The sequence below is a fragment of the Erinaceus europaeus genome, chromosome 23 (genome assembly GCF_950295315.1).
Source record: "Erinaceus europaeus chromosome 23, mEriEur2.1, whole genome shotgun sequence".
In the NCBI taxonomy this organism is placed as follows: domain Eukaryota; kingdom Metazoa; phylum Chordata; class Mammalia; order Eulipotyphla; family Erinaceidae; genus Erinaceus; species Erinaceus europaeus.
In genome coordinates this window covers 4502515-4776109 of record NC_080184.1, presented here as the reverse complement: position 1 = coordinate 4776109, position 273595 = coordinate 4502515, and the positions used below count along the sequence as shown (strand labels likewise).

The 273595-nt window shown below is 40.3% G+C and overlaps 6 protein-coding genes and 2 pseudogenes across 6 annotated transcripts; 2 read left to right on the top strand and 6 right to left on the bottom strand.

Annotated features, from left to right (window-relative positions):
- Window positions 1-1438: 1438 nt before the first annotated feature.
- LOC132535613 (vomeronasal type-2 receptor 116-like) lies at window positions 1439-40282 on the bottom strand. Its single transcript, XM_060182209.1, is given in 9 exon segments — window positions 1439-2361; window positions 12801-12921; window positions 14094-14321; window positions 16048-16848; window positions 21788-21905; window positions 21907-22068; window positions 25019-25090; window positions 27486-27670; window positions 40163-40282. Coding segments are annotated over 9 exon segments (2730 nt in total).
- A 7779-nt stretch (window positions 40283-48061) lies between these two features.
- Window positions 48062-78499, bottom strand: LOC132535612 (vomeronasal type-2 receptor 116-like). Its single transcript, XM_060182207.1, has 11 exons — window positions 78482-78499; window positions 72674-72858; window positions 71197-71247; window positions 70192-70276; window positions 69135-69358; window positions 67190-67481; window positions 61586-62386; window positions 59668-59895; window positions 58403-58523; window positions 51065-51952; window positions 48062-48115 (listed from the first exon to the last, which is right to left on the bottom strand). The coding sequence occupies exons 1-11, from the start codon at window positions 78497-78499 to the stop codon at window positions 48078-48080; spliced, it is 2931 nt and encodes a 976-aa protein (XP_060038190.1). The 3' UTR covers window positions 48062-48077.
- A 12875-nt stretch (window positions 78500-91374) lies between these two features.
- On the bottom strand, window positions 91375-125201 carry LOC132535642 (vomeronasal type-2 receptor 116-like). Its single transcript, XM_060182256.1, has 8 exons — window positions 125122-125201; window positions 114764-115055; window positions 111987-111998; window positions 106766-107150; window positions 106350-106504; window positions 104441-104668; window positions 103173-103293; window positions 91375-92297 (listed from the first exon to the last, which is right to left on the bottom strand). Exons 1-8 carry the CDS (start codon window positions 125199-125201, stop codon window positions 91375-91377), a joined length of 2196 nt encoding a protein of 731 aa, XP_060038239.1.
- Window positions 125202-140825: 15624 nt separating this feature from the next.
- LOC103128240 (vomeronasal type-2 receptor 116-like) lies at window positions 140826-154940 on the bottom strand. Its single transcript, XM_060182255.1, is given in 3 exon segments — window positions 140826-141383; window positions 141385-141598; window positions 154936-154940. Coding segments are annotated over 3 exon segments (777 nt in total).
- Window positions 154941-157417: 2477 nt separating this feature from the next.
- Window positions 157418-158334, top strand: LOC132535641 (olfactory receptor 7A10-like; annotated as a pseudogene).
- A 9466-nt stretch (window positions 158335-167800) lies between these two features.
- LOC132535640 (olfactory receptor-like protein OLF4) lies at window positions 167801-168749 on the top strand (annotated as a pseudogene).
- A 7536-nt stretch (window positions 168750-176285) lies between these two features.
- On the bottom strand, window positions 176286-213456 carry LOC132535639 (vomeronasal type-2 receptor 116-like). Its single transcript, XM_060182253.1, has 7 exons — window positions 213305-213456; window positions 200298-200589; window positions 190197-190359; window positions 189542-190122; window positions 185853-186086; window positions 178725-178845; window positions 176286-177207 (listed from the first exon to the last, which is right to left on the bottom strand). The coding sequence occupies exons 1-7, from the start codon at window positions 213454-213456 to the stop codon at window positions 176303-176305; spliced, it is 2448 nt and encodes an 815-aa protein (XP_060038236.1). The 3' UTR covers window positions 176286-176302.
- Window positions 213457-226976: 13520 nt separating this feature from the next.
- On the bottom strand, window positions 226977-265947 carry LOC103122227 (vomeronasal type-2 receptor 116-like). The gene is made up of 10 exons (XM_060182252.1): window positions 265828-265947; window positions 253108-253292; window positions 251609-251659; window positions 250638-250709; window positions 247389-247680; window positions 242189-242573; window positions 241773-241927; window positions 239844-240071; window positions 238572-238692; window positions 226977-227899 (listed from the first exon to the last, which is right to left on the bottom strand). The coding sequence occupies exons 1-10, from the start codon at window positions 265945-265947 to the stop codon at window positions 226977-226979; spliced, it is 2532 nt and encodes an 843-aa protein (XP_060038235.1).
- Between the last annotated feature and the right edge of the window lie 7648 nt (window positions 265948-273595).

The window sequence follows — 273595 nt, the reverse complement described above, 5'->3', positions numbered from 1 at the left end:
ATGGACCTAGTGTACTCTTAACCCTTGATGATGATTGTTATATTGCCTTTTACCTGTTTCACCCTAATAAACCCTGTATTGATTAAACCAGTTCCTAGCTCCCCACTGTGAATGCTCTCACATGCCATAGAAGCCCCCAAACCAAACCTATTTTAAGTTAAATTACAATAGCCCACCAGGACACTGCAGACAGTTGAGTGTCAAGGACAACAGGTAACAGTTGGGATGTGGAAGTCTTCCAGAAATGAGAGAGCATTGTGATCAAATAGCATGTATTTCAAAATGTGACTATGTATTGTCTTATTCTGTGTTTGGGTTAATGGTTACTTCAACCTTCTCCCCAAGTTAGGGGTATATATGCCTGTTTTTTCCTTCAATAAACGAGTCACCCACCTTTCTGAGGCCTCTCCTGGAGCTGAATGTGTCTGTGATTCTCATTTCTCCGAACACATAGCCCCTGACATGCAGTTACCCAACGACTCCCAGAGGGCAGTTTTGACCCTCAATACCTGTGGCCGGGGGCACGGTGGGGGACCCAGAGCATCAGCCCGCAGACCTAGTCAAGGATGAGAAGCATCCAGCACCACAAGTGACCACAGGTGATGGTGCAGTTGGGGTCATGAGTGAAGATTGTTCATGCCACTGGCTGCAGACTGAGCAGCAGTATGGATGGGACAACAGTGGGGCCCATAGGCATTTGAAAGGTGGTAGTAGTGGGTCAAAATGGGGCTAGAACGGCAGGAAGTGAATCATAATAAACAGGAAGGAAGCAGATGTGCAGAAGCTGGGAAGCCAACGGGTTGTGGACAGTGTCATGTATTCATCATGTAGGCCACAAAGCTTGCATTTCTGTTTTTCTTTCTTTTATTTACTCTTTATTGGAGGATTAATGTTTTAGTATTGTGGTTTTTTGTTTTTCTTTTCCTTTTTTTCCTCCAGGGTTATTGATGTGACTCAGTGCCTGCACCATGAATACACTGTTCCTGGAGGCCATTTTCCCCCTATTGTTGCCCTTGTTGCTGTAGCCTTGTTGTGGTTATTATTGTTGTTGTTTATGTCATTTGTTGTTGGATAAGACAGAGAAAAATGGAGAGAAGAGGGGAAGACAGAGAGGGGAAAAGAAAGATAGACACCTGCAGACCTGTTTCACCACCTGTGAAGGAACTTCCCTGCAGGTGGGGAGCCAGGGGATCGAAACGGAATCCTTAGGCCAGTCCTTGCACTTTGGGCCATGTGCACTTAACCTGTTGTACTACTGCCTGACCTTCATTATTGTGGTTTTTCATTGAACCACATATTTGGATTATTCTAATGGTTGTTCATCAATATATAGTTCTCACTAAGGTTGTTTCAGTCACATGAGACTACTGATATGGAAAATCCGATTGATTGATTTGTTAGGAATGCGGTGACTGTGACAGGCATGTGGGATAAAAACCTAAGTATGTGCATTTCTCCTGGGGTCCATTTTACTCTTTAAGTATTTCAAAGAGTTCTTGTCAGGTCTAATCAGAATATTGTAACACTTGGGAGCAAAGATGCACACTAGGAGACCAGCACTGGAGGCCAAGATGGAGAAGATTTCCAAGGCCACCATGAGCTTGCCCTGGGCACCGTGGTAGACAGGCAGAAAGGTCACCCAGATGCTGCAGAACACCAGCATGCTGAAGGTCAAGAACTTGGCTTCATTGAAGGCATCAGGCAGTTTGCGGACAAGGTAGGACAAGGAGAAGCTGACCAGGGCCAAGGAGCCCAGGTAGCCCAGCACACAGTAGAAGGCAGTGACTGAGCCCTTGTCACACATGATGAGCAGGTGCCTGGGCTCAGAGTGTGTGTCTAAATCAATGAAGGGGGGAGACAGTCCCGGCCAGATGCCACAGATAATCACCTGGACAAGAGTGCAGATGGGAATGACATAGTTAGAAGCCCCTGATGCCAACAGCCACCTCATGGTTCTTCCCAGCTTCATGGATTTGAATGCCAACAGCACAATAATGGTTTTTGCCAACACAGTGGAAAGAGCCACAGTGAACACAAGTCCAAATGTGATTTGCTGGAGGATGCAGGTGACTGGGTGTGGCCGACCAATGAAGAGAAAGGAGCAGAGGAAGCAGAGGAGGAGGGAGATGAGCAGGATGTAGCTAAGAGTCCTGTTATTGGCCTTGACTATGGGGGTGTCTTGGTGCTTCACAAAGATCCACAAAACCACCACTGTGATGACAGAGAAGCACAAAGCTGTGCAGGCCATAGCCATCCCCAAGGAATCTTCAATGGACAAGTAGGTCACCAACTTGGGGAGACAGTGTGTTCTCTCTTGGTTTGAATATTCTTGCTCAGAGCACTGGACACATTCTTGTGCATCTAGAGAGATAAGCAAGAATTGTATTTATTCACAACATTTATTTTTAATAATTTTAAAGTTTATATCCTTCAATCCATTATCTATAATGACTCCTTCAGATGCACACAGCAGATATACCAAGATAAGATTTCCCATTCTTGATCCTAGAGAAATGTTTAAAAATAAGACTGGCTACATTTCAAAAGAAATTTCAGTCTAAGGCCAGTCTAGATTGGGTAATCCTCTAGTTATGTGATTTACCTTTGACACTGATTCTGTATAATAGTTCTGTACAGTCAACACTGGTTTATAATAGACAAATTTGAAATTCTCTGAGTTAAAATGCTTTTATGGTTTAGAGTTCTTGTTTTTATTATTCACACAAAAGCTGAAAGAGAGAAAGTAGCATCTTTAATATCCTAAATCTCTGAGAAAATGTTTTTCTGCAATTCTTCTTGAATATTCTGATGAGAAATAAAATCTTCCCTTTATACAAATCAGTAATGTTTAAAGATATGGGGTTCACATAGCCCAGTTGCCTCAATATGAGAATGAAGTTAGTAGCAGGCATTTTTTTTTCTTTATTTTTCCAATAGGACAGAGAGAAACTGAGAAGGCCGGAGGGGATGGAAAGATAGAGACAAAGATAGATACCTGCAGACCTGCTTCACTGCTTGTGAGGTGTCCCTACTGCTGGTGTGGATGGAGGGTTCAAAACCTGATCCTTAGGCATAGGAAGACATTTGTTGTACTTTGATAATCTAATTGAAAATGCAGCCCATTAGGGAATTTTGTTGGCACGGTAGGACAGCTCTCTGAGGAGGGAAGCCTTTCTACTCACAGCAACTACATATAGTGGGCAAACTTCTGACTAGGCCGTGCAACATCAGAATACTCAGAGATGTTAAAACAACACATGGAAGTTTAGAACTTACAGCACACGTGGTAGAGAATGATGTAGTTTCACATCAGTGAAAAATCAGATTTTAACAGGGTCGGGCGGTAGTGCAGTGGGTTAAAGTGCAGGTGGTGCAAAGCACAGGACTAGTGTCAGGATTCTGGTTCAAGTCTCTGGCTCCCCACATGCTGGGGAGTCACTTCACAGACAGTGAAGCAGGTTTGCAGATGTCTGTCTTTCTCTCCCCTCTCTGTCTTCCCATCCTCTCTCCATTTCTCTCTGTCTCATCCAACAATGACAACATCAATAACAACAATAACAACTACAACAACAATAAAAAAGGCAATTAAAAAAGGGAAAATTTAAAAAACAAAAAAAAGAAAAATCAGATATTGGAATAAGTCAGTGAGAAAAATCTTTTTTACTAGTAGGACAGTAAAATTAAAGTAAGAATTAAATAGTTAAGGGCTTAATGGAGGGGGCTGGACAGTGGTGAACCAAATTAAGCATACATTGTCACAAGTCCAAGAATCCATGCAAGAATCCCAATTGGAGCCCCTGGCTAACCACCTGTAGGTTGAACGCTTCTCAAAGTATATAATCTTCCTCTCTCTGTCTCTATCTTCCCTTCCTCTTTCAATTTCTCTCTGTCTTAGCCAATAAAATGGGGAAAACATGGCTTCCAGAAGCAGTTGATAACACTGAGCCCCCACAATGTTGCTGGAGGGGAAAAATACTGATTCAATGGAAACATTGGGCCTGGAGAGATAGCATAATGTTTTGCAGAAAGATTTCATGTCTCATGCTCTGAGGTCAAAGGTTCAACCATCAACATCACCACAATCCAGAACTGAGCAGGGCTTAGGTTGGTATCTTTCTTTTCTCTCATTTTTTTCTTTATTGGAGGATTAATATTTTCCATTCAACAGTGAATACAATAGCTTATATATACATAACATTTCTCAGCTTTCCACATAACAATACAACCCCCACTAGGTCCTCCATCATCTTTTCCAGGACCTGTACTATCCCCTGCACCAACCCACCCCAGAATCATTTACTTTGGTGCAATACACCAAGTTCTACTTAGTGCTTTCTCTTCTCATCTTGTTTTTTGACTTCTGCCTGTGAGTGAGATCATCCTATATTCATCTTTCTGTTTCTGACTTATTTCACTTAACATGATTTCTTCAAACTCTATCCAAGATGGGCTGAAAATGGAGAAATCACCATTTTTAATAGCTGGTAGTATTCTATTGTGCAATAGACCACAACTTGCTCAGCCACTCATCTGTTGTTGGACACCTGGGTTGCTTCCAGCTTTTAGCTATTACAAATTGCTATGAACATAGGTATATGTAGATCTTTCTGGGTGGGTATGTTTGGTTCCTTAGGGTATATCCCAGGAGATGAATTGCAGGGTCAAAGGGTAGGTCCATCTCTAACCTTGTGAGAATTCTCTACATTGCTCTCTCCACAGAAGTTGGACCAGTTTACATTCCCACCAGCAGTGCAGGAGGGTTCCTTTGTCCTCACAATGCCTCCAGCATCTGTTGCTGCTGCTTTTTTCAGATACATGACAGTCTCACAGGAGTGTAGTAATCTCATTGTTGTTTTTATGGTTGGTCTCTTTCTATCTCTGTCTTTCTCTTGGCAACTCTCTCATTAAGTAAATAAAATATAGATGTCAGTGGTGGTGCACCTGGTTAAGCACACACATTACAGTGTATAAAGACCTGGGTTCAAGATCCCAGTCAACACCTGCAGGGAGATAGCTTTGCAAGTCGTAAGCGGGGCTGTAGTTGTCTCTCTGATCTGTCTCTTTCACTCTCTATCACCTCCTTCACTCTTGACAACTTCTTCTTCTTTCTTTTTTTTTTTTTTTTTTTTTTTTGGCTTCCAGGGTTATTGCCTGTACTATGAATCCACTGATCCTGGAGGCCATTTTTCCCATTTTGTTGCCCTTGTTGTTTATGTTAATGTTGCCACTGCTGTTGGATTGGACACAGAGAAATCAAGAGTGATGGAGAAGACAGAGAAGGTGAGAGAAAGATAAACACCTGCAGACATACTTCATCACTTGTGAAGTGACCCCCCCTACAGGTAGGGAGTCTGGGACTCAAACCGGGATCCTTACACTGGTCCTGCACTTGCACCATGTGCACTTAACCTATTGCACTACTGCCAGTCCCCCCTCTCAATTTCTGAACCTCTCTAACCAATTAGTAAATAAAGATAATAAAATAAATGAATAGAAAATAAAACATTCAAGTATACAGGCCCTTTTCACTAAGTGGACAGAAAAAATCAGATGAAAGTAAAATTTGCACTTAAGGGGGCGGGGCCAAAATGATAATGGAGAAGCTGCTATTGGCTTGAGCTCTGACAACATCTGCTGGAAACGGTAGGATTTTTTGCCTTTAGCAGGACAGTGAATAAGGGTTCGTTACTTTGACACCAAGGAGGTGACTATAGCTCAATTTTGGATAGAAAATAGAGAAAAAAGAAAGGAAAATTTGTTATTGCTATTATTATTCTTGAAGTGCACCCCTGCCTCCCCCCCATAATCAGACCCTGGGGGCCAGAGAGATGCTCCTAGAAGGCTCCCCCATTGAGCTTCTTTCTTTAATAATATTCCTGGCTCACCAGGGGTTCATTTAAATTCCAATCCTGTTCCTTTCTGAAACCCTTGGCCCTTTTTCTTTCTAACTGGCCAATTGGAGCTACAAATATTTGACTAGGCAGAGCCTTACTCAGAAAGAGAAAGACTGCCAGGGGTGATTTTTGTTTTTTTTGTTTGTTTTATATTCTTAACAATCAGCTGCCTCTATTCAGGGGACATGAGGCAATCTGGAGCCATCCAAGCTAAAGGCAGGACAGGTTTTTTACTCTGTTCATTTTATTATTAATACTATATATAGGTATATCTCTTCCCCCCTCCATCAGTTGGACCAGAATTAACTCTTAGTGTATTTTCCATAGCTAGGGGACCAGGTGTCTTATCCATTGCTAGAGGAACCTGTTTCACTCTTTCTACCTCCCCTACCAACTCTCCCCCTTCTCCCTCCTCCTAGCTAATTAAATCATAATAATAATCATAATAATAAACTCTTTCCTTTCACTGCTGTTTTGTTACTGTTCTTTTTCTTATCTTTCTTTTTTTCTTTCTTTTTCTCATTATTGTCATCATTTCTTCTTTCCTCCTTCTTTGGCTTTCTGAATTCACTGAAACACATTTGTGAATTATTTTGGGGAAGAAATCTGACTCAGAGTGGACTCTCTCTGTGTGTATCTCTGCTCTACTTCCCTTTCTCCTCTTGCTACCCCTAGAATATACAGTAGATAGTAGATTTGCATGATTTTCTATTCTTGGTATCCCTTTTTCTTTTCTATTTTTCCTCACTTGTATTGGTTGCTATTTTTTCTCACACTAGAGACATTGTTTGGCTAACTAATATTGGTTAAACGGCTCCAATCCTTGCTTCAGTTGCTATTGTAATTTCTGAGGTTGGTGATTGCATTTGTCATAAATATATCTAGTATAGTGTGGCTTGTACTCAAAACACAACAACTGAAGAACAACAGAACATAAAAATAAAAAACACATTAATAAAGAATGGTTAGATCAAGAGCAAATAATACTGCTGCTACAATGAATGAAGACAAAAACCCAGAAGAAACTATAAATTAGCCACATGTAACCATAAATAAGAAAGTAAGCAAGCAATAATAAAGTTTTTAACAGTAGAAATGAAAACAAATTTGGAGGAAAGGGCTAGCAATATTAGGGAAATAACAGATAAAACCCTCAAGAAAAATACTAATTACCTTGAGGCAATTAGAGAACTGAAAGTTGAAATAGCTGAAATGAAGAAAGCAGCAGAGGGAAGGAAAAGCAGACTACCAGAAGCAGAAAACAGAATTAGCCAGACAGAGGATGAGGTATAGAAACCTAAGAGGTGATAGAGCTCAAACACAGATTGAGAGACACTGAAAACAACAGCAGAGACATATGGGATGATCTCAAAAGGAGTAACATTCATATAAGTGGCCTGCCAGAGGAAGAAAGAGAGGAAGGGGAAGCAAACATTCTAGAGGAAATTATAGAAGAAAACTCCCCAGACCTAAACAACAGAAAGGACATTAAGATTCCAGAGTCCCAGAGAGTCCCAAACAGAATCAACCCAGAGCTAAAGACACCAAGACACATCATAGTCCCAATGAAAAGAAGTAAGGATAAGAAAGGATCCTAAAGGCTGCAAGAGAAAAACAAAAAGTCACGATTCAATGGCTTAAACTCACCCATCAAAAGGCACAGAGGGAGGATAGATCTGAAAACATAACCCAACCATATGGTGCTTGCATGATTACCACCTGACACAACAAGATAAACACAGACTTAAAGTGAGAGGATGGAAAAATATCACACAGGCTAATGGCCCACAAAAAAGGCAGGAACAGCCATTCTCATCTCTGACACAATAGATTTTAAATTAAAGTAATAAAAGATATGCAAGGACATTACATAATGATTACAGCTTCAATCAGCCTAGAAGAGTTAACAATCAACATCTATGCACCAAATGAGGGACCATCTAATACAACAAGCACCTACTGAAAGAACTTCAAAAATATATAATAGTAATACAATAATAATGGGAGACTTTAACACTCCACTCTCACACTTAGACAGATCAACAAAGCAGAGAATCAAAAAGAAACAAGAGAATTAAATGAAGAGATGGTCAGACTAGACCTCCTGGACCTTTTCAGAGCCCTTCACCCCAGAAAACTGGAATACACATTCTTTTCAAATCCTCTCAACACATACTCAATGATAGACCACATGGTAGGCCTCAAAGACAGCATCAATAAATTCAAGAGCACTGAAATCATCCCAAGTACATTGTCAGACCACAGTGGAGTAAAACTAACATTTAACAACAAACAGAAAATTATTAAAAGTCACAGAATTTGGAAAATAAAGAACATACTGCTTAAGAACCACTGGTTCAGAGAGTCACTCAAGCAAGAAATCCAAATGTTCCAGGAAACAAATGAAAATGAAGACACAACCTATCAAAATATTTGGGAATATACTAAAGCAGTATTGAAGGGGAAACTAATAGCCATACAATCACATATTAAACAACAAGAAAAAGATCAAATAAACGACCTTACTGCACACCTTAAGAACAAAGAAACACTTAAGCATCCAGAAGGAAGAGGAACAAAGAAACACTTAAGCAACCAGAAGGACAGAAATCACTAAAATTAGAGCAGAAATAAACAACATTGAAAATAAGAAAACAATACAAAAGATCAACGAAGCCAATGTTGGTTCTTTGAAAGATTAAACAAAATTGACAAACCCCTAGCCACACTCACCAAACAAAAAAGAGAGAAGACACAAATTAGTAGAATTGTAAACGATGGAGGAGATATCACAACGGACACCAAAGAAAACCATTCAAAACTTCTATGAAGAACTATACGCCACCAAGCTAGAGAATCTGGAAGAAATGGAAGAATTCCTAGAATCATATGCCCTTCCAAAACTGAACCAAGAATAACTACAAAATCCAAATGCATCGATCACAGACAAAGTAATTGAAACCATTATTAAGAATCTCCCCAACAAGAAAAGTCCTGGACCAGATGGCTTCATAAACGAATTCTAGAAAACATTCAGAAAACAGTTAGTACCCATACTTCTAAAGATTTTCCATAAAATCGAAGATAGGAACACTACCTTGCACCTTGTATGAAGCCAACACCACCCTGATACAAAAGCAGACAAGGACATAACAACAACAACAACAACAATAACCAAAACTACAGACCAATTATCCCTGATGAACATAGATGCCAAAATATTAAACAAGATCTTGCCTGGTGGATACAGCAGCATATCAAAAAAACTGTTCATCATGACCCAGTGGGATTCATCCCAGGAGTGCAAAGGTGGTTCAACATCCGCAAGTCAATTAATGTCATTTACCACATCAATAAAAGCAAAGCCAAAAACCACATGATTATCTCAATAAATGCAGAGAAAGCTTTGACAAAATCTGACACACATTCATGCTGAAAACTAAAAAAAATGGGAATAGACAGGAAATACCTCAAGATATTGGAATCCATATATAGCAAACCTACAGCCAACATCATACTCAAGGGTCAGAAGCTGAAAGCATTCCCGCTCAGATGGCATTTCTTTAGGCAAACACTAAATCTGAAGAATAAGACATCCAAAATCACTCCCATTCACTGTTGTGCAAAATCAATAAAATACCTAAGAATAAAGCTGACCAAAGAAGTGAAAGACTTCTATACTGAAAACTATGAGTCGCTTTTCAAGGAAATAGAAACTGATAACAAGAAATAAACAGACATCCCATGGTCATGAATTGGAAGAATAAATATCATTAAAATGAATATTCTCCCCAGAGCCATATACAAATTTAATACAATACCCATCAAAGTGCCACCAAGCTTCTCTAAGAGAATAGAACAAAAACTACAATCTTTTATCTGAAACCAGAAAACACCTAGACTTGCCAAAACCTTCTTGAGGAAAAGAAACAGAAATGGAGACATCACACTCCCAGAAATCAAACTATATTATAAAGCCATCATCATCAAAACAATATGGTACTCGAACAAAAATAGGCATACAGACCAGTGGAACAGAATTGAAAGCCCAGAAATAAATCCCCACACCTATGCACATCTATATTTGATAAGGGGGTCCAAAGTATTACATGGAAGAAGGAGGCTCTCTTCAACAAATGGTGCTGGGAAACTGGGTTGTAACATGCAGAAGAATGATATTGAACCACTTTATCTCGCTAGAAACAAAAATCAATTCCAAATGGATAAAAGACCTGGATGTTAGTCTAGAAACAATTAAATACTTAGAGGAAAACATTGGTAAAACACTTTCCCACCTAACCTCAAGGATATCTCTCATGAAAAAAACCAACTGCAAGGAAGACTAAAGCATAAACAAACCAATGGGACTACATCAAATTGAAAAGCTTCTGCATAGCCCAAGAAACCGTCACACAAACAGAGACCCCTCACAGAATGGGAGAAGATCTTCACATGACATACATCAGACAAGAGACTAATAACCAAAATATATAATGAGCTCAGCAAACTTAGCAACAAAATAGCAAATGACCCCATCCAAAAATGGGCAGAGGATATGAACATAACATTCACTACAGTGAGTTCCAAAAGGCTAACAAACATATGAAAAATTGCTCCAGGTCATTGATTGTCAGAGAAATTCAAATAAAGACAACATTGAGATACCATCTCACCCCTGTGAGAATGCCATACATCAAAAATTCAGCAGCAACAAATGCTGGAGAGGCTTTAGGGACAGAGGAACTCTTTTGCACAGCTGGTGGGAATGTAAATTGGTTCAGCCCCTGTGGAGAGCAGTCTGTAGAACTCTCACAAGGCTAGACATGGAACTTCCATATGATCCAGTAATTCCTCTCCTGGGGATATACACCCAACCAAAAAGATGTGTGTACTCCTATGTTCATAGCAGCACAATTCATAATAGCTAAAACCTGGAAGCAACCCAGGTGCCCAAAAACAGATGAGTGGCTGAGAAAGCTGTGGTATATATACACAATGGAATACTATGTAGCTATTAAGAACAATGAATCCACCTTCTCTGGCCCATCTTCGACAGAGCTAGAAGGAATTATGTTAAGTGAGCTAAGTCAGAAAGATAAAGATGAGTATGGGATGATCCCACTCATCAACAGAAGTTGAGAAAGAAGATCAAGAAGGGAAACTAAAAGCAGGATCTGACTAAATTGAAAGTAGGGCACCAAAGTAAAAGCCCTGTGGTGAGTGGGAGGGCAGACATACAGCTTCCTGGGCAGGCGGGGCTGGTGATTGGGGTGGATGTGTGGGATTAGACACAGTTTTTTGGTGGTGGGTATGGTGTTTATGTACATTCCTATTAAAGTGTAGTCATATAAATCACTATTTAATATGAGGGGGAAATTGATTGTATGTCTCAAAGTTTTTAAAATACAGACTGAGTCTTTTTAGTATATAGGCTGTGTCTTTGATATGAAGACTCTCTCAAAAGCCTAGACCAAGTAGATAAGAAGCAACTGGTGGCACAGCTATATACAAGATACTGGATATTATACAGCAAACCCTAACAAAGGGATTTTTCAAATTTAACCCAATTACCAAATAATGTGATGATAACAATAACTATCCATTGTCTTTTTGAACCCTAAGACGACAGCAGGAACCTCACATTTTCACTATAGAGCCTATATTTCCTCCCAGTCCTGGAACCTTAGTGTAGGGAACACTTTGCCACATGCCTCTCCCAATTCATATAACATAATATTGCATCTGCCGATCGCAACCTAATCAATGCAACAATTGCCAAATCAACATGCTTCAGCTCAGTCTGTGTCCTGGCACTTCAGGTGTGGAATCAAAACCCTTCAGCTTCATTACTCGGGTGAGACATTTCCTTTCATAGTATTCTCTAATTCCATCCCAGGTGGTTCAATTTTAACAAAGTCCCAAATCCTAGTTATAGACCAGGTTCCTTGAGAAAGAGCATATGTACACAAGTATTCATAAACTAGGGTAATATATATACCTGAAACCGACGTACACTTGAGTTTGCAGTGAGTATCACTTCCCCCCAACACTTCCTCTCCACTACTGCAACCATTTGGTCCATGATTGCTCAACAATTTGTTTGGCTTTGTATGTTAACTCTCTTTTCGGCCACCAGGTTCCAGATGCCATCAAGATGCCGGCCAGGTTTCTCTGGACTGAAGACCCCACCAATGTGTCCTGGAGCTCAGCTTCCCCAGAGACCCACCCTACTAGGGAAAGAGAGAGGTAGACTGGGAGTATGGATCGACCAGTCAACGCCCATGTTCAGTGGGGAAGCAATTACAGAAGGCAGACCTTCCACCTTCTGCAACCCACAAGAACCCCGAGTCCATGCTCCCAGAGGGATTAAGAATGGGAAAGCTATTGGGGAGGGGATGGGATATGGAGACTGGGTGGTGGGAATTGTGTGGAGTTGTACCCCTCCTATCCTACAGTTTTGTTAAAATCTCCTTTCTTAAATAAAAAAAAAGGTCTGTAGGATCCTGCTTTGAGACCCTGGCTCCCCACTGGTGGGGAGTTGGAGTCGCTTCACAGGTAGTGAAATAGGTCTGTAGGTGTCTATCTTTCTCTCCCACTCTCTGTCATCCCCTCCTCTCTCCATTTCTCTGTCTTGTCCAAAAATGACAACATCAATAACAACAAGAAGAATTGCTACTACAATAAAAAAATGAGGGCAACAAAAGGGAATAAATAAATACATTTTTTAATAAGTTAAAATAGGGAAATAAAACTTAAAGCAATTTGTGGGATGCAGAGGGCCATGAGGTGGTGTACCTGGCTACATGCACATGCTATCATTGGTGGAGTCCACTGCTATAATAGAAGCCAATATCCAGCTTTTGCTTTTCATTGAAGTAACAAGTGAGCATTGATAAGTTTTCCTACCTTGTGTATTTGAAATCTCCCCTGTCAGACAAAAGACACATTCAAAGCAGCAGATTGCCTTAGCCTGTATAACTTTCTTGAATCCTGGACCACACTTCTGTGTACACATAGATATGGGAGGCTAAGGTAGAAAGAGAAAGTCTGTCAGAACATTCGTTTTGTATTGTTGTATAAACTGATATCACAAATATATCATCTACAAGACTTTAAGAGTGGCATGCAGTCCAGTATTGTGAAATATATATATATATATATATATATATATATATATATATAATGACTATAGAACTGATGTTCAAACTCTGTCTTGTAGAGCTAGCTGGAATTCTTAGTATTCATTTCGTAATTGCCAGGAACTTTCAGAAAATCAAAGGTTTTGATTTTCATTACTCTGATAATTAGTGATATTGAGCACTTTGTTGTTGTTGTTGATCATCTACACCTTTTTTTGGGAAATATGTATGTATGGCATAGGCTAGATGGGTCAGAATGATCTGGTCCTGTCAGTATCTAAATAGTAAATAGCATTAAAGGACTTAAGTCATGGTGAGGTCAAGTATAATATTGTCGATTTTAACCACAGGATTTTCAAAGTAAACCAAGCTCCCAAATAAGTTGGTTATCATAATTATCTACTACCTTCTCAAACTCTAAGACTGCATAGAACTTTCCCCATTCTCCTTAAAATATTTATTTCTCCCAGTTCTGGTATATCTGGGACTTTGCTTGTATTTCTTGATGCCTCTCCTGTTAACCTCTTACCCTATTATACCGCCTCTGTTGAACTTAAGAAGAAAAAGTAGTAATATTTCATTGGTTCATTGTCATTACCCAGACTTCACCACTCAAAGCTGTTTTTTTTTTCAAGTAGAGAGACATAGAGAGATAGTAGAGCATGGTAACTCCCTCCAATGCAGTAAGAGTCAGGTCTCAGTCTACATTTTGCTGGCATTACAAGAAAACCTAACACATGCCCCTTACATAATGTAAGTAAGCATTTAAAATATAAGAAAGGCCAGTGACATTTCTGACTTGGATAGCATGTTGTTTTGTCATCCTTTATCACTGCCCTTTTGCCTTCTCTATCTTTTATATAAAAATAAAAATAAATGTTGTAAACTTTATCTAAAATTTAAAAATTGTGAAGGACTATTAAAATAGTATGTAGTCAGTGCATTACACTGTAAAAATGATGTTAGTTATAAATCAGAAGTGTGAACTCTCTATCTCATGTTAGGACTCTATTTAGATGTTTCCATTATGTCCATAAGTAGAAATGAAATGTTACTGTACCTTTTCCAGTTCAATAGGCCATTCTATGGCCTCTTTATTGAGGACCAAGGTTTGGTTATTTTGACCATTGACGACAAACTCTCCCACCTTAACTAGAAAGTCATGAGCTGCAGGAAATGACACAGTGTTCAGGATATCGTATCGTTTTACTGACTTTCTTTGGTCTTCCAAGGATATGTGTTCCCCAATGCTGTTAGTAAATTGGATGTTTCTGAGAAATAAGTGAAGCTAGAGGAAAAGTAAATTTATAAATGAAAAGTGTGTTCAAATTAGAGACTGAGGTCCCATGCCTATCAACACATCCTTCCCCCAAACTTAAATGTTCTTTGTCATAATAGTTGTTTGTTTATTATTTATTTACTTAATTAATTATTTGTTTTATTGTCACTAGGGTTATTGCAGCAGACCCATGCCTACACAGTGATTCCACCATTTTACTGGACAAACCACTGACCAGTACTAGATTTCAGTTCTGTCTGGATGGCCGTCAGTGGCACAATGAGAAAATCAATTCTCTAGCCATAAAATAAATTTAGAAATCAATTAATTAAATTATAATGTTTCCTATAGTTTTGTTGATACATGGACATTTGTACAAGACAGACAAATGACATCTGGTCAGGCTAATCCTTTCTCACTAAAGGGGGCAATATAGACATTTTATAAATTCTACATGCACTATAAATAGTATTATATATACTGAAATGAACCATAACCCAGTCTGCCACAATTTTGCATGCTTTAAATAAAATTATGCAAAGGGCTCATACTGTAGTCTTCAAAGAAGTCTTAGTTTATGATACCAGAAAACTGATTTGATCTATGTTTTGTTGGTCTATATTTTGTCATGAGTTATTTGCTATGGAACTTGTGTTTATATTTGAAATAATCTCTATTACTTTAAAATACATGAATTTAATGCTGAAAAATATCTTCCTTGCATTGTGTGTCTGCTCTGTCTGAATGTGTCCCATATTTGATCCTGATCCTGACTTCATTGGAGGAAGCTTCTTTATTTATCTATCATCTATCTATCTATCTATCTATCTATCTATCTATCTATCTATCTATGTATCATCTATCTATCTATCTATCTATCTACCTATCACACATCTACCTATATATCTATCATCTATCTCCTATCTTCTATTGATCTATTACCTGTCATCTATTATCTATCATCCATCTAGCACCTGTCTATCTATCATCTACCATATAATCTATCTGTGTATCATCTACTTATCTATCAGATTTGCCTCTATATCTTCATCAAAAAATATCATTCCAGAGTCATAAAGATCCACTAATGACAAAGAGTAAGTATACATTATATGTATTAATCACTTAGCATTATTGGAATACTCTTAAAAGCAATGAGTTTAAGTAGAGTATATAAATAAAAGCAGGTCTTGGGAGTTGGGCTGGATAACAGTGGGTTAAGCACCAGTTCAAGCCCCCTGGATCCCCACCTGCAGAGGAGTTGCTGTGAAGCAAGTCTGCATGTGTCTTTCTTTCCTCTCTGTCTTCCCCTCTTCTCTCCATTTCTCTCTGTCCTCCCTAACAAAGATGACATCAATAATAACAATAACTACAACAACATTAAAAAAGGCATAAAAGGGAAAATAAGTAAATTTTAAAAAGCAGGTCCTTAAGTAAGGTTATTCTAATCAATGTCATTCAGGATTTATTTTCTCCTTATCAAGAGAAAAATGATATTAAATGAAATTTCATTGTGTAATGATATCAATACCCTGACTTTTTTTGAAGACAGGATTTTCCAGATAGATATTCTAGAATTAGTCATAAGCTACATATGGTATAAATAAATTCTCCATTTCTTTTTAGGAGGCGATGTTGGTTATGAAATACATTCATTAGTATTTGCTCCATTTCAGTATGAATGTCTAGAATGTGCTGTCTGTCAGTGCAGATCCTGTATTTGGTGGGGACTAACCTGCCAAGAGAGAAGCATTGGGATGTTTGCATCTCTTGTCAATCCTGTTTCTGTTTCCTCCTGAAACATCTCGTGGAGGGCTCTGATTACTATATGTACAGCATTGTAGACAATATAGGTGGATTCAGACATGATTGTATTTCCTGGTATAAACTCTAGGGAAATATTTGGCAGACAGTCTATGAAATTTCTACATAGTGACCCAGAAAATGAACATTCAAATGCGTCAAGCCAAAATTCCTCTAAATAAAAATCTTCTGGATATTTTGAAGGGTTGAATGTTTTAATAAAGTCTTCAAAACCAGGCACTTCTCTCTTCTGGGGTAAAAATGTGAGACTTCCGTGGAAAAAGTCCATTATACGCTTCACCCTATGCAAGTCAATATATGACTCTGTGGCTATAACCCACATCTTACCTATAAGTTCAAAGGTTCTTCGATAGAAGTATACACCCATAATAATTTGAGAATCACCATGCACTACAGAGACATTTACTTTTTCATGATCAGCTAGGAGATGTATTTTTTCAACATCTAAATTGTCATTCCATATCAATGAGATAGGTAATGTCAGCATAAAGACAGCACATATATAATTTTTCAACATCTCTGCCTCCAACATTGAGACAAATTTATAACTTTTTACATCATCAGAAACAATTATTCCCACCCAAGTCCAGTCAAAATGCAAGAGTAGCAAAACCAGTCCATGTGTCAGGAAGTTGTCTTTAGCAGCCATTTGATAGAGTGATGGGAACTGATCTTTGTCACTCAGTAAAAAATCATATGGTCCATAAGTGACCTAAATAAGAAACACAAACATTCTGATTTTCATTATGACTAATAAAAATTAAATTTTCTGCCTGGTAGTGGAAAAAAATAAACATAAAATTTAAGCAGGAGGCGATATAAACAGAACAGCTGCTGGTCTGGGATGTGGTGTCCTGGAATCCCACCTCCCCAGAACCCTACTCCACTAGAGAAAAATAGAAATAGGATGGAAATATGAATAGACATGTCAATGCCCATGTCTAGTGAAGAAGCAATTACAGAAGCCAGATCTTCCTTCCACCTTCTGCACCCCATAAAGAACTTGGGTCCATACTTCCAGAGGGATAAAGAATAAGGAAACTTCCAATGGGATATGGAACACTGGTGGTGAGAATTATATGGAATTGTAGCCCTCTTATCTCACATTATATTATCTTGTTTATCATTATTAAATAACTAATAAAAATAAAATATTTTTAGGTAAAGTAAAAGAAGATGAGAATGAAAGAGACTATAGTATCAAAGTTTCATTTGATGTGGTGGGATTCTGACTCAAGACTGTCATGTAGATGACAGCACAGAACACTATCCAAATGAGTCGTTTTCCATGCCTGACATTTTAATATGTGCATTTTCAAGAATAAATAATGATGGCATTGTCCAGGTATTATATTAAGTAGTTGGGTGGCATATTTACCCTTACTCCATGTGGTTTATGAAGACAATGTGACCCCACTATATCCAGTAATCACTGTTAAATTAAAACATTGAGATGACCATAAGTATTTACAATAAACTCTTAATCAAACCTATAAAAATAGATCTGGTAAAATGTCCGAGACAGAGTTTACAAAACTTATTATGAAAGCAATAAAAAAATCTAAACTTAAGATGCAGAACATACTCAAGAATACAGAGATCATTTCTCCAAAAATTATAGACACAGTAGAAGAACTACAAACTGAAAGTGGTATAAAGTTGGAGTAAATGAAAGAACAAATGAAAATGGAGCAATACAGTGTAAGGTACACTTTGAATGCAGTTCTGAGTCAGATAGCATGCTAGGAAGTAGACTAAATTAGGTTGAGAAGAGGAAATCATGATAAAAACTTAAAAAGTCTCATAAATTTAAATCTTCTAGAGAAGAAAGACTCAGGAAAAAGAAATGATTCTCTGTAAAATTGCAGATTCCATAAGAAGGACAAAAGTGAGAGTCATTCAGATCCTTGAAGAAGAAGAAGAAAGGGGTAAAGAAGCAGAGAACACATTTAAAGAGATCATAGCAGAAACTTTTTCACAGCTGAGTAATGTTTAAATCACAGACATCCAGGAAATGGAACAAACACCCATATTTGTGAATCTAAATACATGTGAATGAAAGCATATCAGAGTAAAACTATCCCAAAACAAGGACAAGATGAAAATATTGCATTTTCGCAGGAAAAGAAAGACATAGACAGACAGATGCAGAATCATCAAGCTCTCATATTTCTCATCACAAGCAGTGAAGCAAGTCTGTATTTCTCTCCCCCTCTATGTCTTTCCCTCCTAAGTTTCTCTCTGTTCTGTCCAACAACAACAGCAACAACAATAATAACAATAACAACAATAACAACAAAGGCAACAAAATTAATAAATGGTCTCCGGGAGCAGTGGATTCATAGTGCACCACCACCCACCCTCTTAGCATTTTTTGTATTAAATGATATAATATGTCATCTGAATTTGAAAGAAAAAATATTTACAGAATTAACAACCCTGAGCAAGCATTCTCTTGAATTTTATCATCAATAATCTCCTAGTTAGAACATATCTCGAATTGAGTAAACTAGAAGTGCAACCTCAGATGTCAAGCTGCATGTGTTCATTTAGAACTCTCGGAAAATTTATCTGTAGATGCTGTCAGAGAGGGAATGTCAACAGTGGTTTAAATGTAGTTAAAGATCACTGAATTCGTAGAGATAGTTATGACTGTGCAGATTGAAGCAAGATGACTATCTATTTGGATATCAACATAGGCCAGTTACTGACTTCTAGACACAATCTGGAAAGCTTACAGTCTATAATGGTCAGTTCTCTTTGCCGTGGATATGTTTTTATAAAAAGGTAAGCAATCAGGAATGGAAAGTACTATTAATAGAGAGATAAATGAGTACTTCTTGTTTCTTCTGGGTTTAACTTAAAACTAAATCTATCTTTAAATCTAAATCTATCTCATTTATTATTTTTTAATTTTAATTAATAAAATGGAAATATTGACAAGACTACAAGATAAGAATGGTACACTTCCACACAATTCCCACCACCAGAACTCTGTATTATGTGGTCATGGTGAGGAACATTGTAGCCAGCACTTCTTTTAGTGGTAGAGTATGTTGGCCCATTTATTTTAGTGGTAGAGTATGTTGGCCCATTCATTTTTACCCTTCTTCTCAGTGAATAATGCCATAATCCAATGGCAAAGGAGCTGGCATATTTTCAGTATACAGGGCTTGAGTTAATACATCCCAAGGTCTCCAGCAGTCCCATGGGGTGTGAAGCTTGCTCCATGCAGGTGTGGACCTACCTGGGGCTTGAACCAGGACCATGGCACATCGTAATGTTTGTGTTCAACCAGATGCACCACCATTTTGCCCCTTAAATATAGATTTTTTTCCTGTGTCTAATGTATTAGCAATTGAATGTTAGCTTATCTAGTATCTTCTTTAATCAATAACACAAAATGTCAACACTTCATTTTTGCCATCAGGATTATTGCTGGGGATTGACAGTCTGCACAACCAATTCAATTTTTTAAATCTTTTTTCCATTTCTTTCTCCCTTACTGTCATTTTCTTATTCTCCTTCTTCTTCTCCTTCCCCTTCTCCTTCTCCTCCTCCTCCTCCTTCTTCTTTTCTTCCTCCTCTTCTTCCTTCCTTCTTCTTCTTCTTCATCCTCTTCTTCTTTACTTCTTCTTTTTCTTCTTTTTTCTTCTTCCTCTTCTTCTTTTCTCCTTCTCCTTCTCCTCCTCCTCCTCCTTCTCCTTCTCCTTCTTCTTCTTCTTCTTCTTCTTCTTCTTCTTCTTCTTCTTCTTCTTCTTCTTCTTCTTCTCTTCTTCTTCTCCTGCTGCTCCTCCATCTTCATCTTCTTTTTATTCTTTTTTAGAGACAGAGAAAAGTAGGGAAAAATAAAAGGAGAGAGAAACAGACAACTTGCAGCAATGCTCTACTACTTGGGAAGCTTCACCCCTTGTGGAGGGTAATGTTGTGCTTGAACTTGTATCCCTGTGTATGGTAATGTGTGTACTCAGGCAGGTACACCACTGCCCAGACCCTGAATACTGAAGTCTTAAACTTGAATTCTCTTAACATTTAATTTTTGCTGAATATATGAACCTAATTCCTGTTAGAATGGCCACCACCAAAAAAGCCAATAACAAGTATTGGTGAAGATTTGGGGAAAAGGAATTCCTGTGCATTGCTTATGGGAATGTAACTTGATATAAATTCTATTCAAACAGTATGAAAGCTATTTAAAGAAATTAAAAACAATAACATGTTCCAGTAATACTACTTCTGGGATATACATCTGTATATTCAAACTAAAGGAAAGCAAACTATCAAAGAGATAATCACACTACCATGCTGATAGCAGCATTAGTCACAGCACCCAAGAAATAAGCTTCTTGCAGAAAGAATAATGAAGCTATGAATTCTGTTCCACATGCAATAAGTACTATGTGTGGGAGAGAAGGAAGCTCTGGCACTTATGACAGCATGGATGGAACTTGAGGGCATTTCCTTATTGAAATAAGTTGGGGTGGAATGAAATTCTGCAAAATATCGTTATTTGTGAAGTCAAAAGAAGAAGAAGAAGAAGAGAAGAAGGAGAAGAAGAAGAAGAAGAAGAAGAAGAAGAAGAAGAAGAAGAAGAAGAAGAAGAAGAAGGAGAAGGAGAAGGAGAAGGAGAAGGAGAAGGAGAAGGAGGAGAAGAAAAAGGAGATCTCATAGAAACAGAGATAGAAAAATAGTTGCCAGCAGTTGGGAAGCAGGAAAATAGGGAAAGTTTGGCAAAAATGTACAAGCTTTACGTAATAAGATGAAAAAGGCTTGAGAGACTAAAATATGTGATGACTGTAGTTGATAACTCTGTACTGTATAATTACAAAAAAATACTGAGTAGGGGCCGGGTGATGGTGCACCAGGTTGAGTGTACATGTTACAATGTGCGTGGACCCGGGTTGAAGCCCCCCAGTCCCCACCTGCAGAGGAAAAGCTTCACAAGTGGTGAAGCAGTGTTGCAGGTGTCTCTCTGTCTCTCTCCCTATCTCTTCATCTCCCCCTTCCTCTCTATTTCAGGCTATCTCAGTCCAATAAATAAATAAAGATAATAAAAGAAGAACTTGACATTCAAAAAGATTACTGAATAGAATGCCAATGCACTCTTACACACACAGAAAAAGATGAATTCTGCATATTCTGGAGTTAGGCAGTGATTTTGCTTTCTCTCTTCTTATAAAGATGAATAAATAGGGAGTCAGGCCGTGACGCAGCAGGTTAAGTGCATTTGGCACAGCGGGTTAAGTGCATGTGGCACAAAGCACAAGGACTGGGGAAAGGATCCTGGCTGGAGTCCTGGCTGCCCACCTGTAGAGGAGTCGCTTCACAGGAGGTCAAACAGGTTTGCAGGTGTCTGTCTTTCTCCTCTGCCTCTCTGTCTTCCCCTCCTCTCTCCATTTCTCTCTGTCCTATCTAGTAACAACAATACCAATAACCACAACAATGTTAAACAACAAGGCCAACAAAAGGGAAAAATAAAACATATATATAAAAAGATGAATAAGTAAACATTAAAAAGAATTCCATAGTAGAATTATCAGAGATATTTTCTCTCGATTCTGAACATACACATTTTTTTTTCTTTTCATAAGGGATAAGAAAGGCCATTTGGGAGTTTTCAGTTATATACATCGAATGTAAAACTCTCTTACCTGTGGAATTTTGTAGAGTTCCAAAAGCGGTGAAATATTTGATGAGAATTCTGGTGTGGTTCCTGCAATAATGGCGGCAGATTTGCTTTGTTTCTGACAGCTGTAATTAGGGACAGTCTGAGAACCAAAAGAAGATGTTCTCCAAAGGCTTGTCATTTTTATTAAAGGCGTTGTAGAGATTGAAACCGAGTGTCAAATTAGGGAGCAGACGGGGGTCCTTGTTGATCTCTTCAATGGCAAAGAGAAAGGCCAGAACGTAATGATAATTGTTCAACTGCCACCTGAATGGAAAACACAGCATGAGAGACAACAGTCAAGTTATTGAACTCGGGGTTGGGTGGTGGCGCATCTGGTTGAGCATGCGTGTTACAGTACGCCATTTCCCAAGTTCAAGCCCACATTCCCCACCTGCAGGGGGAAAGCTTCATAAGTGGTGATGCAGAGCTTCAGGTGTCTCTGTCTCCCTGTCTCCCCCTTCCTCTCAATTTCTGGCTGTCTCTATCTAAAAAAATGAATAAAGATTTAAAAAAATTTTTAAAGTTATTAACTCAGAGATATCTCTTAAGCTATCATAGACTGATAATTAATTAAACATTCATGAGCATTTACAATCTCCAGAGAATATTATCTTTATTTATTTATTTGATATAAATAGTCATAAATTGAGAGGGAAGGAGAGAGAGATAGAGAGAGTGAGAGACAGAGAGCACCTGCAACCCTGCTTCACCACTTCTGAAGCCCCCCCCCCGAGAGGTGGGCACCAGGGTCTCAAACCTGGGTCCTTGTGAACTGTAACATGTGTTCTCAAGCAGATGAGCCCCTCCACAAAATAGTAAATGCAAACTATTTTCAATTTCTGGCATACAAAAATATTCACTCACTTTTGGTAATCTGTGTTGTAGATATTTTATTATTATGTCTCCTATATTTAAAATATTTTGGTCAAAATGTTACCGAACAGCGCTGCTGCTGCCTCTGATTACATTATAATGTAGTGAATTTTAATTCATATATCATACTGTGTCTATTAAAACACACATACAAATGGGAAGTCAGACCCACACATAATTGCACTTTGTACCTGTATCCACAGTTGCCAAAATTAAAATAAAATGAACACTATTAAAGGGACATATGCACCCTTATATATAGTGATACCTGCACTATTTACAATTGCCAAAAAGTGGAAGCAGCCTAAATGACCATTAGCATATAATTGGCTAAATAAGGTATGGGTTATTTTGTTCATGGGACACTACTCTGTAATCACTAAAGATATCGAATCCTTTTTGAGAAAAAAAAATAATAAAGGATGGAACTGCAGGTGACTTAACTTAGTGAAATAAGTAAACACATGAAAAAAAAAACTACGGAGATTTCACTCATGTGTGGAATCAAGAAAAGTAATTAACTTGATTACCCCATTCTCTGATGGGGGGACAAAATACTCTACCCAATGAGAAAGATGGGTCCTGCAAATAAGTAAAGCCTGGAATATTCCTAGCTATGACCACATAATGTGATGGGGTTCCAGGACACATTGGTGATGTCATCTACCCGGGGAAGTCAAATTGGCAACATGGTAGCTATCAGTCTCAGGCAAAAATTAGTAATGCCATGAGCGCCTTGGAATATACCTCAAATAGACTCCCCAGATTTTTCCAAAACGGAGACCCACCCCCAAATCTCATCTGCTCTAGGCATACCTTTAGACTCCTGGTTATTAAACAATTTGTTCTGCTTTCTATCTTACTGCTTTTTCAGCCACCAAGTTGCAGATCCTACCATAATGCCAATCTGACTTCCCTGGGTAGACGATATCACCAATACGTCCTGGAACCCCACCGCTCCAGATCCCTACCCCACTAGGGAAAGATAGAAACAGGCTGAAAGTATGGATGGACCTGCCAAAACAAGTGTCCAGCAGAAAAGAAATTACAGAAGCCAGACCTTCCACCTTCTGCATCCCATAATGATCCTGGGCCCATGCTCCCAGAGGGATAAAGAATAACAAAGTTTCCAGTGGAGGGGATAAAATCCGGAGTTCTGGTGATGGAAACTCTATGGAATTGTATCCCTCTTATCCTATGGTCTTGCCAATCATTATTAATTCAATAAAATTAAAAGAAAATGTAAAAAAAGGAGAATCATCAACATCCTTCACAACATTTAAGCCACGAAGAAAACTAAAGATGAAGCCAACAATGTCCTGGATGTATGCCAGGGGGGGTATCACAAAGGTTATGTTAAAAACGACCTTGCCGCAGGCTATGTGTTCCTCAGTGCAATACACAACACCACCAACAGCCAGAGATGATTCATGAATATAGCAGAAAACAGTAGTTGAACTCTCTTAAGATGTCTGCTTCAGAAGAATTTTCACAGACCTAAATAAAAGAATATACTAATAGGAGTACATCTAACTGACAAAATTTTGCATGACAAGATAAGCCATTACCAACGCAAGAAGATATCAGGTTCCAGACACTACCATGATGTAATAGACTTCCTTGGACAGATGACACCACCAGTGTGTCCTTGAGCCCCACATCCCCAGAGCTCTTTTCACTAGGAAAACAGAGACCAGTTGGGAGTATGGATCAATGTATCAATGCCCATTTTCAGTGGGGCAGCAAGTACAGAAGCCAGACCTTTCACCTTCTGCATCCCAAAATGATTCTGGGTCCCTACTCCCAGAAGGTTAAAGAATAGGAAAGCTATCAAGGGAGGGGATGGGGTATGGAGTTCTGGTGGTGGGAAATGTGTGGGAAATGTACCCTTCTTATCAATGGTCTTGCTTTTGTTTCCACTTTATATATAAAAAAATTTAATGATATGAATGGGACCATTTTGTATCCAACATATTCAACAAAGAGCTAATAGGCAACATACTTAAGAACCCACACCACTCAAATATATATAACAGCATTTAAGAAGAACAGATCTAGACAACCCTTTCACCAAAGAAAAGATTCAGATGTCCAAAAACGCATAAAAAATTGTCAAAATAAGTGATTATCTGGTAAGTACAAATTAAGATAACAGTGAAATAACATTTCACAACTGTAGGAATGCCATATATTAAAAAGGATAAAACAGTTAGTGGCAAAGACGTGGGGACAAAGGTGGGGACATGGTTGTTGGGATCATATATTAGTCCAGTCCATTTGGAATATGGCTTGGAGATTCCACAAAGTATTAAGTATTCCAGAAAACACCCAATAATCTGACCACTTATCTGAAGGTGATGACCAATGCCAATGTTCACCATCATGCTGCATGGAGTAGCTCTGTTTTGGAAGCCTAAATATTCAACAGCAAGTAAGTTATGAGTGAAATTGTGTTACATATTCAGAATATATATTACTCAGCTTAAGAAAAGATGAACATGTTACAAGAAAAAGCCTGAAGGGGACTAATAAGTTTCATTCAGAGATAAGACTTAAATAAGACTAGGAAAATTTGTGCATTTTTTAATGAAACCATTAGATTTATTGAAATTAAAAAATATAACACAGAGAAAATAGTTAGGGATTTTTCTTTTCTACCTCTATCCCTTTAGTGTTAATTCACCCTATTACCAAACATTTATTGAGTTTAGTTCTACACTATTATTTATTCTACACTTCTTTTCTAATCTCAATTGAATTGCCAGCATTCTAAATTCATTACTGTTTTATATATATTTCAAATTTTTGTTTCTAAAAATGAAACACTCGCAAGAACCATAGGATAAGAGGGGTACAACTCCACACAGTTTTTGTCACCATATCCCATCCCCTGCCCTGATAGCTTCCCTGTTCTTTAACCCTCTGGGAGTAGGGACCCAGGGTCACTATGGGATGCAGAAGGTAAACTTTTATTAGTTCATTTTAGATACAAAACTTCTGTAAAGGATGAAGGAGAGATGATGGGAATCCAATAGACATTGACGCAGAATTATGATAAGTTGGTGGATGTGTGGTGTGCCCTCACCTGTCTGGGGAGATAGAAAGCAGAGTATCTGTGAAACCAACATCTCCTATGTCTTCAGGAAAGTTATTTCACCAAAGCAAAATCTTCTTAGGAGACAGGGGAAGAAATAGAGGAAGGGGAGTTGATGTCCTAGTGTGTGTATGGTGGGAACGAAGACCTTCGGGTGGCGGAGAGTGTCTTGCAGGTAGCAAACCGCCTCTCATGGGGAGATGAGAGATTGTATTTACGTGACAACTGTACTGTAAACCACTAACTTCTCCAATAAGACATTTTGAAAACTGTTTCAAAGCAAAAGAGAAAATTATATGTGTTAACCCACCTTTAAATTGAGAAGAAATCATTTTCTGTAAGTGATTAGAATCTTTTTTGTAAGGATACACAGTATGAACACTATTGAAGGGCCCTTGATTTCTTTATGGACCCTTGCAATTCAATGCCTATTACTTTTATGCTGAACTTTTTTTAAAAATTAATAACCATCAGGTATTATGCCAGACATGTGAGAAATTCTTTGCTGTCACTCTAGCTTCTTCTCCAGCCTCTATGGTGTTTGTCTAATCTCAAGGTAGACCCAGATAACAGGTCAAAAGACCTTCAAGCTAACAGAGGCCTTATCTGGTATCCCTAACTATGCCTGTATCCTTTGGAGAAGGTAAGGATTTACAGAGTAAACACAGAACCTGATATAATCACTAGAGCTGGAAATTACAGGTCTGATATAGAGTGGTCAGCATTCTAGGAGAGAAATCATTCAATTTTGCATGCCTTGAGGATATTTATGTGAACACAAAGATGTCTATATTTCTGTATGCCCTTCAGATGTTTATATTTGTCACAACTGTATGCACATATACCCAATAAATAGAGGAAAAGGCAGAATGTGGAAGAGGTGTAGGAGACATTTAGCAGGACTTCATTGAAAGGTATACACCATGTGTCTGCAAGTACACATCCCCTTTGGGAGGACATTAATAATGGTCTGATGCATTTTGTCTCTCAATCCTGATGTGCAAATCAAACTCTGCTCTCCAGCTCTGTTTTATAAATATAAATATATATATTTATGTATATATATATCTATATAATAAAAGGTCATTTTCATAAATTCAGGCAAATGTATTTATATAACAAATCAAGAAGCCCAGAAATATACCCACATAGTTTAAGCAAAGTGAAAAGATAAAACAAAATAAAAGAAAACACTTTATTAACAATGTTCCCAGATACTTGTTTTTGTAAGTACAGAAGAAAAAAAACCTTTGCTTTGATAGACAGTATTGAGAAATTTTAACTCAGCATTTGTAGTAGACAAATAAAAGCTATGAAGAGTAACTCTGGATTATACAAGCACTTCTTTGATACCAAAACTCAAAGGAATTCATCAAAATGCAAACCTGAGCTATTAGTAACGACTAGTTGAAAACACTAAGAGAATGGAAAAGAGGAAAAACTGAGAACAAACATTTGTCAATTATATTTCTCACACTCACATAGACAGTGGATTATGGGATGGGGAAGGGGGCGCACCTGATTAAGCACACACATTACAGTGCACAGGACCTGGGTTCAAGCCCCTGGTCCCCACCAGCAGGGGAAAAGCTTCACAAGTGGTGAAGCAGGGTTGCAGGTGTCTCTCTTTCTCTCTCCCTCTTCCCTTTCATGTGTCCAGCTGTCTCTAGGCAATAAAGAAAGGTAATAATTTTAAAAATAGTGAATCATTTACCATTCAGGTGAAGTTTGGATTGGCTTGGACAGCCAATAGAGTTGTTGTAGGTCTAGTTGTGATTTCCAAGAGTAGAGGGGGAAGAAGCCATCCAGCAGCAGGTCCCCGTCCCTGTAAACACTAGGCTTCAGGAATAGAGGGCAGGGAGAAATGTCCACGTCCACGTTGCAAAACAGAGGTAAACACTGAAGGAAGAGAAAAAGACAGATCAGAAAGGATGGCATGGCACTGTTTGTTAGTGGAGGTACCTATCTGTGCATCTGTGTGTTGAGTCATAAAGATTAAGGCGATCCAGGGGCCTGCAGCTAAGTATTCAGGTTGGCACAGGTATCCCTAACTGTGCCACTGCAGAAATGCACTGCTGTTCTTTTCTGAAGCCCATGAAGTCAATGGGGGCTTGAGCTGGATTAAGCCCAGGACAAAGGCAAGGCCTAGAGGTGACCATGCAGGAGTTACAGTGCAGAGACTTCAGCCCCTGTGATTCTGTGTCAAACAGCTTTCAATATCCCTTCTTTTTACCAGCTTCACTGCAGTGCTTTGAAGGAGCTCTGGGAATCCTCTGCCCTGGGGCTCTGCACCTGCCCAACTCTGGTCACTCTGGTGAAAACCACTTTGGGAAAATGTGTTTGGATTCTCCTTCGCCCTTGGCATTTGTGATTTCATCAAGTTTAGTGGCCCAAAATAAGTCAATTAATTCTCTAGGGATCATTTCACTCAGGGGCAAGTGAGTCTCCAAACAGGTGCATGATTCTGCATGGAGTTTGGGGCTGTTATTGCAGGACAGGTCTCAGGGTCCCTCAGGGTGTGTCAGGTCTGAGTTTGAGTCCAACTTTCTCCAGAACTTTTGTTTTCTCTGATGATTTATGGAAGTCTTTCAGGATGGATTACAATAGCATAAAATTGCAATGCCACAGAATCATGGGCTTGATAATCATTCAATAATCATCTGGGTAGGGGGATGGATGTCATGATTAAAAGCATCAGACTGCATAAGGTCAAGAGATGGGCACACTTTAATGATGACTCTTTAGTCACTATCAGGCCACCCCATCATCTGGGGCCCTAGTCAGGGAGTCTTGAGAGTCTCACAAAGACATGATGGGCCTAGGACTCAAATAGATCCCTCTATCCATTGTCACTGGTCATCTTCATCAGGAACAATACAATAGAACCCTTGGTGGGCCCCCCATAGGACCTTGCCCTCAATGTGGTTCAACAATGTTAAACAATGTTCCACCCTTCAAAGTTATTCTGGATAACATACTCTACCAATGGTCGAAGATGGGTCCTGAAATTGGAGCATCTTGGAAGGCTCCTATCATGACTACAGAATGTGAGCTCAGATCTACAGGGATACAGAGGTCACATAAACTCCTAAGTTGAATATGGGCCCCAGATCAAATCAATGCGGTTTACAGTCTACAATATTTATACAACTTTCCCATATTTGGGAGCTACTCACTTCCCTGATCCAGCTTTCTGGTCATTTTTCCAGCGATAGCATCATCTCCCCAGACAGTAACTGGATCCACCTGCATATCAGAAGTCAGGCTGAGGGAAAAACTAGTATAGTCATGGACCCGTTGGAATATGACTCTCTTCAAAACAGAGATCCCAAATCATTATCTGCAATATTCCAGCCTTTATGTTCATGATTAGTCAACAATTTGGCTGTATATGTCACCTTTTGTTTTCAGCCACCAGGTTCAAGATGCTGCCTTGATACCAACCAGACCTCCCTGGGCAGATGACCCCACAAAGAGTCCTGGAGCCCTGCTTCTCCAAAGACCTGACCCACTAAAGAAAGAAAGAGACAGGCTGGGAGTATGGATCAACCTGCCAACACCCATGTTCAGTGGAGAAGCAATTACAGAAGCCAGACCTTCCACCTTCTGCATCCCATAATGACCCTGGGTCCATACTTCCAGAGGGTTAAAGAATAGGAAAGATATCAGGGGAGGAGATGGAAAATGGAGTTCTGGTGGTGGGAACAGTGTGGAGTTGTAGCCCTCTAATCCTATGCTTTTGTCAGTGTTTCCTTTTTATAAATACATTTTTAAAAAGTAGCAGACTGAATTATAGGCAAGGAATAGAAGCCTATCGCCCCACTTGTTATAAATGTGCACACTGACCCTCTCTTGTCTAGGGTGATCTATGCTGACCCAGACTCTGAGGAGATCAGCACTAAATCCTTATATATAAATGAGCCCCTGGGTTTTCAATATAATCATTTTAAGGGATACAGATATAGAGAATAGGGGTCAGGTGGTGGCACATCTGGTTGAACACACATTACAATGTGCAAGGACCTGGGTTCAAGTCCCATGGTCCCCACCTGCAAGGGGAAAGCTTCATGAGTGGTGAGGCTTGCTGCAGATGTCTCACTGTCTCTCTCCCTCTCTGTCTCATTTTCTGCCTACCTCAGGTCCAATAAATAAAGAAAATTGAAATAATTAAAAGAAAGAAGATATAGGGAACATAAAATACTAGAGGTTTCATGTAAGATCTGGGAGTGAGTGGCATGCCATTGTGGTGTGAAATAAAAATAACTGTTCTGTTCTCAGCATTTATGTCCTGATGTAACACATTCCTTCTTGTCAGTGTTTCTAGGTCATGGAGTGTCTTTATGGAACTCATGTCCATGAGCCTGACACAGAGGGAGGGTACTGGAGTGTTTTTTAACTTAAGATCTGTTTTTATTTGTTACATAGCAGGAGACTTATTCACTTGAAGCAGAGAGAAGTAGGAAGAGAGAAGTCAGAACACCTCCCCATCACAGGTGGTACCAGGGATCAAATAAGAAACATTTAGCATGAAAGTCTGGTGCTCTAGTTGTGAAACTGTTTCCCAAGCCAGTGAATTATATTTCTTTTTTTAAAAAAATATTTATTTGTTCTCTTTTGTTGTCCTTGTTTTATTGTTTTATTCGTTGATGTCATTCTTGTTGAAGAGGACAGAGAGAAATGGAGAGAGGAGGGGAAGACAGAGAGGGGGAGTTAAAGACACCTGCAGACCTGCTTCACTGCCAGTGAAGCGACTCCCCTGCAGGTGGGGAACCACCAAAGGATAGGCAGTGACACACTTAGTTCAGTGCACACAGAACAGGCCACAAGGACCCGGGTTCAAGAACCTGGTTCCCACCTGCAGGAGGAAAGCTTCACGTGTGGTGGAGCAGGGTTGCAGGTGTCTCCCCGTCTCTCTCTATCTTCCCCTTTCCTCTCAATCTTTGACTGTCTCTATCCAATAAATAAAGATAATAGGAGAACAAAATTAAAGAGAATAAAGAAGGAATATCAACTACTTAAAATATCAAGCAGGAGCAAACATGAAAGGAAAAAAGTCAACAGGAACAAAAAAAGGAACCTCAAAGGAAAAGCAGAATAGCTAGAAGCAAAGTGCACTTATCTATCACCACCCTACATGTAAATGTCTTACATTCACCTCTCAAAATAGAACAACTGGATGGATTAAGAAGCGAGATACAGGGCGAGGAGTTAGCACAGCTGTTAAGCGCACATGGTGCAAGGCACAAGGAGAGCCGTAAGGATCCCAGTTCGACTCCCCGGCTCCCCACCATCAGGGGGTTGCTTCAAAAGCAGCGAAGCAGGTCTGCAGGTGTCTGTCTTTCTCTCCCCCTTTCTGCCTTCCTCTCCTCTCTCGATTTCTCTCTGCCTTCTCCAATAACAATGTCAACAATAACAATAACAAAAACAAAATGAGAAAAAATGGTCTCCAGGAGCAGTGGATTCATAGTGCAGGCACGGGGTCCCAGTGATAACCCTGGAGGCAAAAAACAAAAAGCAGTATGCAAAACTAACTTAGAATTGTATAGTACCCCACTATGAAATAAAACTATACAATACTATCTCAATTAAAATAGATAAAATGTAAAAGATTTAAAATTAGAATATGTGGGAGTCGGGTGGTAGCACAGCAGGTTAAGCGCACATGGGATGCATTGGATCGACCTTCTCGTGGTGCACCCCGTGAGTACCCATTCATTGGGGAAACTGACGATCCTTCCTAGCTGACTGAATCCAAATGGATCCCAGTCACTTTCAAAGCCAGCAACAAGCAGCTCCTGACAGCTTTCAACCTGACGCTGTTGACTGGCTACAGAAGAAGGGCAAATGCTAGAAGAAGAAAGCGCACATGGGTTGAAGTACAAGGACTGGCGTAATGATCCCGGTTCAAGCCCCTGCTCCCCACCTGCAGGGGAGTCGCTCCACAGACAGTGAAGCAGGTCTGCAAGTGTCTATCTTTGTCTCATCCCCTCTGTCTTCCCCTCCTGTCTCCACTTTTCTCTGACCTATCCAACAATGACAACATCAATAACAACAACAATAATAACTACAATAAAACAACAAGGGCAACAAAAGGAAAAATAAATATAAAAAAATTTAATAAAAATAAATTTAAATTAAAAAACTAGAAGACGTACTGGGTTTATAAATAAATGGAGAGGCATACGGGAAAGTGGGCCCTATACAATAGTTCTAGGACTGGGGGAAGTAGAGGCTCTATAGTGGAGATGTGAGGTTCTTGCTGTCTTAGGGTTCAAAAAGACAATCGATAGTTAATGTTATCATCACATTATTTGGTAATTGGGTTAACTTTGAAAAGTCCTTTTGTTAGGGTTTGCTGTATCTTGTATATAGCTGTGCTATTGGTTGCTTCTGATCTACTTGGTCTAGGCTTTTGAGAGAGTCTGCATATCAATTACACAGCCTATATATTAAAAAGATTCAGTTTGTGTTTTGAAAAACTTTGAGACATACAATTAATTTTCCCCCTCTCATATTAATTAACTAGTGATTTATATGACTACATTTTACTAGGAGTGTACATAAACACCATTCCCACCACCAAAAGACTGTGACCCATCCCTCCCACCCACTCCCACCCCACATCCATATCAAATAATATTGCATCTGCTGATCACAACCTAAACAACACACCGATTGCCACCTCAACATGCTTCACTTCAGACTGTGTCCAGAGACTTCACGTGTGGAATGACAACCCTTCAGCTTCATTACTTGGCTGAGACCTTTCGTTTCACAGTATACTCTAATTCCATCTCAGGTGGTTCACTTTCTAACAAAGTCCCAAAACCTAGATATACACCAGTTTCTGTGAGAGAGAGCTTATGTTCACACGTATCCATAAACTACTGCAAAATATATACCTGAAAGCAGAAGTACACTGGAGTTTGCAGTGAGTATCCCCCTAACACTTCCTCTCTACTATTTCAAGCTTTGGGTCCATGATTGCTCAACAATTTGTTTGGCTTCGTATGTTAACTCTCTTTTCAGTCACCAGGTTCCAGATGTCATCAGGATGCCGGCCAGGCTTCCCTGGACTGAAGACCCCACCAATGTGTCCTGGAGCTCCGTTTCCCCAGAGACCCATCCTACTAGGGAAAGAGAGAGGCAGACTGGGAGTATCGACCTACCAGTCAGCGCCCATGTTCAACTGGGAAGCAATTACAGAAGCCAGACCTTCTACCTTCTGCAACCCACAATGACCCTGGGTCCATGCTCCCAGAGGGATAGAGAATGGGAAAGCTATCAGGGGAGGGGGTGGGATATGGAGATTGGGTGGTGGGAATTGTGTGGAATTGTACCCCTCTTACCCTATGTTTTTGTTAATTCTTTCTTAAATAAAAAAGAAAAAAAAGAAAGAAATGGATAAAATATATGAATTTTTTTGCAAATAAAAATACAAAATATGGCTTAGAATCAAGAAGAAAGAATGGAGGCATATATTTTGTTGAAGTTTTGGTCATTGAATAGTTTTAATTAGTGATTTTTTTCAAATGCCACTCTTGCCTTTCATGCATAGATAGATGTTGTAATTGTAGACAGTTACTTAGGGTCCAAACTGATAGCCCCATTCTAACAGATATGGAAATGCAAGGAACTCAGAATGTTTCTGAACACTACTGAAACATAACAAATGTGGGATTGAGAATTAGTGAATTATAGTATTGCATTAAGGTTATACAATCAAAATATAGTGGTATTTTCATCAACATAGACCTGAATTTATGTAGTAATACAAATAGTCTTCAGATAAACCCATAGAATGTCATTTGATGAAAGTGCAGTCAAAGAAATATTGAAAGAATTATATTTTTTGTTAATAATTTTTATTTTTAGAATGGAAAGTCCGACAAGACCATAGGATAAGAGTGGTCCAATTCCACACAGTTCCCACCACCAGAACTCCGTATCCCATCCCCTCCTCTGGTAGCTTTCCTATTCTTTTTTTTAAAATATTTTTTATTATTTATTTATTCCCTTTTTTTGCCCTTGCTGTTTTATTGTTGTAGTCATCATTGATGTCGTTGTTATTGGATAGGACAGAGAGAAGTGGAAAGAGGAGGGGAAGACAGAGGGGGAGAGAAAGATAGACACCTGCAGACCTGCTTCACCACTTGTGAAACGACTCCCCTGCAGGTGGGGAGCTGGGGGCTTGAACCAGGATTCTTACACCGGTCCAGTTCTTGCGCTTTGCGCCACCTGTGCTTAACCCACTGTGCTACAGCCCGACTCCCCAGCTTTCCTAGTCTTTCTCCCTCTGGGAGTACTGACCCAGAGTCATTATGGGTTGCAGAAGGTGGAAGGTGTGGTTTCTATAATTGCTTCTCCTCTGAACATGGGCGTTGGCAGTTTGATCTATACTCCCAGCCTGTCTCTCTCTTTCCCTAGTGGGGCAGGGATCTTGGGAAGTGAGGCTCCAAGACATATTGGTGAGGTTGTCTACGAGGGAAAGTCAGGTTGGCATCATGGTATCATCTGGACCCTAGGGCTGAAAAAGAGTTAACATGTAAAGCAGAAGAAACTGTTGACTAATGAACAGGCCCATCACAGCTAATGAAATTGAAACAGTTATCAAAAATCTTCCCAAAAATAAAAGTCCTGGATCAGATGGTTTTACAAAAGAATTCTACAAAACTTTCAAAGAAGAACTAATACCTCTACTTTTAAGTCTTCCAGAAGATTGAAGACACTGGAATACTCCCTGCCAGCTTCTATGAAGCCAACATCACCCTGATACCAAAAGCAGACAGGGACACAACCAAAAAAGAAAACTACAGACCAATATCTCTGATGAACATAGATGCGAAAATATTGAACAAAATTCTAGCCAATCGGATACAGCAGTATATCAAAAAGATTGTTCATCATGACTAAGTGGGGTTTATCCCAGGCATGCAAGGTTGGTTTAATATATGTAAATCAATCAATGTGATCCACCACATCAACAAAAGCAAGACCAAAAACCACATGGTCATATCAATAGATGCAGAGAAAGCCTTTGACAAAATACAACATCCCGTTATGATCAAAACACTACAAAAAATGGGAATAGATGGAAAATTCCTGAAGATAGTGGAGTCTATATATAGCAAACCTACAGCCAACATCATACTCAATAGTGAAAAACTGGAAGCATTTCCCCTCAGATCAGGTACTAGACAGGGGTGCCCACTATTACCATTACTATTCAACATAGTGTTGGAAGTTCTTGCCATAGCAATCAGGCAGGAGCAAGGAATTAAAGGCATACAGGTTGGAAGAGAAGAAGTCAAACTCTCCTTATTTGCAGATGACATGATAGTATACATGGAAAAACCTAAGGAATCCAGCAAGAAGCTTTTGGAAATCATCAGGCAATACAGTAAGGTGTCAGGCTATAAAATTAACATTCAAAAGTCAGTGGCATTCCTCTATGCAAACACTAAGTTAGAAGAAATTGAAATCCAGAAATCAGTTCCTTTTTCTATAGCTACAAAAACAATAAAATATCTAGGAGTAAACCTAACCAAAGAAGTGAAAGACTTGTATACTGAAAATTATGAGTCACTACTCAAAGAAATTGAAAAAGACACAAAGAAGTGGAAAGATATTCCATGTTCATGGGTTGGTAGAATTAACATCATCAAAATGAATATATTACCCAGAGCCATCTACAGATTTAATGCTATCCCCATCAAGATCCCAAGCACATTTTTTAGGAGAATAGAAAAAATGCTACAAATGTTTATCTGGAACCAGAAAAGACCTAGAATTGCCAAAACAATCTTGAGAAAAAAGAACAGAACCGGAGGCATCACACTCCCAGATCTCAAACTGTATTATAGGGCCATTGTCATCAAAACTGCTTGGTACTGGAACATGAACAGACACACTGACCAGTGGAATAGAATTGAGAGCCCAGAAATGAGGCCACACACGTATGGACATCTAATCTTTGACAAAGGGGCCCAGACGATTACATGGGGAAAGCAGAGTCTCTTCAACAAATGGTGTTGGAAACAACGGGTTGAAACATGCAGAAGAATGAAACTGAATCACTGTATTTCACCAAATACAAAAGTAAATTCCAAGTGGATCAAGGACTTGGATATTAGACCAGAAACTATCAGATACTTAGAGGAAAATATTGGCAGAACTTTTTTCCGCATAAATTTTAAAGACATTTTCAATGAAACGAATCCAATTACAAGGAAGACTAAGGCAAGTATAAACCTATGGGACTACATCAAATTAAAAAGCTTCTTCACAGCAAAAGAAACCACTACCCAAACCAAGAGACCCCTCACAGAATGGGAGAAGATCTTTACATGCCATACATCAGATAAGAGTTTAATAACCAACATATATAAAGAGCTCGCCAGACTCAACAACAAGACAACAAATAACCCCATCCAAAAATGGGGGGAGGACTTGGACAGAATATTCACCACAGAGGAGTTCCAAAAGTCTGAGAAACACATGAAAAAATGCTCCAAGTCTCTGATTGTCAGAGAAATGCAAATCAAGACAACAATGAGATATCACTTCACTCCTGTGAGAATGTCATACATCAGAAAAGGTAACAGCAACAAATGCTGGAGAGGGTGTGGTGTCAAAGGAACCCTCCTGCACTGCTGGTGGGAATGTCAATTGGTCCAACCACTGTGGAGAATAGTCTGGAGAGCTCTCAGAAGGCTAGAAATGGACCTACCCTATGACCCTGCAATTCCCCTCCTGGGGATATATCCTAAGGAACCCAACACATCCATCCAAAAAGATCTGTGTACACATATGTTCTTGGCAGCACAATTTGTAATAGCCAAAACCTGGAAGCAACCCAGGTGTCCAACAACAGATGAGTGGCTGAGCAAGTTGTGGTATATATACACAATGGAATACTACTCAGCTGTAAAACATGATGACTTCACCGTTTTCAGCCGATCTTGGATGGACCTTGAAAAAATCATGTTGAGTGAAATAAGTCAGAAACAGAAGGATGAATATGGGATGATCTCACTCTCAGGCCAAAGTTGAAAAAAAAGATTAGAAAAGAAAACACGATTAGAACCTGAACTGGAGTTGGCGTATTGCACCAAAGTAAAAGACTCTGGGGCGGGTGGGTGGGTGGGGAGAATACAGGTCCATGAAAGATGATGAATGACATAGTGGGGGTTGTATTGTTAAATGGGAATCTGGGGAATGTTATGCATGTACAAACTATTGTATTTACTGTTGAATGTAAAGCATTAATTCCCCAATAAAGAAATAAATTATTAAAAAAAAGAAACTGTTGACTAATCATGAACCTAAAGGCAAGAACATTGCAGATGATGATTTCGGGTCTCCATTTTGGATAAAGCTAGTAGGTCAATTTTATGTATATTCCAAGGGGCCCATGACTTTAGTAGTTTTTGTCTGAGCGTGATATCTAATATGCAGTTTGACCTAGGTTATTATCTGGGGAGATGGTGTCATAGTTGGAAAAAGGACTAGAGAACTTGATAAGGAGAAAATAGCTCCCAAAATGGGAAAAGTATGTAAATAATGTTGACTGTAAGCACCATCCTTTTGATCTGGGGCCCAAATTCAGCACAGGAGCCTGAGCAACCTCAACATCCCTGGAGGTCTGAGTTTGCATTCTGTGGTCACAAGGAGGAACATTCCAGGTTGCACCAATTTTAGGACCCATCTTCCTCAGGTGGTAGATAGAGTATGTTATCCACCGCACCTTCGGAGGATGGGACATTCTATACCACTGTTGAGCCACATTGAGGGCAAGGTCCTATGGGGACTCACAGCAGGGTCCATTGTGTTGTTCCTAAAGGATATGACCAGTGACAGTGGAGAAAGGGATCTATTGGAGGTCTAGGCCCATCATGTCTGACCCACACAACTGTTAACCACAGTAGCTGTGTGTTCACTCTACTCACAAGTGAAAGTCTATTGAGTCTTGCATGTTATGCTATATTACACTCACCCACACCATTAATACAAGTTGACTTTCTAATATGTCCAGCATTAAGGACCATGTGCTAAATCAAATAGGACATTGGACAGAGGTATGATCTCTTCATACTGACAATATTAACAATTATATACAATCATGAGACCAGTAAAAATTCAGCATACTGAAAAAGATGTCACCTAGGAAAATGAGATGGATGGGGGTGGACAACTTAAAAGACATCTTTACAGAAAAGTAAATAGAGAGCAAGACAATTATCAGTAAATGTCAGAACCAGAACCATCTACCTGATAACTCAGAATTAGTCAACAAATTACCAGATTTTGGTCAAGCTTTGACTGAATTGGCATAACTTTCTGATAAGTGGCTTCAGTGGCACCTCAGTTACATACTCACTTGCCACACAGAACTCAAGTCAGCTGAGCTATGAGCATAAGGAAGGAATACACACAGACACACACACACACAGACACACACACACACACACAGACACACACACAGATACACACACAGACACACACACAGACATACACACACACAGACACACACACACACACATATATATATATATACAGGGACAGCTGGTGGCACACCTGGTAGACTGCACGTCACAGTGCACAAGGACCCATTTCCAAGCTCCCAATCCCCACCTGCAGGGGGAAAACTTCACGAGTGCTGAATCAGGGTTGCAGGTGTGTCTCTGTCTCTCTCCCTCTCTATCACCCCCTTCTCTCTCAGTTTCTGACTGTCTTTATCCAAGAAACTAAAGTAAATAAAAAAAAAAACTATACCCTATGCAAAAAATCTTGACTGTAGAATTCAACTCTCAGATAATTGCCTAACAGAATGTGCAAAATAATATATTTGCTTCTTCTGAAACTGAGCAATATTGTAAATAGCATGCTAAGGTCTTGTATGGTATGCTAAATTCTATCCATGGGATTTTGAAGTACATTAAGTTCCCAAATAAATAGGTTATAATAATTATTATCTATTGCCTTCTTAAATCTATTGCCTTCTTAAGACAGCTAAGAACCTTCCTCATTCTCTATAGAAACCTAATGTCTCCCATTGCTGGAAAATGGGCGTGGCACATTTTCTTTCATGATTCCCTTGAAACATATCATTTGATACTGAACCTGCCAATCTCAATCCAATCAGTGCAACCAGTGCCACCTCAACAGGTGTCCAGAGATGCCAGACATTGGATGTCTACCCTTCAGGTCCAATACTCAGCCACCAAGTTGCAGGTGCTACCATGATGCCAACCAGACTTCTGTGGACAGATGACTCCATCAATGTGTCCTAGAGGACCCACCTCCCCAGAGCCCTACCCCACTAGGGAAAAATAAAAACAGGCTGTTGGTATGGATCGACCTGCCAATGACCATGCTCAGCAGATAAGCAATTAGAGAAGACAGACCTTCCACTTTCTGCACCCCATAATGATCCAGGGTCGATATTCCCAGAGGGATAAAGAATAGGGAAACGTTAAATAGAAAGGATGGGATATGAAGCTCTGGTGGTGGGAACTGTATGGACTTGTACCCCTTTTATACCACAATCTTGTTATTAAATCTCTAAAAAAAAATCAGTTTATAGCTGTGATACCTTTCAGAAATCAGGTAACTATCATTGTGGACAATGAAGAAGAGTTGGAAGACGCAATTGGAAGATAAAGTATTTGGAAGGAGGAGTTTTGGCCAAGAGTACGTAGAGAAATGTGTGCTTTCTAAAATCTGATACATGTAAAGAATACCCAGAAGGCCTTTCTAATCCCAGGTCTTGGGCTCATGCTCAGAAGAGAACTGAGCGTCTGGGTGGGGATGTACTCAGTCGTGGGCACAGAAAGCAGCTGTTCCCCACCTGCAGGGGGCAGGTGTCTCTCTCTCTCTCTCTGACTCTGTATCCCTTCTCTCTCAAATGCTCTGTCTCTATCAGAAAGAATGAAAAAGATATTTGTGAGTACGTTAAGATTTCTTCATGGGTAGCATTCCTTTTACACAGAAGCAATGACGATTTTGAGAGCAAATTTAAAACAGGCTCAACAAGTAGGAATGTCCTCACACAGGCCAGTGCTATGAAGACTAGAAGGTTATGTATTTTACTTTTTGTCAACTTTACTATTCCACTGTTTAGAGAGAACTCATTTACAATATTGTCTTGGTAATGTATTTCTATTTTTTTGTAATTATCTTTATTTTTGAATAGAAACAACCAGAATTTGAGAAGAAAGGGGGTGATATATATATAGAGAGAGATAGAGAGAAACCAGCAGCCCTGTTTTGTACTAAATCCCCAAGCAAAAGCAGAAGGAGGGCAACTGCGAATAAGTGGGTAGACACCACTGAGGTCTTTCAACACAAGGAGGACCCCCTTCCTTTTACTGAGAGTGACACAGTCCTCACTTTCTGCTTGTCCTCAAGACCAGGACAAAGCCAGGTCCTGAAGTCTCCAAAGTGATCATCTATATGAGAAGTGGTGCTCAGGGGGTCTGCTCTCAGACTGAGGGCCGTGTCTGAGAGCATCCACAGAGCCTGTCCAGCCAGACAAAGGTGGATTGCAGAGACCTTGGCCTTTCAGCTTGAGGGCCAGTCCTCAGACTCCAAAATGGATGAAGGTCAATTTGTCCTGCTTTGCTAGTGTGATGTGCTGGCCCTTGCGTGTCATCTCTTCAATGGCATCTCAGCTTGAGGATGGTCTCCTCATGTCCGTGAAGACCCAACTACTACTACTACTACTCATTCTTCTTCTTCTTCCCCTTCCCTTTTCCCTTCCTCTTCTTTTCTTCTTCTTCCCCTTCTTCTTTGTCTTTTTCCCCTTCTTCAATTGAAATAACACTGGTTTATAGGCCTGTTTTTTCCCCCATCTCTCCCAGGGTTATTGTTGGGGCTCGGTGCTTGCACTACAAATCCACTGCTCCTGGAAGCTATTTTTTCCCTTTTGCTGCCCTTGTTTTAGTGATTATTATTGTTGATATTGCTATCATTGTTGGATAGGACAGAGAGAAATTGAGAAGGAGAAGAAGATAGAGAGGGGGAGAGAAATACAGATACCTGCAGACCTACTTCACTGCCTGTGAAGTGACCCCCCTTGCAGGTGGGGAGCCTGGGGCTCGAACCTGCATCCTTATGCCGGTTATTGTACTTCGTGCCATGTGCGCTTATCCCACTGCACTACTGCCTGGCCCCTGTCTCCTCAACCTCTTCTTCAGGTCACAGTCTCTTCCCCTGATGATGGCGTTAATGAACAAGAGGGATGGAAACATTCAGTGATGGTCAGGTCAGCTCAAGTGACCTGGAGTGGAGGGCATTACACTCAGGCGCAGGTGGGATGCCTATTGATGTAGGAGGGCCTGGTCTTGTCCTGGTCATGGACCAAGCCACACTGCCACTTGGCTGTCACTAGGGGTGACCTCAAACCCAGTGACTGTTCCTTCACTGTGACCTCACTCACTTCTAACACTCAGAATTCTAGGCCTGGCAGGTAAGAGCCCTTTGTACCTGATTACACCTCTTGTTCTAGAAAAGGGCTAGAGAGGGTTTCCTGAGGGGGCAAGGCGGTGGTATACCTGGTTAAGCTCGCACATCACAGTACACAAGGTCCCAGGTTCAAGCCCCTGCCAATCCCCCTGCAGGGGGAAAGCTTCAGTGGTAAAACAGGGCTTCTGGTGTCTTATTTCTCTATCTACTCCTCCCCTCTATGTTTCTGTCTCCATCAAATAAACACAATATTTAAAAAGAGGGAGAGATAGCATAATGGTTATGCAAAGAGTCTCTCATGCTTGAGGCTCTGAAGTCCCAGGTTCAATACCCCAGCCCCCAATCCCACCCCAGAGCCACAGCATAACCCCCCAAAATGTTTGTTTAAGGGAGTGGGGCGGTGGCACAGCAGGTTAAGCGCACGTGACACAAAGCGCAAGGTATGGAGGAAGGATCCCGCTTCAACCCCACCAATGTGTCCTGGAGCTCTGCTTACCCAGAGCCCCACCCCACTAGGGAAAGAGAGAGACAGGCTGGGAGTATGGATCCACCCGTCAACACCCATGTTCAGCGGAGAACCAATTACAGAAGCCAGACCTTCCACCTTCTGCATCCCACAATGACCTTGGGTCCATCCTCCCAGAGGGATAAAGAATAAGAAAGCTATCAGGGGAGGAGTTGTCTGTCCAGGGAAGTCTGGTTGGCAACCTGCTGGCATCTGGACCCTGGTGGCTGAAAAGAGAGTTGACATACAAAGCCAAACAAATTGTTGACCAATCGTGGAGCTAAAGGCTGGAATAGTGCAGATGAAGAGTTGGTTTGGGGTGTTCCACTTTGTAGATAGACAGTAGGTACATTGTAATCATATTTGAACTCCCATCTTTTATACCAATGGAGAACTGTCTCCTCCACCCCTGGATGGGGTTCAGAGCTCACAGTCTCCCCATTGCCTAAATAAGAAAAGGAGGAAGAGAGTCTGAGGGTCTCTGCTGGAGGAGTAGCAAGCACTGCAAGGAGCTGACCTAAAGAACAGGACACTGCTGGCCACAGGGGGCCACAGATAACAATTGATTAAAAGAATTTTTGTACTAAACAGTCGTAGTCATGTTCTTTTGAAGAGAAGACTTAAACATCTCTCACAATCACCATCATCATAATAATACAGACAGATTCCCCACCTGGTGTGTCAACCTGCTAAATTCTTGTTGGGTCTGCCCACCTTCTTCTGTACAAAAAATAAAGAAGAAGATGCTTTCTGAAAGTCATCGCTCCAATGCTCCTATGCTGGTGCCCCTTTATTTTGGGCAAATGGCCCGTCTCCCACAAGGCCCAAGACCTTGTGAGTTCACCTTTAGACATTACAGATGGTATGAATTTCAAAAGACTTTGCATAATTTCAGAGTCTTGAAGTGGGAAGTATTTATTGATTCCCTTCAAGACAGCCCATTGCAAATTAAGGTGAGAATCAGATGGATTTAGCGGGGAAAAAAACAAGTCAAGGAAATTAAACACACAGAAAGACAGACAAATTCTGTAATTTCCATTTTAAACATCTTAGGCATGGATTTGGATTAAATTTATTATTTACTAATAGGGTGACTGAAGGAGTAGGCACATTAGTTCATCCTAATTTTTGGTCATTAGGCACAGGCTGAATCTTCTGCCTTCAATTTGAGATGGGTGGTGAGAAATTAGGCATAGAGCCGTGTGGTAGATATAAACTAAAAAGAATGTGCATAGAGCGATTCTAGAGTCTCTTTGACTCCCCTCTCCTCTTCTCTCTCCTCCCTCTCCTATTCTTTAATATTCTTGTCAGTCTTTTGTTGGGAGGAGAGAGCACACCCAAGATGGGCTTTTTATTTATGTCCCACTAAGGGGTGTTTTATGCTTTACATTGGGTTGTTCTAGTTCTCCCCCGCCAAGAAAATTGGATCAGTCCAGTTAGTTTTGCAGGCCCACTTGGCCCCGCCCCTGGGAACCCTGAGAGATGGTTCCTGAGTTCCAGAGTAAGAGAGAGTGCTTGCGCCGCCGCAACGAGACAGGAGAGTTCTGTTTGGTGATTAGTTTGGTTTAGTTTATGAATCGTTGTTCCTCAATAAAGAAATACAGCTTCCCTGCCTAGCCGTATGTCTCTGGTCGTCTCTGTTACCCGCCCATGAAGCTAGCCCGGCCAGAGCCTCCAAATTTTAACAACAAAGGGGAATGCCTCAGTGCTTACTACATTAGTACTTTGCAGAAAACAAGCGTGTATTCCAGATGAATTTTATGTTTCATTATTGTTTTTTCACAGAGCTCTGCTCAGTTCTGGCTTATTGTGGTGCAGGAGATTGAACCTGGCAACTCTAGCATGAGAGTTTGTTTGCATAACCACTATGCTGTCTCTCTCACTCTCCAGGGGAATTTTCACAGCATATTATGGTTAATATTAGTTTTTCTTCTGTGTTATTCTGAATTATCTTTATTTATTTACTTATTGGATAGAGGCCATCAGAAATTGAGTGGGCAGAGGGAGATAGAGACAGAAAAACACCTGTATCGGGAGTCAGGCAATAGCGCAGCAGGTGAAGTGCAGGTGGATCAAAGCGCAAGGACTGGTGTAAGGATCTGGGTTTGAGCTCCTGGCTCCCTGCCTGCAGGGAGTCACTTCACAGGTGGTGAAACAGGTCTGCATGTGTCTTATCTTTCTCTGCACCTCTCTGTCTTCCCCTCTTCTCTCCATTTCTCTCTGTCCTACCCAACAACAATGACATCAATAACAACAACAGTAATAACTACAAGAATAAAACAACAAGGGCAACAAAATGGAGTAAGTAAATAAATAAATAAATATCAAAAAGAAAGAAAGAAAGGCACCTGTATCACACTGTTTCACCATTCCCACAACTTATCCCCTGTAATTGGAGATTAGGGGCTCAAACTTAGATCCTTGCGCATTATAACATGTGCACTCACTCAGGTGTGTCACCACCTGGCCCTGATAATAGCCTTTCGATTTAGTTGTCAGTTGTTGCATTTCGTATTTGTAATTCTGAGTCCCTTCATAGAAATAATCACATAAGTCAAGAATGAATACTAATTAATTCCTCTTCGCTCTGAGTTTTTCTCTTTTGTGCTCAGAGGTCTTCACCGCTGCAGAGTGATTTGTTTCAGACAGAGCAGGAGAGGGAAAGACACCAAGACACCAGCTACCCTAGTGCAGTGGGGGCTGCACGCTGGTCACATGACTGGCTTCACACACCCTGCCTGGTGACCTACCTTGTTACTGCAGTAATTCTAATAACGTTTTGAATTTCAAATAATAAAACTCTATTTTTCTTTACTAGAGCACTGCTCAGCTCAGGCTTCTGGTGGTGTGGGGATTGAACCTGGGACTACAAAGCCTCAGGCATGAGAGTCTGTTTGTATAACTATTATGCTGTCTCCCCTGCCTATAACATAACTGTTGAACAGGATTTGTAAATAATTTGCATTCCCTTTACTTACTGGATAGAGACAGCCAGAAATTGAGAGTGTGGGAGAGACAGAGAGGGAGAGAGACAGAGAGACATCTGCAGCACTGCTTCACCACTCGTGAAGCATTCCCTCTGCAGGTGGGGACTGGGGGCTTGTACCTGGGTCCTTGCACACTGTAACATGTGCGCTCAACCAGGTGTGACACCACTCAACCCGTTAACACAATTTCTTTCAGTGTTATACTAAAATAAAAATGTTCCATAATAATAATAATAATAATAATAATAGAAACAAGAGGGAAGGAATAAAGCTAATAATGGAAGAAATGACCACTAGGAGCAGTGTATGCATCATAGAATCACGAAGTCCAGCAATAACCTAGACGGCAGTAAAAATAAAACTGCACTTTTCCCCTAAAAACAGTTCTGGGCTGGGTGGTGGTGCACCTGGTTGAGCACACATGTTACAATGCACAAGAATCCAGGTTCCAGTCCCCGGTCCCCACAAGCAGGAAGAAAGCTTCACAAGTGGTGAAGTAGTGTTGCAGGTTTCTCTCTATCTCTCTTCCTCTCTATCCTCCCTTCCCTCTTGATTTTTGAATGTCTCTATTCAATAAATAAATAAAGATAATAAAACAAAATATAAAAAAGTTCTATGCATCAAAAAGTTTGAGACATTCAATCCATTCGTCCTCTCTCATATAAATTGAATAGGGATTTGTGAGACTATAAAAAACAAGGACAATGACAGGGAAAATAAAAAAATTAAAAAAAACATTTGAATAAGATAAGAGACAAGCACACCAGCAGCACTACAGAGTGGCCTCCCCTCTCAGTCCGCAGCACTCACCACTATTGCTCACCATGTGGGATGTTCTGATTTGAATTCCTTTCTTTTAAAAAAATATTAATTTATTCCCTTGTTGTTTTATTGTTGTTGTTTTTGTTGTTGGAGAGAACAGAGAGAAGTGGAGAGAGGAGGGGAAGGCAGAGAGGGGGAGAGAAAAAGAGGCAAAGAGAGATATTTTGTGAGAGATGTTACACATGTACAAACTACTGTATTTTTCTGTTGACAGAAAAATATTAACCTGCCCCCTCTATAAAGCAGAAAAACTACTTTACTCAAAAATATTATAGCATTTATCAGGGGGCTGATCAGTGGTGCACCAAGCTGAGCACATACCATTACCATGTGCAAGGAACCTGATTGGAGCCCTCATTCCCCCAACTGTAGAGGGGCACTTTAGAATCAGTGAAGCAGGTCTGCAGATAATATTCTCTCCAGATCTATTTCCCCTTTCCTCTCAATTTCACTCTGCCCTCTCCAATAAAATAGACAGGAGAGAGAGAGAGAGAGAGAGAGAGAGAGAGGAAGGATAAATATGGGATGAGTTCACTCATAACAAAAGCAGGACCAAAAACCACATGGTCATATCAATTGATGTGGAGAAAGCCTTTGCCAAAATACAACATTCCTTTATGATCAAAACACTACAAAAAATGGGAATAGATGGAAAATTCCTCAAGATAGTGGAGTCTATATATGGCAAACCTACAGCCAACATCATACTCAATGGTGAAAAACTGGAAGCATTTCCACTCCGATCAGGTACTAGAAAGGGCTGCCCACTATCACCATTGCTATTCAACATAGTGTTGGAAGTTGTTGCCATAGCAATCAGCCAGGAGCAAGGAGTTAAAGGGATACAGATTGGAAGAGAAGAAGTCAAACTCTCCCTATTTGCAGATGACATGATAGTATACACAGAAAAACCTAAGGAATCCAGCAAGAAGCTTTTGGAAATCATTAGCAAATACAGTAAGATGTCAGGCTAGAAAACTAACATTCCAAAGTTTGCATTCCTTTATGCAAACACTAATTTAGAAGAAATTGAAATCCAGAAATCAATTCCTTTTACTGTGGCAACAAAACCAATGAAATATCTAGGAATAAACCTAACCAAAGAAGTGAAAGACTTGTATACTGAAAATTATGAGTCACTACTCAAGGAAATTGAAAAAGACACAGAGAAGTGGAAAGATATTCCATGTTCATGGGTTCGAAGAATTAACATCATCAAAATGAATATACTACCCAGAGCCATCTACAAATTTAATGCTGTCCCAATCAAGATCCCAAGCACAATTTTAGGAGAATAGAACAAATGCTACAAATGTTTATCTTGAACCAGAAAAGACCTAGAATTGCCAAAACAATCTTGAGAAGAAAGAACAGAACAGGAGGCATCACACTCCCAGATCTCAAATTGTATTATAGGGCCATTGTCATCAGAACTGCTTGGTTCTGGAACATGAATAGACATACTGACCAGTGGAATAGAATTGAGAGCCCAGAAGTGAGCCCCCACACCTATGGACACCTAATCTTTGACAAAGGGGCTCAGACTATCAAATGGGGAAAGCAGAGTCTCTTCAACAAATGGTGTTGGAAACAAGAATGAAACTGAATCACTGTATTTCACCAAATACAAAAGTAAATTCCAAGTAGATCAAGGACTTGGATGTTAGACCAGAAACTATCACATACTTAGAGGAAAATATTGGCAGAACTCTTTTCTGCATACATTTTAAAGACATCTTCAATGAAACAAATCCACTTACAAAGAAGACTAAGGCAAGTATGAACCTGTGGGACTACATCAAATTAAAAAGCTTCTTCACAGCAAAAGAGACCACTACCCAAACCAAGAGACACCTCACAGAATGGAAGATCTTTATATGCCATACATCAGACAAGAGTTTAATAACCAACATATATAAAGAGCTTGCCATACTCAACAGCAAGACAACAAATAACCCCATCCAAAAATGTGGGGAGGACATGGACAGAATATTCACCACAGAAGAGATCCAGAAGTCTGAGAAGCACATGAAAAAAATGCTCTAAGGCTTTGAATGTCAGAGAAATGCAAATAAAGACAACAATGAGATACCACTTCACTCCTGTGAGAATGTCATACATCAGAAAAAGCAACAGCAGCAAATGCTGGAGAGGGTGTAGCGTCAAAGGAACCCTCCTGCACTGCTGGTGGGAATGTCAATTAGTCCAGCCTCTGTGGAGAACAGTCTGGAGAAATATCAGAAGGATAGAAATGGACCTGCCCTATAATCCTGCAATTCCTTTCCCGGGGATATATCCTAAGGAACCCAACACATCCATCCAAAAAGATCTGTGTACACATATGTTCTTGGCAGCACAATTTCTAATAGCCAAAACTTGGAAACAACACAGGTGTCCAAAAACAGATGAGTGGCTGAGCAAGTTGTGGTATATATACACAATGGAATACTACTCAGCTGTAAAAATATTGACTTCGCCGTTTTCAGCCGATCTTGGATGGACCTTGAAAAATTCATGTTAAGTGAAATCAGTCAGAAACAGAAGGATGAATATGGGATGATCTCACTCTCAGGCAGAAGTTGAAAAACAAGATCAAAAGAAAAAAAAAAACACAAGTAGAACCTGAAATGGAACTGGCATATTGCACCAAAGTAAAAGACTCTGGGTGGGGGTAGGTGGGTGGGGAGAATACAGGTCCAAGAAAGATGACAGAGGACCTAGTGGGAGTTGTATTGTTATAGGGAAAACTGGGGAATGTTATGCATGTACAAACTATTGTATTTACTGTTGAATGTAAAACATTAATTCCCCAATAAAGAAAAAAAGAAATTAAAAAGTAAATAAATAAAATAAATAAAAATAAATAAAACAATTGGGCCAAAAAATAAAAAGAAGTTGAAAAACAAGATCAGAAGAGAAGACACTAAGCAGAACTTGAACTAGAGTTGGTGTGTTGCAATAAAGTAAAAAAACTCTGCGGTGGGTATGGATTCATGTCCTAGCACACGATGACAGAGGAGGACCAGTGGGGATTGTATTTTTATGTGGCCATATTCTGCAAGTACAAACTATTGTATTTCTTTTTTTTTTTTTAGTTTTAGGTTTTTACAGCATTTTGTTTATCATTTATTAGAAAAACACAGAGAAGTCAAGAGGAAAGGCGTCAATAGAGAGAGACACCTGAAACTCTGCCTCTCCACTCTTCAAGGTTTCCCTTTTCAAGTGGGGGCAGGGGCTAGAACCCACATCCCTGCACTTTGTAACATGTACATGCAACCTGGTGGGCCACTGCCCACTCCCTAGAAGGTTTTTGATTCTAAGAATTCATCTTTTTTTCCCCCTAGATTGCCCAATGTGTTGGAATATAGATGTTCTTTATATTTTGTGAGTGGTGACTCACGTAACAATAGTGTCTAGTTGACTATGAGATTATACATGGTTCTTTTTCTTTTTTTCTTAATTTCTTTATTGGGGAATTAATGTTTTACATTAAACTACTACATTTCAGTGTCTACTATAAACCATTAATACCGAAATTTAAAATTTTTTTTAAATAATGGTTTATTACACATTTTTGTGGCGAGACAATCATATTTCAGAATATTTGCCTTATATAGGTAATAATCAAATTCAGGAGGAAATATATATCTAAATCTATATTGTTAGATATAGAAGTTGAGCTCCACCACCATCCATGCAGGCCAAGCGAGTCTTCCCCAGTATTCACATGCAGTACCAGGATTTAATGCGTGGGCCTTAAGACATGGGGAGAGATGTATATTTTACAAAATAAATGTCTTTCTAGTTATATCCAGACAAATGTATTTTAAAAGAAACATAATAAATATTCTAAATGAATAAAAAAGGATATATTAATGGACAATATCATCAACTTGCATGGTCAAATGTGAATATATATAATTTTGTATGATAACTAGAACAAAGGAATTAATTTTAAGTAAAAAGGCAGGATAAAGCAACTGAGACAGTATTTGTGTTTCTAAATATCTCTGTCTCAATGAGGGGAATTTCACACAACAAATCCATGTTAAAAGGAGGGGGTCTTATTGGTAATCAAAAGGTAGTGTCTCATGAGATAGGGCATATATTCACATGTATCTGTAAATTAGGGCGAAGTATATGCCTGAAAGCAAAAGTGCACAATAGTCTGCAGTGAGGTAATATATGCAGTAAGCAAGGAGAAAGACCTGAAAATATACCATAAAGTTCCTAATGAAATAGTTTCTACTTAGACTTAGTTACCCTCCTCACCTACTTCCTGTTACACTTCTCTCACTTACTCCAAAGATAACCTTATCAAAGCAAGGACTGCAAAAGCTGAATAAGGTCAAGAGACTGGCAGACTTCAATGATGACACTTTAGTCACATTCAGGCCACCCTATCATCTGGGGCCCTAGTCGGGGAGTCCTGAGATTCCCACACAGACATGATGGGCCTAGATGTACTCCATTGTTACCAGTCATTTCTACCAGGAACAACACAATGGACCCCTTTGTGGGCCTCCATAGGACCTTGCCTTCAACATGGATCAGCAATGGTAGAGAACGTTCCATCTGGCAAAGGGAGGATGGACAACATACTCTATGCTACACCTGAGATCAACGGGGATGCAGAGGTCACATAGGCTCCTAAATTGAATGTGGGCCCCATATCAGATCAGATCAAATAGATGGGGTTTATAGTCAACAATATTTATACACCGTTCTCATATTTGGGAACTATTTTCTTCCCTGATCCAGCTTTCTGGTCCATTTTCCAGCCATGGGATCATCTCCACAACAATAAATTGTATCCACCTGCATATCATATGTAAGGCTCATGAAAGAAAAAAAAAACTAGTATAGTCATTGGTTCTTTGGAATATAACTAAAATAGTTCTACTGTCCTAATATTTACAAAATAAAGACCCCCTAATCTTCATCTGTAATATTCTAGCCTTTAGGTTCATGATTAGTCAACAAGTTATTGGGCTTTATATGTTAACTCTTTTTTCAGCCACCAGGTAGCAGATGCTAACATGATAAATCTGTACTTTTCTGGGCAGATGAGCCCACCAATGTGTCCTGGAGCTCTGCTCCCTCAGAGCCCTGCCCCACTAGGAATAGAGAGAGAGACAGGTTGGGATTATGGATTGACCTTTCAACCCCCATGTTCAGTGGGGAAGCAATTACAGAAGCCAGACCTTCCACCTTCTACATCTCATAATGACTCTGGGTCCATACTTCCAGAGGGATAAAGAATAGGAAAGCTATCAATGGAGGGGATGGGATGCTCAGTTCTGACGGTGGGAATTGTGTGGAGTTGTACCCCTCTTATCCTATAGTTTTTGTCAGTGTTTCCTTTTTATAAAGAAAATTTAAAAAGTTAGAGTCAGTTGCATTATAATATTGAAATGCAAAATCAAATTATTTCAGTTGTTTAAATCCCTTAAAATATGACAGACATGTGGGATAAAACCTAAGTATGTCCGTTTCTCCTGGGGTCCATTTTACTCTTTAAGTATTTCAAAGAGTTCTTGTCAGGTCTAATCAGAATAATGTAACACTTGGGAGCAAAGATGCATACTAGGAGACCAGCACTGGAGGCCAAGATGGAGAAGATCTCCAAGGCCACCATGCGCTTGCCCTGGGAACCGTGGTAGACAGGCAGAAAGGTCACCCAGATGCTGCAGAACACCAGCATGCTGAAGGTCAAGAACTTGGCTTCATTGAAGGCATCAGGCAGGTTGCGGACAAGGTAGGACAAGGAGAAGCTGACCAGGGCCAAGGAGCCCAGGTAGCCCAGCACACAGTAGAAGGCAGCGACTGAGCCCTTGTCACACAAGAGGAGCAGGTGCCTGGGCTCAGAGTGTGTGTCTACATCAATGAAGGGGGGAGACAGTCCCAGCCAGATGCCACAGATAACCACTTGGACAAGAGTGCAGATGGGAATGACATAGTTAGAAGCCCCTGATGCCAACAGCCACCTCATGGTTCTTCCCAGCTTCATGGATTTGAATGCCAACAGCACAATAATGGTTTTTGCCAACACAGTGGAAAGAGCCACAGTGAACACAAGTCCAAATGTGATTTGCTGGAGGACGCAGGTGACAGGGTGTGGCCGACCAATGAAGAGAAAGGAGCAGAGGAAGCAGAGGAGGAGGGAGATGAGCAGAATGTAGCTAAGAGTCCTGTTATTGGCCTTGACTATGGGGGTGTCTTGGTGCTTCACAAAGATCCACAAAACCACCACTGTGATGACAGAGACGCACAAAGCTGTGAAGGCCAGAGCCATCCCCAAGGAATCTTCAATGGACAAGTAGGTCACCAACTTGGGGAGACAGTGTGTTCTCTCTTGGTTTGAATATTCTTGGTCTGAGCACTGGATACAGTCTTGTGCATCTAGAGAGATAAGCAAGAATTGTATTTATTCACAACATTTATTTTTAATAATTTTAAAGTTTATAACCTTCAATCCATTATCTCTAATGACTCCTTCAGATGCACACAGAAGATACACCAAGATAAGTTTTCCTATTCTTGATCCTAGACAATTGTCTAAAAATAAGACTGGCTACATTTCAAAAGAAATTTCAGTCTAAGGCCAGTCTAGATTGGGTAATCCTCTGGTTATGTGATTTACCTTTGACACTGATAATGTATAATAGTTCTTTACAGTCAACACTGGTTTATAATAGACAAATTTGAAATTCTCTGAGTTAAAATGCTTTTATGGTTTAATTAGAGTTCTCATTTTTATTAATCACACAAAAGCTGAAAGAGAGAAAGTAGCATCTTTAATATCCTAAATCTCTGAGAAAATATTTTTCTGCAGAAAAAAATGTATCACAGTTCTTCTGGAATATTCTGATGAGAAATAAAATCTTCCCTTTATACAAATCAGTGATGTTTAAAAATATGGGGTTCACGTAGCCCAGTTGCCTCAATATGAGAATGAAGTTCGTAGCAGGCATTTTTTTCTTTATTTTTCCAATAGGACAGAGAGAAACTGAGAGGGCCTGTGGGGATGGAAAGATAGAGACAATGATAGATACCTGCAGACCTGCTGCACTGCTTGTGAGTTGTCCCCATTGCAGGTGTGGATGGAGGGTTCAAAACCTGATCCTTAGGCATAGCAAAACATTTGTTGTACTTTGATAATCTAATTGAAAATGCAGCCCATTAGGGAGTTTTGTTGGCATGGTAGGACAGCTCTCTGAGGAGTGAAGCCTTTCTACTCACAGCAACTACATATAGTGAGCAAACTTCTGACTAGGCCATGCAATGTCAGAATACTCAGAGATGTTAAAACAACACATGGAAGTTTAGAACTTACAGAACACGTGGTAGAGAATGATGTAGTTTCACATCAGTGAAAAATCAGATTTAACAGGGTCAGGCGGTAGTGCAGTGGGTTAAAGTGCAGGTGGTGCAAAGCACAGGACTGGAGTCAGGATCCCGATTCAAGCCTCCAGCTCCCCACATGCTGGGTAGTCACTTCACAGACAGTGAAGCAGGTCTGCAGGTGTCTGTCTTTCTGTCCCCCTCTCTGTCTTCCCATCCTCTCTCCGTTTCTCTCTGTCCTATCCAACAATGATGACATCAATAACAACAATAACAACTACAACAACAATAAAAAAGGCAATTAAAAAAGGGAAAATTTAAAATTCAAAAAAAAGAGAAAAAATCAGATTTTGGATATTTGGATAGTCAGTGAGAAAAGTCTTTTTTACTAGTAGGACAGTAAAATTAAAGTAAGAATTAAAGAGTTAATGGTTTAATGGAGGGGGCTGGGCAGTGGTGAACCAAATTAAGAATACATTGTCCCAAGTCCAAGAATCCATGCAAGAATCCCCATTGGAGCCCCTGGCTAACCACCTGTAGGTTTAATGTTTCTCAAAGTGTATAGCTTCCTCTCTCTGTCTCTATCTTCCCTTCCTCTCTCAATTTCTCTCTGTCTTAGCCAATAAAATGGGGAAAACATGGCTTCCAGAAGCAGTTGATAACACTGAGCCCCAACAATGTTGCTGGAGGGGAAAAAACTGATTCAATGGGAACTTTGGGCCTGTTTATATAGCATAATGCTTTGCAAAAAGATTTCATGTCTCATGCTCTGAGGTCAAAGGTTCAATCTTCAACATCACCACAATCCAGAACTGAGCAGGGCTCTGGTTGGTATCTTTTTTTCTTTCATTTTTTTCTTTATTGGAGGATTAATATTTTCCATTCAACAGTGAATACAATAGCTTATACATACATAACATTTCTCAGCTTTCCACATAACACCACTAGGTCCTCCATCATCTTTTCCAGGACCTGTACAATCCCCTGCACCCACCCACACCAGAATCGTTTACTTTGGTGCAATACACCAACTCCAAGTTCTGCTTAGTGTTTTCTCTTCTCATCTTGTTTTTTGACTTCTGCCTGTGAGTGAGATCATCCTATATTCATCTTTCTGTTTCTGACTTATTTCACTTAAGATGATTTCTTCAAGCTCTAGCCAAGATGGGCTGAAAATGGAGAAATCACCATTTTTAATAGCTGAGTAGTATTCCATTGTGCAATAGACCACAACTTGCTCAGCCACTCATCTGTTGTTGGACACCTGGGTTGCTTCCAGCTTTTAGCTATTACAAATTGTTATGAACATAGGTATACATAGATCTTTTTGGGTGGGTACGTTTGGTTCCTTAGGGTATATCCCCAGGAGATGAATTGCAGGGCATAGGGTAGGTCCATCTCTAACCTTGTGAGAGTTCTCTACACTGCTCTCTCCACATAACTTGAACCAGTTTACATTCCCACCAGCAGTGCAGTGTTGGTATGCTTTAAAAACCCCTTCTGTTTCATTTGGTTTAATCCCCCCTGCATTCTATTTACAGAACACTGTATTCTATTTACATAACCTCTGTTAACAAGCACCACTTTCCCACCAGGGCATTGGTGGTTTAATGGTAGAATTCTCACCTGCTCCACATCCTCTCCTTGTCATACCCTGATTTTCACCAGTCACTTTGTCACTTTTCTCTCCACCCTCTCTGCATCACATCCTGTTCCCACCCTACTGGGCTAGTATATTTATAAGGACAAGGTAGTTTGTAGTTTTTAGTTTAGTTTAGCTTAGCTTGGTATAGATTGCACTGCGTCCTGCATGAATAAAGAGATACTGCGTACAACCCAGCCATGAGTCCCTGGTCATCTGTTACCTGCCCGTGAAGCCAGCCCGGTGAAAACAACAGTGCAGGAGGGTTCCTTTGTCCTCACAATGCCTCCAGCATCTTTTGCTGCTGCTTTTTTCTGATATATGACAGTCTCACAGGAGTGTAGTAATCTCATTGTTGTTTTTATGGTTGGTCTCTTTCTATCTCTGTCTTTCTTTTGTCATCTCTCTCATTAAAGTAAATAAAATATAGAGGTCAGTGGTGGTGCAGCTGGTTAAGCACACACATTACAGTGTACAAAGACCTGAGTTTAAGCTCCCAGTCAACACCTGCAGGGAGATAGCTTTGCAAGTCATAAGCAGGGCTGTAGTCATCTCTCTGTTCTGTCTCTTTCACTCTCTATCACCTCCTTACCTCTCAACTTTTTTTTTTTTTTTTGCTTCCAGGGTTATTGCCTGTACTATAAATCCACTGATCCTGGAGGCCTTTTTTCCCATTTTGTTGCCCTTGTTGTTAATGTTATTGTTGCCACTGATGTTGGATTGGACACAGAGAAATCAAGAGTGATGGAGAAGACAGAGAAGGTGAGAGAAAGATAAACACCTGCAGACATACTTCATCACTTGTGAAGTGACCACCCCCTACAGGTGGGGAGTCAGGAACTCAAACCAGGTGACTATAGCTCAGTTTGGGTTCGAAAATAGAGAAAAAAGAAAGAAAAATTTATTATTGCTATTATTATTCCTAAAGTGCACCCCTGCGACCCCCCAATAATCATACCCTGGGGGCCAGAGAGCTGCTCCTAGAAGGCTCCCCCGCTGAGCTTCTTTCTTTAACAATATTCCTGGCTCACCAGGGGTTCATTTCAATTCTAGTCCTGTTCCTTTCTGAAACCCTTGACCCTTTTTCTTTCTAACTGGCCAATTGGAGCTACAAATATTTGACTAGGCAGAGCCTTACTCAGAAAGAGAAAGACTGCCAGAGGTGATTTTTGTTTTTTTGTTTGTTTTATATTCTTAACAATCAGCTGCCTCTACTCAGGGGACATGCGGCAATCTGGATCCATCCAAGCTGAAGGCAGGACAGGTTTTTTACTCTGTTCAATTTATTATTAATACTATATATAGGTATATCTCTTCCCCCCTCCATCAGTTGGACCAGAATTAACTCTTAGTGTATTTTCCATAGCTAGGGGACAAGGTGTCTTATCCATTGCTAGAGGAACTTGTTTCACTCTTTATACCTCCCCTACCAACTCTCCCCCTTCTCCCTCCTCCTAGCTAATTAAATCATAATAATAATTATAATAATAAACACTTTCCTTTCACTGCTCTTTTGTTACTGTTCTTTTTCTTATCTTTCTCTTTTTTCTTTCTTTTTTTCATTATTGTCATCCTTTCTTCTTTCCTCCTTTGGCTTTCTGAATTCACTGATACACATTTTTGAATTATATTGGGGAAGAAATCTGACTCAGAGTGGACTCTCTCTGTGTGTATCTCTGCTCTACTTCCCTTTCTCCTCTTGCTTCCCCTAGAATATACAGTAGATAGTAGATTTGCATGATCGTCTGTTCTTGGTATCCCTTTTTTCCTTTCTATTTTTCCTCACTTGGATTGGTTGCTATTTTTTCTCACACTAGAGACATTGTTTGGCTAATATTGGTTAAATGGCTCCAATCCTTGCTTCAGTTGCTATTGTAATTTCTGAGGTTGGTGATTGCATTTGTCATAAATATATCTAGTATAGTGTGGCTTGTACTCAAAACACAACAACTGAGGAACAACAGAACATAAAAATAAAAAACACATTAATAAAGAATGGTTAGATCCAGAGCAAATAAAACTGCTGCTACAATCAATGAAGACAAAAGCCCAGAAGAAAATATAAATTAGCCAGAAGTAACCATGAATAAGATAATAAGCAAGCAATAATAAAGTTTTTAACCACAGAAATGAAAACAAATTTGGAGGAAAGGGCTAGCAATATTAGGGAAACAAAAGATAAAACGCTCAAGGAAAATACTAATTACCTTGAAGCAATTAGAGAACTGAAAGCTGAAATAGCTGAACTGAAGAAAGCAGCAGAGGGAAGTGATAGCAGACTACAAGAAGCAGAAAACAGAATTAGCCAGACAGAGGATGAGGTATAGAAAACTAAGAGGTGAAAGAGCTCAAAAACAGATTGAGAGACACTGAAAACAACAGCAGAGACATATGAGATGATCTCAAAAGGAGTAACATTCGTATAATTGGCCTGCCAGAGGAAGAAAGAGAGGAAGGGGAAGCAAACATTCTAGAGGAAATTATAGAAGAAAACTCCCCAGACCTAAAGAACAGAAAGGACATTAAGATTCCAGAGGCCCAGAGAGTCCCAAACAGAATCAACCCAGAGCTAAAGACACCAAGACACATCAAGTCCCAATGAAAAGAAGTAAGGATAAGAAAGGATCCTAAAGGCTGCAAGAGAAAAACAAAAAGTCACGATTCAATGGCTTAAACTCACCCATCAAAAGGCACAGAGGGAGGATAGATCAGAAAACATAACCCAACCATATGCTGCTTGCATGATTCCCATGTGACACAAACACAGACTTAAAGTGAGAGGATGGAAAACTATCACACAGGCTAATGGACCACAAAAAAGGCAGGAACAGCCATTCTCATCTCTGACACAATAGATTTTAAATTAAAGTAATAAAAGATAGGCAAGGACATTACATAATGATTAGAACTTCAATCAGCCTAGAGAGTTAACAATCAACATCTATGCACCAAATGAGGGACCATCTAAGTACACTTGAGTTTGCAGTGAGTACAACTCCCCCCCAACACTTCCTCTCCACTATTGCAACCATTCAGTCCATGATAGCTCAACAATTCGTTTGGCTTTGCATGTTAACTCTCTTTTCAGCCACCAGGTTCCAGATGCCATCAAGATGCCAGCCAGGTTTCTCTGGACTGAAGACCCCACCAATGTGTCCTGGAGCTCAGCTTCCCCAGAGACCCACCCTACTAGGGAAAGAGAGAGGCAGACTGGGAGTATGGATCGACCAGTCAATGCCCATGTTCAGTGGGGAAGCAATTACAGAAGGCAGACCTTCCACCTTCTGCAACATACAAGAACCCTGAGTCCATGCTCCCAGAGGGATAAAGAATGGGAAAGCTATTGGAGAGGGGATGGGCTATGGAGATTGGTTAGCGGGAATTTTGTGGAGTTGTACCCCTCCTATCCTACAGTTTTGTTAAAATCTCCTTTCTTAAATAAAATAAAGGTCTCTAGGATCCTGCTTTGAGACCCTGGCTTCTCACTGGTGGGGAGGGGGAGTCACTTCACAGGTGATGAAATAGGTCTGTAGGTGTCTATCTTTCTCTCCTCCTCCCTGTCATCCCCTCCTCTCTCCATTTCTCTATGTCTTGTCCAACAACGACAACATCAATAACAACAAGAAGAATTACTACTACAATAAAAAAGTGAGGGCAACAAAAGAAAAAAAATAAATACATTTTTTAATAAGTTAAAATAGGGAAATAAAGCTTTAAGCAATTTGTGGGATGCAGAGGGCCATGAGGTGATGCACCTGGCTACATGCACATGCTATCATTGGTGGAGTCCACTGCTATAATAAAAGCCAATATCCGGCTTTTGCTTTTCATTGAAGTAACAAGTGAGCATTGATAAGTTTTCCTACCTTGTGTATTTGAAATCTCCCCTGTCAGACAAAAGACACATTCAAAGCAGCAGATTGCCTTAGCCTGTATAACTTTCTTGAATCCTGGACCACACTTCTGTGTGCACACAGATATGGGAGGCTAAGGTAGAAAAGAGAAAGTCTTTCAGAACATTCCTTTTGTATTGTGGTATAAACAGATATCACAAATATATCATCTACAAGACTTTAAGAGTGGCATGCAGTCCAGTATTGTGAAATATATATATATATATTATAGAACTGATGTCCAAAACTCTATCTTGTAGAGCTAGCTGGAATTCTTAGTATTCATTTCGTAATTGCCACGAAAGTTCGGAAAATCAAGGCTTTTGATTTTCATTACTCTTATAATTAGTGATATTGAGCACTTTGTTGTTGTTGTTGATGATCATGTACACCTTTGTGGGGGGGAATATGTATATATGGCATAGGCTAGATGGGTCAGAATGATCTGGTCCTGTCAGTATCTAAATAGTAAATAGCATTAAATGACTTAAGTCATGGTGAGGTCAAGTATAATATTGTCGATTCTAACCACGGGATTTTCAAAGTAAACCAAGCTCCCAATAAGTTGGTTATCATAATTATCTACTACCTTCTTAAACTCTAAGACTGCAAAGAACTTTCCCCCATTCTCCATAAAACATTTATTTCTCCCATTTCTGGAATATCTGGGACTTTGCTTGTATTTCTTGATGCCTCTCCTGTTAACCTCTTACCCTATTATACCACCTCTGCTGACCTTAAGAAGAAAAAGTAGTAATACTTCATTGGTTCATTGCCATTACCCAGACTTCACCACTCAAAGCTGTTTTTTTTTTTCAAGTAGAGAGACAGAGAGAGATAGTAGAGCATGGTAACTCCCTCCAATGTAGTAAGAGTCAGGTCTCAGTCTATGTTTTGCTGGAATTACAGAAATACCTAACACATGCCCCTTACATAATATAAGTAAGCATTTAAAATATAAGAAAGGCCAGTGACATTTCTGACTTGGATAGCATGTTGTTTTGTCATCCTTATCACTGCCCTTTTGCCTTCTCTATCTTTTATATAAAAATAAATGGTGTAAACTTAATCTAAAATTTAAAAATTGTGAAGGATTATTAAAATAGTATGCACTCAGTACATTACACTATAAAAATGATGTTAGTTATAAATCAGAAGTGTGAACACTCTATCTCATGTTAGGACTCTATTTAGATGTTTCCATTATGTCTGTAAGTAGAAATGAAATGTTACTGTACCTTTTCCAGTTCAATAGGCCATTCTATGGCCTCTTTATTGAGGACCAAGGTTTGGTTATTTTGACCATTGATGACAAACTCTCCCACCTTAACTAGGAAGTCATGAGCTGCAGGAAATGACACAGTGTTCAGGATATCGTATCGTTTTACTAACTTTCTTTGGTCTTCCAAGGATATGTGTTCCCCAATGCTGTTAGTAAATTGGATGTTTCTGAGAAGTAAGTGAAGCTGGAGGAAAAGTAAATTTATAAATGAAAAGTGTATTCAATTTAGAGATTGAAGTCCCATGCCTATCAACACATCCTTCCCCCAAATAAATGTTCTTTGTCATAATAGTTGTTTATTATTTATTTACTTAATTAATTATTTGTTTTATTGTCACTAGGGTTATTGCTGCGGACCCATGCCTACACAGTGACTCCACCATTTTACTGGACAAACCACTGACCAGTACCAGCTTTCAGTTCTGTCTGAATGGCCGTCAGTGGCACAATGAGAAAATCAATTCTCTAGCCATAAAATAAATTTAGAAATCCATTAATTAAATTATAATGTTTCCTATAGTTTAGTTGATACATGGACATTTGTACAAGACATACCAATGACATCTGGTCAGGTTAATCCTTTCTCACTAAAGGGGGCAATATAGACACTTTATAAATTCTACATGTACTATAAATAGTATTATATATACTGAAATGAACCATAACCCAATCTGCCACAATTTTGCATGCTTTAAATAAAATTATGCTAAGGGCTCATACTGTAGTCTTCAAAAAAGTCTTAGTTTATGATACCAGAAAACTGATTTGATCTATGTTTTGTTGGTCTATATTTTGTCATGAGGTATTTGCTATGGAAGTTTTGTTTATATTTGAAATAATCTCTATTACTTTAAAATACATGAATTTAATGCTGACAAAATATCTTCCTGGCATTGTGTGTCTGCTCTGTCTGAATGTGTCCCATATTCATATGTGATCCTGATCCTGACTTCATTGGAGAAAGCTTATCTATCTATCTATCTATCTATCTATCTATCTATCTATCTATCTACGTATCACACATCTATCTATATAAATATATCATCTAACTATCCCCTATCTTCTATTGATCTATTACCTGTCATCTATCTATTATCTATCATCCATCTAGCACCTGTCTATGTATCATCTACCATATAATCTATCTGTGTATCATCTACTTATCTATCAGATTTGCCTCTATCTCCTCATCTATAAATATCATTCCAGAATCATAAAGACCCACTAATGACAGAGTAAGTATACATTATATGTATTAATCACTTAGCATTATTAGAATACTCTTAAAAGCAATGAGTTTAAGTAGAGTTTATAAATAAAAGCAGGTCCTGGGAGTAGGGCTGGAGAACAGTGGGTTAAGCCAGTTCGAGCCCCCTGCAACCCCACCTGCAGAGGAGTTGCTGTGAAGCAAGTCTGCCTGTGTCTTTCTTTCCTCCTCTCTGTCTTCCCCTCTTCTCTCCATTTCTCTCTGTCCTCCCTAACAAAGATGACATCAGTAATAACAACAACTACAACAACATTAAAAAAGGCATAAAAGGGAAAATAAGTAAATTTTAAAAAGCAGGTCCTTAAGTAAGGTTATTCTAATCAATGTCATTCAGGATTTATTTTCTCCTCATCAAGGGAAAAATGGTATTAAATGAACTTTCATTGTGTAATGATATCAATACCCTGAAATTTTTTGAAGACAGGATTTTCCAGATAGATATTCTAGAATTAGTCATAAGCTACATATGATATAAATGAATTCTCCCTTTCTTTTTAGGAGATGATGTTGGTTATGAAATACATTCATTAGTATTTGCTACATTTCAATATGAATGCCTAGAATGTGCTGTCTGTCAGTGCAGATCCTGTATTTGGTGGGGACTAACCTGCCAAGAGAGAAGCATTGGGATGTTTGCATCTCTTTTCAATCCTGTTTCTGTTTCCTCCTGAAACATCTCGTGGAGTGCTCTGGTTACTATATGCACAGCATTGTAGACAATATAGGTGGATTCAGACATGATTGTATTTCCTGGTATAAACTCTAGGGAAATATTTGGCAGACAGTCTTTGAATTTTCTACATAGTGACCCAGAAAATGAACATTCAAATGTGTCAAGCCACAATTTCTCTAAATAAAAATCTTCTGGATATTTTGAAGGGTTGAATGTTTTAATAAAGTCTTCAAAACCAGGCACTTCTCTCTTCTGGGGTAAAAATGAGAGACTTCCATGGAAAAAGTCCATTATATGCTTCACCCTATGCAAGTCAATATATAACTCTGTGGCTATAACCCACATCTTACCTACAAGTTCAAAGGTTCTTCCATAGAAGTATACACCCATAATAATTTGAGAATCACCATGCAATACAGAGACATTTACTTTTTCATGATCAGCTAGGCGAGGTATATTTTCAACATCTAAATTGTCATTCCATATCCATGAGATAGGTAATGTCAGCATAAAGACTGTACAGATATATTTTTTCAACATCTCTGCCTCCAACATTGAGGCAAATTTATAACTTTTTACATCATCAGAAACAATTATTCCCACCCAAGTCCAGTCAAAATGCAAGAATAGCAAAACCAGTCCATGTGTCAGGAAGTTGTCTTTAGCAGCCATTTGATAGAGTGATGGGAACTGATCTTTGTCACTCAGTAAAGAATCATATGGTCCATAAGTGACCTAAATAAGAAACACAAACATTCTGATTTTCATTATGACTAATAAAAATTAAATTTTCTGCCTGGTAGCGGAAAAAATATATAAACATAAGATTTAATCAAGAGGAGATATAAACAGAACAGCTGGTGGTCTGGGATGTGGTGTCCTGGAATCCCACCTCCCCAGAACCCTACTCCACTAGAGAAAAATAGAAATAGGATGGAAATATGAATAGACATGTCAATGTCCATGTCCAATGAAGAAGCAATTACAGAAGCCATCCCTTCCTACCACCTTCTGCACCCCTTTAAGATTTGGGTCCATACTTCCAGAGGGATAAAGAATAAGAAAACTTCCAATGGGAAATGGAACGCTGGTGGTGAGAATTATATGGAATTGTAGCCCTCTTATCCCACATTATACTATCTTGTTTATCATTATTAAATCACTAATAAAAATAAAATATTTTTAGGTAAAGTAAAAGAAGCAAGATGAAAATGAAAGAGACTGTAGCATCAAAGTTTCATTTGATGTGGTGTGATTCTGACTCAAGACTGTCATGTACATGACAGTACAGAACACTATACAAATGAGTCATTTTCCATGCCTGACATTTTAATATGTGCATTTTCAAGAAGAAATGATGATGGCATTGTCCAGGTATTATATTAAGTAGTTGGATGACATATTTACCCTTACTCCATGTGGTTTATGAAGACAATGTGACCCCACTATATCCAGTAATCACTGTTAAATTAAAACATTGAGATGACCATAAGTATTTACAATAAACTCTTAATCAAACCTATAAAAATAGATCTGGTAAAATGTCAGGGATAGAATTTACAAAACTTATTATGAAAACAATAAAATAATCTAAACTTAAGATGCAGAACATACTCAAGAATACAGAGATCATTTCTCCAAAAATTATAGACACAGTAGAAGAACTACAAACTGAAAGTGGTATAAAGTTGGAATAAATGATAGAACAAGTGAAAATGGAGCAATACAGTGTAAGGTACACTTTGAATGCAGTTCTGACTCATATAGAAGGCCAGGAAGTAGATTAAATTAGGTTGAGAAGAGGAAATCATGATAAAAACTTAAAAAGTCTCATAAATTTAAATCTTCTAGAGAAGAAAGACTCAGGAAAAAGAAATGATTCTCTGTAAAATTGCAGATTCCATAAGAAGGACAAAAGTGAGAGTCATTCAGATCCTTGAAGAAGAAGAAGGAGAAAGGGGTAAAAAAGCAGAGAACACATTTAAAGAGATCATAGCAGAAACTTTTTCACAGCTGAGTAATGTTGAAATTACAGACATCCAGGTAATGGAACAAACACCCATATTTGTGAATCTTAATACATGTGAATGAAAGCATATCAGAGTAAAACTATCCCAAAACAAGGACAAGATGAAAATATTGCAAGTTAGCCAGAAAAGAAAGACCTGGACCGACAGAAGCAGAATCATCAAGCTCTCAGCAGATTTCTCATCACAAGCAGTGAAGCAGGTCTGTATTTCTCTCCCCCTCTATGTCTTTCCCTCCTCAGTTTCTGTCCTGTCCAACAACAACAGCAACAACAAATATAACAATAACAACAAAGGCAACAAAATTAATAAATGGTCTCCGGGAGCAGTGGATTCATAGTGCACCACCACCCATCCTCTTAGCATTTATTGTATTAAATAATATAATCTGTCATCTGAATTTGAAAGAAAAAATATTTCCAGAATTAACAACCATGAGCAAGCATTCTCTTGAATTTTATCGTCAATAATCTCCTAGTTAGAACATATCCCGAACTGAGTAAGCTAGAAGTGCAATCTCAGATGTCAAGCTGCATGTGTTCATTTAGAACTCTCGGAAAATTTATCTGTAGATGCTGTCAGAGAGGGAATGTCAACAGTGGTTTAAACGTAGTTAAAGATCACTGAATTTGTAGAGATAGTTCTGACTGTGCAGACTGAAGCAAGATGACTATCTATTTGGATATCAACATAGGCCAGTTACTGACTTCTAGACACACTCTGGAAAGCTTACAGTCTATAATGGTCAGTTCTCTTTGCTGTGGATATGTTTTTATAGAAAGGTAAGCATTCAGGAATGGACAATACTATTAATATATTAATAGAGAGATAAATGAGTGCCTCTTGTTTCTTCTGGGTTTAACTTTAAATCTAAATCTATCTCATTTATTATTTTTTATTTTTATTAATAAAATGGAAATATTGACAAGACTACTAGATAAGAGTGGTACACTTCCACAGGATTCCAACCACCAGAACTCCTTATTGTGTGGTCATGGTGAGGAACATTCTAGGCTGCACTAATTTCAGGACTCATCTTCTTTTAGATGTAGAGTATGTTGGCCCATTTATTTTTATCCTTCTTCTCAGTGAATAATGCCATAATCCAATGGCAAAGGAGTTGGCTTATTTTCAATATACAGGGCTTGACTTAATACATTCCACGGTCTCCAGCAGTCCTGTGGGGTGTGAAGCTTGCTCCATGCAGGTGTGGCCCTACCTGGGGCTTGAACCAGGACCACTGCACATCGTAATGTTTGTGTTCAACCAGATGCAACACTATTTTGCCCCTTAAATATAGTTTTTTTTCCTGTTTCTAATCTATTAGCCATTGAATGTTAGCTTATCTAGTATCTTCTTTAATCAATAACACAAATTGTCAACACTTCATTCATTTTTGCCATCAGGATTATTGCTGGGGCTTGACAGTCTGCACAACCAATTCAATTTTTTAAAATATTTCTTCTATTTCTTTCTCCCTTCCTCTCTTTTTCTTCTTCTACTTCTTCTGTCTTCTTCTTCTTCATCCTCTTCTTTTCTTCTTTTTCTTCTTCTTTTCTTCTTCCTCCACTTTTTCTTTTCTACTTCTTCATCCTCTTCTTCTTTAATTCTTCTTTTTCTTCTTTTTCATATTCTTTTCTTCTTCCTCCTCTTCTTTTATTCTTCTCCTTCTGCTCCTCCATCTTTTTCTTTTATTCTTTTTTAGAGACAGAGGAAAGTAGGGAAAAATAAAAGTAGAGAGAAACAAGCAACCTGCAGCAATGCTCTACTACTTGGGAAGCTGCACCCCTTGTGGAGGGTAATGGTGTGCTTGAACTTGTACTCCTGTGCATGGTAATGTGTGTACTCAGCCAGGTGCACCACTGCCCAGACCCTGAATACTGAAGTCTTAAACTTGAATTCTCTTAACATTTAATTTTTGCTGATTATATGTACCTAATTCCTGTTAGAATGGCCCCCACCAAAAAAGCCAATAACAAGTATTGGTGAGGATTTGGGGGAAAGGAATTACTGTGCATTGCTTATGGGAATGTAACTTGATATAAATTCTATTCTAATTGTATGAAAGCTATTCAAAAAAATTAAAAACAATACCATGTTCCAGTACTACTACTTCTGGGATATACATCTGTATATTCAAACTAAAGGAAAGCAAATTATCAAAGAGATTATCACATTACCATGCTGATAGCAGCATTAGTCACAGCACCCAAGAAATAAGCTTCTTGTAGAAAGAATAATGAAGCTATGAATTCTGTTCCACATGCAATAAGTACTATGTGTGGAAGAGAAGGAAGCCCTGGCAGTTACGACAGCGTGGATGGAACTTGAGAGCATTGTCCTTATTGAAATAATTTGGGGAGGATTGAAGTTCTGCAAAATATCATTATTTGTGAAATCAAAAGAAGAAGAAGGAGAAGAAGAAGAAGAAGAAGAAGAAGAAGAAGAAGAAATAGAAGAAGAAGAAGAAGAAGAAGAAGAAGAAGAAGAAGAAGAAGAAGAAGGAGATCTCACAGAAACAGAGATAGATAAATAGTTGCCAGCAGTTGGGAAGCGAGAAAATAGGGAAAGTTTGGCAAAAAGGTACAAGCTTTACGTAATAAGATGAAAAAGGCTTGAGAGACTAAAATAAATGATGACTGTAGTTGATAACACTGTACTGTATAATTACAAAAAAATAGTACTGAGTAGGGGCCAGGTGATGATGCACCAGGTTGAGTGTACATGTTACAATGCACGTGGACCCGGGTTCAAGCTCCCCAGTTCCCACAGGCAGAGGAAAAGCTTCACAAGTGGTGAAGCAGTGTTGCAGGTGTCTCTGTCTCTCTCCCTATCTCTCCATCTCCCCCCTTCCTCTCTATTTCTGGCTATCTCTGTCCAATAAATAAATAAAGATAATAAAAGAAGAACTTGACATTCAAAAAGATTACTGAATAGAATGCCAATGCACTCTTACACACACACACACACACACACACACACACACACACACACAAAATATGAATTCTGCACATTCCGGAGTTAGGCAGTGATTTTGCTTTCTCTCTTCTTATAAAGATGAATAAGTAGGGAGTCAGGCGGTGGCGCAGCGGGTTAAGCACATGTGGCACAAAGCACAAGGACTGACGAAAGGAACCTGGCTGGAGTTCTGGCTCCCCACCTATAGGGGAGTTGCTTCACAGGAGGTCAAACAGGTTTGCAGGTGTCTGTCTTTCTCCTCTGCCTCTCTGTCTTCCCCTTCTCTCTCCATTTCTCTCTGTCCTATCCAATAACAACAATACCAATAACCACAACAATGTTAAACAACAAGGGCAACAAAAGGGAAAAAATAAAGTATATATTAAAAAAGATGAATAAGTAAATATAAAAAAGAATTCCATAGTAGAATTACCAGAGATATTTTCTCTCGATTCTGAACAAGACACTCATTTTTTCTTTTTCTTTACATAAGAGATAAGAAAGGCCAATCTGGAGTTTTCAACTATATACATCGAATGTAAAACTCTCTTACCTGTGGAATTTTGTAGAGTTCCAAAAGCGGTGAAATATTTGATGAGAATTCTGGTGTGGTTCCTGCAATAATGGCGGCAGATTTGCTTTGTTTCTGACAGCTATAATTAGGGACAGTCTGATTCCCTCCTGAGAACCAAAAGAAGATGTTCTCCAAAGGCTTGCCATTTTTATTAAAGGCGTTGTAGAGATTGAAACCGAGTGTGAAATTAGGCAGCAGACGGGGGTCCTTGTTGATCTCTTCAATGGCAAAGAGAAAGGCCAGAATGTAATGATAATTGTGCAACTCCCACCTGAATGGAAAACACAGCATGAGAGACAACGATCAAGTTATTGAACTCGGGCTTGGGTGGTGGCGCATTTGGTTGAGCATGCGTGTTACAGTACACCATTTCCCAAGTTCAAGTCCCCACTCCCCACCTGCAGGGGGAAAGCTTCACAAGTGGTGAAGCAGGGCTTCAGGTGTCTCTCTGTCTCCCTGTCTCCCCCTTCCTCTCAATTTCTGGCTGTCTCTATCCAAAAAAATAAATATTTAAAATTTTTTTAAAGTTCTTAACTCAGAGATATCTCTTAAGCTATCAGAGACTGATAGTTAATTAAACATTCATGAGCACTTAAAATCTCCACAGAATATTATCTTTATTTATTTATTTGAGAGAGATAGTCATAAATTGAGAGGGAAGGGGAGAGATAGAGAAAATGAGAGACAGAGACACCTGCAACCATGCTTCACCCCTCTGAAGCTTCCCCCCCGTAGGTGGGCACCAGAGACTCAAACCTCGGTCCTTGTGCACTGTAACATGTGTGCTCAAGCAGATGAGCCCCTCCACAAAATAGTAAATGCAAACTCTTTTCAATTTCTGGCATACAAAAATATTCACTCACTTTTGGTAATCTGTGTTGTAAATATTATAATATTATACCTACTATAGTTAAAATATTTTGGTCAAAGTGTTTACTTTCAGCATTGCTGCTGCCTCTGATTACATTATAATGTAGTGAATTTTAATTCATACATCACACTGTGTCTATTAAAACACACATACAAACGGGAAGTCAGACCCACACATAATTGCACTTTGTACCTGTATCCACAGTTGCCAAAAATAAAATAAAATGAACAGTATTAAAGGGACATATGCACCCTTATATATAGTGATACCTGCACTATTTACAATTGCCAAAAAGTGGAAGCAGCCTAAATGCCCATTAGCATATAATTGGCTAATTAAGGTATGGGTTATTTTGTTCATGGGACACTATTCTGTAATCACTAAAGAAATCGCATCCTAGCTATGACCACAGAATGTGATGGGGTTCCAGGACACATTGGTGATGTCGTCTACCCAGGGAAGTCAGATTGGCAACATGGTAGCTATCAGTCTCAGGCAAAAATTAGTAATGCCATGAGCTCCTTGGAATATACCTCAAATAGACTCCCCAGCTTTATCCAAAACAGAGACCCCCAAATCTCATCTGCTCTAGGCATACCTTTAGACTCCTGGTTATTAAACAATTTGTTCTGCTTTCTATCTTACTGCTTTTTCAGCCACCAAGCTGAAGATCCTACCATGATGCCAATCTGACTTCCCTGGGTAGACGATATCACCAATGTGTCCTGGAACCCCACCGCTCCAGATCCCTACCCCACTAGGGAAAGATAGAAACAGGCTGGAAGTATGGATGGACCTGCCAACACACATGTCCAGCAGAAAGCAATTACAGAAGCCAGACCTTCCACCTTCTGCATCCCATAATGATCCTGGGCCCATGCTCCCAGAGGGATAAAGAATAACAAAGTTTCCAGTGGAGGGGATAAAATATGGAGTTCTGGTGATGGAAACTCTATGGAATTGTATCCCTCTTTTCCTATGGTCTTGCCAATCATTATTAATTCAATAAAATTAAAAGAAAATGTAACAAAAGGAGAATCATCAACATCCTACACAACATTTGAGCCATGAAGAAAACTAAAGATGAAGCCAACAATGTCCTGGATGTATGCCAGGGTGGGTATCACAAAGGTTATGTTAAAAACGACCTTGCCGCAGGCTATGTATTCCTCAGTGCAATACACAACACCACCAACAGCCAGAGAGGATTCATGAATATAGCAGAAAACAGTAGTTGAACTCTCTAAGATGTCTGCTTCAGAAGTATTTTCACAGACCTAAATAAAAGAATATACTAATACGAGTACATCAAACTGACAAAATTTTGCATAACAAGATAAGCCATTACCAACGCAAGAAGATAATCAGGTTCCAGACACTACCATGATGCAATCAGACTTCCTTTGACAAATGACACCAGCAGTGTGTCCCAGAGCCCCACATCCCCAGAGCTCTTTTCACTAGGAAAACAGAGACGGGCTGGGAGTATGGATCAATGTGTCAATGCCCGTGTTCAGCGGGGCAGCAATTACAGAAGCCAGATGTTCCACGTTCTGCATCCCGCAATGATCCTGGGTCCCTACTCCCAGAGGGTTAAAGAATAGGAAAGCTATCAGGGGAGGGGATGGGGTATGGAGTTCTGGTGGCGGAAAATGTGTGGGAAATGTACCCCTCTTATCCATGGACTTGCTTGTGTTTCCACTTTGTATATAAAAAAATTTAAATGATATGAATAGGACCATTTTGTATCCAACATATTCAACTAAGAGCTAATAGGCAACATACTTAAGAACACACACCGCTCAAATATATATAACAGCTTTTAAGAAGAACAGATCTAGACAACCCTTTCACCAAAGATGAGATTCAGATGTCCAAAAACAGGAAAAAATTGTCAAAATAAATGATTATCAGGTAAGTACAAATTAAGATAACAGTGAAATAACATTTCACAACTGTAGGAATGCCATATATTAAAAAGGATAAAACAGTTAGTGGCAAAGATATGGGGACAAAGGTGGGAACATGGTTGTTGGGATCATATATTAGTCCAGTCCATTTGGAAAATGGCTTGGAGATTCCACAAAATATTAAGTATTCCAGAAAATACCCAATTATCTGACCACTTATCTGAAGGTGACGAACAATGCCAATGTTCACCATCATGCTGCATGGAGTTGCTCAGTTTTGGAAGCCTAAATATTCAATAGCAAGTAAGTTATGAGTGAAATTGTGTTATATATTCAGAATATATATTACTCAGCTTAAGAAATGATGACCATGTTATAAGAATAAGCCTGAAGTGGACTAATAAATTTCATTCAGAGATAAGACTTAAGCAAAGATGAGAAAAATTTGTGTGAATTTTTTTATGAAACCATTAGATTTATTGAAATTTAAAAAATAACATGGATAAAATAGAATTATGGATTTTTCTCTTCTACCTCTATCCCTTTAGTGTTAATTCACCCTATAACAAACATTTATTGAGTTTAGTTCTACACTATTATTTATTCTATACTTCTTTTCTGATCTCAATTGAATTGCCGGCATTCTAAATTCATTACTGTTTTATATATATATACATATATATATATATAATTTTTATTTCTACAAAGAAAACACTCACAAGAACCATAGGATAAGAGGGGTACAACTCCACACAGTTTTTGTCACCATATCCCATCCCCTGCCCTGATAGCTTCCCTGTTCTTTAACCCTCTGGGAGTAGGGACCCAGGGTCACTATGGGATGCAGAAGGTAAAATTTTATTATTATTTCATTTTAGATACAAAACTTCTGTAAAAGATGAAGGAGAGATGATGGGAATCCAAAAGATATGGATGCAGAATTATGATAAGTTGGTGGAGGTGTGGTGTGCCCTCACCTGTCTGGGGGAGATAGAAAGCAGAGTATCTGTGAAACCAACATCTCCCATGTCTTCAGGAAAGTTATTTCACCAAAGCAAAATCTTCTTAGGAGACAGGGGAAGAAATGGAGGAAGGGGAGTTGATGTCCTAGTGTGTGTATGGTGGGAACGAAGACCTTCGGGTGGCGGAGAGTGTCCTGCAGGTACCAAACCGCCTCTCATGGGGAGATGAGAGATTGTATTTACGTGACAACTGTAGTGTAAACCACTAACTTCTCCAATAAGACATTTTGAAAACTGTTTCAAAGCAAAAGAGAAAATTATATGTGTTAACCCACCTTTAAATTGAGAAGAAATCATTTTCTGTAAGTGATTAGAATCTTTTTTGTAAGGATACACAGTATGAACACTATTGAAGGGCCCTTGATTTCTTTATGGACCCTTGCAATTCAATGCCTATTACTTTTATGTTGAAGTTTTTTTGTTTTAATTACTAACCATCAGGTATTATGCCAGACATGTGAGAAATTCTTTGCTGTCACTCTAGCTTCTTCTCCAGCCTCTATGGTGTTTGTCTAATCTCAAGGTAGACCCAGATAACAGGTCAAAAGACCTTCAAGCTAACAGAGGCCTTATCTGGTATCCCTAACTATGCCTGTATCCTTTGGATAAGGTCAGGATTTACAGAGTAAACATAGAACCTGATATAATCACTAGAGCTGGAGATTACAGGTCTGATATAGAGTAGTCAGCATTCTAGGAAAGAAATCATTCAATTTTGCGTGCCTTGAGGATATTTATGTGAACACAAAGATGTCTATATTTCTGTACGTCCTTCAGATGTTTGTAATTGTCACAACCGTATGCACATATACCTAATAAGTAGAAGGAAAAGCAGACTGTGCTAGAGGTGTAGGAGACATTTAGCAGGACTTCACTGAAAGGTATACACCATGTGTCTGCAAGTACACATCCCCTTTGTGAGCACATTAATAATGGTCTGATGGATTTTGTCTCTCAGTCCTGATGTGCAAATCACACTCTGCTCTCCAGCTCTGTTTTATAAATATATGTGTGTGTATATATATATTTATATATTACAAGGTCATTTTCATAATTCAGGCAAATATATTTATATAACAAATTAAGAAGCCCAGAAATATACCCACATAGTTTAAGCAAAGTGTAAAGATAAAACAAAATAAAAAACTTAATTAATTAACAATGTTCCCAGCATACTTTCTTTGTAAGTACAGAAGAAAAAAAATTTTGCTTTGATTGACAGTATTGAGAAATTTTAAGTCAGCATTTGTAGTAGACAAATAAAAGCTATGAAGATTATACAAGCACTTCTTTGATACCAAAGCTCAAAAGAATTCATTAAAATGCAAAGCTGAGCTATTAGTAACGACTAGTTGAAAACACTAAGAGAATGGAAAAGAGGAAAAACTGAGAGCAAACATTTGTCAGTTATATTTCTCACACTCACATAGACAGTGGATTATGGGATGGGGAAGGGGGCACACCTGATTAAGCACACACATTACAGTGCAAAAGGGCCTGGGTTCAAGCCCCTGGTCCCCACCTGCAGGGGGAAAGCTTCACAAGTGGTGAAGCAGGGATGCAGGTGTCTCTCTTTCTCTCTCCCTCTTCCCTTTCAAGTGTCCGGCTGTCTCTAGGCAATAAAGAAAGGTAATAATTTTAAAAATAGTGAATCATTTACCATTCAGGTGAAGTTTGGATTGGCTTGGACAGCCAATAGAGTTGTTGTAGGTCTAGTTGTGATTTCCAAGAGTAGAGGGGGAAGAAGCCATCCAGCAGCAGGTCCCCGTCCCTGTAAACACTAGGCTTCAGGAATAGAGGGCAGGGAGAAATGTCCACGTCCACGTTGCAAAATAGAGGTAAAGACTGAAGGAAAAGAAAAAGGCAGATCAGAAAGGATGGCATGGCACTGTTTGTTAGTGGAGGTACCTATCAGTGCATCTGTGTGTTGAGTCATAAAGATTAAGGCGATCCAGGGGCCTGCAGCTAAGTATTCAGGTTGGGACAGGTATCCCTAACTGTGCCGCAGCAGAAATGCACTGCTGTTCTTTTCTGAAGCCCATGAAGTCTATGGGGGCTTGAGCTGGATTAAGCCCAGGACAAAGGCAAGGCCTAGAGGTGACCATGCAGGAGTCACAGTGCAGAGACTTCAGCCCCTGTGATACTGTGTCAAACAGCTTTCAATGTCCCTTCTTTTTACCAGCTTCACTGCAGTGCTTTGAAGGAGCTCTGGGAACCCTCTGCCCTGGGGCTCTGCACCTGCCCAACTCTGGTCACTCTGGTGAAAACCACTTTGGGAAAATGTGTTTGGATTCTCCTTCGCCCTTGGCATTTGTGATTTCATCAAGTTTAGTGGCCCAAAATAAATCACTTAATTCTCTAGGGGTCAGTTCACTCGGGGGCAAGTGAGTCTCCAAACAGGTGCATGATTCTGCAAGGAGTTTGGGGCTGTTGTGGCAGGACAGGTCTCAGGGGCCCTTCAGGATGTGACAGGTCTGAGTTTGAGTCAAACTTTCTCCAGGACTTTTTTTTTCTCTGATGATTTATGGAAGTCTTTCAGGATGGATTACAATAGCATAAAATTGCAATGCCACAGAATCATGGGCTTGATAATCATTCAGTAATCATCTGGGCAGGGGGATGGATGTCATGATTAAAAGCATCAGACTGCATAAGATCTAGAGATGGGCACACTTTAATGATGACTCTTTAGTCGCTATCAGGCCACCCCATCATCTGGGGTCCTAGTCAGGGAGTCTTGAGATTCTCATAAAGACATGATGGGCCTAGGACTCAAATAGATCCCTCTCTCCATTGACTCTGGTCATCTTCATCAGGAACAACACAATAGAACCCTTGGTGGGGCACCCATAGGACCTTGCCCTCAATGTGGATCAACAATGTTAAACAATGTTCCACCCTTTAAATTTATTCTGGATAACATACTCTACCAATGGTGGAAGATGGGTCCTGAAATTGGAGCATCTTGGAAGGCTCCTATCATGACTACAGAATGTGAGCTCAGATCTACAGGGATACAGAGATCACATAGACTCCTAATTTGAATATGGGCCCCAAATCAAATCAATGTGGTTTACAGTCAACAATATTTATACACCTTTCCCATATTTGGGAGCTACTCACTTCCCTGATCCAGCTTTCTGGTCCTTTTTCCAGCCATAGCATCATCTCCCCAGACAGTAACTTGGATCCACCTGCATATCAGAAGTCAGGATCAGGGAAAAACTTGTATAGTCATGGGCCCTTTGGAATATGACAAAAATAGGCCTACTAGATATCTTCAAAACAGAGATCCCAAATCATTATCTGCAATATTCCAACCTTTACGTTAATTATTAGTCAACAATTTGGCTGTATATGTCACCTTTTGTTTTCAGCCACCAGGTTCAGGATGCTACCTTGATACCAACCAGACCTCCCTGGGCAGATGACCCCACAAAGGATCCTGGAGCCCTGCTTCTCCAAAGACCTGACCCACTAGAGAAAGAAAGAGAAAGGCTGGGAGTATGGATCAACCTGCCAACACCCATGTTCAGTGGAGAAGCAATTACAGAAGCCAGACCTTCCACCTTCTGCATCCCATAATGACCCTGAGTCCATACTTCCAGAGGGTTAAAGAATAGGAAAGATATCAGGGGAGGAGATGGAAAATGGAGTTCTGGTGGTGGGAACAGTGTGGAGTTGTAGCCCTCTAATCCTAGGCTTTTGTCAGTGTTTCCTTTTTATAAATACATTTTTAAAAAGTAGCAGACTGAATTCTCTTATCACCCCACATGTTACAAATGTGCACACTGACCCTCTCTCTCTTGTCTAGGGTGATCTATGTTGACCCAGACTCTGAGGAGATCAGCACTAAATCCTTATATTTAAATGAGCCCCTGGATTTTCAACATAATCATTTTAAGGGATACAGATATAGAGAATAGGGGTCAGGTGGTGGCACATCTGGTTGAACACACGTTACAATGTGCAAGGACCTGGGTTCAAGTCCCTTGGTCCCCACCTGCAAGGGGAAAGCTTCATGAGTGGTGAGGCTTGCTGCAGATGTCTCACTGTCTCTCTCCCTCTCTGTCTCATTTTCTGCCTACCTCTGTCCAATAAATAAAGAAAATTGAAATAATTAAAGGAAAGCTGATATAGGGAACATAAAATACTAGAGGTTTCATGTAAGATCTGGGAGTGAGTAGCATGCCACTGTGGTATGAAATGAAAATAACTGTTCTGTTCTCAGCATTTATGTCCTGATGTAACACTTTCCTTTTTTTCAGTGTTTCTAGGTCATGGAATGTCTTTATGGAACTCATTTCCATGAGCCTGACACAGAGGGAGGGTACTGGAGTGTTTTTTTTAACTTAAGATCTGTTTTTATTTGTTACATAGCAGGAGACTTAATCACTTGAAGCAGAGAAAAGTAGGAAGAGAGAAGTAAGAACACCTCCCCATCACAGGTGGTACCAGGGATCAAATAAGAAACATTTAGCATGAAAGTCTGGTGCTCTAGTTGTGAAACTGTTTCCCAAGCCAGTAAATTATATTTCTTTTTTAAAAAAATATTTATTTGTTCTCTTTCGTTGTCCTTGTTTTATTGTTGTATTTGTTGATTTCATTCTTGTTGAAGAGGACAGGGAGAAATGGAGTGTTGTTTTCGACGGGTTATTGTTAGCGAGCATAAATCGAACCACCATCCACTGCAAGGAAGCAAAGATGTTTATTGACGAATTGCAATCTGGGCCGAGATGGTGACTGGTGTTAGTCTACCAAGCTCGACCCTGAACAAGGCTCAAACCACACAATTTATAGGAATTCAGACTACACTCAGGGAGCGGGAACACATCACCTTGTCAACCTACATCCAATAACAGGCCTTAGCAAACACAAAATCCAATCATTTCAAACTTAGCAAAAAGCGGGGTCCATACAAAGCAAAGTGCGGGCTAATTTCAAACCTTGCAAAACCAGACAACCAATAAGACTTGACCAGGTATTAGGTCCTCACATCCCCCTACCGTCATACCAGGCCATCTGGCGACCAGTATACTGCTGGGGCTGTGCAGAGGTCCTGATAAGGCTAGCCCTCACACAACCAATAGAATTCAACCAGGCAGGGTCGCCACATCCTCCTGCCATTGGCTATGACCACCCATCCAGTAGACAGCACACCACAAAGTCTGTGCAAAGGTCCTGATAAGGCTTGTCCCCAGGCAGGGTCCTTCGAACAATGGGTGGCCTTCACTGATTAGGTCCTGTTTATTCAAGGGGGAAGGGGCAATGAATTTTCCACCTCATACTACAAGCAACTCATACTAAAAGCACTTAACAAACAACTGCATAAAAAGGGAATTTCAAGGCTACTGCCTTTTACAGTTATGTTGTTTTCGCTGGGTTGGCTTCAAGGGCGAGTAACAGACAACCAGGGACTCATGGTTGAGCTGTAGGCAGTATCTCTTTATTCATGCAGGACGCAGCACAATCTAAGACTAGCTAAGCTAAACTCAAGTACTGTAAAACTCACAATGCTGTCTTTATATATACTTGCCAACTAGGGTGGAAACAGGATGTGACATAGAGAGGGTGGAGAGAAAAGTGACTGGTGAAAATCAGAGTGTGACAAGGAGGGGGCAGAGCAGGCGTGAATCCTATCACTGAACCACCAATGCCTTGGAGTGCTTTATGTAAATGTAAAGTGATTTATGTAAATAGACCAAAGCTTTGAATGGGATCAAATCTATCTCTATACAGGCATATGGTTAAGCAGAAGCCAGGGGGAGCTGGCATACTATCCAACAATGGAGAGAGGAGGGGAAGACAGAGAGGGGGAGAGAAAGACACCTGCAGACCTGCTTCATTGCCAGTGAAGCGACTCCCCTGCAGGTGGGGAACCACCAAAGGATAGGCAGTGGCACACCTAGTTCAGTGTACACAGAACAGGCCACAAGGACCCGGGATCAAGCCCCTGGTTCCCACCTGCAGGAGGAAAGCTTCACGTGTGGTGGAGCAGGGCTGCAGGTGTCTCCCCGTCTCTATCTTCCCCTTTCCTCTCAATCTTTGACTGTCTCTATCCAATAAATAAAGATATAGGAGAACAAAATTAAAGACAATAACGAAGGAATATCAACTACTTAAAATATCAAGCAGGAGCAAACAGGAAAGGAAAAAAGTCAACAGGAACAATAAAAGGAACCTCAAAGGAAAAGCAGAATAGCTAGAAGCCAAGTGCACTTACCTATCACCACCCTACATGTAAATGTCTTACATTCACCTCTCAAAATAGTCAGAACACCTGGATGGATTAAGAAGCAAGATACAGGGCCAGGAGTTAGCACAGCTGTTAAGCGCACATGGTGCAAGGCACAAGGAGAGCCGTAAGGATCCCAGTTCGAGTCCCCGGCTCCCCACCTGCAGGGGGGTTGCTTCAAAAGCAGTGAAGCAGGTCTGCAGGTGTCTGTCTTTCTCTCTCCCTTTCTGCCTTCCCCTTCACTCTTGACTTCTCTCTGCCTTGTCCAATAACAATGTCAACAATAACAATAATAACAACAAAATGAGAAAAAAATGGCCTCCAGGAGCAGTGGATTCATAATGCAGACACGGGTTCCCAGTGATAACCCTGGTGGCAAAAAAAAAAGCAGTATGCAAAACTAACTTAGAATGATATAGTACCCCACTATGAAATAAAACGCTATAATACTTCCTCAATTAAAATAGATAAAATGTAAAAGATTTAAAATTAGAATATGTGGGAGTCCGGTGGTAGCACAGCAGCTTAAGCGCACATGGGTCGAAGCACAAGGACGGGCATAAGGATCCTGGTTGAAGCCCCGGCTCCCCACCTGCAGGGGAGTCGCTCCACAGACAGTGAAGCAGGTCTGCAAGTGTCTATCTTTGTCTCATCCCCTCTGTCTTCCTCTCCTGTCTCCACTTTTCTCTGACCTATCCAACAATGACAACATCAATAACAACAACAACAATAACTACAATAAAACAACAAGGGCAACAAAAAGGAAAATAAATATAAAAATTTAATAAAAAAGAAATTTAAATAAAAAACTAGAATACGTACTGGGTTTAGAAATAAATGGATAAAATATTTGAATTTTTGCAAATAAAAAATACAAAGTATGGCTTAGAATCAAGAAGAAAGACTGGAGGCATATATTTTGTTGAAGTCTTGGTAACTAAATAGTTTTAATAAGTAACTTTTTTCAAATTCCACTCTTGCATTTCATGCATATATCGATATCGTCATTGTAGACAGTTCCTTAGAGTCCAAACTGATAGCCCCCTTCTAACAGATATGGAAATGCAAGGAACTCAGAATGTTTCAGAACACTACGCAAACATAACAAATGTGGGATTGAGAATTAGTGAATTAAAGTATTGCACTAAGGTTATACAATCAAACGCTCCAGGTTGAACCAATTTTAGGACCCATCTTCCTCAGGTGGTAGATAGAGTATGTTATCCACCGCACCTTCGGAGGTTGCGACATTCTCTACCACTGTTGAGCCACATTGAGGGCAAGGTCCTATGGGGACTCACAGTGGGATCCATTGTGTTGTTACTGATGGATATGACCAGTGACAGTGGAGAAAGGGATCTATTGGAGGTCTAGGCCTATCATGTCTGACCCACACAACTGTTTAACCACAGTAACTGTGTGGTCACTTTACTCACAAGTGAAAGTCTATTGAGTCTTACCTGTTATGCTATATTACACTCACCCACACCATTAATACAAATTGACTTTCTAATATGTCCAGCATTAAGGACTATGTGCTAAATCAAATAGGACATTGGACAGAGGTATGATCTCTTCATACTGACAATATTAACAATTATATACAGTCATGAGACCAGTAAAAATTCAAAATACTGAAAAAGATGTCACCTAGGAAAATGAGATGGATGGGGGTGGGCAACTCAAAAGGCATCTTTACAGAAAAGTAAATAGAGAGCAAGACAACTATCAGTAAATGTCAGAACCAGAACCATCTACCTGATAACTCAGAAATAATCAACAAGTTACCAGATTTAGGTCAAGCTTTGACTGAACTGGCATAGTTTTGTGATAAGTGGCTTCAGTGGCACCTCAGTGACATACTCATTTGCCACTCAGAACTCAAGTCAGCTGAGCTATGAGCATAAGGAAGGAATACACACACACACACACACACACACACACACACACACACACACACGCACATATATGTGGACCAGCTGGTGGCACGTCACAGTGCACAAGGACCCAGGTTCAAGCTCCCAATCGCCAACTGAAGGGGGAAAACTTCACGAGTGCTGAAGCAGTGTTGCGGTGTGTCTCTGTCTCTCTCCTTCTCTATCACCCCCTTCTCTCTCAATTTCTGACTGTCATAGTCCAAGAAACTAACGTTAATAATAAAAAAAAACTATACAATAGGCAAAAAATCTTGACTGTAGAATTTAACTCTCAGATAATTCCCTAACAGAATGTGAAAAATAATATATTTGCTTCTTCTAAAACTGAGCAATGTTGTAAATAGCATGCTAAGGTCTTGTACGGTACGCTAAATCCTATCCATGGGATTTTCAAGTAAACCAAGTTCCCAATAAATAGGTTATAATAATAGTTATCTATTGCCTTCTTAAATCTATTGCCTTCTTAAGACAGCTAAGAACCTTCCTCATTCTCTATAGAAACCAAATGTCTCCATTCCTGGAAAATGGGGCGTGACACATTTTCTTTCATGCTTCCCTTGAAGCATATCATTTGATACTGCACCTGCCTATCTCAATCCAATCCGTGCAACCAGTGCCACCTCAACATGTTTTAACCTGGGACAGTGTCCAGAGATGCCAGACATTGGATGTCTACCCTTCAGGTCCAATACTCAGCCACCAAGTTGCAGGTGCTACCATGATGCCAACCAGACTTGCCTGGACATTCAACCCCATCAATGTGTCCTAAAGGCCCCACCTCCCCAGAGCCCTACCCCACAAGGGAAAAATAAAAATAGGCTGTTGGTATGGATCGACCTGCCAGCAGATAAGCAATTACAGAATACAGATCTTCCACTTTCTGCACCCCATAATAATCCTGGGTCAATATTCCCAGAGGGATAAAGAATAGGGGAACTTTCAATAGAAAGGATGGGATATGAAGCTCTGGTGGTAGGAAGTGTATGGACTTGTACCCCTTTTATGCCACAATCTTGTTATTAAATTACTAAAAAAAAATCAGTTTGTAGCTGTGATACCTTTCAGAAATCAGGTAACTATCATTGTGGACAATGAAGAAGAGGTAGAAGAAGCAATTGGAAGATAAATATTTGGAAGGAGGAGTTTTGGCCAAGAGATCGTAGAGAAATGTGTGCTTTCTAAAATCTGATACATGTAAAGAATACCCAGAAGGCCTTTCTAATCCCAGGTCTTGGGCTCATGCTCAGAAGAGAACTGAGTGTCTGGGTGGGGATGTACTCAGTCGTGGGCACAGAAAGGAGCTGTTCCCCACCAGCAGGGGGCAGGTGTCTCTCTTTCTCTCTCTGACTCTGTATCCCTTCTCTCTCAAATGCTCTGTCTCTATCAGAAAGAATGAAAAAGATATTTGAGAGTACGTTAAGATTTCTTCACGGTTGGCATTCCTTTTACACAGAAGCAATGACGATTGCTGAGAGCAAATTTAAAACAGGCTCAACAAGTAGGAATATCCTCACACAGGCCAGTGCTGTGAAGACTAGAAGGTTATGTATTTTCCTTTTTGTCAACTTTACTATTCTACTGTTTAAAGAGAACTCGTTTACAATATTGTTATCTTGGTAATATATTTCTATTTTTTTGTAATTATCTTTATTTTTGAATAGAAACAACCAGAATTTGAGAAGAAAGGGGGTGATATATATAGAGAGAGATAGAGAGAAACCAGCAGCCCTGTTTTGTACTAAATCCCCAAGCAAAAGCAGGAGGGCAACTGCAAATAAGTGGGTAGACACCACTGAGGTCTTTAACACAAGGAGGACCCCCTCCCTTTTACTGAGAGTGACACAGTCCTCACTTTCTGCTTGTCCTCAAAACCAGGACAAAACCATGTCCTGAGGTCTCCAAAGTGATCGTCAATATGAGAAGTGGTGCTCAGGGGGTCTGCTCTCAGACTGAGGGCCGTGTCTGAGAGCATCCACAGAGCCTGTCCAGCCAGACAAAGGTGGATTGCAGAGACCTTGGCCTTTCAGCTTGAGGGCCAGTCCTCAGACTCCAAAATGGATGAAGGTCAATTTGTCCTGCTTTGCTAGTGCGATGTGCTGGCCCTTGTGTGTCATCTCTCCAATAGCGTCTCAGCTTGAGGATGGTCTCCTCATGTCCGTGGAGACCCGACTAACTACTACTACTACTCATTCTTCATCTTCTTCTTCCCCTTCTCTTTCCCCTTCCTCTTCTTTTCTTCTTCTTCCCCTTCTTCTTTATCTTCTTCCCCTTCTTTTTCAATTGAAATAACACTGGTTTATAGGCCTGTTTTTCCCCCCTCTCTCCCAGGGTTATTGTTGGGGCTCGGTGCTTGCACTACAAATCCACTGCTCCTGGAAGCTATTTTTTCCCTTTTGCTGCCCTTGTTTTAGTGATTCTTATTGTTGTTATTGCTATCATTGTTGGATAGGACAGAGAGAAATTGAGAGAGGAGAAGAAGATAGAGAGGGGGAAAGATAGACACATGCAGACCTACTTCACCGCCTGTGAAGTGACCCCCCTTGCAGGTGGGGATCCTGGGGCTCCAACCTGCATCCTTATGCCGGTTATTGTACTGCGTGCCATGTGCGCTTATCCCACTGCGCTACTGCCTGGCCCCTGTCTCCTCAACCTCTTCTTCAGGTCACGGTCTCTTCCCCTGATGATGGTGTTAATGAACAAGAGGGATGGAAACATTCAGTGATGGTCAGGTCAGCTCAAGTGACGTGGAGTGGAGGGCATTACACTCAGGCGCAGGTGGATGCCTATTGAGGTGGGAGGGCCTGGTCTTGTCCTGGTCATGGACCAAGCCACACTGCAACTTGGCTGTCACTAGGGGTGACCTCCAACCCAGTGACTGTTCCTTCACTGTGACCTCACTCACTTCTAACACTCAGAATTCTAGGCCTGGCAGGTAAGAGCCCTTTGTACCTGATTACACCACTTGTTCTAGAAAAGGGCTAGAGAGGGTTTCGTGAGGGGTCAAGGCAGTGGTATACCTGGTTAAGCTCACATATCACAGTACACAAGGTCCCAGGTTCAAGCCCCTGCCACTCCCCCTGCAGGGGGAAAGCTTCAGTGGTAAAACCGGGCTCTGGTGTCTTATGTCTCTATCTCCTCCTCCCCTCTATGTTTCTGTCTCCATCAAATAAACACAATATTTAAAGAGGGCGAGATAGCATAATGGTTATGCAAAGAGTCTCTCATGCTTGAGGCTCTGAAGTCCCAGGTTCATTGCCCCTAGCCCCCACTCCCACCCCAGAGCCACCGCATAACCCCCCAAAAAGTTTGTTTAAGGGAGTGGGGCAGTGGCACAGCAGGTTAAGTGCACGTGACACAAAGCGCAAGGTATGGAGGAAGGATCCCGCTTCAACCCCACCAATGTGTCCTGGAGCTCTGCTTACCCGGAGCCCCACCCCACTAGGGAAAGAGAGAGACAGGCTGGGAGTATGGATCCACCCGTCAACACCCATATTCAGCGGAGAACCAATTACAGAAGCCAGACCTTCCACCTTCTGCATCCCACAATGACCTTGGGTCCATCCTCCCAGAGGGATAAAGAATAAGAAAGCTATCAGGGGAGGACTTGTCTGTCCAGGGAAGTCTGGTTGGCATCCTGCTGGCATCTGGAACCTGGCGGCTGAAAAGAGAGTTGACATACAAAGCCAAACAAATTGTTGACCAATCATGGACCTAAAGGCTGGAATAGTGCAGATGAAGAGTTGGGGGGGGTCCCCCACTTTGTAGATAGACAGTAGGCACATTGTAATCATATTTGAACTCCCATCTTTTATACCAATGGAGAACTGTCTCCTCCACCCCTGGATGGGGTTCAGAGCTCACAGTCTCCCCATTGCCTAAATAAGAAAAGGAGGAAGAGAGTCTGAGGGTCTCTGCTGGAGGAGTAGCAAGCACTGCAAGGAGCTGACCTAAAGAACACAACACTGCTGGCCACAGGTGGTCACAGATAACAATTGATTAAAGAATTTTTGTACTAAACAGTCGTAGTCATGTTCTTTTGAAGAGAAGACTTAACCATCTCTCACAATTACCATCATCATAATAATACAGACAGATTCCCCACCTGGTGTGTCAACCTGCTAAATTCTTGTTGGGACTGGCCACCTTCTTTTGTACAAAAAAATAAAGATAGGATACTTTCTGAAAGTCATTCCTCCAATGCTCCTATGCTGGTGCACCTTTAATTTGGGCAAATTGCCCATCTCTCACAAGGCCCAAGACCTTGTGAGATCACCTTTACACATCACTGATGGTATGAATTTCAAAAGACTTTGGATAATTTCACAGTGTTGAAGTAGGAAGTATTTCATTGATTCCCTTCAAGACAGCCCATTGCAAATTAAGTTGAGAATCAGATGGAGTTAAGGGGGAAAAAAACAAGTCAAGGAAATTAAACACACAGAAAGACAGACAAATTCTGTAATTTCCATTTTAAACATCTTAGGCATGGATTTGGATTAAATTTATTATTTACTAATAGAGTGACTGAAGGAGTAGGCACATTAGTTCATACTAATTTTTGGTCATTAGGCACAGGCAGAATTTCTGCCTTCAATTTGAGATGGGTCGTGAGAAATTATGCATAGACCCTTGTGGCAAATATAAACTAATAAGAATGTGCGTAGAATGATTCTAGAGTCTCTTTGACTCCCCTCTCCTCTTCTCTCTCCTCCCTCTCCTATTTAATATTCTTGTCAGTCTTTTGTTGGGAGGAGAGAGCACACCCAAGATGGGCTTTTTATTTATGTCCCACTAAGGGGAATGCCTCAGTGCTCACTACATTAGTACTTTGCAGAAAACAAGCGTGTATTCCAGATGAATTTTATGTTTCATTATTGTTTTTTCACAGAGCTCTGCTCAGTTCTGGCTTATTGTGGTGCAGGGATTGAACCTGGCACCTCAAGCATGAGAGTTTGTTTACATAACCACTATGCTGTCTCTCTCACTCTCCAGGGGAATTTTCACAGGATATTATGGTGAATATTAGTTTTTCTTCTGTGTTATTCTGAATTATCTTTATTTATTTACTTATTGGATAGAGGCCATCAGAAATCGAGAAGACAGAGTGAGATAGAGAAAGAAAGACACGTGTATCAGGAGTCAGGCAATAGCGCAGCAGGTGAAGTGCAGGAGGAGCAAAGCACAAGGATTGGTGTAAGGATCTGGCTTCGAGCTCCTGGCTCCCTGCCTGCAGGGAGTCACTTCACAGTTGGTGAAACAGGTCTGCATGTGTCCATCTTTCTCTGCCCCTCTCTGTCTTCCCCTCTTCTCTCCATTTCTCTCTGTCCTATCCAACAACAATGACATCAATAACAAAAACAGTAATAACTACAAGAATAAAACAACAAGGGCAACAAAATGGAATAAGTAAATAAATAAATATAAAAAAAAAAGAAAGAAAGAAAGACACCTGTATCACACTGCTTCACCACTCCCATAATTTACCTCCTGCAGGTGGAGATTAGGGGCTCGAACTTAGATCCTTGCGCATTATAACATGTGCACTCACTCAGGTGTGTCACCACCTGGCCCTGATATTAGCCTTTCGATTTATTTGTTAGTTGTTGCATCTCGTATTTGTAATTCTGAGTACCTTCATAGAAACAAGCACATAAGTCAAGAATGAATACTAATTAATTCCTCTTCGCTCTGAATTTTTCTCTTTTGTGCCCAGAGGTCTTCACCGCCGCAGAGTGATTTGTTTCAGACAGAGCAGGAGAGGGAAAGACACCAAGACACCAGCTACCCTAGTGCAGTGGGGGGAGGGGTTCCACGCTGGTCACATGACTGGCTGCACACACCCTGCCTGGTGAACTACCTCGTTACTGCAGTAATTTTAATATGTTTTGAATTTCAAATAATAAAACTCTATTTTTCTTTACTAGAGCACTGCTCAGCTCAGGCTTCTGGTGGTGTGGGGATTGAACCTGGGACTACAAAGCCTCAGGCATGAGAGTCTGTTTGTATAACTATTATGCTGTCTCCCTTGCCTATAACATAACTGTCGAACACGATTTGTAAATAATTTGTATTCCCTTTACTTATTGGATAGAGACAGCCAGAAATTGAGAGTGTGGGGGAGACAGAGAGGGAGAGAGACAGAGAGACATCTGCAGCACTGCTTCACCACTCGTGAAGCTTTCCCCCTGCAGGTGGGGACTGGGGGCTTGTACCTGGGTCCTTGCACACTGTAACATGTGCGCTCAACCAGGTGTGACACCACTCAACCCGTTAACACAATTTCTTTCAGTGTTATACTAAAATAAAAACTTTCCATAATAATAATAATAAGAAGAAGAAACAAAAGGGAAGGAATAAAGCTAGTAATGGAAGAAATGACCACTAGGAGCACTGTATGCATCATAGAATCATGAAGTCCAGCAATAACCTAGATGGCAGTAAAAATAAAACTGCACTTTTCCCTTAAAAAAAGTTCTGGGCCGGGTGGTGGTGCACCTGGTTGAGCACACATGTTACAATGCACAAGAACCCAGGTTCCAGTCCCCGGTCTCTACAAGCAGGAAGAAAGCTTCACAAGAGGTGATGCAGTGCTGCAGGTGTCTCTCTATCTCTCTTCCTCTCTATTATCCCTTCCCTCTTGATTTTTGGCTGTCTCTATCCAATAAATTAATAAAGATAATAAAACAAAATATAAAAAAGTTCTATGCATCAAAAAGTTTGAGACATTCAATCCATTCGTCCTCTCTCATATAAATTGAATAGGGGTTTGTGAGACTATAGAAAACAAGGACAACAACAGGGAAAATAAATAAATTAAAAAAAACATTTGAATAAGATAAGAGACAAGCACACCAGCAGCATTACAGAGTGGCCTCCCCTCTCAGTCCGCAGCACTCACCACTGTTGCTCACCTTGTGGGATGTTCTGATTTGAATTTCTTTCTTTTAAAAAAATATTTATTTATTCCCTTGTTGTTTTATTGTTGTTGTCTTTGTTGTTGGAGAGAACAGAGAGAAGTGGAGAGAGGAGGGGAAGGCAGAGAGGGGGAGAGAAAGAGAGGCAAAGAGAGATATTTTGTGAGAGATGTTACACATGTACAAACTACTGTATTTTCCTGTTGACAGAAAAACATTAACCTGCCCCCTCTATAAAGAAGAAAAACTACTTTACACAAAAATATTATAGCATTTATCAGGGGGCTGATCAGTGGTGCACCAAGCTGAGCACATACCATTACCATGTGCAAGGAACCTGATTGGAGCCCTCATTCCCCCAAATATAGAGGGGCACTTTAGAAGCAGTTAAGCAGATCTGCAGATAATATTCTCTCCAGATCTATTTCCCCTTTCCTCTCAATTTCACTCTGCCCTCTCCGATAAAATAGAAAGGAGAAAGAGAGAGAGAGAGAGGGAAGGGATAAATATGGGATGAGTTCACTCATAACAAAAGCAAGACCAAATACACATGTCATATCAATTGATGTGGAGAAAGCCTTTGACAAAATACAACATTCCTTTATGATCAAAACACTACAAAAAAGGGGAATAGATGGAAAATTCCTCAAGATTGTGGAGTCTATATATGGCAAACCTACTGCCAACATCATACTCAATGGTGAAAAACTGGAAGCATTTCCACTCCGATCAGGTACTAGAAAGGGCTGCCCACTATCACCATTGCTATTCAACATAGTGTTGGAAGTTCTTGCCATATCAATCAGCCAGGAGCAAGGAGTTAAAAGGATACAGATTGGAAGAGAAGAAGTCAAACTCTCCCTATTTGCAGATGACATGATAGTATACACAGAAAAACCTAAGGAATCCAGCAAGAAGCTTTTGGAAATCATTAGCAAATACAGTAAGATGTCAGGCTAGAAAACTAACATTCAAAAGTCAGTGGCATTCCTCTATGCAAACACTAATTTAGAAGAAATTGAAATCCAGAAATCAATTCCTTTTAATGTAGCAACAAAAACTATAAAATATCTAGGAATAAACCTATCCAAAGAAGTGAAAGACTTGTATACTGAAAATTATGAGTCACTACTCAAGGAAATTGAAGAAGATACAAAGAAGTGTGAAGATATTCCATGTTCATGGGTTGGAAGAATTAACATCATCAAAATGAATATACTACCCAGAGCCATCTACAAATTTAATGCTATCCCAATCTAGATCCCAAGCACATTTTTAGGAGAATGAACAAATGCTACAAATGTTTATCTTGAACCAGAAAAGTCCTAGAATTGCCAAAACAATCTTGAGAAGAAAGAACAGAACAGGAGGCATCACACTCCCAGATCTCAAATTGTATTATAGGGCCATTGTCATCAGAACTGCTTGGTACTGGAACATGAATAGACATACTGACCAGTGGAATATAATTGAGAGCCCAGAAGTGAGCCCCCACACCTATGGACACCTAATCTTTGACAAAGGGGCTCAGACTATCAAATGGGGAAAGCAGAGTCTCTTCAACAAATGGTGTTGGAAACAAGAATGAAACTGAATCACTGTATTTCACCAAATACAAAAGTAAATTCCAAGTAGATCAAGGACTTGGATGTTAGACCAGAAACTATCACATACTTAGAGGAAAATATTGGCAGAACTCTTTTCTGCATACATTTTAAAGACATCTTCAATGAAACAAATCCACTTACAAAGAAGACTAAGGCAAGTATGAACCTGTGGGACTACATCAAATTAAAAAGCTTCTTCACAGCAAAAGAGACCACTACCCAAACCAAGAGACACCTCACAGAATGGAAGATCTTTATATGCCATACATCAGACAAGAGTTTAATAACCAACATATATAAAGAGCTTGCCATACTCAACAGCAAGACAACAAATAACCCCATCCAAAAATGTGGGGAGGACATGGACAGAATATTCACCACAGAAGAGATCCAGAAGTCTGAGAAGCACATGAAAAAAATGCTCTAAGTCTTTGATTGTCAGAGAAATGCAAATAAAGACAACAATGAGATACCACTTCACTCCTGTGAGAATATCATATATCAGAAAAAGCAACAGCAGCAAATGCTGGAGAGGCTGTGGGGTCAAAGGAACCCTCCTACACTGCTGATGGGAATGTCAATTGGTCCAATCTCTGTGGAGAATAGTCTGGAGAACTCTCAGAAGGCTAGAAATGGACCTACCCTATGATCCTGCAATTCCTTTCCCGGGGATATATCCTAAGGAACCCAACACATCCATCCAAACAGATCTGTGTACACATATGTTCTTGGCAGCACAATTTGTAATAGCCAAAACCTGGAAGCAACCCAGGTGTCTAACAACAGATGAGTGGCTGAGCAAGTTGTGGTATATATACACAATGGAATACTACTCAGCTGTAAAAAATATTGACTTCACCGTTTTCAGCTGATCTTGGATGGACCTTGAAAAATTCATGTTAAGTGAATTCAGTCAGAAACAGAAGGATCAATATGGGATGATCTAGGAACTTTATTTTAGGTATATTCCAATAGGCCCATGACTTTACTAATTTTTGACTGAAACAAATAGCAGTTGGGCTAGGAGTATTGTCTTGGAAGATGAAGTCAGAGTTGAGAATAGGCCAAGAAAGCTGGATCAGGCCAGAGAGTAGCTCCCAAATTTGAGGAAAGTATATATACAATTAACTATATACCCCATCAATCTGACCTCATGTCTATTCCTATTTAGCACAGGATCCTATGTAACCTCTGCATCCCTGTATATTTGAGCTCACATCCCATGGTCATGGCTAGGAACATTCTAGGCTACACTCATTTCAGGACCAGTGTTCCTCAAGTGACAGAGAATGTTGATCCCTTCAGAGAGTGGGGTAGTTTTTACCATTGTTGTTCTACATTGAGGGCAAGGTCCTATAGAGTCCCACCAGAGGGTTTATGATGCTGTTCCTGGTGAAGATGACCAGTGGGAAAAGTTCTATGTGCTCACTTCTTCTGTTGGAAACAACAGCAATTCTCTCAAGGATACAGATATGGGTTGACTATTACTCTCATAATGATCTGTCTATATATAAATTCTTCTTAAGTGCTGCTTCACCAACAGTTTTCAGCTTCTTTCACATCATCTCTAGCAGATTTGAAGGAGTTGGAAAGCAGACTGTGTAGACATAGAGAGAGTGTAGCTCTGGGAACCACCGGGCAGAGGCTCTGGACCCTGGACATCCCATCCCCTATGAGGTGTCCCCCTCAGTCCTTTCCCACTTGCATATGAGGTCTCTCCACATACAACTAGGGCTGGTAGGCAACAGTACCTTAGGGTCCTTCACCTGGTTTATTATCACAGGGACCAAGTCTCTTTGGATTTCTAGGCCCTGCTGAGGCTCCCAGATAGGGGCCTCCCTGTGGTGACGCGGTATACTGGTGGCCATGGATGGAAGTCTCAGCACAGTGCTGATGTTGTCAGCCTTGGCAATAGTATGCAGTGATCTGTGCAGGCACATGGTGGACTGTGGGAGGATCCAGTGTGTGGTGGTGCACAAAGCATTTTGGGAAGGCTGAATAGACTTAAATGTACAGCCAGCCAGAAGTCACTCTCTCTCTTTGGCTGCTGCTGCTTCTCCTGGTCAGATGCATCTCGGCGGAGTATCTACCATGGCTACTTCTCCTGGGAACTGAACAAGTGATTATGCTAGCTGGTAAAATTTTAGACCCCTAGACAGCCATGAGCAACCTTTACCAGAGCTGATAATTGCTTATCTTATGGGACTAAACTTTTGATAACTCTACTCAGACTTTATGGACCTAGTGTACTCTTAACCCTTGATGATGATTGTTATTTTGCCTTTTACCTGTTTCACCCTAATAAACCTTGTATTGATTAAACCAGTTCCTGTCTCCCCACTGTGAATGTTCTCACATACCACAGAAGCCCCCAAACCAACCCTGTTTTAAGTTAAATTACCACAGCCCCCCAGGACACTGCAGACAGTCAAGTGTCAAGGAAAACAGGTAACAGTTGGGATGTGGATGTCTTCCAGAAATGAGAGAACATTGTGATCAAATAGCATGTATGTCAAAATGTGACTATGTATTATCTTATTCTGTGTTTGGGTTAATGGTTACTTCAACCTTCTCCCCAAGTTAGGGGTATATATGCCTGATTTTTCCTTCAATAAACGAGTCACCCACCTTTCTGAGGCCTCTCCTGGAGCTGAATGTGTCTGTGATTCTCATTTCTCTGAACACATAGCCCCTGACATGCAGTTACCCAAGGACTCCCAGAGGGCAGTTTTGACCCTCAATACCTGTGGCCAGGGGCGAGATGGGGGACCCAGAGCATCAGCCCATAGACCTAGTCAAATATGAGGAGCATCCAGCACCACAAGTGACCACAGGTGATGGTGCAGTTGGGGTCATGAGTGAAGATTATTCATGCCACTGGCTGCAGACTGAGCAGCAGTATGAATGGGACAACAGTGGGGCCCATAGGCATTTGAAAGGTGGGTAGTAGTGGGACAAAATGGGGCTAGAATGGCAGGAAGTGAGTCATAATAAACAGGAAGGAAGCAGATGTGCGGAAGCTGGGAAGCCAACAGGTTGTGGACAGTGTCATGTATTCATCATGTAGGCCACAAAGCTTGTATTTCTGTTTTTCTTTCTTTTATTTACTCTTTATTGGAAGATTACTGTTTTAGTATTGCGGTTTTTTGTTTTTCTTTTCTTTTTTTTCCTCCAGGGTTATTGTTGTGACTCAGTGCCTGCACCATGAATACACTGCTACTGGAGGCCATTTCCCCCCTTTTGTTGCCCTTGTTGCTGTAGCCTTGTTGTGGTTATATTTATTGTTGTTGATTTCGTTCGTTTTTGGATAAGACAGAGAAAAATGGAGAGAAGAGGGGAAGCCAGAGAGGGGAAGAGAAAGACCTGCAGACCTGCTTCACCGCCTGTGAAGGAACTTCCCTGCAAGTGGGGAACCAGGGGCTCGAACCGGGTACCTTAGGCTGGTCCTTGCATTTTGTGCCACATGCACTTAACCTGCTGTACTACTGCCTCACCTCCATTATTGTGGGTTTTAATTGAACCACATATTAGGATTATTCTAATGGTTGCTCATCAATATATAGTTCTCACTCAAGTCGTTTCAGTCACATGAGACTACTGACATGGAAAATCAGATTGATTATTTTGTTAGGAATGCGGTGACTGTGACAGACATGTAGGATAAGAACCTAAATATGTGCATTTCTCCTGGGATCCATTTTACTCTTTAAGTATTTCAAAGAGTTCTTGTCAGGTCTAATCAGAATAATGTAACACTTGGGAGCAAAGATGCACACTAGGAGACCAGCACTGGAGGCCAAGATGGAGAAGATCTCCAAGGCCACCATGAGCTTGCCCTGGGCACCATGGTAGACAGGCAGAAAGGTCACCCAGATGCTGCAGAACACCAGCATGCTGAAGGTCAAGAACTTGGCTTCATTGAAGGCATCAGGCAGGTTGCGGACAAGGTAGGACAAGGAGAAGCTGACCAGGGCCAAGGAGCCCAGGTAGCCCAGAACACAGTAGAATGCAGCGACTGAGCCCTTGTCACACACGATGAGCAGATGCCTGGGCTCAGAGTGTGTGTCTACATCAATGAAGGGGGGAGACAGTCCCAACCAGATGGCACAGATAACCACTTGGACAAGAGTGCAGATGGGAATGACATAGTTAGAAGCCCCTGATGCCAACAGCCACCTCATGGTTCTTCCCAGCTTCATGGATTTGAATGCCAACAGCACAATAATGGTTTTTGCCAACACAGTGGAAAGAGCCACAGTGAACACAAGTCCAAATGTGATTTGCTGGAGGATGCAGGTGACTGGGTGTGGATGCCCAATGAAGAGAAAGGAGCAGAAAAAGCAGAGGAGGAGGGAGATGAGCAGGATGTAACTGAGAGTCCTGTTATTGGCCTTGACTATGGGGGTGTCTTGGTGCTTCACAAAGATCCACAGAACCCCAGCTGTGAAGACAGAGAAGCACAAAGCTGTGCAGGCCAGAGCCATCCCCAAGGAATCTTCAATGGACAAGTAGGTCACCAACTTGGGGAGACAGTGTGTTCTCTCTTGGTTTGAATATTCTTGGTCTGAGCACTGGATACACTCTTGTGCATCTAGAGAGATAAGCAAAGAATTGTATTTATTCACAACATTTATTTTTAATAATTTTAAAGTTTATAACCTTCAATCCATTATCTCTAATGACTCCTTCAGATGCACACAGAAGATACACCAAGATAAGTTTTCCTATTCTTGATCCTAGAGAAATGTTTAAAAATAAGACTGGCTACATTTCAAAAGAAATTTCAGTCTAAGGCCAGTCTAGATTGGCTAATCCTCTGGTTATGTGATTTACCTTTGACACCGATTCTGTATAATAGTTCTTTACAGTCAACATTGGATTATATTAGACAAATTTGAAATTCTCTGAGTTAAAATGTTTTTATGGTTTAATTAGAGTTCTCGTTTTTATTATTCACACAAAAGCTGAAAGAGAGAAAGTAGCATCTTTGATATCCTAAATCTCTGAGAAAATATTTTTCTGCAGAAAAAAAATGTATCACAGTTCCTCTTGAATATTCTGATGAGAAATAAAATCTTCCCTTTATACAAATCAGTAATATTTAAAGATATGGGATTCACGTAGCCCAGTTGCCTCAATGTGAGAATGAAGTTAGTAGCAGGTATTTTTTCCCTTTATTTTTCCAATAGGACAGAGAGAAACTGAGAGGGCCGGTGGGGATGGAAAGAAAGAGAAAAAGATAGATACCTGTAGACCTGCTTCACTGCTTGTGAGGTGTCCCCACTGCAGGTGTGGATGGAGAGTTCAAAAACGGATCCTTGGGCATAGGAAGACATTTGTTGTACTGATAATCTAATTGAAAATGCAGCCCATTAGGGAGTTTTGTTGGCATGGTAGGACAGCTCTCTGAGGAGGGAAGCCTTTCTACTCACAGCAACTACATATAGTGGGCAAACTTCTGACTAGGCCGTGCAACATCAGAATACTCAGAGATGTTAAAACAACACATGGAAGTTTAGAACTTACAGTACACGTGGTAGAGAATGATGTAGTTTCACATCAGTGAAAAATCAGATTTTAACGGGGCCGGGCGGTAGTGCAGTGGGTTAAAGTGCAGGTGGTGCAAAGCACAAGGACTAGAGTCAGGATCCCGGTTCAAGCCTCCAGCTCCCCACCTGCTGGGGAGTCACTTCACAGGCAGTGAATCAGGTCTGCAGGTGTATGTCTTTCTCTCCTCCTCTCTGTCTTCCCAACCTCTCTCCATTTCTATCTGTCCTATCCAACAATGATGACATCAATAACAACAATAACAACTACAACAACAATAAAAAAGGCAATTAAAAAAGGGAAAATTTAAAAAATCAAAAAAAGAAAAATCAGATTTTGGAATAAGTCAGTGAGAAAAATCTTTTTTACTAGTAGGACAGTAAAATTAAAGTAAGAATTAAATAGTTAAGGGCTTAATGGAGGGGGCTGGACAGTGGTGAACCAAATTAAGCATACATTGTCCCAAGTCCAAGAATCCATGCAAGAATCTCAATTGGAGCCCCTGGCTAACCACCTGTAGGTTGAACGATTCTCAAAGTATATAATCTTCCTCTCTCTGTCTCTATCTTCCCTTCCTCTCTCAATTTCTCTCTGTCTTAGCCAATAAAATGGGGAAAACATGGCTTCCAGAAGCAGTTGATAACACTGAGCCCCCACAATGTTGCTGGAGGGGAAAAATACTGATTCAATGGAAACATTGGGCCTGGAGAGATAGCATAATGTTTTGCAAAAAGATTTCATGTCTCATGCTCTGAGGTTAAAGGTTCAATCCTCAACATCACCACAATCCAGAACTGAGCAGGGCTCTGGTTGGTATCATTCTTTTTTTCTCTCATTTTTTTCTTTATTGGAGGATTAATATTTTCCATTCAACAGTGAATACAATAGCTTATATATACATAACATTTCTCAGCTTTCCTCATAACAATACAACCCCCACTAGGTCCTCCACCATCTTTTCCAGGACCTGTACTATCCCCTGCACCCACCCACCCCAGAATCGTTTACTTTGGTGCAATACACCAACTCCAATCCAAGTTCTGCTTAGTGCTTTCTCTTCTCATCTTGTTTTTCGACTTCTGCTTGTGATTGAGATCATCCTATATTCATCTTTCTGTTTCTGACTTATTTTACTTAAGATGATTTCTTCAAGCTCTATCCAAGATGGGCTGAAAATGGCGAAATCATCATTTTTAATAGCTAAGTAGTATTCCATTGTGCAATAGACCACAACTTGCTCAGCCACTCATCTGTTGTTGGACACCTAGGTTGCTTCCAGCTTTTAGCTATTACAAATTGCTATGAACATAGGTATACGTAGATCTTTTGGGGTGGGTACGTTTGGTTCCTTAGGGTATATCCCCAGGAGATGAATAGCAGGGACATAGGATAGGTCCATCTCTAACCTTGTGAGACTTCTCCACACTGCTCTCTCCACATAAGTTGAACCAGTTTACATTCCCACCAGCAGTGCAGGAGGGTTCCTTTTTCCTCACAATGCCTCCTGCATCTGTTGCTGCTGCTTTTTCTGATATATGACAGTCTCACAGGAGTGTAGTAATCTCATTGTTGTTTTTATGGTTGGTCTCTTTCTATCTCTGTCTTTCTCTTGGCATCTCTCTCATTAAAGTAAATAAAATATAGAGGTCAGTGGTGGTGCAGCTGGTTAAGCACACACATTACAGTGTACAAAGACCTGCGTGCAAGCTCCCAGTCAACACCTGTAGGGAGAAAGCTTTGCAAGTTGTAAGCAGGGCTGTAGTTGTCTCTCTGCTCTGTCTCTTTCACTCTCTATCACCTCCTTCCCTCTCGACTTCTTCTTCTTCTTCTTTTTTTTTTGCCTCCAGGGTTATTGCCTGTACTATTAATCCACTGATCCTGGAGGCCATTTTCCCCATTTTGTTGCTCTTGTTGTTAATGTTATTGTTGCCAGTGCTGTTGGATTGAACATAGAGAAATCAAGAGTGATGGAGAAGACAGAGAAGGTGAGAGAAAGATAAACACCTGCAGACATACTTCATCACTTGTGAAGTGACCCCCCCTAAAGGTGGGGAGCCAGGGACTCAAACCCTGATCCTTACACTGGTCCCTGCACTTTGCACCATGTGTGCTTAACCTACTGCACTACTGCCAGTCTCCCCTCTCGATTTCTGACTGTCTCTACCCAATAAGTAAATAAAGATCATAAAATAAATGAATAGAAAATAAAACATTCAAGTATACAGGCCCTTTTCACTCAGTGGACAGCAAAAATCAGATGAAAGTAAAATTTGGGCTTAAGGGGGCAGGGCCAAAAAGACGATGGAGAAGCTGCTATTGGCTTGAGCTCTGACAACATCTGCTGGAAACGGTAGGAATTTTTGCCTTTAGCAGGACAGTGACATAGCTTTGACACCAAGGAGGTGACTATAATTTGGGTTAGAAAATAGAGAAAAAAGAAAGGAAAATTGATTGTTACAATTATTATTCCTGAAGTGCACCCCTGCCCCCCCATAATCAGACCCTGGGGGCCAGAGAGCTGCTCCTAACAGGCTGCCCCACTGAGCTTCTTTCTTTACCAATATTCCTGTCTCACCAGGGGTTCATTTCAATTCCAATCCTGTTCCTTTCTGAAACTCTTGGCCCTTCTTCTTTCCAGCTGGCCAATTGGAGCTACAAATATTTGACCAAGCAGAACCTTACTCAGAAAGAGAAAGACTGCCAGAGGTGTTTTTTTGTTTGTTTTATTTTCTTAACAATCAGCTGCCTCTACTCAGGGGACATGAGGCAATCTGGAGCCATCCAAGCTGAAGGCAGGACAGGTTTTTTACTCTGTTCATTTTATTATTAATACTATATATAGGTATATCCCTTTTCCCCCCTCCTTCAGTTGGACCAGAATTAACTCTTAGTGTATTTTCCATAGCTAGGGGAGTGGGTGTCTTATCCATTGCTAGAGGAACTTGTCTCACTCTTTCTACATCCCCTAACAACTCTCCCCCTTCTCCCTCCTCCTAGCTAATTAAATAATAATAATAATAATAATAATAATAAACTCTTTCCTTTCACTGCTCTTTTATTACTGTTCTTTTTCTTATCTTTTTTCTTTTCTCTCTGTTTTTTCTTTCTTTTTCTCATTATTGTCATCCTTTCTTACTTCCTCCTTTTTTGGCTTTCTGAATTCACTGATACACATTTGTGAATTATTTTGGGGAAGAAATCTGACTCAGAGTGGACTCTCTCTGTGTGTATCTTTGTTCTACTTCCCTTTCTCCTCTTGCTACCCCTAGAATATACAGTGGATAGTAGATTTGCATAATTGTCTATTCTTGGTATCCCTTTTTTTCTTTCTATTTTTCTTTACTTGGATTTGGATGCTGTTTTTTCTCGGACTGGAGACATTGTTTGGCTAACTAATATTGGTTAAACTCTCCAGTCCTTGCTTCAGTTGCTATTGTAATTTCTGAGATTGGTGATTGCATTTGTCATAAAGGTATCTAGTATAGTGTGGCTTGTACTCAAGACACAACAACTGAGGCAAACAGAACATAAAAATAAAAAACACATTAATAAAAAAATGGTTAGATCAAGAGCAAATAAAACTGCTGCTACAATGAAGAAAAAAGCCCAGAAGAAAACATAAATCAGCCAGAAGTAGCCATAAATAAGAAAGTATGCAAGCAATAATAAAGTTATTGACCACAAAAATGAAAACAAATTTGGAGGAAAGGGCTAGCAATATTAGGGAAACGACAGATAAAACCCTCAAGGAAAAATACTAATTACCTTGAGGCAATTAGAGTACTGAAAGCTGAAATAGATGAACTGAAGAAAGCAGCAGAGGGAAGGGATAGCAGACTACCAGAAGCAGAAAACAGAATTAGCCAGACAGAGGATGAGGTATAGAAAATTAAGAGGTGAAAGAACTCAAAAAGAGATTGAGAGACACTGAAAACAACAGCAGAGACATATGGGATGATCTCCAAAGGAGTAACATTCATATAATTGGCATGCCAGAGGAAGAAAGAGAGGAAGGGGAAGCAAACATTCTAGAGGAAATTATAGAAGAAAACTTCCCAGACCTAAACAACAGAAAGGACATTAAGATTCCAGAGGCCCAGAGAGTTCCAAACAGAATCAACCCAGACCTGAAGACACCAAGATACATCATAGTCACAATGAAAAGAAGTAAGGATAAAGAAAGGATCGTAACGGCTGCAAGAGAAAAAAAAAGTCACTTGTCAAAGGCTTAAACTCACCTATCAAAAGGCACAGAGGGAGGATGGATCAGAAAACACACCCCAACCATATGCTGCTTGCATGAATCCCATCTGACACAACAAGATAAACACAGACTTAAAGTGACAGGATGGAAAACTATCATACAGGCTAATGGACCACAAAAAAGGCAGGAACAGCCATTCTCATTTCTGACACAATAGATTTTAAATTAAAGTAATAAAAGATAGGCAAGGACATTACATAATGATTAGAGGTTCAATCAGCCAAGAAGAGTTAACAATTATTAACATCTATGCACCAAATGAGGGACCGTCTAATACATCAAGCACCTACTGAAAGAATTTCAAAATTATATAATAGTAATACAGTAATAGTGGGAGACTTTAACACTCCACTCTCACACTTACACAGATCAACAAAGTAGAGAATCAAAAAGAAACAAGAGAATTAAATGAAGAGATGGTCAGACTAGACCTCCTGGACATTTTCAGAGCCCTTCACCCCAGAAAACTGGAATACACATTCTTTTCAAATCCACACAACACATACTCAATGATAGACAACATGGTAGGCCTCAAAGACAGCATCAATAAATTCAAGAGCATTGAAATCATCCCAAGTATCTTCTCAGACCACAGTGGAGTAAAACTAACATTTGACAACAAACGGAAAATTATTAAAAGTCACAGAATTTGGAAACTAAACAACATACTGCTTAAGAACCACTGGTTCAGAGAGTCACTCAAGCAAGAAATCCAAATGTTCCTGGAAACAAATGAAAATGAAGACACAACCTATCAAAATATTTGGGAGTATACTAAAGCAGTATTGAGAGGGAAACTAATAGCCATACAATCACATATTAAACAACAAGAAAAAGCTCAAGTAAACGACCTTACTGCACACCTTAAGAACTTAGAAGAAGAGGAACAAAGGAACCCTAAAGCAACCAGAAGGACAGAAATCACTAAAATTAGAGCAGAAATAAACAACATTGAAAATAAGAAAACCATACAAAAGATCAATGAAGCCAAATGTTGGTTCTTTGAAAGATTAAACAAAATTGACAAACATCTAGCCAGACTCACCAAACAAAAAAGAGAGAAGACTCAAATTAATAGAATTGCAAACGATGGAGGAGATATCACATCTGACACCACAAATCCAGAAAACCATGCAAAACTTCTATGAAGAACTATGCGCCACCAAGCTAGAGAATCTGTAATAAATGGAAGAATTCCTAGAATCATATGCCCTTCCAAAACTGAACCAAGAATAACTACAAAACCTAAATGAATCAATCACAAACAAAGAAATTGAAACCGTTATTAAGAATCTCCCCAACAACAAAAGTCCAGGACCAGATGGCTTCACAAATGAATTCTACAAACCATTCAGAAAACTGTTAGTACCCATACTTCTAAAACTTTTCCATAAGATCGAAGAAACAGGAACAGTCCCTTTCACCTTCTATAAAGCCAACATCACCCTGATACAAAAGCAGATAGGGAAACAACAACAACAACAACAACAACAACAACAAAAAACTACAGACCAACTATCCCTGATGAACATAGATGCCAAAATATCAAACAAGATATTGGCCAAGTGTATACAGCAGCATATCAAAAAAATTGTTCATCATGACCCAGTGGGATTCATCCCAGGTGGTTCAATATCCGCAACTCAATCAATGTCATTCACGACATCAATAAAAGCAAAGCCAAAAACCACATGATTATCTCAATAAATACAGAGAAAGCCTTTGACAAAATATAACACCCATTCATGCTTAAAACTAAAAAAATGGGGATAGACAGGAAATTCCTCAAGATAGTGGAATCCATATATAGCAAACCTACAGCCAACATCATACTCAATGGTCAGAAGCTGAAAGCATTCCCCCTCAGACAGGGGACTAGACAGGGCTGCCCACTATCACCATTACTCTTCAACATAGCAATCAGGCAAGAGAAAGAAATCAAAGGAATACAGTTTGGAAGGGAAGAAGTCAAGCTCTCACTATTTGCAGATGATATGATATATGTATATATGTATATGTATACATAGAAAAACCTAAAGAATCCAGAAGAAAACTACTGAAAGTTATTAGGCAATATAGCAATGTGTCAGGCTACAAAATCAATGTACAAAAATCAGTGGCATTTCTTTACGCAAGCACTAAATCTGAAGAATCAGACATCCGAAATCACTCCCATTCACTGTTGCGCAAAATCAATAAAATACCTAGGAATAAAGCAGACCAAAGAAGTGAGAGACTTGTATACTGAAAACTATGAGTTGCTTTTCAAGGAAATAGAAACTGATAACAAGAAATGAACAGACATCCCATGGTCATGGATTGGAAGAATATCATCAAAATGAATATTCTCCCCAGAGCCATAAACAAATTTAATGTGATACCCATCAAAGTTCCACCAAGCTTCTTTAAGAGAATAGAAGAAAAACTACATTCATTTATCTGAAAGCAGAAAACACCTAGAATTGCCAAAACCTTCTTGAGGAAAAGAAGCAGAAATGGAGGCATCACACTCCCAGATCTCAAACTATATTATAAATTCATCATCATCAAAACAGCCCGGTACTCGAACAAAAAATAGGCATACAGACCAGTGGAATAGAATTGAAAGCCCAGAAATAAATCCCCACACCTATGGACATCTAATCTTTGATAAGGGGGTCCAAAGTATTACACGAAAGAGGGAGGCTCTCTTCAACAAATGGTTCTGGGAAGAGTGGGTTGTAATATGCAGAAGAATGATATTGAACCACCTTATCTAACCAGAAACAAAAATAAACTCCAAATGGATAAAGGACCTGGATGCCAGACTGGAAACTATCAAAAACTTAGAGGAAAACATTGGTAAAACACTTTCCCATCTAAGCTCAATGATATCTTTGATGAAAAAACCCAACTGAAAGGAAGACTAAAGCAGAAACAAACCAATGGAACTACACCAAATTGAAAGGCTTCTGCATAGCCAAAAGAGACCCCTCACAGAATGGAAGAAGATATTCACATGACATACATCAGACAAGAGACTAATCACCAAAATATACAAAGAGCTCAGCAAACTTAGCAAGAAAATAGCAAATGACCCCATCCAAAAATGGGCAGAGGATATGAACATAACATTCACTACAGAAGAGTTCCAAAAGGCTAACAAACACATGAAAAATTGCTCCAGGTCACTGATTGTCAGAGAAATTCAAATAAAGACAACATTGATATACCACCTCACCCCTGTGAGAATGCCATACATGAAAAATGACAGCAGCAACAAATGCTGGAGAGGATTTTGGGACAGAGGAACTCTTTTGCAAAGCTGGTGGGAATGTAAATTGGTTCAGCCTCTGTGGATAGCAGTCTGGAGAACTCTCACAAGGCTAGACATGGACCTTCCATATGATCCAGTAATTCCTCTCCTGGGGATATACCCCAAGGACTCCATAACACCCAACCAAAAAGATGTGTGTACTCCTATGTTCTTAGCAGCACAATTCATAATAGCTAAAACCTGGAAGCAACCCAGGTGCCCCAAAACAGATGAGTGGCTGAGAAAGCTGTGGTATATATACTCAATGGAATACTATGTAGCTATTAAGAACAATGAATCCACCTTCTCTGGCCCAATTTGGACAGAGCTAGAAGGAATTATGTTAAGTGAGCCAAGTCAGAAAGATAAAGATGAGTATGGGATGACCCCACTCATCAACAGAAGTTGAGAAAGAAGATCAGAAAGGGAATCTAAAAGCAGGGTCTGACTAAATTGAAAGTAGGGCACCAAAGTAAAAACCCTGTGGTGAGGGGGAGGGGAGACATGCAGCTTCCTGGGCAGGTGGGGGTGGGGGTAGGGGTGGATGGGTCTGATGGGACACAGTCTTTTGGTGGTGGGAATGGTGTTTATGTACACTCCTATTAAAGTGTAGTCATGAGGTCCGGGAGGTGGCGCAATGATAAAGCTTTGGACTCTCAAGCATGAGGTCTCGAGTTCGATCCCCGGCAGCACATGTGCCAGAGTGATGTCTGGTTCTTTCTCTCTCCTCCTATCTTTCTCATAAATAAATAAAATATTAAAAAAATAAAGTGTAGTCATATAAATCACTATTTAATATGAGGGGGAAAATTGATTGTATGTCTCGAAGTTTTTAAAATACACACTGAGTCTTTTTAGTATATAGGCTGTGTCTTTGATATGCAGAATCTCTCAAAAGCCTAGACCAAGTAGATAAGAAGCAACTGGTGGCACAGCTATATACAAGAAACTGGATATTATACAGCAAACCCTAACAAAGGGACTTTTCAAATTTAACCCAATGACCAAATAATGTGATGATAACAATAACTATCCATTGTCTTTTTGAACCCTAAGACGACAGCAGGGAACTCACATTTCCACTACAGAGCCTATATTTCCCCCAGTACTGGAACCTTAGTGTAGGGCCCACTTTCCCACATGCCTCTCCCAATTCATATGAAATAATATTGCATCTGCCAATCGCAACCTAATCAATGCAACAATTGCCGACTCAACATGCTTCAGCTCAGTCTGTGTCCCAGCACTTCAGGTGTGGAATCAAAACCCTTTAGCTTCATTACTCGGGTGAGACATTACCTTTCGTAGTATTCTCTAATTCCATCCCAGGTGGTTCAATTTTTAACAAAGTCCCAAAACCTAGATATAGACCAAGTTCCGTGAGATAGAGCATATGTACACAAGTATTCATAAACTAGGGCAAAATATATACCTGAAACAGAAGTACACTTGAGGTTGCAGTGAGTACCACACCCCCACAACACTTCCTCTCCACTATTGCAACCATTTGGTCCATGATTGCTCAACAATTTGTTTGGCTTTGTATGTTAACTCTCTTTTCAGCCACCAGGTTCCAGATGCCATCAAGATGCCTGCCAGGATCCCCTGGACTGAAGACCCCACCAATGTGTCCTGGAGCTCAGCTTCCCCAGAGACCCACCCTACTAGGGAAAGAGAGAGGTAGACTGGGAGTATGGATCGACCAGTCAATGCCCATGTTCAGTGGGAAGCAATTACAGAAGCCAGACCTTCCACCATCTGCAACCCACAACAACCCTGGGTCCATGCTCCCAGAGGGATAAAGAATGGGAAAGCTATTGGGGAGGGGATGGGATATGGAGATTGGGTGGCGGGAATTGTGTGGAGTTGTACCCCTCCTATCCTACAGTTTTGTTAAAATCTCCTTTCTTAAATAAAAAAAAGAAGGTCTCAAGGATCCTGCTTTGAGACCCTGGCTCCCCACCGGTGGGGAAGGGGAGTCACTTCACAGGTGGTGAAGTAGGTCTGTAGGTGTCTATCTTTCTCTCCCCTTCTCTGTCTTTCCCTCCTCTCTCCATTTCTCTCTGTCTTCTCCAACAACGAGAACATCAATAACAACAAGAAGAATTACTACTACAAAAAAAAAATGAGGGCAACAAAAGGGAATAAATAAATTTTTTTTTTTAAAAAGTTAAAATAGGGAAATAAAGCTTTAAGCAATTTCTGGGATGCAGAGGTCCATGAGGTGGTGCACCTGGCTAAGTGCACATGCTATCATTGGTGGAGTCCATTGATATAATAGAAGCCAATATCCAACTTTTGCTTTTCATTGAGGTAATGCAGGTCACGGAGTACAAGTGAGCATTGATAAGTTTTCCTACCTTGTGTATTTGAAATCTCCCCTGTCAGACAAAAGACACATTCAAAGCAGCAGATTGCCTTAGCCTGTATAACTTTCTTGAATCCCGGACCACACTTGTGGGTGCACACAGATATGGGGGGCTAAGGTAGAAAAGAGAAAGTCTGTCAGAACATTCCTTTGTATTGTGGTATAAACAGATATCACAAATATATCATCTACAAGACTTTAAGAGTGGCATGTAGTCCAGTATTGTCAAATATATATATATACACACACACACACATATATATATATATATATAATAGAACTGATGTCCAAAACTCTATCTTGTAGAGCTAGCTGGAATTCTTAGTATTCATTTCATAATTGCCAGGAAAGATCAGAAAATCAAAGCTTTTGATTTTCATTAATTTGATAATTAGTGACACTGAGAATTTTTTGGGGAAATATCTATGTATGCATAGACTAGATGGGTCAGAGTGATCTGGTCCTGTCAGTATCTAAATAGTAAATAGCATTAAATGACTTAAGTCATGGTGAGGTCAAGTATAATATTGTCGATTGTAACCACGGGATTTTCAAAGTAAACCAAGCTCCCAAATAAGTTGGTTATCATAATTATCTACTTCCTTCTCAAACTCTAAGACTGCATAGAACTTTCCCCATTTTTCTTAAAATATTTTTTTCTTCCAGTTCTGGAATATCTGGGACTTTGCTTGTATTTCTTGATGCCTCTCCTGTTAACCTCTTACCCTATTATACCACCTCTGCTGACCTTAAGAAGAAAAAGTAGTAATACTTCATTGGTTCTTTGTCATTACCCAGACTTCACCACTCAAAGCTGTTTTTTTTCAAGTAGAGAGACAGAGAGAGATAGTAGAGCATAGTAACTTTCTCCAATGTAGTAGAAGTCAGGTATCAGTCTATGTTTTGCTGGCATTACAGGAAAACCTAACACATGCCCCTTACATAATGTAAGTAAGCATTTAAAATATAAGAAAGGCCAGTGACATCTCTGACTTGGATAGTGTGTTTCTTTGTCATCCTTTATCACTGCCCTTTTGCCTTCTCTATCTTTTATATAAAAATAAAAATAAAAATAAATGGTGTAAGCTTTATCTAAAATTTAAAACTTATGAAGGACCATCAAAATAGTCTGCACTCAGTACATTACACTGTAAAAATGATGTTAGTTATAAATCAGAAGTGTGAACACTCTATCTCATGTTAGGACTCTATTTAGATGTTTCCATTATGTCCGTAAGTAGAAATGAAATGTTACTGTACCTTTTCCAGTTCAATAGGCCATTCTATGGCCTCTTTATTGAGGACCAAGGTTTGGTTATTTTGACCATTGAAGACAAACTCTCCCACCTTAACTAGAAAGTCATGAGCTGCAGGAAATGACACAGTGTTCAGGATATCGTATCGTTTTACTGACTTTCTTTGGTCTTCCAAGGATATGTGTTCCCCAAAGCTGTTAGTAAACTGGATGTTTCTGAGAAATAAGTGAAGCTAGGGGAAAAGTAAATTTATAAATGAAAAGTGTGTTCAAATTAGAGATTGAGGTCCCATGCCTATCAACACATCCTTCCCCCCAAACTTAAATGTTCCTTGTAATAATAGTTGTTTGTTTATTATTTATTTACTTAATTAATTACTTGTTCTATTGTCACTAGGGTTATTGCTGCAGACCCATGCCTACACAGTGACTCCACCATTTTACTGGACAAACCACTGACCAGTACCAGGTTTCAGTTCTGTCTGCATGGCTATCAGTGGCACAATGAGAAAGTCAATTCTCTAGCCATGAAATAAATTTAGAAATCAATTAATTAAATTATAATGTTTCCTATAGTTTTGTCGATACCTGGACATTTGTACAAGACAGACCAATGACATCTGGTCAGGCTAGTCCTTTCTCACTAAAGGGGGCAATATAGACACTTTATAAATTCTACGTGCACTATAAATAGTATTATATATACTGAAATGAACCATAACCCAATCTGCCACAATTTTGCATGCTTTAAATAAAATTATGCAAAGGACTCATACTGTAGTCTTCAAAGAAGACTTAGTTTTATGATACCAGAAAACTGATTTGATCTATGTCTTTTTGGTCTATATTTTGTCATAAGTTATTTGCTATGGAACGTTTGTTTATATTCTGAAATTATCTCTATTATTTTAAAATACATGAATTTAATGATGAAAAATAACTTCCTTGCATTGTGTGTCTGCTCTGTCTTGAATGTGTCCCATATTTGATCCTGATCCTGACTACATTGGAGGATGCTTCTTTATCTATCTATCATCTATCTACATATCTATATATCACACATCTATCTATATATCTCATCTAGCTATCTCCTATCTTCTATTGATCTATTACCTGTCAAATAACTATTATCTATCATCCATCTAGCACCTGTCTATATATCATCTACCATCTAATCTATCTGTGTATCATCTACTTATCTATCAGATTTGCCTCTATCTCCTCATCTAAAAATATCATTCCAGAGTCATAAAGACCCACTAATGACAAAGAGTAAGTATACGTTATATGTATTAATCACTTAGCATTATTGGAATACTCTTAAAAAGCAATGAGTTTAAGTAGAGTTTATAAATAAAAGCAGGTCCTGGGAGTTGGGCTGGAGAACAGTGGGTTAAGCGCCAGTTCGAGCCCCCTGCTTCCCCACCTGCAGAGGAGTTGCTGTGAAGCAAGTCAGCATGTGTCTTTCTTTCCTCCTCTCCGTCTTCCCCTCCTCTCTCCATTTCTCTCTGTTCTCCCTAACAAAGATGACATCAATAATAACAATAACTACAACAACATTAAAAAAGGCATAAAAGGGAAAATAAGTAAATTTTAAAAAGCAGGTCCTTAAGTAAGGTTATTCTAATCAATGTCATTCAGGATTTATTTTCTCCTCATCAAGAGAAAAATGGTATTAAATGAAATTTCATTGTGTAATGATATCAATACCCTGAATTTTTTTGAAGACAGGATTTTCCAGATAGATATTCTAGAATTAGTCATAAGCAACATATGATATAAATAAATTCTCCCTTTCTTTTTAGGAGGCGATGTTGGTTATGAAATACATTCATTAGTATTTGCTACATTTCAATATGAATGTCTAGAATGTGCTGTCTGTCAGTGCAGATCCTGTATTTGGTGGGGACTAACCTGCCAAGAGAGAAGCATTGGGATGTTTGCATCTCTTGTCAATCCTGTTTCTGTTTCCTCCTGAAACATCTCGTGGAGGGCTCTGGTTACTATATGCACAGCATTGTAGACAATATAGGTGGATTCAGACATGATTGTATTTCCTGGTATAAACTCTAGGGAAATATTTGGCAGACAGTCTTTGAATTTTCTACATAGTGACCCAGAAAATGAACATTTAAATGCGTCAAGCCAAAATTTCTCTAAATAAAAATCTTCTGGATATTTTGAAGGGTTGAATGTTTTAATAAAGTCTTCAAAACCAGGCACTTCTCTCTTCTGGGGTAAAAATGAGAGACTTCCATGGAAAAAGTCCATTATATGCTTCACCCTATGCAAGTCAATATATGACTCTGTGGCTATAACCCACATCTTACCTACAAGTTCAAAGGTTCTTTGATAGAAGTATACACCCATAATAATTTGAGAATCACCATGCACTACAGAGACATTTACTTTTTCATGATCAGCTAAGAGAGGTATTTTTTCAACATCTAAATTGTCATTCCTTATCCATGAGATAGGTAATGTCAGCATAAAGACAGCACATATATAATTTTTCAACATCTCTGCCTCCAACATTGAGACAAATTTATGACTTTTTACATCATCAGAAACAACTATTCCCACCCAAGTCCAGTCAAAATGCAAGAATAGCAAAACCAGTCCATGTGTCAGGAAGTTGTCTTTAGCAGCCATTTGATAGAGTGATGGGAACTGATCTTTGTCACTCAGTAAAGAATGATATGGTCCATACGTGACCTAAACAAGAAACACAAACATTCTGATTTTCATTATGACTAATAAAAATTAAATTTTCTGCCTGGTGTTGGAAAAATATATAAACATAAAATTTAATCAAAAGGAGATATAAACAGAACAGCTGGTGGTCTGGGATGCGATGTCCTGGAATCCCACCTCCCAAGAACCCTACTCCACTAGAGAAAAATAGAAATAGGATGGAAATATGAATAGACATGTCAATGCTCATGTCTAGTGAAGAAGCAATTACAGAAGCCAGACCTTCCTTCCACCTTCTGCACCCCATAAAGAACTTGGGTCCATACTTCCATAGGGATAAAGAATAAGGAAACTTCCAAGGGGATATGGAACGCTGGTGGTGAGAATTATATAGAATTGTAACCCTCTTATCCCACATTATATTATCTTGTTTATCATTATTAAATCACTAATAAAAAATAAAATATTTTTAGGTAAAGTAAAAGAAGATGAGAATGAAAGAGACTATAGCATCAAAGTTTTATTTGATGTGGTGGGATTCTGACTCAAGACTGTCAGGTACACGACAGCACAGAACACTATCCAAATGAGTTGTTTTCCATGCCTGACATTTTAATATGCGCATTTTCAAGAAGAAATGATGATGGCATTGTCCAGGTATTAGATTCAGTAGTTGGATGGCATATTTTACCCTTACTCCATGTGGTTTATGAATAAAATGTGACCCCACTATATCCAGTAATCACTGTTAAATTAAAACATTGAGATGGCCATAAGTATTTACAATAAACTCTTAATCAAACCTATAAAAATAGATCTGGTAAAATGTCAGAGATAGAATTTACAAAACTTATTATGAAAGCAATAAAAGAATCTAAACTTAAGATGCAGAACACACTCAAGAATTCAGAGATCATTTCCCCAAAAATTATAGACACAGTAGAAGAACTACAAACTGAAAGTGGTATAAAGTTCAAATAAATGAAGGAACCAGTGAAAAAGGAGCAATACAGTGTAAGGTAGACTTTGAATGCAGTTCTGACTCAGATGGCAGGCTAGGAAGTAGACTAAATTAGGTTGAGAAGAGGAAATCATGATAAATAGTTAAAAAGCCTCATAAATTTAAATCTTCTAGAGAAGAAAGACTCAGGAAAAAGAAATGATTCTCTGTAAAATTGCAGATTCCATAAGAAGGACAAAAGTGAGAGTCATTCAGATCCTTGAAGAAGAAGAAGAAAGGGGTAAAGAAGCAGAGAACACATTTAAAGAGATCATAGCAGAAACTTTTCACAGCTGAATAATGTTGAAATCACAGACATCCAGGAAATGGAACAAACACCCATATTTGTGAATCTAAATACATGTGAATGAAAGCATATCAGAGTAAAACTATCCCAAAACAAGGACAAGATGAAAATATTGCAAGTTAGCCAGAAAAGAAAGACCTGGTCCGACAGATGCAGAATCATAAAGCTCTCAGCAGATTTCTCATCACAAGCAGTGAAGCAGGTCTGTATTTCTCTCCCCCTCTATGTCTTTCCCTCCTAAGTTTCTCTCTGTCCTGTCCAGCAACAACAGCAACAACAATAATAACAATAACAACAATAACAACAAAGGCAACTAAATTAATAAATGGTCTCCGGGACCAGTGGATTCATAGTGCACCACCACCCACCCTATTAGCATTTTTTGTATTAAATAATATAATATGTCATGTGAATTTGAAAGAAAAAATATTTACAGAATTAACAACCCTGAGCAAGCATTCTCTTGAATTTTATCATCAATAATCTCCTAGTTAGAACATATCTCGAATTGAGTAAGCTAGAAGTGCAATCTCAGATGTCAAGCTGCATGTGTTCATTTAGAACTCTCAGAAAATTTATCTGTAGATGCTGTCAGAGAGGGAATGTCAACAGTGGTTTAAATGTAGTTAGATCACTGAATTTGTAGAGATAGTTCTGACTGTGCAGATTGAAGCAAGATGACTATCTATTTGGATATCAACATAGGCCAGTTACTGACTTCTAGATACACTCTGGAAAGCTTACAGTCTATAATGGTCAGTTCTCTTTGCTATGGAAATGTTTTTATAAAAAGGTAAGAAATCAGGAATGGAAAGTACTATTAACAGAGAGATAAATGAGTGCTTCTTGTTTCTTCTGGGTTTATCTTAAAACTAAATCTATCTTTAAATCTAAATCTATCTCATTTATTATTTTTTAATTTTAATTAATACAATGGAAATATTGACAAGACTACAAGATAAGAGTGGTACACTTCCACACAATTCCCACCACCAGAACTCCGTATTATGTGGTCATTGTGAGGAACATTGTAGGCTGCACTTCTTTTAGTGGTAGACTATGTTGGCCCATTTATTTTAGTGGTAGAGTATGTTGGCCCATTTATTTTTACCCTTCTTCTCAGTGAATAATGCAATAATCCAATGGCAAAGGAGATGACTTATTTTCAGTATACAGGGCTTGAGTTAATACATTCCATCGTCTCCGGCAGTCCCCCAGGGTGTGAAGCTTGCTCCATGCAGATGTGGACCTACCTGGGGCTTGAACCAGGACCACTGCACATCGTAATGTTTGTGTTCAACCAGATGCACCACCATTTTGCCCCTTAAATATATATTTTTTTCCTGTGTCTAATGTATTAGCAATTGAATTTTAGCTTATCTAGTATCTTCTTTAATCAATAACACTAAATGTCAACACTTCATTTTTGCCATCAGGATTATTGCTGGGGCTTGACAGTCTGCACAACCAATTCAATTTTTTAAATCTTTTTTTCCATTTCTTTCTCCCTTACTGTCTTTTTCTTATTCTCCTTCTCCTTCTTTCTTCTTCTTCTCCTTCTCCTTCTCCTTCTCCTTCTTCTTCTTCCTCTTCTTTTCTTCCTCCACTTCTACCTTTCTTCTTCTTCTTCATCCTCTTCTTTACTTCTTTTTTCTTCTTCCTCCTCTTCTTTCCTCCTCCTCCTCCTCCTCCTCCTCCTCCTCCTTCTTCTTCTTCTTCTTCTTCTTCTTCTTCTTTCCCTTCTGCTCCTCCATTTTCATCTTCTTTTTATTCTTTTTTAGAGACAGAGAAATGTAGGGAAAAATAAAAGGAGAGAGAAACAGACAACTTGCAGCTATGCTTTACTACTTGGGAAGCTTCACCCCTTGTGGAGGGTGATGGTGTGCTTGAACTAGTACTCCTGTGCATGGTAATGTGTGTACTCAGGCAGGTACACCACTGCCCAGACCCTGAATACTGAAGTCTTAAATTTGAATTCTCTTAACATTTAATTTTTGCTCAATATATGAACCTAATTCCTGTTAGAATGACCACCAACAAAAAAGCCAATAACAAGTATTGGTGAGTATTTGGGGAAAAGGAATTGCTGTGCATTGCTTATGGGAATGTAACTTGATATAAATTCTATTCAAACAGTATGAAACCTATTTAAAGAAATTAAAAACTTTGATGGATAATGCAATACCCATCAAAGTTCCACCAAGCTTCTTTAAGAGAATAGAACAAACACTACAATCATTTATCTGGAACCTGAAAACACCTAGAATTGCCAAAACCATCTTGAGGAAAAGAAACAGAAATGGAGGCATCACACTCCCAGACCTTAACTATATTATAAAGCCATCATCATCAAAACAGCATGGTAATGGAACAAAAATAGGCACACAGACCAGTGGAACAGAATTGAAAGCCCAGAAATAAATCCCAAAACCTATGGGCATCTAATCTTTGATAAGGGGGCCCAAAGGATTAAATGGAAAAAGGAGGCTCTCTTCAATAAATGGTGCTGGGAAAACTGGTTTGTAACATGCAGAAGCATGAAATTGAACCACTTTATATCACCAGAAACAACAATCAACTCCAAATGGATCAAAGACCTAGATGTCAGACCAGAAACAATCAAATACTTAGAGGAAAACATTGGTAAAACAATTTCCCAACTACACCTCAAGGACATCTTTGATGAATCAAACCCAATTGCAAGGAAGACTAAATCAGAAACAAACCAATGGGACTACATCAAATTGAAAAGCTTCTGCACATCCAAAGAAACTATTAAACAAACAGAGAGACCCCTCACAGAATGGGAGAAGATCTTCACATGTCATACATCAGACAAGAAATTAATCACCAAAATATATAAAGAGCTCAGCAAACTTAGCACCAAAAAAGCAAATGACCCCATCCAAAAAAGGGCAGAGGATATGAACTAAACATTCACTACATAGGAGATCCAAAACACTAACAAACATATGGAAAACTGCTCTAGGTCACTGATTGTCAGAGAAATGCAAATTAAGGCAACACTAAGATACCACATGACTCCTGTAAGAATGGCATACATCAAAAAGGACAGCAGCAACAAATGCTGGAGAGGATGTGGAGACAGAGGAACCCTTTTACATTGCTGGTGGGAATGTAAATTGGTACAACCTCTGTGGAGAGCAGTCTAGAAAACTCTCAGAAGGCTAGACATGGACCTTACATATGATCCAGTAATACCTCTCCTGGGGTTATACCCCAAGGACTCCATAACACCCAACCAAGAAGAGGTATGTACTCTTATGTTCATAGCAGCACAATTCATAATAGCTAAAACCTGGAAGCTACCCAGGTGCCCAACAACAGATGAGTGGCTGAGAAAGCTGTGGTATATATACACAATGGAATACTACGCAGCTATCAAGAACAATGAACCCACCTTCTCTGACCCATCTTGGACAGAGCTAGAAGGAATTATGTTAAGTGAACTAAGTCAGAAAGATAAAGATGAGTATGGGATGATCCCACTCATCAACAGAAGTTGAGTAAGAAGATCTGAAAGGGAAACTGAAATCAGGACCTGATCAAATTGTAAGTAGGGCACCAAAAACCCTGTGGTGAAGGGTAGAGATGCAGCTTCCTGGGACAGTGGGGGGTGGGAATGGGTGGGAGGGATGGGTCACAGTCTTTTGGTGGTGGGAATGGTGTTTATGTACACTCCTAGCAAAATGTAGACATATAAATCTGTAGTTAATCAATATGAGAGGGGGAAAATCAATTGTATGTCTCAAAGTTTCTCAAAACACAAACTGAATCTTTTTAATATATAGGCTGTGTATTTGATATGCGGACTCTCTCAAAAGCCTAGACCAAGGACATTAGCAGCATCCAATAGCACAGCTATATACAAGATACTGGATACTGTACAGCAAATCATAACAAAAGGACTTTTCAAAGTTAACCCAATTTCCAAATAATGTGATGATAACATTAACTATCGATTGTCTTTTTGAACCCTAAGACAGCAGGAACCTCACATCTCCATTATAGAGCCCCTACTTCCCCCAGTCCTGTAACCCTTGGATAGGGCCCACTTTCCCATATGCCTCTCCCAATCCATACCAAATAATATTGCATCCACCGATCACAACCTAACCAATGCAACGATTGCCACCTCAACATGCTTCACTTCAGACTGTGTCCAGAGACTTCACGTTTGGAATGACCACCCTTCAGCTTCATTACTCGGGTGAGACCTTTCCTTTTATAGTACACTCTAATTTCATCTCAGGTGGTTCACTTTCTAACAAAGTCCCATAACCTAGATATACACCAGTTTCTGTCAGAGAGAGCTTATGTTCACACGTATCCATAAACTACTGCAAAATATATACCTGAAAGCAGAAGTACACTAGAGTTTAAAGTGAGTACCTCCCTAACACTTCCTCTCCACTATTCCAAGCTTTGGGCCCATGATTGCTCAACAATTTGTTTGGCCTCGTATGTTAACTCTCTTTCAATCACCAGGTTCCAGATGCCACCAGGATCCTGGACAGGCTTCCCTGGATTGAAGATCTCACCAATGTGTCCTGGAGCTCAGCTTCCCCAGAGACACACCCTACTAGGGAAAGAGAGAGGCAGACTGGGAATATGGCACGAGCAGACAATGCCCATGTTCAGTGGGGAAGCAATTACAGAAGCCAGACCTTCCACCTTCTGCAACCCACAATGACCCTGGGTCCATACTCCCAGAGGGATAGAGAATGGGAAAGCTATCAGGGAGGGGGTGGGTTATGGAGATTGGCTGGTGGGAATTGTGTGGAGTTATACCCCTCCTACCTATGGTTTTGTTAACTAATCCTTTCTTAAATAAAATAAATAAATAAATAAATAAAAAACAAAAAACAAAAAAAGAAATTAAAAACAATAACATGTTCCAGTAATACTACTTCTGGGATATACATCTGTATATTCAAACTAAAGGAAAGCAAACTATCAAAGAGATAATCACACTACCATGCTGATAGCAGCATTAATCACAGCACCCAAGAAATAAGCTTCTTGCAGAAAGAATAATGAAGCTATGAATTCTGTTCCACATGCAATAAGTACTATGTGTGGGAGAGAAGGAAGCATTGGCACTTATGACAGCATGGATGGAACTTGAGGGCATTGTCTTTATTGAAATAAGTTGGGGGGGACTGAAATTCTGCAAAAATATCGTTATTTGTGAAATAAGAAGAAGAAGAAGAAGAAGAAGAAGAAGAAGAAGAAGAAGAAGAAGAAGAAGAAGAAGAAGAAGGAGAAGGAGAAGGAGAAGAAGAAGGAGAAGAAAAAGGAGATCTCATAGAAACAGAGATAGAAAAATAGTTGCCAGCAGTTGGGAAGCGGGAAAATAGGGAAAGTTTGGCAAAAAGGTACAAGCTTTACGTAATAAGATGAAAAAGGCTTGAGAGACTAAAATATGTGATGACTGTAGTTGATAACTCTGTACTGTATAATTACAAAAAAAATACTGAGTAGGGGCCGGGTGATGGTGCACCAGGTTGAGTGTATATGTTAAAATGTGCATGGACCCGGGTTGAAGCCCCCGGTCCCCACCTGCAGAGGAAAAGCTTCACAAGTGGTGAAGCAGTGTTGCAGGTGTCTCTCTGTCTCTCTCCCTATCTCTCCATCTCCCACCTTCCTCTCTATTTCTCGCTATCTCTGTCCAATAAATAAATAAAGATAATAAAAGAAGAACTTGACATTCAAAAAGATTACTGAATAGAATGCCAATGCACTCTTACACACACACACACACACACACACACACACACACACACACACACACACAGATGAATTATGCATATTCCGGAGTTAGGCAGTGATTTTGCTTTCTCTCTTCTTATAAAGATGAATAAGTAGGGAGTCAGGCGGTGGCGCAGCGGGTTAAGCGCATGTGGCACAAAGCACAAGGACTGGCGAAAGGAACCTGGCTGGAGTTCCGGCTCCCCACTTATAGGGGAGTTGCTTCACAGGAGGTCAAACAGGTTTGCATGTGTCTGTCTTTCTCCTCGCTTCTCTGTCTTCCCCTTCTCTCTCCATTTATCTCTGTCCCATCCAATAACAACAATACCAATAACCACAACAATGTTAAACAACAAGGGCAACAAAAGGGAAAAATAAAATATATATTTAAAAAGATGAATAAGTAAACATTAAAAAGAATTCCATAGTAGAATTACCAGAGATATTTTCTCTTGATTCTGAACCAGACACACATTTTTTTTTTCTTTTCATAAGGGATAAGAAAGGCCAATTGGGACTTTTCAACTATATACATCGAATGTAAAACTCTCTTACCTGTGGAATTTTGTAGAGTTCCAAAAGTGGTGAAATATTTGATGAGAATTCTGGTGTGGTTCCTGCAATAATGGCGGCAGATTTCCTTTGTTTCTGACAGCTGTAATTAGGGACAGTCTGATTCCCTCCTGAGAACCAAAAGAAGATGTTCTCCAAAGGCTTGTCATTTTTATTAAAGGCGTTGTAGAGATTGAAACCGAGTGTGAAATTAGGCAGCAGACGGGGGTCCTTGTTGATCTCTTCAATGGCAAAGAGAAAGGCCAGAACGTAATGATAATTGTGCAACTCCCACCTGAATGGAAAACACAGCATGAGAGACAACAGTCAAGTTATTGAACTCGGGCTTGGGTGGTGGCGCATTTGGTTGAGCATGCGTGTTACATTACGCCATTTCCCAAGTTTAAGGGGGAAAGCTTCACAAGTGGTGAAGCAGGGCTTCAGGTGTCTGTCTCCCTATCTCCCCTTTCCTCTCAATTTCTGGCTGTCTCTATCCAAAAAAATGAATAAAGATTTAAAAAAAATTTTAAAGTTATTAACTCAGAGATATCTCTTAAGCTATCAGAGACTGATAGTCAATTAAACATTCATGAGCACTTAAAATCTCCACAGAATATTATCTTTATTATCTTTATTTATTTATTTGATATAAATAGTCATAAATTGAGAGGGAAGGAGAGAGAGATAGAGTGAGAGACAGAGAGACACCTGCAACCCTGCTTCACCACTTCTGAAGCTTCCCCCCCCATAGGTGGGCACCAGGGTCTCAAACCTGGGTCCTTGTGCACTGTAACATGTGTGCTCAAGCAGATGAGCCCTTCCACAAAATAGTAAATGCAAACTATTTTCAATTTCTGGCATACAAAAATATTCACTCACTTTTGGTAATCTGTGTTGTAGATATTTTATTATTATGTCTCCTATATTTAAAATATTTTGGTCAAAATGTTACTGAACAGCGTTGCTGCTGCCTCTGATTACATTATAATGTAGTGAATTTTAATTCATACATCACACTGTGTCTATTAAAACACACATACAAAGGGGAAGTCAGACCCACACATAATTGCACTTTGTACCTGTATCCACAGTTGCCAAAAATAAAATAAAATGAACACTATTAAAGGGACATATGCACCCTTATATGTAGTGATACCTGCACTATTTACAATTGCCAAAAAGTGGAAGCAGCCTAAATGCCCATTAGCATATAATTGGCTAAATAAGGTATGCGTTATTTTGTTCATGGGACACTACTCTGTAATCACTAAAGATATCGCAATCTTTTTGAGAAAAAAGAAATAATAAAGGATGGAACTGCAGGTGACTTAACTTAGTGAAATAAGTAAAGACCTGAAAAAAAACTATGGAGATTTCACTCATGTGTGGAATCAAGAAAAGTAATTAACGTGATTACCCTCTCTCTGAAGGGGGGACAAAATACGCTACCCATTGAGGAAGATGGGTCCTGCAAATAAGTAAAGCCTGGAATATTCCTAGCTATGACCACAGAATGTGATGGGGTTCCAGGACACATTGGTTATGTCGTCTACCCGGGGAAGTCAGATTGGCAACATGGTAGCTATCAGTCTCAGGCAAAAATTAGTAATGCCATGAGCCCCTTGGAATATACCTCAAATAGACTCCCCAGCTTTTTCCAAAATGGAGACCCCCAAAATCTCATCTGCTCTAGGCTGACCTTTAGACTCCTGCTTATTAAACAATTTGTTCTGCTTTCTATCTTACTGCTTTTTCAGCCACCAAGTTGCAGATCCTACCATGATGCCAATCTGACTTCCCTGGGTAGACGATATCACCAATACGTCCTGGAACCCCACGGCTCCAGATCCCTACCCCACTAGGGGAAGACAGAAACAGGCTGGAAGTATGGATGGACCTGCCAACACATGTGTCCAGCAGAAAAGCAATTACAGAAGCCAGACCTTCCACCTTCTGCATCCCATGCTCCCAGAGGGATAAAGAATAACAAAGTTTCCAGTGGAGGGGATAAAATCCGGAGTTCTGGTGATGGAAACTCTATGGAATTGTATCCCTCTTATCCTATGGTCTTGCCAATCATTATTAATTCAATAAAATTAAAAGAAAATGTAAAAAAAAGGAGAATCATCAACATCCTTCACAACATTTAAGCCACGAAGAAAACTAAAGATGAAGCCAACAATGTCCTGGATGTATGCCAGGGGGGGGTATCACAAAGGTTATGTTAAAAACGACCTTGCCGCAGGCTATGTATTCCTCAGTGCAATACACAACACCACCAACAGCCAGAGAGGATTCATGAATATAGCAGAAAACAGTAGTTGAACTCTCTAAGATGTCTGCTTCAGAAGTATTTTCACAGACCTAAATAAAAGAATATACTAAAACGAGTACATCAAACTGACAAAATTTTGCATGACAAGATAAGCCATTACCAACTCAAGAAGATATCAGGTTCCAGACACTACCATGATGCCAATCGGACTTCCTTGGACAGATGACACCACCAGTGTGTCCTTGAGCCCCACATCCCCAGAGCTCTTTTCACTAGGAAAACAGAGACAGGCTGGGAGTATGGATCAATGTGTCAATGCCCATGTTCAGCGGGGCAGCAATTACAGAAGCCAGACCTTCCACCTTCTGCATCCCACAATGATTCTGGGTCCCTACTCCCAGAGGGTTAAAGAATAGGAAAGCTATCAAGGGAGGGAATGGGGTATGGAGTTCTGGTGGTGGGAAATGTGTGGGAAATGTACCCCTCTTATCTATGGTCTTGCTTGTGTTTCCACTTTATATATAAAAAAATTTAAATGATATGAATGGGACCATTTTGTATCCAACAAAGAGCTAATAGGCAACATACTTAAGAACCCACACCACTCAAATATATATAACAGCATTTAAGAAGAACAGATCTAGACAACCCTTTCACCAAAGATGAGATTCTGATGTCCAAAAACACAGAAAAAAATTGTCAAAATAAGTTAGTATCCAGTAAGTACAAATTAAGATAACAGCAAATTAACATTTCACTACTGTAGGAATGCCATATATTAAAAAGGATAAAACAGTTAGTGGCAAAGACGTGGGGACAAAGGTGGGGACATGGTTGTTGGGATCATATATTAGTCCAGTCCATTTGGAAAATGGCTTGGAGATTCCACAAAGTATTAAGTATTCCAGAAAACACCCAATTATCTGACCACTTATCTGAAGGTGATGACCAATGCCAATGTTCACCATCATGCTGCATGGAGTAGCTCTGCTTTGGAAGCCTAAATCTTCAACAGCAAGTAAGTTATGCGTGACATTGTGTTATATATTCAGAATATATATTACTCAGCTTAAGAAAAGATGACCATGTTACAAGAAAAAGCCTGAAGGAGACTAATAAGTTTCATTCAGAGATAAGACTTAAATAAGACTAGGAAAATTTGTGAATTTTTTTATGAAACCATTAGATTTATTGAAATTAAAAAATATAACACAGAGAAAATAGAGTTAGGGATTTTTCTTTTCTACCTCTATCCCTTTAGTGTTAATTCACCCTATTACCAAACATTTATTGAGTTTAGTTCTACACTATTATTTATTCTACAATTCTTTTCTAATCTCAATTGAATTGCCAGCATTCTAAATTCATTACTGTTTTATATATATATATATATATATATATATATATTTCAAATTTTTATTTCTAAAAATGAAACACTCGCAAGAACCATAGGATAAGAGGGGTACAACTCCACACAGTTTTTGTCACCATATCCCATCCCCTCCCCTGATAGCTTCCCTGTTCTTTAACCCTCTGGGAGTAGGGACCCAGGGTCACTATGGGATGCAGAAAGTAAAATTTTATTATTACTTCATTTTAGATACAAAACATCTGTAAAGGATGAAGGAGAGATGATGGGAATCCAATAGACATTGACGCAGAATTATGATAAGTTGGTGGAGGTGTGGTGTGCCCTCACCTGTCTGGGGGAGATAGAAAGCTGCGTATCTGTGAAACCAGCATCTCCCGTGTCTTCAGGAAAGTTATTTCACCAAAGCAAAATCTTCTTAGGAGACAGGGGAAGAAATGGAGGAAGGGGAGTTGGTGTCCTAGTGTGTGTATGGTGGGAACAAAGACCTTCGGGTGGCGGAGAGTGTCTTGCAGGTATCAAACCGCCTCTCATGGGGAGATAAGAGATTGTATTTATGTGACAACTGTTCTGTAAACCACTAACTTCTCCAATAAGCCATTTTGAAAACTGTTTCAAAGCAAAAGAGAAAATTATATGTCTTAACCCACCTTTAAATTGAGAAGAAATCATTTTCTGTAAGTGATTAGACTCTTTTTTGTAAGGATACACAGTAAGAACATTATTGAAAACCCCTTGATTTCTTTATGGACCCTTGCAATTCAATGCCTGTTACTTTCCTGCTGAACTTTTTTTTTTTTTTTTTTTTTGCTTACTAACAGTCAGGTATTATGCCAGACATGTCAGAAATTCTTTGCTGTCACTCTAGCTTTGTCTTCAGCCTCTATGGTGTTTGTCTAATCCCAAGGTAGACCCAGATAACAGGTCAAAAGACCTTCAAGCTAACAGAGGCCTTATCTGATATCCCTAACTATGCCTGTATCCTTTGGATAAGGTCAGGATTTACAGAGTAAACACAGAACCTGATATAATCACTAGAGCTGGAGATTACAGGTCTGATATAGAGTGGTCAGCATTCTAGGAGAGAAATCATTCAATTTTGCATGCCCTGAGGATATTTATGTGAACACAAAGATGTCTACATTTCTGTACGCCCTTCAGATGTTTATATTTGTCACAACTGTATGCATATATACCCAATAAATAGAGGGAAAAGCAGACTGTGGAAGAGGTGTAGGAGACATTTAGCAGGACTTCATTGAAAGGTATACACCATGTGTCTGCAAGTACACATCTCCTTTGGGAGGACATTAATAATGGTCTGATGCATTTTGTCTCTCAATCCTGATGTGCAAATCAAACTCTCCTCTCCAGCTCTGTTTTATAAATATATATTTATTTATGTATATATATCTATATATTACAAGGTCATTTTCATAAATTCAGGCAAATATATTTATATAACAAATCAAGAAGCCCAGAAATATATACACATAGTTTAAGCTAAGTGAAAAGATAAAACAAAATAAAAGAAAAAAACTTAATTAACAATGTTCCCAGCATACTTGTCTTTGTAAGTACAGAAGAAAAAAAATTTTGCTTTGATTGACAGTATTGAGAAATTTTAACTCAGCATTTGTAGTAGACAAATAAAAGCTATGAAGAGTAACTCTGGATTATACAAGCACTTCTTTGATACCAAAGCTCAAAAGAATTCATCAAAATGCAAAGCTGAGCTATTAGTAACGACTAGTTGAAAACACTAAGAGAATGGAAAAGAGGAAAAACTGAGAGCAAACATTTGTCAATTATATTTCTCACACTCACATAGACAGTGGATTATGGGATGGGGAAGGGGGCGCACCTGATTAAGCACACACATTACAGTGCACAGGACCTGGGTTCAAGCCCCTGGTCCCCACCTGCAGGGGGAAAGCTTCACAAGTGGTGAAGCAGGGATGCAGGTGTCTCTCTTTCTCTCTCCCTCTTCTCTTTCAAGTGTCCGGCTGTCTCTAGGCAATAAAGAAAGGTAATAATTTTAAAAATAGTGAATCATTTACCATTTAGGTGAAGTTTGGATTGGCTTGGATAGCCAATAGAGTTGTTGTAGGTCTAATTGTGATTTCCAAGAGTAGAGGGGGAAGAAGCCATCCAGCAGCAGGTCCCCGTCCCTGTAAACACTAGGCTTCAGGAATAGAGGGCAGTGAGAAATGTCCACGTCCACGTTGCAAAATAGAGGTAAAGACTGAAGGAAAAGAAAAAGGCAGATCAGAAAGGATGGCATGGCACTGTTTGTTAGTAGAGGTACCTATCTGTGCATCTGTGTGTTGAGTCATAAAGATTAAGGTGATCCAGGGGCCTGCAGCTAAGCATTCAGGTTGGGACAGGTATCCCTAACTGTGCCGCAACAGGAATGCACTGCTGTTCTTTTCTGAATCCCATGAAGTCTATGGGGGCTTGAGCTGGATTAAGCACAGGACAAAGGCAAGGCCTAGAGGTGACCATGCAGGAGTCACAGTGCAGAGACTTCAGCCCCTGTGATTCTGTGTCAAACAGCTTTCAATGTCCCTTCTTTTTACCAGCTTCACTGCAGTGCTTTGAAGGAGCTCTGGGAACCCTCTGCCCTGGGGCTCTGCACCTGCCCAACTCTGGTCACTCTGGTGAAAACCACTTTGGGAAAATGTGTTTGGATTCTCCTTCGCCCTTGGCATTTGTGATTTCATCAAGTTTAGTGGCCCAAAATAAATCACTTAATTCTCTAGGGGTCATTTCACTCGGGGGCAAGTGAGTCTCCAAACAGGTGCATGATTCTGCAAGGAGTTTGGGGCTGTTGTGGCAGGACAGGTCTCAGGGGCCCTTCAGGATGTGACAGGTGTGAGTTTGAGTCAAACTTTCTCCAGGACTTTTTTTTTCTCTGATGATTTATGGAAGTCTTTCAGGATGAATCACAATAGCATAAAATTGCAATGCCACAGAATCATGGGCTTGATAATCATTCAGTAATCATCTGGGCAGGGGGATGGATGTCATGATTAAAAGCATCAGACTGCATAAGATCTAGAGATGGGCACACTTTAATGATGACTCTTTAGTCGCTATCAGGCCACCCCATCATCTGGGGCCCAAGTCAGGGAGTCTTGAGATTCTCATAAAGACATGATGGGCCTATGCCTAGATCCCTCTCTCCATTGTCACTGGTCATCTTCATCAGGAACAACACAGTAGAACCCTTATTGGGCCCCCCATAGGACCTTGCCCTCAATGTGGATCAACAATGTTAAACAATGTTCCACCCTTTAAATTTATTCTGGATAACATACTCTACCAATGGTGGAAGATGGGTCCTGAAATTGGAGCATCTTGGAAGGCTCCTATCATGACTACAGAATGTGAGCTCAGATCTACAGGGATACAGAGATCACATAGACTCCTAAGTTGAATATGGGCCCCAAATCAATTCAGTGCGGTTTACAGTCAACAATATTTATACACCTTTCCCATATTTGGGAGCTACTCACTTCCCTGATCCAGCTTTCTGGTCCTTTTTCTAGCCATAGCATCATCTCCCCAGACAGTAACTGGATCCACCTGCATATCAGAAGTCAGGATCAGGGAAAAACTAGTATAGTCATGGGACCTTTGGAATATGACAAAAATAGGCCTACTAGATATCTTCAAAACAGAGATCCCAAATCATTATCTGCAATATTCCAGCCTTTACGTTAATTATTAGTCAACAATTTGGCTGTATATGTCACCTTTTGTTTTCAGCCACCAGATTCAAGATACTACCTTGATGCCAACCAGACCTCCCTTGGCAGATGACCCCCAAAGAGTCCTGGAGCCCTGATTCTCCAAAGACCTGACCCAATAGAGAAAGAAAGACACAGACTGGGAGTATGGATCAACCTGCCAACACCCATGTTCAGTGGAGAAGCAATTACAGAAGCCAGACCTTCCACCTTCTGCATCCCATAATGACCCTGGATCCATACTTCCAGAGGGTTAAAGAATAGGAAAAATATCAGGGGAGGAGATGGAAAATGGAGTTCTGGTGGTGGGAATAGTGTGGAGTTGTAGCCCTCTAATCCTAGGCTTTTGTCAGTGTTTCCTTTTTATAAATACATTTTAAAAAATAGCAGACTGAATTATAGGCAAGAAGCCTGTCGACCCACATGTTATAAATGTGCACACTGACCCTCTCTTTCTTGTCTAGGGTGATCTATGCTGACCCAGACTCTGAGGAGATCAGCACTAAATCCTTATATTTAAATGAACCCCTGGGTTTTCAACATAATCATTTTAAGGGATACAGATATAGAGAATAGGGATCATGTGCTGGCACATCTGGTGGAACACACATTACAATATGCAAGGACCTGGGTTGAAGACCCTTGGTCCCCACCTGCAAGGGGAAAGCTTCATGAGTGGTGAGGCATGCTACAGATGTCTCACTGTCTCTCTCCCTCTCTGTCTCATTTCTGCATACCTCTGTCCAATAAATAAAGAAAATAGAAATAATTAAAAGAAAGCAGATATAGGGAACATAAAATACTAGAGGTTTCATGTAAGATCTGGGAGTGAGTAGCATGCCACTGTGGTGTGAAATGAAAATAACTGTTCTGTTCTCAGCATTTATGTAACACTTTCCTTTTTTACAGTGTTTCTAGGTCATGGAGTGTCTTTATGGAACTCATGTCCATGAGCCTGACACAGAGGGAGGGTACTAGAGTGCTTTTTAACTTAAGATCTGTTTTTATTTGTTACATAGCAGGAGACTTATTCACTTGAAGCAGAGAGAAATAGGAAGAGAGAAGTCAGAACACCTCTCCATCACAGGTGGTACCAGGGATCAAATAAGAAACATTTAGCATGAAAGTCTGGTACTCTAGTTGTGAAACTGTTTCCCAAGCCAGTGAATTATATTTCTTTTTTAAAAAAATATTTATTTGTTCTCTTTTGTTGTCCTTGTTTTATTTTTGTATTTGTTGATGTCATTCTTGTTGAAGAGGACAGAGAGAAATGGAGAGAGGAGGGGAAGACAGAGAGGGGGAGAGAAAGACACCTGCAGACCTGCTTCACTGCCAGTGAAGCGACTCACCTGCAGGTGGGGAACCACCAAAGGATAGGCAGTGGCACACCTAGTTCAGTTCACACAGAACAGGCCACAAGGACCCGGGTTCAATCCCCTGGTTCCCACCTGCATGAGGAAAGCTTCACGTGTGGTGGAGCAGGGCTGCAGGTGTCTCCCCGTCTCTCTCTATCTTCCCCTTTCCTCTCAATCTTTTACTGTCACTATCCAATAAATAAAGATATAGGAGAACAAAATTAAAGACAATAAAGAAGGAATATCAACTACTTAAAATATCAAGCAGGAGCAAACAGGAAAGGAAAAAAGTCAACAGGAACAAAAAAAGGAACATCAAAGGAAGAAGCAGAATAGCTAGAAGCCAAGTGCACTTATCTATCACCACCCTACATGTAAATGTCTTACATTCACCTCTCAAAATAGTCAGAACAACTGGATGGATTAAGAAGCAAGATACAGGACCAGGAGTTAGCACAGCCGTTAAGCGCACATGGTGCAAGGCACAAGGAGAGCCGTAAGGATTCCAATTCGAGTCCCCGGCTCCCCACCTGCAGGGGGGTTGCTTCAAAAGCAGTGAAGCAGGTCTGCAGGTGTCTGTCTTTCTCTCTCCCTTTCTGCCTTCCCCTCGTCTCTCTTGATTTCTCTCTGCCTTGTCCAATAACAATGTCAACAATAACAATAAGAACAATAAAATGAGAAAAAATGGCCTCCAGGAGCAGTGGATTCATAGTGCAGGCACAGGGTCCCAGTGATAACCCTGGTGGCAAAAAAAAAAAAAAAAAGCAGTATGCAAAACTAACTTAAAATTGTATAGTGCCCCACTATGAAATAAAACTCTACAGTACTACCTTAATTAAAATAGATAAAATGTAAAAGATTTAAAATTAGAATATGTGGGAGTCCGGTGGTAGCACAGCAGCTTCAGCGCACATGGGTCAAAGCACAAGGACGGGCATAAGGATCCTGGTTGAAGCCCCTGCTCCCCACCTGCAGGGGAGTCGCTCCACAGACAATGAAGTAGGTCTGCAAGTGTCTATCTTTGTCTCATCCCCTCTGTCTTCCCCTCCTGTCTCCACTTTTCTCTGACCTATCCAACAATGACAACACCAATAACAACAACAACAATAACTACAATAAAACAACAAGGGCAACAAAAAGGAAAATAAATATAAAAAATTAATAAAAAAGAAATTTAAATAAAAAACTAGAATATGTACTGGGTTTAGAAATAAATGGACAAAATATTTGAATTTTAGCAAATAAAAAATACAAAGTATGGCTTAGAATCAAGAAGAAAGACTGGAGGCATATATTTTGTTGAAGTCTTGGTAACTAAATAGTTTTAATAAGTGACTTTTTTCAAATTCTACTCTTGCATTTCATGCATACATCGATGTCATCATTGTAGACAGTTCCTTAGAATCCAAACTGATAGCCCCCTTCTAACAGATATGAAAATGCAAGGAACTCAGAATGTTTCAGAACACTACTGAAACATAACAAATGTGGGATTGAGAATTAGTGAATTAAAGTATTGCACTAAGGTTATACAACCAAACGTTCCAGATTGCACCAATTTTAGGAACTATCTTCCTCAGGTGGTAGATAGAGTATGTTATCCACCGCACCTTCGGAGGTTGGGACATTTTCTACCACTGTTGAGCCACATTGAGGGCAAGGTCCTACGGGGATTCACAGCAGGGTCCATTGTGTTGTTCCTGAAGGATATGACCAGTGACAGTGGAGAAAGGGATCTATTGGAGGTCTAGGCCTATCATGTCTGACCCAAACAACTGTTTAACCACAGTATCTGTGTGGTCACTTTACTCCCAAATGAAAGTCTATTGAGTCTTGCCTATTATGCTATATTACACTCACCCACACCATTAATACAAGTTGACTTTCTAATATGTCCAGCATTAAGGACTATGTGCTAAATCAAATAGGACATTGGACAGAGGTATGATCTCTTCATACTGACAATATTAAAAATTATATACAATCATGAAGACCAGTAAAAATTCAGCATACTGAAAAAGATGTCACCTAGGAAAATGAGATGGATGGGGGTGGGCAACTCAAAAGGCATCTTTACAGAAAAGTAAATAGAGAGCAAGACAATTATCAGTAAATGTCAGAACCAGAACCATCTACCTGAAAACTCAGAAAAAGTCAACAAGTTACCAGATTTAGGTCAAGCTTTGACTGAACTGGCATAGTTTTGTGATAGTGGCTTCAGTGGCACCTCAGTTACATACTCATTTGCCACTCAGAACTCAAGTCAGCTGAGCTATGAGCATAAGGAAGGAATACACACACACACACACACACACACACACACACACACACACACACACACACACACACACACACATATATGTGGACCAGCTGGTGGCAAACCTGGTAGACTGCACGTCACAGTGCACAAGGACCTAGATTCAAGCTCCCAATCCCCACCTGCAGGGGGAAAACTTCACAAGTGCTGAAGCAGTGTTGCAGGTGTGTCTCTGTTTCTCTCCCTCTCTATCACCCCCTTCTCTCTCAATTTCTGACTGTCTTTGTCCAAGAAACTAAAGTTAATAATAAAAAAACTATACCGTAGGCAAAAAATCTTGACTGTAGAATTCAACTCTCATATAATTCCCTAACAGAATGTGCAAAATAATACATTTGCTTCTTCTGAAACTGAGCAATATTGTAAATAGCATGCTAAGGTCTTGTATGGTACGCTGAATCCTATCCATGGGATTGTCAAGTAAACCAAGTTCCCAAATAAATAGGTTATAACAATAATAATTACCTATTGCCTTCTTAAATCTATTGCCTTCTTAAGACAGCTAAGAACCTTCCTCATTCTCTATAGAAACCAAATGTCTCCCATTCCTGGAAAATGGGGCATGACCCATTTTCTTTCATGCTTCCCTGGAAGTATATCATTTGATACTACACCTGCCGATCTCAATCCAATCAGTGCAACCTCAACATGTTTTAACCTGGGATGGTGTCCAGAGATGCCAGACATTGGATGTCAACCCTTCAGGTCCAATACTCAGCCACCAAGTTGCAGGTGCTACCATGATGCCAACCAGACTTGCCTGGACAGACGACCCCATCAATGTATCCTAAAGGCCCCACCTCCCGAGAGCCCTACCCCATAAGGGAAAAATAAAAACAGACTGTTGGTATGGATCGACCTGCCAATGACCATACCCAGCAGATAAGCAATTAGAGAAGACAGACCTTCCACTTTCTGCACCCCATAATGATCCTGGGTCGATATTCCCAGAGGGATAAAGAATAGGGGAACTTTCAATAGAAAGGATGGGATATGAAGCTCTGGTGGTAGGAAGTGTATGGACTTGTACCCCTTTTATGCCACAATCTTGTTATTAAATTACTAAAAGAAAATCAGTTCGTAGCTATGATACCTTTCAGAAATCAGGTAACTATCATTGTGGACAATGAAGAAGAGGTGGAAGAAGCAATTGGAAGATAAAGTATTTGGAAGGAGGAGTTTTGGCCAAGAGATCGTAGAGAAATGTGTGCTTTCTAAAATCTGATACATGTAAAGAATACCCAGAAGGCCTTTCTAATCCCAGGTCTTGGGCTCATGCTCAGAAGAGAACTGAGTGTCTGGGTGGGGATGTACTCAGTTGTGGGCACAGAAAGGAGCTGTTCCCTACCTGCAGGGGCAGGTGTCTCTCTTTCTCTCTCTGACTCTGTATCCCTTCTCTCTCAAATGCTCTGTCTCTATCAGAAAGAATGAAAAAGATATTTGAGAGTACATTAAGATTTCTTCACAGTTGGCATTCCTTTTACACAGAAGCAATGATGATTGCTGAGAGCAAATTGAAAACAGGCTCAACAAGTAGGAATGTCCTCACACAGGCCAGTGCTATGAAGACTAGAAGGTTATGTATTTTCCTTTTTGTCAACTTTACTATTCCACTGTTTAAAGAGAACTCATTTACAATATTGTTGTCTTGGTTATGTATTTCTATTTTTTTGTAATTATCTTTATTTTTGAATAGAAACAACCAGAATTTGAGAAGAAAGGGAGTGATATATATAGAGAGAGACAGAGAAGCACCTGCAGCCCTGTTTTGTACTAAATCCCCAAGCAAAAACAGAAGGAGGGCAACTGCAAATAAATGGGTAGACACTACTGAGGTCTTTCAACACAAGGAGGACCCCCTCCCTTTTCCTGAGAGTGACACAGTCCTCACTTTCTGCTTGTCCTCAAGACCAGGACAAAGCCAGGTCCTGAAGTCTCCAAAGTGATCGTCAATATGAGAAGTGGTGCTCAGGGGGTCTGCTCTCAGACTGAGGGCCGTGTCTGAGAGCATCCACAGAGCCTGTCCAGCCAGACAAAGGAGGATTGCAGAGACCTTGGTCTTTCAGCTTGAGGGCCAGTCCTCAGACTCCAAAATGAAAGAAGGTCAATTTGTCCTGCTTTGCTAGTGCGATGTGCTGGCCCTTGTGTGTCATCTCTTCAATGGTGTCTCAGCTTGAGGATGGTCTCCTCATGTCCCTGGAGACCGGACTACAAATACTACTACTACTCATTCTTCTTCTTCTTCTTCCCCTTCCCTTTCCTCTTCCTCTTCTTCTTTTCTTCTTCTTCCCCTTCTTCTTTGTCTTCTTCCCCTTCTTCTTCAACTGAAATAACACTGGTTTATTGGCCTGTTTTCCCCCCTCTCTCCCAGGGTTATTGTTGGGGCTCGGTGCTTGCACTACAAATCCACTGCTCCTGGAAGCTATTTTTTTTCCCTTTTGTTGCCCTTCTCTTAGTGATTATTATTGTTGTTATTTCTATCATTGTTGGATAGGATAGAGAGAAATTGAGAGAGGAGAAGAAGATAGAGAGGGGGAGAGAAATATAGACACCTGCAGACCTTCTTCACTGCCTATGAAGTGACCCCCCTTGCAGGTGGGGAGCCTCGGGCTCGAGCCTGCATCCTTATGCCGGTTATTGTACTGCGTGCCATGTGCGCTTATCCCACTGCACTACTGCCTGGCCCCTGTCTCATCAACCTCTTCTTCAGGTCACAGTCTCTTCCCCTGATGATGGTGTTAATGAACAAGAGGGGTGGAAACATTCAGTGATGGTCAGGTCAGCTCAAGTGACCTGGAGTGGAGGGCATTACACTCAGGCGCAGGTGGGATCCCTATTTACATGGGAGGGCCTGGTCTTGTCCTGGTCATGGACCAAGCCACACTGCAACTTGGCTGTCACTAGGGGTGACCTCCAACCCAGTGACTGTTTCTTCCCTGTGACCTCACTCACCTCTAACACTCAGAATTCTAGGCCTAGCAGGTAAGAGCCCTTTGTACCTGATTACACCTCTTGTTCTAGAAAAGGGCTAGAGAGGGTTTCGTGAGGGGGCAAGGCGGTGGTATACCTGGTTAAGCTCGCACATCACAGTACACAAGGCACCAGGTTCTAGCCCCTGCCCCCCCCCTGCAGGGGGAAAGCTTCAGTGGTAAAACAGGGCTTCTGGTGTCTTATGTCTCTATCTCCTCCTCCCCTCTATGTTTCTGTCTCCATCAAATAAACAAAATATTTAAAGAGGGAGAGATAGCATAATGGTTATGCAAAGAGTCTCTCATGCTTGAGGCTCTGAAGTCCCAGGTTCATTCCCCCACTCCCACCCCAGAGCCACCGCAAGTTTGTTTAAGGGAGTGGGGCGGTGGCACAGCAGGTTAAGCGCACGTGACACAAAGCGCAAGGTATGGAGGAAGGATCCCGCTTCAACCCCACCAATGTGTCCTGGAGCTCTGCTTACCCAGAGCCCCACCCCACTAGGGAAAGAGAGAGACAGGCTGGGAGTATGGATCCACCCGTCAACACCCATGTTCAGCGGAGAACCAATTACAGAAGCCAGACCTTCCACCTTCTGCATCCCACAATGACCTTGGGTCCATCCTCCCAGAGGGATAAAGAATAAGAAAGCTATCAGGGGAGGACTTGTCTGTCCAGGGAAGTCTGGTTGGCATCCTGTTGGCATCTGGAACCTGGCGGCTGAAAAGAGAGTTGACATACAAAGCCAAACAAATTGTTGACCAATCGTGGAGCTAAAGGCTGGAATAGTGTAGATGAAGAGTTGGTTTGGGGTGCTCCACTTTGTAGATAGACAGTAGGCACATTGTAATCATATTTGAACTCCCATCTTTTATACCAATGGAGAACTGTCTCCTCCACCCCTGGATGGGGTTCAGAGCTCACAGTCTCCCCATTGCCTAAATAAGAAAAGGAGGAAGAGAGTCTGAGGGTCTCTGCTGGAGGATTAGCAAGCACTGCAAGGAGCTGACCTAAAGAATACGACACTGCTGCCCACAGGTGGTCACAGATAACAAAAGATTAAAGAATTTTTTTTGTTAAGATTAAAAGATTAAAGAATTTTTGTACTAAAAAGTCGTATTCATGTTCTTTTGAAGAGAAGACTTAACCATCTCTCACAATCACCATCATCATAATAATACAGACAGATTCCCCACCTGGTGTGTCAACCTGCTAAATTCTTGTTGGGCCTGGCCACCTTCTTCTGTACAAAAAAAAAAAGAAGAAGATGCTTTCTGAAAGTCATCACTCCTATGCTCCTATGCTGGTGCACCTTTATTTTGGGCAAATGGCCCATCTCCCACAATACCCAAGACCTTGTGAATTCACCTTTAGACATTACAGATAGTATGAATTTCAAAAGACTTTGCATAATTTCAGAGTCTTGAAGTAGGAAGTATTTCATTGATTCCCTTCAAGACAGCCCATTGCGAATTAAGTTGAGAATCAGATGGAGTTAGGGGGGAAAAAAACAAGTCAAGGAAATTAAACACACAGAAAGACAGACAAATTCTGTTAATTCCCATTTTAAACATCTTAGGCATGGATTTGGATTAAATTTATTATTTACTAATAGGGTGACTGAAGGAGTAGGCACATTAGTTCATACTAATTTTTGGTCATTAGGCACAGGCTGAATCTTCTGCCTTCAATTTGAGATGGGTGGTGAGAAATTAGGCATAGAGCTATGTGGCAAATATAAACTAAAAAGAATGTGCATAGAGCGATTCTAGAGTCTCTTTGACTCCCCTCTCCTCTTCTCTCTCCTCCCTCTCCTATTCTTTAATATTCTTGTCAGTCTTTTGTTGGGAGGAGAGAGCACACCCAAGATGGGCTTTTTACTTATGTCCCACTAAGGGGAATGCCTCAGTGCTCACTACATTAGTACTTTGCAGAAAACAAGCGTGTATTCCAGATGAACTTTATGTTTCATTATTGTTTTTTCCCAGAGTTCTGCCTAGTTCTGGTTTATTGTGGTGCAGGAGATTGAACCTGGCACCTCAAGCATGAGAGTTTGTTTGCATAACCACTATGCTGTCTCTCTCACTCTCCAGGGGAATTTTCACAGGATATTATGGTTAGTATTAGTTTTTCTTGTGTGTTATTCTTAATTATCTTTATTTATTTACTTATTGGATAGAGGCCATCAGAAATTGAGAGGGCAGAGTGAGATAGAGACAGAAAGACACCTGTATCGGGAGTCAGGAAAGAGCGCAGCAGGTTAAGTGCAGGTGGAGCAAAGCGCAAGAACCGTTTAACTATCTTGGTTCATGCCCCTGGCTCCCTGCCTGCAGGGAGTCACTTCACAGGCAGTGAAACAGGTCTGCATGTGTCTATCTTTCTCTGCCCCTCTCTGTCTTCCCCTCTTCTCTCCATTTCTCTCTGTCTTATCCAACAACAATGACATCAATAACAACAGTAATAACTACAAGAATAAAACAACAAGGGCAACAAAATGGAATAAGTAAATAAATAAATATCAAAAAAAGAAATAAAGACACCTGTATCACACTGCTTCACCACTCCCATAACTTACCCCCTGCAGGTGGAGATTAGGGGCTCAAACTAAGATCCTTGCGTGTTATAACATGTGCACTCACTCAGGTGTGTCACCACCTGGCCCTGATATATTAGCCTTTAGATTTAGTTGTTAGTTGTTGCATTTTGTATTTGTAATTCTGAGTCCATTCATAGAAACAAGCACATAAGTCAAGAATTAATAATAATTAATTCCTCTTCGTTCTGAATTTTTTTTCTTTTGTCCTCAGAGGTATTCACTGCAGCAGAGTGATTTTTTTCAGACAAAGCAGGAGAGGGAAAGACACCAAGACACCAGCTACCCTAGTGCAGTGGGAGTGAGGCTCCAAGCTGGGTCACATGACTGGCAGCAGACACCCTGCCTGGTGACTTACCTTGTTGTTGCAGTAATTTTAATAAGGTTTTGTATTTCAAATAATAAAACTCTATTTTTCTTTACTAGAGCACTACTCAGCTCAGGCTTATGGTGGTGTGGGGATTGAACCTGGGTCTACAAAGCCTCAGGCATGAGAGTCTGTTTGTATAACTATTATGCCTGCCTATAACATAACTGTTGAACACTATTTGTAAATAATTTGCATTCCCTTTACTTATTGGATAGAGACAACCAGAAATTGAGAGTGTGGGGGAGACAGAGAGGGAGAGAGACAGAGAGACACCTGCAGCACTACTTCACCACTCATGAAGCTTTCCCCCTGTAGGTGGGGACTGGGGGCTTGTACCTGGGTCCTTGCACACTGTAACATGTGCGCTCAACCAGGTGTGACACCACTCAACCCGTTAACACAATTTCTTTCAGTGTTATACTAAAATAAAAATGTTCCTTAATAATAATAATAACAATAATAATAATAATAATAATAATAATAATAATAATAATAATAATAATAGAAACAAGAGGGAAGGAATAAAGCTAGTAATGGAAGAAATGACCACTAGGAGCAGTGTATGCATCATAGAATCATGAAGTCCAGCAATAACCTAGATGGCAGTAAAAATAAAACTGCACTTTTCCCTTAAAAAAAGTTCTGGGCTGGGTGGTGGTGCACCTGGTTAAGCACACATGTTACAATGCACAAGAACCCAGGTTCCAGTCCCCGGTCCCCACAAACAGGAAAAAAGCTTCACAAGTGGTGAAGCAGTGCTGCAGGTGTCTCTCTATCTCTCTTCCTCTCTATTCTCCCTTTCCTCTTGATTTTTGGCTGTCTCTATCCAATAAATAAATAAAGATAATAAAACAAAATATAAAAAAGTTCTATGCATCAAAAAGTTTGAGACATTCAATCCATTCGTCCTCTCTCATATAAATTGAATAGGGGTTTGTGAGACTATAGAAAACAAGGACAATGATAGGGAAAATTAAAAAATTTAAAAATCACTTGAATAAGATAAGAGACAAGCACACCAGCAGCACTACAGAGTGGCCTCTCCTCTCAGTTCTCAGCACTCACCACTGTTGCTCACCTTGTGGGATGTTCTGATTTGAATTTCTTTCTTTTTTAAAAAATATTTATTTATTCCCTTGTTTTATTGTTGTTGTTATTGTTGTTGGAGAGGACAGAGAGAAGTGGAGACAGGGGAGACAAAGAGAGACAAAGAGATATTTTTGTGAGAGATGTTACACATGTACAAACTACTGTATTTTCCTGTTGACAGAAAAACATTAACCTGTCCCCTCTATAAAGCAGAAAAACTGCTTTACACAAAAATATTATAGAATTTATCAGGGGGCTGATCAGTGGTGCACCAAGCTGAGCACATACCATTACCATATGCAAGGAACCTGATTGGAGCCCTCATTCCCCTAACTGTATAGGGGCACTTTAGAAGCAGTGAAGCAGATCTGCAGATAATATTCTCTCCAGATCTATTTCCCCTTTCCTCTCAATTTCACTTTGCCCTCTCCGATAAAATAGAAAGGAGAGAGAGAGAGAGAGAGAGAGAAGGGATAAATAGAGAGAGAGTGAAGGGATAAATATTGGATGAGTTCACTCATAACAAAAGCAAGACCAAAACCACATGGTCATATCAATTGATGTGGAGAAACCTTTGACAAAATACAACATCCCGTTATGACCAAAACACTACAAAAAATGGGAATAGATGGAAAATTCCTCAAGATAGTGGAGTCTATATATGGCAAACCTACAGCCAACATCATACTCAATGGTGAAAAACTGGAAGCATTTCCTCTTCGGTCAGGTAGAAAGGGCTGACCACCATCACCATTACTATTCAACATAGTGTTGGAAGTTCTTGCCATAGCAATCAGCCAGGAGCAAGGAGTTAAAGGGATACAGGTTGGAAGAGAAGAAGTCAAACTCTCCCTATTTGCAGATGACATGATAGTATACACAGAAAAACCTAATTAATCCAGCAAGAAGCTTTTGGAAATCATTAGCAAGTACAGTAAGATGCCAGACTACAAAACTAACATTCAAAAGTCAGTGGCATTCCTCTATGCAAACACTAAGTTAGATGAAATTGAAATACAGAAATCAATTCCTTTTACTGTAGCAACAAAGACAATAAAATATCTAGGAATAAACCTAACCAAAGAAGTGAAAGACTTGTATACTGAAAATTATGAGTCACTTCTCAAGGAAATTGAAAAAGACACAAAGAAGTGGAAAGATATTCCATGTTCATGGGTTGGAAGAATTAACATCATCAAAATGAATATACTACACAGAGCCATCTACAAATTTAATGCTATCCCTGTTGTATGCTTTACATTGGGTTGTTCTAGCTCTTCCCCTGCCAAGAAAATTGGTTCAGGCCCGCTTGTCCCTGCCCCAAGGAACCCCAAGAGAGTTCGAGAGTTCGAGAGTGCTTGGCGCCGCCGCAGGGGAAAGAGGCAGCAGAGTTCTGTTTGGAAATCAGTTCGGTTTAGTTTATAAATCGTTGTTCCTGAATAAAGAAATACAGCTTCCCTGCCCAGCCGTATGTCTCTGGTCATCTCTGTTACCTGCCTGTGAAGCTAGCCCGGCCAGCTGGAGCCTCCGAATTTTAACAACAAATTGCGTCCATGTGGATCTGACCTGCGCATCTCTCAGGTAAGTGAAGACAATTTGGCTACCTATGTACTATGGCCTTCTCTTCTGCTTGTGAAGAGATCTGCAAAGGCCTCTGCTCTTTCTTCACGAGACTGTTTTGCTGTTTCTGGAACATTTATCTCTTGACCACTCTGTGGTTTTCACTCGCTCGGGTGCACTCAAAACAGCCAGAGGAGTCGGGAAGAGCCAGCGGGCAAGAGGCCAGGCACGGAGCTGCCTTTTCCACCTAGTGGAATAGCCAGCCAGCCGGCTGTGCTCAGACAACCCCGCGCACCATGCCCGCAGCCCCACAGTCCCGCAGCCTGCAGGAGGCCAACGCCAGCACACAGGATCCCGACGCCAGCACACAGGAGCCCGATGCCAACACGCTAGAGCCCGATGCCAACATGCAGGAGCCTGATGCCAACATGCAGGAGCCTGAGGCCAGCCCACAGGAGCCGGCTCTCCACCGTGTGGCGCAGGGCACTGGACGTGTGATCCCTCCACGCTGCTCAGCCACTGTGAGCAGGACAGCAGACATGACAGGGCTGCGGCGGCCTATCATGGCCGCCACCCCTGGGCACCTCAGCCTGCGCCTTCTACAACGCTGGCCCGCCCGCCCTCGTGCTATGAATTCTGGACAGATCCCGAACCCCCCGGGCTCCCTGCCGAAACTGGGCACACTGGCCGAGATCTCCAGCTCCGGTCTGATGGCAGACAAGCTGGAGTACACAGATATTTGTACAGAGATCACAACCTGCAATTCCTAGCAGTGAAGGTGCCCAAGAGACCACCACTGGACAATGCACCCCCCAACAACTAAGACAGTACATATCTAAATTCATGTTTGAAATGACATGTCTTCATAACAAAGGTTTCTCTCCTTGTGTATTAATGACCATGTATATGTGTATGTTTAAAGTTTGGGCGGTGGGAATTGTGTGGAGTTGTACCCCTCCTACCCTATGGTTTTGTTAATTAATCCTTTCTTAAATAAAAAATAAATAAATAAAAAAATAAAAAAAAGAGGAAAAAAATAAATAAATAAATAAAGTTTGGTGGTAAACAGTAACTAATGCTAAATTCTTATTAGGCAAAGTTAAATTTAAAAGGTTTTCAACGTAATTCTCATAAAGATAAAATTAACTTACATTTAAAGTCTGAGGTAAAATTAGTTAACAATCAATATATTTTAACTAAGTTGGTCTAAATAAAAGGTTAAATAGACTTGTTGATATGTAAAACTCTCCATTACCTTCTCTATTAGAAATGGTAGATCGCACAATGGCTATGCTAATTATTCTCATGCCTGAGGTTTCCTTTCCTGCGCACACCTAGGGTGTGTCTCCATCTTGAATGGGTGTAACAAAAGGTTAAAAAGACGTTGTTGATATGTAAAAGTCTCAAATTCCTTCTCTATTAGAAACATTAGATTGCGCTATGATTATGCTAATGACAAATTTTGTTTCATAGTAAGTAAATTGCAGCCAGCTGCCTTTGGGACTCTAGGCCGTTCCCCGCCCCCATACAAATGCGTGTCGAGGCAAGTACGCCCCCCAGAGGCAAGAAATGTTTTTTTAAGCTGATAAAGTTTTGCCCACAGAGGCAAAAAAATGGCCCCCTCAGCCCTTCCCTTGGCAGCACACTGGTTCTTGTTACTTGCTTGCATGTTTCTCCAAGTTTGTGCCAGTTTCTTTTTTAAAAATGCCTGTATGATAGAGGTTTCTGTTCACCCCTCACCCCTGATACTGTGGTCATTTAGTTAAAAAGAAAAGGGGGAATTGTTGTATGCTTTACATTGGGTTGTTCTAGCTCTCCCCCTGCCAAGAAAATTGGTTCAAGCCCGCTTGTCCCCACCCCAAGGAACCCCAAGAGAGTTCCAGAGTTCGAGAGTTCGAGAGTGCTTGGCGCTGCTGCGGGGGAAAGAGGTAGCAGAGTTCTGTTTGGTGATTAGTGTGGTTTAGTTTATAAAATGTTGTTCCTGAATAAAGAAGTACAGCTTCCCTGCCCAGCCGTATGTCTCTTGTCATCTCTGTTACCCGTCCGTGAAGCTAGCCCGGCCAGCTGGAGCCTCCAAATTTTAACAACATATCCCAATCAAGATCCCAAGCACATTTTTTAGGAGAATAGAAAAAATGCTACAAATGTTTATCTGGAACCAGAAAATACCTAGAATTGCCAAAACAATCTTGAGAAGAAAGAACAGAACAGGAGGCATCACACTCCCAGATCTCAAATTGTATTATAGGGCCATTGTCATCAAACTGCTTGGCACTGGAACATGAATAGACACACTGACCAGTGGAATAGAATTTAGAGCCCGGAAGTGGCCCCCACACCTATGGATATCTGATCTTTGACAAAGGAGCTCACTATCAAATGGGGAAAGCAGAGTCTCTTCAACAAATGGTGTTGGAAATAATGGGTTGAAACATACAGAAGAATGAAACTGAACCACTGTATTTCGCCAAGTACAAAAGTAAATTCCAAGTAGATCAAGGTCTTGGATGTTAGACCAGAAACTATCACATACTTAGAGGAAAATATTGGCAGAACTCTTTTCTGCATACATTTTAAAGACATCTTCAATGAAACGAATCCACTTACAAAGAAGTCTAAGGCAAGTATAAACCTATGGGACTACATCAAATTAAGAAGCTTCTTCACAGCAAAAGAGACCACTACCCAAACCAAGAGACACCTCACAGAATGGGAGAAGATCTTTACATGCCATAATCAGACAAAAGTTTAATAGCCTATATATATATATATATATATATATATATATATATATATATATATATATATATATATAAAGAGCTTGCCAAACTCAAAAACAAGACAACAAATAACCCTATCCAAAAATGGGGTGAGGACATGGACAAAATATTCACCACAGAAGAGATCCAGAAACTGAGAAACACATGAAAAAATGCTCCAAGTCTCTGATTGTCAGAGAGATGCAAATAAAGACAATGAAGAGATACCACTTCACTCCTGTGAGAATGTCATACATCAGAAAAGGTAACAGCAGCAAATGCTAGAGAGGGTGTGGGGTCAAAGAAACCCTCCTGCACTGCTGGTGGGAATGTCAATTGGTCCAACCTCTGTGGAGAACAGTCTGGAGAACTCTCAGAAGGATAGAAATGGACCTACCCTATGATTTGCAATTCCTTTCCCGGGGATATATCCTAAAGAGCCCAACATATCCATCCAAAAAGATCTGTGTACACATATGTTCTTGGCAGCACAATTTGTAATAGCCAAAACCCGGAAGCAACCCAGGTGTCCAACAACAGATGAGTGGCTGAGCAAGTTGTAGTATATATACACAATGGAATACTACTCAGTTGTAAAAAATGGTGACTTCAACATTTTCAGCTGATCTTGGATGGACCGTGAAAAATTCATGTTAAGTGAAATCAGTCAGAAACAGAAGGATGAATATGGGATGATCTCACTCTCAGGCAGAAGTTGAAAAACAAGATCAAAAGAAAAAAAAAAACACAAGTAGAACCTGAAATGGAACTGGCATATTGCACCAAAGTAAAAGACTCTGGGGTGGGGGTTGGTGGGTGGGGAGAATACAGGTCCAAGAAAGATGACAGAGGACCTAGTGGGGGTTGTATTGTTATATGGGAAACTGGGGAATGTTATGCATGTACAAACTATTGTATTTACTGTTGAATGTAAAACATTAATTCCCCAATAAAGAAAAAAGAAATTAAAAAGTAAATAAATAAAATAAATAAAACAATTGGGCCAAAAAAATAAAAAGAAATTTAAAAACAAGATCAGAAGAGAAGACACTAAGCAGAACTTGAACTAGAGTTGGTGTGTTGCATTAAAGAAAAAAAACTCTGCGGTGGGTAGGGATTCATGTCCTAGCACACGATGACAGAGGAGGACCAGTGGGGATTGTATTTTTATGTGGACATATTCTGCATGTACAAACTATTGTATTGCTTTTTTTTTCTTAGTCTTAGGTTTTTACAGCATTTTGTTTATTCATTTATTAGAAAAACACAGAGAAGTCAAGAGGGAAGGTGTAAATAGAGAGAGACACCTGAAACTCTGCCTCTCCACTCTTCAAGGTTTCCTTTTTCAAGTGGGGGCACGGGCTTGAACCCACGTCCCTGCACTTTGTAACATGTACATGCAATTGGTGGGTCACTGCCCACTCCCTAGAAGGTTTTTGATTCTAAGAATTCATCTTTTTTTTCCTAGATTGCCCAATGTGTTGGAATATAGATGTTCTTTCTATTTTGCAAATGGTGACCCAATTAAAATAGTCTCTAGTTGACTATAAGATTTTACATGGTTCTTTTTCTTTTTTTCTTAATTTCTTTATTGGGGAATTAATGTTTTACATTAAACTACTACATTTCATTGTCTACTGTAAACCACTAATACAAAATTTAAAAATTTTTTTAAAATAATGGCTTATTACACATTTTTGTAGTGAGACAATCATATTTCAGAATATTTGGCTTATATATGTAATAATCAAATTCAGGAGGAAATATATATCTAAATCTATATTGTTAGATATAGAAGTTGAGCTCCACCACCATTCATGCAGGCCAAGCGAGGCTTCCCCAGTATTCACATGCAGTACCAGGATTTAATGCGAGGGCCTTAAGACATGGGGAGAGATGTACATTTTACAAAATAAATGTCTTTCTAGTTATATCCAGACAAATGTATTTTAAAATAAACATAATAAATATTCTAAATGAATAAAAAAGGAAATATTAATGGACAATATCACCAACTTGCATGGTCAAATGTGAATATATATAATTTTGTATGATAACAAGAACAAAGGAATTAATTTTAAGTAAAAAGGCAGTATGATGCATCTGAGACAGTATTTGTGTTTCTAAATATCTCTGTCTAAATGAGGGGAATTTCACACAACAAATCCATGTTAAAAGGAGGGGGTCTTATTGGTAATCAAAAGGTAGTGTCTCATGAGATAGGGCATATATTCACATGTATCTGTAAATTAGGGCAAAGTATATGCCTGAAAGCAAAAGTGCACAGTAGTCTGCAGTGAGGTAATATATGCAGCAAGCAAGGAGAAAGACCTGAAAAGACACCATACAGTTCCTAATGAAATAGTTTCTACTTAGACTTAGTTACCCTCCTCACCTACTTCCTGTTACACTTCTCTCACTTACTCCAAAGCTAACCTTATCAAAGCAAGGACTGCAAAAGCTGAATAAGGTCAAGAGACTTCAATGATGACACTTTAGTCACTATCAGGCCACCCTATCACCTGGGGCCCTAGTCGGGGAGTCCTGAGATTCCCACACAGACATGATGTGCCTAGACGCTCTCCATTGTTACCAGTCATTTCTATCAGGAACAACACAATGGACCCCTTTGTGGGCCTCCATAGGACCTTGTCTTCAGCATGGATCAGCAATGGTAGAGAATATTCCATCCTGCAAAGGGAGGATGGACAACATACTTAATGCTACACCTAAGAAATATGAGTCCTGAAACTGGGACAGCTTGAAACGTTCCTACTCATGACCACAGAATGTGAGCTCAGATCTACGGGGATGCAGAGGTCACATAGGCTTCTAAACTGAATATGGGCACTATAGCAGATCAGATCTTATAGATGGGGTTTATAGTCAACAATATTTATACACCTTTCTCATATTTGGGAACTACTTTCTTCCCTGATCCAGCTTTCTGGTCCATTTTCCAGCTATGGTATCATCTCCCCAACAATAAATTGTATCCACCTGCATATCAGATGTTAGGCTCATAAAAAGGAAAAAAAAACAAAACTAGTATAGTCATTGGTTCTTTGGAATATAACAAAAATAGTTCTACTGTCTTAATATCTAAAAAACAGAGACCCCCCCAAATCTTCATCTGTAATATTCTAGCCTTTAGGTTCATGATTAGTCAACAAGTTATTGGGCTTTATATGTTAACTCTTTTTTCAGCCACCAGGTTCAGATGCTAACATGATGAATCTGTACTATTCTGAGCAGATGACCCCACCAATGTGTGCTGGAGCTCTGCTCCCTCAGAGCCCTGCCCCACTAGAAACAGAGAGAGAGACAGGCTGAGAGTATGGATTGACCTGTTATTGCCCATGTTCAGCGGGGAAGCAATATAACCTTCCACCTTCTACATCACATAATGACTCTGGGTCCATCCTTCCAGAAGGATAAAGAATAGGAAAGCTATCAATGGAGGGGATGGGATACAGAGTTCTGGTGTTGGGAATTGTGTGGAGATGTACCCAAATTATCCTATAGTTTTTGTCAGTGTTACCTTATTATAAAGAAAATTTAAAAACTTAGAGTCAGTTGCATTATAATATTGAAATGCAAAATAAGATTCGTTCATTTGTTTAAATCCCCTAAAATATGACAGACATGTGGGATAAAAACTAAGTATGTCCATTTCTCCTGGGGTCCATTTTATTCTTTAGATGTTTCAAAGAGTTCTTGTCAGGTCTGATCAGAATGATGTAAGACTTGGGAGCAAAGATGCACGCTGGGAGACCAGCACTGGAGGCCAAGATGGAGAAGATCTCCAAGGCCACCATGAGCTTACCCTGGGCACCGCGGTAGACAGGCAGAAAGGTCACCCAGACGCTACAGAACACCAGCATGCTGAAGGTCAAGAACTTGGCTTCATTGAAGGCGTCAGGCAGGTTGCGGACAAGGTAGGACAAGGAGAAGCTGACCAGGGCCAAGGAGCCCAGGTATCCCAGCACACAGTAGAACGCAGCAACTGAGAGCTTGTTACACACGATGAGCAGGTGCCTGGGCTCAGAGCGTGTGTCTACATCAATGAAGCGGGGAGACAGCCCAAGCCACATGCCACAGATAACCACTTGGACAAGAGTGCAGATGGGAATGACATAGTTAGAAGCCCCTGATGCCAACAGCCACCTCATGGTTCTTCCTGACTTTATGGATTTGAATGCCAATAGTACAAGAATGTTTTTTTGCCAACACAGTGGAAAGAGCCACAGTAAACACAAGTCCAAATGTGATTTGCTGGAGGATGCAGGTGACTGGGTGTGGACGCCCAATGAAGAGAAAGGAGCAGAGGAAGCAGAGGAGGAGGGAGATGAGCAGGATGTAGCTGAGAGTCCTGTTATTGGCCTTGACTATTGGTGTGTCTTGGTGCTTCACAAAGACCCACAAACCACCACTGTGATGACAGAGAAGCACAAAGCTGTTCAGGCCAGAGCCATCCCAAAAGGATCTTCAAAGTCCAAGTAGGTAACCAACTTGGGCAGGTAGAATGTTCTCTCTTGGTTTGAATATTCTTGCTCAGAGCACTAGATACACTGCTCTGTATCTGGGATATCATATTGACTTTTACAAAACATTTCCTTTTTTTGTTTTTTCTTGTTTTTGTTTTATTTATTTATTTTAAATTTATTTAAGAAAGGATAAATTAACAAAACCTTAGTGTAGGAGGGGTACAAATCTACACAATTCCCACCGCCCAATCTCCATCTCCCACCCCCTCCCATGATAGCTTCCCCACTCTCTATCCCTCTGGAAGCATGGACCCAGGGTTGTTGTGGCATGCAGAAGGTAGAAGGTCTGGCTTCTATAATTGCTTCCCCGCTGAACATGGGCGTTGACTGGTCGGTCCATACTCCCAGTCTGCCTCTCTCTTTCCCTAGTAGGCTGTGTCTCTGGGGAAGCAGAGCTCCAGGACAAATTGGTGGGGTCTTCAGTCCAGGGAAGCCTGGCCAGCATCCGGATGACATCTGGAACCTGGTGACTGAAAAGAGAGTTAACATAGAAAGTCAAACAAATTGTTGAGCAATCATGGACCCAAAGCTTGGAATAGTGGAGAGGAAGTGTTAGAGGGATACTCACTGCAAACTCTAGTGTAATTCTGCTTTCAGGTATATATTTTACAGTAGTTTATGGATACGTGTGAACATATGCTCTCTCCCACAGAAACTGGTTTATATCTAGGTTTTGGGACTTTGTTAGAAAGTGAACCACCTGAGATGGAATTAGAGTATACTATGAAAGGAAAGGTCTCACCCGAGTAATGAAGCTGAAGGGTTGTCATTCCACACGTGAAGTCTCTGGACACAGTCTGAAGTGAAGCATGTTGAGGTGGCAATCATTGTGTTGATTAGGTTGTGATCAGCAGAGGAAATATTATTTGATATGGATTGGGAGAGGCATACGGGAAAGTGCGCCCTATCCAAGGGTTCCAGGACTGGGGCAAGAAGAGGCTCTATAGTGGAGATGTGAGGTTCCTGCTGTCTTAGGGTTCAAAAAGACAATCTATAGTTAATGTTATCATCACATTAATTGGTAATTGGGTTAACTTTGAAACGTCCTTTTGTTAGGATTTGCTGTACAGTACCCAGTATCTTGTATATAGTGTGTTATTGGTTGCTTCTGATCTACTTGGTCTAGGCTTTTGAGAGAGTCGCATATCAAGTACACAGCCTATATATTAGAAATACTCAGTCTTTGTTCTAAAAAATTTTGAGACATACAATTAATTTTCCCCCTCTCATATTAATTAACTAGTGATTTATATGACTACATTTTACTAGGAGTGTACATAAACACCATTGTCACCACCAAAAGACTGTGACCCATCCCTCCCACCCTCTCCCACCCCCCACTGTCCCAGGAAGCTGCATGTCTACCCCTCACCACAGGGTTTTTACGTTGGTGCCCTACTTACAGTTTGGTCAGGACCTGCTTTTGGTTTCCCTTTCAGATCTTCTTACTCAACTTCTGTTGATGAGTGGGATCATCCCATACTCATCTTTATCTTTCTGACTTAGCTCACTTAATATAATTCCATCTAGCTCTGTCCAAGGTGGGTCAGAGAGGGTGGGTTCATTGTTCTTGATAGCTGCATAGTATTCCATTGTGTATATATACCACAGCTTTCTCAGCCACTCATCTGTTGTTGGGCACCTGGGTTGCTTCTAGGTTTTAGCTATTAGGAGTACACACCTATTTTTGGTTGGGTGTTATGGAGTCCTTGGGGTATAATCCCAGCAGAGGAATTACTGGATCATATGGAAGGTCCATGTCTTGCCTTCTGAGAGTTTTCCAGACAGCTCTCCACAGAGGGTAGACCAATTTACATTCCCACAAGCAATACAAAAGGGTTCCTCTGTCCCCACATCCTCTCCAGCATTTGTTGCTGCTGTCCTTTTTAATGTATGCCATTCTTACAGGAGTCATGTGGTATCTTAGTGTTGTCTTAATTTGCATTTCTCTGACAATCAGTGACCTAGAGCAGTTTTTCATATATTTGTTAGCCATTTGGATCTCCTCTGAGGTCAATGTTTTGTTCATATCCTCTGCCCATTTTTGGATGGGGTCATTTGCTTTTTTGCGACTAAGTTTGCTGAGCTCTTTATATATTTTGGTGATTAGTTTCTTGTCTGATGTACGGCATGAGAAGATATTCTCCATTCTGTGATGGGTCTCTTTGTTTGTTTAATAGTTTCTTTGGATGTGCAGAAGCTTTTCAATTTGATGTAGTCCCATTGGTTTGTTTGGCTTTAGTCTTCCTTGCAATTGGGTTTGATTCATCAAAGATGTCCTTGTGGTGTAAGTGGGAAAGTATTTTACCAATGTTTTCCTCTAAGTATTTGATTGTTTCTGGTCTGACATACAGGTCTTTGATCCACTTGGAGTTGATTTTTTTTTCTGGCGAGATAACGTGGTTCAATTTCATTTTTCTGCCTGTTTCAACCCAGTTTTCCCAGCACCATTTATTGAAGAGAGCCTCCTTCTTCCATTTAATCCTTTGGGCACCCTCATCACAGATTAGATGTCCATAGGTGTGGGGATTTATTTCTGGGCTTTCAATTCTGTTCCAGTGGTCTGTGTGCCTATTTTTGTTCAATTACCAGGCTGTTTTGATGATGATGGCATTATAATATAGTTTAAGGTCTAGGAGTGTGATGCCTCCATTTCTGTTTCTTTGCCTCAAGATGGTTTTGGCAATTCTAGGTGTTTTCAGGTTCCAGATAAATGATTGTACTGCTTGTTCTATTCTCTTAAAGAAGCTTGGTGGAACTTTGATGGGTATTGCATTAAATTTGTATATGACTCTGGGGAGAATATTCATTTTGATGATATTTATTCTTCCAATCCATGAGCATGGGATATCTTTCAATTTCTTGGTATCAGTTTCTATTTCCTTGAGCAGCGCCTCATAGTTTTCAGTATATAAGTCTTTCACTTCTTTGGTCAACTTTATTCCTAGGCATTTTATTGATTTTACTTAAACAGTAAATGGAAGTGATTTCTGGATGTCTTCTTCTTCAGATTTAGTGTTTGCATAAAGAAATGCCACTGATTTTTGTACATTGATTTTGTAGCCTGATACCTTGCTATATTGCCTAATACCTTCCAGTAGTTGTCTGATGTATTCTTTAGGTTTTTCTATGTATACTATCATATCATCTCCAAATAGTGAGAGCTTGACTTCTTCCCTTAAAATCTGTATTTCTTTGATTTCTTTCTCTTGCCTGATTGCTATGGCAAGAACTTCCAATACTACGTTGAAGAGTAATGGTGACAGTGGACAGCCCTGTATAATCCCTGATCTGAGGGGGAATGCTTTCAGCTTCTGTCCATTGAGTATGATGTTGGCTGTAGGTTGGCTATATATAGACTCCACTATCTTGAGGAATTTCCCAATTTCCCATCTATTCCCATTTTTTGTAGAGTTTTGAGCATGAATGGGTGTTGCATTTTGTCAAAGGCTTTCTCTGCATCTATTGAGATAATCATGTGGTTTTTGGCTTTGCTTTTATTGATGTGGTGAATGACAACTGATTAACTTACGGATGCTGAACCAGACTTGCATTCCTGGGATGAATCCCACTTGGTCGTGATGAACTATCTTTTTGATATGTTGCTGTATCCGGTTGTCCAAGATCTTGTTTAATATTTTGGCATCTATGTTCATCAGCGATATTGGTCTGTAGTTTTCCTTTTTTGTTCTGTCCCTATCAGCTTTTGGTATCAGGGTGATTTTGGCTTCATAGAAGGTGGAAGGGAGTATTCCTGTTTCTTCAATCTTATGGAAAAGCTTAAGAAGAATGGGTACTGTTTCTTGAAAGTTTTGTGAAGCTGTCGGGACCAGGACTTTTGTTGTTAGGGAGGTTCTCAATAATGGTTTCAAATTCTTTGTCTGTGATTGGTGCATTCAGATTTTGTAGTTCTTCTTTGTTCAGTTTTGGAAGGACATGTTTCTAGGAATTGTCCCATTTCTTCCAGATTCTCTATCTTGATGGCGTATAGTTCTTCACAGAAGTTTTGCATGATTCTCTGGATTTCTGTTCTGTCAGTTGTGATATCTCCTCCATCGTTTACAATTCTATTAATTTGAGTCTTCTCTCTTTTTTGTTTGGTGAATCTGGCTAGGGGTTTGTCAATTTTGTTTAATCTTTCAAAGAACCAACATTTGGCTTCATTGATCTTTTGTATGGTTCTTTTATTTTCAATGTTGTTTATTTCTGCTGTAATTTTAGTGATTTCTGTCCTTCTGGTTGCTTTAGGGTTTCTTTGTTCCTCTTCCTCTAAGTCCTTAAGGTGTGCAGTAAGGTCGTTCATTTGAGGTTTTTCTTGGTGTTTAATATGTGATTGTATGTCTATAAGATTCCCTCTCAGTACTGCTTTAGCTGTGTCTCAAATACTTTAATAGGTTGTGTCTTCATTTTCATTTGTTTCCAGGAATATTTGAATTTCCTGCTTGAGTGAATCTCTGACCCAGTGGTTCTTAAGGAGTATGTTATTTAGTTTCCAAATTCTGTGACTTTTAATAATTTTCCGTTTGTTGTTAAATGTTAGTGTTACTCCACTGTGGTCAGAGAAGATACTTGGGATAATTTCAATGTTCTTGAATTTATTGATGCTGTCTTTGTGGCCTACCATGTGGTCTATTATTGAGTATGTGTTATGTGGATTTGAAAAGAAGGTGTATTACAGTTTTTTGGGGTGAAGGACTCTGAAAATGTCCAAGAGGTCTAGTCTGTCAATCTCTTCATTCAATTCTATTGTATCTTTGTTGGTTCTCTGCATTGCTGTTCTAAGTGTGAGAGTGGGGTATTGAAGTCTCCCACTATTATTGTATAACTATTGATGTATTTTTGAAATTCTTTCAGTAAGTGCTTGTTGTTTTTAGATGGTCCCTTATTGGGTGCATAGATGTTAGTAATTGTTAAGTCTTCTTGGCTGATTGATCCTCTAATCATTATGTAATGTCCTTGCCTATCTTTTATTACTTTATTTAATTTAAAATCTATTGTGTCTGAGATGAGAATGACTGTTCCTGCCCTTTTTTGTGGTCTGTTAGCCTGTATGATAGTTTTCCATCCTTTCACTTTAAGTCTGTGTTTATCTTGTTGTGACAGATGGGATTCTTGCATGTTGGTATGCTTCTAATTCTGCTTATAAAAACCCCTTCTGTTTCATATGGTTTAATCCCTCCTGCATTCTTTTTATATAACACTGTATTCTATTTACATAACCTCTGTTAACAAGCACCACCCTCCCTCCAGGGCATTGGTGGTTCAGTGGTAGAATTCTTGCCTGCTCCGCCCCCTCTCCTTGTCATACCCTGATTTTCACCAGTCACTTTTCTCTCCACCCTCTCTGCGTCGCATCCTGTCGCATCCTGTTACCACCCTACTGGGTTAGTATATTTATAAGGACAAGATTGTTTGTAGTTTTTAGTTTAGCTTAGCTTGGTATAGATTGCACTGCATCCTGCATGAATAAAGAGATACTGCGTACAACCCAGCCATGAGTCCCGGGTCGTCTGTTACCCGCCCGTGAAGCCAGCCCGGCGAAAACAACACTTGCAAGCAGCATATGGTTGGGTTATGTTTTCTGGTCCATCCCCCCACTCTGTTCCTTTTGATGGGTGAGTTTAAGCCATTGACATTTATTGATATTATGCATTTAATGTATTGTAGTGCCATTGTTCAAAATAAATTTTTGTTTGCTCTGATATATTGCAAGTATTATAGTGATGTTCTTGTTTATGAGAGGTCTTTTAGAACCTCTTTCAGGGCCGGTTTGGTGATGGTTGCTTCCTTTAACTGTTGTTTGTCTGAGACGGTTTTGATGACTCCATCTAGTTTGAACGAAAGCCTAGCAGGATATATTATCCTTGGTTGAAACCCTTTTTCATTCAGGGATCAATAGATACCTTGAAATTCTCTTCTGGCTTTTAGAGTTTGAGTGGAGAAGTCTGCAGATAATCTTATGGGTTTTCCCCTGTATGTGACTTTTTGTTTCTCTCTTGCAGCCTTTAGGATCCTTTCTTTATCCTTACTTCTTCTCATTGTGACTATGATGTGTGTTGGTGTCTTCAGGTCTGGGTTGATTCTGTTTGGAACTCTCTGGGCCTCTTGAATCTTGATGTCCTTTCTGTTATTCAGGTCTGGGAAGTTTTCTTCTATTATTTCCTCTAGAATGTTTCCTTCCCCTTCCTCTCTTTCTTCCTATGGCAGGCCAATTATACGAATGTTACTTCTTTTGAGATCATCCCATATGTCCATGTTGTTGTTTTTAGTGTCTCTAAATCTCTTTTTGAGCTCTTTCACCTCTTTCTTAGTTTTCTCTAACTCATCCTCTGTCTGACTAATTCTGTTTTCTTCTTATATTAGTCTGCTTTCCCTTGCCTCAGCTTCTTTATTCATTACAGCTATTTCAGCTTTCAGTTCTCTAATTGCCTCAAGATAATCAGTATTTTCCTTGGGGGTCTCAACTGTTGTTTCCCTAATACTGCCATTCCTTTCCTCCAATGTTGTTTTCATTTCTGTGATTAATAAGTTTATTATTGCTTGCATACTTTTCTTATCTATGGTTACTTCTGGCTGATCTGTAGTTTCTTCTGGGCTCTTGTCTTCATTCATTGGAGTAGCAGTTTTATTTGTTTTTGATCTACCCATTTTTTTGATTTATGTGTTTCTCATTTTTATGCTCTGTTGTTCCTCAGTTGTTGTGTCTTGAGTACAAGCAACATTGTACTAAATACCTTTATGACAAATGCACTCACCAACCTTAGGATTTACAATAGCAACTGAAGCAAGTATTGAAGCAATTTAGGCACTACCAGTTAGCCAAACAATGTCTCCAGTCCGTGAAAAAATAACAACCAAGTCCAAGTGAAGAAGAAAGAGAAAAGAAAGAAGGGATAGCAAGAATAGACAGTTATTCAAATCTACTATCCACTGTATATTCAAGGGGTAACAAGAGGATAAAGGGAAGTAGAGCAGAGATACACACATAGAGAGTCCACTCTGAGTCAGATTTCTTCCCCAAAATAATTCACAAATTCAGAAAGGCAAAGAATAAGGAAGGAAGTAGTGTATGACAAGATTAAAAAAAAGAGAGAGAGAAACAAGAGAAAAGAGAAAAGTTAAGAAAAAGAGCTGTAATTAAAGAGCAGTGAAAGGGAAGTTTTTTTTTAGTTGATTAATTTATTTTTTATTTTTTTAATTAGCTAGGAGGAGGAAGAATGGAGAGTCTGTAGAGGAAGTAGGAGTAATGAGACAAGTTCCTCTCACAATAGATAAGATGCCCACTACCCTAGCAATTAAAGATACCCTAAGAGTTAATTCTGATCAAGCTAAAGGGGGGGGGGAGATATATGCCTTTATATAATATTAATAATAAAATAGAGCAGGGTAAAACACCCTGTCCCAGATTGCCTCAAGCCTCCTGAGCAGAGGCAGCTAATTGTTAAGAAAGAAAAAAAAAACCCTCTGGACTAGACAAGGATAGCAGGAATAGACAGTTATGCAAATCTACTATCCACTGTATATTCTAGGGATAGCTAAAGGAAGAAGGGAAGTTGAGCAGAGATACTCACAGAGTCCACTCTGAGTCAGATTTCTTCCCCTAAATAATTCCCAAATGTGTATCAGTGAATTCAGAAAGCTGTAGGATTAAGGAAGAAAGTATGACAAGAATGAGAAAAAAAAGAAAAAAAAAGAAAGAGAGAGAGAAAAAAGAAAAAGATAAGAAAAAGAACAATAATAAAAAGCAATGAAAGGAAAGAGTTTTTTATTTATTTATTTTTTATTATTTAATTATCTATTGGGGGGGAGGGGAGCTGTTGTGCAGAGGCAGCTGGTTCGCTACTTAGAAAGAAAAAAGGCCAAAGGTTTCAGCAGGGAATAGACTTAGAATGAATGATACTCTCTGGTGGGATGGGAATCTTGGTAAAGAAAGAAGCTCAGCAGGGGAGCCTGCTAGGAGCCGGTCCCCAGGGACTGGTTATGGGGGGGGCAAGGGGGAGGAGGTGTGCTTTGGGAATAATAATTTAAAAGAAAAACATTTTTCCCCTTTCTTTCTACTCTATTTTTTTAACCCAAATTAAGTTATAGTCACCTCCTTGGTGTCACTGCTAGGACCCCTTATTGACGGGCCTACTAAAGACAGAAAATCCTACCGTTTCAGGAGATGTGGTAAGAGCTCAAGCCATAGCAGCTTCTCAGTCTGCCATCTTCTGGGAACCTCCAAAACATTTCCTTTTAAGAAGCTTAATACAGGCCACCTGTCCAAAGTTGCATACACTGTGCTAAAATTTTCTATACCTAATCCAGATAGAATGATTGTAAATGGCAGGTAACCTATTCAAACACAATTTTCATTTGGTTGCTTATTGTAGACAGTACAAACTAATAAAGTTAAAAGTTAGGACATTGGGAGTCAGGCAGTAGCGCAGCTGGTTAAGCTCAGGTGGCGCAAAGCTCACCCACTGGAGTAAGGATTCCCATTTGAGCCCTGGCTCTCCACCCACAGGGGCGTCACTTCACAGGCAATGAAGCAGGTCTGCAGGTGTAATAATAATAGAGAGGGAGAGAGACAGATAGACACCTGCAGCCCTGATTCATCACTCACAAAGCTTTTCCCTTCCTGCAGATGGTGGCTGGCAGCTCAAACTTGAGCCCTTGAGCATTATAACATTTGCGCTCAATCAGATGTGCCGCCACCAAGGCCCTACACTAGCATATTAATGGGAAAAGAAAGCATAGTAATCACTAGACAGCCTCTGCACTTAAGGAAAAAAATCAGAAGTTCAAATTCTTATACTATTACAAAAAAAAAAAAAAAAACTCAGTCTCCCGAGAAATCAGAGACAGAAGGGAAAGAGGAAATAAATTTTAAAAAGGAAAAGATATTAAACCTTTCCTGGAAACAAATAAAAATGGAGACAGGGGCTACCAGAATATATGGGACATTTGTGGTGATACAGACTCATATCAAATAATAATAATAATAATTCTTCTTCTAGTGTTTGCCATAATAATAATAATAATAAACAACAAAAATAAATAATCAAACCTTACATCTGAAGGGTCTAGAAAAGGAAAAACAAACTCAGTAGGTGGAAGAAAATTAAATTTAGGGAAGAAATAAATAACATTGAAAACAATAAAAATCAATGAAACTAAGTTCTTTGAAGACTAAATACAGTTGCTAAGCCTTTAGCCAAACTCACAGGAAAAGCTAGAGGACCCTAAAAATGGCAAAGTCACCTTATTTACCCCATCTTGGATAGAGCTGGGAGAAATCATATTAAATGAGATAAGTCAGAAAGAGAAGAGTGAATGTGGGATGATCTCACTTATAGACAGAAGTTGAAAAACAAGATCAGAAGGGAAAACACTAAGCAGAGCTTGGACTAGGTCTGGTGTATTGCACCAAAGTAAAGGACTCTGGGGTGTGGGGGGAGGGCTTGGGTCCTGGATCATGATGGCAGAGGAGGACCTAGAAGGGGGTGAGTGGAAAACTGGGGACTGCTGTGCATGTATAAACTATTGAATTTTATTGTCCACTGCAAACCATTAGTCCCCCAATAAATTTTTTTAGAAAAGATAGAGGACCTAGTGAATAGGATTGTAAAGGGAAGGGAAGAAGTTAGGACAAATTATAATGAAATTGAAAGGATCATATGAAGTTATAATTTACAACTGTGTTCCACTAAACCAGACAATCTAGAATATATGACTATTATTTTTTATAGACACACCTATTCATAGTAGCACAATTCACAATAGCCCAACTATGAAAGCAAACTTGCTGTCCAATGGCAGATGAGAGGATAAGAAAGTTGTGGTACAGGAATCCGGTGGTAGCACAACAGGTTAAGTACAGGTGGCACAAAGTGCAAGGACCTCATTTAGAGGCACCAGTTCCCCACCTGCAGGAGAGTCGTTTCAAAGGTGGTGAAGCAGGTTTGCAGGTGTCTATACATCTCTCCCCCTCTCTGCCTTCCCCTCCTCTCTCCATTTCTCTCTGTCCTATTTAATGACATCAATAACAACAATAATAATAACTACAACTATAAATTAACAAGGGCAGCAAAAGGAAATAAATAAATAAATAAGAATTCTGTTGTACAATAGCCATCATGACGGCAGACTAAATGCTGATAGATGACTAGCTAAAAAATTGTGTTGTTTAGGGGCCCAGGTGGTGGTGCACCTGGTTAAGCACACACACTACAGTGAACAAGGACCAGGATTCAAATCCTTGGTCCCCAGCTGTAGGAGGAAAGCTTCAGGAGTGTTGAAGCATGGCTGCAGGTGTCTCTCTGTCTCTCTCCCTCTCTCCCTCCCCTCTCAATTTCTCTCTGTCTCTGTCCAATAATAAGTTATTTTAAAAAAGAATGTGTGGGCTAGCTGGTGGCACACTTAGTAGGAAAGACAAGTCGTGATGCGTGATGACCAAAGTTTAACCACCCAGTATCAGAGACAGAGAGAGAAAAAGAGAAAAAAGCAGAATATTATTCTTGAAATCAACGTATCATGTTCCAAGCCCAAAGCTCTAGCCACTAAGCCACCTCCTGGATTGCACACCTTTTTTTTTTTTTAATTATTTAATGCGACACCTCAGGAAACAACCCAGGCATTGATTGTGTATTGTTTCAGAAAATATAGCAGAAATTTCATGAACAGACTTTAGGGGAATAATGACAGTTAGAACTTCATAATCAAAATCATTTGCCTGTCATGCAGATAATTCCTCCTTTTACATCAAAGGTCTGTAAGAATGGAATCAGATTTTTCCCCCATCCAAAATTATTACAGCCTTACATTTTCTGAACTTAGAGGTTATTTTCATTTTTGTGAACACTGGTACTACTACCTCCTATGGGATAAATCTAGAATCAACATGTGATACCAAGTAATCAGAAACACTAACTGTACACTTTGCGGTTACTCTGTAAGTCTGCAGTATCCCCCACCTGCTGCTGACTTGAGTTCTCAGTGGCAACTGGTATGGACTTGAAGGTACCAGAGAAATCTCTTCTCACACATCAGCACCCTTATGCTCAAGACTTGACCTTATTTTTGTAATTTTTTTGCTGTCTTTCAGAGTTGCTGGGTAGCTGATTCTGATAGTTTATCAACAGATTGTAGCTCTATTTAATTTTGGTCACTAGAGACAATGGGAAGTACGTTTTGTTTCACTATGAGCGGCAGGTGTGCTGTGTTTGCAGAAAATCACGTTTATTGGCTTTAATAATCAATCTCATTGGCAAAGAAGCCTATTGGGCTGATAAATGGCTGGGATGTATTTCACTCGGATGACAGAGCTTTTCTGACTCTCTGGAAATGACATATGTGAGTGAAGATTTATCAATTGCCATGGAAACTCCCCCAAACTCAGATGTGTTCAAACAACAAATGGCATTTTAAACTTTATGACACACATGCTAGAGGATGGTGTCCCCTGGAACCAGTTAAAAAAAATAATGTTTTCAGAAAGAGCTCAGTTAACCCTCTTTCACCAATGAAATGGTAAAACCAAGGGAAAGGTGAACAGGATAAATGCACGAGTTAAAGAATCAGTGGTGAACTGGGATGAATTAGAACCCAGTTGCCAAGATCTGAGTTTTCCTTTTCACTGAAGTGATAAAGCTCACTGAGTACAAGAGAGGAGTCAGAGACACTCCTACCTGTTTTATTTGAAATCTCCCCCTTGGGGCAAATGGCACATTTAAAACAGCAGGTGTGAGTTTCATTGGTAACTTTCTTGAATCCAGAACCACACCTCTTTGTACACACTGATTGTGGGGGCTGAAGTTAAAAAGAGACATTTTGTTACAATTTTACATCTTTTAGAAGGTATGAGGGCTTGTCTGTGCTTTTATCATACTATTAATTGCCATTAGTTTTGTGTGAAAAATAAATAACATCAAATTATCATCTTTTGAGTGGCATATGTTCTGTATTGTGAATTATATGTGCATTTCTGTGAAACTGATTACCAGAAACTTTTCATCTTGTAAAACTGAAATTCTTTTCCACCTACCTCTCTCTCTTATTCTCCCTCTCTCTCTCCAGACTTATTTCTGTAGCTCAGTGTACTAATGTACTCTTCCCTGGCTGCCAATTTTTTTTTACATCATTTTATTAGACAGGACAGAGAGAAATTGAGAGAGGAGGGGGAGATAGAGAGGGACAGAGAAAGATAGACACTTGATGACCTGCTTCACTGCTTGTGAAGCGTCCTCCCTGCAGGTGGGAGCCAGGGTCTTTAACTTGTAACTCTGTGCAGATCCTTGAACTTAGTACTCATTTCCTTTAACCTGGTGCACCACCTCCCAGGACTTAGTGCTACAATTATTTTTTTCTATTGTAAAAGGTATATTTTTTGTTTTTTAAATTTTATTATTTATAAAAAAGAAACATTGACAAAACCGTACGATAAGATGGGTACAAATTCGCACAGTTCCCACCACCAGACCTCCGTATCCTGTCCCCTACGGTGATAGCTTTCCTATTCTTTACCCCTCTGGGAGTAGAGCTACAATTCTAATACCTTTTCTAAAGCATCTTTTTTTAAATTTTCATTTTTGTATTACTCTGTTGATTAATGATGTTGATGATCTTTTGTTTTGGACCATTTGTTCATATATTTTGGAAAATGTCTATGGGGACTGAAAGGTACCACACAGTACCAAGAACAAGGATCCCAGCTGGCACCCCAGGCACCCTAAACCTAACCCTAACCCTAACCCAGGCACTCCACCTGCAGGAGGTCACTTTACAAGTAGGTGAAGCCCTGTTGTTGGAGTCTCTCATTCTCTCTCCCTCTCTGTCTCCTCCCTTCTGAATTTGTCTCTGTAGCTATAAATAATAAATGGATAATAAGTAGATAAATGAATAATGCACATATTTTTTCTTTTAAATGTATTTTATAAGTGGTTAATGGTTTATGTAAGTACAGTTGAAAGCCTCCCAAAAGCCCCCCCCCATACACTCCAGAGTCCTTTACTTTAGTGTGATACACCAAATGCTGTCTAATTTTTGCTTTTCATGCATTGAGGTTTATCAGTATTTTTATTTGACTGTAGCACTGCCGAGCTTTGGCTTAGGTTGAGAATTTTACCTGTGTTTTCAGGCCTGAGGCACACATGTTTTTTGCATAACCATTACGATATCTCCCCTAGCCCTTTTCTTCTGTTCTGAATATCCATTCATCAGATGTATGATTTGCAGATGCTACCTCATATTTCGTAGAATGTTTATTTTCTCTGTTGCTGGCTCTGACACACAAATATTTGAAAACTCATTGTCATTATGATTTTGTTCTTTACGCTCTTGTGTTTGTCTTTAGTGTTATAACCAAAATTCATTACACACTCTAAAATCATGAAATGGTTTCCCTAAATTTTATTGTAGGACTTGTATGTTTTTTTCTTTTATCACTGAATTTTAATAGATTGAGGATACTTAAACGTTTAGTTCATTTCATCTACACTGTAGCACCTTGCAGGACTGTTTTGATCTCAACATAATGAAACTCTTTCTTCTATTCTTATTTAAAAAGTTTTTATTATCTTTATTTATTTATTGGATAGAGACAGTCAGAAATCAATAGGGTAGAGAGAAATAGAGAGGATGAGAGACAGAGAGACACTTGCAACATTGCTTCACCACTTCTGAAGCTTTCCCTTGCAGGTGGGGACCATGAGTCCTTGCACTACTGACAGGCTTGTAAAATAACATCTCCTCAATAAAATAAGTTAAACATTGTAATTATTCATTTATTTATTATTATTTTTTTCACCAGAGCACTGCTCAGCTTTGGCTTATGATCTGGGGATTGAACCTGGGAATTTGGAGGCACAGGTAGAAGGGTTTCTTTGAATAACCATTATAATATCTACCCCTACCCACCATTTTACAGTCTAATACTCACAAATATCTATACCCTTTTAATCCAAGAGTACAAGTGGAATCCTGTCCACACAACTTGCGACCTTTATGTCTTGCTTTTCAAATTGTCTTCTCTCTCTTTCTCATTCAAATGCCAAGTGGACATTCCTTCAATCATTCCTTCAATCATTCAACCAGGAAGCCCTGATTCCTTATCTAGATGGCTCCTTAAGACACTGTAGTAAGATTGAGTGATCGATACTTCTGTGACTCTCTCACATGATTCATCAAAATTATGAATTGTCCTATCCCCTCCATTGTAAGAACCCTATTCTTTATCCTTCTGAGAGTATAGGCCAACATTGTTTCGAGGGTACAGAAGGTGGGAGGTCTGGCTTTTGTAATTGGTTCTCCACTGGACATGGACATTGGAAGGTGGATCCATCATACTCCTAGCTTGTTTCTACTTTTCCATAGTGGCATAGGGCTCTGGAGAAGTGAGATGTCAAAACTTCTCATTAAAAAAGGGGGCATCTGGGAGGTGGCACAATGGCTAAGGCACTAGACTCTCAAACATGAAGTCTTGAGTTCCATCCCCAGCAGCACATGTGTCAGAGTGATGTCTGGTTCTCTTTCTCTCTCTCTCTCCCTCTTCTATCTTTCTCATTAATAAATAAATAAAATCTTTTTTTAAAAGCAAGATATCAGAGCACAATAGTGAGGTGCTCTGCCGAGGGAAGTCGGGATGTCATCTTAGTAGCATCTGCAACATGGTGGTTGAAAAGTGGTAAGATCTAAAGTAGGAAAAACTGCTTAATAAACAGAAACTCAAAGGTAGGAATAGAGCAGATGCAATTAGGCGTCTTCAGGTGGAAAGAAACTAGGAAGTCTATTTTAAGGATGTTCCAAAGGGGCAAAGAATTTAGTGATTTTTTGCCTGAGCCCTTTAGTTAGCATGCAGGTGGCGTAAAAATACTGTCTGGGAAGCTGGTATCAGAGTTGAGAATAGAGTTACAAAGTTGGATTAGGGCAGAGAGGAGCTCCCAAACTTGAAGAAAATATGTAAATACAGTTCATTGTTTACCCCACTGATCTGACCTAGAAGCCATATCTATTCCTATTTAGCACGGGAGCCTCTGCAAACTCTGAGTCCCTGTGTGTCTGAGCTTGCGGTTCATGGTCACAGATGGGAATATTCTAGGCTGCACTTATTTCAAGACCAGTCTTCCTTGAATGGGAGAGTAGGCTGTCACAGCATCCCTTCAGAGCCATTCCTGCTCTCCAGCAAGGGCAAGGTCCTGGAGAGGCCCACAAGAAGGTTTATGATGCGACTTTAACATTTATAGGTGAGTAGTATTCCATTGTGTTTATTTACCACAAATTACTTAGCCACTCATCTGTCCTTCGACACCTGGGTTACTTCCATTTTTGGGCTACTATTCCTTTCTTTTATTATAACCTCTTTCATCACCATCTGTCATAATATTTGAGACTTCCACTGGGTCTGTTGGCTACCATGATTTCCTATCAGAGAGGCTTTCCTTTAGCTTCACAGATTGGTGGATCAAGCTAGGCATTTATTCAGCACTTAGTATTCTCAAACACATGAGAAATTTCAAAATACTGGAATGAATGTCATCTTGGGTTGGAAACTTCCATACAGATATGGTAATGGGAACATACAGGAAGTAAAAAAAATGTCATTTGCAATATGAATTTCTTGACTGCAAATGTAAACTGTAACACATAGTAATAAATTATTAATTCAATTCATACTATGTGAAGCTAATCATAATCTTTTACTTAGTTCTTGGAGTCCCTTCTACAAGATGAAATCAGAGAATCTTTCAGGATTCATGGAATTTCTCCTGCTGGGTTTGTCAGAAGACCCCAAGCTGCAGCCCCTCCTCTTTGGGCTCTTCCTCTCCATGTACCTGCTCACTGTGTGGGGAAACCTTCTCCTCATCCTGGCCGTCAGCTCAGACTCCCACCTCCACACCCCCATGTACTTCTTCCTCTTCAACCTGCCCTTCGTGGACATCTGCTTCACCTCCACCACCGTCCCCAAGATGCTGCATGGAATCTGGATACAGAACAAAGTCATCACCTTTACTGGATGCTTTGCTCAGGAATCTTTTTACCTTATTTTTGGAACATTGGATGACGTCCTCCTGACCGTGATGGCGTATGACCGCTATGTGGCCATCTGTCACCCCCTATACTACATGGTCATCACGAACCCCCAGCTCTGTGGCCTTCTGGTTCTTGGGTGCTGTATAATTAGTGCTCTGCATTCCTTGTTAGAAAACTTAATGATGTTGCGACTGTCCTTCTGTGAAAACTTGGAGATCTCCCACTTTTTTTGTGAGCTCACTCAAGCGATCCAACTTGCCTGTTCTGATACCTTTCTCAATGACCTGGTGCTGTGTTCTGCAGTTGTGTTCATAGGTGGGGGTCCCTTCTGTGGGATCCTGTACTCTTACTTTAAGATTGTCTTCTCCATTTAAAAAATCTCTTCAGCTCATGGGAAGTATAAAGCCTTTTCCACCTGTGCCTCTCACCTCTCTGTGAGCTCCTTATTTTATTTTACATCCTTAGGTGTTTACCTGAGATGTTCTGGTACACACACCTCAAACTCAAGTGCACCGTGGTCACCCCCATACTGAACCCCTTCATCTACAGCCTCAGAAACCAAGACATCAAGAGGGCTCTGAAAAGACTTTTTGTCAGGGACACAATGAAATGACAATTGTCTATGGACTAAGAAAAAAGTCAGTAATTCTAGGACTCAAATATGATATCTTTTGTTTATTAGTGATTTAATAATGATTGAGATTATTATCCCAAGATTGTGGGATAAGAGGGGTACTATTACTACCATCAGAGTTTCATATTCCACCCCCTCCATTGGAAGCTTTTCTATTCTTTATCCCTTTAGGAGTATAGAACTTGGATCATTACGGAATGTAGAAGGTGGAAATTCTGGCTTCTGTAATTGCTTCTCCACTGGACATAGGCATGGACTGGTAATACTCCCAGTCTCTTTCTGTCTTTCCCTAGTGGGGTAAGGCTTTTGAGAGGTGGGGTTGCAGGATACATTGGTGAGGTTGTCTGCCCAAGGAATTTATTATGTTGGTGTCATGGTAGCATCTGCAACTTGGTGGCTGAAATATCATCCAGTGCTTATCAGGGCTCTGGTGTGTGTGTGTGTGTGTGTGTGTGTGTGTGTGTGTGTGTGTGTGTGTTGCTCTCATTCTCACTTTCTCTTTATCTCCCGAAACAATAAAATATTTAAAAATAAAAGAATAAGCTGGGGGTGGGAGTGTTATATGAACACATGTTATAGGGAGATAAGGAATTGTACTCAAGTGAGGAAAAAAACTGTCTTATAAATCATTATCTCACTAGTAACACAATTTGAACATGTTGTATATGTGACAGTGTGTATGTTGAATGTTATACTGTACAAAAATAGCACCTTAAGTGTGTGTTCAACATTCTAGCCTCTATGTAGAAGAGCATTCAACACAAAAGCAGGACCTGATCAAATTGTAAGTAGGGCACCAAAGTAAAAACCCTGTGGTGAGGGGTAGACATGCAGCTTCCTGGGCCAGTGGGGGGTGGGAGTGGGTGGGAGGGATGGGTCACAGTCTTTTGGTGGTGGGAATGATGTTTATGTACACTCTTAGCAAAATGTAGACATATAAATCAGTAGTTAATTAATATGAGAGGGGGAAAATCAATTGTATGTCTCAAAGTTTCTCAAAACACAAACTGAATCTTTTTATATAGGCTGTGTATTTGATATGCGGACTCTCTCAAAAGCCTAGACCAAGTAGGTTAGAAGCATCCAATAGCACAGCTATATACAAGATACTGGATACTGTACAGCAAACCATAACAAAAGGACTTTTCAAAGTTAACCCAATTACCAAATAATGTGATGATAACATTAACTATCAATTGTCTTTTTGAACCCTAAGACAGCAAGAACCTCACATCTCCACTATAGAGCCCCTACTTCCCCCAGTCCTGGAACCCTTGGATAGGGCCCACTTTCCCGTATGCGTCTCCCAATCCATACCAAATAATATTGTATCCGCCGATCACAACCTAACCAACGCAATGATTGCCACCTCAACATGCTTCACCTCAGACTATGTCCAGAGACTTCACGTATGGAATGACAACTCTTCAGCTTCATTACTCGCGTGAGACCTTTCCTTTTATAGTACACTCTAATTTCATCTCAGGTGGTTCACTTTCTAACAAAGTCCCATAACCTAGTCCCATACACCAGTTTCTGTGAGAGAGAGCTTATATTCATACGTATCCATAAACTACTGCAAAATATATACCTGAAAGCAGAAGTACACTAGAGTTTGCAGTGAGTACCTCCCTAACACTTCCTCTCCACTATTCCAAGCTTTGGGTCCGTGATTGCTCAACAATTTGTTTGGCTTTGTATGTTAACTCTCTTTTCAATCACCAGGTTCCAGATGCCACCAGGATGCTGGCCAGGCTTCCCTGGATTGAAGACCCCACCAATGTGTCCTGGAGCTCAGCTTCCTCAGAGACACACCCTACTAAGGAAAGCGAGAGGCAGACTGGGAGTATGGACCGACCAGTCAACGCCCATGTTCAGGGGGGAAGCAATTACAGAAGCCAGACCTTCTACCTTCTGCAACCCACAATGACCCTGGGTCCATGCTCCCAGAGGGATAGAGAATGGGAAAGCTACTGGGGAGGGGATGGGATATGGAGATTGGGTGGTGGGAATTGTGTGGAGTTGTACCTCCCTACCTTATGGTTTTGGTAATTAATCCTTTCTTAAAAAAAAAAAAGAAGTATGGTTGCCCACAGTTCAGTGAATTTTGACTATTCCTAATGAAATGTCTCAGAAAATTCCAAAGTCAGAATCAGCCATTTTTTATTCAGACAACAGACTTCTTTATCTTTTTCTTTTTTAATTTTATTTATAAGAAGGAAACACTGACAAAACCATAGGATAAGAGGGGTACAACTCCATATAGTTCCCACCACCAGAACTATCGATCTATCATCTATCTTCAATATCTATCACCTACCACCTGTTTATCTATCATCTATCATATATATCTTTCATCTCTCTTTCATCTATCACCTATCTTCTACCTCCACACCTCTTTCTTTTACCTATCTTCTACCTTCCCCGACTCTCTCTCTCTCTCTCTCTCTCTCTCTCTCTCTATATATATATATATATATATATATATATATATAATCCTCTTCTGTCTCTTAAATAACCTGGATCAATGAAGCCCTGGTGATGACTATTGAATAAGCAAAAAAAAAAAAAAAAAAGAATCACAGTACCCATGGTTTCAAAGCAGAAGGTACAACTCTTCTTCCTTGTAGGGAAGGGGAAGTCGTGATTTTAGAGGATCAGGAGCTGTATCCAGCCATGACAATAATTGGAGACCCCTAGGATTGTTAAATGTGAGATACTCAGAAGAGAGAAAGATTGACTCAAGGTTGGTGCAAGTAGTTAAAACCCTAGAGGCCAGATGAGTTCAAGAAAGAAGAAATAGTAGTAAGTGGACGCACTTGACTTTTACCCATGTCTTCTGGGAACAGAGAATCAACAGGAGAAAATTTTCTGCTGCCCGGACCAGTGTCCCATGTGGAAATGAGATGATCAGGACTGGAGACACCATGGAGACAGAGCCTAATGAGTAGACCTGAGGGGCTGTAAATACCTCCCGTCCTGTATTCCCTCAGCCGTGAGCTCAGCAGGCATGGTGACCATGTCTGGTCTGAATGCCTCTGTCTGATCCCCAAACCAGTATTTTCATCCCCTCCTGCACTCTTGTATCAGAACAGAGCATCTATCTCCATCATCAGCCATGCAGAGGGGAGATTCTAGACTTCTGAATGGAGACTTCAACCTCAAAACAGACCACTCCAGGTAAGACTGGATGCCCATTAGCTTCTATGAGGAAGGTTCAGAGCGGATGGAAAATAAGCATTTTGTTTTTCCTGAGGGCTCTAACTTAGAACTCAGCCTTCCTAGCCTAGAGCTGAAATCATGTTGTTTGGTTCCACTGATTAATTTATCTATAAACAATGTATTTAATACCTTCAAAGAGAAGGGTGCATTAGACATTAAAATTAGAACACATTAAAGGAATTTTGCAACTGGGATAAATAGGGAAAAAGAGCATTAGACTTGCTTTTAATCTTTAATTTTAATGACAGAACTGATCATCTCTGGTTTATGATATTAGACTTCGAGGTGTGTGTGTGTGTGTGTGTGTGTGTGTGTGTGTGTGTGTGTGTGTGTGTGTGTTAAATTTAATTAACTATTGCTCAGTTATTACTTAGGATGGGCTGAAGATTGAACCTGGGACTTCAGAGCCTTGGTCATGGAAGCCATTTGTATACCATTGTGATTTTAAAAAAATTTTAAGATGGGGTCCTGCTAGCATGTGTTGCATCTATAAATCTGATTAATGGAGGAACATACTGCCTAGTAATGGTGGGGTTACAGGTACATTTTGATTCACTTGCCACAAAAAAATTTAGTTACTTGAGAGAGACAGAGAGAATAAGGGCTTCACCATGCCTCCTTAAAAGAATAGCATTCGGGGGCTAGATAGTAGCTCACCTGGTTTAGCACACATATTACAATGCATAAACCCAGGTTCCAGTCTCCAGTCCCCAACTGCAGGTGGAAAGCTTCACCAGTGGTGAAGCAGGGCTGCGGGTGTCTCTTTGTCTCTCTCCCTCTCTGTAGCTCCCCTCCTCTCAATCTCTGACTGTGTCTTTCCAATAAACAAATAAAGACAATAAAAACTTTTTTAAAAGCAACAACATTCACTAACAAGGAGACTTTGCGAACATGTATATTAGTATTACTTTGTTCTGTCCAACACCTTATAGGAAGAGAAATTGTGTTACCATCTGAGTAAGAAGCCTCACATTTAGGGTGAGTTCGTTGGTCTTAACACCTCAACTATTAATATTCAAAGATTCATTGTAATGAGTCTAGTGTTTGTTTGTTTTCCATGTGTTACCATTTAGAAAAATCTTACCCTTTTTGTCACTTACCCTTTCAGCTCACCTCCAAGTCTAATGCCCTCACCGTTTCCGTAGGTTCTGTGTTTTCTGTTGCGAAGTGTGGACCTTTCCTCTTGATTCAGTTTTCTGTAGGGATATTCAATAATAAGAACTATGACTACGCACATGCACCATTGCTTTCTCTCTTATTATTTCTTTATTGTTGCCACCAGGGTAACCACTGGAGCACAGTGTCCACAGTACAAATCCACTGTTCCCAGCAGCCATTTTTCCTTTCTATTTTATATAAGATGGAGAAAAATTAAAGAGGGTGGGGGAGGTAGAGAAAGAGAGAAAAAGGTAAACACCAGCAGATCTGTTTCACTGCTCATGGAGTGAACCCCTTCCACCTTGCATAGGGGGATAGAGGACTTGAACCCTGGTGCATGAGGATGGTAACATTGCCGAGGACCACTCAGTGGACAAGCAGCAGGAGGGTCAGGGGTCTTGAAGGCAACCTCCCAGGTGGGTCAGGAGTCGGCGAGGGAGAACAGATAGACACCACACTCTATTGGAGGGTGAATCTGGACTCGTTTTAATAGTGAAACTGCATTAGCTTTTATACTTTTTTCAGGTTACATTCAGGTTGTCTAAGCAACCAGCTCATAAAGAAGTAACAATAGTCTTGTGGCTTTGGCAGGCTACATGTTATTCCCCCATAACTGTAAAGAATGGGTACAATACTTTGTATTGTTCTGTTCCCAGGGGAGGTCATACCCAGAATTGTTTTAGACTTTTGCTGAGGGCTATCTCTACCATTAATCTTCTATGGGGGCATACAGATCTTTGACTAGTCGTGGACCACTGCTCATCTAGGTCTGGTACAGTTTAACTATTAATCTCTCTTTGTTTCAATATGTCAACTTGTACCTGGGAGGCCTCAATCTCTGTATTGTTTTTATGAGGGGCAAGTCATAACATGACTTGATTTGTCCGTCTATGCTGACCCACCTTCTCCACTTTCATAATGTAACTTTCAAATATGCTCCTGTGTAAGGGAGAGGGGATGCTTCTGACTCTCCATTCCCACCAGGCACTGCCAAAGCATTATTAATCAATTGTGACAGTATAATTGTTTGTAGCAATAACAGGGGGAGAATGCGCGACCCATTCCTGTCCTTCTGCCCAGCTTCTTTGAAGTCTGAATGCAGGTCCAGAGGAGATGACTTTGTCAGTCTCTCTGGTGGTCATGACGGGGTGGCACATAACATGTTTGTTCAACTAGTGTGTCACTCCTTGGAACCCCCTGCTTTCTTTTGAAGGTAAGATGTGGCTGCTGTATTAGCTACTCTGGGCTTTCCAGAGATAAAAACAATTTGGAAAGCTGCTATAACCTGGTGGTTCTGGTGGTGGGAATTGTGTGAAGTTGTACCCCTCTTACCCTATCATTTAGTCAATGTTTCCTTTTTATAAATAAAAAATTTTTGAAAAAAAAGAATAGGGAAGTATCCAGTGGAGGGCATGGGACCAGAAACTCTGGTGGTGGAAACTATGTGATATTGTACCCCTGTTATCTTACAATCTCATTAATCATTATTCAATCACTAATACTAATACAAATACTACTAAAAACTTTCATTATTTATGCTGAGTATCATCTTTGTTATAGATTGTTAAGGCATACTGACAAAATATTTTTATTTCTCACATTAAAGTGGGATTTAGTTATAAGATAGCTTGCATGTATTTTTTCTTTCTTTCTGAGGTAAATGAATCTGCCTTAACTTTTTTGAAACCATGACTTGGTTCATACTTTCACTTAGACATCTTGGTAAGAATGTATTAGAAATCTCTTGTGGTGAGTTAGTTTGATGAGAGACTCAAGGAAGTAATTTTCCTTTGGTTCAAAAACACCCTATGTGATATAGAAGTTGTTACTATGCAACCTCAATGAAGTTCTTTGTGTTGGAAAACCTGCAGTCAATGATTGAATTTTCTAAGACACCATGTTCAAGGGAGAACATAATCACATTCTTTGCTATTTTTTTTCACCTGTGTTTTGCCAATAACTGTATTGTAATACCTTCCTCATTATGCCCTCAAAAAGTCTAAATTATTTCAGAGAAATTCTATGTGAGGATAGGTCAGATTTAAATTCCTACAAAAGTGACAACAAATTAAAACATTAAAACAATTATAATAATAATCTTCTGTTGGTAATTCAACATCCACTTGTCAACATCAGGTCCTATTGTCCTCTGTTCATTTGCTCCAGAATTCAAAGAAAACTTGAATGCTTAAAAAATCACAAAGGGGGCCTGGTGGTGGTGAATCTTTCTGAGCACACATGTTACAGTGTACAAGGACCCGGGTTCAAGCCCCCAGTCTCTACCTGCAAGGGCAAAGATTTGCAAGTGGTGAAGCAGGGCTGCAGTTGTCTCTCTGTCTCTCTCCCTATCACCCCCTTCCTTCTTGATTTCTGGCTGCCTCTATTCAGTACATAAATAAAGATAATCAAATTAAAAAAAAATCACAAAGGAATGGAAGGTAGATAGCATAATGTTTATGCAAAAGACTCTCATGCCTGAGGTTCTGAAGTTCCAGGTTCAATCTCTGTGACCATCGGCCAGAGCTGAATAGTCCTCTGGTAAAGAAATAAAATAAAATAAAATAAAATAAAATAAAATAAAAATAGAGGGGTAGTCAGGTGGTAGCACAGCAGGTTAAGCTCACATGGTACAAAGCATAATTGACTGATGTAAGGATCCGAGTTCGAGCCCCTGGCTCCCCACCTGCAGGGGAGTCGCTTCACAAGCAGTGAAGCAGGTCTGCACGTGTCTGTCTTTCTCTCCCCCTCTCAGTCTTCCTCTCCTCTCTCCATTTCTCTCTGTCCTATCCAACTACAACAACATCAAGAACAACAATAATAACTACAACACTAACACAACAAGGGCAACAAAAGGGAAAAGGAATAAATATTAATTTTTTAAATAAATAAAATAAAGTCACTAGTATAAATATCACAAAAGAAGAAGAAATGGACATTTGAAGGAGTGGGGATGAACGCTCATGATCCCAGAGAGAGTCTAGAAGAGAACTCCGTATCCCATCCCCTCCCCCGATAGCTTTTCTATTCTTTAACCCTCTGGGAGTATGGACCCAAGGTCATTGTGGGATGCAGAAGGTGGAAGGTCTGGCTTCTGTAATTGCTTCCCCGCTGAACATGGGCATTGACAGGTCAATCCATACTCCCACCCTGTCTCCCTCTTTCTCTATTGGGGAAGGGCTCTGGGGAAGCAGAGCTCCAGGACATATTGGTGGGGTTATCTGTCCAGGGAGATACTTCCCTATTCTTTATCCTTCTGGGAATTAAGAACCAAAATTATTTTTTGCAGAAGGTGGAAGGTCTGACTTGTCATTGCTTTTCTGCTGAGCATGAATGTTGGCAGGTGGATTCATAACCCCAGCCTGCTTCTATATTTTCTTATAAATATAGAAGGGCAGCACTCTGGGAGATTGAGGCTCCAGGACACATTGGTGAGGCTTTCTAACCAGGGAAGTCAGGATGGCATCATGGTAGAATCTGCAACTTGGTGACTAAAAGGTGACAAGATATAAAACAAAATGTTCAGTGAAAAAGAGCCCAAAGGAAAGAAAAGACCAAATGGAACTGAAGTCTTTGTGTAGAAAGAAGCTAGGAAGTATATTTTAGGTATCTTCCACATGTACCATGAGCACAGACTTTATCCAAAGTCCTTTCTCTCATGCTAAGAAAGACACTATCGAAACCTACTGGCAGAGAAAGAATATATGTGATTAAAGATTCACAAATAATTTGAGATAGCAGAAAAGGCTATGGAGATAAACAAAGATATAGGTATAAAATAGGTAAAATGACATTATTATTATTATTTTTTTACTGCAAACTAAGGGAAACTTTCAAACAAGCTGACATTTGAACAGAGACACCAAAGAAGTTGAGATAAGACTTTGCATAAAGTCTTTATTATTTAATGCATATGCTCTTTAGGTGAATGAGCCTGACCACATATATGTTTCCTCTTTCTCTGTTATTTGATTTAGGAAGGAAGTGTCTTTTTTGACACCCTAAAACCTTTGCCTAGAAATATAGTCAGGTCATAAATATATTACGCTTATACTATATACTGGTCGGGCATTAAACCAGCTCCTCCAGCTCCACCCTGTGTTGCTGATACTATGGCCTATTTACATAATCATTGTTTTGCCTGAAAGATCCCCACCCATTCCATTCCTTTGATCTACCTTCTTTGAGACCTGCCCTGCCTGCAGGGTAACATTAATCCCATCAGTTAAAAACATAGCAACAGTTGATAAGGAAGTTTATACCTTCCCAGCCCACTTTGGACTTTCTCCACCCCCTTTCCTAGCCATTTCCGTTTCCAACTTGCCACTTCTGGTTCTATCCTATCAAAGCGTTGTCTCTGATCAATAAAGGCTGCATTACCTCGTGCCATGTGTTTGGTACCTGAGTCATTTATCTCCTGCATCGCTGAGTGAGTAACAGCACAGGCTGGCTCCAGTAGAGTCCTCTTCAACCCAGAGAGCACAAGCCTGGGAAGAGGCACCCCCACGCTAGCCTAGCATATAGTGCCATGGCTATATAAGGTAACCAGTGGCACTCAGCTATTAAATATAGTGAATTCAACTTTTTTTTTTTTTTTTACTTCATCTCAAATGGAGTTTGCAGGAATCGTGAAGTGAGATAAGCAAGAAAGAGAAGCATGAATATGGAATGATATCACTCATGGACAAAAGCTGATAACTAAGAACTGAAGGGGAAACACAAAGCAGAACTTGGACTGGGTTTGATGTATTGCTCCAATGATAAGGACTCTAGGGGAGGAGGGACCTTTCAGGTTCTAGTGCATGACAATGGAGGTTGGGGGTGAGAAAGTTTGCAGAAAACTTAGAAATGTTGCATATGTACCAACTACTCAATTTATTGTTGACTATGAACCATTAGTCCTCCAATAAAACAATAAGGCATAGTGTGCCCAGTTTTATTCATATTATACTATTTTAAAGGAAGTTAATTTTTTAAGATAATAGTGTATCAATATTACTGCAATGCTTGCACACGGAGTAAAATTTTATTATGCTTATTTCTTATTGTTAGTCATGATGGTGAATTGATGGTAGTGGATAATCACACAAGGCTATCAGAATTTCTACTCCTGGGCTTGTCAGAGGACCCCAAGCTGCAGCCCCTCCTCTTTGGGCTCTTCCTCTCCATGTACCTGCTCACTGTGTGGGGGAACCTGCTCCTCATCCTGGCTGTCAGCTCAGACTCCCACCTCCACACTCCCATGTACTTCTTCCTCTCCAGCCTGTCCTTGGTGGACATCTTCTTCACCTGCACCACCATCCCCAAGATGCTGCACAACATCTGGACACAGAATGAATCCATCACTTATGGAGGCTGCCTTGCCCAGATCTCTCTCTACCTACTCTTTGGAGCAATGGATGACATTCTTCTGGCTGTAATGGCTTATGACAGATACATGGCCATCTGTTACCCCCTGCACTACATGGTTATCATGAACTCCCAGCTCTGTGGATGGATGGTTCTTGGATCCTGGTTCATTAGTGCCTTGCATTCTTTGTTAGAAAATTTAATGATGATGAGACTTTCCTTCTGCGCAGAGATGAAAATCCCCCACTTTTTCTGTGAACTCAGTCAATCAGGTGATCCAACTGGCCTGTGCTGACACTTTTCTCAATGACATGGTGATGTGCTGTTCAGCTGGACTGCTCTGTGGTGGTCCCCTCTCTGGGATCTTCTACTCTTACTCTAAGATCATCTCCTCTATACGTGGAATCTCAACAGCTCAAGGGAAATATAAAGCATTTTCCACCTGTGCATCTCACCTCTCTGTTGTCATCTTGTTTTATTCTACAATTTTTGGAGTTTACCTGTTACCCAAAAACTCACACTCAAGTGCGGTAGCCTCTGTAATGTACACTGTGGCCACCCCCATGCTCAATCCCTTCATCTACAGTCTCAGGAACAAAGACATCAAGGGGGCTTTGAGAAGATTCTTTGTGAAGGAAACACAGAGATTACAATTGGTCAAGGGCTAAAAAAATGTAAGAAAGAAGGAGAGAGAGAGAGAGAGAAGAGAGAGAAAGAAGGAAGGAAAAGAAGGAAGGGAGGGAGGAAGGAAGGAAGGAGTCGGGCAGTAACAGTGGGTTAAGCACACATGGCGCAAAGTGCAAGGACCGGCATAAGGATCCTAGTTCAAGCCCCTGGCTCCCCATCTGCAGGGAAGTTGCTTCACAAGTGGTGAAGCATGTCTGTAGGTATCTTTCTCTCCCCCTCTCTGTCGTCCTCTCCTCTCTCCATTTCTCTCTGTCCTTACCAACAACAATGACAACAATAATAACTACAACAATAAAAGAAGAGCAACAAAAGGGAATAAATAAATAAAATATAAAAAAGTAAGAGCATTTATAAAAAAGAAAGAAAGAGAGAAAGAAAGTAAGAAAGAACGAAAGAAAGAAAGAGAAGAAATGCCAGTCAGGGTCAATTGGTACTCAGTGTATACAGCACAAACATTACTATGCACAAGGACCTGGGTTCAAGATAATGATCCCTAGCTGTAGGGGTGGGGGAGAAGCTTCACAGGCTATAGAGCAGTGCCACAGTTCTATTTATCTCTTTCTGTCTATCTATCTATCAATCATCTATCTATCTATTTATCTATTTATCTGTCATCTATTTATCTATGTCATCTATTTATCATATATCTCTATATCTATCATCTATCTATAATCTATCTTCTTTCCTTTCTCTCTTGCTGTTTTACTCTTTTAAAGAGAAAATTCCTGCCAAGTACAATGAGTCAATATATGATCATTTAGATTAACCTATTAACAACAACAACAACAACAAACCAAGCAAACAAATAAAAAGGCCAGTCTTTTGAGGACTCAAAATTGGATAGACAGAAACTGACTTCTTTTTATAGTTGTTATTTTCTATCTTTCTTAAAGAGTTGCTGTCTCTTTGATTTTGTTGTCCCTAGGCAGCTTGTGTGACTCAGTTCATTAACTATTCAGTGTCTTCATTTGGAATTGTTATTTTCCCTAGGCTTTTTCTTCTCTCTCAGACAAAACGCCAAATTTAGAAAAAAAAATTTTTTAATTTCTTTTTTTTGTTTATTTATTTATTCCCTTTTGTTGCCCTTGTTGTTATTATTATTGTTGTTATAGCTGTCATTGTTGGATAGGGCAGAGAGAAATAGAGAGAGGAAGGGAAGACAGAGAGGGGGAGAGAAAGATAGACACCTGCAAACCTACCTCACCGCCTGTGAAGCGACTCCCTTGCAGGTGGGGAGCCAGGGCTCGAACTGGGATCCTTCTGCCGGTCCTTGCACTTTGCACAACATGCGCTGAACCGCATTGGTTTTTATTTTAAATATACATGGAATGTAGAGAACTAATACAGATGAACTAAAAATAAATTATTATCATGGGCCCTGGTCTAAATCTAGATTTTGAGGTTTTGTTAAGAAATGTGACACTCAAAATGGAGTTAAGGAGTCCTATGAGCTAGGAATGGTCTCACCAGAGTGATGAAGCTGAGGAGTTGACATTCCATGCCTGACGTCTCTGGACACAGTCCAAAGTGAAGCATGCTAAGGTGGTACTGGTTGCATTGACTAGGTTGGGATCAGCAGATTCAGTATCAGCTGGTATGAATTGGAAGAAGCTTGGAAGAAAGTGAGCCTCACCCTAGAGGTTTCAGGACTGGGAGGTGTATGGGCTTTATAGAGAAAGGGGAAGGTTCCTGCTGTCTTAGGGTTTAAGAAGGCAATAAATAGGTAATTATAGCTATGACCAAATCATTTGGTGTCAGGCTAGCATCGTGGGAGGGAGAGATAACCCAGGAACCAAGTTCGTGGTGGTAGCAATACAAATCTTTATTCATGTGGGTGAATATTCGTGTAGGCACCTGGTTAAAACCACGTGGATCCAAAAACCACAATGGCCAGCATCCAACTCCCCCTGCATGCCTCCCCTTTCTCCTTCCCCAGGACTCAGAAGAGTGAAGCCTGCCCCTGAACTGGCTTCACCATCCATACATAGTTAGGAGAGGGGCAGAGAAAAATGGGAGGGCTTGGAAAGGTAGAACTTCCCTAGCAACCATTACTTGGGATTCAACTGGCAGGAATTAGCAATACCCTGTGGGGACTTAGGAAGGAGATCATTAGTCATTTGTAAGACAAGGCAGGAGACTGATATGTAAATAATTAAGGGATGGGCCATTAGTAGCATGGAATGTAGGGTGCTTTGAGGGGCAGGGATGCTAAGTTCATCCACATGCTCACAATTTCCCAACAATTTGGCAATTGGATTAACTTTGAAAATCACATTGTTAGGATTTGCTGTATCATACAAGACCTCACCATAATTCATGACCTTTTATGATATTTATATATGGCTGTATCTTATAAAGTAATACCACTAGCTGCTTCTGTTCTCCCTGTTGGCCCTAGTCAGGAAATCCTGAGATTCCCATATAGATATGATGGACGTAAATCTCCAACAGATCATTCTTTCTACTGCCACCAGTCATCTCAATCAAGGACAGCATTGTGAACCCACTTGTGGGCCTCTACAGAACTTTGCCCTTAATGTGGAACAACAATGGTAGGAATTGCTCCACTCTCCAAAGAGAGGTTGGGCCAACATACTCTGCCACTTGAGGAAGACTGCTCCTGAAATGAGTGCAGCCTAGAAGGTTCCTAGTTATGACAAAGAAATGTAAGCTCAAACCTACATGGATACAGAATTTACACAGGCTCCTGTGCTGAATATGACCAGATCAGATCGATGGGATTTATAGTAAATGGTATTTCTATACTTTTCCCATATTTAGGAGTTACCTGACCCATCTTTCTAGTCTTATTTCCAACTCTGACACCATCTCCCCAGACAATACCTTTAGCCCACCTGCATGTTAGCTATTGTGCTCAGGAAAAAACTAGTAAAGTTATGGGCCCACTAGAATATACCTAAAATAGAATCTCTAGCTTATTCCAAAATGGAGTTACAAAATCTCATCTGCTTTATTCTTACCTTAAGATTCCTGATTATTCAACATTTTCTTCTGATTTATATTTTAATGATTTTCAGTCACCAAGCTGCTGATGCTATCATAACGCCAAGCTGAATTCCCCAGGCAGATAACCTCACCGATGTGTCTTCAACCCCACCTCTCCAAAGTCCTGCCCCACTAGGGAAAGATAGAAACAGTCTGGGATCATGGGCCAACCTGCCAATGTCCAAGTTCAACATAGAAGCAATTAAAGAAGACAGACAATTCACCTTCTTCACCCCATATCTCAGAGGAATAAAGAATAGGGGAGCTTCTAATAGAGGGGATGGGATGAGATGCAGAGCTCTGGTGGTGGGAATTGTGTGGACTTGTAACCCTATTATCCAATGGACTCTGTCTCTTTCTCTCCCTATCTCCTTATCCCTTCTCAATTTCTGTCCATTTCTCTCTCTCTCTAAAGATATTTTTGGGACATTTACTTCAGTCATTTTTGCTTCACTCTATCAAATAAAGTACTTTGTCAGCCCCACCCAAAGCTTAGCACAGACATGACTGATCCTAGTGGCCAATGTACAAGAATCCAATGTTGGAAACAACCCAAGTGTTGATTCAAGGAGGAATTAATGTATAAAAACTTGTTAGTGGAATAAAGTATTGTGTTTCCATAAAATGGAGTGAAGAAATAGTGTTATGAGGCATGCTGGAAACATTATTCCTTGTGAGGTAAACCAGACAATATAGGTTGTAAATTACATGATCTCAGTTATTTGAGGAATCAAAGATAGTTAAATCCACTAAAATAGAACAAAAGTGTTGATTGAATGAAGATAGTGATTGTTCAGTGGGTAAAGAATGTGATCTAGGTCTAGAGGGATGCAGAGGTCACAAAGGCTCCTAAGCTAATTATGGGCCCCAGATCACATCAGATCGATGGGGTTTACAGTCAACAATATTTATACCCCTTTCCCATATTAGGGAGCTACTCTCTTCCCTGATCCAGCTTTCTGGTCCTTTTTCCAGCCATGACATCATCTCCCCAGACAATAACTTGGATCTACTGCCATACCAGATTTCAGGCTCAGGGGCAAAAAGAAAAAGGAAAAAAAACTAGTATAGCCACAGGCCCTTTGGAATTTAATTAAAATATGCCTACTAGCTATTTACAAAATGGAGGACCTCCCAACTCTTCATCTGCACTATTCCAGCCCTTAGTCCATGGTTGGTCAACAATTTTTTTGTCTTTGTATGTGAATTCTCTTGTCAACCACCAGGTTCCAGATGCTAGCATGATGCCAACCAGACTTCCCTGGACAGACAACCCCACCAATGTGTCTTGGAGCCTCTGCTTCCCCAGAGCCCTAGCCCACTAAAGAAAGAGAAGGACAGGCTGGGAGTGTGGATTGACCTGTCAACGCCCATGTTCAGTGGGGAAACAATGACAGAAGCCAGACCTTCCACCTTCTGCATCCCACAATGACCTTGGGTCCATACTCCCAGAGGGATAAATAATAGGAAATCTATCAGGGGAGGGAATGGGATACAGAGTTCTGGTGGTGGGTGGGAATTGGTCAAAGCTGTACCCCTCTTGTCCTATGGTTTTTTCGATGTTTCCTTTTTATAAATTAAAAATTAAAAGTAAAGAATGTGATCTAGAATAGAGGAAAATAATTTGGCACTTTGTAAATGCAATCAATACACATGATGAATGCAAGAAACCCCATAAAACATGTTCACATGTGATTATCTATGTAGTTGTTTATATGAATTCATTGATTTGTTCTTATGGTTATGGTGTGTTGACTTTACTGAAGAAAACATTATCTGAAGCCAGAAAGAGAATGATGAATATGAGAAGATCTCACTCATGGACAAGACTTAACAAGAACAGAAAGGAAAAACTCAAAGCCCCCACACTCTCTCCCTATATCCTTCCTCCCCAGAGACCAATCAATCATTTTCTGGACTTTCTAATGAAAAAGAAAGCATTATCTAAATTGTGATACTGGATAAAGAAACATGCAAAATTAAAAACACAAGGCAGTAAATGAATAAGAAACACAGGTACTTATAAGTATCTAGGAAAAAGTATCTTCTAAATATAAATCTTAAATCCACCAAAAAAACTAAATATAAACTGAAAGAAACTGAGTAAGAAATGTCATAGACCAGATTCACTATGGATGGAACTAACTCAGTGTTATTAATATTCACACATCATGCCAATGATTGAAACTGAGGGTTCCATACACAGTACATATGCGAACTTAGACATTAAGACACCTCACAGAAATGTCTGTATATATACGTTTTAAAGTTAGCACACAAAATCCCTGTGGGCTGAGAAGAATTTTTGTAAAGTGAAACAGCTTACATATTGTGTCAAATACAAACAAAATGTCTACAGAACTTACCAGCTGATGAACCAAACATAGAAAACTATTTTGAAATCAACAAGTTCAGTGATCATGACTTTGATATTTTTTACTTGTATTTATGAATGTATGACTGAATGAGGGTAATTTTACATAACGGAATTTTTAAAGTAGTTGAACATTATTGGTTAAAAAATATCATGTGGGCAGCAGTCGGTAGTAGGAAGACTGGTAGATCCAGTCCGAGGGTGATTGGGGCTAGCACAGCCAAGGGACCCCATGTGACAATGGGGTCCCATAGATGCAGTCTGTAAAAAGCATATTCTATAAATGTTGTTGACTGTAAATTCCATTGATTTGATCAGATCTGAGGCTCATATTCAGCTTAGAAGCCTATGTGACCTCGGCATCCCTGTAGATCTGAGCTCACATTCTGTGGTCATGAGTTCCAAGCTGCCCCAGTAAGTAACAACATTTATATTCCTTTCACATATTTGGGAGCTACTCTCTTCTTTCATCCAACTTTCTGGTCCTTTTTCCAGCCATGACATCATATTACCAGATAATCACTTGGATCCACTTGCATATCAGATGTCAGGCTCAGAAAAAACAAACAGACACTAGTATAGTCATATAGAATCTAACTGAAACAGGCTTACTAACCATCTACAAAACAGAGACCCCAAACCGTCATCTGAAATATTCTTGTCTTTAGGTTCATGATTAGTCAACAATTTCTTTGGCTTTTTTTTGTTTTGTTTTCTTTTTTCCTCCAGGGTTATTTAGCTGGGCTCGGTGCCTGCACCATGAATCCACTGCTCCTGGAGGCCATTTTTCCCCCTTTTAGTTGCCCTAGTTTTTGCAGCCTCATTGCGGTTAATATTGCCATTGTTGACATTGCTTTGTTGTTGGATAGGACAGAGAGAAATGGAGAAAGGAGGGGAAGACAGAGAGAGAGGGGGAGAGAAAGATAGACACCTGCAGACCTGTTTCATCACCCGTGAAGCAACTCCCCTGCAGGTGGGAAGCCGGGGGCTCGAACGGGGATCCTTACGCCGGTTCCTGCGCTTTGTTCCACTTGCGCTTAACCCACTGCACCACCGCCCGACCCCCTTCTTTGGCTTTTTAACTTAACTCCTCTTTCAGTCACCAGGTTCCAGATGCTACCGTGATGCCAACGGGATTTCCCTGGGCAGACAACCCCACCAATGTGTCCTGAAGCCCAGCCTCCCCAGAGCCCTTCCCCACTAGGGAAAGATAGAGACAGGTTGGGAGACTAGATCTACCGGTCAACACCCATGTTCAGCGGAGAAGCAATTACAGAAGCCAGACCTTTCACCTTCTGCGCCCCATAATGTCCCTTAGTCCATGCTTATAGAGAGATAAAGAATAGGAAAGCTATCAGGAAAGAGAATGAGATATGGAGTTCTGGTGGTAGGAACTTTGTGGAGTTGTACCCCTCTTATCCTATGGTTTTTGTCAGTGTTTCCTTTTTATAAATAAAAATTATTTTTTAAAAGCACATTCTACAGACTGAACTATGTATATATAAGTTTGAAGCCCCACAACGGGTGCCATGAACTGTAACAGACAGGTGGTTGGCAGTGTATCAAACGGGGTCTAAGAATAGCAGGAAGGGAGTCTGGCAGTAGCACAGCAGGTTAAGGGCACCTGGCATGAAGCACAAGGACTGGTGGACTGGTGTAAGGATACTGGTTCAAGAGCCCAACTCCCCAACTGCAGAGAGGTTGCTTCACAAGTGGTGAAGCAGGTCTGCAGGTGTCTGTCTTTCTCTCCCCCTCTCTGTCTTCCTCTCCTCTCTCCATTTCTGTCTGTCCTATCGAACAACGAGGACATCAATAATAACTTCAACAATAAAACAACAAGGGCAACAAAAGAGAATAAATAAATAAATATTTTTTTAAAAAAAAGAATAGAAGGAAGATCGTGCTACCTGAACAGGTACCAAATGGCTGTGCAGAGTCAAGGAAGCCAAGGAAGGGATTATGGTGCCTGACATATATTCAATCTGTTCTACCATCAAGTTTTTTCTAATATTTGCTCGCAGAATTGTAGTTCTTATTGAGGTCAGTTCAGTTACCAGATACTACTGAAATACAAAATCTGCTACCTTTATTTGTTTAGAATCATGAAATTGTGATAGAGACATGTGGGAATAAAACCTAAGTATGTATATTTCTTCAGCGGTCTATTTTGTTTCTTAGACTTTTCAAAGAGTTCTTGTCAGGTCTGATCAGAATAATGTAACACTTGGGAGCAAAGATGCACACTAGGAGACCAGCACTGGAGGCCAAGATGGAGAAGATCTCCAAGGCCACCATGAGCTTCCCCTGGGCACTGTGGTAGACAGGCAGAAAGGTCACCCAGACGCTGCAGAACACCAGCATGCTGAAGGTCAAGAACTTGGCTTCATTGAAGGTGTCAGGCAGGTTGCGGACAAGGTAGGACAAGGAGAAGCTGACCAGGGCCAAGGAGCCCAAGTATCCCAGCACACAGTAGAATGCAGCGATTGAGCCCTTGTCACACACGATGAGCAGATGCCTGGGCTCAGAGTGTGTGTCTACATCAATGAAGGGGGGAGACAGTCCCAACCAGATGGCACAGATAACCATTTGGACAAGAGTGCAGATGGGAATGACATAGTTAGAACCCCCTGATGCCAACAGCCACCTCATGATTCTTCCCGGCTTCATGGATTTGAATGCCAAAAGCACAACAATGGTTTTTGCCAACACAGTGGAAAGAGCCACAGTGAACACAAGTCCAAATGTGATTTGCTGGAGGATGCAGGTGACAGGGTGTGGATGCCCAATGAAGAGAAAGGAGCAGAGGAAGCAGAGGAGGAGGGAGATGAGCAGGATGTAACTGAGAGTCCTGTTATTGGCCTTGACTATGGGGGTGTCTTGGTGCTTCACAAAGACCCACAGAACCCCAGCTGTGAGCACAGAGAAGCACAAAGCTGTGCAGGCCAGAGCCATCCCCAAGGAATCTTCAAAGTCCAAGTAGGTCACCAACTTGGGGAGACAGTGGGTTCTCTCTTCATTTGAATATTCTTGCTCAGAGCACTGGATACACTCCCGTGCATCTGGAAAGAAAAGCAAAGGCTTGACAATGAAAACTCACCTCATCCTCACGTCAAGGCAAAGCCAAAATATAATTTTATGATTTTTTGATTCATTGTATTTTATGACCTTTGGATTCATTTTATATAATGACTCCGTCTGATGTAAACATTAGCTACACCAAGATAAGATTTTCTATTCCTAACCCAAGGGGAACATTTTCAAATGCCAACTAAGACTGAGCACATTCAAACATGAGTTCAGCCTAGCATGGTTCTTGATCAGTGAATGCTGTGATTCTCTGATTGACCAATCATGGAGAGTCTATATAATAGATCTCTACACTCAACACTGGCTTTCAAACACTGGGATTTCAAAACCTTGAAATTATGTGCTGTTAAAATATATTTTCATGTGCTTAGCTAGGCATCTGGATTTATTATTCACTTTCAGACTGAAAAAGAGGAAGAACCACCTTGAGAGTCTTAAAGCTTTTAGAACCAATTTTCTCCCGAAAAAAAAAACATCACAGCTCTTCTTTTGTATTCTGACCAGTAATAAAGACCTGCCCTGTAAATGTATTAGTTCATACTGAAAGACATGGTTTTATTCTAGACTGGTGTCTTCCCTTGATCTGAGCATGAGGTCAGTTTCAATAATTCTCATATGATCTCATGGTCTGAAGTGATGGAATAGATGCCCGGATATTCAGAAGCATTTCATGGAGAGGTGAAAGGAGAGATAGTGTGTAAGTAAACAGCAGGAATACTTCTCTTTTACACTGAAATTATAGTTTGTTTATTCAGTAACAATGGTCTTTTCTTTAGGAATATTCCAATGGTGCTGGGAAAGGCATATGTAAAAAGAAAAATGGACCTCCGCTTAACACCGTGCATTAGAATCAGCTCAAAATGAATCAGAGACTTTGATATTATACCTGAAGCCCTCTATCACATAGAGGAACATGTCAAGGGCCAGGTGGTGGTGAACCTGGGTAAATGCACATAGTACAGTGCACAAGGTGCCTGGTTCAAGCCCCGAGTGCCCCCCCCCCACTTACAGGTGGGAAGCTTCACGTATGGTGAAATAGTGTTCAGTAGGGAAGCAATTACAGAAGCCAGACCTTCCACCTTCTGCATCGCATAATGACCTTGGGTCCATACTCCCAGAGGGATAAAGAATAGGAAAGCTATGAGGGGAGGGGATGGGATACGGAGTTCTGGTTGTGGGAATTGCATGGAGTTGTACCCCTCTTATCCTACGGTTTTGTTAATGTCTCCTTTTTTAAATAAAAAATAAATAAATAAAATTTTTTTTTTTAAAGTTAACATGTTGAAAAAGCAACATGTAGAATGCACTGGTGAATGTCTCCTTTTTTTAAATAAAAAATAAATAAATAAAAATTTTTTTTTAAAGTTAACATGTTGAAAAAGCAACATGTAGAATGCACTGGTGAACTAGACACCAATAATAGGTCTTTGCTTTTCATTGAAGTAATGAGAGTTATGGAGTCCTAGCGAGCATTTATAAATTGCCGTACCTTGTGTATTTGAAATCTCTCCTGTCAGACAAAAGACACATTCAAAACAGCAGGTTTCATCAGACTGTGTAACTTTCTTGAATCCCGGACCACACCTCTGGTTACACACTGATATGGGAGGCTAAGGTACAAAAGAGAACTTTTGTCACCATTATTTAACCATAACATGACAGAACTTTCCCTTTATATCTTTTGTATCATAGTAAAAATGCAGGTAATACAAATATGTCGTCTTAAATAATTTAAGAGTGGTTTGCAGTCCAATGCTGTAAAGTGTGTGTGTATAAATTGTCATGAAACTGATATCCAAAACCTGGTCTTCTAAGCAACTGGGATTCTTAGTATCCATTTAATAATTATTAGGGACAATTTCATTGTGATTTTGACTTTTGTTACTCTGATTATTGGTGATATCGTGTGCACATCATTTTTAGGAAAATTCCTATTTATGGGGTTTCACATTTAGAATATATATATATATATATATATATATATATATATATATTTCTGATGTCTGATTTTCAGTCTTCTTCATCTATTCCTGATAGCTGCTTATCAGATATATTATTTTCAAATACTACATCCAATTCCACAATTTACTTATCCCTCCTAATGTTTCCTCTGATACACAAATTTTGACTCATTCAACTTGGGGGTTAATGATTTCTAGGACATTGTTGAAACTTGGGTTCAGTTTCCCTTCTCTGCACGTGTGTGCGTACACACACACACACACACACACTCACCCCTATATGAACAACTGTGGAAGGGCTCAGGTGGTAGCACACTAGGTTAAGCACACTCATCAGTGTGCAAGGACTCAGGTTTAAGACTCTGGTCCCCACCTGAGAACAATTTCACCCCTAGCTTAGTTCCTTTCCCCATCATCCTGCACTTGAGCCTTAAGGCCTCTTTTCTCCTCCCTCCCTTAACTCCTTCCCCAAAGTCTTTTGCTTTGATGGAATGCACCCCACAGAGTCCAAGTTTGCCTTCAATATCCAACTTGTTGAAGAGTTATTTTCTCTATTTATCTTGTTCTTTTTTGAAGTACTTGTCTGTGTTTGAGGTAGGATAGCCAAAAGTCATTATGTCAGCCAATATCATTAAAGGTTCACTTATTTTCTTCTGATGCCTTTTTTTTTTTCTTTGTTTACCTTTAGTTCTTTAATAACATTTGGGGAACACACTTTTTAAAATGTTTTTTATTTTTGCTTCCAGAGTTATCAGTTGGCTTGGTGCCTACACTACAAATCCACTGCTCCTGGAGGCCATTTTTTCCCATTTTGTTGCCCTTATTGTTGCCCTTGTTGTAGTTGTTATTGTTGTTGTAGCTGTTGTTGTTGTTGGATAGGACAGAGAAATTGAGAGAGGACGGAAGAGAGAGAGGGGGAGAGAAAGACACCTACAGACTTGCTTCACTGCTTGTGAAGTGACCTGCCTGAAGCCGGTGGGGGGCTCCAACCTGGATCCTTACATAGGTCCTTGCTCCAAGTGCACTTAACCCACTGAGCAACCGCCCAGCACCTGGGAACACACTTTTAACCCTTTTGTAAACAGAACTACAGCAGTGTTCAATGGCATAGTTTTTCATGATGACTTTAAGATTTCCCCCAAGCCATTTACTGAAGGAGCAGTCTACTTGTTGATGAGTGAGTTTTGGAACTCTTGTAGAAAGTTTATTGGCACAAAATATTTATTCTTTGCCTTTTTGATAAATTTATTACTTAGATATAGACAGAGAAAAATCAAGAGGGGAGGGGGATACAGAGAATAAGAGAGAAAGAGAAATATCTACAGCCCTTCCTCACCGCTCATGATGTTTTCACCTTACAGGTGATCCAAGTCTTGAACCTCAGTCCTTGCATATTGTAACAAATAGGCTCTATTGGATATACCACTGCCCAGGACCCAAAGATTTATTTCTGAGGTCTCTATTCCATTCCAACTAATCAAAGTGTCTCTGATTTACTAACACATTGTTTTCATTTAACAATCTGGGTAATGTTATTTTGAAATTAGAAAGCTATTGCCTGCCATCTTTACTAGTTTGATAGACTGAGTCCTATAAGATTCTATATGGTGGTTCGGCCAGGCTAAGATAATTATTCATGGGTTTAACATTGGTTTGAAATACTGTAACTTTTATAGGTTATAGGATTTTGCGTGCACACAGACACACACACAGACACACAGACACACACACACACACACACACACATACACACACACTTATATGAATAACTGTGGAAGGGTCCTGGTGGTGTGCACACTTGGTTAAGCACACTCATCACAGTGTGCAAGGACCCAGGTTCGAGACTCTGGTCCCCAGCTGTAGGGGAGAAGCTTCACAAGTGGTGAAGCAGGGCTGCAGACATCTCTCTCTCTCTCTCTCTCTCTCTCTCTCTCTCTCCCCCTCTCTCTCTTTCCCTTCCCTCTCAGCTTTTCTCTCTCTATCCAATAATAAATAAAAATATTTTTAAAAAGAATCACTGTGTTTACCACAATGTTCCAGAGCCATCAAAGCAAAAGACTTATCTCTTTATCCCTCAGTTCCATTTCTTTTTTTAAAGTTTCTAAAATTATCTTTATTGATTGGATAGAGACAGCCAGAAATTGAGAGGGTAGGGGAGATAGAGAGGGAGAAAGAAAAAGAGACACCTGCAACACTGCTACACTGCTTCACTGCTTGCAAAACCTTCCTTCCCCCTGCCGGTGGGGACCTGGGGATTGAACCCGGGTCCTTGAGCACTGCTACATGTGCACTGAACCAGGTGCACCACCACCCAGTACCCCAACCACAGTCCCATTTATCATTATCTTTCATAATCATTTTAGTTTTTTTTAAGATAACAGGTGCATAATGTTTTTACCAATGGCATTCTTTGTCCTGTCCCCTGCATAGGAAGTGTCCCTAATCTTTATCCCTCTGAGAGTAAGGACAAAAATTCTCTATGGGCTGAAGAAAATCTGGCTTCTGTAATTGCTCCTCTGCTGAACATGGGTGTTGGCAGGTGAAGCCATACCCCCAGCCTGTTTTCTCTTTTCCTAGTGTGGTAGGGTTCTGGAAAGGTGAGCTCTGAGGATATACTGGTGAAGTCTTCTACCCAGAGAAGTCTTAGTTTTTACTGAGGTTACTAGATTTTTTTTCTTTATTTTTTTTTACTTTATTTATTTATTTTTTTTGCCAGAGCACTGCTCAGCTCTGGTTTACGGTTGTGCAGGGGATTGAACCTGGGACTTTGGAGCCTCAGGCATGGTAGTCTGTTTGATTAACCCTCTGCCCTATTCCTTTTTTTCTTCCCATGTACTCTAGGTCTATCACTGACAAAACTACGAACCCACTGTTCCCAATTACTACTGGCTCCTCTTTTTTCCCCTATATTTCATATTTTCTATTTATTTATTAGTAGACAGGATTGAGGGAAATTGAAAGAGGAAGGGAAGAGAGTGGCAGAGAGAAAGAGATAGAACTGCAGGTCTGTTTTACTGCCTGGGAAACGTTCCATCTGTAGGTGGAACCCAGGTCCTTGGGATTGTAATGTGTGCACTCAGCCAGGTGTACCACCACCCAGCCCCTTAACCACTTCTTATATTAAGATGTGTCTAGTTTATTTGGCAAGATATGTCTGGTTGCAATTCTCTGTTACCAATCCAACATATTAATGTTATTCAGATATCACATGAGTTTTGCCATTTACATGGTCCACTTTCTTTTTGATTTTTTATTGGGAAACTAATGTTTTACATTCGACAGTAAATACAATAGTTTGTACATGCATAAAATTTCCCAGTTTGGGGGGTTAGGCAATAGTGCAGTGGGTTAAGCACCTGGCGCAAAGAGCAAGGACCAGCATAAGGATCCTGGTTTGAGCCCTGACTCCCCACCTGCAGGGGGGGTCACTTCACAAGCAGTGATGTTGTTTTCGACGCCTGACTTCACAGGCGGGTAACAGACGACCAGGGACTCATGGTTGAGCTGTACACAGTATCTCTTTATTCATGCAGGACGCAGCACAATCTAAGCTGAGCTAATCTAAAAGTAAACTAAAAACTACAATCTTGTCCTTATAAATATACTAGCCCAGTAGGGTGGGAACAGGATGCGAGGCAGAGAGGGTGGAGAGAAAAGTGACTGGTGAAAATAAGAGTGTGACAAGGAGAGGGGGCAGAGCAGGTGAGAATTCTAACATTAAACCACCAATGCCCTGGAGGGAGGGTGGTGCTTGTTAACAGCGGTTATGTAAATAGAATGAAGTGGTTATGTAAATAGAATAGTGTTAAGCAGAGGGGATTAAACTAATGAAACAGAAGGGGTTTTTAGAAGCATACCAACAATTCCCTCTTTCTTTTTAACTAATGGCCATAGTATCAGGATTGCAGGGCACTTTGTGAGGCAGGAAGACTGATAAGAGGCACACCTTTTGGGGTTCCACTGTCCCTCCTTGCTCAACCTCTCCATGGAGAGAGAGACTACACACCCCTCAAGCTCAAGCCCTTCCAAGCTCAACCACATCCTCACAATTCCCCAACATCTCTCTCTTACTTTATGGCCATATATAACTGGGTCAATGTCTGTAAAAGGCTTCATCTCTGTCAGGAGAATAGCAGCAGGTCTGCAGGTGTCTTTCTCTCCACCTCTCTGTCTTCCCCTCCTATCTCTATTTCTCTCTGTCCTATCCAACAATGAACAGCATCAACAACAACAATAATAACCACAACAACGCTACAACCACAAGGGCAACAAAAGGGGGGGGATAAAGGCCTCCAGGAGCAGTGGATTCATGGTGCAAACACCAAGTTCCAGCAAGAATCCTGGAGGCAAAAAAGAAAAAAAAATTCCCAGTTTTCCATATGACAATACAACCCCCACTAGGTCCTCTGTCATCCTTTTTGGTACATTGTTCACTTTCTTCTTAACACGGAATGAATCCAAAGTTTCTGGACACTATCATTTGTAAGTCCCACTGGAGTGGCTCTGGTATTTGACTATTCTTACATCAACATTTTCAGTGCATTTAAGTGTATCGTAATTAATTAAATGGCCAATATGTCTTACAGTTACTTATGTCCCCATTAGGAGAATAAATTTTGCATTCTGTTAAGAAAAACTATTTATGGGGGCCTGGTGGTAGCACAACAGGTTAAGCTCACATGGTGAGAAGCGCATGGACTAGGCTCAAGGATCCTAGTTTGAGCCCCCCAGCTCCCCACCTGCAGGGGAGTCACTGCACAAGCGGTGAAGCAGGTCTGCAGGTGTCTGTCTTTCTCTCCCCATCTCTGTCTTCCCCTCCTCTCTCGATTACTCTCTGTCCTGTCCAACAAAAATGACAGCAATGGTAACAACAACAAAGGCAACAACAAGAGCAACAAAATGGGAAGAATGGCCTCCAGGAGCAGTGATTCCTGGTGCAGACACCGTGTCCCGGCAATAACTCTGGAGGCAAAAACAAACAAACGAAAAAGCTATTTATTTATTATGAGAATAATGAGTGTGATTGTACCATCTATTTTTACTTATACCAGTTTTCCTGCTGAATTCAGAATGATGCACTATGGGGAATAAATTAATCATATTCTAGTGTTTGGGAGTATCATTTGCACACAAACAATCTTCAGATTTCCTAAGGATATATATACACAGTAATGATAATAAAAATTGTCTATTACCATATAATAATCATGTTTTATAAAGATAATTTATACATGTATATTAACATAGCATTATATGTTATGTAAAAGTAATAACATATAGAGGGACTATCATGTTGAATTCTTGAGACGTTTACAATTCAGGGGCCAGGTGTTGGCGTACCTGGCTAATCCATTACATTGCAGTGCGCGAGGACCCGGGTTCAAGTCCCTGGTCTCCACCTGCAGGGGAGAAGCTTCATAAGTGGTGAGGCAGGGCTGCTGGTGTCTCTGTCTCCTCCCTCTCTCTCTCAATTTCTTTCTGTTTCTATCCAGTTATAATAATTATATATACATATACATATACGTATATGTATACATATATACTTGAAAAAGAACTTTACAATTCATGGTGGAAGCTTGATATTTAAGTGCTCAAACAGAAAGCCATAATTCTAGGCAAGCTGCCAAATCAGCAGTAATACTGTTCCTATAGTTTTGTCATTTTGTGGCCTTCACCTCTCAAGGATGACTTCATCAGTTAGAAAGACTGACAGAGAATGTAAGAAGAGCATGATGGTTCCCTCTAATGCAGTGAGAGTCAGGACTTACTCTACTTCTTGATGCTTTTACATGGAAACATAACAATAATATTGACACTACTGTATAAGAATTTAAAATATGTAAACAGCCAGTGAAGCGTCACATGTGAGTAATGCATGCAATACAGGTTCAAGCCATTGAACCATTCCACTGAAAGAAACTTCAGAGTCATTCTCTCTTTTCTCTCTCTCTTCTCTGTTTTTTCTCCTTTTGTTGCCCTTGTTTTGTTTTTGTTGTAGTTGTTGTTATTGATATCATTTTTGTTGAATAGGACAGTGAGAAGTGAAGAGAGGAGGAGAGGACAGAGAGAGGGAGATAAAGAGAGACACCTGCAGACCTGCTTCACCGCTTGTGAAGCGACCTCCCATTCATGTGGGGAGCCCAGGGGCTCAAACCAGTATCCTTATGAAGGTTGTGCTTGGCGCCATGTGTGCTTAACCCACTGCGCTACCACCCTAACCCCCCTTCTCCGTCTTTATCTAAAAATAAACAATATGGGGGATTCTCAAAATAATATACAATCAGTTGTTACACTATGTGTTATGTTAGCTCTGATCCAGAAGACCACATCCTTAATTTCTCTACTAAGATTATTATTTTCATCCTTAATCTCTCTACTAAGATTATTATTTTGATTTTTAGACACATTTTATTGTATTCATTTACTTATTTATTGAATAGAGATAGAGAGAAATTGAGATTAAAAGGGAAGATATGGAGGAAGAGAGAAATACCTTCAGCACTGCTTTACTGGTTATAAAGCTTTCCCCTGCAAGTGGGGACCAGGAGTTTAACCTGGGCCCTTGTGCTCAGAACTGTATGCACTCAACCAGCTGTGCCACAGCTGGGCCACAATGTCTATATTTCTATAGTGCCCATAACTGGTGATGAATGTCACTGTACCTTTTCCAATCCCATAGGCCATTCTATAACCTCATCATGGATGACCAAACTTTGATAACTTGTACCATTGATGACAAACTCTCCTACTTTAACCAGGAAGTCCTGAGCTGTAGGAAATAGCGCAATGTTCAGGATGTCATATTGTTTTTTAGATTCTCTTTGCTCATCCAAGGATACATGGTCCCCAATGCTGTTAGTAAACTGGAGACTTCTCAGAAATCTGTGAAGCTAGAGGAGAAGCAAATTTATAAAAGAAAAGTGTAATCAAGTTAGAGACAAAAGACCCAGGCCTATAAAAACCATTCATATTCCAACCTCAGATGTTCTTTGTCATAGCAGTTGCTCATATTTATTTATTATTAATTAATTAATTAATTAATTAATATAATTACTTGGATTATTGCTGGGGCTTAGTATCTACACAATGAATCTACCACTCTACTGAGTACCCACAGAGTGGTCTAGGCAGTTCAATTTTGTTTGTTTAATTACACAAAGAGACCAAATGAGAAGAGCAGATCCTCTGACCACAAAATAAATTTTCAAAGCAATGAATGAAATTAAAGTGTTTCTCATAGTTGTGTTTAGTCATGGATATTTGTGCAAGACAGGCCAGGCATCTATTCAGATTACCTTTTTTTCCTAAAAGAAACAAGTTTCTTTGTTGTTGTTGTTATTGATGTCATTGTTGTTGGATAGTACAGAGAGAAATGGAGAAAGGAGGGGAAGACTGAGGGGAGAGAGAAAAATATAGACACCTAAAGACCTGCTTCACCACCTGGGGAGTGACTCCCCTGCAGGTAGGGAGCCAGGGGCTTGAACCAGGATCCTTATGCTGATCCTTGCGCTTTGCACCACATGCGCTTAACCTGCTGCGCTACCGCCTGCATCCCTGTTCAGATTACTTCTTGACTAAACCTTGCTCACTAACTTGGATAGTGTACATGTTTCACAAAAGCTTAATTCATTAGAAATCTTATGGTATATGAAGAAACAAACCCTATGTTGCCTGTTAAAAAAACAGAAATAAAGATGTAAATCACTCATCAAATTGACACACACTGTTGACGTAAAGGTAGCCCATTTTGGGATGCCAGGGAAAAGGAATCAAAAAGGTAGATCTGACCCATAGTTGATCTGTCTGTATTTTGTCATGAGTTATTAGACTATCTAACTTTTGTTTGGTGCAAAATCATCTCTACTTTTTGAATTATGCAAATTGAGGGCTGGCAAGACAGCTCTCTTGACTTGTCTACCTGTTTTGTCTTGCACATGACTCAGATTGGAGACTGGCCTTCACCATATTGGAGGTCTCTCTCTCTCTCTCCCCCCCTCTCTCCCTCTCTCCTCTCTTCCTCCCCCCCCCCATTTACCTCTGTCTATCTGTTTTCCCATCTGAAAAAGCGATTCCAGAGAAGTGAAGACCCCATTAGGTCTATGGATACAATGTAAACTACTTGTCCCTTCCATCAGGAAAGTGTACCTCCTGTAGACCATTCTAGAACCTCACCCTCATTATACAACAGCAATGGTAGGAACGGTCTTGCTCTCCAAAGGGAGGCTGGGCCAACCTCTTCAGCTACTTGAGGAAGACTGGTCCTGAAATGAGTATACAGCCTAGAATGTTCTAGGTTGTGACCATGGGATGTGAGCTCAGACCTACAGGGATGCAGAGGCTACACAGACTACTGTGATAAATATGAAAAGACATGGGTCCTAGGTCAGATTGATGGGGTTTATAGTTAATGGTATTTATATACTTTGCTCATATTTGGGAGCTACTCTCTGCCCTGACCCACTTTCTAGTTTTATTCTCAACTCTAACACCAAACTTCCCAGACAGTACTTTTAGTCTACCTGCAGTTACCTATTGGGTTCAGACAAAAATTACTAAAGTCAGAAGCCCCATGGAACATACCTAAAATAGACTTCCTAGTCACTTCCCACACCAAGAAAGACCCTTTGTTTCATTTGTTCTATTCCTAACCTTGGGTTCCTGCATATTGAACATGTTGCTTTATAGTTTGCTGCCATTAAGTCACCAGCTTGCAGATGTTATTACGATTCCATCCTGACTTCCCTTGGCAGATGACCTCACTATATGGTGTCCCAGAACCTCACCTCTCCAGATCCCTATCCCACTAGGGAAGATAGAAACAGCCTGGTGGTATGGCCCCATGCCCACAGCCAATGTACATGTCAGCAGAGAAGCAGTTACAGAAGCCAGACCTTCCACCTTCTGCACCCCATAAAGAATTTTGGTCCAGGGGCCAGATGGTAGCACAAACACTGCTGTGTACAAGGACCCAGGTTCAAGCACCTAGTTTCCACCTGCAGGGGGAAAGCTTCATGAGTGGTGAAGCAGGGCTGCAGGGGTTTCTCCCTCTTTATCTTCCCCTTCATTATCAATATCTGACATCTCTATCTATTAAAGAAAACCAATATAATAAAATTTTTAAAAATAATTTTGGTCCATACCCCTGGAGGGATAAAGAATAGGGAAGCTGCCAATGGAGGTTTTGTGGGCATGGAACTCTGGTGGTGGGAACTGTGTAAATTTGTAGCCCTGTTATCTTACAATCTTTTTAGTCATTATTAAATCACTAATAGAATGTATTAAATATAAAAATTATAAAGCGAATTACCCATCAATTAACATTATTGGTATGTAATTGAAAAAAAGTTTAAGAAAAGTTTTTTTATATAATTTTTTTTTATAAAAAGGAAACACTGACAACTCCACACAATTCCCACCACCAGAACTCCATATCCCTTCCCCTCCCCTGATAGCTTTCCTATTCTTTATCCCTCTGGGAGCATGAACCAAGGGATATTATGGGGTGCAGAATGTGGAAGGTCTGGCTTCGTAATTGCTTCCCCACTGAACATGGGCATTGACAGGTTAATTCATTCTCCCAGCCTGCCTCTCTCTTTCCCTGGTGGGGCAGGGCTCTAGGGAAGTGGGGCTCTAGGACACATTGGTGGTGTCATCTGCCTAGGGAAGTCCAGTTGGTATCATGGTAGCATCTGGAACCTGGTGGCTCAAAAGAGTAAAATATAAAGCCAAACAAATAGTTGACTAATCATGAGCCTAAAGGCTGGAATAGTACAGATTAAGATTTGAAGGTCTCCATTTTGTAGGTAGTTAGTAGGCCTATTTTAGGTATATTCCAAAGGACCTATTCCAAAAAACCTACACTAGTTTTTTTTTTTTTTTATGAGCCTGACATCTGAAATGCAGGTTTATCCAAGTTATTGTCTGGAGAGATGATTTCATGGCTGGAAAAAGGACCAGAAAGCTGGATCAGGGAAGAGAGTAGCTCCCAAATATGGGAAAGGTGTATAAATGAAATCTAAATCAGGTCCTTAGATGAGTTCATTGTGAACACTTATTCAGGATGTTTTGTTTTTTTCTTTCCTCATCAACCTTAAGGAAAAAACGTCATTGAATGAGATACTGTCGTGGTATACCTTGTGTGCCCTGAAATGGCACTGAAGACAGGATTTTAGAGGTAGATACTCAGTAATTACTCAGAAGCTACATGTGCTGTAAGAGTTTTCCACTTGTTTTGACTGATGATGCTGTTAGGAATTATAAGGCTTAGTGGTATGTTATATTTCAGCAGACAATTCCCCACAAGCCCTGCTTGTCAATGCAGACCATGTAGTTGGAGGAGATTTACCTTCCAGGAGAGAGGCACTGGAAGGCTTGAATCTCTTGTCAACCCCATGTCTGCTTCTTCCAGGAGCATCTCATGAAGGGCTCTGGTCACAGTATGCACAGCATTGTAGACGAGATAGCTGGATTCAGACATGACCATCATGTCAGTGTTTCCTGGCATAAACTCTAAGGAGGCATTTGGGGGACAGTCTTTGAATTTTCCACATAGTGATGACCCAGAAAATACACAGTTAAATGCATTAAGCCAAAATCTCTTGAAATAAAAATCTTCTGGATATTTGGAAGGGTTCATTTTTTTAATAAAGTGTTCAAAACCAGGCACGTCTCTCTTTGGAGATGAAAATGAGAGACTTCCATGGAAAAGGCCCATAATGCTCTTCATTTTATATAAGTCAACATAGGACTCTGTTGCCATGATCCACAGCTTACCTGAATATTCAGTCAGTCTTGAATGCATGTGTATGCTTATAAAAATGTCAGAATCACCGTAGACTAAATAGACATTTACTTTTGCATCCTCTGTTGAGAGAGCAATTCCTTCATATAAATTGATAGTTCCTACCCATGAGGTAGGCAACTTCTCTGTAAAGAGAATACATAAGTGTTTTTTCGCCATCTCTACTTTCAATGTACATTCGTCTGGACGAATGTCTCACTTTCTACATTATCTGTGATGGCTACCCCCACCCAGGTCCATTCAAAATGCAGCAGTAGACAGATCAGTCCACGCACTAGGAACTTGTCCTTAACAGCCATTTGATAGAGTGATGGGAACTGATCTTTGTCACTCAGTGAAGAATCAAATGCTCCGTATGTGACCTAGACAAGAAACACAACATTCTGATTTTCACTAGGACTGACAAAACTCAAAACACCGTCCTGCTGGTTGGGAAAGTCACAAGCATAAGAGAAAATATAACCACAACAGCTGTTGAAAGATAGAAATGATTATTGTGAGATGTAGCCAGTGCACGCAGGGGAATTCCAGCCTTCCCATCAGCCTCACCGCATCACCCCACCCCTCCTCGCTCTGGTGGGCTTTGCCCTCCTTATATTTCTAGTTCCCGGATGGATCCTGCGTCGCCATCCAGACCTCCTCACTGCCTTGCTCTCTTTTCCCTTATAAGGAGATATTGGTCTCATTGCCAGCATGGCTACTTCCCCTGCACAGCTACCCCTTTATAAACTTATAACTGCAACAATAAAAGGTTCCCTCCTCCGCCACGGTATCCTGAAGAGGTATGTTGTATCGTCCACTGCCACGGTACACTGGGAGACCCCTAAGCAAACTCACCCCTTCCTCTGCTGGCCCACAATTCCCTGCTGTTTGTCTCCTGCTGACCAACAGGCCAGATGGAAAAGTGGGAGCCTCCAGGCTGGCTCGTTCCCCTGAGGAACCCGACAGTTGTGGACATTATGCAGTACTGTATTATTTTTAAAAGATTTTTGCTAATGTGAAATTCATTTAAATATTATATAAATTTTATCTAGAGGGGAGTTGGGGGATAGCGCAGTGGATTAAGCACAGGTGGTGCAAAACGCAAGGACTGGCATAAGGATCCCAGTTCAAGCCCCCTGCTCCCCACCTGCAGGAGGGTTGCTTCAGATGTGGTGAAGCAGGTCAGCAGGTGTCTATCTTTCTCTCCCCTTCTCTGTCTTCCCCTCCTCTCTCCATTTCTCTCAGTCCTATCCAACAATGACAACGTCAATAACAACCATAATAACTACAACAATAAAACAATAAGGGCAACAAAAAGGAATAAATACATAAATATAAAAATTACTACTAATAAAAATTTCATCTTGAGGACATCACAGTCACTACCAAAATGTACTCTCTGTACTCAATTATAAAGACACATATATTTTTAATAACAGGATTATTCCTGGGGCTTTATGCCTGCATGCTAAGTCAAATACTCCTGGCAGACTTTTTTCCTGTTAATTATTTTCTTTTTTATCTCCCTTGATAGAGACAAAAGGAAAAATAGAAGGAAGGGAAAGAGAAAATTGGGGAGTGAAGGGAGAGCGGCTCTTGGAGCTCCACAGCACTATACTGGGGCCAGATGGTGGCACACCTGGTCGAGCACTTGTTACAATGTGCAAGGACTGGAGTTCAAGGCCCCGGTCCCCACCTGTAAGGAGAAAGCTTTTCAAGTGGTGAAGCAGGGCTGCATGTGTCTCTCTGTCTCTCACATTCTCTATCACCCCCTTTCCTCTCAATTTCTGGTTGTATCTATCCAATAAGTAAATAAAGATAATTTTAAAAATATTTTTAAAAAAGAGCCTCTGTACTATAGGTAGGGCACTGATGCTTGAACCAAGGTCCTTGAGCATGGTAATATGTGCTCTCTATCCAGCATCCCATCCACCAAATTCTCAGATCTAGTAAGGGGCCAGAAAGGGGTCCACCTAGCAGAGCCCACATGCTATCATGCATGATGACCTGCTTTGCCTATAGGGGGGAAGCTTCCTAGAACTCAAGCAACACTACAGGGTGTCTTTCCTGCTTTCTGTCTCCTTTTCTCTCTCCATGTGTCTTTGTCTATATTTAAAATAAAAAAGTGAAAGAATGAGATCTAATCAAATACCCAGCAATGTTATCATCTGAGGATTTTTCCAAAAGGGAAAAAATACCTTTGCATATAGATCTAGGCATACCTTTGTTCATAGCTGCACATTTTGTAATCGATCAAAGTTGGAAGCAACACCAGATGCCCAATGACAGACGAGTGACTGAGAAAGTTGTGGTACATATACACAGTGGAGAACAACCCAGCTGTTAAAAATGATGAAGTCATCTCCTTTGCCTTATCTTGGATGGATCTCAAAAGAGTCAGACTCAGGCAAAAACTAGTAAAGTCATGGGCCCCTTGGAATATACTGAAAATAGGCCTACTAGCTTATTCCAAAACAGAGATTCTAAATCTTCATCTGCAATATTCATGCCTTTAGGTGCATGATGAGTCAACAATTTGGTCTTCTTTATATCTTAACTCTTTTTCAGCCACCATGTTACAGATGCTACCATGATGCCAACCTGAGTTCTCTGGAGAGAAGTCCCATCCAATGTGTCCTGGAGCTCTGCTTCCCCAGAGCCCTGCCCCACTAGGCAAAGAGAGAGACAGGCTGGGAGTGTGGATCAACCTGTCAATGCCCATGTTCAGTGGGGAAGCAATTACGAAGCCAGACCTTCCACCTTCTGCATCCCACAATGACCTTGGGTCTATACGCCCAGAGGGATAAAGAATAGGAAAGCTATCAAGAAAGAAGATGGGATATAGAGTTCTGGAAGTGGGAAATGTGTGGAATTGTATCCCTCTTGTCCTATGTTCAATATTTCCATTTTATAAATAAAAATTTTAATAAAGAATTATGTTAAGTGAGGTAAGCCAGAAAGCAAGGAATGAATGCCAAATAATCTCATTTATATATAGAAAGATAGAAAGAGGAACTGCAAATTGAGTTTTGATATATTGTACCAAGGCTCTCATGGGTAGGAGGAGGACGAGTGGGGTGTGGAGGATACAAAAACATTAGAGTCCTGGTTTATGGTGTTAAAAGGGACCTAATTAGAGGTTAGAATGTTTAACAGGGTCCTATCTTATGGAGATAAGAAATTGTGTCCGTGTGTCAATAACTACACAGTAAAATACTAGTCTTCCAATTACAATATTTGCAATAAGTCATATGCAGAACGTAATAGAGATTTTTTCTAAAAACTTGGGGGTATTACTATAAATGAAATAAGCTATATGAAGAAAAACAATATATAATTTCACTGGTACCACAAATTCCAGAGTTGAGCAGTATTCTTCCTTCTCTCTCTTATAGAAATGACTAAGTAGGGAGTCGGGCTGTAGCTCAGCAGGTTAAGCGCATGTGGCACAAAGCACAAGGACCAGCCTAAGAATCCCGGTTCGACCTCTGGCTCCCCACCTGCAGGGAAGTCGCTTCACAAGCGGTGAAACAGGTCTGCAGGTTTCTATCTTTCTCTGCCCTTCCCTGTCTTCCCCCCTCCTCTCTCAATTTCTCTCTGTCCTATCCAACAACCGTTGGGTAGTTGCCATCTCCCCCTGGCTTCTTCTTATCCATATGCCTATATAGGGATTTACTGATCCAAAGGTTTGGTCTATTTACATAAATCACTTTTACATAAAGCACTCCAGGGCATTGGTGGTTCAGTTATAGGATTCTTGCCTGTTCCGCCCCCTCCTTGTCACACTCTGATTTTCACCAGTCACTTTTCTCTCCACCCTCTCTATATCACATCCTGTTTCCACCCTACTTGGAGAGTATAAAAACAGCTGCTCTTCTGATTAAAGACACTTGGAAATTGCTTTCCGGCTCCGAGAGTTCCAGAGTGTATCTCCTGCGGAAGTTGGTGCAGCACGCGTTCCTGATCCCTCTCCCACACAGCAGCCTAGATCAGCTCCAGTTGAGTTCTCTCCAACCCAGAGAGCACTAGCTCGGGAAGAAGTACCCTCAGGCTATCCCGGCATCTGGCACCCAGAACAGGGACCCGTAAGCAGCAGATTTACAAGAAGACATCTTAGATAAGTACACACCTTTTGGGTATCTGCAATATTGTGTTAAGGCACTGTGATTTTTTTTTCTTTTTTATTATTTTCCGGAGATCTTTCCACCATGGAAAATCTTTTCCAAATCCTGCATTCTTTTTCCAGTATACAATTTTTATATATCTGGGACATTTTTCTCGGGGCTTCACCTTATATCCTGTTGATCATCATAGCAGCTTTTAAGGGATATATAGGGCAACCTCTCAAAAGGCTTAAGAAACTAGAGGCTGAGGTCCAAGAGATAAAGGAAGTAATCATAGAACTTAACCAGCACCTTAAAAACAAGAAGAAGCAAAGGCCTGTTGTGATCTTGACCCACCCTAATTCCTCTGCATCTTGCCCTGAGGCCCCTATTTTGGCATCTTGCCCTGAGGCCCCTATTTTGGCAGACATGTGTCCGAATTCTCCTTTGGACTCCACAGCCACTTCTTCGGCCACCCCCATTTTGGCAGAAACGTGTCCGGAACCTCCTGCTGCCTCCACGGCTGCTTCTTCACCCCACCCTGTTTTGATAGACACATGTCCGAATTCTCCTGTAGCCTCCAAAACCACTTCTTCGGCCACTTGTCCAGAAGCTTCCACTTCAGTGACTCCTCCTACCACTACACACTTATCAGAGGAAGTCCACACATTTCCGGTCAATGTTGCCCCCAATAGACAAAAACCTCAGGCCTGGTATCCATATTCCACCACAGACCTGAAGGAACTACGCCAGGCTATCAAAGATAGGGAATCAAAGAGATTCCCTTGTGTGGGAAGATCCAGAAGGGACTACCGGACGCTTTCAGCCTTTAATAGCTGATATAAGCACCAATTTATTGGGAAGAGACTTGCTGGAATCTTTAGATGTAGTGATATCCTCAGACACCTCTGCAGGACACCACACTCACTCCTGTGAGACTGCTAGACCCAACCAGCACCCCCAATACTAACTGCCACTGTTCGTAACAGAACTCCCCGCTTAGATTGGCTTTCTAATGAGCCTGTCTGGGTGGAACAGTGGCCCTTGCCTAGGGAGAAGCTAGAAATTTTAAAAAAACTCGTCCAAGAGCAGTTATCGTTGGGACACATTCGTCATTCTCGGAGCCCATGGAATACTCCAGTCTTTGTAATTAAAAAGCGCTCAGGAAAATGGCGCCTCCTCCAAGATCTTCGTGCAGTTAATAAAACCATGCAGGTTTGGGGCTCCCCCCAAAGGGGTTTGCCTCTTGCTTCCGCAATTCCCACAGGAATTCCAATCATAGCTATTGATATACAGGATTGTTTTTTCTCTATTCCCTTACACCCACAAGATTGTAAACGTTTTGCTTTCTCTGTTCCTTCTATTAATAATGCCAGCCCTGCCGATAGATTTGAATGGGTGGTACTGCCCCAGGGCATGGCTAATAGTCCTACTATTTGTCAAGAGGTTGTTAAATCTGCCCTTTTTCCATATATTCATAAGGGCCTTAAGGTTTTTCATTATATGGATGACGTGTTAATATGGGGAGAATTAGATACAGATCTCTCCGCCCTACGTGATTTTCTAATCCCTGCCTTAAAGAGAAGTGGACTTAATGTAGCTCCTGAGAAGATACAGCTAATCCCTCCAATATCTTTCTTAGGCTCAGAGATTTCCCTAACGCAGATTCGTCCTTTAAAACCTTGTGTTACTTTTCCTTCTAATCTCACTCTTGCTTCTTTACAAAGTTTTCTTGGAAATTTGAATTGGCTTAGGCAGTATCTTTATCTGCCTACGAGCTGCCTGCAACCACTGTTCGATCTGTTAAAAGGAAACAAACAGCCCTCCTCAAAGCGTATGTTAACCCCCGAAGCATCCTTGGCTCTGGAAAAAGTTAACCAGGCTCTCCAGGACATGCACCTCGTTCGATTCTCCCCCTCCTCTCCAGTAAATCTTCTAATCTTTAACTCCACCCCCACAGTAGTGGGGGCATTGTGGCAGAAACATGGCGTTCTTGAATGGCTTCATACACCAGTAGGTGGAGCTCCAAGACTCCTTACCGAGATTGATGCCTTAGCATTTATGGTTCGCCAAGGAAGAAACAGATCGGTTCAGGTCTTAGGAAGGGAACCAGATTCAATCATTCTTCCCTTTTCTCTCACTGATACAGAATGGCTGATACGCCACCATTCTCATTTTGCCATAAGTTTAATGGGTTTTCCAGGACAATTAGATAATCATTTTCCCTCTAATAATTTGATAGCTTCTTTACCTCTGTTGCCTCTACTAGTACCTAAACTTTTCTCTCGAGATCCCATCCCCTCTGCTCCTACAGTGTTCACTGATGGTGGAAAAAAGGGAGCTGCTGCCCTTATATATTATCCAGACCAGCAATACCCCAAACCTCTCTTTACTGAACTTCCTGATAATTCCCCTCAGTACAAAGAACTTTATGCTGTTTTCCTTGCATTAAAAGCTGTACCAGAATCCTTCAACCTTTTTTCTGACAGTGTGTATACTGTTAACTTACTTCCATGGCTTGCTCGATCTTATGTAAGAATTGATGACAACCCACTTTCTCCTCTTTTAATTCAAATTGCCTCTATGCTCTGTTCTCGAACCCATCCACTGTATGTTCAGCACCTACGTTCCCACAGCCCTCTTCCTGGTCCCCTGTCTGAAGGGAATGCTGCAGCTGACCGCCTTGCCTCCACAGGAATTCTCCTAGCCTCTGTCTCTAATCCTGCTGACTTTCATTCCCTAACCCATGTTAATCTTAAAGGTCTTCGAGCTCGATTTCCTGATATTCCTCTGCCACAGTTAAAACGTATTCTTGCTACATGTTCCTCCTGTGCAGGTCTAATCAAAACACCTGCTATTCAGACTCTAGGGGTTAATCCCCGAGGTTTAAAAGCCAACGCTCTTTGGCAAATTGATGTTACCCACATACCTAACTTTGGCAAACAAAAATATGTGTTCGTCTCAATTGATACCTTCTCTAAGTTTATGTGGGCTACAGCTCAAACTGGAGAAAACTCAAAAAAGCTTATAAGCCATATGCTCTCCTGTTTTGTTGTAATGGGCTTACCTCTTCAACTTAAAACGGATAATGGACCTGCTTTTACCAGCAAACAATTTAAAGATTTTTGTTCCCTCTGGAATATTACTCATACTACAGGCATTCCGTATAATCCACAGGGACAAGGCATTGTTGAGAGGGCCCATCAAACTCTTAAGGCTCAATTAAATAAAGAAAAAGGGGAAATGTACCCCCCTAATATCCAGCTGGCAAAAGCCTTAACTACATTAAATCTCTTTAATATTTACAAAAACTCAGACCAACCTCCTATAATTCTTCATTGGCAAACACCACCCACCCTCCCAGCTATTAAAGTCAAATGGAAAGACCCACTTGATAAAATTTGGAAAGGACCTGACCCCCTGTTGACTATGGGGAGGGGTTTCGCATGTATTTTTCCACAAAATTACTCCAAGCCTGTTTGGGTTCCTGCCCGCCATGTCCGGCAATACCCACATGATGGCGCTGATATCCCTGAAGAACAAGAAACATTGCAAGAAGACTGGCTGCAAGAGGACTGGCTACAGGATGCACCCCAGGATCCATAATACAGCATGGCAGAATCAAAAAAAAAAAAAAAAAAAACAACAACAATCTGATTCACAGAACTCTTCCCCCCCCCCCCGAATGAATGTCTTATGCTATGACTGGCCAGTTGTGTTTTGTGAGTGAGTGAAAAAAAAAAAAATTGAGTGAGTTGAGTGACCAAAATTTTTGTATGACCCATTGTGCTCAGAGTACTCTGAAAGTTAACTGACTTTATATCAAACGGCTGGACGCAGCCATGGTTTCTGGAGACGTCCAGAAACAGTCCAAAAATTGTTCATTCCCCCTTTTGATTTCTTTTTTAAGTCTTGATATCAATATGAAATGTTTAGTCTTAAACTGTGTGAGTAAAGATGGTTCAACTATGACAGTAGTTCTAAATTCACATTTGAAATGATATATCTTATTTACAAGTTTTTCTCCTCCTGTGTGTTATAAACTATATGTTTAATATGCGTGTTTCAAGTTTGGTAAACATTAACTTGACAGTTAAATTGTAACTTCGAAGTTACATTTTTACGAGAAGAGGCAAAATCAATTCATTTAAGTAACTGAGTGTTTAAGGTAAAACTCTAAATATTCAATGTGACAATTCATCATCTCCTAAGTTAAAATACAAATTCTCTATACAGGACATTTTTGGAGGGCCCCCAAAAATGTCCTGTAAGCTATCTTGTGGAAATTAATCCACAACAAATTTGGCATCAATCTGATATTGTAAATGTACCAAAAAAAAAAAATTGTCACTAAAATGTGTTAACTCTAGTAACCTGAGTTTGCTTAAAAACCCAATGTAAAAATAGTTAAGAATCAATATATGTAACTTAAATTCGGTATGAAAACTTTGCTATATAAAGACTGCTACATGAGGTCACGTAAGATGACCTTTACACAAAATTATAAAGATACCTAAACCAGTTATAATCATTGAGTTATCAATTGTAGTAAACTTCTAATTTGTTACAAAGTTTTTTCATAAGTAATTGACTACAGCTATGACAAGCCTTCGCATAAAGAAGCATCTGCTCATATAGAATCCCCAGAAATCCATCTTGGACCCCTGACCTCTGACATCACCCACAATTACAGCCATCCCCCGAAACCCATGATGTGACCTGACACGATCTGGAGAACCTGATTCACAGACTCCAAAGGACAAGACTTTCCTACTGCCTTTCTTTCAACCATCGGTGTCTGCTCTTCCTGCTTCTGTTTCGCCCATCATGTTTTGGCGGTTCCAGGTCACTCTCTACAGAGAAGAAAAGTTCCGGTGGCCGTCCTCCTCCATCAAGATAGACGTGTGGCATTTATTTCCTGGCCGTTGACATTGGACTGATGCTTCTATAGAACTTGCTGGACACTCCTTTTATACTCCTGGACTTCTTGAAGAATGACTGTAGCAGTTCATAGAACTTACCGCCAGCTGACTCGGGATTTTGCAATGCCAGATCACCCCTCTAGCCCCTCGGCTTATCAGGCCCCCACTCCTCCACCCATCAGGCTCACTCTGTCTCTTGCTACTCTTACTTATCCCTCCCTGTCTTGTGCTAGTTATTTTTGAAGACACTTACACACTATCATTCTGCTTTCTTCCCAACAGGTTTCCGTTCACCCCTACACTGCTATTCCCTTACAGAGATGAAGCCTTTTACAGACATTGACCCAGTTATATATGGCCATTAAGTAAGAGGAAGATGTTGGGGAATTGTGAGGATATGGTTGAGCTTGGAAGGGCTTGAGCCTGAGGGGTGTGTCAATCCTGTTAGTCTCTCTCTCCACGGAGAGGTTGAGCAAGGAGGGACAGTAGAACCCCAAAAAAGGTGTGCCTCTTATCAGTCTCCCTGCCTCACAAAGTGCCCCACACTCCTGATACTATGGCAAAAAGTTAAAAAGAAAGGGGGAGATGTTGGGTAGTTGCCATCTCCCCCTGGCTTCTTCTTATCCATATGCCTATATAGGGATTTACTGATCCAAAGGTTTGGTCTATTTACATAAATCACTTTTACATAAAGCACTCCAGGGCATTGGTGGTTCAGTTATAGGATTCTCGCCTGTTCCGCCCCCTCCTTGTCACACTCTGATTTTCACCAGTCACTTTTCTCTCCACCCTCTCTATATCACATCCTGTTTCCACCCTACTTGGAGAGTATAAAAACAGCTGCTCTTCTGATTAAAGACACTTGGAAATTGCTTTCCGGCTCCGAGAGTTCCAGAGTGTATCTCCTGCGGAAGTTGGTGCAGCACGCGTTCCTGATCCCTCTCCCACACAGCAGCCTAGATCAGCTCCAGTTGAGTTCTCTCCAACCCAGAGAGCACTAGCTCGGGAAGAAGTACCCTCAGGCTATCCCGGCAAACAACAATGACAATAATAATAACTACAACAATAAAACAAGGGCAACAAAAGGGAATAAATAAATAAAATAAATATTTTTAAAAAAGAAATGACTCAGTAGGATCTCAACACAGCAGAAGATTTATCAAGGATATGAGTTCATTCTCAAAGACACAGTCTCATTCTTCTTTCATTGGAAGGTAAGGGGAGTCTGTGGTGGTGGTGGTGGGGTGTTATTCGATTGTTTCTTCAGATCTTCAGAATGTCAAATTACCTTACCTGTGGAATTTTGTAGAGTCCCAGAAGTGGTCCAAGGATTGATGAAAATTCTAGTGTGGTTCCTGCAATAATGGCCGTAGATTTGCTTTGTTTCTGGCAGTTATAATTTGGGACAGTCTGATTCCCTCCTGAGAACCAAAGCAAGATGTTCTCTAAAGGTTTCTCATTTTTATTAAAGGCATTGTAGAGATTGAAACCGAGTGTGAAATTAGGCAGCAGACGGGGGTCCTTATTGATCTCTTCAATGGCAAAGAGAAAGGCCAGAATGTAATGATAATTCTTCAACTGCCACCTGGATGGAAAACACAGCATTAGACACAACGGTCAAGTTATTCAACTCAGGGATATCTCTGAAGCTACACCCAACAACATAATACGTTACAGTCCCGTTTCTAATCATTTTTCTCGATATGGAATACCTAAACTTTACTTTTGGTCATTTGCTAATTGTCTTCTGATAGTTCAGCATCCAAGATTTATGTAATAAGTATTTGTGTTGAATTTTTGGAGACCACAAACCTGGATAGCATATGAAATATCATACAAGAGTAAAGTTTGGTATATTTCGTTACCCTTAGAATTACCAAGTTTTTAACCAGACACACTCATCCAAAAGATTTGGGGTATACCTATGTTCATAGCAGCACAATTTGTAATAGTCAAAACCTGGAAGCAACCCAGGTGTCCAACAACAGATGAGTGGCTGAGCAAGTTGTGGTATATACACAATAAAATAATATTCAGCCCTTAAAAATGGTGATTTCAGAATTTTCATCCCATCTTGTATGCAGCTTGAAGAAGTCATATTAAGTGAAATAAGTCAGAAACAGGAGGATGAATATGGGATGATCTCACACAGGCAGAAGTTGAAAAACAAGATTAGAAGAGAAAACACTAAGCAGAACTTGGACTGCAATTGGTGTATTGCACCAAAGACTTATTGGTTTTATTTTTATGTTTTTTTAAATCTATTATTGGGTAGACACGGAAAGAAATTGAAAGGAGAGCAGAGAGAAAGAGGGATAGAGACAGAGTAAAACTTGTAACACTGCTTTATTACTTCTGAAGCTTTCCATTTGCTAGTGGGAACTAAGGGCTTAAACCTAGGTCCTTGTGCACTGTAATGTGAGCATTTAGCTAGGTACACCACCACTGGGCCCATGAAATATTTATTTTCTATTAATTAGATATGAGAGAGTTTCATCTGAGGCAGAAAAAAGAAAAAAATGATTCAGACTATCACTCTGTTGTATGCAGTGCTTTGGGTTGAACTAGAAATGCCAGACACGAAAGTTTCAGTGCCCTACGATTCAGCTGTTTCCCCCATCTCTGATTTCTTTTTTTGTTTTTAATTTTTATTTATTTATTTTTATATGTATTTATTTTCCCTTTTGTTGCCCTTGTTGTTTTTTCATTGTTGTTGTAGTTATTACTGCTGTTGTTATTGATGTCATCAATGTTGGATAGGACAGAGAGAAATGGAGAGAGGAGGGGAAGACAGAGAGGGGGAGAGAAAGACAGATACCTGCAGACCTGCTTCACCACCTGTGATTCCCCTGCAGGTGGGGAGCCGGGGGCTCGAACTAGGATCCTTATGCCTGTCCTTGTGCTTTGCGCCACATCACTAACCCACTGCACTACCACCCAACTCCCCCCTCTAATTTCAGATCTTAACATGTCACATTTTTCTTGTTCATACATTGTTGTCCAAGGAAATTGGGAATCATCAATACTACAATTTAAGGCTGATATCCAGCAGGCGTGTGGAGCATTAAGATTGTTCCCTAATGTAAAATTTACCACAGTTTTCAAGGTGGATAGTAAATTAAACTTGCCTGGCCACTACCATGCTTCCACAAAAGAGTAAATACAGAATTCCAGAGAGGATGGCTATCGTCCAGTAGCATCATGATCCAGCTCTGTGAAAGGGAGACAACAAAAGCAACAACCAAAGGAGCTACACAAACCATTAATACATATAATAAGCCGGGCCCCTGCGGTAGCGCAGTGGTTTAAGCACTCATGGCGCAAAGCTCAAGGACCAGTGTAAAGATCTCGGTCTGAGCCTCCGACTCCCCCCCTGCAGGGGGGTGGCTTCACAGGTGGTGAAGCAGGTCTACAGGTGTCTATCTTTCTCTCCCAACTCTCTGTTTCCCCCTCCTCTCTCCATTTCTCTGTGTCCTATCCAACAGCAATGACAGCAATAACAACAATAACACTAACAACAACATTAATAACAAGGGCAACAAAAGGGGGAAAATAACCTCTAGGAGCAGTGGATTCATAGTACAGGCACTGAGTAGTATTTATATTGCAGGCCCTATGCAATAAACCTGGAGACAATAAATAAATAAATAAATAAATAATAAGCCATGAAACACAGAAAGCCCATAAATAAAAAATCCCAAAGAATACTAGAGCTGAGATAAAGCCAGTTTACAACTGTAGAAGACTCTGAGGTCGGGGGCGGGTTCAGATCCTGGAATACAATGGCCGAGGAGAACATAGATGATAGGTTGGATTGTTTTACTGAAAACTGAGAAATGTTCCACATGTACAGACTACTGTGTTTTACTCTTAACTGTAAACCATTACTTCCTCCAATAAATAAAAACAAAATAAACAAGAATAACAAAGCAGCTTACAGGCACAGATCCCTACCTCAAAAGTTTCTGAGTGAAACAGAAGGATGACTACAGGAGGATCTTTATCACAGGCCAAAGTTGAAAAACAAGATCAAAAGAGAAAACACTCAGCAGAACTTGGACTAGAGTCAGTGTATCACCTCATAGTAAAAGACTCTGGGGTGGATGGGTGGGTGGGGAGAGAAAGATTCAAGTCCTGGAACAGGATGACAAAGGACCTAGTTTGCAGGTCCATATGTGACTATACATTGTGTTGCTCTCTGTTTGCATGAATGATTACCTCAACCTTCCCCCCCACCCTGAGCAATGGGTTATATCTGCTTGCCTTTACTCTTCCAATAAACGAGATGCCCCTCTGAGGCCTCTCCCAGAGCTGGTTGAGTCTGGTGTGGCTTCTTCCTCTCCACACGTCACCCCCAACATGTAGAGTCACCCCAGGACTCCCAGGGCGCAGCTCTGACTCTTAGCTGCCAGTGGCCAGGGAGGCAGGCAGAGCACATGGAGTGACCCCCCACACACACACAGTCTTGGATAGGAAGGACTAACATTGTCTCAGTGACCATCCTGCCAAGGATTTAATGCCATCCTCATGACAAAAGTTACAAAGATTTTTTCTGGAACCAAAATAATCCCCAGGATTGCCACAGAAATAGTAAGAGATAGGAAGAAGACCAAAGATATTATTATTAAACCATCTGGCCTCAACCTACACTACAGAGCCACTGTAATAAAAATGGCCTAGTACTGCAACCAAAACAGACACACAGACCAGTGAAACAAAATTGAAGACCCAGAAATAGCCCCCCTCACACACATCTACAGATTGTTGGTATGCTTCTAGTTCTGCTTCTGGGATCCCTTCTGTTACATTGCTTGACACTGTGGTCTATTTACATTGTCATTCTGTTACATTGGTTTGGTCTCACTCCCCCCGGCCTCTGGGAGACTGTGTTTAGTCTTTGCCTTTTCATGCTTCTCCCTTCTCCCCGTCCTCTGTCCTACATACTTCCTTGGTTCCTGACTCTGCTGCTGGAGGAGAAGGATGCAAGACAGATTTGGGTTGTGATTAGTTTAGATTAGTTTTTTGAATCACTCACTCATGAATAAAGAAATACTGCTTCTCTTCTCAGCCTTATGTCCCTGGTTGTCTGTCTACCACTGCGAAGCTAGCCAGCCTACTGATGCCCCGAACTCTTACAACATATGGCAACCAACTTGTGGCCTGACCTGCCCATCCCCCAGATAAGTGAAGAATTTTGGCTACTTATCCACTATGGGTTGCTTTTCTGCTTGTGAAGAGGTTTCCAAAGGCCTCTGCCCCTTCTTCATGAGACTGTTTCTCTGTTTCTGGAACATTTAAGTCTGGGCCACACTCTGGTTTCCGCCTGGTGCCCGCCTGCAAAAACCTGCAGGGTGAGGGGCGGGGCTGGGAGACTGGCTGCTGTAGCCTCAGGAGCCAGGAGCAGGGTGGCGAGAATAGTGGGCAGGGCTGCAGCCCATCGTGGCCGCCACCCCAGGGCGCCTCAGCCTACGCCTTCTGCACAGCTGGCCCACCCGCCCTCCTGCTATGCATTTGGGGCATATCACGGACCAACCGGGAACCGCAGGCTCCCTGCTGGGACTGGGCCCCCTAGCCGAGATCCCCAGCTTGGCTCTGAAGGCAGAGGAGCTAAAATAAACAGCCGCTGGACAACACACCCCCCAAACAACTAAGACAGTACAGATCTAAATTTGTGTTTAAAATGACATGTCTTCATAACAAAAGTTTTTCTCCTTCTGTATTGAAGACCATGTTTATGTGTGTGTTTGAAGTTTGGTAAACATTGACTTTAAGGTTAGAAATGTAACTTTAAGGCTACATTCTTACCAGGCAAAGTTAAATGAAAAAGGTTTTCAACATAATTCTCATAAAAGTAAAATTAACTTACATTTAAACTCTGAGGTAAAAATTAGTTAAAAATCAATATATTTTAACTAAGTTGGTCTAAAAAACCTGCGCACACCTAGGGTGTGTCTTCATCTTGTATGGGTGTAACAAAGGGTAAAAAAAAATAAGACGTTGTTGATATGTGAAGCTCTCAAATACCTTCTCAATTAGAAACAGTGGATTGCACAATGGTTATGCTAATGAGTCTCATGTCTGAGGCTCTAGCAGTGGTTCTTTGCCTTACCACATATTATTACACTTAAATTGGTTATGCAGACTTAAAATGAAATGAAAAAGACCTTCCAAATTTATAAAGATGCTTAAACCAATTATGATAAGCTAGTTATCAATTGTGGTAAACATCTAACCTGCTACAAGTTTTGTTTCATAAGTAAGTGAATTACAGCTGTCAAGTTCTCTACAGAAAAGCGGAATTCCATTGACTGACCTCCTCATACAACAATTCACCCCCTGGCAATTCTTCAGTGAACATCTTCTTTAGACTGGCATGTCCTTCAGACTTACTGATACACAACTCTACAGTGGCTTCCCTTTATGCTGCTGGGTTTCTCAAAGACTGACTTGGGATTTTATAGGCCATACCCTCCCCCCTTGCTAGGTAATGTCCACAGAGGCAGAAAACACCCGTCAAGGCAAGAAAAGCCCACAGGGGCAGGAAATGTTCTTTAGCTGATACGCCTTTCCCACAGAGGCAAGAAATGCCCCCCTCAGGCCTTCCCTTGGCATCACACTGGTTCTTGTTGCTTGCTTACTTGTTCCTCCAAGTTTGTGCCAGTTTTTTTTTTTTTTTTTGAAAATGCCTGTACGATACAGGTTTCTGTTCACACAACACTCCTGATAATATGGTCAATTAGTTAAAAAGAAAAGGGGGAATTGTTGGTATGATTCTAGTTCTGCTTCTGGGATCCATTCTGTTACATTGCTTGACATTGTGGTCTATTTACATGGTCATTCTGTTACATTGGTTTGGTCTCACTCCAAACCAATGGGAGACTGTGTTTAGTCTTTGCCTTTTCATGCTTCTCCCTTCTCCCTGTCCCCTGTCCTACATACTTCCTTGGTTCCTGACTCTGCTGCTGGAGGAGAAGGGTGCAAGACAGAATTTGGTTGTGATTAGTTTAGATTAGTTTTTTGAATCGTTCATTCATGAATAAAGTAATACTGCTTCTCCTCTCAACCTTGTGTCCCTGGTCGTCTGTCTACCACCGCAAAGCTAGCTGGCCTACTGGTGTCCTGAACTCCGACAATAGCAGACAACTATTTTTTCACAAGTGGGCTAGACCATTAAATGGTCTATTGCCTATTGCCTATTGTTACTGCAGCAAAACAAAATTCATAAAAAAATTGAACCCTTAAGAACTACTCTTGAGGGGCTCTGTGGTGGTGCATCTGGTTGTGTGCACATGTTACAATGCACAAGGATCCACGTTTGAGCCCCTGGTTTCCCCTGCAGGGAGAAAGCTTTTCAAATGGTGAAGCAGGGCTGCAGTCGTCTCTCTGTCACTTTTCCTCACTATTTCCCACTTCCCTCTTGATTTCTGACTGTCTCTACCCAAAAAATAAAGATAATAAAAATCACAAAAATGTGAAAACCAGTCTTGTTTAAAAACACTAAAAGAATGAATACACTATCACAAGCTTAGAGCGAACAATTGTACGTTATATCACACACACTCACATAAACAATAAATCACTGGGATCAATTAGGAATACCAAAGGAGACCACCTGGGACTGAAACAGGCCAGGACTAGAACAACTTCAGGAACCCACCAGTTCATTGGTGAGTGAAAACACGTGTGGCTGGTGGACAGAGAGGAGCCTCGGGAGAGAATGGGTGGCTGGTAACAGTCCTGCAGTTTATCAGTTCAGGCACCAGCTCAAGTCTGTATCACCAACATGGGGATGGCTGAGCAGAGGAGAGGACTTCCCTGGGATCACCAAGTGCAACTCTGAGTCTCCATTGCTACTGCTCTCATAGCCTAGAACAGAGGAAGGGAGGCCCTGGGCTGAAACCAGGGGACAGAGAACCAGCCAGGAAACTCAGAAGAAGATCTATACCTCAGTGGCATAGTGGTGGCACTGCGAAAGTCTCTTTGCATAACAACTAGATTATCTCTGTCACACCCTGATTTATCTCTTGGTCAGGAGTCAGTGATTAACTAAGAAGCCTACTTATAGTTTAAAAGCCCTTTGGCTCCCATAGCCTACAGGGAAGAAAAAGCGCAAAAGAGGCTTTTTAGCCACTGAGCTCCAAATCAGGGATTTAAATACTATTGAAACAACTGTCAATTTCCAAAACTGTGAACCCTTTAACTACCTTACTTAAACACAAGTCAATCCAGGCAATAGTAATCAGTAATTTGAAAAGTACTGAGAGAGGGACCTCATAGCATAATATATAAAATGGTTAAACCAACAAGAAGAAATATTGGAGAAATGAACTAGGATGAGAGTCCAGCTAAAAATGCCACAAAAGGTGAAGCACAAAATAATGCAGTCAACATCCAATCACTAGTTTAGGAAATAATCACTGGAGTGAATAAAGAGTTTGAAAGAATTGTCACCAGAAATGCAAAAACAAAAATTAGACTCTGGAAGAAAACACTAATTATCTGAAGGTTATTAGAGAACTGAAAGCTGAAATAGCTTAGCTAAGAATATAAGTAGCTGAACAACCTAAAACAGTAACAGAACAGGCTAACGAAATAGATGAACTCCAGAAAACAAGAGGACAGAGAGAATAGAATCAATGAGGCTGAAGACAGAATTAGCAAGATTGAGGACAAATTAGAGACAACTAAAAAATAAGTAAGAGATCTCAAAAAGAGATTATGAGGCACTGTAAACAACAACGGAGACCTAGAGGGTGACTTCAAAAGAAACAATATACACATTATTGGCTTACCAGGGGAAGAAAGAGTGGGAGGGGATAAAAGCAATCTTTAGGCCATAATAGCTGAAAAGTTCTCTAGTCTAGACAACGTCAAAGATGAAAGTTCAAAGAGGACATAGGGTCCCAAACAGAATTAATTCAGACTTAAAGACACCAAGACACATCGTATTTAGAATGGAAAGGAATAGGATAAATAATGGATCCTGAAGGTTGCAAGTGAAAAACAAAGAATCACCTATAGAGGAAAACCCATAATATTAGCAGCAGACTTCTCCACACAAACACTACAGGCCAGAAGAGAATGGCAAGATATCTACTGAGTGCTCAATGAGAAAGGCTTTCAACCAAGAATACTGTATATTGATAGACCATCACTCAGACTATATGGAGGCACAAATACCTTCTCAGATAAGCAATAGTTTAAGAAATCAACTATCACCAAGAAGATAAGCAATAGTTGAAGAAATCTACTATCACCCTGAAAGAAGTTCTGAAAGGACTCCTATAAATAGTCAACCATAAATATGCCATATATCAGAACACTCTAAAACTCTACAAGAATGGCATTAAAATATCTTCAATCTTTGATATCAATCAATGTCAATGGCCTGAATTCACCTATTAAAAGACACAGAGTAGGTAGATGGATCAGAAAACACAACGCAACAATATGCTGTTTACAGGAATCCCACCTAATTCATCAAGACAAACACAGACTTGAAGTGAAAGGATGAAAAGCTATCATAGAATCTAATGGCCCACAAAAAAGGGGCAGGAACAGCTATTCTCATATCTGACTCTATAGACTTTAAAATAGATAAATTTAAAAGAGAGGAATGGACACTATCTAATGCTCAGTGAATCAGTCAATCAAGAGGACTTAACAATTATTAACATCTATGCACCCAATGAGAAGCCATCAAAATACATCAAATATCTACTGCACGAGTTACAACAATATATTAACAGCAACACAGTCATATTAGGGGACTTCAAAACCCCACCCTCTCAACATGAGAGATCATCCAGGCAGAAAATCAATAAAGACATAAGTCAGCTAAATGAGGAGATATATAAACTAGAACTATGGTACATTTTCAGAGTCATTCATCCCAAGAAATTGGAATACACATTATACTCAAGTCCACATGGGTCATTATCAAGGAAAAACCATATGTTAGGCCACAAAGATAGCATCAGCAAAATCAAGAGCATTGAAATCATCCCAAACATATTCTCAGACCACAGTGGAATTAATCTAACACTAAAAAATCAAAAAAAGATTAATAATAGTCCCCAAATGTGGAAGCTCAACAGTACACTCCTTAGCAAATATTGGGTCAAAGAGGAAATCAAGGAAAAATCAAAATGTTTTGAGAGTTCACTGAAAATGAAGACACAAGCTATCAAATTATTTGGGACACAGCTAAGGCAATACTGAGAGGGAAGTTCATAGCCATACAAGCACACATTAGGAAACAAGAAAAGCATAAATAAAGAGCCTGGTTGCACATCTTAAAGACGAAGAAGAAGAAGAAGAAGAAGAAGAAGAAGAAGAAGAAGAAGAAGAAGAAGAAGAAGAAGAAGAAGGAGAAGGAGAAGGAGAAGGAGAAGGAGAAGGAGAAGGAGAAGGAGGAGAAGAAGAAGAAGAAGAAGAAGAAGAAGAAGAAGAAGAAGAAGAAGAAGAAGAAGAAGAAGAAGAAGAAGAAGAAGAAAGGAACCCGAAAACGACCAGAAGGACAGAATCACTAAAGATAGGGCAGAAATCAATAACATTGAAAATAAGAAAACCATACAAAAGATCAACAAAAGTAAATATTGGTTCTTTGAAAGAGTGAAAAAAATTTACCAAACTTTAGCTAGACTCACAAAACAAAAAAGAGAGAAGACCCAAATAAATTGGACAGTAAGTGAAAGAGGAGATATCACAACAGACACCGCAGTAATTCAAATTATCATGCGAGGCTTCTAAGAACAACTATATGCCACCAAGCTAGAGAACCTGGAAAAAAGAACGATTTCCTAGATACCTACCAACTTCCAAAACTAAGAAGAAGTAAATAACATGAACAGGCCCATCACAGCAAATGAAATTGAAGCAGTTATCAAAAAATCTTCCCCAAAATAAAAGTCCTGGATCAGATGGTTTGAAAAATGTATTCTATAAAACCTTCAAATAAGAACTAATACCTCAAGTTTTAAAAGTCTTCCAGAAGTGTTGGGGTTATGTGTAAACTTGATAGACCTTAGGGAGATCTCCCCCCATCCTTGGAAGGAGGTCTGAGAAGATAACGTCTTGTGAGTCTCTCTCAACCAAGGTGAGCAAAAAGGAGAAACCATCTCCCAGACTTAGTTATTTACTTTTTGATTCTCAAGCCCACAGAAACCCCAATACTTCTCCCCATTAAATGCATGCCACATGGCCACCTACTTTAAGATTCACTTAATCAAAGTTCACCTTACCTTCTGATCACAGAGGAGAATACACCTTATCACACACTCCATTATACACCTCAGACCCCAGACAAGAGAAATTCCAAACTATATGGCCTTTTGATATTCATCTTCTCTCTGTCTCACCCTACTGGTTTAACCCCTATGATTCTCTCAAATACCTTTGGATAATTAAGTTGCTTGCGTCATGGAGAATAACTCATCAATTCCTGTCATACTAGCCCCTTACCATAAGGGCAAGCTGATCTTTAAGAAACCTGTAATTTCTGACATATTTCAATAATTCCCTTTGCTTGATTTTCTATTTAACTTATGTCTACCTGCTAATAAATGAGATCTGAGCACGCTGCAGATCTCCCCGGTGTCTTTACTTCATGTAGACCAGTGCGTGAGTGAGAAAGAATCTGTCCATTACCTTTATCCTGGAGATCACCCCACCAGAGACCCCGACACAGACAGTTGAGGACACTGGAATACTCCCTTCCAGCTTCTATGAAGCCAACATCACTTTGATACCAAAAGCAGACAGGAACACAACCAAAAAAGAAAACTACAGATCAATATCTCAGACGAACTTAGTTGCTAAAATATTGAACAAAACTCTAGCTAAGCAGATACAGCAGTATATTAGAAAGATTGTTCATTATGACCAAATGGGGTTTATCCCAGGCATGCAAGGTTGGTTTAATATATGTAAATCAATCAACGTGATCCACCACATCTATAAAATCAAGACCAAACACCACATGGTCATATCAATAGATGCGGAGAAAGCTTTTAACTAATACAACAACCCTTCTTCATCCAAACAGTACAAAAAATGGGAATAGATATAAAATTCCTCAATATAGTGGAGTCTATATGTAGCAAAACTACAGCCAACATCATACTCAATGGTGAAAAACTGGAAGCATTTCCTCTGAGAATAGGTACTAGACAGGGATGCCCACTATCACCATTATTATTCAAAATAGTGTTGGAATTTCATGACATAACTATCAGGCAGGAGCAAGGAATTAAAGGGATAGAGATTGGAAGACAAGAAGTCAAACTCTCCCTATTTGTAGATGACATGAGAATATACGTAGAAAAACCTAAGGAATCCAGCAAGAAGCTTTTGGAAATCATCAGGCAATACAGTAAGGTGTTAGGCTACAATATTAACATTCAAAAGTCAGTGGCATTCCTCTATGCAAACACTAAGTTAGAAGTAGCTGAAATCCAGAAGTCAATTCCTTTTATTATAACACCAAAAACAATAAAATATCTAAGAATAAACCTAACCAAAGAAGTGAAAAACTTGTATACTGAAAATTATGAGTCACTACTCAAGGAAATTGAAAAAGACACAAAGATGTGGAAAGATATTCCATGTTCATAGTTTGGCAGAATTAACATCATCAAAATGGATATACTACCCAAAGCCATCTACAAATTTAATGCTATCCCTATCAAGAACCCAAACACATTTTTTAGGAGAATAGAAAAAAATGCTACAAATGTTTATTTGCAACCAGAAAAGACCTAGAATTGCCAAAACAATCTTGAGAAGAAAGAACAGAACCGGATGTATCACACTCCCAGATCTCAAATTGTATATTAGGGCCATTGTCAACAAAACTGCTTGGTTCTGGAACATGAATAGACACACTGACAAGTGGAATAGAACTGAGAGCCCGGAACTAAGCCCCCACACCTATGGACATCTAATCTTTGACAAAGGTGCCCAGACTATTAAATGGGGAACGCAGAGTCTCTTCAACAAATGGTGTTGGAAAAAATGGGTTGAAACATGCAGAACAATGAAACTGAACCACTATATTTTACTAAATACAAAAGTAAATTCCAAGTGGATCAAGGACTTGGATGTTAGACTGCAAACTCTCTGATACTTAGAGGAAAATATTGGCAGAACTCTTTTCTGCATAAATTTTAAAGACATCTTCAATGAAATGAATCCAATTACAAAGAAGACTAAGACAAGCATAAACCTATGGACTACATCAAATTAAAAAGCTTTCTCACAGCTAAAAAAACTACTACACAAACCAAGAGACCCCTCACAGAATGGAAGGTCTTTACATGCCATATATAAGACAAGAGGCTAATAAAGAACTTGCAAATCTCAATAACAAGAAAATGGGGGAAGGACATGGACAGAATATTCACCACAGAAGAGATCCAAAAGGCTGAGAAACACATGAAAAAATGCTCCAAGTCTCTGATTATCAGAGAAATGCAAATAAAGACGACAATGAGATACCTTTTTACTCCTGTGAGAATGTCATACATCAGAAAGGTAACAGCAGCAAATGATGGAGAGGTTGTGGAGTCAAAGAAACCATACTACACTGCTGGTGGGAATGTAAATTGGTCCAGGCTCTGTGGAGAACAGTCTGGAGAACGCTCAGAAGGCTAGAAGTGGACCTACCCTATGATCCTGCAATTCCTCTCCCGGGGATATATCCTAAGGAACCCAACACTCCCATCCAAAAAGGTATGTGTACACATATGTTCTTGGCAACACAATTTGTAATAGCCAAAACCTGGAAGCAACCCAGGTGTCCAACAACAGATGAGTGGCTGAGCAAGCATAATACACACACACACACACACACACACACACACACACACACACACACACACACACACACACACACACACACACAATGGAATACTATTCAGCTATAAAAAATAGTGTCTTCACCGATACGGCAAATCTTGGATGGACCTTGAGAAATTCATGTTAAGTGAAATAAGTTGGAAACAAAAGGATGAATATGGGATGATTTCACTCTCAGGCTGAAGTTGAAAAATAAGATCAGAAAAGAAAACACAAGAAGAACCTGAACTGGAATTGGCATATTGCAAAAAAGTAAAAGACTCTGGGGTGGCTGGGTGGGGAGAATACAGGTCCAAGAAAGATGACAGAGGACCTAGTGGGGGTTGTATTGTTACATGGAAAACTGGGAAATGTTATGCATGTACAAACTATTGTATTTACTGTTGAAGGTAAAACATTAATTTCCCAATAAAGAAATTAAAAAAAAATAATAAATCACTTACTTGCTGGGTGACATTCGGATTGGCTTGTTCAGCCAATAGAATTTCTGTGACTCTAGTTGCATATTCAGGGAGTAGAGAGGGAAGAATCCACCCAATATCCAGTCCCCATCCCTGTCAACACTAGGCTTCAGAGGGCAGTGAGAAATGTCCATCTTGCAAAGAACAGGAAAAGATTGAAGGAAAAGAAACAGACAGATCACATAGGATGGCATGACACTGTCTGTTAGTGAAGGTTCAAAGGTTTGCATCTCTGCTGAGCTGCTGATGGCAGCACAGATCCAGTGTTGTTCCGTCTTAAACTCATGGAATCAATAGGGCAAGAGCCAGACTAATGCCCAGGACAAAGGCAGGACTAGGAGCAGCGCCAAGTTTAGGATGCAGGTACTTTCCTGGGAGTCACAGTACAGAGACTTCAGCCCCTGTGATTCTTTGTTCAAACAGCTTTCAGTGTCCCTTCCTTTTAACAGCTTCACTGCAGTGCTTTGAAGGAGCTCTGGGATCCTTCTGCCCTGGGGCTCTGCACCTGCCCCTCTCTGTTCATCACAGTGGAAAACATTGGGTCAAAACATGTTTGGATTCTCTTCCCTTGACAAACAGGATGTCATCAGGCTCAGTGACCACAAGGTCCCAGGGGCCTTTCTGCCCTGAGGCGAGAGGCTCTGCAATCTCGTTTGTGCCAGTCCCTGCAAGGAGCCAGGGGGGTATTGTGGCTACAGAACAGAGCTCTGAGCATCTGCAGGGTCAGAAAGGTCAGGGTGTTAATCCAACTTTAGCCCCTCTACCTTAATTCATATGATGTTTTATGGAAGTCATTTATCCTGTACCATAACAGGAGAAAATTGCTATACCCAGTGTCATGGATTTTCAATTATCTGCAATGTCAAAATGGGTGTCATGGTTAGGAAATAAAAACAACAGGAAATTGCAGTGCAGGAAAGAGTAGAAGTTTTCCTCTCTTCTGCCTCTTTGTTGTAAGAAAAGCAATTAAAGCCAAGGACTCACTCAGAGAGCGTATCAGGGTTAAACAATAGTTTTTTTACTTATGTTTAGATGCCATAGAAAGATCACACAATTCATACAACACACAGTCAAACCCGACAACCCTCACCTTACTTAACAACACAGGTAAGGCTCAGGAAGTGGTCACCATCTGCTGTGTTGCCTGAAGAGGCCCTTTGTTTTGCTGGTGCAACCAGATTAGCGAGGGGTCTCTGGAAGCCAGGAAACTTGTTACTGAAGGCAGCCACCTGTGCTTTAAGATTTTAGCCACACTCACAGCATCCCATTCAGTCATTAAAGGTGGAATTGCTTCTTCTAGCTGATTTCTGAGCTTCTAGTTATACTTAGCTTGCCTCTCAGAGTTCCATCTCCTTTGGCAAGGTTCAGGTTGATGTCTTATCTAAGGCACACATATGTTTCTATCTTATCACTCACTCCATGCAGGTGCACTATGGTTACTAAAGTTACACTTGGTTTACAAGTTCATGTTCACTACATTTATATATTGACTACATTAGGGTTATATGTTCACTACATTTAAATATTCACTACATTGGGGTTACATGTTCACTACACTCTTGAAAATGGACACATTGCCTCGGTCTCATTTTTAAAAGATTTGTATTTATAAAAGGTAACACTGACAAAAATCATAGGATGAGAGATGTACAACTCCACACAGTTCTCAAAACCAGAACTCTGTAGCCTATCCCATTCCCTGATAGTTTTCCTACTCTTTATCCCTCTAGGAGTATGGACTCAGGGTCATTATAGAATGCAGAAGGTGGAAGGTCTGCCTTCTGTATTTGCTTCCCTGCTGAACATTGGCATTGGCAGGATGATCCATACTCCCAGACTCAGGAGATCACCTGGGACCACAAGAAGGCATCACTACAATGACTTCAGGAAGCCACCAAATCACCTAAGAAGAGACTGACTGAGTGGCTGGTAACAGTCTGGAAGTTTACCAGTTGAGGGACAACCTCCAGTCTATTTAACCAACAAAAAGACTGCTGAAAGGAGAGGTCTCCTCTAAGACTCACCAAATGTAACCGTGAGTCTCCATTGCTACTTCCTTCAGAGTCTGGAGCAGCAGTGGAGAGGTCCTGTGCTGACATCAGGGGACAGGAATCTGACCAGGAAACTCAAGAGAGGAGCTACAGCCTAGTGGTGGGGCTGTGCAGTGGAAGCCTTTCCACATTTTTCTCCTGATGAGAACATGGTGAATAATTGCCTTGGAACCTACAGACTATGAACAGGACTCTTAGAAATTCACAAGGCCTATCAGTGCTGCCAGGCTTGGCAGAGAAGCTGAATTAAGCCCAGAGCTTTGGCTCCTTGGGGTGTGAGAGTCTCTTTGCATAACCACTGTGCTATCTCTCCCCTACCCTGATTTATATCTTGTTCCAGGGTGAGTGATTAAGCTAAGAAGCCTATTTATAATTTAAAAGCCCTCAGGCTCCCATAGCCTACATGAAAGAAAAAGAACAAAAAAGGCTTTAACAGCCACTGTTCTCCAACTCAGGGATTTAAATAATATTGAAACAACTGTTAATTTCCACAACTGTGAACTCTTGAAGTACCTTAATTTTACACAAGTCATTAGAGGCAAGAGTGACAATAATTTGAAAAGTACTGAGAGACAGGCCTCGATTTCGTGGTCTCTCTCACTGGCGGGGTGATCTCCAGGGGAAAGGTAATGGACTGGTTCTTTCTCGCTCACGATAGGGGTGACATGAAGTAAAAGACACCGGGGAGCTCCTCAGCATGTTAACTCAGAACTCAGAACTCCTTTATTAGCAAGGTGGACATGAGTTAAAAAGAAAAACAAACGAAGGGAATATTACTGAAATATGTCAGAAATTACAGGTTTCTTAACGTTCGGCATGCCCCTAAAGTAGGGGACTGGTATGACAGGAATTGATGAGACACAAGACAGCTATTCTCCATAACACAAGCAACTTTATTATCCAAAGGTATTTGAGAGAAGCATAGGGGTTAAACCCATAGGGTGAGACAGAGAGTAGATGGATATCAAAGAGCCATATATTTTGGGATTTCTCTTGTCTTGGGTCTGAGGTGTGTGATGAAGTTGTGTGATAAGATGTGTTCTTCTGTGATCAGAAGGTGACTTTAGATAAGCGAATCAGTGGCCATGTAGCCTGCAGTTAATGGAGGGAAGTACTGGGGTTTCTGTGGGCCTGAGAGTCAAGAAGGAAAGAACCAAGTCTGAATTTCTCCCCTGATGCTCACCTCGGTTGAGAGAGACTTACCAAGAGGTTATCTTCTCATACGTCCATCCAAGGAGGGGGGTGGTTCTCCCTAAGCTCTATCACGCTTACACGTAGTCCCATCACAGGCCTCATAATATACTATATAGAATGGTTAATCCAACAAGAAAAAAATTTTGGTGAAATGGACCAGGACAAGAGTCCAGCTAAAAGGCCCCCAAAGGCTGAACCAAAAAATAATGAGGTCAACATCCAAATGCTAGTTAAGGAAATAGTCACAGGAGTAAGTAAAGAGTTTGAAAGAATTGTCATCATAAATGCAGAAACAACATGAGACTCTGGAAGAAAACACTACTTATCTCAAGGTCATTATATGTGAAAGTTGAAATAGCTGAGCTAAGAACACAACTAGTTGAACAAGCTAACCAGTATCAGAACAGGGTAACAAAATTGATGAACTACAGAAAACAGTAGAGGGGAGAGAGAATAGAATAAATGAGGGTGAAGACAGAATTAGTAAGATTGAGGATGAATTAGAGACAACTAAACAGAAGTAAGAGATCTCAAAATGACATTAATATGTACTAAAAACAACAACAGAGACATATGGGATGATTTCAAAAGAAATAATATATGCATTATTGGCTTACCAGAGGAATAGAGGGAGAGGAAAAAAGCATTCTTCAGGAAATGATATCTGAGAACTTCTCTAGTCTAGACAACATAAAAGTTCAAGAAGCCCAGAGGATCCCAAACAGAATTGACTCAGACTCAAAGACACCAAGACACATCATATTGAGAATGGAAAGGAATAAGGATGAAGGCTGCAAGAGAAATAACAGAGTCACCTACATAAAAAAACCCATAATATTAGCAGCAGTCTTCTCCATACAAACACTACAGGACAGAAGAGAATGGCAAGATATCTATTGAGTGCTCAATGAGAAAGACTTTTAACCAAGACTACTTGCAGGAACTGTCAGAAGCACCCTAAATGGTCTATTGATGAGCTTTTTGGACTAGGATACACTCCTTGGACTCATGATGCGACATAGTGAGATCTAAATAATCTGTTTCATGGTGAAAAAAACATAAATTACCTACCACTTTTCTCTACATTCCCCCCTCATTGTTCTCTCTGAATATCCTAAGTTTGCTGTCTGCTTTTAGTTGCATTTCATAAGAGAGTAATTTGAATGACTGAATTTTTGTATGACATTGACTTTACAAAAAAAATGCTGGACATAGGACATAGCCATCATTTCTAGAGCCATCCAGAAATGATCCAAAAAATTGTTTTTTTCCTCTTTGGATTTTTCTTTTTTGTCTTGGTATTAATGTGAAACATTTAATCCTGAAAACTGTATGAGTATGGGCTGGGTAGATAGCACAATGGTTATGCTAATGATTCTCATGCCTGTGGCTTCTAACCATGGTTCTTCTATTGAGCTTATACTGTTTAAACAACCTTGAAATCATACTAGAAAGGATTTCCAAAATTATAAAGGTACTTAAACCAATTATAATCAAGTTATCAATTATAGTAAACTTCTAATCCGCTACAAGTTTTTGCTTCACAAGTAAGTGAATTACAGCTGTTAAGTCTTCACATAAAAAACCATCTGCTCATATGGAATCCCTGGAAATCCATTTGGACCCCTGTTCTCTGACATCGCCCACAAGACAGCATGACTACCATGCACCCCCCGAAAACAATTATGTGACCTGGAACGACCTGAATAAACTAATTAACAGACTAGAAGCTCACTCTCTACAGAAAAGCAGAATTACAGTGGTTGACCTTCGCCATCGAGACAGACGTGCAGCATTTCATCCCCTGGCATTTCTTCTGTGGTCATCTGCTTTGGACTGAATTTCTATTGGACTTACTGGTACACCTATTGGACACTTTATACAATTTTACAGCAGCTTCCCTTTATGCTGCTGGGTTTCTCAAAGCATGACTGCAACAGTCCATGGACTTTGCGGCCAGCTTCCTTGGGACTCTATAGGGCACGCCCCCTCTCCTTCAGGCCCTGCCCCCAGAGCCAGCGAAACCCCCTCCTTACTAGGTTCTGCCCCCAGAGGCAGTAAACACCCTTTGAGGCATGAAATGCCCCCAGAGGCAAAAGACTCCCCCAGAGGCAGTAAACACCCTTTCGCCTACTAGGCCCTGCACTTTGAGGCAGGAAAAGTCCCCTTCAGGCCTCCCCTTGGCATCACACTGGTTCTTGCTGCTCTCCTATTTGTTCCTCCATGTCTTATGCCAGTTCTTTTGAAAACTCCTTCATGATATAGATTTCTGTTCACCCCACACTCCTGATACTATGACCATTAGTTTAAAAGAAAGGTGGAAATGTTGGTCTGCTTCAAATTCTGCTTCTAAGACCCCTTATGTTTTGATCATCATGTCAAGTTCCCCTGCATTGCTTAACGCTGTTGTCTACTTAAAAATCACTGTTTTACCTGAGAACCGCCCTGCCTGCAGGGCACTGGTTTAATCCCACTAGTTTGCACTCTCTTTTCGCTCTGCCTCTCTCCTAGTCACACCCTGTTTTGACACCCCACCACTTCCTTCCTGTACAGTATAAATGCAGATGAATAAAGCCAGCACGGCATTACATTGCATCCCAGATCAGCCATGAGTCCCTGGTCATCTGTCTCCCACCCGTGAAGCTAGCCCAGCCTCTGGTTCCTGAACAGGTTCTGGAAACTCCCGTATCCTGCTAGACTGTCAATCAGACTTTATGGAGGCATAAATGTCTTCTCAGAAAAGCAACAGTTGAAAGAATCAAGTATCACCATGCCTGACCTGAATGACCTTGTGAAAGGTCTCCTATAACCAGTCAGGCCACCATAAATATGTCATATATCAAAACACTCTAAAAATCTACAATAATGGTGTCAAAATATCTTCAGTCTATGATATCAATAAATTTCAATGGTCTGAATTCACCTATTAAAAGACACAGAGTAGGAAGATGGATCAGAAAGCACAACCCAACAATATGCTGTCTGCAGAAAACCCACCTAACTCAAAAAGAAAAACACAAACTTAAAGTGAAAGGATGGAAAACTATCATAGAAGTCAATGGACCACAAAAAATGGCAGGAAAAGCTATTCTCATACCTGACATGGTAGACTTTAAAATAAATAAAATTTAAAAAGATAGGGATGGGCACTACTTAATGCTCAGAATCAAGAGGACTTAACAATTATTAACATCTATGCACCCAATGAGAAGCCATCTAAATACATCAAGTTAGAAGTTGAAATCCAGTAGTCAATTCCTTTTATTATAGCAACAAAGATAGTAAAATATCTAGGAGTAAACCTAACTAAAGAAGTGGAAGACTTGTATACTGAAAATTATGAGTCACTACTCAAGGAAATTGAAAAAGACACAAAGAAGTGGAAATATATTCCATGTTCATGTGTTGGCAGAATTGACATCACCAAAGTAAATATGCTACCCATAACCATATACAAATTTAATGCTATCCCCATCAATATCTCAACCACATTTTTAGCAGAATAGAACAAATGCTACAAATGTTTATCTGGAACCAGAAAAGACTAGAATTACTAAAACAATCTTGAGGAGAAAGAACAGAACTGGAGGTATCACACTCCCAGATCTCAAGTTGTATTATAGGGCCACTGTAATAAAAAGTTCTTGGTACTGGAACATTAATAGACACAATGTCAACACCTCTGGACATCTAATATTTGACAAAGGTGCCCAGTCTATTAAATGGCAGAGATCAGAGTGCTCTCAATAAATGGTGTTGGAATAAAATGGGTTGACACATGCAGAAGAATGAAATTAAACCACTATATTTCACCAAACAGAAAAGTTAATTCCAAGTGGATCAAGGACTTGGATGTTAGACCAGAAACTATCAGATACTTAGAGGAAAATATTGGCAGAACTCTTTCCTGCATAAATTGTAAAGACATCTTCAGTGAAATGAATCCAATTACAAAGAAGACTAAGACAAGTATAACCCTATAGAACTACAACAAATTAAAAAGCTTCTGCACAGCAAAAGAAACCAATACCCAAACCAAGAGACCTCTCACAGAATGGGAGGAGATCTTTAAATGCCATACAACAGACAAGAGAGAGTTGAAAGTGTCAGACTTTTTTTTTTTTTTTTGCCTCCAAGGGAAGTGGAGTTCCAGGACACAATGGTGGGGTCCTCTGCCCTGGGAAGTGTGGTTGACATTATGGTAGTATAGAACCTGGTGGCTGAAAAAGAGTTAAATATTTTTTAAATGCAGGGCATGGAGATGTTAGACCTTCTACAAGAGCCCTCAAGTTAGAGCCTGGTATACTGTGTCTCCTGGCCCTCCATCTGTCTCCATCCATCCATCTTCTCTAGATCCCCATGCAGTGTATCATGTCCTGGGGTGATTCCAGATGTGTGTGGCAGAGTCCTATCCATGCAGGTATGGTCTCTTCTTAGCAGAAGAAAGACAATGCCTCCAGCATGTTCCTCTGTGCAGCCCTCTGTGTTTATCCCAACTCAGCCTTCAGAGAAGATATTTCCATCCAGAATTCCACCCAGAGTAAATTCACACAGAGACTGGCCTGAGGTCGCAGTTCACACTCTAGCTCCACTGAGGGCTCCTCTTCCCATGCCTGAGAAAAGGTGGTCCATCTTTCATCAAACCCTGACCGTGGCTTCCATCCCTCAACTCACTTTTCCTCCCTGGAAGCACAGAGAAGGTTTGGGGGAAGGATGGAGTCAAAATGAACCAGTGGGCCATGGGGAGAGGGTGCTGACAGCTCCAGCCCATGGAGACCTGATTCAGTGGGACTGTTTAGAAACTGAGTGGTGGGAGGACAGAGTAGGAAATGGGGTTTCTCCTCTGTGTTTGAGAGAAAGAGAACTGTCTTTTTTTTGCCTCCAGGATTATTGCTAGGGCTCAGTTCTGACACTATAAATCCACAGGCCCCGCCAGCTATTTTTCCATATTATTGCATAGGTTAGAGATAAATTGAGAGAGGAAATGGTGTGATACAGAGGAGGAAGAGAGAAAGAGAGACACCTACAGACATGCTTCACCACTTGTGAAGTATTCCCCCCCCCACATGTGGGGAGCCAGGGGCTCTGACCCCTGTCCTTGTGCTTAAGGATCCTTGTACAATGTGTAAGCAAAAGCCAGGTGCACCATGCCCAGCCATCCAGAATGCTGGAGAGGTTGTGGGGACAAAGGAACCCTCCTGCACTACTTGTGGCAATGTAAGTTGGTCCAACCCCTGTGGAGAGCAGTCTGGAGAACTCTCAAAAGGCTAGAAATGGACCTACTCTATGATCCTGCAATTCCTCTCCTGGGGATATATCCTATGGAACCCAACACACCCATCCAAAAAGATTGGTGTACACATATGTTCTTAGCAGCACAATGTGTAATAGCCCAAACCTGGAAGCAACCCAGGTGTCCAACAACATATGAGTGTCTGAGAAAGTTGTGGAATACTACTCAGTTTTTAAAAATGGTGATTTCACCATTTTTAGCCCATCTTGGATGGAGCTTGAAAAAATCATGTTAAGTGAAATAAGTCAGAAACAGAAGTGCCGGGCTAGCTTCGCTGGTGGGAGACAGACGATCAGGGACTGATGGCTGGCTGGGAAGCAGTATCTCTTTATTTATGTGGAACGCAGCACAATCTAATCTATCTCTAATCACAATCCCATCCTTATATATACTTGCCAAGTAGGGTGGAAACAGGATGTGACATAGAGAAGGTGGAGCGAAAAAAGACTGGTGGAAATCAGGGAGTACTAGGAGAAGGGGCAGAGCAAAAAGACATCATGAACCAGTGGGGATTAAACCAATGCCCTGCAGGCAGGGCGCTGATTAGTTAACAGTGGTTATGTAAATAAAATAGAGTGTTAAGCAGGGGGGATTAAACCAATGAAACAGAAGGGGTTTTAGAAGCAGAATTAGAAGCATACCAACACAGAAGGATGAATATGGGGTGATTTCACTCACAGTCAGAAGTTGACAAACAAGATCAGAAGAGTAAACACTGAGCAAAACCTGGACTGTAGTTGATGCATTGCACCAAAGTAAAAGACTCAGGTGTGGATAAGGGGAGAGTACAGGTCCTGGAAAAGGATGACAGAGGACCTGTTGAGGGTTCTGTTGTTATGTGGAAAACTGAGAAATGTTATGCATTGTACAAACCATTGTATTTATGGTTGAATGTAAAACATCCCCCAATAAATAATAAAAATTTTTTTTCTATTAAGATATGGTCACCCCATGAGAGCTTTAGTCTGTGGCCCCATGGATGCAACAGAATGTTGAGAGGGACCTTAAAGTCTCTTCTTGCATAGCAGGACATCTGTAATAAGGCACTTAATGTGTCAAGGAAAGAGGAGAGGGCCTTAGGGGGTACCTGCCCTCCTCTGTGTGCTGGGGGAGCAGAAGATCCAGGTTGGAGTGGGAGAGGAACAGACAGGGATTTACTGGGTGTGGGAAGGTGTTGGTGTCACTCCAAAGGGAGAGCGCTGAGGATAGGGAGATGGCAGGGAATGAAAGGGGGACCTGTGGGGTGTGGGACACACTGACACAGGGAGGGCTTCATCTTGTCCCAGGGCCCACTCAGAAAAGAATGGAGCCTGGGAGTTTGTGGTCCCATCTGGACTCTTAACCTTCTGGGTCTTCAGGCCCCAGACAGGGGTCTCCTGGGAACCTGTCCTAAGTCTGTGTCCATGGGGCCTGAGTCCTTCTATTAACTCTGGCCATAGCTCTAGCTCAGATATGGTGGAACAGGGACAATAAGGAATTAGGGGACATCAGGAAATAGACACAGATGACCTAGGGGGTGGAGTAGGGGCCAGGGGTGACAGGGGGTTATGTCTTAGCTTCAGGATTGACAAAGGAAAGGAATATTTTCTTGGTGGGAACATTTCCTGTCCTTCTTTTCTCTCCAGGGATGGAACTAGATTGTGGAATCCTAACGCCAGCATACGGGTCTCAGTTCCCCTAATGGGAAACAACCCAATCCAGTCTTGAGAACAGGTTCCACTCTTGTCACTCAGTATGTGGGGTCGTATCTTACCTAGCTGTTCATTCAGGATATGAATTGTTCACTCTGAGGATGGAGGGTGTTTCTCTGTGTCACAGCTGTGTGAATTCATCTTTTTAAAAAATTACTAGTGACTTAGTATAGATACACAAAACTAGGAGATAACAGGGGTATAATTGTGCACCATTCCCACTGGCAGGGTTCTTTTTTAACTTTCTTTATAAGTGATTTAATAGTGATTAACAAAATTGTGGCTTAAGAGGAGGACAATTCCCACCACCAGAGTTCCAATCCCATCCCCTCCATTGGAAGCTTTCCTACTCTTTATTCTTCTTGGAATATGGACTGATGTTCTTTATGGGCTACAGAAGGTGATTCCAACTGGCTTCTGTAATTGTTTCTCCATTGAACATGGGTGTTGACAGGTCAATCCAAACCCCCAGCCTATTTCTATCTTTCCCAAGTGGGGCAAAGCTCTGGGGAGGTAGGGTTCCTTGTTACACTGGTAAGGTTGTCTACTCAGGGAAGTCAGGTTGGTATCATGGTAGCATCTACAACTTGGTGGCTGAAAGTCATTAAGCTGTAAAGTAGAAGAAACTGTTTAGTAATCAGGAATCTAAGGGTAAAATGATCACAGAAGACATTTGGTGTCCTCCTGTTGAAAGGATCTAAGAACTTTATTTTAGGTATATTCCAATAGGCCCATGACTTTACTAATTTTTGACTGAAACAAACAGCAGTTGGGCTAGGAGTATTGTCTTGGAAGATGAAGTCAGAGTTGAGAATAGGCCAAGAAAGCTGGATCAGGCCAGAGAGTAGCTCCCAAATTTGAAGGAAAAAAAATATATAACATTAATTATATACCCCATCAATCTGACCTAGGGCTCATGTCTATTCCTATTTAGCACAGGAGCCTATGTAACCTCTTCATCCCTGTAGATCTGAGCTCACATCCCATGGTCATGGCTAGGAACATTCTAGGCTACACTCATTTCAGGACCAGTGTTCCTCAAGTGACAGAGTATGTTGACCCCTTCAGAGAGTGGGGTAGTTTTTACCATTGTTGTTCAACATTGAGGGCAAGGTCCTATAGAGGCCCACCAGAGGGTTTATGATGTTGTTTCTGGTGAAGATGACCAGTGGGAAAAGTTCTATGTGCTCACTTCCTCTGTTGGAAACAACAGTAATTCTCTCAAGGATACAGATATGGGTTGACTATTACTCTCATAATGATCTGTCTATATATAAATTCTTCTTAAGTGCTGCTTCACCAACAGTTTTCAGCTTCTTTCACATCATCTCTAGCAGATTTGAAGGAGTTGGAAAGCAGACTGTGTAGACATAGAGAGAGTGTAGCTCTGTGAACCACCTTGCAGAGGCTCTGGACCCAGGACATCCCATCCCTTATGAGGTGTCCCCCTCAGTCCTGTTCCACTTGCATATGAGATCTCTCCACATACAACTAGAGCTGGTAGGCAACAGTACCCTAGGGTCCTTCCCCTGGTTTATTATCACAGGGACCAAGTCTCTTTGGATTTCTAGGCCCTGCTGAGGCTCCCCCCTGTGGTGACACGGTATACTGGTGGCCATGGATGGAAGTCTCAGCACAGTGCTGATGTCGTCAGACTTGGCGATAGTATGCAGCGATCTGTGCAGGCACATGGTGGACTGTGGGAGGATCCAGTATGTGGTGGTGTACAAAGCATTGTGGGTAGGCTGAATAGACTTAAATGTACAGCCAGCCAGAAGTTACTGTCTCTTTGGCTGCTGCTGCTTCTCCTGGTCAGATGCATCTCGGCAGAGTATCCACCATGGCTACTTCTCCTGGGAACTGAACACGTGATTATGCTAGCTGGTAAAATTTTAGACCCCTAGAAAGCAAGCCATGAGCAACCTTTACCAGAGCTGATAATTGCTTATCTTATGGGACTAATCTTTTGATAACTATACTCAGGCTTATGGACCTAGTGTACTCTTAACCCTTGATGATGATTGTTATGTTGCCTTTTACCTGTTTCACCCTAATAAACCCTGTATTGATTAAACCAGTTCCTAGCTCCCCACTGTGAATGCTCTCACATGCCATAGAAGCCCCCAAACCAAACCTATTTTAAGTTAAATTACAATAGCCCACCAGGACACTGCAGACAGTTGAGTGTCAAGGACAACAGGTAACAGTTGGGATGTGGAAGTCTTCCAGAAATGAGAGAGCATTGTGATCAAATAGCATGTATGTCAAAATGTGACTATGTATTGTCTTATTCTGTGTTTGGGTTAATGGTTACTTCAACCTTCTCCCCAAGTTAGGGGTATATATGCCTGTTTTTTCCTTCAATAAACGAGTCACCCACCTTTCTGAGGCCTCTCCTGGAGCTGAATGTGTCTGTGATTCTCATTTCTCCGAACACATAGCCCCTGACATGCAGTTACCCAACGACTCCCAGAGGGCAGTTTTGACCCTCAATACCTGTGGCCGGGGGCACGGTGGGGGACCCAGAGCATCAGCCCGCAGACCTAGTCAAGGATGAGAAGCATCCAGCACCACAAGTGACCACAGGTGATGGTGCAGTTGGGGTCATGAGTGAAGATTGTTCATGCCACTGGCTGCAGACTGAGCAGCAGTATGGATGGGACAACAGTGGGGCCCATAGGCATTTGAAAGGTGGTAGTAGTGGGTCAAAATGGGGCTAGAACGGCAGGAAGTGAATCATAATAAACAGGAAGGAAGCAGATGTGCAGAAGCTGGGAAGCCAACGGGTTGTGGACAGTGTCATGTATTCATCATGTAGGCCACAAAGCTTGCATTTCTGTTTTTCTTTCTTTTATTTACTCTTTATTGGAGGATTAATGTTTTAGTATTGTGGTTTTTTGTTTTTCTTTTCCTTTTTTTCCTCCAGGGTTATTGATGTGACTCAGTGCCTGCACCATGAATACACTGTTCCTGGAGGCCATTTTCCCCCTATTGTTGCCCTTGTTGCTGTAGCCTTGTTGTGGTTATTATTGTTGTTGTTTATGTCATTTGTTGTTGGATAAGACAGAGAAAAATGGAGAGAAGAGGGGAAGACAGAGAGGGGAAAAGAAAGATAGACACCTGCAGACCTGTTTCACCACCTGTGAAGGAACTTCCCTGCAGGTGGGGAGCCAGGGGATCGAAACGGAATCCTTATGCCAGTCCTTGCACTTTGGGCCATGTGCACTTAACCTGTTGTACTACTGCCTGACCTTCATTATTGTGGTTTTTCATTGAACCACATATTTGGATTATTCTAATGGTTGTTCATCAATATATAGTTCTCACTAAGGTTGTTTCAGTCACATGAGACTACTGATATGGAAAATCTGATTGATTGATTTGTTAGGAATGCGGTGACTGTGACAGGCATGTGGGATAAAAACCTAAGTATGTGCATTTCTCCTGGGGTCCATTTTACTCTTTAAGTATTTCAAAGAGTTCTTGTCAGGTCTAATCAGAATAATGTAACACTTGGGAGCAAAGATGCACACTAGGAGACCAGCACTGGAGGCCAAGATGGAGAAGATCTCCAAGGCCACCATGAGCTTGCCCTGGGCACCGTGGTAGACAGGCAGAAAGGTCACCCAGATGCTGCAGAACACCAGCATGCTGAAGGTCAAGAACTTGGCTTCATTGAAGGCATCAGGCAGGTTGCGGACAAGGTAGGACAAGGAGAAGCTGACCAGGGCCAAGGAGCCCAGGTAGCCCAGCACACAGTAGAAGGCAGTGACTGAGCCCTTGTCACACACGATGAGCAGGTGCCTGGGCTCAGAGTGTGTGTCTAAATCAATGAAGGGGGGAGACAGTCCCAGCCAGATGCCACAGATAATCACCTGGACAAGAGTGCAGATGGGAATGACATAGTTAGAAGCCCCTGATGCCAACAGCCACCTCATGGTTCTTCCCAGCTTCATGGATTTGAATGCCAACAGCACAATAATGGTTTTTGCCAACACAGTGGAAAGAGCCACAGTGAACACAAGTCCAAATGTGATTTGCTGGAGGATGCAGGTGACTGGGTGTGGCCGACCAATGAAGAGAAAGGAGCAGAGGAAGCAGAGGAGGAGGGAGATGAGCAGGATGTAGCTAAGAGTCCTGTTATTGGCCTTGACTATGGGGGTGTCTTGGTGCTTCACAAAGATCCACAAAACCACCACTGTGATGACAGAGAAGCACAAAGCTGTGCAGGCCATAGCCATCCCCAAGGAATCTTCAATGGACAAGTAGGTCACCAACTTGGGGAGACAGTGTGTTCTCTCTTGGTTTGAATATTCTTGCTCAGAGCACTGGACACATTCTTGTGCATCTAGAGAGATAAGCAAGAATTGTATTTATTCACAACATTTATTTTTAATAATTTTAAAGTTTATATCCTTCAATCCATTATCTATAATGACTCCTTCAGATGCACACAGCAGATATACCAAGATAAGATTTCCCATTCTTGATCCTAGAGAAATGTTTAAAAATAAGACTGGCTACATTTCAAAAGAAATTTCAGTCTAAGGCCAGTCTAGATTGGGTAATCCTCTAGTTATGTGATTTACCTTTGACACTGATTCTGTATAATAGTTCTGTACAGTCAACACTGGTTTATAATAGACAAATTTGAAATTCTCTGAGTTAAAATGCTTTTATGGTTTAGAGTTCTTGTTTTTATTATTCACACAAAAGCTGAAAGAGAGAAAGTAGCATCTTTAATATCCTAAATCTCTGAGAAAATGTTTTTCTGCAATTCTTCTTGAATATTCTGATGAGAAATAAAATCTTCCCTTTATACAAATCAGTAATGTTTAAAGATATGGGGTTCACATAGCCCAGTTGCCTCAATATGAGAATGAAGTTAGTAGCAGGCATTTTTTTTTCTTTATTTTTCCAATAGGACAGAGAGAAACTGAGAAGGCCGGAGGGGATGGAAAGATAGAGACAAAGATAGATACCTGCAGACCTGCTTCACTGCTTGTGAGGTGTCCCTACTGCTGGTGTGGATGGAGGGTTCAAAACCTGATCCTTAGGCATAGGAAGACATTTGTTGTACTTTGATAATCTAATTGAAAATGCAGCCCATTAGGGAATTTTGTTGGCACGGTAGGACAGCTCTCTGAGGAGGGAAGCCTTTCTACTCACAGCAACTACATATAGTGGGCAAACTTCTGACTAGGCCGTGCAACATCAGAATACTCAGAGATGTTAAAACAACACATGGAAGTTTAGAACTTACAGCACAGGTGGTAGAGAATGATGTAGTTTCACATCAGTGAAAAATCAGATTTTAACAGGGTCGGGCGGTAGTGCAGTGGGTTAAAGTGCAGGTGGTGCAAAGCACAGGACTAGTGTCAGGATTCTGGTTCAAGTCTCTGGCTCCCCACATGCTGGGGAGTCACTTCACAGACAGTGAAGCAGGTTTGCAGATGTCTGTCTTTCTCTTCCCCTCTCTGTCTTCCCATCCTCTCTCCATTTCTCTCTGTCTCATCCAACAATGACAACATCAATAACAACAATAACAACTACAACAACAATAAAAAAGGCAATTAAAAAAGGGAAAATTTAAAAAATAAAAAAAAAGAAAAATCAGATATTGGAATAAGTCAGTGAGAAAAATCTTTTTTACTAGTAGGACAGTAAAATTAAAGTAAGAATTAAATAGTTAAGGGCTTAATGGAGGGGGCTGGACAGTGGTGAACCAAATTAAGCATACATTGTCACAAGTCCAAGAATCCATGCAAGAATCCCAATTGGAGCCCCTGGCTAACCACCTGTAGGTTGAACGCTTCTCAAAGTATATAATCTTCCTCTCTCTGTCTCTATCTTCCCTTACTCTCTCAATTTCTCTCTGTCTTAGCCAATAAAATGAGGAAAACATGGCTTCCAGAAGCAGTTGATAACACTGAGCCCCCACAATGTTGCTGGAGGGGAAAAATACTGATTCAATGGAAACATTGGGCCTGGAGAGATAGCATAATGTTTTGCAGAAAGATTTCATGTCTCATGCTCTGAGGTCAAAGGTTCAACCATCAACATCACCACAATCCAGAACTGAGCAGGGCTTAGGTTGGTATATTTCTTTTCTCTCATTTTTTTCTTTATTGGAGGATTAATATTTTCCATTCAACAGTGAATACAATAGCTTATATATACATAACATTTCTCAGCTTTCCACATAACAATACAACCCCCACTAGGTCCTCCATCATCTTTTCCAGGACCTGTACTATCCCCTGCACCAACCCACCCCAGAATCATTTACTTTGGTGCAATACACCAAGTTCTGCTTAGTGCTTTCTCTTCTCATCTTGTTTTTTGACTTCTGCCTGTGAGTGAGATCATCCTATATTCATCTTTCTGTTTCTGACTTATTTCACTTAACATGATTTCTTCAAACTCTATCCAAGATGGGCTGAAAATGGAGAAATCACCATTTTTAATAGCTGAGTAGTATTCTATTGTGCAATAGACCACAACTTGCTCAGCCACTCATCTGTTGTTGGACACCTGGGTTGCTTCCAGCTTTTAGCTATTACAAATTGCTATGAACATAGGTATATGTAGATCTTTCTGGGTGGGTATGTTTGGTTCCTTAGGGTATATCCCAGGAGATGAATTGCAGGGTCAAAGGGTAGGTCCATCTCTAACCTTGTGAGAATTCTCTACATTGCTCTCTCCACGGAAGTTGGACCAGTTTACATTCCCACCAGCAGTGCAGGAGGGTTCCTTTGTCCTCACAATGCCTCCAGCATCTGTTGCTGCTGCTTTTTTCAGATACATGACAGTCTCACAGGAGTGTAGTAATCTCATTGTTGTTTTTATGGTTGGTCTCTTTCTATCTCTGTCTTTCTCTTGGCAACTCTCTCATTAAGTAAATAAAATATAGATGTCAGTGGTGGTGCACCTGGTTAAGCACACACATTACAGTGTATAAAGACCTGGGTTCAAGATCCCAGTCAACACCTGCAGGGAGATAGCTTTGCAAGTCGTAAGCAGGGCTGTAGTTGTCTCTCTGCTCTGTCTCTTTCACTCTCTATCACCTCCTTCACTCTTGACAACTTCTTCTTCTTTTTTTTTTTTTTTTTTTTTGGCTTCCAGGGTTATTGCCTGTACTATGAATCCACTGATCCTGGAGGCCATTTTTCCCATTTTGTTGCCCTTGTTGTTTATGTTAATGTTGCCACTGCTGTTGGATTGGACACAGAGAAATCAAGAGTGATGGAGAATACAGAGAAGGTGAGAGAAAGATAAACACCTGCAGACATACTTCATCACTTGTGAAGTGACCCCCCCCTACAGGTGGGGAGTCTGGGACTCAAACCGGGATCCTTACACTGGTCCTGCACTTGCACCATGTGCACTTAACCTATTGCACTACTGCCAGTCCCCCCTCTCAATTTCTGAACCTCTCTAACCAATTAGTAAATAAAGATAATAAAATAAATGAATAGAAAATAAAACATTCAAGTATACAGGCCCTTTTCACTAAGTGGACAGAAAAAATCAGATGAAAGTAAAATTTGCGCTTAAGGGGGCGGGGCCAAAATGATAATGGAGAAGCTGCTATTGGCTTGAGCTCTGACAACATCTGCTGGAAACGGTAGGATTTTTTGCCTTTAGCAGGACAGTGAATAAGGGTTCGTTATTGTGACACCAAGGAGGTGACTATAGCTCAATTTTGGATAGAAAATAGAGAAAAAAGAAAGGAAAATTTGTTATTGCTATTATTATTCTTGAAGTGCACCCCTGCCTCCCCCCCATAATCAGACCCTGGGGGCCAGAGAGATGCTCCTAGAAGGCTCCCCCATTGAGCTTCTTTCTTTAATAATATTCCTGGCTCACCAGGGGTTCATTTCAATTCCAATCCTGTTCCTTTCTGAAACCCTTTGCCCTTTTTCTTTCTAACTGGCCAATTGGAGCTACAAATATTTGACTAGGCAGAGCCTTACTCAGAAAGAGAAAGACTGCCAGGGGTGATTTTTGTTTGTTTTATATTCTTAACAACAGGTGCCTCTATTCAGGGTACATGAGGCAATCTGGAGCCATCCAAGCTAAAGGCAGGACAGGTTTTTTACTCTGTTCATTTTATTATTAATACTATATATAGGTATATCTCTTCCCCCCCTCCATCAGTTGGACCAGAATGAACTCTTAGTGTATTTTCCATAGCTAGGGGACCAGGTGTCTTATCCATTGCTAGAGGAACTTGTTTCACTCTTTCTACCTCCCCTACCAACTCTCCCCCTTCTCCCTCCTCCTAGCTAATTAAATCATAATAATAATTATAATAATAAACTCTTTCCTTTCACTGCTGTTTTGTTACTATTCTTTTTCTTATCTTTCTTTTTTTCTTTCTTTTTCTCATTATTGTCATCATTTCTTCTTTCCTCCTTCTTTGGTTTTCTGAATTCACTGAAACACATTTGTGAATTATTTTGGGGAAGAAATCTGACTCAGAGTGGACTCTCTCTGTGTGTATCTCTGCTCTACTTCCCTTTCTCCTCTTGCTACCCCTAGAATATACAGTAGATAGTAGATTTGCATGATTGTCTATTCTTGGTATCCCTTTTTCTTTTCTATTTTTCCTCACTTGTATTGGTTGCTATTTTTTCTCACACTAGAGACATTGTTTGGCTAACTAATATTGGTTAAGCGGCTCCAATCCTTGCTTCAGTTGCTATTGTAATTTCTGAGGTTGGTGATTGCATTTGTCATAAATATATCTAGTATAGTGTGGCTTGTACTCAAAACACAACAACTGAAGAACAACGGAACATAAAAATAAAAAACACATTAATAAAGAATGGTTAGATCAAGAGCAAATAAAACTGCTGCTACAATGAATGAAGACAAAAACCCAGAAGAAACTATAAATTAGCCACATGTAACCATAAATAAGAAAGTAAGCAAGCAATAATAAAGTTTTTAACAGTAGAAATGAAAAAAATTTGGAGGAAAGGGCTAGCAATATTAGGGAAATAACAGATAAAACCCTCAAGAAAAATACTAATTACCTTGAGTCAATTAGAGAACTGAAAGCTGAAATAGCTGAAATGAAGAAAGCAGCAGAGGGAAGGAAAAGCAGACTACCAGAAGCAGAAAACAGAATTAGCCAGACAGAGGATGAGGTATAGAAACCTAAGAGGTGATAGAGCTCAAAAACAGATTGAGAGACACTGAAAACAACAGCAGAGACATATGGGATGATCTCAAAAGGAGTAACATTCATATAAGTGGCCTGCCAGAGGAAGAAAGAGAGGAAGGGGAAGCAAACATTCTAGAGGAAATTATAGAAGAAAACTCCCCAGACCTAAACAACAGAAAGGACATTAAGATTCCAGAGTCCCAGAGAGTCCCAAACAGAATCAACCCAGAGCTAAAGACACCAAGACACATCATAGTCCCAATGAAAAGAAGTAAGGATAAGAAAGGATCCTAAAGGCTGCAAGAGAAAAACAAAAAGTCACATGTCAATGGCTTAAACTCACCCATCAAAAGGCACAGAGGGAGGATAGATCAGAAAACATAACCCAACCATATGCTGCTTGCATGATTACCACCTGACACAACAAGATAAACACAGACTTAAAGTGAGAGGATGGAAAAATATCACACAGGCTAATGGACCACAAAAAAGGCAGGAACAGCCATTCTCATCTCTGACACAATAGATTTTAAATTAAAGTAATAAAAGATAGGCAAGGACATTACATGATGATTACAGCTTCAATCAGCCTAGAAGAGCTAACAATCAACATCTATGCACCAAATGAGGGACCATCTAATACAACAAGCACCTACTGAAAGAACTTCAAAAATATATAATAGTAATACAATAATAATGGGAGACTTTAACACTCCACTCTCACACTTAGACAGATCAACAAAGCAGAGAATCAAAAAGAAACAAGAGAATTAAATGAAGAGATGGTCAGACTAGACCTCCTGGACCTTTTCAGAGCCCTTCACCCCAGAAAACTGGAATACACATTCTTTTCAAATCCTCTCAACACATACTCAATGATAGACCACATGGTAGGCCTCAAAGACAGCATCAATAAATTCAAGAGCACTGAAATCATCCCAAGTACATTGTCAGACCACAGTGGAGTAAAACTAACATTTAACAACAAACAGAAAATTATTAAAAGTCACAGAATTTGGAAAATAAAGAACATACTGCTTAAGAACCACTGGTTCAGAGAGTCACTCAAGCAAGAAATCCAAATGTTCCTGGAAACAAATGAAAATGAAGACACAACCTATCAAAATATTTGGGAATATACTAAAGCAGTACTGAGAGGGAAACTAATAGCCATACAATCACATATTAAACAACAAGAAAAAGATCAAATAAACGACCTTACTGCACACCTTAAGAACAAAGAAACACTTAAGCATCCAGAAGGAAGAGGAACAAAGAAACACTTAAGCAACCAGAAGGACAGAAATCACTAAAATTAGAGCAGAAATAAACAACATTGAAAATAAGAAAACAATACAAAAGATCAACGAAGCCAATGTTGGTTCTTTGAAAGATTAAACAAAATTGACAAACCCCTAGCCACACTCACCAAACAAAAAAGAGAGAAGACACAAATTAGTAGAATTGTAAACGATGGAGGAGATATCACAACGGACACCAAAGAAAACCATTCAAAACTTCTATGAAGAACTATACGCCACCAAGCTAGAGAATCTGGAAGAAATGGAAGAATTCCTAGAATCATATGCCCTTCCAAAACTGAACCAAGAATAACTACAAAATCCAAATGCATCGATCACAGACAAAGTAATTGAAACCATTATTAAGAATCTCCCCAACAAGAAAAGTCCTGGACCAGATGGCTTCATAAACGAATTCTAGAAAACATTCAGAAAACAGTTAGTACCCATACTTCTAAAGATTTTCCATAAAATCGAAGATAGGAACACTACCTTGCACCTTGTATGAAGCCAACACCACCCTGATACAAAAGCAGACAAGGACATAACAACAACAACAACAACAATAACCAAAACTACAGACCAATTATCCCTGATGAACATAGATGCCAAAATATTAAACAAGATCTTGCCTGGTGGATACAGCAGCATATCAAAAAAAATGTTCATCATGACCCAGTGGGATTCATCCCAGGAGTGCAAAGGTGGTTCAACATCCGCAAGTCAATTAATGTCATTTACCACATCAATAAAAGCAAAGCCAAAAACCACATGATTATCTCAATAAATGCAGAGAAAGCTTTGACAAAATCTGACACCCATTCATGCTGAAAACTAAAAAAAATGGGAATAGACAGGAAATACCTCAAGATATTGGAATCCATATATAGCAAACCTACAGCCAACATCATACTCAAGGGTCAGAAGCTGAAAGCATTCCCGCTCAGATCGGGGACTAGACAGGACTGCCCACTATCACCATTACTCTTCAACATAGTATTGGAAGTTCTTGCCATAGCAATAAGGCAAGAGAAAGAAATCAAAGGAATACAGATTGAAAGGGAAGAAGTCAAGTTCTCACTATTTGCAGATGATAAGATAGTATACACAGAAAAACCTAAAGAATCCAGCAGAAAACTACTGAAAGTTATTAGGCAAGGTGTCAGGCTATAAAATCAATGTTCAAAACTCAATGGCATTTCTTTAGGCAAACACTAAATCTGAAGAATAAGACATCCAAAATCACTCCCATTCACTGTTGTGCAAAATCAATAAAATACCTAAGAATAAAGCTGACCAAAGAAGTGAAACACTTCTATACTGAAAACTATGAGTCGCTTTTCAAGGAAATAGAAACTGATAACAAGAAATAAACAGACATCCCATGGTCATGAACTAGAAGAATAAATATCATTAAAATGAATATTCTCCCCAGAGCCATATACAAATTTAATACAATACCCATCAAAGTGCCACCAAGCTTCTCTAAGAGAATAGAACAAAAACTACAATCTTTTATCTGAAACCAGAAAACACCTAGACTTGCCAAAACCTTCTTGAGGAAAAGAAACAGAAATGGAGACATCACACTCCCAGAAATCAAACTATATTATAAAGCCATCATCATCAAAACAATATGGTACTCGAACAAAAATAGGCATACAGACCAGTGGAACAGAATTGAAAGCCCAGAAATAAATCCCCACACCTATGCACATCTAATATTTGATAAGGGGGTCCAAAGTATTACATGGAAGAAGGAGGCTCTCTTCAACAAATGGTGCTGGGAAAACTGGGTTGTAACATGCAGAAGAATGATATTGAACCACTTTATCTCGCTAGAAACAAAAATCAATTCCAAATGGATAAAAGACCTGGATGTTAGTCTAGAAACAATTAAATACTTAGAGGAAAACATTGGTAAAACACTTTCCCACCTAACCTCAAGGATATCTCTCATGAAAAAAAACCAACTGCAAGGAAGACTAAAGCATAAAAAAACCAATGGGACTACATCAAATTGAAAAGCTTCTGCATAGCCCAAGAAACCGTCACACAAACAGAGACCCCTCACAGAATGGGAGAAGATCTTCACATGACATACATCAGACAAGAGACTAATAACCAAAATATATAATGAGCTCAGCAAACTTAGCAACAAAATAGCAAATGACCCCATCCAAAAATGGGCAGAGGATATGAACATAACATTCACTACAGTGAGTTCCAAAAGGCTAACAAACATATGAAAAATTGCTCCAGGTCATTGATTGTCAGAGAAATTCAAATAAAGACAACATTGAGATACCATCTCACCCCTGTGAGAATGCCATACATCAAAAATTCAGCAGCAACAAATGCCGGAGAGGCTTTAGGGACAGAGGAACTCTTTTGCACAGCTGGTGGGAATGTAAATTGGTTCAGCCCCTGTGGAGAGCAGTCTGTAGAACTCTCACAAGGCTAGACATGGAACTTCCATATGATCCAGTAATTCCTCTCCTGGGGATATACACCCAACCAAAAAGATGTGTGTACTCCTATGTTCATAGCAGCACAATTCATAATAGCTAAAACCTGGAAGCAACCCAGGTGCCCAAAAACAGATGAGTGGCTGAGAAAGCTGTGGTATATATACACAATGGAATACTATGTAGCTATTAAGAACAATGAATCCACCTTCTCTGGCCCATCTTCGACAGAGCTAGAAGGAATTATGTTAAGTGAGCTAAGTCAGAAAGATAAAGATGAGTATGGGATGATCCCACTCATCAACAGAAGTTGAGAAAGAAGATCAGGAAGGGAAACTAAAAGCAGGATCTGACTAAATTGAAAGTAGGGCACCAAAGTAAAAGCCCTGTGGTGAGTGGGAGGGCAGACATACAGCTTCCTGGGCAGGCGGGGCTGGTGGTTGGGGTGGATGTGTGGGATTAGACACAGTTTTTTGGTGGTGGGTATGGTGTTTATGTACATTCCTATTAAAGTGTAGTCATATAAATCACTATTTAATATGAGGGGGAAATTGATTGTATGTCTCAAAGTTTTTAAAATACAGATTGAGTCTTTTTAGTATATAGGCTGTGTCTTTGATATGAAGACTCTCTCAAAAGCCTAGACCAAGTAGATAAGAAGCAACTGGTGGCACAGCTATATACAAGATACTGGATATTATACAGCAAACCCTAACAAAGGGATTTTTCAAATTTAACCCAATTACCAAATAATGTGATGATAACAATAACTATCCATTGTCTTTTTGAACCCTAAGACGACAGCAGGAACCTCACATTTTCACTATAGAGCCTATATTTCCTCCCAGTCCTGGAACCGTAGTGTAGGGAACACTTTCCCACATGCCTCTCCCAATTCATATAACATAATATTGCATCTGCCGATAGCAACCTAATCAATGCAACAATTGCCAAATCAACATGCTTCAGCTCAGTCTGTGTCCTGGCACTTCAGGTGTGGAATCAAAACCCTTCAGCTTCATTACTCGGGTGAGACATTTCCTTTCATAGTATTCTCTAATTCCATCCCAGGTGGTTCAATTTTAACAAAGTCCCAAATCCTAGTTATAGACCAGGTTCCTTGAGAAAGAGCATATGTACACAAGTATTCATAAACTAGGGTAATATATATACCTGAAACCGAAGTACACTTGAGTTTGCAGTGAGTATCACTTCCCCCCAACACTTCCTCTCCACTACTGCAACCATTTGGTCCATGATTGCTCAACAATTTGTTTGGCTTTGTATGTTAACTCTCTTTTCGGCCACCAGGTTCCAGATGCCATCAAGATGCCGGCCAGGTTTCTCTGGACTGAAGACCCCACCAATGTGTCCTGGAGCTCAGCTTCCCCAGAGACCCACCCTACTAGGGAAAGAGAGAGGTAGACTGGGAGTATGGATCGACCAGTCAACGCCCATGTTCAGTGGGGAAGCAATTACAGAAGGCAGACCTTCCACCTTCTGCAACCCACAAGAACCCCGAGTCCATGCTCCCAGAGGGATTAAGAATGGGAAAGCTATTGGGGAGGGGATGGGATATGGAGACTGGGTGGTGGGAATTGTGTGGAGTTGTACCCCTCCTATCCTACAGTTTTGTTAAAATCTCCTTTCTTAAATAAAAAAAAAAGGTCTGTAGGATCCTGCTTTGAGACCCTGGCTCCCCACTGGTGGGGAGTTGGAGTCGCTTCACAGGTAGTGAAATAGGTCTGTAGGTGTCTATCTTTCTCTCCCCCTCTCTGTCATCCCCTCCTCTCTCCATTTCTCTGTCTTGTCCAACAATGACAACATCAATAACAACAAGAATTACTACTACAATAAAAAAATGAGGGCAACAAAAGGGAATAAATAAATACATTTTTTAATAAGTTAAAATAGGGAAATAAAACTTAAAGCAATTTGTGGGATGCAGAGGGCCATGAGGTGGTGTACCTGGCTACATGCACATGCTATCATTGGTGGAGTCCACTGCTATAATAGAAGCCAATATCCAGCTTTTGCTTTTCATTGAAGTAACAAGTGAGCATTGATAAGTTTTCCTACCTTGTGTATTTGAAATCTCCCCTGTCAGACAAAAGACACATTCAAAGCAGCAGATTGCCTTAGCCTGTATAACTTTCTTGAATCCTGGACCACACTTCTGTGTACACATAGATATGGGAGGCTAAGGTAGAAAGAGAAAGTCTGTCAGAACATTCGTTTTGTATTGTGGTATAAACAGATATCACAAATATATCATCTACAAGACTTTAAGAGTGGCATGCAGTCCAGTATTGTGAAATATATATATATATATATAATGACTATAGAACTGATGTTCAAACTCTGTCTTGTAGAGCTAGCTGGAATTCTTAGTATTCATTTCGTAATTGCCAGGAACTTTCAGAAAATCAAAGGTTTTGATTTTCATTACTCTGATAATTAGTGATATTGAGCACTTTGTTGTTGTTGTTGATCATCTACACCTTTTTTTTGGGAAATATGTATGTATGGCATAGGCTAGATGGGTCAGAATGATCTGGTCCTGTCAGTATCTAAATAGTAAATAGCATTAAAGGACTTAAGTCATGGTGAGGTCAAGTATAATATTGTCGATTTTAACCACAGGATTTTCAAAGTAAACCAAGCTCCCAAATAAGTTGGTTATCATAATTATCTACTTCCTTCTCAAACTCTAAGACTGCATAGAACTTTCCCCATTCTCCTTAAAATATTTATTTCTCCCAGTTCTGGTATATCTGGGACTTTGCTTGTATTTCTTGATGCCTCTCCTGTTAACCTCTTACCCTATTATACAACCTATGCTGAACTTAAGAATAAAAAGTAGTAATATTTCATTGGTTCATTGTCATACCCAGACTTCACCACTCAAAGCTGTTTTTTTTTCAAGTAAAGAGACAGAGAGAGATAGTAGAGCATGGTAACTCCCTCCAATGCAGTAAGAGTCAGGTCTCAGTCTACGTTTTGCTGGCATTACAAGAAAACCTAACACATGCCCCTTACATAATGTAAGTAAGCATTTAAAATATAAGAAAGGCCAGTGACATTTCTGACTTGGATAGCATGTTGTTTTGTTATCCTTTATCACTGCCCTTTTGCCTTCTCTATCTTTTATATAAAAATAAAAATAAATGGTGTAAACTTTATCTAAAATTTAAAAATTGTGAAGGACTATTAAAATAGTATGCACTCAGTACATTACACTGTAAAAATGATGTTAGTTATAAATCAGAAGTGTGAACTTTCTATCTCATGTTAGGACTCTATTTAGATGTTTCCATTATGTCCATAAGTAGAAATGAAATGTTACTGTACCTTTTCCAGTTCAATAGGCCATTCTATGGCCTCTTTATTGAGGACCAAGGTTTGGTTATTTTGACCATTGATGACAAACTCTCCCACCTTAACTAGGAAGTCATGAGCTGCAGGAAATGACACAGTGTTCAGGATATCGTATCGTTTTACTGACTTTCTTTGGTCTTCCAAGGATATGTGTTCCCCAATGCTGTTAGTAAACTGGATGTTTCTGAGAAATAAGTGAAGCTGGAGGAAAAGTAAATTTATCAATGAAAAGTGTGTTCAAATTAGAGATTGAGGTCCCATGCCTATCAACACATCCTTCCCCCCAAACTTAAATGTTCTTTGTCATAATAGTTGTTTGTTTATTATTTATTTATTTACTTAATTATTTGTTTTATTGTCGCTAGGGTTATTGCAGCAGACCCATGCCTACACAGTGATTCCACCATTTTACTGGACAAACCACTGAGCAGTACCAGATTTCAGTTCTGTCTGGATGGCCGTCAGTGGCACAATGAGAAAATCAATTCTCTAGCCATAAAATAAATTTAGAAATCAATTAATTAAATTATAATGTTTCCTATAGTTTTGTTGATACATGGACATTTGTACAAGACAGACAAATGACATCTGGTCAGGCTAATCCTTTCTCACTAAAGGGGGCAATATAGACATTTTATAAATTCTACATGCACTATAAATAGTATTATATATACTGAAATGAACCATAACCCAGTCTGCCACAATTTTGCATGCTTTAAATAAAATTATGCAAAGGGCTCATACTGTAGTCTTCAAAGAAGTCTTAGTTTATGATACCAGAAAACTGATTTTATCTATGTTTTGTTGGTCTATATTTTGTCATGAGTTATTTGCTATGGAACTTGTGTTTATATTTGAAATAATCTCTATTACTTTAAAATACATGAATTTAATGCTGACAATATATCTTCCTTGCATTGTGTGTCTGCTCTGTCTGAATGTGTCCCATATTTGATCCTGATCCTGACTTCATTGGAGGAAGCTTCTTTATTTATCTATCATCTATCTATCTATCTATCTATCTATCTATCTATCTATCTATCTACCTATCACACATCTACCTATATATCTATCATCTAACTATCTCCTATCTTCTATTGATCTATTACCTGTCATCTATTATCTATCATCCATCTAGCACCTGTCTATCTATCATCTACCATATAATCTATCTGTGTATCATCTACTTATCTATCAGATTTGCCTCTATATCCTCATCAAAAAATATCATTCCAGAGTCATAAAGATCCACTAATGACAAAGAGTAAGTATACATTATATGTATTAATCACTTAGCATTATTGGAATACTCTTAAAAGCAATGAGTTTAAGTAGAGTATATAAATAAAAGCAGGTCTTGGAAGTTGGGCTGGATAACAGTGGGTTAAGCACCAGTTCAAGCCCCCTGGATCCCCACCTGCAGAGGAGTTGTGGTGAAGCAAGTCTGCATGTGTCTTTCTTTCCTCTCTGTCTTCCCCTCTTCTCTCCATTTCTCTCTGTCCTCCCTAACAAAGATGACATCAATAATAACAATAACTACAACAACATTAAAAAAGGCATAAAAGGGAAAATAAGTAAATTTTAAAAAGCAGGTCCTTAAGTAAGGTTATTCTAATCAATGTCATTCAGGATTTATTTTCTCCTTATCAAGAGAAAAATGGTATTAAATGAAATTTCATTGTGTAATGATATCAATACCCTGACTTTTTTTGAAGACAGGATTTTCCAGATAGATATTCTAGAATTAGTCATAAGCTACATATGGTATAAATAAATTCTCCATTTCTTTTTAGGAGGCAATGTTGGTTATGAAATACATTCATTAGTATTTGCTACATTTCAATATGAATGTCTAGAATGTGCTGTCTGTCAGTGCAGATCCTGTATTTGGTGGGGACTAACCTGCCAAGAGAGAAGCATTGGGATGTTTGCATCTCTTGTCAATCCTGTTTCTGTTTCCTCCTGAAACATCTCGTGGAGGGCTCTGATTACTATATGCACAGCATTGTAGACAATATAGGTGGATTCAGACATGATTGTATTTCCTGGTATAAACTCTAGGGAAATATTTGGCAGACAGTCTTTGAAATTTCTACATAGTGACCCAGAAAATGAACATTCAAATGCTTCAAGCCAAAATTCCTCTAAATAAAAATCTTCTGGATATTTTGAAGGGTTGAATGTTTTAATAAAGTCTTCAAAACCAGGCACTTCTCTCTTCTGTGGTAAAAATGAGAGACTTCCATGGAAAAAGTCCATTATACGCTTCACCCTATGCAAGTCAATATATGACTCTGTGGCTATAACCCACATCTTACCTATAAGTTCAAAGGTTCTTCGATAGAAGTATACACCCATAATAATTTGAGAATCACCATGCACTACAGAGACATTTACTTTTTCATGATCAGCTAGGAGATGTATTTTTTCAACATCTAAATTGTCATTCCATATCAATGAGATAGGTAATGTCAGCATAAAGACAGCACATATATAATTTTTCAACATCTCTGCCTCCAACATTGAGACAAATTTATAACTTTTTACATCATCAGAAACAACTATTCCCACCCAAGTCCAGTCAAAATGCAAGAATAGCAAAACCAGTCCATGTGTCAGGAAGTTGTCTTTAGCAGCCATTTGATAGAGTGATGGGAACTGATCTTTGTCACTCAGTAAAGAATCATATGGTCCATAAGTGACCTAAATAAGAAACACAAACATTCTGATTTTCATTATGACTAATAAAAATTAAATTTTCTGCCTGGTCGTGGAAAAAAATAAACATAAAATTTAATCAGGAGGCGATATAAACAGAACAGCTGCTGGTCTGGGATGTGGTGTCCTGGAATCCCACCTCCCCAGAACCCTACTCCACTAGAGAAAAATAGAAATAGGATGGAAATATGAATAGACATGTCAATGCCCATGTCTAGTGAAGAAGCAATTACAGAAGCCAGACCTTCCTTCCACCTTCTGCACCCCATAAAGAACTTGGGTCCATACTTCCAGAGGGATAAAGAATAAGGAAACTTCCAATGGGATATGGAACACTGGTGGTGAGAATTATATGGAATTGTAGCCCTCTTATCCCACATTATATTATCTTGTTTATCATTATTAAATCACTAATAAAAATAAAATATTTTTAGGTAAAGTAAAAGAAGATGAGAATGAAAGAGACTATAGCATCAAAGTTTCATTTGATGTGGTGGGATTCTGACTCAAGACTGTCATGTAGATGACAGCACAGAACACTATCCAAATGAGTCATTTTCCATGCCTGACATTTTAATATGTGCATTTTCAAGAATAAATAATGATGGCATTGTCCAGGTATTATATTAAGTAGTTGGGTGGCATATTTACCCTTACTCCATGTGATATGTGAAGACAATGTGACCCCACTATATCCAGTAATCACTGTTAAATTAAAACATTGAGATGACCATAAGTATTTACAATAAACTCTTAATCAAACCTATAAAAATAGATCTGGTAAAATGTCCGAGACAGAGTTTACAAAACTTATTATGAAAGCAATAAAAAAATCTAAATTTAAGATGCAGAACATACTCAAGAATTCAGAGATCATTTCTCCAAAAATTATAGACACAGTAGAAGAACTACAAACTGAAAGTGGTATAAAGTTGGAATAAATGAAAGAACAAGTCAAAATGGAGCAATACAGTGTAAGGTACACTTTGAATGCAGTTCTGACTCAGATAGCATGCTAGGAAGTAGACTAAATTAGGTTGAGAAGAGGAAATCATGATAAAAACTTAAAAAGTCTCATAAATTTAAATCTTCTAGAGAAGAAAGACTCAGGAAAAAGAAATGATTCTCTGTAAAATTGCAGATTCCATAAGAAGGACAAAAGTGAGAGTCATTCAGATCCTTGAAGAAGAAGAAGAAAGGGGTAAAGAAGCAGAGAACACATTTAAAGAGATCATAGCAGAAACTTTTTCACAGCTGAGTAATGTTTAAATCACAGACATCCAGGAAATGGAACAAACACCCATATTTGTGAATCTAAATACATGTGAATGAAAGCATATCAGAGTAAAACTATCCCAAAACAAGGACAAGATGAAAATATTGCATTTTCGCAGGAAAAGAAAGACATAGACAGACAGATGCAGAATCATCAAGCTCTCATATTTCTCATCACAAGCAGTGAAGCAAGTCTGTATTTCTCTCCCCCTCTATGTCTTTCCCTCCTAAGTTTCTCTCTGTTCTGTCCAACAACAACAGCAACAACAATAATAACAATAACAACAATAACAACAAAGGCAACAAAATTAATAAATGGTCTCCGGGAGCAGTGGATTCATAGTGCACCACCACCCACCCTCTTAGCATTTTTTGTATTAAATGATATAATATGTCATCTGAATTTGAAAGAAAAAATATTTACAGAATTAACAACCCTGAGCAAGCATTCTCTTGAATTTTATCATCAATAATCTCCTAGTTAGAACATATCTCGAATTGAGTAAACTAGAAGTGCAATCTCAGATGTCAAGCTGCATGTGTTCATTTAGAACTCTCAGAAAATTTATCTGTAGATGCTGTCAGAGAGGGAATGTCAACAGTGGTTTAAATGTAGTTAAAGATCACTGAATTCGTAGAGATAGTTATGACTGTGCAGATTGAAGCAAGATGACTATCTATTTGGATATCAACATAGGCCAGTTACTGACTTCTAGACACACTCTGGAAAGCTTACAGTCTATAATGGTCAGTTCTCTTTGCTGTGGATATGTTTTTATAAAAAGGTAAGCAATCAGGAATGGAAAGTACTATTAATAGAGAGATAAATGAGTACTTCTTGTTTCTTCTGGGTTTAACTTAAAACTAAATCTATCTTTAAATCTAAATCTATCTCATTTATTATTTTTTAATTTTAATTAATAAAATGGAAATATTGACAAGACTACAAGATAAGAATGGTACACTTCCACACAATTCCCACCACCAGAGCTCTGTATTATGTGGTCATGGTGAGGAACATTGTAGCCAGCACTTCTTTTAGTGGTAGAGTATGTTGGCCCATTTATTTTAGTGGTAGAGTATGTTGGCCCATTTATTTTTACCCTTCTTCTCAGTGAATAATGCCATAATCCAATGGCAAAGGAGCTGGCATATTTTCAGTATACAGGGCTTGAGTTAATACATTCCAAGGTCTCCAGCAGTCCCATGGGGTGTGAAGCTTGCTCCATGCAGGTGTGGACCTACCTGGGGCTTGAACCAGGACCATGGCACATCGTAATGTTTGTGTTCAACCAGATGCACCACCATTTTGCCCCTTAAATATAGATTTTTTTCCTGTGTCTAATGTATTAGCAATTGAATGTTAGCTTATCTAGTATCTTCTTTAATCAATAAAACAAAATGTCAACACTTCATTTTTGCCATCAGGATTATTGCTGGGGATTGACAGTCTGCACAACCAATTCAATTTTTTAAATCTTTTTTCCATTTCTTTCTCCCTTACTGTCATTTTCTTATTCTCCTTCTTCTTCTCCTTCCCCTCCTCCTTCTCCTCCTCCTCCTCCTTCTTCTTTTCTTCCTCCTCTTCTTCCTTTCTTCTTCTTCTTCATCCTCTTCTTCTTTACTTCTTCTTTTTCTTCTTTTTTCCTTCTTCCTCTTCTTCTTTTCTCCTTCTCCTTCTCCTTCTCCTTCTCCTTCTCCTTCTTCTTCTTCTTCTTCTTCTTCTTCTTCTTCTTCTTCTTCTTCTTCTTCTTCTTCTTCTCTTCTTCTTCTCCTGCTGCTCCTCCATCTTCATCTTCTTTTTATTCTTTTTTAGAGACAGAGAAAAGTAGGGAAAAATAAAAGGAGAGAGAAACAGACAACTTGCAGCAATGCTCTACTACTTGGGAAGCTTCACCCCTTGTGGAGCGTAATGTTGTGCTTGAACTTGTATCCCTGTGTATGGTAATGTGTGTACTCAGGCAGGTACACCACTGCCCAGACCCTGAATACTGAAGTCTTAAACTTGAATTCTCTTAACATTTAATTTTTGCTGAATATATGAACCTAATTCCTGTTAGAATGGCCACCACCAAAAAAGCCAATAACAAGTATTGGTGAAGATTTGGGGAAAAGGAATTCCTGTGCATTGCTTATGGGAATGTAACTTGATATAAATTCTATTCAAACAGTATGAAAGCTATTTAAAGAAATTAAAAACTATAACATGTTCCAGTAATACTACTTCTGGGATATACATCTGTATATTCAAACTAAAGGAAAGCAAACTATCAAAGAGATAATCACACTACCATGCTGATAGCAGCATTAGTCACAGCACCCAAGAAATAAGCTTCTTGCAGAAAGAATAATGAAGCTATGAATTCTGTTCCACATGCAATAAGTACTATGTGTGGGAGAGAAGGAAGCCCTGGCACTTATGACAGCATGGATGGAACTTGAGGGCATTGTCCTTATTGAAATAATTTGGGGGGGACTGAAATTCTGCAAAATATAGTTATTTGTGAAATTAGAAGAAGAAGAAGAAGAAGAAGAAGAAGAAGAAGAAGAAGAAGAAGAAGAACAAGAAGAAGAACAAGAAGAAAAAGGAGATCTCATAGAAAGAGAGATATAAATATAGTTGCCAGCAGTTGGGAAGCAGGAAAATAGGGAAAGTTTGGCAAAAAGTTACAAGCTTTACGTAATAAGATGAAAAAGGCTTGAGAGACTAAAATATGTGATGACTTTAGTCGATAACACTGTACTGTATAATTACAAAAAAAATACTGAGTACGGGTCAGGTGATGGTGCACCAGGTTGAGTGTACATATTACAATGCGTGTGGACCCAGGTTGAAGCTCCCCAGTCCCCACCTGCAGAGGAAAAGCTTCACAAGTGGTGAAGCAGTGTTGCAGGTGTCTCTCTCCCTATCTCTTAATCTCCCCCTTCCTTTCTATTTCTGGCTATCTCTGTCCAATAAATAAAGATATTATAAGAAGAACTTGACATTCAAAAAGATTACTGAATACAATGCCAATGCACTCTTAAACACACACAAAGAGATGAATTCTGCATATTCCCGAGTTAGGAAGTGATTTTGCTCTCTCTTCTTATAAAGATGAATAAGTAGGGAGTCAGGCAGTGTTGCAGCGGGTTAAGTGCAAGTGGCGCAAAGCACAAAGACTGGCGAAAGGATCCTGGCTCCCCACCTGTAGGGGAATCGCTTCACAGGAGGTCAAACAGGTTTGCATGTGTCTGTCTTTCTCCTCTGCCTCTCTGTCTTCCCCTCCTCTCTCCATTTCTCTCTGTCCCATCCAATAACAACAATACCAATAACCACGACAATGTTAAACAACAAGGGCAACAAAAGGGAAAAATAAAATATATATTCAAAAAGATGAATAAGTAAACATTAAAAAGAATTCCATAGTAGAATTACCAGAGATATTTTCTCTCGATTCTGAACAAGACACACATTTTTTTTCTTTTCATAAGGGATAAGAAAGGCCAATTGGGAGTTTTCAACTATATATATATATATCTTACCTGTGGAATTTTGTAGAGTTCCAAAAGTGGTGAAATATTTGATGAGAATTCTGGTGTGGTTCCTGCAATAATGGCGGCAGATTTGCTTTGTTTCTGACAGCTATAATTAGGGACAGTCTGATTCCCTCCTGAGAACCAAAAGAAGATGTTCTCCAAAGGCTTGTCATTTTTATTAAAGGCGTTGTAGAGATTGAAACCGAGTGTGAAATTAGGCAGCAGACGGGGGTCCTTGTTGATCTCTTCAATGGCAAAGAGAAAGGCCAGAACGTAATGATAATTGTTCAACTCCCACCTGAATGGAAAACACAGCATGAGAGACAACGATCAAGTTATTGAACTCGGGCTTGGGTGGTGGCGCATTTGGTTGAGCATGCGTGTTACAGTACGCCATTTCCCAAGTTCAAGCCCACATTCCCCACCTGCAGGGGGAAAGCTTCATAAGTGGTGATGCAGGGCTTCAGGTGTCTCTGTCTCCCTGTCTCCCCCTTCCTCTCAATTTCTGGCTGTCTCTATCCAAAAAAATGAATAAAGATTTAAAAAAATTTTTAAAGTTATTAACTCAGAGATATCTCTTAAGCTATCATAGACTGATAATTAAACATTCATGAGCATTTACAATCTCCACAGAATATTATCTTTATTTATTTATTTGATATAAATAGTCATAAATTGAGAGGGAAGGAGAGAGAGATAGAGAGAGTGAGAGACAGAGACACCTGCAACCCTGCTTCACCACTTCTGAAGCCCCCCCCCCCCGGGAGGTGGGCACCAGGGTCTCAAACCTGGGTCCTTGTGAACTGTAACATGTGTTCTCAAGCAGATGAGCCCCTCCACAAAATAGTAAATGCAAACTATTTTCAATTTCTGGCATACAAAAATATTCACTCACTTTTGGTAATCTGTGTTGTAGATATTTTATTATTATGTCTCCTATATTTAAAATATTTTGGTCAAATTGTTACTGAACAGCGCTGCTGCTGCCTCTGATTACATTATAATGCAGTGAGTTTTAATTCATATATCACACTGTGTCTATTAAAACACACATACAAATGGGAAGTCAGACCCACACATAATTGCACTTTGTACCTGTATCCACAGTTGCCAAAATTAAAATAATATGAACACTATTAAAGGGACATATGCACCCTTATATATAGTGATACCTGCACTATTTACAATTGCCAAAAAGTGGAAGCAGCCTAAATGCCCATTAGCATATAATTGGCTAAATAAGGTATGGGTTATTTTGTTCATGGGACACTACTCTGTAATCACTAAAGATATCGAATCCTTTTTGAGAAAAAAAAATAATAAAGGATGGAACTGCAGGTGACTTAACTTAGTGAAATAAGTAAAGACATGAAAAAAAAAACTACGGAGATTTCACTCATGTGTGGAATCAAGAAAAGTAATTAACATGATTACCCCATTCTCTGATGGGGGGACAAAATACTCTACCCAATGAGAAAGATGGGTCCTGCAAATAAGTAAAGCCTGGAATATTCCTAGCTATGACCACAGAATGTGATGGGGTTCCAGGACACATTGGTGATGTCATCTACCCGGGGAAGTCAGATTGGCAACATGGTAGCTATCAGTCTCAGGCAAAAATTAGTAATGCCATGAGCCCCTTGGAATATACCTCAAATAGACTCCCCAGATTTTTCCAAAACGGAGACCCACCCCCAAATCTCATCTGCTCTAGGCATACCTTTAGACTCCTGGTTATTAAACAATTTGTTCTGCTTTCTATCTTACTGCTTTTTCAGCCACCAAGTTGCAGATCCTACCATAATGCCAATCTGACTTCCCTGGGTAGACGATATCACCAATACGTCCTGGAACCCCACCGCTCCAGATCCCTACCCCACTAGGGAAAGATAGAAACAGGCTGGAAGTATGGATGGACCTGCCAACACACATGTCCAGCAGAAAGCAATTACAGAAGCCAGACCTTCCACCTTCTGCATCCCATAATGATCCTGGGCCCATGCTCCCAGAGGGATAAAGAATAACAAAGTTTCCAGTGGAGGGGATAAAATCCGGAGTTCTGGTGATGGAAACTCTATGGAATCGTATCCCTCTTATCCTATGGTCTTGCCAATCATTATTAATTCAATAAAATTAAAAGAAAATGTAAAAAAAGGAGAATCATCAACATCCTTCACAACATTTAAGCCACGAAGAAAACTAAAGATGAAGCCAACAATGTCCTGGATGTATGCCAGGGGGAGTATCACAAAGGTTATGTTAAAAACGACCTTGCCGCAGGCTATGTGTTCCTCAGTGCAATACACAACACCACCAACAGCCAGAGATGATTCATGAATATAGCAGAAAACAGTAGTTGAACTCTCTTAAGATGTCTGCTTCAGAAGAATTTTCACAGACCTAAATAAAAGAATATACTAATAGGAGTACATCTAACTGACAAAATTTTGCATGACAAGATAAGCCATTACCAACGCAAGAAGATATCAGGTTCCAGACACTACCATGATGTAATAGACTTCCTTGGACAGATGACACCACCAGTGTGTCCTTGAGCCCCACATCCCCAGAGCTCTTTTCACTAGGAAAACAGAGACCAGTTGGGAGTATGGATCAATGTATCAATGCCCATTTTCAGTGGGGCAGCAAGTACAGAAGCCAGACCTTTCACCTTCTGCATCCCAAAATGATTCTGGGTCCCTACTCCCAGAGGGTTAAAGAATAGGAAAGCTATCAAGGGAGGGGATGGGGTATGGAGTTCTGGTGGTGGGAAATGTGTGGGAAATGTACCCTTCTTAAAAAAAAGGTCTATGGTCTTGCTTGTGTTTCCACTTTATATATAAAAAAATTTAAATGATATGAATGGGACCATTTTGTATCCAACATATTCAACAAAGAGCTAATAGGCAACATACTTAAGAACCCACACCACTCAAATATATATAACAGCATTTAAGAAGAACAGATCTAGACAACCCTTTCACCAAAGAAAAGATTCAGATGTCCAAAAACGCATAAAAAAATTGTCAAAATAAGTGATTATCCGGTAAGTACAAATTAAGATAACAGTGAAATAACATTTCACAACTGTAGGAATGCCATATATTAAAAAGGATAAAACAGTTAGTGGCAAAGACGTGGGGACAAAGGTGGGGACATGGTTGTTGGGATCATATATTAGTCCAGTCCATTTGGAATATGGCTTGGAGATTCCACAAAGTATTAAGTATTCCAGAAAACACCCAATAATCTGACCACTTATCTGAAGGTGATGACCAATGCCAATGTTCACCATCATGCTGCATGGAGTAGCTCTGTTTTGGAAGCCTAAATATTCAACAGCAAGTAAGTTATGAGTGCAATTGTGTTACATATTCAGAATATATATTACTCAGCTTAAGAAACGATGAACATGTTACAAGAAAAAGCCTGAAGGGGACTAATAAGTTTCATTCAGAGATAAGACTTAAATAAGACTAGGAAAATTTGTGCATTTTTTTATGAAACCATTAGATTTATTGAAATTAAAAAATATAACACAGAGAAAATAGTTAGGGATTTTTCTTTTCTACCTCTATCCCTTTAGTGTTAATTCACCCTATTACCAAACATTTATTGAGTTTAGTTCTACACTATTATTTATTCTACACTTCTTTTCTAATCTCAATTGAATTGCCAGCATTCTAAATTCATTACTGTTTTATATAAATTTCAAATTTTTATTTCTAAAAATGAAACACTCACAAGAACCATAGGATAAGAGGGGTACAACTCCACACAGTTTTTGTCACCATATCCCATCCCCTGCCCTGATAGCTTCCCTGTTCTTTAACCCTCTGGGAGTAGGGACCCAGGGTCACTATGGGATGCAGAAGGTAAACTTTTATTAGTTCATTTTAGATACAAAACTTCTGTAAAGGATGAAGGAGAGATGATGGGAATCCAATAGACATTGATGCAGAATTATGATAAGTTGGTGGAGGTGTGGTGTGCCCTCACCTGTCTGGGGAGATAGAAAGCAGAGTATCTGTGAAACCAACATCTCCTATGTCTTCAGGAAAGTTATTTCACCAAAGCAAAATCTTCTTAGGAGACAGGGGAAGAAATGGAGGAAGGGGAGTTGATGTCCTAGTGTGTGTATGGTGGGAACGAAGACCTTCGGGTGGCGGAGAGTGTCTTGCAGGTACCAAACCGCCTCTCATGGGGAGATGAGAGATTGTATTTACGTGACAACTGTAGTGTAAACCACTAACTTCTCCAATAAGACATTTTGAAAACTGTTTCAAAGCAAAAGAGAAAATTATATGTGTTAACCCACCTTTAAATTGAGAAGAAATCATTTTCTGTAAGTGATTAGAATCTTTTTTGTAAGGATACACAGTATGAACACTATTGAAGGGCCCTTGATTTCTTTATGGACCCTTGCAATTCAATGCCTATTACTTTTATGCTGAACTTTTTTTTTAAATTAATAACCATCAGGTATTATGCCAGACATGTGAGAAATTCTTTGCTGTCACTGTAGCTTCATCTCCATCCTCTATGGTGTTTGTCTAATCTCAAGGTAGACCCAGATAACAGGTCAAAAGACCTTCAAGCTAACAGAGGCCTTATCTGGTATCCCTAACTATGCCTGTATCCTTTGGAGAAGGTCAGGATTTACAGAGTAAACACAGAACCTGATATAATCACTAGAGCTGGAGATTACAGGTCTGATATAGAGTGGTCAGCATTCTAGGAGAGAAATCATTCAATTTTGCATGCCTTGAGGATATTTATGTGAACACAAAGATGTCTATATTTCTGTACGCCCTTCAGATGTTTATATTTGTCACAACTGTATGCACATATACCCAATAAATAGAGGAAAAGGCAGACTGTGGAAGAGATGTAGGAGACATTTAGCAGGACTTCATTGAAAGGTATACACCATGTGTCTGCAAGTACACATCCCCTTTGGGAGGACATTAATAATGGTCTGATGCATTCTGTCTCTCAATCCTGATGTGCAAATCAAACTCTGCTCTCCAGCTCTGTTTTATAAATATAAATATATATATTTATGTATATATATATATCCATATAATAAAAGGTCATTTTCATGAATTCAGGCAAATGTATTTATATAACAAATCAAGAAGCCCAGAAATATACCCACATAGTTTAAGCAAAGTGAAAAGATAAAATAAAATAAAAGAAAAAACTTTATTAACAATGTTCCCAGATACTTGTCTTTGTAAGTACAGAAGAAAAAAAACCTTTGCTTTGATAGACAGTATTGAGAAATTTTAACTCAGCATTTGTAGTAGACAAATAAAAGCTATGAAGAGTAACTCTGGATTATACAAGCACTTCTTTGATACCAAAGCTCAAAAGAATTCATCAAAATGCAAACCTGAGCTATTAGTAACGACTAGTTGAAAACACTAAGAGAATGGAAAAGAGGAAAAACTGAGAACAAACATTTGTCAGTTATATTTCTCACACTCACATAGACAGTGGATTATGGGATGGGGAAGGGGGCACACCTGATTAAGCACACACATTACAGTGCAAAAGGGCCTGGGTTCAAGACCCTGGTCCCCACCAGCAGGGGAAAAGCTTCACAAGTGGTGAAGCAGGGTTGCAGGTGTCTCTCTTTCTCTCTCCCTCTTCCCTTTCATGTGTCCATCTGTCTCTAGGCAATAAAGAAAGGTAATAATTTTAAAAATAGTGAATCATTTACCATTCAGGTGAAGTTTGGATTGGCTTGGACAGCCAATAGAGTTGTTGTAGGTCTAGTTGTGATTTCCAAGAGTAGAGGGGGAAGAAGCCATCCAGCAGCAGGTCCCCGTCCCTGTAAACACTAGGCTTCAGGAATAGAGGGCAGGGAGAAATGTCCACATCCACGTTGCAAAACAGAGGTAAACACTGAAGGAAGAGAAAAAGACAGATCAGAAAGGATGGCATGGCACTGTTTGTTAGTGGAGGTACCTATCTGTGCATCTGTGTGTTGAGTCATAAAGATTAAGGCGATCCAGGGGCCTGCAGCTAAGTATTCAGGTTGGCACAGGTATCCCTAACTGTGCCACTGCAGAAATGCACTGCTGTTCTTTTCTGAAGCCCATGAAGTCAATGGGGGCTTGAGCTGGATTAAGCCCAGGACAAAGGCAAGGCCTAGAGGTGACCATGCAGGAGTCACAGTGCAGAGACTTCAGCCCCTGTGATTCTGTGTCAAACAGCTTTCAATATCCCTTCTTTTTACCAGCTTCACTGCAGTGCTTTGAAGGAGCTCTGGGAATCCTCTGCCCTGGGGCTCTGCACCTGCCCAACTCTGGTCACTCTGGTGAAAACCACTTTGGGAAAATGTGTTTGGATTCTCCTTCGCCCTTGGCATTTGTGATTTCATCAAGTTTAGTGGCCCAAAATAAGTCAATTAATTCTCTAGGGATCATTTCACTCAGGGGCAAGTGAGTCTCCAAACAGGTGCATGATTCTGCATGGAGTTTGGGGCTGTTATTGCAGGACAGGTCTCAGGGTCCCTCAGGGTGTGTCAGGTCTGAGTTTGAGTCCAACTTTCTCCAGAACTTTTGTTTTCTCTGATGATTTATGGAAGTCTTTCAGGATGGATTACAATAGCATAAAATTGCAATGCCACAGAATCATGGGCTTGATAATCATTCAATAATCATCTGGGTAGGGGGATGGATGTCATGATTAAAAGCATCAGACTGCATAAGGTCAAGAGATGGGCACACTTTAATGATGACTCTTTAGTCACTATCAGGCCACCCCATCATCTGGGGCCCTAGTCAGGGAGTCTTGAGAGTCTCACAAAGACATGATGGGCCTAGGACTCAAATAGATCCCTCTATCCATTGTCACTGGTCATCTTCATCAGGAACAATACAATAGAACCCTTGGTGGGCCCCCCATAGGACCTTGCCCTCAATGTGGTTCAACAATGTTAAACAATGTTCCACCCTTCAAAGTTATTCTGGATAACATACTCTACCAATGGTCGAAGATGGGTCCTGAAATTGGAGCATCTTGGAAGGCTCCTATCATGACTACAGAATGTGAGCTCAGATCTACAGGGATACAGAGGTCACATAAACTCCTAAGTTGAATATGGGCCCCAGATCAAATCAATGCGGTTTACAGTCTACAATATTTATACAACTTTCCCATATTTGGGAGCTACTCACTTCCCTGATCCAGCTTTCTGGTCATTTTTCCAGCGATAGCATCATCTCCCCAGACAGTAACTGGATCCACCTGCATATCAGAAGTCAGGCTGAGGGAAAAACTAGTATAGTCATGGACCCGTTGGAATATGACTCTCTTCAAAACAGAGATCCCAAATCATTATCTGCAATATTCCAGCCTTTATGTTCATGATTAGTCAACAATTTGGCTGTATATGTCACCTTTTGTTTTCAGCCACCAGGTTCAAGATGCTGCCTTGATACCAACCAGACCTCCCTGGGCAGATGACCCCACAAAGAGTCCTGGAGCCCTGCTTCTCCAAAGACCTGACCCACTAAAGAAAGAAAGAGACAGGCTGGGAGTATGGATCAACCTGCCAACACCCATGTTCAGTGGAGAAGCAATTACAGAAGCCAGACCTTCCACCTTCTGCATCCCATAATGACCCTGGGTCCATACTTCCAGAGGGTTAAAGAATAGGAAAGATATCAGGGGAGGAGATGGAAAATGGAGTTCTGGTGGTGGGAACAGTGTGGAGTTGTAGCCCTCTAATCCTATGCTTTTGTCAGTGTTTCCTTTTTATAAATACATTTTTAAAAAGTAGCAGACTGAATTATAGGCAAGGAATAGAAGCCTATCGCCCCACTTGTTATAAATGTGCACACTGACCCTCTCTTGTCTAGGGTGATCTATGCTGACCCAGACTCTGAGGAGATCAGCACTAAATCCTTATATATAAATGAGCCCCTGGGTTTTCAATATAATCATTTTAAGGGATACAGATATAGAGAATAGGGGTCAGGTGGTGGCACATCTGGTTGAACACACATTACAATGTGCAAGGACCTGGGTTCAAGTCCCATGGTCCCCACCTGCAAGGGGAAAGCTTCATGAGTGGTGAGGCTTGCTGCAGATGTCTCACTGTCTCTCTCCCTCTCTGTCTCATTTTCTGCCTACCTCAGGTCCAATAAATAAAGAAAATTGAAATAATTAAAAGAAAGAAGATATAGGGAACATAAAATACTAGAGGTTTCATGTAAGATCTGGGAGTGAGTGGCATGCCATTGTGGTGTGAAATAAAAATAACTGTTCTGTTCTCAGCATTTATGTCCTGATGTAACACATTCCTTCTTGTCAGTGTTTCTAGGTCATGGAGTGTCTTTATGGAACTCATGTCCATGAGCCTGACACAGAGGGAGGGTACTGGAGTGTTTTTTAACTTAAGATCTGTTTTTATTTGTTACATAGCAGGAGACTTATTCACTTGAAGCAGAGAGAAGTAGGAAGAGAGAAGTCAGAACACCTCCCCATCACAGGTGGTACCAGGGATCAAATAAGAAACATTTAGCATGAAAGTCTGGTGCTCTAGTTGTGAAACTGTTTCCCAAGCCAGTGAATTATATTTCTTTTTTTAAAAAAATATTTATTTGTTCTCTTTTGTTGTCCTTGTTTTATTGTTTTATTCGTTGATGTCATTCTTGTTGAAGAGGACAGAGAGAAATGGAGAGAGGAGGGGAAGACAGAGAGGGGGAGTTAAAGACACCTGCAGACCTGCTTCACTGCCAGTGAAGCGACTCCCCTGCAGGTGGGGAACCACCAAAGGATAGGCAGTGACACACTTAGTTCAGTGCACACAGAACAGGCCACAAGGACCCGGGTTCAAGAACCTGGTTCCCACCTGCAGGAGGAAAGCTTCACGTGTGGTGGAGCAGGGTTGCAGGTGTCTCCCCGTCTCTCTCTATCTTCCCCTTTCCTCTCAATCTTTGACTGTCTCTATCCAATAAATAAAGATAATAGGAGAACAAAATTAAAGAGAATAAAGAAGGAATATCAACTACTTAAAATATCAAGCAGGAGCAAACATGAAAGGAAAAAAGTCAACAGGAACAAAAAAAGGAACCTCAAAGGAAAAGCAGAATAGCTAGAAGCAAAGTGCACTTATCTATCACCACCCTACATGTAAATGTCTTACATTCACCTCTCAAAATAGAACAACTGGATGGATTAAGAAGCGAGATACAGGGCGAGGAGTTAGCACAGCTGTTAAGCGCACATGGTGCAAGGCACAAGGAGAGCCGTAAGGATCCCAGTTCGACTCCCCGGCTCCCCACCATCAGGGGGTTGCTTCAAAAGCAGCGAAGCAGGTCTGCAGGTGTCTGTCTTTCTCTCCCCCTTTCTGCCTTCCTCTCCTCTCTCGATTTCTCTCTGCCTTCTCCAATAACAATGTCAACAATAACAATAACAAAAACAAAATGAGAAAAAATGGTCTCCAGGAGCAGTGGATTCATAGTGCAGGCACGGGGTCCCAGTGATAACCCTGGAGGCAAAAAACAAAAAGCAGTATGCAAAACTAACTTAGAATTGTATAGTACCCCACTATGAAATAAAACTATACAATACTATCTCAATTAAAATAGATAAAATGTAAAAGATTTAAAATTAGAATATGTGGGAGTCGGGTGGTAGCACAGCAGGTTAAGCGCACATGGGATGCATTGGATCGACCTTCTCATGGTGCACCCCGTGAGTACCCATTCATTGGGGAAACTGACGATCCTTCCTAGCTGACTGAATCCAAATGGATCCCAGTCACTTTCAAAGCCAGCAACAAGCAGCTCCTGACAGCTTTCAACCTGACGCTGTTGACTGGCTACAGAAGAAGGGCAAATGCTAGAAGAAGAAAGCGCACATGGGTTGAAGTACAAGGACTGGCGTAATGATCCCGGTTCAAGCCCCTGCTCCCCACCTGCAGGGGAGTCGCTCCACAGACAGTGAAGCAGGTCTGCAAGTGTCTATCTTTGTCTCATCCCCTCTGTCTTCCCCTCCTGTCTCCACTTTTCTCTGACCTATCCAACAATGACAACATCAATAACAACAACAATAATAACTACAATAAAACAACAAGGGCAACAAAAGGAAAAATAAATATAAAAAAATTTAATAAAAATAAATTTAAATTAAAAAACTAGAAGACGTACTGGGTTTATAAATAAATGGAGAGGCATACGGGAAAGTGGGCCCTATACAATAGTTCTAGGACTGGGGGAAGTAGAGGCTCTATAGTGGAGATGTGAGGTTCTTGCTGTCTTAGGGTTCAAAAAGACAATCGATAGTTAATGTTATCATCACATTATTTGGTAATTGGGTTAACTTTGAAAAGTCCTTTTGTTAGGGTTTGCTGTATCTTGTATATAGCTGTGCTATTGGTTGCTTCTGATCTACTTGGTCTAGGCTTTTGAGAGAGTCTGCATATCAATTACACAGCCTATATATTAAAAAGATTCAGTTTGTGTTTTGAAAAACTTTGAGACATACAATTAATTTTCCCCCTCTCATATTAATTAACTAGTGATTTATATGACTACATTTTACTAGGAGTGTACATAAACACCATTCCCACCACCAAAAGACTGTGACCCATCCCTCCCACCCACTCCCACCCCACATCCATATCAAATAATATTGCATCTGCTGATCACAACCTAAACAACACACCGATTGCCACCTCAACATGCTTCACTTCAGACTGTGTCCAGAGACTTCACGTGTGGAATGACAACCCTTCAGCTTCATTACTTGGCTGAGACCTTTCGTTTCACAGTCTACTCTAATTCCATCTCAGGTGGTTCACTTTCTAACAAAGTCCCAAAACCTAGATATACACCAGTTTCTGTGAGAGAGAGCTTATGTTCACACGTATCCATAAACTACTGCAAAATATATACCTGAAAGCAGAAGTACACTGGAGTTTGCAGTGAGTATCCCCCTAACACTTCCTCTCTACTATTTCAAGCTTTGGGTCCATGATTGCTCAACAATTTGTTTGGCTTCGTATGTTAACTCTCTTTTCAGTCACCAGGTTCCAGATGTCATCAGGATGCCGGCCAGGCTTCCCTGGACTGAAGACCCCACCAATGTGTCCTGGAGCTCCGTTTCCCCAGAGACCCATCCTACTAGGGAAAGAGAGAGGCAGACTGGGAGTATCGACCTACCAGTCAGCGCCCATGTTCAGCTGGGAAGCAATTACAGAAGCCAGACCTTCTACCTTCTGCAACCCACAATGACCCTGGGTCCATGCTCCCAGAGGGATAGAGAATGGGAAAGCTATCAGGGGAGGGGGTGGGATATGGAGATTGGGTGGTGGGAATTGTGTGGAATTGTACCCCTCTTACCCTATGTTTTTGTTAATTCTTTCTTAAATAAAAAAGAAAAAAAAGAAAGAAATGGATAAAATATATGAATTTTTTTGCAAATAAAAATACAAAATATGGCTTAGAATCAAGAAGAAAGAATGGAGGCATATATTTTGTTGAAGTTTTGGTCATTGAATAGTTTTAATTAGTGATTTTTTTCAAATGCCACTCTTGCCTTTCATGCATAGATAGATGTTGTAATTGTAGACAGTTACTTAGGGTCCAAACTGATAGCCCCATTCTAACAGATATGGAAATGCAAGGAACTCAGAATGTTTCTGAACACTACTGAAACATAACAAATGTGGGATTGAGAATTAGTGAATTATAGTATTGCATTAAGGTTATACAATCAAAATATAGTGGTATTTTCATCAACATAGACCTGAATTTATGTAGTAATACAAATAGTCTTCAGATAAACCCATAGAATGTCATTTGATGAAAGTACAGTCAAAGAAATATTGAAAGAATTATATTTTTTGTTAATAATTTTTATTTTTAGAATGGAAAGTCCGACAAGACCATAGGATAAGAGTGGTCCAATTCCACACAGTTCCCACCACCAGAACTCCGTATCCCATCCCCTCCTCTGGTAGCTTTCCTATTCTTTTTTTTTAAAATATTTTTTATTATTTATTTATTCCCTTTTTTTGCCCTTGCTGTTTTATTGTTGTAGTCATCATTGATGTCGTTGTTATTGGATAGGACAGAGAGAAGTGGAAAGAGGAGGGGAAGACAGAGGGGGAGAGAAAGATAGACACCTGCAGACCTGCTTCACCACTTGTGAAACGACTCCCCTGCAGGTGGGGAGCTGGGGGCTTGAACCAGGATTCTTACACCGGTCCGGTTCTTGCGCTTTGCGCCACCTGTGCTTAACCCACTGTGCTACAGCCCGACTCCCCAGCTTTCCTAGTCTTTCTCCCTCTGGGAGTACTGACCCAGAGTCATTATGGGTTGCAGAAGGTGGAAGGTGTGGTTTCTATAATTGCTTCTCCTCTGAACATGGGCGTTGGCAGTTTGATCTATACTCCCAGCCTGTCTCTCTCTTTCCCTAGTGGGGCAGGGATCTTGGGAAGTGAGGCTCCAAGACATATTGGTGAGGTTGTCTACGAGGGAAAGTCAGGTTGGCATCATGGTATCATCTGGACCCTAGGGCTGAAAAAGAGTTAACATGTAAAGCAGAAGAAACTGTTGACTAATGAACAGGCCCATCACAGCTAATGAAATTGAAACAGTTATCAAAAATCTTCCCAAAAATAAAAGTCCTGGATCAGATGGTTTTACAAAAGAATTCTACAAAACTTTCAAAGAAGAACTAATACCTCTACTTTTAAGTCTTCCAGAAGATTGAAGACACTGGAATACTCCCTGCCAGCTTCTATGAAGCCAACATCACCCTGATACCAAAAGCAGACAGGGACACAACCAAAAAAGAAAACTACAGACCAATATCTCTGATGAACATAGATGCGAAAATATTGAACAAAATTCTAGCCAATCGGATACAGCAGTATATCAAAAAGATTGTTCATCATGACTAAGTGGGGTTTATCCCAGGCATGCAAGGTTGGTTTAATATATGTAAATCAATCAATGTGATCCACCACATCAACAAAAGCAAGACCAAAAACCACATGGTCATATCAATAGATGCAGAGAAAGCCTTTGACAAAATGCAACATCCCGTTATGATCAAAACACTACAAAAAATGGGAATAGATGGAAAATTCCTGAAGATAGTGGAGTCTATATATAGCAAACCTACAGCCAACATCATACTCAATAGTGAAAAACTGGAAGCATTTCCCCTCAGATCAGGTACTAGACAGGGGTGCCCACTATTACCATTACTATTCAACATAGTGTTGGAAGTTCTTGCCATAGCAATCAGGCAGGAGCAAGGAATTAAAGGCATACAGGTTGGAAGAGAGGAAGTCAAACTCTCCTTATTTGCAGATGACATGATAGTATACATGGAAAAACCTAAGGAATCCAGCAAGAAGCTTTTGGAAATCATCAGGCAATACAGTAAGGTGTCAGGCTATAAAATTAACATTCAAAAGTCAGTGGCATTCCTCTATGCAAACACTAAGTTAGAAGAAATTGAAATCCAGAAATCAGTTCCTTTTTCTATAGCTACAAAAACAATAAAATATCTAGGAGTAAACCTAACCAAAGAAGTGAAAGACTTGTATACTGAAAATTATGAGTCACTACTCAAAGAAATTGAAAAAGACACAAAGAAGTGGAAAGATATTCCATGTTCATGGGTTGGTAGAATTAACATCATCAAAATGAATATATTACCCAGAGCCATCTACAGATTTAATGCTATCCCCATCAAGATCCCAAGCACATTTTTTAGGAGAATAGAAAAAATGCTACAAATGTTTATCTGGAACCAGAAAAGACCTAGAATTGCCAAAACAATCTTGAGAAAAAAGAACAGAACCGGAGGCATCACACTCCCAGATCTCAAACTGTATTATAGGGCCATTGTCATCAAAACTGCTTGGTACTGGAACATGAACAGACACACTGACCAGTGGAATAGAATTGAGAGCCCAGAAATGAGGCCACACACGTATGGACATCTAATCTTTGACAAAGGGGCCCAGACGATTACATGGGGAAAGCAGAGTCTCTTCAACAAATGGTGTTGGAAACAACGGGTTGAAACATGCAGAAGAATGAAACTGAATCACTGTATTTCACCAAATACAAAAGTAAATTCCAAGTGGATCAAGGACTTGGATATTAGACCAGAAACTATCAGATACTTAGAGGAAAATATTGGCAGAACTTTTTTCCGCATAAATTTTAAAGACATTTTCAATGAAACGAATCCAATTACAAGGAAGACTAAGGCAAGTATAAACCTATGGGACTACATCAAATTAAAAAGCTTCTTCACAGCAAAAGAAACCACTACCCAAACCAAGAGACCCCTCACAGAATGGGAGAAGATCTTTACATGCCATACATCAGATAAGAGTTTAATAACCAACATATATAAAGAGCTCGCCAGACTCAACAACAAGACAACAAATAACCCCATCCAAAAATGGGGGGAGGACTTGGACAGAATATTCACCACAGAGGAGTTCCAAAAGTCTGAGAAACACATGAAAAAATGCTCCAAGTCTCTGATTGTCAGAGAAATGCAAATCAAGACAACAATGAGATATCACTTCACTCCTGTGAGAATGTCATACATCAGAAAAGGTAACAGCAACAAATGCTGGAGAGGGTGTGGTGTCAAAGGAACCCTCCTGCACTGCTGGTGGGAATGTCAATTGGTCCAACCACTGTGGAGAATAGTCTGGAGAGCTCTCAGAAGGCTAGAAATGGACCTACCCTATGACCCTGCAATTCCCCTCCTGGGGATATATCCTAAGGAACCCAACACATCCATCCAAAAAGATCTGTGTACACATATGTTCTTGGCAGCACAATTTGTAATAGCCAAAACCTGGAAGCAACCCAGGTGTCCAACAACAGATGAGTGGCTGAGCAAGTTGTGGTATATATACACAATGGAATACTACTCAGCTGTAAAACATGATGACTTCACCGTTTTCAGCCGATCTTGGATGGACCTTGAAAAAATCATGTTGAGTGAAATAAGTCAGAAACAGAAGGATGAATATGGGATGATCTCACTCTCAGGCCAAAGTTGAAAAAAAAGATTAGAAAAGAAAACACGATTAGAACCTGAACTGGAGTTGGCGTATTGCACCAAAGTAAAAGACTCTGGGGCGGGTGGGTGGGTGGGGAGAATACAGGTCCATGAAAGATGATGAATGACATAGTGGGGGTTGTATTGTTAAATGGGAATCTGGGGAATGTTATGCATGTACAAACTATTGTATTTACTGTTGAATGTAAAGCATTAATTCCCCAATAAAGAAATAAATTATTAAAAAAAAGAAACTGTTGACTAATAATGAACCTAAAGGCAAGAACATTGCAGATGATGATTTCGGGTCTCCATTTTGGATAAAGCTAGTAGGTCAATTTTATGTATATTCCAAGGGGCCCATGACTTTAGTAGTTTTTGTCTGAGCGTGATATCTAATATGCAGTTTGACCTAGGTTATTATCTGGGGAGATGGTGTCATAGTTGGAAAAAGGACTAGAGAACTTGATAAGGAGAAAATAGCTCCCAAAATGGGAAAAGTATGTAAATAATGTTGACTGTAAGCACCATCCTTTTGATCTGGGGCCCAAATTCAGCACAGGAGCCTGAGCAACCTCAACATCCCTGGAGGTCTGAGTTTGCATTCTGTGGTCACAAGGAGGAACATTCCAGGTTGCACCAATTTTAGGACCCATCTTCCTCAGGTGGTAGATAGAGTATGTTATCCACCGCACCTTCGGAGGATGGGACATTCTATACCACTGTTGAGCCACATTGAGGGCAAGGTCCTATGGGGACTCACAGCAGGGTCCATTGTGTTGTTCCTAAAGGATATGACCAGTGACAGTGGAGAAAGGGATCTATTGGAGGTCTAGGCCCATCATGTCTGACCCACACAACTGTTAACCACAGTAGCTGTGTGTTCACTCTACTCACAAGTGAAAGTCTATTGAGTCTTGCATGTTATGCTATATTACACTCACCCACACCATTAATACAAGTTGACTTTCTAATATGTCCAGCATTAAGGACCATGTGCTAAATCAAATAGGACATTGGACAGAGGTATGATCTCTTCATACTGACAATATTAACAATTATATACAATCATGAGACCAGTAAAAATTCAGCATACTGAAAAAGATGTCACCTAGGAAAATGAGATGGATGGGGGTGGGCAACTCAAAAGGCATCTTTACAGAAAAGTAAATAGAGAGCAAGACAATTATCAGTAAATGTCAGAACCAGAACCATCTACCTGATAACTCAGAATTAGTCAACAAATTACCAGATTTTGGTCAAGCTTTGACTGAATTGGCATAACTTTCTGATAAGTGGCTTCAGTGGCACCTCAGTTACATACTCACTTGCCACTCAGAACTCAAGTCAGCTGAGCTATGAGCATAAGGAAGGAATACACACAGACACACACACACACAGACACACACACACACACACACACAGACACACACACAGACACACACAGACATACACACACACACAGACACACACACACACACACACACACACACACACACATATATATATATATATATATATATATATACAGGGACAGCTGGTGGCACACCTGGTAGACTGCACGTCACAGTGCACAAGGACCCATTTCCAAGCTCCCAATCCCCACCTGCAGGGGGAAAACTTCACGAGTGCTGAATCAGGGTTGCAGGTGTGTCTCTGTCTCTCTCCCTCTCTATCACCCCCTTCTCTCTCAGTTTCTGACTGTCTTTATCCAAGAAACTAAAGTAAATAAAAAAAAAACTATACCCTATGCAAAAAATCTTGACTGTAGAATTCAACTCTCAGATAATTCCCTAACAGAATGTGCAAAATAATATATTTGCTTCTTCTGAAACTGAGCAATATTGTAAATAGCATGCTAAGGTCTTGTATGGTATGCTAAATTCTATCCATGGGATTTTGAAGTACATTAAGTTCCCAAATAAATAGGTTATAATAATTATTATCTATTGCCTTCTTAAATCTATTGCCTTCTTAAGACAGCTAAGAACCTTCCTCATTCTCTATAGAAACCTAATGTCTCCCATTGCTGGAAAATGGGCGTGGCACATTTTCTTTCATGATTCCCTTGAAACATATCATTTGATACTGAACCTGCCAATCTCAATCCAATCAGTGCAACCAGTGCCACCTCAACAGGTTTTAACCTGGGACGGTGTCCAGAGATGCCAGACATTGGATGTCTACCCTTCAGGTCCAATACTCAGCCACCAAGTTGCAGGTGTTACCATGATGCCAACCAGACTTCTGTGGACAGATGACTCCATCAATGTGTCCTAGAGGACCCACCTCCCCAGAGCCCTACCCCACTAGGGAAAAATAAAAACAGGCTGTTGGTATGGATCGACCTGCCAATGACCATGCTCAGCAGATAAGCAATTAGAGAAGACAGACCTTCCACTTTCTGTACCCCATAATGATCCAGGGTCGATATTCCCAGAGGGATAAAGAATAGGGAAACGTTAAATAGAAAGGATGGGATATGAAGCTCTGGTGGTGGGAACTGTATGGACTTGTACCCCTTTTATACCACAATCTTGTTATTAAATCTCTAAAAAAAAATCAGTTTATAGCTGTGATACCTTTCAGAAATCAGGTAACTATCATTGTGGACAATGAAGAAGAGTTGGAAGAAGCAATTGGAAGATAAAGTATTTGGAAGGAGGAGTTTTGGCCAAGAGTACGTAGAGAAATGTGTGCTTTCTAAAATCTGATACATGTAAAGAATACCCAGAAGGCCTTTCTAATCCCAGGTCTTGGGCTCATGCTCAGAAGAGAACTGAGTGTCTGGGTGGGGATGTACTCAGTCGTGGGCACAGAAAGCAGCTGTTCCCCACCTGCAGGGGGCAGGTGTCTCTCTTTCTCTCTCTGACTCTGTATCCCTTCTCTCTCAAATGCTCTGTCTCTATCAGAAAGAATGAAAAAGATATTTGTGAGTACGTTAAGATTTCTTCATGGGTGGCATTCCTTTTACACAGAAGCAATGACGATTTCGAGAGCAAATTGAAAACAGGCTCAACAAGTAGGAATGTCCTCACACAGGCCAGTGCTATGAAGACTAGAAGGTTATGTATTTTACTTTTTGTCAACTTTACTATTCCACTGTTTAGAGGGAACTCATTTACAATATTGTTGTCTTGGTAATGTATTTCTATTTTTTTGTAATTATCTTTATTTTTGAATAGAAACAACCAGAATTTGAGAAGAAAGGGGGTGATATATATATATAGAGAGATAGAGAGAAACCGGCAGCCCTGTTTTGTACTAAATCCCCAAGCAAAAGCAGAAGGAGGACAACTGCGAATAAGTGGGTAGACACCACTGAGGTCTTTCAACACAAGGAGGACCCCCTTCCTTTTACTGAGAGTGACACAGTCCTCACTTTCTGCTTGTCCTCAAGACCAGGACAAAGCCAGGTCCTGAAGTCTCCAAAGTGATCATCAATATGAGAAGTGGTGCTCAGGGGGTCTGCTCTCAGACTGAGGGCCGTGTCTGAGAGCATCCACAGAGCCTGTCCAGCCAGACAAAGGTGGATTGCAGAGACCTTGGCCTTTCAGCTTGAGGGCCAGTCCTCAGACTCCAAAATGGATGAAGGTCAATTTGTCCTGCTTTGCTAGTGTGATGTGCTGGCCCTTGCGTGTCATCTCTTCAATGGCATCTCAGCTTGAGGATGGTCTCCTCATGTCCGTGGAGACCCAACTACTACTACTACTACTACTCATTCTTCTTCTTCCCCTTCCCTTTTCCCTTCCTCTTCTTTTCTTCTTCTTCCCCTTCTTCTTTGTCTTTTTCCCCTTCTTCAATTGAAATAACACTGGTTTATAGGCCTGTTTTTTTCCCCCATCTCTCCCAGGGTTATTGTTGGGGCTCGGTGCTTGCACTACAAATCCACTGCTCCTGGAAGCTATTTTTTACCCTTTTGCTGCCCTTGTTTTAGTGATTATTATTGTTGATATTGCTATCATTGTTGGATAGGACAGAGAGAAATTGAGAAGGAGAAGAAGATAGAGAGGGGGAGAGAAATACAGATACCTGCAGACATACTTCACTGCCTGTGAAGTGACCCCCCTTGCAGGTGGGGAGCCTGGGGCTCGAACCTGCATCCTTATGCCGGTTATTGTACTTCGTGCCATGTGCACTTATCCCACTGCACTACTGCCTGGCCCCTGTCTCCTCAACCTCTTCTTCAGGTCACAGTCTCTTCCCCTGATGATGGCATTAATGAACAAGAGGGATGGAAACATTCAGTGATGGTCAGGTCAGCTCAAGTGACCTGGAGTGGAGGGCATTACACTCAGGCGCAGGTGGGATGCCTATTGATGTAGGAGGGCCTGGTCTCTTGTCCTGGTCATGGACCAAGCCACACTGCCACTTGGCTGTCACTAGGGGTGACCTCAAACCCAGTGACTGTTCCTTCACTGTGACCTCACTCACTTCTAACACTCAGAATTCTAGGCCTGGCAGGTAAGAGCCCTTTGTACCTGATTACACCTCTTGTTCTAGAAAAGGGCTAGAGAGGGTTTCGTGAGGGGGCAAGGCGGTGGTATACCTGGGTAAGCTCGCACATCACAGTACACAAGGTCCCAGGTTCAAGCCCCTGCCAATCCCCCTGCAGGGGGAAAGCTTCAGTGGTAAAACAGGGCTTCTGGTGTCTTATTTCTCTATCTCCTCCTCCCCTCTATGTTTCTGTCTCCATCAAATAAACACAATATTTAAAAAGAGGGAGAGATAGCATAATGGTTATGCAAAGAGTCTCTCATGCTTGAGGCTCTGAAGTCCCAGGTTCAATACCCCAGCCCCCACTCCCACCCCAGAGCCACAGCATAACCCCCCAAAATGTTTGTTTAAGGGAGTGGGGCGGTGGCACAGCAGGTTAAGTGCAGGTGACGCAAAGCACAAGGTATGGAGGAAGGATCCCGCTTCAACCCCACCAAAATGTATCCTGGAGCTCTGCTTACCCAGAGCCCCACCCCATTAGGGAAAGAGAGAGACAGGCTGGGAATATGGATCCACCCATCAACACCCATGTTCAGTGGAGAACCAATTACAGAAGCCAGACCTTCCACCTTCTGCATCCCACAATGACCTTGGGTCCATCCTCTCAGAGGGATAAAGAATAAGAAAGCTATCAGGGGAGGAGTTGTCTGTCCAGGGAAGTCTGGTTGGCAACCTGCTGGCATCTGGAACCTGGTGGCTGAAAAGAGAGTTGACATACAAAGCCAAACAAATTGTTGACCAATCGTGGAGCTAAAGGCTGGAATAGTGCAGATGAAGAGTTGGTTTGGGGTGCTCCACTTTGTAGATAGACAGTAGGCACATTGTAATCATATTTGAACTCCCATCTTTTATTCCAATGGAGAACTGTCTCGTCCACCCCTGGATGGGGTTCAGAGCTCACAGTCTCCCCATTGCCTAAATAAGAAAAGGAGGAAGAGAGTCTGAGGGTCTCTGCTGGAGGAGTAGCAAGCACTGCAAGGAGCTGACCTAAAGAACACGACACTGCTGGCCATAGGGGGCCACAGATAACAATTGATTAAAAGAATTTTTGTACTAAACAGTCGTAGTCATGTTCTTTTGAAGAGAAGACTTAAACATCTCTCACAATCACCATCATCATAATAATACAGACAGATTCCCCACCTGGTGTGTCAACCTGCTAAATTCTTGTTGGGTCTGCCCACCTTCTTCTGTACAAAAAATAAAGAAGAAGATGCTTTCTGAAAGTCATCGCTCCAATGCTCCTATGCTGGTGCCCCTTTATTTTGGGCAAATGGCCCGTCTCCCACAAGGCCCAAGACCTTGTGAGTTCACCTTTAGACATTACAGATGGTATGAATTTCAAAAGACTTTGCATAATTTCAGAGTCTTGAAGTGGGAAGTATTTATTGATTCCCTTCAAGACAGCCCATTGCAAATTAAGGTGAGAATCAGATGGATTTAGCGGGGAAAAAAACAAGTCAAGGAAATTAAACACACAGAAAGACAGACAAATTCTGTAATTTCCATTTTAAACATCTTAGGCATGGATTTGGATTAAATTTATTATTTACTAATAGGGTGACTGAAGGAGTAGGCACATTAGTTCATCCTAATTTTTGGTCATTAGGCACAGGCTGAATCTTCTGCCTTCAATTTGAGATGGGTGGTGAGAAATTAGGCATAGAGCCGTGTGGTAGATATAAACTAAAAAGAATGTTCATAGAGCGATTCTAGAGTCTCTTTGACTCCCCTCTCCTCTTCTCTCTCCTCCCTCTCCTATTCTTTAATATTCTTGTCAGTCTTTTGTTGGGAGGAGAGAGCACACCCAAGATGGGCTTTTTATTTATGTCCCACTAAGGGGTGTTTTATGCTTTACATTGGGTTGTTCTAGTTCTCCCCCGCCAAGAAAATTGGATCAGTCCAGTTAGTTTTGCAGGCCCACTTGGCCCCGCCCCTGGGAACCCTGAGAGATGGTTCCTGAGTTCCAGAGTAAGAGAGAGTGCTTGCGCCGCCTCAAAGAGACAGGAGAGTTCTGTTTGGTGATTAGTTTGGTTTAGTTTATGAATCGTTGTTCCTGAATAAAGAAATACAGCTTCCCTGCCTAGCCGTATGTCTCTGGTCGTCTCTGTTACCCGCCCATGAAGCTAGCCCGGCCAGAGCCTCCAAATTTTAACAACAAAGGGGAATGCCTCAGTGCTTACTACATTAGTACTTTGCAGAAAACAAGCGTGTATTCCAGATGAATTTTATGTTTCATTATTGTTTTTTCACAGAGCTCTGCTCAGTTCTGGCTTATTGTGGTGCAGGAGATTGAACCTGGCAACTCTAGCATGAGAGTTTGTTTGCATAACCACTATGCCGTCTCTCTCACTCTCCAGGGGAATTTTCACAGCATATTATGGTTAATATTAGTTTTTCTTCTGTGTTATTCTGAATTATCTTTATTTATTTACTTATTGGATAGAGGCCATCAGAAATCGAGTGGGCAGAGGGAGATAGAGACAGAAAAACACCTGTATCGGGAGTCAGGCAATAGCGCAGCAGGTGAAGTGCAGGTGGAGCAAAGCGCAAGGACTGGTGTAAGGATCTGGGTTTGAGCTCCTGGCTCCCTGCCTGCAGGGAGTCACTTCACAGGTGGTGAAACAGGTCTGCATGTGTCTTATCTTTCTCTGCACCTCTCTGTCTTCCCCTCTTCTCTCCATTTCTCTCTGTCCTACCCAACAAGAATGACATCAATAACAACAACAGTAATAACTACAAGAATAAAACAACAAGGGCAACAAAATGGATTAAGTAAATAAATAAATATCAAAAAGAAAGAAAGAAAGTCACCTGTATCACACTGTTTCACCATTCCCACAACTTATCCCCTGTAAGTGGAGATTAGGGGCTCGAACTTAGATCCTTGCACATTATAACATGTGCACTCACTCAGGTGTGTCACCACCTGGCCCTGATAATAGCCTTTCGATTTGGTTGTCAGTTGTTGCATTTCGTATTTGTAATTCTGAGTCCCTTCATAGAAACAATCACATAAGTCAAGAATGAATACTAATTAATTCCTCTTCGCTCTGAGTTTTTCTCTTTTGTGCTCAGAGGTCTTCACCGCTGCAGAGTGATTTGTTTCAGACAGAGCAGGAGAGGGAAAGACACCAAGACACCAGCTACCCTAGTGCAGTGGGGGCTGCACGCTGGTCACATGACTGGCTGCACACACCCTGACTGGTGACCTACCTTGTTACTGCAGTAATTCTAATAACGTTTTGAATTTCAAATAATAAAACTCTATTTTTCTTTACTAGAGCACTGCTCAGCTCAGGCTTCTGGTGGTGTGGGGATTGAACCTGGGACTACAAAGCCTCAGGCATGAGAGTCTGTTTGTATAACTATTATGCTGTCTCCCCTGCCTATAACATAACTGTTGAACAGGATTTGTAAATAATTTGCATTCCCTTTACTTACTGGATAGAGACAGCCAGAAATTGAGAGTGTGGGGGAGACAGAGAGGGAGAGAGACAGAGAGACATCTGCAGCACTGCTTCACCACTCGTGAAGCTTTCCCTCTGCAGGTGGGGACTGGGGGCTTGTACCTGGGTCCTTGCACACTGTAACATGTGCGCTCAACCAGGTGTGACACCACTCAACCCGTTAACACAATTTCTTTCAGTGTTATACTAAAATAAAAATGTTCCATAATAATAATAATAATAATAATAATAATAATAATAATAATAATAATAGAAACAAGAGGGAAGGAATAAAGCTAATAATGGAAGAAATGACCACTAGGAGCAGTGCATGCATCATAGAATCACGAAGTCCAGCAATAACCTAGACGGCAGTAAAAATAAAACTGCACTTTTCCCCTAAAAACAGTTCTGGGCTGGGTGGTGGTGCACCTGGTTGAGCACACATGTTACAATGCACAAGAATCCAGGTTCCAGTCCCCGGTCCCCACAAGCAGGAAGAAAGCTTCACAAGTGGTGAAGTAGTGTTGCAGGTTTCTCTCTATCTCTCTTCCTCTCTATCCTCCCTTCCCTCTTGATTTTTGGCTGTCTCTATTCAATAAATAAATAAAGATAATAAAACAAAATATAAAAAAGTTCTATGCATCAAAAAGTTTGAGACATTCAATCCATTCGTCCTCTCTCATATAAATTGAATAGGGATTTGTGAGACTATAGAAAACAAGGACAATGACAGGGAAAATAAAAAAATTAAAAAAAACATTTGAATAAGATAAGAGACAAGCACACCAGCAGCACTACAGAGTGGCCTCCCCTCTCAGTCCGCAGCACTCACCACTATTGCTCACCATGTGGGATGTTCTGATTTGAATTCCTTTCTTTTAAAAAAATATTTATTTATTCCCTTGTTGTTTTATTGTTGTTGTTTTTGTTGTTGGAGAGAACAGAGAGAAGTGGAGAGAGGAGGGGAAGGCAGAGAGGGGGAGAGAAAAAGAGGCAAAGAGAGATATTTTGTGAGAGATGTTACACATGTACAAACTACTCTATTTTTCTGTTGACAGAAAAACATTAACCTGCCCCCTCTATAAAGCAGAAAAACTACTTTACTCAAAAATATTATAGCATTTATCAGGGGGCTGATCAGTGGTGCACCAAGCTGAGCAAATGCCATTACCATGTGCAAGGAACCTGATTGGAGCCCTCATTCCCCCAACTGTAGAGGGGCACTTTAGAATCAGTGAAGCAGGTCTGCAGATAATATTCTCTCCAGATCTATTTCCCCTTTCCTCTCAATTTCACTCTGCCCTCTCCAATAAAATAGACAGGAGAGAGAGAGAGAGAGAGAGAGAGAGAGAGAGAGAGAGAGAGGAAGGATAAATATGGGATGAGTTCACTCATAACAAAAGCAGGACCAAAAACCACATGGTCATATCAATTGATGTGGAGAAAACCTTTGCCAAAATACAACATTCCTTTATGATCAAAACACTACAAAAAATGGGAATAGATGGAAAATTCCTCAAGATAGTGGAGTCTATATATGGCAAACCTACAGCCAACATCATACTCAATGGTGAAAAACTGGAAGCATTTCCACTCCGATCAGGTACTAGAAAGGGCTGCCCACTATCGCCATTACTATTCAACATAGTGTTGGAAGTTCTTGCCATAGCAATCAGCCAGGAGCAAGGAGTTAAAGGGATACAGATTGGAAGAGAAGAAGTCAAACTCTCCCTATTTGCAGATGACATGATAGTATACACAGAAAAACCTAAGGAATCCAGCAAGAAGCTTTTGGAAATCATTAGCAAATACAGTAAGATGTCAGGCTAGAAAACTAACATTCCAAAATCAGTGGCATTCCTTTATGCAAACACTAATTTAGAAGAAATTGAAATCCAGAAATCAATTCCTTTTACTGTGGCAACAAAACCAATGAAATATCTAGAAATAAACCTAACAAAAGAAGTGAAAGACTTGTATACTGAAAATTATGAGTCACTACTCAAGGAAATTGAAAAAGACACAGAGAAGTGGAAAGATATTCCATGTTCATGGGTTTGAAGAATTAACATCATCAAAATGAATATACTACCCAGAGCCATCTACAAATTTAATGCTATCCCAATCAAGATCCCAAGCACATTTTTAGGAGAATAGAACAAATGCTACAAATGTTTATCTTGAACCAGAAAAGACCTAGAATTGCCAAAACAATCTTGAGAAGAAAGAACAGAACAGGAGGCATCACACTCCCGGATCTCAAATTGTATTATAGGGCCATTGTCATCAGAACTGCTTGGTTCTGGAACATGAATAGACATACTGACCAGTGGAATAGAATTGAGAGCCCAGAAGTGAGCCCCCACACCTACGGACATCTAATCTTTGACAAAGGGGCTCAGACTATCAAATGGGGAAAGCAGAGTCTCTTCAACAAATGGTGTTGGAAACAAGAATGAAACTGAACCACTGTATTTCACCAAATACAAAAGTAAATTCCAAGTAGATCAAGGACTTGGATGTTAGACCAGAAACTATCACATACTTAGAGGAAAATATTGGCAGAACTCTTTTCTGCATACATTTTAAAGACATCTTCAATGAAACAAATCCACTTACAAAGAAGACTAAGGCAAGTATAAACCTATGGGACTACATCAAATTAAAAAGCTTCTTCACAGCAAAAGAGACCACTACCCAAACCAAGAGACACCTCACAGAATGGAAGATCTTTATATGCCATACATCAGACAAGAGTTTAATAACCAACATATATAAAGAGCTTGCCATACTCAACAGCAAGACAACAAATAACCCCATCCAAAAATGTGGGGAGGACATGGACAGAATATTCACCACAGAAGAGATCCAGAAGTCTGAGAAGCACATGAAAAAAATGCTCTAAGGCTTTGAATGTCAGAGAAATGCAAATAAAGACAACAATGAGATACCACTGCACTCCTGTGAGAATGTCATACATCAGAAAAAGCAACAGCAGCAAATGCTGGAGAGGGTGTAGCATCAAAGGAACCCTCCTGCACTGCTGGTGGGAATGTCAATTAGTCCAGCCTCTGTGGAGAACAGTCTGGAGAAATATCAGAAGGATAGAAATGGACCTGCCCTATAATCCTGCAATTCCTTTCCCGGGGATATATCCTAAGGAACCCAACACATCCATCCAAAAAGATCTGTGTACACATA

Bases quoted from the DNA above. Each gene is read 5' to 3' on its own strand.
- LOC132535612 (XM_060182207.1), bottom strand. The intron at 69,359-70,191 runs GTATTTTCTGGA...TCTTTTATTTAG, and splicing joins ATAAGTGGTCAGATAATTGG to GTCTGTGAAAATACTTCTGA. The intron at 51,953-58,402 runs GTAGGAAAACTT...TTATCTCTCTAG, and splicing joins GGAGATTTCAAATACACAAG to ATGCACAAGACTGTATCCAG.
- LOC132535639 (XM_060182253.1), bottom strand. From the start codon at position 213,456: ATGGACATTTCTCACTGCCCTCTGAAGCCTAGTGTTGACAGGGATGGG. The intron at 178,846-185,852 runs TGACATTCATCA...TTTGTACCTTAG, and splicing joins TGGGATTGGAAAAGGTACAG to CCTCCCATATCAGTGTGTAA. The intron at 177,208-178,724 runs GTACGGCAATTT...TTTTCTTTCCAG, and splicing joins AGAGATTTCAAATACACAAG to ATGCACGGGAGTGTATCCAG.
- LOC132535642 (XM_060182256.1), bottom strand. From the start codon at position 125,201: ATGGACCCTGCTGTGAATCCCCGTAGGACCTTGCCCTCAATGTGGCTC. The intron at 115,056-125,121 runs GTGCGGTGGATA...TTTTCCATTCAG, and splicing joins AAATGTCCCAACCTCCGAAG to GTGGGAGTTGCACAATTATC. The intron at 106,505-106,765 runs GTAAGATGTGGG...ATATTTCCCTAG, and splicing joins AAGAACCTTTGAACTTGTAG to AGTTTATACCAGGAAATACA.
- LOC103122227 (XM_060182252.1), bottom strand. From the start codon at position 265,947: ATGCTCTCAGACACGGCCCTCAGTCTGAGAGCAGACCCCCTGAGCACC. The intron at 241,928-242,188 runs GTAAGATGTGGG...ATATTTCCCTAG, and splicing joins AAGAACCTTTGAACTTATAG to AGTTTATACCAGGAAATACA. The intron at 240,072-241,772 runs GTTAGTCCCCAC...CTTTTCCTCCAG, and splicing joins CAATGCTTCTCTCTTGGCAG to CTTCACTTATTTCTCAGAAA.